Consider the following 288,358-nt stretch of genomic DNA (forward strand, 5'->3'; position numbering starts at 1 on the left):
GGCGTGCTCTGTCTCTTCTGCTGCCAGTCATCTCCGCTAGATGGCATCACAGGTACAGCTGTACAAACACTGCACCGTCGGCGATGGACACGACAACCAGTTAGTCGTAAAACTCACAATGTTTGTTGGCGGATGCAGAATAAGTCTCGGTCCACACGTAGCCACGGCTGGTCCGTGGTCCGACAGCTCTGCACTCTGACCGACCAACCGAGCAGGGGAGAGGTGGCCACGGCTCTACCGTGGCTCTACGCCTCTGCTTTCGGAAGACGGAGAAGGGCTGGTCCGCACCGTCGGCTGTCCTGAGAATGGTTTACCATTCTCCTGCACTAAGGCGAATGCCGGAACAGTTCCTAGTATAGGCCACGGCCGCCAACTCTCTCACCTTCACCGCACATCTTCTCCGAAACAAATCTTCTGGCCTGAGAGACGGCGTCACCGTCTAGGAGGACCGCCTCCCCCTTTCAGGGGAGAATGCAAACATTTAGTAGTATTCACAATTCTTACGACTTCTATCTATTATGTGACATTCCCCGAGCATCGTGCGAGGTTCTCTTAAAATTGTATCTGGTGAAAGACTCACTGTTACACTCATGATTATCATCTAGTTATCAATTTGGGATTGGTCTGTTGTCATAAAAACGATGCCGTTCTTCCACGGTCTTGGGCAGTCTTTTCATTTCTTCATAGGACCTTCCTGTTATGCCATCCTCTGGCTGTTTCAGAAAGATCATCCTTGGTCATCCTCCAGATTGCTTTCCTAGAATACGAACTTTGGCAGCTGTCGTCATGAACAAGGAATGACGTAGAGATTGGCGCACCATTGTGTAGGTGTCGTGTGCGGATTATTTTCATGAGGGTTGTTTTCTGATTTACTATACGTAGGACCTCAGCAACTGTCAGTTTCTCTGTCCTTGAAACTTTGAGGATCGTACGAAAGAACCCCATTTCGAAGGACTCAAGCCCCTTAAACTATATTTCTTTATAGTTCAAGTTTTTGAGGAACACAGAAGAACTGCCCAAGCCTACTCATCCAAGGTTCGTAAAACAGCAGTGATAAGATACGTCTGTTGGTGCAGACTAAATTGGACTTCCGTTGACAGGCAACTTTGGTTTGAACAATGCGAATTTTGAGTTCTGTTACCCTCCTTCCATCCTCAGTTATTTTCTGTCTGAGGCAGGTGAATGTTTGTACTTGATCGACCTTGGTGTCGTGGATCAGTCGTATTTCCTGTGGCCATACATTTCCTTTTCTTAGCATCGAAATTCGTACCATATTTCTTCATCGATGATTCAAACCTAGACCAGTAACTAGGATGGACTACCCGCCTGGTCGTCAGCAAACTGATTGCTCTGAACCGTGTTCCATTTACCTTTACATCTATACGTATCCCTTTCAATGTTTCATTCGTCATCTGTTATACAAAAAAATTGGATAAATCTAGTGAACATCTCAATCCTGATCCCCACGGAAGGTGAGTAAAATTCTTCTGAAGAAGAATTCTTGCCTGTCTTCTAGCACTTTCTCCGTATTTCCGTGTAAAACTTCCGAAGTTTGGACTGGGAAGACTTGGGAGAAAGACGAGCTGCTCGACTAAGCGGTATGTTCCGAGTTATCAGTGGAGAGATGGCATGGAATGACATTAGTAGACGAATAAGTTAGAGTCGTGTTTTTTAAAACTAGGAACGATCACATTATGAAGATAAAGTTGGAATTCCAGAGGACAGATTGGGGCAATGTTAGTTTAAAGGAAGAGGAGTTAGGATTTCGTATATTTTACCAAGGGAGATGTTGAATAAATTTTCAAATACTTATCTGCCACTTGGTCGACTGCCCTAAATGCAGAGCATTGATTGATTCATTGATTCAAGGTGTTTTAGCTGTTCCCTCACTGACCAGATTATAGTATTTAGCAAATAAAGAGACTCATATACAATACGTGTATTGGAAATGTGTTACAGAAATGCCAACATGAGAAGCCCACAGAAAAAGAGTGTTCTGACGACAATAATTAGATGGAAACCAGCCGGTTACCGCACGTGAGGTCTCTAATGACTCCAACCGCAAATGAGGTAAAGCATTCCTGCCGATCCGCGAGACATTCCCGAGAGATCCCTCACACATAAATGTCCTAATTGAGTTCATGTAGCCGATGTAATTTAACTGTGCGAGAACAAGAAAAATAGTTATGACATTGTTTAATCGGCTAGAACAATCCCAAGGGATGAGAGGAATGGAAGTATCCTTTCCAATAAGCAGTTAATTCTCTGTTGTTTTTTCACCTCAGTGTTTAAGGAGATTTCTGGGTGGCTAAATTTCTAGAAAATAGAGAATTACAGTACGTGAAGTGTTATCCTCCTGTAATGATTAAGAAGTTGGGAGTATTGCGCAGGGCAGTATTATTGGCCCTTTGTGTGTTGCTATATACAAATGGTATGAGTAAAGTACCGGAATCACAGATAAGGCTATCTGTGGATGATGTTATGCTGTAGAGCAGGGCCTCTCAGGGTGCATGCACTGTGCACGGTGCAAAAGACGACTTCGCTTGCTTGCCCAGAGTGCAGACCACCACTCCTCGATTTGGAGCAATAGCGCTGTCTCTCTCTCTTTCCCCACGCCTGTCTCGCTCGCTCCCCCTGACTCCCACTTCCTCACTTGCTCCGTAGCGCTCCAAATCCGAGCCGAGTTTAGCCGAGTTGAGCCGAGCCTAGCCGAGTAGCCCAGAGACGAAGCGTTGGTCAGAGCCGAGCCGAGTGGAACCGATGCACAGTGCACGGAGCTCTTGCGCCTCGATTTGCACGTGAGATTTTGGGCGTTTGAGAGGCCCTGCTGAACAGAGTAGTAAATGAGCTGCAGGACTGTGAGAGACTGCAAGGGCACCTAGACAATTTTATGAGATTCACAGCGGAAAATGTTATGATTGTAAACGGGACAAAAAGTCAGGTTGTTTCACCAAGAGGAAAAGTCCTCTACGAGGCCTCCTTGATAAAAGAGCCTTCTATATGTGTCCCAGTCATGGCCAACCATCAATACTTCACATCACAGACTGCACGGTTGCTAGGTAACCTCGCGTCACACATATTGTATTGCTAATTTTGTGACGCAAATTTTCAGATAAGCCCCAGATAATAATAATAATAATAATAATGCGTGTGGCCTCTGGAGAGGCCTGGTGCAGATCTTTCGATCTGTCACCCGTAGGCGACCTGCGCGTTGTTATGAGGTTCAAATGATGATGACGACACATACACCCAGTCCCCCTGCCAGGGGAATTAACCAATTATAGTTAAAATTCCAGACTCTGCCGGCAATCGAACCCGGTACCCCTGTGACCAAAGGCCAGCACGCTAACCATTTAGCCATGAAGCCGGTCAGGAAACTGGTGAAGGTACTAAATGCGTGGTTATGGGAGGTGGATTGTATTTCAATTCATTTTCTACGGGTAAAAGCACGGAACTTACAAACAATCACAGGAGGCTTGAGTCTGTATACAAACAAAATATAATGTTAGTGCAAAGAGTGTGGGTGTGGTGCCGGGAATTTGCGTTGGTTCGAAGAGCAGAGTTACCGTCCTCTAACGTTAGACGCATTCCTTAACTGTTGGAATACTGTATTGTGTAATTCTGAATCTACCGCCACGGAAAGAAGGCGCTCATTTTACGCAATGACGAATGCTTGAAAATAACTTCATTAATTATGTCAAAAAATGAAGGACTGGTGCTTAAATAAAATCAAGTGTTCACCTACAGAACCTTAGGGAAACGTAATTTTTTACTTACCTGCATAATATTTGAGTAGGGCCTTATAGGAGTAAAATAGCAAAATAGCAAGTTCTGCTTAGCTCATCAAAAACACCATCCATTCTTTATGGATACTTCCAAGGTAAGAGTCGTTTTGAGCCACTTTCTTTGTTCTTATTCCCCATCATCTTTACTACCGAATTGCCGACATATAGTAGCAGCATTATTGGCTTCTAGCATCGTTAAAGGTTAAACATCCAATCTTCAGATGGCGCAATAGCAATAATCGATCGTACAGACTCGATAACCAATATATCGATAACGTTATCTTCCTCTATTAGCGATTCTCATGCTTCACTTCACCCACAGTGCATTTCAAAAAGTCTGACGCACACAGAGGATAAAGCTCTCCATTCCCCAATAATTTATATTTCACAGAGAGATAGGAAAGAGACAGAGGTATTCCCACAGTGCAGCCGTGGTTTAAGTGGTCCTGAGTACTGTAGCGAAACGTCCACTCTTTCTCCTATCATGTTCTGAACATTGGCTGTGTCTGAGAGAAAGAGAAGAACGCTTTGATTTGAATTCCAGGGAAAGACGACTGGAAACAAAATTGCCTATTTACGATAATTGGATATACGAAAGACAGTAAAATTTCTTCGTGCAACAACCTCGGGACCGTGAGATTCCTGGTTATAACGATTTTATGGATATTAGAACATTATTTCATCAACACTTTCGTAATATACGGGTGGGATATTAACGAACGATATTAATTTTCTCCAAAAAACCATTAAATATTTCTATGATCATGGATTCAAATACAGGGTTTCTCTGATTTTTCAATATAGTAGAAATCGATCACGCAAAACAACGTAAAGTTACTCTAGCTTTGGTTTTCGTAGAACGCGACCTCTAATGACGGCCTAAGGTTGATTTTATGGTTGAATAGAATTTCAACACTTAGTTCATCTACTACTACCACCACAATCACTACTACAAAAGTTCAGAAGGTCACAGATGTACGAACTGTTGAAGGTGATGTACGGAGAAGGTGATGATGATGCTGATGATGCTTGTTGTTTAAAGGAGCCTAACAGCAAGGTCATCGGTCCCTAATGGTACGAAATTAAACAAAAAATTCAAAATCATCCACTGACCAAAATAAAATAATAATCGTCATGAAGAATGAATGGATGGACATGAACCAAAAAACAAACAAACAAAAAAAACGAGCAAACACAAAAGGAGTGGATCCAACTCAAAAAAAATTATAGATAATTCATTACTGACCAAGGGCTCACTCATGAAGCAGAATTCTGAATCGAGGATGCTTGATGTCTAAAGGTGTCCAAAATCCAGGTCTAAGGCCCCTCAGAATGGTACATGTCGCGAGTAAAGTAGAACCATGGTATTTCTCAAGCTGCGGTACTAATCAAAGGTAGCGTAAACTCGCGGTGTTCCCAACATTAAGGGACAACTCACAAGTATTGCACGTCGTACAGGTAACGCAGACCTATGGTGTTTCTCACAAAATGGCGCCACTCATAGCCAACGCAAACCGATGAGGTTCTTCACCTAGGTGTACTAATCACGGGCGCCGGCATTCCCGTGGTGTTCCTCACATAGTGGGTACTAATCACTGGCAACGCAGACCCACGGTGTCGCTCATATAGTGGTACAACTCACAGGCAACGCCCAGATCCGTGGTGTTGCTCACATGGCTACGACTCACGGGTACTGGAAACCCACAGTGAACCCCGCTTGAGTGCTACGAATCACAAAACTATTCAGTACCTAACAGAGTGGTACTACTCGCAAGTAAAGGCGACCCATGGTGTTCCCCGCGTGATGGTACGAATAAAAAATAGTTTCATGGTTCTAATTCAATCATTCCTTGGTCGCCCCTTTTAGTCGCCTCTCACGACAGGCAGGGGATACCGTGGGTGTATTATTCGTCTGCCTCCCCCACCCACAGGGGGGTGTGTTTGGTCCGCGAGAGGTATTTTATTTCCCTCAAGTCCGCCGGCAAGCCGGTTAGGACCCTCCCTATCCGCCACCTGGGACGCGCCACGTGGGAGTATCACCTCTCTCCCTGCTACACTTGCGTAGCAGGTTCGTGGTACGGAGAAGGTGAGGGGTTCGGTGGCCGTGGTGTATAGCCTACTAGGGACTGTCACGGTACTCGCCTTAGTACAGAAGAATGGAAAACTACGGAAACCCATTCTCAGGAGATCCACGGTGGGGACCAGCCATCTCCCGAATGAAGAGCTGTTGAGTCACGGTAGAGACATGGCCACTGGTAGGGCAGAAGACTACTGCGCATCCACCGACTTACTTCATCTTTCTGCTTATGTAGACTATGTCATAGTAGATGATAGAATGTCATTCTTATTCGTCAATATTATTATGGCATTCTTCACGTTAAAGTCCATGACACCGGGCGAGTTGGCCATGCGGTTAGGGGCGCGTGGCTGTGAGCTTGTATCCGGGAGATAGTGGGTTCGAACCCCACTGTCACCAGCCCTGAAGATGGTTTTCCGTGGTTTCCCATTTTCACACCAGGAAAATGCTGGGGCTGTACCTTAATTAAGGCCACGGACGCTTCCTTCCCATTCCTAGGCCTTTCATATCCCATCGTCGCCGTAAGACCTATCTGTGTCGGTGTGACGTAAAGCAAATAGTAAAAAAAGTCCATGATAATGCATTATGTCACTTTTTCCTTCATTGTTAGCACCACTGCTTTCATCTCCTTAATGTCTCCTTCCACGATACTGTGATGGAGTTTAGAAGACTAAACAATACAGAACACGCTGAACACAAACTTTGTTAAACCGCAGCACCTGGCAGGCACTCGTAGAATTGTGCGGAATTTTCAGAATCTCGCCACTGCAGCACCGAGTTGGGATAAGCCATGAGCGCAAGGCTAGCCCACTTTGCCACTACTCCGTAATCTCCTTTCAGGCCTCCCTGGCGGTACCAGAAACTGCTAGAAAGGTTGAACAAGAGCTTTCCAAATCCAGAGAACTCCAGTGATTTCTCCTCGTTCGAAGTAACTGGAATGGTTGTCTTCCCTATTTAAGGCAGACCGGACGAGCTTTAGAGGTTCATTGATGTTTCCGTTCTGACAGCGATTGAGACAGTTCAGTGTGGCCTCAGTTACACTAGCGATTGAGACAGTTCAGTGTGGGCTTAGTTCTGCCAGCGATTGAGACGGTTCAGTGGAGTGCATCTGTGGAACACAGAATCAGTCAGTGAACAGTGCTGTCTGAGTGCTGTTAGTGTTGCGTGTGAACTGGCGGAACTGTGGAGCTGAGCGACGAGGGACCACCGCGAGTGTTCGGACTGCGAACCACGTACAGACTTTTAAGACTGTGGACCTTGTGGGCGCTATTGTTGTACTGTGAGTTTAATCGTGAACTTCCCATAGGGTCCAAACGACAGTTGTGCAGTGTAATTGTTTTACCTTGTAAGTGCCAGAGCGAAAAACTTGTATGACTGGACAGTGAGAACCCAGAGAGAGCGCTAATTGTGTGCCTGTGTGGTTATATAAACAATTATAGTTAATAAATATTAGAGTAAACAATACCATTTGTGTGTTCATTTACCTCCCCGACATCACATTACAATATTATATAAACAACATTAATTTACTCATTACACTGGAACATTCATCAGTAATTTCCGTAGAGGCAATGGAGGCGCTTGGAGCGGTAAAATGTAAAGGATCCCATTGTACGTTACCTCTACACTAACAGAGATTGAGTAGTTAAGTGGACAATTTTTTCTCGTGGATTTTCTCATTTCTGCTGAAGGCTGAGTGAAGTCTAAGGCCATGCATTTTTTCAGAGGTGAAGTCTCGCTTTTGGAGGCCTACCTTGTTGCATATTCCTTTTTGAATTTGAACCATTCTGTTATTTAAATATAAGACGTTAAATGCTCTATTTTTAGACACCTTAATCACCTCCGGATGCCTTTTCGTTTTAGAGTTACTAATCCCTAAACAAATTATGTAGCTAATAATCGTCCTGTGTACCTACCTAACGCCCAGCGAATATCATATTTTTTCTCATGTCCCATACTTGCAATCAATACCTTAATCATTCTAATTGGATCTTCACTTCCTGAGTTTTTACCCCCGACGTGAGCTCCTGGTTTAGTTACAGTAAGGTTGGAAGTAGGTAGCCTCATTTTATAGACGTCACGTGAATGAGAGTCCAATGGAGAGAACAAATCTCTATTAGCAATCCTCATTCACTCTGTGGGTGGGAGTAATTTTAACACATCCACCGTACCAGCTGGCTGTCGCAAATGACAACTATCTAAGAACTTTCATCTGCGATCACGTGACCTCTGGATGAGTTTGGAAATGATTCCAGTTACCATTGCTAGAACCTTCCCTGCAATATTTCCTGTTCGACACTGCTGGTCATCTTTTGTTCTCTTCCTACACCGAAGCTATAACGTTTCGAACGCCAAGGGGATCTTCCTTTTTTTCACGCCAATATGACCCTGTACTTTCCTTCTCGAATTTCTTCATTTTTCACTTATTATTAGAGATAAAAGGGGTTGGCTATTTAATTTTTATCTTGTTTTTTCCAGCGTAGTTAAGGCTTTAAAACTTTAACATAACCAAGGTGGACAACTAAAAAACCAAAGCAAACCCCACGACGCAAGGGCCCCGAAGGGCCATGACCTACCAAGCGACCACTAGTCAGCACGACAAATCCTCTAGGCCGGTATTCTTGGGTTTATAGACCGGGCCCGCCATCGCACCTCACGTAGGCTGAGTAGACCTCGAACCAGCCCTCAGATCTAGGTAGAAATCCCTGACGTTTTTACATGCTTTGCCAGAATATAACTCCAAGATGTTTTACTGTTTTGTTCAGTGAAACTTTCGTGTTACGTTAGTACGTCCTCACTTCTAATGTAAGTTAAAGATTTTGCTGACTTATTTTGATGATCTGCCAATGGCCGTAGCCGTGTTCAAATACCAGATCCCGTGAGAAGTTAAGCAACATTTGGCGTGGTCAGGATTTGGATGGGTTGCCACGCGCTGTTGGTGATTGGGGGGGGGGGGGGGGGTAATGGAATGGAGGAGCGAAAGGAACTGGTCACCCTAGTGGTCACCGTACCGTACGTAAACTCTGGCTCGGGCACACCTCTGGGGAGGTTCGGACCTGCCTTCGGGCAGAATTCACCCTTTTTGGGCATTTGTAGCCTGGTTTTGAGTCAATTTCGTTACTCACTTGTACCTCCCCTTAAAAACAATGATCACCAGTACATTGCTCACTTCTTGTGACTTCCTGAGAGTGGTTATGGTGATTAGCGTTTTAATCATCGGTACAAAAGAAATGCTTATTTATTGTGACTTCCTGAGAGTGGTGGTGGTGATTATTGTTTTAATCACCAGTAGTATGCTACCCTCCAAAAGCGATCCAAGTTAAGTCCCGACCTATTGAACAATAAAGGTAAAAATGTACTTTCTCCTCCTTGTACTCCTCTAGATAGTCCACACCTTCACTGAAAATGAACTGCGTGTGGATTTCCAACTACATACCAGTCCCCCTTCCAAAAAATCTCTCGTTGGGCCGAGAATCGAACCCGGGCCTCCGTGGACAGCAGTCAATGGCACGAACAGTTTCTGTACACAGTTAAGACATAATGAGGGGATCGGTAAAAGAAATGGAACGATCGTGAATGGAATAGAAATATATTTATTTAAATTCAATTGCATGTAGGACCAGAGGTCCCTTTGCCTGTAACTAACTGCCACTGTAACTTACGGGACACTGTAACTGAAATTTCTAATTTCTGTAAAAATTGTGATATCACCTTAATATTTGGTTGGCTCAAGGTATGTACTATTATGAATATCTGTACTAAATTTGATCGGTGTAGCATTACTAGTTTCATAGATATTATTTTCCAATATTTATATGCAAATTATTCAAATATTCTAAATGTTAAGCGTATCTAAGCGATCCAGATAGCACATTTTTTTAAGTAATGATCTAGTACCTTATTCTTATATAAATGAAACTGTGCATCATTTTTGAGAATGTATTATTTACTATGGAGATAGGACTTTTCCCCCTGTTGAAATTTATTTTTTGTAAAATTATTGAAATTTTATATTTTGAATTTTGTTTTACAGGCAAACCAGAACTTCCATCATACAAGTAATGCACACGTTTATGGATAATGTACTAAGGAACATTCATGTGAATTTTCAAGGTAATAGCATCATATCTGTAATGGGTATGACATTTTATACATCTGAAAATGTGAAACTGAGAAAATAGCATTTTTTTTATTCATGCATATTTTTTAATATTGTCAGTTGACTTATTCATTAGAACTGTCCTGCATCATAAGTCACACTCACCGTCTTCCGTTTTTCAGCCTCTTTCTTCATTTTTGTGACCTTCGCCCTCCGTCGAGTTGTTTTTTTCTTCTCAGAGGACGATCGCTGTATTTCATACTTTCTGCGACCATCAGCCTAAGGACTGATTTTTCTGTCTCATGAGAGACTGAAGTTCTTTCGATATCCAATTTCAAGTCTATTGTTGCACTGCACCCCTTATTGAACTCTGCTACAGCAATGCATACACCAATTTCAAGTCTCTTTCTTGATACAAAATTTCCTTTGGACACTTTCTCCAGATGCTAGAATGTAGACTTTCGTTCTGATTCTACGTGGCACCAGGGACACATCGGGATAGTACTTCATCAGAGGCCAGCCTCTGATACACAGGCATAATCTTACACACTAATGGCTCAGAAAGTTCGACCGACATTTTATCATGACTCTGAGGTACCATACCTTCTGCTATGCTTTTGTTATAGAAGCACCAATCATCTGAGCCTTGGGGGAATTTCTTATGTTGGGGCTTACTGTTGGTGGGTATGTAATAGTAGAGTGTGGCAGAGATAGCATTTTTCATTTTTGCAACATTAAGTGTGATTTGTACAGTATAATTCCTATAATAGCTGGTAAGCTTGGTAATTGTAGCATTAGTAAGACCACCTGAACGGCCACCTAACTGCACACCCTTCACTTTCCTAGTTTGTAGTGTAACGGTTCAAATCTCGTTACAAGGTAATATGTGTATCTTATTATTATTGCATCTGTGATATTATTATTATTATTATTATTATCATGTCCCTATTATTATTTTATCTGTGAGATTACTATTATTTTGTTATAATTATTATTCAGTTCCACTATGCCATGCTTGTCGCATGCGTATTTGTAATTGAGTGTATGCATATATACGTACATGTATATTAACATTAAATACCTGTACAGTGAGAGTTTCGATATATCAGATGTTGAGTGTGACATCCTTACGTTGTGCAATATTACTGGCGATTCTGCCAAGTCATTGCTACGTCATCGTATTTAGTTAGCACTGAGCTCACTTTCTTTGAGAAACCCAGCGAGCCGGCGGCGGTTTCACAACTATATGTAATATTTGCCGCGTTGTGGGAGTATGTCATTGTTATTTCTGGAGATTACGTAGCTGTGTCAACCAACGTCTATAAAAGGTGGATGCATATTGTAGCGTCAGTCATTAGTTAAACGGAAGCTGAACAGTGAAGTAGTCTTCTAGATGAAGAGGCCTCAGTCGGTCAGTCAACGAGTGTGAACGAGAGATGGAGAACACTCAGTGAGCTATTAATCATTTGTCATTGAGAGAGTGAGGCCAAAAGTTAGTTGGTCACTTAGTTGAAGACACGGACGCAAGGCTTACCATGGAGTCAGAGAGGGCAACCCTGGACCTGCCAAGAGGTAATACCACATTGACTTACAAAGAAGTCAGATGATATGGAGAAGAAGCAGTCACAAGGATGTATCACCAAGTTAGGCGTGACACATCTACAGTAAACACCAGGTCAAAGGAATACGTCGTAATTACACTAAAAGTGTTGAAGGTACAGTCAAGTGAATCAGTGAGGGAAATATTTCGTATAAATTGTTAAATGTCCGGTCAAGAAGAATTCAAATTCATGCCTAGTTTCTTTCAGTTGCAATGTCATAATTTCATATTCTCATCTGTTTTATCGCAATAAGACTCACTATTTTTTATATATTATTCTAAGAATATATTTTGTTCTATCAAACGAATTCATAGTTTTATTTAAATGACAGTAAAATATCTTAACCTCAAAATTAATGGGGAAACCGAACGCCAATCTCCTTTTCCCAGAACTTATATGGTATGTTGTCAAAAGTAAGCTTATTACCCCACACCCTAAAGATAGTCAAGAGTCTCATTCTATTATTGCTGCACTGAGTGGCAGCTGGCGCCCTTCAAAGAACGTATGTGTAAGTAAGCAGGTAACAAGTAAGTGTGAGTACAAGGTCCGACGACTGTGTATTTTATTTAATGAATGCTAATTTTCATAATTTCCATATTAAATTCAGATTTATATGTTTCAAAAGTTAGTCAGGCAGTTAGGAAAGTTACAGTAGTATGTCTCAAACCTTTTCCCATTCTCTTAGCAATGTGGTTTACACACTCCTCCTTCAGTACTGTGTTGGTGCCACACACCACATTTCAAAATTATGTGTTAAAAAACGCATAAATGCGTGTGCAGGATAATGTCCGGTGAGAATCGAAGAGGAAGGGGCGTTTAAATAGCTGTGCAGCAGCCATTTAAATGTCCCGCTGTGCCTTTAAAAATGGCGGAACGTGGAAAATTATATCGCTAATTTATCCGCAATGGTTAGGGGTACAGCATTATGTGAAAATCGAAATATTTGATAAAATATGCCTAAAACTCAGTCCCAGTGTCCCTTAAATGTATCAATTAATATACAAAATATAATGACAAGAATATATAAAAGAGCGTAGAATACTGCGGATATAAGATTAAAAATTAAACATCTATGAAATAACAATACTACTTGTAACACATCAGAAATATAGACTATACTAACAACGAAGATAAGACATAAAAGAAACCTTAGATACATTTTAACCTCGAGGATGAATTAAGAATAAAACTAAACATCTAAAATATATCTAGGAGATTACGTTTTTGTTAGGTGAGAAGTCCATATACTGCTTTTATACAGCTCTTATGCCACCCTACCCTGTGCTAAAGTTTTCATTTACCGGGCGAGTTGGCCGTGCGCGTAGAGGCGCGCGGCTGTGAGCTTGCATCCGGGAGATAGTAGGTTCGAATCCCACTATCGGCAGCCCTGAAAATGGTTTTCCGTGGTTTCCCATTTTCACACCAGGCAAGTGCTGGGGCTGTACCTTAATTAAGGCCACGGCCGCTTCCTTCCAACTCCTAAGCCTTTCCTATCCCATCGTCGCCATAAGACCTATCTGTGTCGGTGCGACGTAAAGCCCCTAGCAAAAAAAAAAGTTTTCATTTCTACGTAACTATTACATCCTACATTTGCTTGTCATATCTTCAGCATACTTCTGTAACACCACATTTCAGACGCTTCTATTGTCTTTCTTTCTGAGCTATTTTTGGTGTATGTTTCACGCTCCAGATGAAAGTCTTCAAAAACATATTTTTAATTCCCATATAAATGTTCGAAGTGAGCAAAGAAAGTCCTTCCTTGCTTGTGCTAGTCTGCATTTTATGTTCTCCTTACTTCTGCCATCGTTAGTTATTTTACTTCCCAAGTAACAATATTTATCTACTTCCTATAAAGACTTCAGTTCCTAATCTAATATTACCTGCATCACCTGCCTTCGTTCGGCTGCTTTCCATTACTTTTGTTTTGTACTTAATCATTTTTTCATCTTGTACTTCTTACCCAAGACTCCATTCGTACCATTCAGGAATTTCTCTAGATCTTCTGCAGTCTCACATAAAATAACAATATCATCGACAAATATCAGCGTTTTGATTTCCTCTCCCTGGATTGTGATTCGCTTATTATGGAGATTTGATATTTCCTAATATTTAATTCAATTGGTGAAAAATCACTTACATGACTTAATAACTGGACAGGTAGCGGTATTCAAGACGCTTTTTCTGAGTTTTGACACTACTTTGTTGTATTTCATATAGTTTACGGTCATTGTATAATTCAGAGGCAGTGAAAATAAATTACTTACTTCCCTTTACCGTACGATGCTGTGGAACCTATAAACCGGTAAACGTATTGTCTCCATCACGCACTTTACTCATTTGAACAACGGACGTGGCCACATATGAGGGAGCATTAGGTTTAAAAATTCTCAGCAGTAAGCAAACAGCTGAGTATGATCGTCTATAGCAGGGCCTCTCAAACGCCCAAAATCTCACGCATGCAAACAGCGGCGCAGAGTTCCTGTGCACAGTGCATCGGTCCCAACGCTTCGTCTCTGGGCTACTCGGCTAAGCTCGGCTCAGCTCGGATTTGGAGCGCTACGGAGCAAGTGAGGAAGAGGGAGACAGGCGGAGCGAGCGAGACAGGCGTGGGGAAAGAGAGAGACAGCGCTATTGCTCCAAATCGAGGAGTGGGGGTCTGCACTCTGGTCAACCAAGCGAAGTCGTCTTTTGCACTGTGCACAGTGCATGCATAGGCGCGTGCACCCTGAGAGGCCTTGGTCTATAGGGTCATAAAATAAGAGTTGACTGAGTGAGGTCCAATAGGAAAGATTGAGTAGGCTGGTGAAAGCAGTCCCATGCCCCATGTAATCTCTCAAGTAGAGAATCACTTCTTTAGACTCTCTCGCGATATTTAGAGAATATCGTGGATGTACTCTACTGCCGCCCAAACACTTGCATACAACTCTACTTGTAGGATGTCTTGACCAGACTAGGTCAGCTAGAAGAGCATCTGGTGACTTAGCAATGTCACTGTGCTCCCAGATGAGCTCTATTCCCTAGACATCGTACTTGTGTGATCAAAGGCGGCATCAGACGGCGGAACCCACGTTCCAGTCACGGATGGTAAACACTCAATAAGTCTAAAGCGGACTTGGCAGCATTCAGAATATGTTGTCTCATCCCCAAGACGACCAGTATTCGATTCCAGAAGACGAATACATATCCATTAATCTATTTCTCAATGCTTTTAGCTCATAGTTCTCGTTAAGCTCACAAGAGATACAAACTCAGCAGAATCAACATTCCTAGGTACAGTACAGTCTCAGAAATTTATCCGTATCGGGGCTGGAAGTGTCCCGGATAATTGGGAATTATATCTTGTACCGTCTGGTTCTATAGAAAACGATCGGCGAGAGCTCTTTTGAAGTCACGATTGTGGGCCTTTTAGGCGTAAAATACGTTACGTGGAGTTTGGATGGGTATTGCCCTTTAAACAAGCAACTCAATGTTAAAAACATCCTAGGGATATGAGCTGCGAATTTTAGTTAAATAAAATATAATAAAGTATGAAAATATATTATTTATTTATTCCTAAAAATTACAATCCTTTTCTTTAGTCATCGTTGTCCGGTCGATTAGATTAGCAGTTTGCCTTTTTCTCCCACTGCGAGCGCTAATGAGAGTCAATGCATTGTTTCACTTAAGCATCACTACGAGCGCTAATGTGATTCATTGCAGAGTTTCACTTAAGCACCACTACGAGCGCTAATGTAAGTCATTGCATTGTTTTACTTAAGCACCACTGCGAGAGCTAATGTGAGTCAATGCACTGTTTTACTTAAGCACCACTGCGAGCGCTAATATGAGTCAATGCATTGTTTCACTTAAGCACCACTACGAGCGCTAATGTGAGTCATTGCAAAGTTTCACTTAAGCACCACTACGAGCGCTAATGTGAGTCAATGCACTGTTTCACTTAAGCACCACTACGAGCGCTATTGTGACTCAATGCATTGTTTCACTTAAGCACCACTACGAGCGCTAATGTGGGTCATTGCAAAGTTCCACTTAAGCACTACTACGAGCGCTAATGTGAGTCATGGAAAAGTTCCACTTAAGCACCACTACGAGCGCTATTGTGACTCAATGCATTGTTTCACTTAAGTACCACTATGAGCGCTAATGTGGGTCATTGCAGAGTTTCACTTAAGCATCACTGCGAGCGCTAATGTGAGCCAATGCATTGTTTCACTTAAGCACCACTACGAGCGCTAATGTGAGTCATTGCAGAGTTTCACTGAAGCCTTTATAACTACATTCGGTGTGGACATTTTTCAACAAAATAAAAAAACTCCTGAGGATATTGAACCAAGGAACACATTACAGAAATAATTATGTAGATAAGTTAATTTGGCTAGGATTTGAATAAAAAAGAAAACGAGTAAAGAAACAAGCGATTTTACGCTGTTTTTCCGGAACTGCATTTAGGCCGGAAGTGAGTTTCGACTTTTTCTTTTCTTTGTTATAACTACTTAAGGCTCGCAATTTGAAACCTTTAGCCCTTCAACTTCAAGCATAATTGAGAAAATTGCTTAATTTTACGGTTTTCGTAGTATGGGGACCCCTAATTTGTCTGCTAAGAATAATGTGTACAGCATTAAAATTGTGCACCTGCGCCGTGTTTTGCAGAGTCATTGATTGACTTTGTTCTTTCACTGCAGACTTCTAAGTGGTAGCGTTCACACGCATGTCCTCATAGTTTACACTCACACGTCCCTGTTGGTTCATGGTACGATGTGTTGGTACAAATAATATGATGAAAACCATGTACAGCCAATCTTGTAAAGGCGTGCCTCATCTCACAATTGGATGTTGTCCACGTCCGATCTATCATGGCCACAGTTCCATAGAATTTTGGAGGTATATCCTCTTTGGTTTTTGTTTGGTGGATTTTTTTAGTGATGTTAGTAGTTTTTCTGAGGCTCTAGTGTTGGGTAGAAGCAAAAGTCTTCTGACGCCTTCAGTGTGGAATGATTCTCGTGCGAGGAGGTAGAATGATTTTTGTATGCATTTCTCTGAGTTCGGGATTGTTCAAACCACAGTTGACAATAAACATTCACACATATATGGATCTGCACAAGGAACACAGAACCGCAGCATAGGTCTACAGAGCGTGTCGTAACAATAATCCACGTAAAGGACAACAAAGAAGATAACGGATGTTTTCCAAGGCCGCACTACAATGACTCGCAATTCAAATCCACATGTTTCAACGTAACACCCCGGACGGAAAAAGGAGGCCGTATTACTGGACATTCAGGACTACCGAACGGCTAGATCAGATTAAAATTTCAGCATTCTGGCGTCTTCTATTGCCCAAGAGTATCAAATTTCTTTCAACGAGGTTGCTCGTCACGTGACTTTAGCTGTGTGTGTCAACGCTTTCACTTCGCTGTGTAAAGCCCTTGTCTTTTACTTCTGATTCCCAGCCTCCCATTTCATATTTCTAGTCCTGTTTCTTGTTCTTCATCGAAGAAGATGTTCCCGATAACAACACTTATCACAAAAATATCTATCTATATGTATATATAACTTGAAATTGTAACACAATATTGTGAGAAAACTGCAATACTTACGCCTATGAATTATACATCAAAAGAAAGGTCTCCAACTCAGGATTACTAGAAAAATATTATTTATTTCATTAGGTCCTTTATTTGCGTAAAATAGGCATTTATTTGAATAATACACTGCATAGGTCGTTGCAGTTAAATGTATTCGCCGGTAGATGGCTCTACGAAAGTTGTCTCCACTGAACTTTATATGTTAGTCCGATAGATGTGTCTGTGATATCAACTTATCACCAGAGTGTTATTTGCTGCTCCAAGCTTGGTTCTAATTAGCGAGAAACAGAAATAAATCCATCTCAGGACATTCTATACTTTTAAAAGTGATTTATTATGAAACTTACATAACGGGGCTGAGTGGCTCAGACTGTCCAGGCGCTGGCCTTCTGACCCCAACTTGGCAAGTTCAATTCTAGCTCAGTCCCGTCGTATTTCAAGGTGCTCAAAATAAGTCAGTCTCGTGTCGGCAGAGTTACTGGCACGTGCAAGAACACCTGCGGGACCTAATTCCGGCACCTCGGTGTCTCCGAAAACCTTAAAAGTAGTTAGTGGGGCGTAAAGCTAATAACATTATTATGAAACTTGTGAAAAGTCATTAAAGGAAATATCCACGCACTGCCAAGCACGACATTTTGCTGGTTAAATGGTAAATGGACATTTTAATTCGTGTTGCCACAATGGTTTGGTTTATTTTTCACAACCTCAAGTAATCGACGTACTTAAAGGTATGAATGCTACACGATAATGATTTCATGAACTACTGTATGCAAGGCAGAATAATAGTACATTGTCCTTCACATCGTTCTCTGCTAACCGTAACCACATTCCAGGATTAGGTTCTGTTTTAATATTCAGGTGATCATTCATAGGTACATTTCGGATTTACTACCTATTGAAAAAATTGCGGAGCATTATACGACCAGCTTTATGTGATATATTCAAGTCTTGCCAACAGAAATCGTCGTGAAAATTCTATAAACTGCCAAGGTACAAAACTTCCATATGCATAGTCACAACGGAAGTGTAAATTTAAAGGTAAATAAATGGTCTTCCGGAGTTCAGTATATTTTCTGTTACCGAGTTTTGGTGGTAGTTATGCGTGAAAGAAGGTGCGGGGTGGTGAATAGGTCTCAAGCTACGAAAGTAAAATTAATTTAAAAATTTAACAAGGTTATATTTATCTTTCAAAATAAAGAAATAACAAACATGGCAGGTACAGAGTAGCAAGGCAACAAAGAGCAACAATTGTATTTACAGGTTTTGGGCTTCAGGCCCCGAACTTCCTATTCTCGAGCAGTTAGCCCGAATTTACATGTACATAGGGTTCAGCAAAGGGGCCGAAAACCCCAATTATGCCCAGGAGTACTTGCTCCAAATTACACAGTAATACCTCCTAGAGGCACGCAGAAACAAATTGCAAAAGAGCGATCCGCTCTCAAGGTTTTAAGCCTATCACAAGGCCACACCTAACTCCACCTTCAAGTTGTCCTCTAAGGACATATACACAGGGGTAAAATACCCAACCTACTAAGGTCTATTAAATGAAAAGAGGGATAATTACATGACCTCTAAAACACCAAGTTGAGAGGAGGCGAACTGCACTCCTAATACATTTTGTTTTTAAAACCTAATTTGGCTCTAGGCCGCAAATGCAAGGGCTAATCCCATACTAAAGAGGTGACTTAAGAAAGAAACAAATTTACATTACGTTAAGGAAGAATCGGTTGTGAAGTAAGTTCACCTCAAAACAATATGATTGGGAGCTCGAGAGGGTTAAGCACTCTCTATCCCGATATACAGTTTAAAAGATGGAATGGATACAAGTTCCTTTACATTTTAAGGAAGGTTACATAATGTAAAAACTTCGGACCCGCCCCGAGAGTTAAACTGCTGAGCAAGCAAGAAAAGAAGTAATTAATCGGCCATTACCTGGTTGTTGACCGCTGCCGGAGAAAGAGGCGCTTCCCGCCGCCTGCTATGTACTTTACACACAGAAAGATGGAACAAAAGTGGCCCGGAGACCCAAAAATCAGCAGTTTATATCCTCTCGCGGAAGGTTCGAGGCGTTAGGGGAATGAGAACACCCTCCTACAAACTCTTTATTGGGTAGGATACAGCAACATATTCAAGTTGGGGGAAGATACATCGGATTGGCCGGAAATTAATGAAAGAAATTCGGGATTGGCTAAATTTAAAACAAGGGGAAAGAAAGGGTTAATATTGCCAACTTAAACAATGACAGAAGGAAATTTAACAAAGAACAAACTTTTGAAATTAAATTTTCTCCAAAAGAACAGTTCTTTTTCTTCGCACTAGGGTGCACTATTGTTGATCTTCAGTAGTGTCCTCTAGAAGAGAAAGTTCACACTTCTTACTACAAGCAAGACAAAATACGTCGAAAATGACACAGTTCAAAAACTCTAAAATTTCCAGGTAGTGACATCTTCTGAGAAACTTGAAAATTAATACCGTCAATAAAGTTCAGACTTCCTCCAGCAGAGGAGTTTCAATTGGCGCACATTTTAAATTAGCGGCGTGGAGGTGTACCGCCCGGTACATTTTCTATTACTTTTCTTACACTTCCTGTGTCATCAGCTTCATTTTTAGTCCGTTTTCGACAGCTATTGCTGCGACAGGGCCACTCGTCATGTAATAAATTTCACTTTTCTCAGCTCAAGATCATGGGTTCGATCCCAGCTCAGTCCGGTGGTATTTAAATTAGCTGCTCAAATACGCCAGCCTCATATCTGTACATTTATTGGCACGTAAAGATACTCCTGTGGGACAAAATTTCGGCACTTCGGCGTCTTCGAAAACCATGAAGAGTAGTTAGTGGGACGTAAAACCATTATTATTATTATTATTATTATTATTATTATTATTATTATTATTATTATTATTATTATTATTATTATTATTCAGGATTCAAAAAGTACTTGAAGCCTCTAAACTTCAAGCTAGTATTTGTGATTAAAAGAGGAATTTATCTTCATAAAAGTGCGAGGAATGATTTCTCTCGGTCCATTCTTCGCGTAGTCCGGCTCCATGGCTAAATGCTTAGCGTGCTGGCCTTTGGTCATAAAGGTCCCGGGTTCGATTCCCGGCAGGGTCGGGAATTTAATCATCATTGGTTAATTTCGCTGGCACGGAGGCCGGGTGTATCTGTCGTCTTCATCATCATTTCATCCTCATCACGATGTGCAGGTCACCTACGGGAGTCAAATCAAAAGACCTGCACCTGGCGAGCCAAACATGTCCTTGGACACTCCCGGCACTAAAAGCCATATGCCATTTCATTCTCCGCGTAAACCTAATAAGATTATTGACACCAAATTGTTGTTCGTTAGGTAAGTAGAGGTTTGCACACGGATATCGGTGGAGTCAAGTTAGATTCGTGACAGAAAAATGGACTCAAATGTAGATGGCTCGTCAGCTTTGCAATTCCTTTATATAAATGTAACAACGAAGGGTCACAACTCCTTCATTCTTAACTGGGATAGCTGCCCAGTTGTACTTCTGAGGGTAGGGGCCAGGGGGGGGTAGGAGAATATCTCAATGTTAACCCCTACCTGTAGTATGAGGTAACTAAAAGGGGACCCCAGGGGCTCTCAAATTGAGGAGTGTCTAACCACGAGGACCAAGCTGAGTCAGGCATTGCTTCCAGTTACTTGAGCCGATCTCTCTTTCCTATCTGACCTCTCTTGGTCAACTCTTGTTCCTTCCGGACTCCGACGGTACTAGGTTTGGGATGCCAATTGATCCTTTAAATGTTAAAGATTTTCATGATCTTTCCTTTTCATTTATAGGTAACTTAACATTTTTTATAGTGGCTTTACGTCGCACCGACACAGATAGGTCTTATGGCGACGATGGGATAGGAAAGGGCTAGGAGTGGGAAGGAAGCGGCCGTGGCCTTAATTAGGGTACATCCCCAGCATTTGCCTGGTGTGAAATAGGAAACCACGGAAAACCTCTTCGGGGCTGCCGATAGTGGGATTCGAACCCACTATCACCGGATGCAAGCTCACAGTTGCGCGCTCCTAACCGCACGGCCAACTCGCCCGCTAACTTAACATTTAGAAGTGCAGGAACTGTTGCATTCTTCCTCTAGTAGCCTGCAGACGACGGTTGCAGTGTTGTACCACCACCACCACCACCACCACCACCACTTGCTCTCAAAACAGTAGTCACGACCCCTTGCTCTTAAAACAGTAGTCACCACCCCTTGCTCTTAAAACAGTAGTCGTCACCACCCCTTGCTCTTAAAACAGTAGTCACCACCCCTTGCTCTTAAAACAGTAGTCACCACCCCTTGCTCTTAAAACATTAGTCACCACCCCTTGCTCTTAAAACAGTAGTCACCACCCCTTGCTCTTAAAACAGTAGTCACCACAACTTATTATTAAAACAGTAGTCACCACCATTTGCCCTTAAAACAGTAGTCACCACCCCTTGCTCTTAAAACAGTAGTCACCACCCCTTGCTCTTAAAACAGTAGTCACCACCCCTTGCCCTTAAAACAGTAGTCACCACCCCTTGCTCTTAAAACAGTAGTCACCACCCCTTGCTCTTAAAACAGTAGTCACCACCCCTTGCTCTTAAAACAGTAGTCACCACCATTTGCCCTTAAAACAGTAGTCACCACTCCTTGCTCTTAAAACAGTAGTCACCACCCCTTGCTCTTAAAACAGTAGTCACGACCCCTTGCTCTTAAAACAGTAGTCACCACAACTTATTCTTAAAACAGTAGTCACGACCCCTTGCTCTTAAAACAGTAGTCACCACCCCTTGCTCTTAAAACAGTAGTCACCACCCCTTGCTCTTAAAACAGTAGTCACCACCCCTTGCTCTTACAACAGTAGTCACCACCCCTTGCTCTTAAAACAGTAGTCACCACAACCTGCTCTTAAAACAGTAGTCACCACCACCAACCACGTGATCAGTGTCACAACATTCCCAGCTTAGCTTTCTTGACCGGGATCGCTGCCTCCCATATTAAGTGTTCCTCACGAGGCCGAGTAAATGCTGTTCCAACCCTCATTCCGGAAACAGAATTTCTGGACTGGTCGGGGATGTAACCCGATAAGAGGCAGTCACGCTACCTTTACACCACGGGGCTTGCAATTTAGAAGTTTACCGTGAATTAGAAAAGACTGTGTCCGTGAATATGAATATTCAGTAGCTTACTACTGCTCACTGAGGTTGTCCCTCTCTGTCTCTCTATCAGTGTGGGGCTAATGGGGCTGCAGTTACCTCACCTGTTGATTCATCCAATCCTTGATTGCACCAATATTCCAAAGTGGTAGGAATAAAGTACAGAGTAAGGACGATTGGATACAATGTGTACAAATTTCAGTGCTTAAAGCTAACGAGTCTGCAGAAGACCTGGGAAATGTCTGAATGGTGTGGAGACAGTCTTGGAGGAGTACAAGATGAAAATAAATCAATCGAAAACAAAGGTAATGGAGTGCAGTAGAACGAAGCCGCCATAACGCGGTGAGGATAGGAATTGCTATTTGCTTTACGTCGCACCGACACAGATAGGTCTTATTGCGACGATGGGATAGGAAAGGCCTGGGAAGTGGAAGGAAGCGGCCGTGGCCTTAATTAAGGTACAGACCCGGCATTTGCCTGGTGTGAAAATGGGAAACCACGGAAAACCACCTTCAGGGCTGCCGACAGTGGGGCTCGAACCCACTATCTCCCGATTACTGGATACTGGCCGCACTTAAGCGACTGCAGCTATCGAGCTCGGTGGATAGGAATTGTGCCGGCTGCCGAAGCCTGCCGCACTCCTCTGGGGCGATGATTAATGATTGACAGATGAAATGAAATAACATTGGTGAGTGTTGCTGGAATGAAACATGAAAGGGAAAACCGGAGTGCCCGGAGAAAAACATGTCCCGCCTCCGCCTTGTCCAGCAGAAATCTTAATAAGGGATGATCGGGATTTGTATCTGAACCGCAGAAGCTAGCTGTTCAAGGCAGACGCGCTGCCATATGAGCCACGGAGGCTCCTAGGAACGAATAATTGTCCACATCTTTCCACTTGAATTCCAAATTTGTCTTCATTTTATGATTTTCCTTCACACAAGCCTTTTCGTCTAGTAATGTAATTCAACGCCGTCTCTCCACTGATAACTCGGAACGTACCACGTAGCCGACCAGCTCGTCTCCTTTCTCCCACGTCTTAGAACATTTCCATAACACTACTATTTTGTCGGAAAACAAATCGCATCTTTCCTTTGGATCTTTTCCAGTTCTCGAATGAAGTAATCCTGGTCGTTCATACTGGAAACATACTCTGATCCAGGGCCTCTCAGGGTGCATGCGGCAGTGCACTGCACGGCGCAAGGTGCAGGAGACGACTTCACTAGTTTGACCAGAGTGCAAACCCCCACTTCTCTTTCCCTACATCTGTCTCACCCGTTCCGCCGTCCCCGCCTTCTTCACCTTCCCCGCTGATTCTTCCTTCACTGCGAAATGTTTATGTGCGGTGAGGGGAGAGACACTGTTGTATGCGACAATGTTACAGGTGTTAAAAAAACTCTTCTTTCAATTTGGTTTGAGCAGACAATTTATCTTCTCTAGCTCTTCTTTTCCTTTTTTCTTTGCAATTATACTAGTAATGTTTGGAACGAGGGATCGGCTGACAGTAATTCTGAGAGCGTTCTTTAAATTACAATCAATAATGCTCGCACGCAATCTAGTTTTCGTACCAGTCAAAACAGAAAATAAAGCTTTCACATATGCATGTGGAACCAAACACTCAGATAATCTTAGCTGCTTCACGATCCAGCTTAGGGAAATCTTCCTTCGACAAATTCTCGTAAAATTCGATCAAGGCCTTTGTATTGATCAATGGAATTTTTGATGATCACTGATTAAGCATATGGCTTTATCGTCACGACTGAGGAAAAATACGAAAGTTCCCTGTTCAATTGAAAAGGATTTTCGGAAGTTCTTGTTTTTTTCCAAACAGATTGCTTCATTATTATGTTGTTGTCTTGCGCCTATATATTTCACTGATAAACAATTCGTCTATCACCACAGGCTTCCTCGCTCGCAGCACTCTACACCAACCGAATCAAGCCGAGTAGAGCCGAGTCGGACCGATGCACAGTGGACGGAGCCTCTGCGCTTCGGTTTGCATGCGTGAGATTTTGGGGCGTTTAAGAGGCCGTGCTCTAATCAACTGGGTTGTTATTAAGGGCTTGGGAGCGTGGACTGGTGACCACGGGTTCTCTATCTGAGCCTGGAATTGCTTACACTTACTTGTGCCAGACACCTCACTTTCACCTTTCCTATCAGACCTCCCTTGGTCAACTCTTGTTCTCTTCCGTCCCCTGACCGTATTCGTTTTGCGAGGCCTACGGAGTGTTTCACATTCACTGCATTTATAACACTTCCCTTTCTTTTACTGTTACCATCATTATTCGAAACATCAGACTTCTCTTTTCCGGTTAGCGTTTATACATGATGGTTGTCCAGTCGTACTTCCTCTTGAAACAATAATCACCGGGCAAGTGGCCATGCGGCTTTGATCCCGTAATTAACAGCTTGCGTTCGGGAAATAGTTCTTGGTTCGAACCACAATGTCGGCAGCCCTGAAGATGGTTTTCCATGGTTTCCCATCTTCACACCAGACAAATGTACCTTAATTAAGGCCACCTTCCCACTCCCAGCCCTCTTCTATCACACTGTCGCTGTAAGACTTATCTGTAACTATGTGACATAAAGCAAATTAACCAAAAATTCCATAGTTCCAGCCCTTCAGGCAGGTAACTCAATTTTGAAAACATCCTAGGGAAATAAGGTACGAAATTTAGGTAAACAAAATATAATAATGTATGAGAATATGTTCTTTATTTATCACTAAATATTACGATCTTTTTCTTAATCATCGTTATCTGGTCGATTAGATTATCAATTTGCGTTCTTCTACAACTACGAGCACTAATGTGAGTAAATGCATTGTTTCCCTTAAGCACCACTACGAGCGCTAATGTGAGTCTATGCAGAGTTTCACTTACGCCCTTATAACTACATTCAGGGTAGAAAGTTTTCAAAAAAAAATAAGCCTGAGGGTATTGAACCAAGTAACACATTACAGAAATAATTACGTAAATAAGTTAATTTCGCTAGGATTTGAGTAAAAAATAAAACGGGTACAGAAGCAAGCTATTTTAGGCAGTTTTTCCGGAACTGCATTTAGACCGGAAGTAATTTTCGAAATTTGTTTTTTTTATTTTGTTAGAGCTATCCAATACTCACAATTTGAAACCTTCCGGGTCTTTTAGGCCTTCAGCTTTCGGAAAAATTGAAGGGTTTATAGGAAAAAGAACCCATGTCACTTTTTTTTTTTTTTTTGTCGAAAACGAGTTATCGATATCAACGTCTGGCATCTGTTTATGCGTATGGTTTCGAGAAAAACAGGCCTTGTCAAAGAATATAACATTTGATAATATCAGTGGTTCTGGAAAAACAACCAATGTCAAGCGATAGTTCTGGAAGAACGACCCTTGTCAAATGACATGGGTTGTTCTTCTCAGAAATTTGGCAGCACTTCCATTGAAGAATTAACAACATGGATGGTAACAGCTGCAGTTCCGTAGCTCTTGATTTTAGGCGCAGAAAGCGAAAGATAGCAATTCAAAAAAGGACCTAATCAAGAAAGCAAAACTCAGAGGTGATTCGCATATTAACCATGTAGGCAAACAAGTGCCAACAGAGTTGGAGATGACTGCAGGTAATTCGAATATATTCAGAATAACACAAGAACACGAGTTCCTTGCAGTCAAACATACTTACAATGGGGCTTGGACATGGGCGCCCGCAAGGGGGGGCAAGGGGGGGCATTGCCCCCCTGGAATTCTAAAAATGTTGATGTTTAATTGTTTAATATCATACCAGATTATTTCATAAACTGAACTTACTGACAGTCATCTAGCATCTGTTATAACTGGAAATTTCTGTAAACAATTTAATGTTGCTGACGTTATATTGGTTTTATATTCAAGAAAATTGTTAATGTGCCCCCCCCCCCTGGAAAAGATCCTGCGGGTGCCCATGGGCTTGGAGGTCATGTGTTATAAGAAATAGGACAAAACTGCCAAACGAACTGTACCTGAAGAAACTCTACAAATGCCCCCTTCCTCTGAATTCTAGAAAACTTGGAGATTAAAAAAACTGTTTGGTGTGTTGAAGGCCAGCAGTGTGTTATTTTATAAATCACTTTAAATGCATGTTGCCGGAGATTCTTAAGTCGATAATCATATTGAAGTTGATCTGTCAGATAACAGCAGCAGTGAAGACGAATAGAGATGGATGGCAGGTGAAATAGGAACTAAAAGAAACCTGTCTTCTATTGAAAACTACAATATGACGGTTCATGTAATATGCTATAAGAATTGATTCAGTGTTTGATTTGGATAGTTAGGTGTTATAATATTATTGCTAGGAGGAATACAAAAATCAGTTGCGTTATACTGTCGTTTATTCCCACATTACTGATTAATTTCTAGGAAAAATAACCCTTGACAACGTGAACGTCCCAAAAAATGCACAATAAATTGAAAAGTTTTCTTGAAGAACTAAATCTAAATAATACATTTATAAAGTATGAAGCAATGTAAACCTATAATTTCAGTGGTATATTCCTCTAAGGAATTAAGGTGTAATGTTTTTTCACACTCCTGAAAAAAGCGTTTGCATTGACAAGGGTTGCTTTTCCTATCACCCCTTCAATTGAGAAAATTGCTTAATTTTACGTTTCTCGTAGTATGGGATTCCCTTCTTTGTCTGCCAAGAATATGTTTCAACACTAAATGTAATCACCTCCAGCACCTTTCCTACAAGTAATACGAAATAAGATTTATATGATTTGCCTTTAGAAATAATGTAATTTGAGCAGCAATTACTCTAGTGAAGTTTTGTCTAGAAAGCGTATATCAGTATAACAGAAATGCAAATGTGTATGTCTCATTTATGTGTTTGTTGGTGTGGTTGTTATTCATGATGACGATTGCAGCACATTTATTACAAAATAGTTTGCTCCCATACTGTGTAACACTCTGGTAACAGAGCTTCATTCAATTTGAAACTGGTTTCCGACCATATGAAATCAAATCGTCATTCTATTCCTTCATGCGTTAATTTCAATCATATTCATAATTGTAACAGTTCATTTATTTGCTATCTGTTCATAATTCCATCTCTTTGTTGTTTCATTAATCTAGCGGCGGCTAAAGTGTTCCATTATTTCATACCACGTTGGATTCTTTGCTGATTTTCGAGACTAGTTACAGTCACTGCTTTTCAGTTTTAACCAGGGTTATTTCTAAACTATACAGAGCATAGGTGGGCAGTGAGACAACCCCGCTATTTGAGCGCGGGAAGAGCCGAAATCAGCTGACTTCTAATAGTTTGCCCTGTAAAGAATAGATGGCGATGTGAAGTCCTGGTGCAAACAAAGCCACCGTAATATACCCCTCAGATTATATTATGTTTATGCAATAAAATCGTACAGTTCGTTTGTCACTCATTGTTTATGCTGTATTCCTAAAAAAGAGTTTATGTTGACCTGCAGTATTCCTATGAATACAGGTATCTGCCAAAGTAGTATTTGGTTACAACATGCTCAAATAAATAATTTTGTTTCCTACGCATAACTTAATGAACTGAATGTAATCAAACCTATTCACTTAGTACAAGGCTTTTACTGTGAGTTTCTCCGATCGGTTGGCCGGCAGACACGCCCAGCTTATCCTCCTCCCGTTGACTCACTTCCTGTTACACGGCGCAACTACAGCACGGGAATGCCCGCACTTCGCAGTTCAGGTCCGTGCTTACAACATGCATTAAGTGTTGATCTGTCGCTCTAACTGTTCTCGAGTTGTGAAGTGTTACTCCGGAGTATAATTCTCATAATGCCTCCACATGTGTGAACGGTAGAGGAGAGGGTATTTATGTACAATAATTCTGTGAAAACAGAGTCTTGCAGGGAAAACCTTAGGTGATTTGTAACACAATCTCCAGGTGTACGTCTTCCACACAGAGAGACCGTGTGAAAATTCGTAAATAAATTGAGAGAAACTGGTTCTTTACTCGACAAGAAGGTGTTAAAAATGTTTGCATAACTAGGGAAATGCAAATAAAATCGCAGAAGGATTAGAACATACACCTACGAAAATCCTAAGATGACTTGGAAAAGTAGCCGGGGTTTCGAAGAGTTGAAATTGAATCGGAGTTTCCTAAGACGATGCCAGAAATGTGTGGATGCAGAAGGAGAACATATCCAATACCTCCCGTCATAAGGTACGAGGGTATTTTCTTAATTCTTAATTACTAACTTTCTTAATTCTTATTTCCTTAATTATAATTGTTATCTCGTGTCATGCTCGGATAAAGTGAGCGAAGTGCTGTCCTTGTTGCTAAGTCGTGAAGCGGGGAGTGATGAGTCAATGGGCGGCAGATAAGCTGGGCTCGCCTGCCGGCAAACCGATGAGAGAAACTCGCTGTAGTAGTCAAAGGAGTATTTGGTTGTCACATGCTAAAATAAATAATTTCGTTCCTTACACATAACACAATGAAATGAATATAATTAAACGTATTCAATTAGCACAGGACCTCTCAAACGCCCAAAATATCACGCGTGCAAGCCGAGGCACAGAGATCCTGTGCACACAGTGCATCGGTCCCACTCGGCTCGGCTCGGACCAACGCTTCGTCTCTGGGCTACTCGGCTAAGCTCGGCTCAACTCGGTTCGGATTTGGAGCTCTACGGAGCAAGTGAGGAAGCGGGAAACAGTGGAGCGAGCGAGACAGGCGTGGGGAAAGAGACAGCGCTATTGCTCCAAATCGAGGAGTAGGGGTCTGCACTCTGGTCAACCACGTGAAGTCGTCTTTTGCACCGTGCACCGCGCAATGCACGGGTGCATGCACCGTGAGAGGCCCTGAGTTAGGACAAGGTGTTTGTATAAAATACAGAGGACTTATACTATCTTACTTTAGGAGAAAAGATGTCAGTGTAATCACTCCAGCCTATTGGTGGAAACCTTTGTAACATTATTGGTCTTTTGGGAAATAGCGAATCTCTTCACATTTTGTGAACACGCTGATTCCAGGAAACTTGTATCGGCTTCGCTTGGGATTCCACCTGAGCAAGGGATCTGTTCAGTCTGAAGTTTTCAAAACTAATTAGGTAAAACGAGTTCGAAACTTCAGCTCAACGTAGCATGATTCACATCAACCTCCTCATCCTCATACCATTGTATATCCTTACTGCAGCCTACCACTGAGCAACCAAACCAAACCAAACCCCATGGCGCAACAGCCCCGAAGGGCCATGGCCTACCAAGCGACCGCTGCTCAGCCCGAAGGTCTGCAGATTACGAGGTATGGTGTGGTCAGCACGACGGATCCTCTCGGCCTTTATTCTTGGTTTCCTAGACCGGTACTAAGCAACCACTGCAATATATGTTCTATTAGACTCATGGAGCAGCAGGAAAACACACAGAAGTTCACGTAATTACCTACAGAGGTACCCAAATAATGTTTATTGCGATGTTTCAGATGTGCCACATCATGAATTTAAAGATTAAAGTCAACATAAATTTATTTTCAGTATAAGTCTCATAGTTTATATATTACATCGACCTTCATAATGCAAAAGGAGGTATATTTTACCTCAGAGTGGAGTTAGAAAGCACCACATTGTTAGGGAGAAACGAAGGTCATTACTTGAAGTAGTTGTACCATCTTAACAAGAGGTAGACAAAAAAAAATTGTTTAACAAGCCAGAGAATCGGGGGAAAGAAGGCTTGTCATTCCCGGAATCATAAATTGTATTTTAGAGACAACAGAAGAGACAAAGGACAAGGTATATGCATGAAGACTATGGTGGGGAAAAAATAACCTGAACTTAAGTAGCGTGTGACCGCACTTGTAACGTGAGAATTAACTAAGAAGCAGGTGGTGCACACAATTACTATAGTCTGTCTTTTGACCACTTCAGCTTAATGAATCACGAACTCTCTCGTGTTACACACCTCGAGTTTACACAAAGGTACGCAGGTAGCGTAGCCATGACAACCGTAGAATAGTATATGGCTATCAAAATTCCACAACATTCATCAGAGGCATAATTGCTACCCTTACCGCGTGGGCGAAAGTGATGACGTTAAATATAATGATATACTCCTAATGTGGAGCAGACACTAAAGGAAATCAAAGAGAAATTTGGAAAGGGAATTACAACGCAAGGAGAAGAAATCAAAACCCTGAGATTTGCTGATGATATTGTTATGATATCTGCCACTGCATAAGATCTAGAGAAATTGCTGAATGGTATGGACAGAGTCTTGGATAAGAAGTACAAGATGAAAATAAATTAGTCCAAAGGAAAATAATGGAGTGCAGTCGAATGAAATTAGGTGACGCAGGTAATGTTATATTGGAAAATTAAGTCTTAAAGGAATTAGAGGAATATTCTTACTGGGGTAGTAAAATAGCTAACGATAGAAGAAGGAAGGAGGACATAAAATGCAGACTAGCACAAGCAAGGAAGGCCTTTTTTAAGAAAAGAAATTTCCTCACTTCGAACATTGACATAGGAATTATAAAGTTCTGCAGACTTTCGTCTGGAGCGTGGCGTTACATGGAAGTGAAACATGGACAAGAACTAGTTCAGAAAGAAAGAGAATAGAGTCTTTTGAAATGCGGTGTTACAGAAGAATGGTGGAGGTGAAAAGAATGGTGGATAGATCGAATCACGAATGAAGAGATACTGAATCGAATTGGTCAGAGGAGATCGATTTGGCTAAAATTAACGAGAAGAAGATATTGAACGAGGGGACACATCTTACGACACCCAAGACTTGTTCAGTTGGTTTTTGATGGAAGTGTAGGTGATAAGGACGGTAGAGGTAGACCAAAGTATGAATACGACAAGCAGATGTAAAATGGAACAGTTATGTAGAAATGAAAAGATTTAGCAGAGTACAGGGTGGCATGGAACGCTGCATCAAATCAGCCTATTGACTGATGACTCGATCGACAACACCACTCCTAATGTAGCCCAATTACCAATGTGAATATATAATCAGGCTAATCGTGGTTTATAGTAATTACAAATGTCACGTGTAATATTATAATCGTACACCCTGATTTTCATCTACCCATTGAATATTTACTGAAAGAACAAACACATAAGTTCGGGTGATCTGTTGTAAACAGCTGATCAACGATTTATAAAGAGATATTTTCCGACGAAAGAGTAGCGTTACGAAAATGTTGCAAAGTTTAGGCTGGGAAGACTTGGGAGCAAGGAGACGAGCTGGTCGATTAAGGGGTATATTCCAAGCTATCACTGGAGAGATGGCATGGAGTTACATTTGTAGACGAATAAGTCTGAATGGTCTTTATAAAAAGTAGAAAAGGTCACAATATGAAGAGAAATTTGGAATTCAAGAGGACAAATTGGGGCAATAATTCATTTACAGGAAGAGGAGTTAGGATTGGAATAATTTACAAAGGGAGATGTTCAATAAATTTCCAAATTCATTGCAATTATTTAAGAAAAGACTAGGTAAACAACAGATGGGGAATCGGCCACCTGAGCGACTGCCCTAAATGCAGATCAGTATTGATTGTTTGATTGATTGATATCTCACGTTTATTAATTTATTATGTAAGAACAGTATATACTTCCTTAAAGTATCCCTATTTTCTTCCATTTATGCAGTTATTTACTTCACCGAGCTCGATAGCTGCAGTCGCTTAGCAACTAGCAAAAAAAAAAAAAAAAAAAAAAAAGTTATTTACTTCAGCGTCTATAAATTAAAATAAATTTATTTTATTTATTTATTTATTTATTTATTTATTTATTTATTTATTTATTTATTCAGTCACTAATACTTCACACGTATCATGGGTTTAACACGCTCAAGTTATGTACAGTGCATGCATTAATAAATAACACTGTTACAATTGGACAATCCACCGATTCACGACTCATGTATAACCATGCTTATTAACATGACTGTATTTTACACTGAATATTTCAAAGGTGTTCTTCGCCTCTCTGACTGAATGAGTCGGACGGTCAACTTGACATACAACTGAGCGACTGGCATGAAGCAACATTTCTTGAGGTATCGATCATACTACGCACTGCTGGCAAAGTTACACTCTGAAGTCCTTGACCTGTTCGGTGAATGGAAACATAATTCAGAATGTTATCTCCAGATACAATCGGAGAAATTCACTTTTCATTTACCTATCTGAGGTAGCACGCTACTATACGGTACAGCACACTGTAGGCTATTTCTCATTTAAACGTGATAGCAGGGAACAAATCAGAGGGCGATATAAGTTACGACAAAATATCCGGCGTTTTCTGACGTTATTTGGTCCAGTAACTCGTGGTAACCACGTTAACGGGACTGTAAACAAAGGTTAAAGATTAAAAAAGAAGTCACCGTGCGAGTTTTCCGTGTGGTTAGGAGCGCGCAGCTGTGAGCTTGCATCCGGGAGATAGTGGGTTTGAGCCCCACTGTTGGCAGCCCTCAAGATGGTTTAACGTGGTTTCCCATTTTCACACCAAGCAAATGCTGGGGCTGTACCTTAATTAAGGCCACGGCCCCTTCATTCCCACTCCTAGCCCTTTCCTATCCCATCGTCGCCATAAGAGCTATCTGTGACGGTGCGACGTAAAACAATTAGCAAAAAAAAAAGATGCCGCATAAGCTAACGGTAAGACTCCAATTGAAGTGTGATTATAGTATATGAGAGGATTACTATATCCGAGAAATAGAAAATATCCAAAGAAAAGCGGCATGATTTGTTCTGGATTATTTCTGACAAAAGAATAGTGTTATGAAAATATTTGCAAATTTTGCATTGGGAAGACTTAGGAGTAAGGAGACTAACAGTCCGTCCCCGCGGTGTAGGGGGCAACGCATCCACCTTTCACCCGGCGGCCCCGGTTCGATTCCCGTCTGTGTCAGGGGGTTTTAATTGTAAATTATTAACATCCTGGTCTGGGGACTGGGTGTTTATGTCGTCCTTAACATTCCTTTTCTCACATTCAACACACTACACTTCCTCCATTCCAATTACACGCAGGTTCATATCACATGGTGCAAGTAGGGGCAAAAGATCTCTATAGGTCGACGCCCCGAACAAATAGTATTTTTAATATTTCAAAAAAAGGAGACGAACAATTCGACAAAGAGGAATGTTCCGAGTTGTCAGTGGAGAGATGGCTTGGAATGACATTAGTAGACAAAAAACTATTTTTACTATTTGCTTTACGTCGCTCCTACACAGATAGGTCTTTGGCGACCATGGGTAGGAATGTGCTAGGGGTGGGAAGGAATCATATTTTTAACGTAGACTTATTTATTATTTATTGATGTCTTTATTTGTGGCGAAGTTTGGACTCTTGGCCCTCTCTTACACTTAACCACATTATGCGGCTTAATACTGAATACAAATTTAATATTCAAACTTAACATACTGTATATAATATAGTAATAATATAACTTAATATAGACTAAAACTAAAAGATTACACCCTAAGTCTAAAATTAGAAAAATAAATTCAATAACTACTCTAGGTGGAATTCATATAATATAACAGCAATTTATGTAAACTTTTGGGAGCTATTTGCTCCAGACATTCACTCACACATTCACACATAACTACATGATATAACCTACGTATTCAAGAGGAAATCTTTAGAGTGTCTTTTGAAAGTAATTAATGAGGAATAATTTCTAATTTCAGGGGGTTAAGCATTCCATATTCTAGCGCCCGACACAAGGAAAGAATTACTGAAGGCAGATGTATGATGTGGAGGTGTTGCAATTGTTGACCCCGATCGCGTGTTTTCAATAGCTGCATTTATGTCATTCACTTTTGTGTGGCAGTAAATTTGAAGGTGGTCGGCATAGAGATGGTAGTTGCAGTTTTTCAACTTAGAAGAGATGTCATTCATATATAAAATAAATAGCAGGGGGCCGAGTATAGAACCTTGTGGCACACCATTAACTTTGTACTTCCACTTATGTCCCTCGCAATGGATACATGGAAAGAAAAATTTACAACAAACAGACAAAAGAGGAGGCTACCTGTTGCTACAAAACATTGAAAATCTGAAACATATTTTTCAAGAAATAGCGCTTCAAAGTAACCAAAAGTTTTGCTAAATATGTGACGTCACACGCATACTCTGTTATAAGATGGCGGTGTGTTGACTCGCGCGCTTAGTTGGAGGTTAGCTGAAACAGCAAAAACAATACTAATAACTACGTCTACGAAACACTCATAACCAAGGAAGTGTACGTGACCTTAATTAAGGTACAGCCCCAACATTTGCCTGCTGTGAAAATGGGAAACCTCGTAGAACGATCTTCAGGGCTACGGACAGCGGGGTTCGAACCCATTATCTCCTGAATTCAAGCTGACACCTAAGTGACACAAACCATACAACCACTCGTTCGGTACGAATAAGCTTGACTGGAAATTTTAAAAGTAGGAAAGATCTAAATATGAAGATAAAATTGGAATTCCAGAAGAGAGTTTGGAAAAAATACTCGGTTATAGGAGAGGAGTTAGAATTTTCAAAGCCGGGCTGAGTGGCTCAGACGGTTGAGGCACTGGCCTTCTGACCCCCACTTATCAGGTTCAATCCTACCTCAGTCCGGTGGTATTTGAAGGTACTCAAATACGTCAGCCTCGTGTCGGTAGATTTACTTGCACGAAAAAGAACTACGGGACTAAATTCCGGCACCACGGCGTCTCCAAAAACCACGAAAGTAGTTAGTGGGACGTAAAGCAAATAACATTATCAATAATAATAATAATAATAATAATAATAATAATAATAATAATAATAATAATAATAATAATAATAATAACTACTATGCCCAGCTGAGCCCCATTTGTTTCACACAACTGTACATGCTGAATTGTGGCAAGTTATTTCTGGTCCTCATCGAACTTTTCATTTTATTTGGAATAATTTTGGCAAGCCTGCGGTTAACCGTTCTCCATGGATGTTATATATTACGATGTGAATGAGAAATAGCGAAATCATTACATTCCACACAGCATCTATACACATATAGAGTTTTTTCCCCAGTTTCTTTCAGATGGCTCAACCACTAACATATTTTGTCCTGGTATTGTGGTTGAGGAAAATAACAATGTGGTTTCGAATTGCATCAAAATTATTATCATAAAAAGAGTTAACGGGGTGTAAAATGAGAGCTGTCACGTCCACAGTGAGTGGGCTCGATCCCCGGGGCTACCAGTGGGATGTACAAGGGGCGATCAAAAAATATTCGTTCGATGGCCGTACAGTCCTGAATCGGGATGCCAGTCAGGCAAAAGCGCTGTGAGCATGGAGGCACCCATCCCAACGACGCACCAGGTTGAAGGTCCCCGTGTGGAAAAACACCGTGTCCTGCTGCGTGAGGAAGTCCGTAAGTACTTGCTGTACATCCTCATCTGACAGGAAGCGTCGACCCTTCAAGGCCTGTTTGAGGAGACCGAGGCGTGATAACTGCATGGGAAGAGATCAGGACGGCGCACGAGTGGTGGTGTTGTAAGTAATGGATGATGCTGGATTTGGAATGTTAAACTAGTAGTATTTCTTGTAATAATTTCTTTCCATGGAACGGCTTATTGTATTTTTGTTTTGATTTTGATTTATGCTTTTTTTAAAGAATTTTATTTTACGTCGCACCGACACGGACAGGTCTTATGGCGACGATGGGATAGGAAAGGCCTAGGAGTGGGAAGGAAGCGACCGTGGCGTCAGTTAAGGTACAACCTCATTATTTGCATGGTGTAAAAATGGGAAAGCACGGAAAACCATCTTCAGGGCTGCCGACAGTGCGGTTCGAACCCACTATCTCACGGATGCAGGCTCACAGCTGCGCACCCCTAACCGCACGGCCAATTCGCCGGGTTTATTATTATTATTATTATTATTATTATTATTATTATTATTATTATTATTATTATTTAATCGGTTAAACCTCCAGAGTTGGTTTTCCCCCGGATCTAGCAAGGGATCCCTATTGTACCGCCTCAAGGTCAGTGTCCTGGTGCGTAAAATATTTTGGTCGGGGATGAAACTGGGATGGAGGACCAGTACCTCTCCCAGGCAAGTCACACCTGCTATGCTGAACAGTGGCCTAGTAGGGGATGGGAAAAATGAAATGGCGTATGGCGTTTAGTGCCGGGAGTGTCCGAGGACATGTTCGGCTTGCCAAGTGCAGGTCTTTTGATTTGACTCCCGTAGGCGACCTGCGCGTCGTGATGAGGATGAAATGATGATGAAGACGACACATACACCCAGCCCCCGTGCCAGCGAAATTAACCAATGATGGTTAAAATTCCCGACCCTGCCAGGAATCGAACCCGGGACCCCTGTGACCAAAGGCCAGCACGCTAACCATTTAGCCATGGAGTCGGACAGGGGATGGGAAGATTGGAAGGGAGAAGCAAGGAAGAGGGAATGAAGTGGCCGTGGCCCTAAGTTAGCTACCATCCCGGCGTTTGCTTAGAGAAGTGGGAAACCACGAAAAATCACTACAGGGATGGCTGAGGTGGGAATTGAGCTCCTTTCCACTAAGTTGACCTTCCGATGCTGAGTGGACCCCATTCCAGTCTTCGTACCAATTTTCTAATTTCGTGGCAGAGCTGGAAATCAAACTTGGGCCTCCGCGGGTGGCAGCTAATCACACTAACCACTACACCGCAGAGGCGGACTTCCTTAAAATGAAACTTTAAATTATTTTTAGGGATAAAAATATAAAATGACCCAATTTCTCTCTACATTTAAGGATTCCTCTTAAGACGTTCCAGCACGTAACAAGCCACAGGCTTTAAAAATACAGAATATATCTTCATATCTGTGACAAAGATGTCCCATGCATACTGTATTCTAGTCACATCTCCCATGTAAAAGCAGCCAATTACAAAGTCGGGAAATACACGGCACGACATGCGCAGTAAAACTGTCTCTTACCTTATTACTAAGGCGATGTGAGCGGAATCTTAAGACGAGGAGCAGGTGACTGACGGCAGGTACAGCCCCCTTGCAATACAGTCACTGATACCAGACAATGTGGCGAAGAAACTCGAACTCCAAACTGATAAATCTGTAAGTCGTTTGGTTAAAAAGCAATGGATTTGGCAGTCAAAGAACCCCAGTGCCTGCAGCTCTGAATATGGTTTTCCGTGGTTTCCCATTTTCACACCAGGAAAATTCTGGGGGCTGTACCTTAACTAAGGCCACGGTCGCCACCTTCCCACTCCTAACCCTCTCCTACCCCATCGTCGCCATAAGACCCATCTGCGTCGGTGCGACGTAAAGCAGATTGGGGGAAAATAATAATAATAATAATAATTATTATTATTATTATTATTATTATTATTATTATTATTATTATTATTATTATTATTATTATTATTATTATAACGTCCGACTCGTTGGCTGAACGGTCAGCGTACTGGCCTTCGCTTCAGAGGGTCCCGGGTTCGATTCCCGGCCGGGTCGGGGATTTTAATCGTCTCTGATTAATTCTTCTAGCCCGGGGACTGGGTGTTTGTGTTTGTCCCAACACTTTCCTCTTCATATTCACACAACACACTACACTAATAACCACCACAGAAACCCGCAATAGTGATTACTTCCCTTCATATAGGGTTGGCGTCAGGAAGGGCATCCGGCCGTAAAACAGGGCCAAATCCACATGTGCGGCACAGTTCGCACCCGCGACCCCACAGGTGTGGGAAAAGCGGTAGAAAAAGAAGAAGAAGAATTATTATTATTATAACCTCGTGGATCAAGCAGGTAGAGAAATTCCTGCAGAATTTAATATTAATCTGCTGGTTATTATTATTGTACCGGGGGTACACATTCTCTGGCCAGTTAAACTGCGCGCCTTCTCTAAGGCCATCTAGGTAATCTAACATGAACTGATGTAGTACAAGCTAGTTTGGTTTTCAACTGTTGGATGTCTCTACCATCGGTCTAAGTATCCCCTCTGGCAGAATCAACGATAATTAATTCTTAAGGGAAAATCGATGTTTACTTTTGGCTAACCTTAGTTTTTGAAGATTGTTTTGTTCATGTACCAAAGTTGTCAACACATCTGCTGGTTCCTTCTCCAATATCAATAAACCTATCAGAATTCTGTAAATATTTTCTCTAGCCAATTATAATCGGGGGTGTGTACAGGAATCCAGGCTATCAGTAAAGAATTCTGGAATCCTCCCCTCAAAACTACTGTAAAACTGGGCGCTTTAGGACTGTATGATTGCTCCAGCTACTTGAGTGCGGCGTGTCCTAACGAAGGCGGGGGCCAAGGCACAGCAAAGCAAGGTAATGGCAGTATTTTCATAAACATGTGGTAGCTGCTGCAGATAGCTTGAGAGGAAGGTTTCAAACTCTTATCTCATGTAAATTTCTAAATCTGGTGGTTTAAATGTAGAATTTTTGGCCAGCCTGAGGACTCTGTTCTATTCCCTGCTGGGAAATATGCAGTGTAAGGGAACAACGAATGATTACCCTCTGTTGATTGCCATTCAACTTGGTATGGAATGACTAAAGTTTCAAAACTTCTAAAATTTTTAACACTCTTTTGGTATTTAATGTTTCTCATCTAGTCACCCCGCTGTAGAATACGCTTAGCCTCTGTATCACTGGGCGATAAGCCCACATAGGGTTTTAAGTATTTCTGGAAGGAGTTCAGGTGTTTCGCCTCCTTGCATTTTGTTTATGGACGGTTAAAACCAACCTTTTCTTTTCTTATTAAGGCCATTTAGTAGGGCAAAAATGCCCTTGTAAATCTATTATGGTGTATAGAATCGAGTCTGGTGTGAAGTCCCTTGAGGGACAGAAGTTACATAAACTGTTGAGCCTCGGGCCTACCTTGTGTAAAGTAGCATTCGTAATTCTCTCAAGTTTTGTACCGGATTGTTTGGACTTTAAGTCATTGTTGTTGGAGAGAACGAGCTCAAATTGTTATTGTATTTTCATATTTTCAATTTATCAATTTTAATTTTTTTAAGAAAATAAATAAAATTTCAAGATATGTTTTCTTAAGTTATGCTCTAGTTAATTCCTTGTCCACCCATTCACCTCTAACGCTTCTTACACCTCTGTAAGCCACGGAATTGCCTTAACAATTATTATTATTATTCTCTCTTGTTTCGTTTCGGCCAACTAAGGAGCACGTCATTTCAACTGTTTCCCTTGAGCTTTAATGTTGGTCCACTACTCCTTCATTCGTATACGGTGTTGCTCCTTTCGTTCCTCCGTCCATGCCTTTCCAGTTTTCATCTTCGGCTTTGGTAGGAAACTCTGATGTTCTTGGAGTTTTTTTTCTTAAGTGGGACACGCTCCTGGATATCTTCAAATGAGATCCCAATCTCCTGCAGATCTTTCTGTACATCACTGAACCATGCCCACCTTTGCCTTTTTCTCTTGGAGGAAAGTGAAAATGCGGTTGGTTAACCGTGTTGAATTCATTCGGGCCATGTGTCCATGAAAAGTAATCCTCCTTTTTCGCATCACATCAGTTATTTTCTTCACATGCGAGTACAACTCCTGGTTGTGCCGTCTCCTAAACTCGCCGTTGTCTTTGACTGGACCTAAAATTTTTCTCAAAATCTTTCTTTCCTTGGCCTCCAATTTCTCCATCATGCCTTTTTTGTTCATGGCGAGACATTCCGCTGCATATAGAGCCTCTGGCCGGATAACAGTGCAATGAATGAAATGAAAACCTACAACCTGTTTTCCAGTCATTGACCGGGTCAGGGATGTAATGAATGAAGCAGATATAGGCTATTAGTACGATGGGGTCGCCACTCCCAAAGTGATTATTAATGAATGATATATGCTATGAAATGATAATGGAGAGTGTTGCTGGAATGAAAGATGACAGGGAAAACCGGAGTACCCGGAGAAAAACCTGTCCCACCTCCGCTTTGTCCAGCACAAATCTCACATGGAGTGACCGGGATTTGAAACACGGTATCCAGCGGTGAGAGGCCGACGCGCTGCCGTCTGAGCCACGGAGGCTACAACAGTGAACAGTGCAATAGTGTTTGATTTTTGCATTCAGAGATATAGATCTTTTGTTATAGACATTTTAGTCAGATTCTTCTTCTTCTTAATAATAATAATAATAATAATAATATATTATTATTATATTATTATTATATATTATATTATTATTATTATTATTATTATTATTATTATTATTGAACAAGTGAAGTGATGCCGGTGGTGGTAGAAACCCCCGCACTTGGTCACACTCCACTCTCTCTCAATATCGACCTCCTCTTCCCCTCTCCACCGTATTCAATCGAACGCCACGCACGTTCCGTCTGAAACCACACGGCGCTGCGCCAGCCAGCGTCTCCTGAAAGTAATACAGGTGATTTAGGTAACGCGGTAGTGTTCTCACGTACTGAGGCGATAAATATTGGGTTCTCCCCGCTCTATGAATACAATATAACGGAGGCATTATAGACACATTACGTGAGGCAAGAACCTTTCTAAAAAAACGGATTTACTTCCAGAACAAACTTCTTGCATCTTCCAAAGAAGGAAGGGATTTATGAAACAGAGGAAGAGCAATCACTGAGAAAAATACGAGTAGAGTCATCGAATTATAGACGAAAACGTAAAAGAAACAATATCCATGTCTATTTCACCAGTAGATGAACTTAAGTGTTACAAGAATAAATGGTAAACAAATAAGTGACAACTGACATTGTCTTTTTAATTGTGTTTTGTTTATACAATTTACTTCACGTCGCACTGACACAGATAGGTCTTACGGCGACGATGGGATAGGAAAGGGTTAGGAGTGGGAGGAAAGTGACCGTGGCCTTAATTAAGGCACAGTCCCAGTATTTGTCTGGTGTGAAAATAGGAAACCGTGGAAAACAATCTTCAAGGCTGTCAGGCGTGCGGTTCGAACTCTATCTGACCACACATCGACTCGCTCAGTAATGTGGCTTTTGAGCCTGATGCCGTGCTTTAGTTGAGCCGGTACGGAACGTTATACTGTTCCGCGAAAAATCATTGATTGCTCGTGAAGTAGAGTAGCCTCTAAGTCATACCATGACGAACAGAATACGTATATCGAACTGATCTGCTCAACACCATCACGGGAAAACGGTGGCACATACATTTGTTAAATTCAGTATTTAAGTTCAAGACAAAGAGCGGAAGAAAGTAATCTACACATTATATTTATGAACTAAAGGGGCTTACCGAGGCTATTTTTGGTTTTACAGAATCAGAGGTAAACTATGGTACATAAAAAACCTCAGCAGTGAAGTGCAAAGAAAAATGGGGGAGAAAATAGACAAATCACTTTTATGTTCTCGAGGGGTGAGGGATGAATTTAACTGCATTTAATAAATTTCCCCATGCAGTAAAGGCTAGAAAATCGGCGCAACAAATAAATACTGTAGATGACTCTACAAAAGGTCACAGTATTAATGTTAAAGAAATAAATCACACATGTAGGCTTGTCGCATAACTCTCACTCAACACAAGACAATTACGCACTCATTTAATGCCCAAAAATAGACACGCGACAAACAAATACTGCACATGACTTCACTACAAAAGTGAGCTGTCGGCAGTTCACAGAATGAGGGACTACTCGAGGCTTACACCAGAAGAAGGAAAAGGAAGGAAGGCGACGAAGCGATGGCTGCTCCGCCATGGTGCTTCCTCCCTACAAATGTATTTATTAAAAATAAAATGTTAAGTAGTTATTTTAATAACTCACGGGCAAAAATGCCTCATCCTTTTTATCTGTCGTTCATAATACATTACAAAGTACAGTACAATATCCCTTAATCGCGAGGAATTATGGGTGTCTACAGTACAATATCCCTTAATCACGAGGAATTATGGGTGTCTCACCTGCTATGCTGACAAGGCCGTTGTGGGTAATGGGAAGACTCCAAGGGAATAGACAAGGAAGAGGGAAGGAAGCGACCGTGGCCTTATGTTAGGTACCATCTCGACATTTGCCTGGAGGAGAAGCGGAAAATCACGACAAACCATTTCAAGGATGGCTGATGAGGGAATCGAACCCCCCTCTACTCAGTTGACCTCCCGAGGCTGAGTGGATCCCTTTCCTGCCCTCGTTCCACTTTTCAAACTTCGTGGCAGAGCCGGGAATCGAATCCGGGCATCCGGGGATGACAGCTAATGATTTTCGCGTACTTGCTTCACTTTATTTTCTTAAGGTTATCTCTGTTATTTTTGGGTCACTGAAGCCACCCAGGCTCATTTTGGTTTTGGTCAAGTGTTTTACAGCCGGATGCCCTTCCTGAGCCTCAGTTTTCTGAGTGGGAAGCCAGCAACTAAACCACTGAGCTAATCACGTCATTCTTACTTTAGCGTAGAGGTAAATAAAAGTACACACCTACAGGGAGTATAGTTTAAGACTCCCCACTTCTGCTCACAGACCTCGGGAATCCCCAAGCGAGCGCCATGACTTGCGTCAAACTTGGCGTGATACCAAGTTTTGACATCCGACGCAGCAGTTTGCTAGTAACTACTGCAAGGTACACTACAGCGCAGAGAATGGTAGAGAGCTATTGGCACAAACAAGAAGAAACCAGAGAAAAGTCGCAATCGAATAGTGTGTATTTTTTCAATTCCATTATGTTTCGATTGTTTTTGATCATCTATTACAATCAATGAGGCAATCGAATAGTGAATTATTCCATTCTAATATTTTTTTTCGATCATCCATTCAAAACTGCATTCGAATGACTGAGCCAATTGAATAGTGAAATCTTTCGAAATAATCCAATGAAATGTGATGTTATTAGGACAGTTAATTCACTCATTTGGGTTCAACATTTGGAGATACGTTTGGAAAAAAGCGTATTTCTACTTTTCATAAGAGTTCATCTATTCATCATCATCATCATCATCATCATCATCATCATCATCATCATCATCTGTTTACCCTCCAGGTTCGGTTTTCCCTCGGACTTAGCGAGGGATCCCACCTCTACCGCCTCAAGGGCAGTGTCCTGGAGCTTCAGACTCTTGGTCGGGGGATACAACTGGGGAGTATGACCAGTACCTCGCCCAGGCGGCCTCACCTGCTATGCTGAACAGGGGCCTTGTGGAGGGATGGGAAGATTGGAAGGGATAGGCAAGGAAGAGGGAAGGAAGCGGCCGTGGCCTTAAGTTAGGTACCATCCCGGCATTTGCCTGGAGGAGAAGTGGGAAACCACGGAAAACCACTTCGAGGATGGCTGAGGTGGGAATCGAACCCACCTCTACTCAGTTGACCTCCCGTGGCTGAGTGGACCCCGTTCCAGCCCTCGTACCACTTTTCAAATTTCGTGGCAGAGCCGGGAATCGAACCCGGGCCTCCGGGGGTGGCAGCTAATCACGCTAACCACTACACCACAGAGGCGGACGTTCATCTATTCGCTTATTTAAATCGGTTATCGATCCGGCAGACTTAAACCGAAAAATTGATTCATGACGCATCCGAATGTTCTATGCGATACAAGTGAATGATATTTGAAACTCATTCGATTATTTTATTCGATGTCCGACTCCATGGCTAAATGGTTAGCGTGCTGGCCTTTGGTCACAAGGGTCCCGGGTTCGATTTCCGGCAGGGTCGGAAATTTTAACCATCATTGGTTAATTACGCTGGCACGGGGGCTGGGTATATGTGTCGTCTTCATCATCATTTCATCCTCATCATGACGCACAGGTCGCCTAAGGGAGTCAAATCAAAAGACCTATACCTGGCGAGCCGAACATGTCCTCGGACACTCCCGGCACTAAAAGCCATACGCCATTTCATTTTATTCGATTATTTAAATAATCGGATGAAGGCTATTCGAATATTAAAAAGTATTCGATTACCCCATCCCTACTGCGCTCGCTGTCACCGCTTCACTGCACTCCAGTGCCTCGATACTCCGCTACGAAGTCTTAAATTATTATCCCTGTATTACTCCATACATTTTCTCGAAATATTCTTAAGTACACATTCAAAAATATTTAAAATACTAATTCAGCGAGATCTCATATATCTCTAATGCAACGTCTTCACTTATATCTACAGTATGTTGATGACGTAAGGGTAAGTGTCATAATATGGAAATAATTATGTCCGCGCTATAGATTTCTCTATTTCTTCCTGAAAGTAACGCAACCTCTGTTATTGTTTCATGTCTAGCATGTTTAACTTGGCAGGAGTGAGTTCATTGCCGAGCTGGGTAGCACAGATCATAGAACGCTGGCCTTCTGAACTCATGTTGGTGAGTTCCATAGTATTTGAAGGTACCCAAATGCTTCAGCCGGCGGCAGATTACCTGCCACGATAAAAAAAAACTCCTGCGCGAAACAATTATGGCACCTTGGAGTCTCCAAAAACCATAAAAGTAGTTGGGACATAAAAGTAATAATTCTTATTATTCGAAAATATATTTTCAATTTTGTGTCCATTTTTCATTATTATTATTATTATTATTATTACTATTATTAAACACAAACAGTCGTATCAGCACATTACTTTCATCCAAATCCGGTTTTCAGACTCTTAAGGTCCGTCATCATCAGTGTTAAAATGATTTACAACATTTAAGTCCACAAGAATATGACGTCAAAATGAATACTCGATAAGCAGCCTGAACGCGAGGGAAAGCCACCCCTTCCTATGTTGATCTCAACAGGGCTCCATTTTAACTTTTTTAAACTTATTTTAACTCATTTTGATGACTTTTGTGGACTTAATTGTTGTAAATACATTTAACACTGACGATGGGTCTTAAAGACTGAAAACCGCTTTTTGATTAAATGGATTATATAGTGTGCTGATACGACTGTTTGTGATTAATAATAATAATAATAATAATAATAATAATAATAATAATAATAATAATAATAATAATTACTACCATCAGCACTGCTTACTAAGATGACTAATATTTTATACTGATTATAATTTGTGTCCATTGGCACTATTGATGTACACATTGAGGATTATCATGTAACAGTGTTTCCAGAATTTTGTTAGACAGCCGTTTCCCATAAGGATTCTGCGGGTCGTTTGAAATAATTTAATATTTTCACCCTTCAGTTGCACCGATGACTTAGATGTTAGACCCCTTTTCAACAAGCAAACAAGTATCACCCTCCAGTCTACTGAAAATGGTATTTACATCTAAGAGACGTTTCTTATGGCAAAAATAAACTGATGTGTAATGTCTAGTACAGTACTCATTACCCTACCCAAGAACAGGAGCCTTCATGGGAAACCGTCTAAGCCTATATTCTATAGATAATAATGGTTTCTTATTTCGAAATATGTAAACTGCTGCAGACGTTTAGTGGAACAATTCTGCAATACAAAATGCATTTTTAGAGATACGAAATAAAACTAGTGATCTAAAATTAAGTTTTGAAAATAGTACCTTATAATATACCACTTTCCCTTACCTTCAGCTTGAATGAAACGAAGACACCAGGTACCAATACGGAGCCTCATCATCAGTTTAATGTGGACATCACTCTCTATGCGTCTTCAGAGGAATGATGTAAATTCTGACGATACTGCAACATATTTAAACAAAGAAGTAAGATGAAGCTCGGAGGAACATAACTCAGCAATTACAGCTTATGTTCAACAACGTTCCATACTCAGTACATTTTATTTTTCATCTCTACGGTTCATGGAAGGTATTTTTTTGGTTGGGAGAGATGCACTCGACGTTTTTCGTCATAAGCTACACAGAGCCATTTCCTTTTGTTTGTCTTGGAGGTGGAAGAAAAGAGAAGGATTATTTCCAAGCTTTACGACTTCAGCTATAAAATGAGATTTGAGAGGCTGAAGATTTACTCTTACCGTCCAGACTCAGAGGGGAAATGAATTATAAAAACTCGTGTATACCATTTAGATGACTGGTACTGTACTGTAGATTAGTTCTTGCAGCTGACGGTGATTGTGTCAATAATAATAATAATAATAATAATAATAATAATAATAATAATAATAATAATAATAAACATGAATGAGAAAGCAGCAATACAAGAACGTGCAAGAAAGATGGAAACTGCGTTTAGTTTATGTCAGAACATTACAAATCTAAGTCACTCTCCTACCAGGCCAAATTCAAGCACTACATCACGATAGTCAAACCTGAATGTTTATACGCAGCTGAGACAATGGCCACGAAGGGACTCTCAGATTTGGAAAAGAAAGAAAGGAGGTTCCTTAGAAAGATTCTTGGACCCATAAAATCATCAGACAAGTTTACGTTTCGCATGAGACCAAACCGAGAAGTATACCAACAATTTGAAAACATCACCACCACAATGAAAAAGAGGAGATTGACGTTGTACGGACATATTAAAAGGATGGGATCGGAGAGACTCGCCAACAGGATCCTCACCTTCCAGGAGAACAGAAAGACACAAGTCCCATGGGTAAAAGAAGTCCACTGAGATTTAGAAAAATGTGGGATCACGGCAGAAGAAATAACAAACATAAAAATCTTCAGGCAGAGAGTTGCGAAGGTGAAGGACCTAACTGATGAGAAAACGAGGAAGAATAGAGTATTCTCAGCAGAAGAACGAGCACGAGCAAGCCAGCGGATGAAGGAATACTGGCGAAAGAGGAAGGAGAAAGAACTTGAGAAAGCAATGAAGTTGCGTAATCGTAGCCCATAAATGGTTGAAACGAAAATAATAATAATAATAATAATAATAATAATAATAATTCAACTGGAAAAGGAAGAAAGAAAGACCTTTAGAGATATATGAGGTACCAAAAAGCAGGGTGAAATATAGGTGCATAGATCAAGGCAGGAGATACATTAAAAAAGTAGAACCAAGTTCAATGTATTAACGGAAAAGTAGGTTGAGTTTCGTGGGACATTCGATGAGAATGTATGACAAGTTAGCAAAGAAGATATGGAATGAGGCATGATTAACGGGAAATAACTGGATGAAGGAAGTTAGGTAGGATTGGAAGGCTATTGGCATAATGGATAAATATCCACTAACGACTGTGCGGGATAGATCTCTTTACAGAAAGCTCGTCGAAAGTCACAAATGCACCGATACTAAGATAAAGATCCAAACACAGAAGCGGAGAGAAAAAGGACGAGTGAAAGAATGAAGAGGTATTGGTAAAAACGAAAACGTAGTAACATACGTACCTGAATACTTGCAGAAATGATTAAAACGAACAACAGAAGGAAATTTGTCAACATTTTTAGTAAATCAACTTGCAGATTGATACAGCGACCATTATGAGAATCCACAGCATTTTTCCAGTCATCTTACCAGCTCAGAAATGGAATGAATGAGCCCCCATCTACGGGTAAGGAGAGGAATTGTGCCGGCTGCCGAACCCTGTTGTACTCTTCCGGGCCAATGATTAATGACTGGCAGATGAAGTGAAAAGATATTAAAGAATGTTCATGGAAAGAAAGATGACCGGGAAAACCGGAGTACCCGGAGAAAAACCTGTTCCACCACCTCTATGTCCAGCACAACTTTCACATGGACTGACCGGGACTTGAACCACAGAACCCAGCCGGGAGAGGTTAGCGGACTGCCGCCTGAGTTACGGGGGCTACGATATAATGACCATTATGGTTTATTGAAAATAAGTCTACTTCGTACTTCATACTTCAGAACTACAAGATCATGGGGTGTTTACAAAAGTGCCTCAAAACAGAACACTGATACAAAATTAATGAAAAACAAAAAACTAAAAATTGATCACAACTGTTTCATTTGTTTCAAATGAATATTTGGCATAATTTCCCTGTTTTTTAACACCTCCTTGAACCTTCGATTCGCGGAGTCCAAGAATCTTTGGCGTATTGCCTTTGGAATATTGTTCCAAGCTTTCCGGACTACTTGCCACAATTGATGTTTTATTGCTAACTTTTTTCCATCGGTATAGCTTTTTTTTCATTTCTCGCGTAGATTTTCAATAAGGTTTACATCAGGCGAATGTGCTAGCCAAGGCATAAGAGACACTTGGTACCGAGTTCGATAGCTGCAGTCGCTTAAGTGCAACCAGTATCCAGTATTCGGGAGATAGTGGGTTCGAAACCCCACTGTCGGCAGCCCTGAATATGGTTTTCCGTAGTTTCCCATCTTCACACCAGGCAAACGCTGGGGCTGTACCCTAATTAAGGCCACCGCCGCTTCCTTCCCATTCCTGCCCCATCGTCGCCGTAAGACCTGTATGTGTCGGTGCGACGTAAAGCAATTTGCAAACAACAAAAAAACACATTTGGTTTTCTTCAAACAAATCCTTTACAGATTTCTAGGAGCAATTCGGAACGTTATCCTGCTGATAAACATTATTGTCTGGCATGTTTTTCTTCGGTATGGTAGCATGGTATAATTTACAATCTCATCTTGTAATTTAATCTTTAATCCAAAACATGTGATGCATACCAATAAGGGAATAAGCATCACCAAACCATGACGTTTCCTCCTCCACTTGTTTGTAACTATTTGCTTTACGTCGCACGGACACAGACAGGTCTTATGGAGACCATGGGATATTAAAAGCCTATGAGTGGGAAGGAAGTGGCCGTGGCCGTGGCCTTAATTAAAATACACCCCCAGCATTTGCCTGGTGTGAAAATGGGAAAGCACGGAAAACCATATTCAGTGCTGCCGACGGAGGGGTTCGAACCCACTATCTTCCGGATGCAAGCTCACAGATGCGCGGGTGTAACTGCAAGGCCAACTCTCCCGGTCTTCCAAAGTTAACTACCTTCGTTGTATACTTGCGATTGCATTTGTCAGTTTTAGACCTTCACACATACATTTTCCCGACAGATTCAAGTAGATTGAACTTAAATCAACGCTCCAAATTAAATTTAAAGTGTAATAATTGGTTTTTGTCTTCTGCTTCTCTTACCTTCAATGGCCGAATCCATTAATCCTTTACGTAATCCAACCCCTCCGTTCGCCTCACATTACCCTACTACCGAAGCGAGCTTATGCGTACAGCTTCATCCACCAAATGTATTCCTAACTTAGCACTTACTTCATCATTTCGAATCTCCTGTAATTGTTTCCACCTGTTCGTACTAACAAGTTCTCTCTAGTTTCATGTCTAACACTTCTAAATTACGAATAAGATATCCTGAGTCCACTCAGCTTTCACTCTTGTACGATGAAGTACGTCTGAAAACACACCGATATGAAAATTAATTTAATCCAAAAACTCACTTTTAAAAATTCAGAATGCCATTGATCACTACTGCAAGCTTGCTGCTTAGTTTTGCTAAACCTTGATTCTATTTCGATTTCTGTACTACCATCCTGGGAGAATCCGCATCTTAAGTACCTGAAATAATCCACTTGTTCCAGTTTTATATCCCCTGCTTGACATTCACTCTTCTTAGGTTCAGGTGGTTCTCGTGGAGTGGAGAGATTAGTGGTTGGTGTTTAGTTAGTGCTGCGGAACGGGCACGTACCCGACTTCCACAAGCAATATACGTAAATTCGAGACAACAAACATCACATAATCTCAACCTCAGATTTTAGGCCAAAACCTATTTTGTTCCTGAAGAGATAACTTAACATGAAGTTGTACTTATATGGTTCAGGTATTTATATGATTAGAAACGTTGGTCCTATAGTGTCTAAAAATGCCTAATGTTATAATCTATATTTGCCTATATTCCTATTTCTTTGTCCCTCAATCGATTAAAAATCCTTTTAATTTATTCCAAGAAACTAAAATATTTGCTGACTCGTTCCCGTATCTTGAACAATATACAGTGCTGGCAAAAAGTTTAAGGACACCTGTCAAAAGCAGATAATCATCTACAGGCCTTAAACATTGTGCTAACATACATTTTCTGGCACTGGAGCTGAAAGTACAGCAGAAATTCCACCCGTTAATGAAAACCAGAGGTCTCCAGCTCCACCCATTCCCAATTTAAGGTAGTTTTTGTAAGTTAAGGTATGCTTAAAAAGTCATATATTTATAACAGAATAAATAATAACTTGAAAGCGGGTTGAGCCAGTTTTTTCTGAATTTTGTTATACAAGCAGGTGTACCACGTAGAAATCAGCCAGTTATTACTAAAAGTCATTAAAAAATGTGTATTAAAATTTTAGGGGTATTGAATGTTTGCTGAATTTTATGAGAAAGAGATAAAATGTAGGAAGAAGAAAAATAATTTTGAATTATCTTATTTTCAATATGATGGCCATGTAAGCCATCTTCCTAACATCTCTCCTTGGGTCACTGCAGTGTGCTAGAAAGTCTTTGGCTACATGGCCATCATATGGAGGGAAATTCAAAATTATTATTCTTCCTACATTTTATCTCTTTCTCATAAAATTCAGCAAACATTCAACACCCCTAAAATTTTATACACTTTTTTAGATGACTTTTAGTAATAACTGGTTGATTTCTACCTGGTCCATCTGCTTGAATAACAAAATTCAGAAAACTGGCTCAAACCGTTTTCAAGTTATTATTTATTTTGTTACAAATATGTGGGGTTTTTTAAGCATGCCTTAACTTACAAAAACTACCTTAAATTGGGAATGGGTGGAGCTAGAGACCTCTGGTTTTCATTAATGGGTGACATTATCTGCTGTACTTTCAGCTCCAGTGCCAAAAAATGTATGTTACCACAATGTTTAAGGCCTGCAGATGATTATCTGCTTTTGACAGATGTCCTTAAACTTTTTGCCAGCACTGTATTCCTGAAATATTTTGTAATCAAAATCGTAAAAATTCGAAGCTCTAAACTACACTCCCTGGAAGTCGTTAAGAACCTCCAGCAGTAAACACGTCCGTAGTCTGTGTCACAAGGTAGTAAGGCAGTATCCATTGACCTGGTGGAAACAAAACTCTTCATTTCATTCTCTGAGAACATTTCAGTTGTCCTTTAGTTCAATGTGTGCAAGTGTCAGGTTCCAAGTCGTCTTTTTGCTAGGCTGAGTGGTTCAGACGGTTGAGGCGCTGGCCTTCTGACCTCAACTTGACAGGTTCCATCCTGGTTCAGTCCGGTAATATTTGAAGGTGCTCAAATACGTCAGCCTCGTGTCGGTAGGTTTACACGCACGTCCTGCGGGACAACATTCCGGCACTTCGGCGTCTCCGAAAAACCGTAAAGGTAGTTAGCGGTGCCGTAAAGCAAATAACATTATTACTATCAAGTCGTCTTCGATGTAACAGTGGTTACAGGGGTTTCTCCATTGCACAACAGGTAATAAAATTATATTATGTGAACCTTAAAGCAAGGCGGTGAGAGAAATTTGTTTTATATTTCCCGCTAACGAGTTATTATCAATTTAGCAAAATAAATATTTTAAATGGTGCCTAATATAAACCTAAAATTGAAGATGCCTAAAATATTATTTTCAAACTTACTTTTTAATATTTGAGAGCCTATTTTATCATCAAAAAATCCGAAGTCCACTTATTATATTGAAGTGCAAGAACATAAATTTGCTTGCGCAAGTGAAGAAACAAAATAGGAAATCGTATGCAGACGAATTATATGCTCCACTGCAGGTTTCTAGTGAAGGACATGAAAGCTACGTTTTTACTAGAGCAAACGTAGATGAGGGAAGATATTTGGCAGTGACACTGGTTCCGTGGAAGTCAGGGTGGCCCTACACAGTTGGAGGCTGGGCAAGAATGCACTTCAATGACCTTCCGCTCGCTCTGATGCCAATACAAGAGCGACGGCGATGGCTACCATCACTCCTTCCTGGTAAAACTTCTGCACGTTTCTTAAAACAGGAGCTCCAATTATATCGCTAATATCGTCTAAACTGTGCAATGGTACCAGGTTGCAGATTAAGTCAGTAAAAAACATCTCATAGAAGGGACCATTTTTACAGGCTTTTGACAAAGAGAAAAGGTTTCTGTAACCACATAAGGCAAACCCTTTTCCTGTCAACGTCTGTTTTGCAATTGAAATGAATCGCAGTGGCAGTCTCTGGGGGTGACTGGCGTGGCTTTGAGGATCGACGGTTTCTCCCATGGAGAGCTGTACGTCTGTGGCGAATGAGCACACCTCACAGTTTCATAATTCTACAGTCACAAGGTAGGAGAGAAAATATCGTATCTTCTTACTGTTGTTGTGTTAGTGGACAGTTCATCAAGAGAAAAAAATGAGTTATCAGTCTATAAAAGGCGGACTTTTAACAACATTGCCATATACCTTCCTAAGCTTGTGTTTATTTAGGGACAATTTATCTTGCATTCACCATGTCAAGAAACTACGAGACACAGATTTTGTCGTTCAAAATAGCAAGTGGACAAGGTCATTGTTGTGTCAAAGCATATAATAAAACACCCTTTACAGAGAAATATTATTTTCAAATTGTTTAACGATAGTGGCCTTGCAAGTTGTGTATGCTCCAGGCAGAAATAATAGAGAAAGAGGATCTCGCAATGTTAACGATGATTCTAATCATGTTTCGTACTTCAAAAGGTATAGAGAAATATTATTGTAAAATACACTTTAATTACTTCCTTTGTGCTTCGAAAAATCATTAGAAAAATTATTGTAATTAGATCTGTGGTGGCTATGCAGTTATGTATGATACTGACAGGTGTAAGAGTATGAGTTGTGTTTTTGTGACTGATTGTGTTAAGTCTTTTTGTTTTTATCAATTGCTGACATATGCAGTATGCAAAGTGTGTTAGAGTACAAAGTATTGCGTTCGTATCTAACTGCTGCCTTCAGCGACATAGCAAAATCTGTATTCTGTTTCTCATTATTTCCTCATTTACCTTTGATCTAGTTAATTTATTGAAATGTTTAAATATCGATCCAATAAGCAAGCAGCTACAAGTCCGATATTTAATGCAGTAATAATATTTATTTATTTATTTATTTATTTATTTATTTATTTGCTGAATATCCTAACACAATTTAATCCTATTTTATGAGTATATTAGGGTTATAGTTTTGATCGGTTAATTAATTATTGCAACCAAATTGTTTTCATTCATTCCCTGAAGGGAGAGGCGGGCCACATAAACGGTCACGCTGGCCCTGAGGCCGGGAGATTTGTGGTGGTGACGGAGATGTGCGGAAACTTGATCCTTGTCACAAAATTAGGAAATTAAATTATTTAAGATGAGGTGAATGAACTTAAGGAATTGTTTATAGCGGCAGGATTTTCTAAACAAATGGTTTAATGATTTTGAGAGTTTAATAATAATAATAATAATAATCGTATGGACTCAGCTACTGTGTGCACACATTTTAATTTGACGCCATCTGGCTGCCTGCCCGTCAATTTCGACGTTCCGTTTCTCTTTAGGCCCACTAGAAGACAGAGTAAATCGAGTCTCTCTTGGGCGTCTATGGCTGAGTTTTAATGAATTTTGTCGGATGAACACAAGATGTGTCACTAGACTTTCCAACATCGTACGACATGGAGTGTCGAATGGACTTTGTTTTCCGCCCTTCAAAAATCCGACTACCTTTGCCGGGTTTGAACCCGCTGTCTTGAGATCTGGAGGCCGACCCTCTACCACTACCACAAATGAATGGAACAAAGATCAGGTCAAAAGAATATGTTTAAATGTCATGCTTGTTGACCTTACAAATTGCCTTGAACGGCATAGAGAATCGGATGATGATTTATACAAGATGAATTAATAACGGGGGAATTACAGGGAAATTTTTCACAAACAAAAGAAATAACGCTATTTATTTGACAAAAGTGCGTACCTAGACTTTGATTATATTTGAAATTGATGTTACATACGACTATGCAATGGAGTTACGATTATTACATTCTCAATGTTGTTCGTTCTTGTTCATTGTACTTGTGTCCTTTGAAGAAAGCATTTTCAATGTTTTATTTTACATTTAATTCTATTTGTTTTTCATCAATATTTACATATATCTAATCATACGTATGTTATTCTATATCTAATTTTGTTTGCATGTCAGTGTATGCTTCTCTATCATTTTATGGATATTTCTTATATCGAAATTCTATTCAGAACTAGCTGTAGTACCCTCTCTGCCCGGGAACATTCGATGAATGCTCCTTTTTAGGATTTCTATGAACTGTTTGAAGTGATTTTTTTCGTGGATTTCTTTTTATGACGTTGACTGGTCGTTTGCCTACTCTTTTGTAAATTTAGAGTTATTGTTGTGTGATTAACTTTAAGTTTTGTTTTGAGATTATAATTTCGCGTTAAACTATTTCCTTGCGGCAGCCCTGATTTCAGCGAAGTAGTTGATCCCTTCATATAAGTAAAAGAATAGGAAGTTGTAACTTTATGTACACGGTGAGTCAGAAATACGGCCATATGTTTGATCGATTGTTGATGTTTGATTATAACTCTACCGAGCTCGATAGCTGCAGTCGCTTAAGTGCGGCCAGTATCCAGTAATCGGGAGATCGTGGGTTCGAGCCCCACTGTCGGCAGCCCTGAAGATGGTTTTCCGTGGTTTCCCATTTTCACACCAGGCAAATGCCGGGGATGTACCTTAATTAAGGCCACGGCCGCTTCCTTCCACTTCCTAGGCCTTTCCTATCCCATCGTCGCCATAAGACATATCTGTGTCGGTGCGACGTAAAGCAAGTAGCAAAAAAAAAAAAAAAAGATTATAACTCTTACAGATTGAAGAATGGCACCGTCGAAGAGTCGAGGCCAAAGAGGATAGAATAGAATAGAATAGAATAGAATAGAATAGAATAGAATAGAATAGAATAGAGATGAAACTCAATGATAAATTTCGGTACCAAGCCACTAGGCGCTAGTAGTTTCAGTCTCCTATAAGAGATAGTGCCACATTAATAGAACCATTCAGCTTTCAGCCCCTGAGGTGTACTCAAACAGGAAATACAGGATTTCAGGAGGACTGGCGAAGAAATATTCCTAATGTACAAGCACAAGGAACAAAGTTTTACAGCATAAGCACATGGGCACTTGGAATTAAAACAACACAAATACTGTAGCATCATGGGAACTATCGCTTAAAATCGATATAAGTTCGAACAAGGTTAATCGATTGGGTAAAGTCGGATTCAATGCAATCCAGCAATATTATCTCCATAATACTTGACGTAATACTTCTAATTCTTTGTTAGAAGGGCCCACTGATTGAGGTTAGACTTGAAATACTTCATTTCCAGACAAACTGCCTTTACTTATTAATATCACTCATTTCATGCCTACTTGCGTGCCATCTACAGAACCTGTATACAACTATCTACACGTTATGAATGACCTCCAGCGCCATCTAAAATCGGAGACGGAAACTACCTGAAGCTAGCTACAGATTGGAACCATAAGCCCCATTAAACTTTCACCGGGGTGGTGGAGGCTCCTCACCATCGACACACAACAATACAGCAACAAAATCGGTCACATTATTAACCAAAATGGCGCTGAATATGCAGCAGCAAGTTACCATGGACGATTGCTTTACAGAATGATCGTGAGGCTGTGAGACGCGCGAGACGAGATTTTAACATAACATTGCTACCGTCAACAGTGGGGAAAGTGGATACAACGACTGCTGACAACGGGAAACATTCAGAAGGAGAAACCTCCTGAAATATCTCGCAGCAGCACTGATGGTGCAACAACAGACAGGATCGTGGAGGCATTCGGGAATAGCCCCCCAAAATCAACACGCCAAGTTGCGCGTGAACTTGACATCAGTCAGTCCAGTGTGTCTCGTGTTTTGAGACGTGAGAGGAACAGAACATTCGAGCCCATTCATGTTCATATACCGAGTGAAGATGACCTTGACAGGCGGTTACAAATGTATGAATTCATATTAAGGGAATGTGAAACTGACGAATCTTGGTACAAAAAATGGCATTTTTCAGGCGAAGCTTTGTTCCAGGTGAATGGGAATGTTAATCAACAAAACTATCATGATTATCCGATAGAAAATCCTAAGATTGTTGACGAGAAACGTATGAAATGCTGATCAGAGACAGTCTGGGCAATGATTGGATGGGAAGGATTGCAAGGAATACGAATTTTGGGAGAGGCAGTTAACGGTGGACGGTATTGTGAAATCCTCAATGAAGTTGTGACGCCAGTGATGCAAAGTGTTCAGCACCAATATTGCGTATTCCAGTAGGATGGTGCACCCCCTAACTAGGCTGTTGCGGCGAAGGAAATTTTGAATCGCGAATTACCAAACAGGTGGATGGGAAGGAGATGGCAGTCAGAATGGCCAGCTCACTCTCCCGATCTCACAGCCTGTTATTGCTTGTGGGGGCATTTGAAGGAGAAAGTTTACTCTCGAAAACTACGAGACATGGACATGCTGAAAACAGCAATTGAAGAACAAATTTGTGCTACACCGTATCAGAAGGCAATGAGTGATTTTCCAAAGTGCTATCGACTATGCTCAGATGTTAACGGTGAACAATTTGAGGCAATTATGTGACTCAGTATTGTTGATGTTTTTTGTTGCGTTGTTGTGTCTCGGGTCCGCCTCTGTGGTGTAGTGGTTAGCGTGATTAGCTGCCACCCCCGGAGGTCCGGGTTCGATTCCCGGCTCTGCCACGAAATTTGAAAAGTGGTACGAGGGCTGGAACGGGATCCACTCAGCCTCGGGAGGTCAACTGAGTAGAGGTGGGTTCGATTCCCACCTCAGCCATCCTGGAAGTGGTTTTCCGTGGTTTCCCACTTCTCCTCCAGGCGAATGCCGGGATGGTACCTAACTTAAGGCCACGGCCGCTTCCTTCCCTCTTCCTTGCCTATCCCTTCCAATCTTCCCATCCCTCCACAAGGCCCCTGTTCAGCATAGCAGGTGAGGCCGCCTGGGCGAGGTACTGGTCATACTCCCCAGTTGTATCCCCCGACCAAGAGTCTGAAGCTCCAGGACACTGCCCTTGAGGCGGTAGAGGTGGGATCCCTCGCTAAGTCCGAGGGAAAAACCGAACCTGGAGGGTAAACAGATGATGATGATGATGATGATGATGATGTTGTGTCTCGATAGTGTCAGGCCTTAACTTTCTAACGGGGGTCATTCTTTTATCTGTAAGTTATAATAAAACCTAAGCAATCGATTAAACATACAGCCGTATTTCTGACTCACCATGCATTTACGCCTCGCACTATAGATATGATGAACACGATTCCAGCTGTCTCTGGGATTGTCACCATTCAGACTAAGGACCCCCAAAAACTGTGTACTCAACATAAAAATCAATCATTTTGGACATATTCTTGTATGTATGGATATTCTTCTTCACCCCCTCTCAACCCCATGCCGATGGAGGCTGAACTTGGACTTAAACGGCATCCAGTGTGTCACAATTCATTTCAGCGACCCCAAAAGGCATGGATTTGATATTAACATCGGTCGCTTTCGCTTATTTTTACATTTCACCCCTAGAGGTGTCTTGCTCCCACACTATTCTTTTTCAAAGAGTAAGTCATATTTGTACCAAGTTTAGTTGAGAGCTATGCAGGAACATACGCACATATTTCCATAATCTCGGTCATTTTCCGACATTTTCTTCTCACCCTTATTCCGATGTGGGATGAACATCCACAGAAACATTATCCAGAGTGTCACTGTTCACCTCAGCGACCCAGAAAACTATGAATTCGACACTATTTTCGATTATTTTTATATGCAACCCCTTTCCCACTCCCACCCCTAGGGGTTCTAGGAGTGGCTTACCCCCACAGTGTTTATCTAAAGATACGATGATTGGTTGAAATTGCTCGAGTGGTTTAGTACGAGCGATGTTCCCATCCTCCTATATACAGCCACGGGCATGAACCTCCTAGCAAGAAAAGTACTTCATAAAACATGGCAGCGTGTTCTCATTCTACTATATACAGCATTTATTACCGGACCATCACGATACTGAGCAAGTCGCTGTCACCTAGCGACATTCTGTCCATCAAGATTGATCAAAATCTTGAAGCGGCTTTGCAATTAAATTCTTCATCTTAAATAAAATTATTTCCATAAAATTATCAATCGGATTTCGTTCAAACCACTTCCTAAACTCTCTTAGGAGTATTACGAACAAATTGTGAAATTTTCAGCGAAACCTATCCAGTAGTTTTTGAGTCTATCGGAGACGAACAAACAAATATTCATTTTTATATATTAGAAAATTTATTCACGAGTGATTGACTGTAAGAACAATTTCCTGGAAATAAAAAAAAATCAATTAGGGGATGGAAAATATCGCACTAACCACTACATCACAGAGGCTAACATTATTATTATTATTAAAGTTCAGTAAATAACATGCCTACCAATCTGTCTGTGTCTGTCTGTCTGTCTGTCTGTCTGTCTGTCTGTCCAATATACAAGGTACCTGTAGGATATTTTTTCCTCGAATGCTTAGTTGACATTAAGCTCAGAATTGAGAGGTAAGTATCGTTGTCCCTCTTAAGTTTATTAGCTCAGTCCTTGAACATAATGGAAGTTTTCACTAATGCAAACAGATCACAAGTACGTCTCTTCGATGTTCCCGAACAGTTGGAAATTAATTTTAGTACCACAGTTCGTAATAAAAGTCGTCATAATCGTTGTGAAACTTCTGCAGTAATTTCAATTAAAAAATGAATCTTCGTTTATGTTCCTTATAACTTTTATAATTTAATCTCTTTCTCGTCGTTTTATATCCCTTCGTCCACTTCACTACTTCCGCACACTAATCTCCTTGCCCTCGTCATTTCATATCTTCTTCAGATATACTTCAGTGTTTGATCAGCGCTACTCAGAAATGTATATCTGTCACAATGAAACACACAGCAACCGTGATTGCTCTAGTAAAAATGTAGCCTTCATATCCTTCGCTTCATTATAGAGTATCATAGAGTTTATCGGCACACGATTTTCTCTTTTGTTTCTCCACTTGGGCAAGCAACTACCTATTCTTGCACATCAATTGCGGTCTTATTCTTATTCTGGACAATCCTAAGGTGTAGCGGCAGCTTGTAGGTACGACACGAGTAACGAGTTACAAACATCAGTCGTGACAGACAACGCGAGCTCTCTGAATCAATGCATATGCCTCATTAAACTGTACATAATGCAGTACTTACTAATTCTAGCAAATGCGTAACTAAAGCACAATATTTTACTACCACTTAGAAACTTCACGACAATACCTCAATTCGCAAGTCAGCGTGGAGGGAACCGATGTTTATTGTCAGGCCTTGAGACTTGAGCCAGGCGCATGCGCGATACCTCTTATTCCGCATCCATACGACTTCTCGTCAGGTGACTATAGTAATGGCAATAGGTGCTTTTGTCTTTGGTGTTGTCTATAAATTGCACTCTAGGTCTCCCTTTGATCCTTCTACCTTCCAATTTCCCATCAAACAGGGTGGTATACCAGTCAGAAGGACGAAGCAAGTCGCAAATTACTATCAATCTAAGGTGTTCTTATATTTTTTGCTAGGGGCTTTACGTCGCGCCGACACAGATAGGTCTTATGGCGACGATGGGATAGGAAAGGCCTAGGAGTTGGAAGGAAGTGGCCGTGGCCTTAATTAAGGTACAGCCCCAGCATTTGCCTGGTGTGAAAATGGGAAACCACGGAAAACCATTTTCAGGGCTGCCGATAGTGGGATTCGAACCTACTATCTCCCGGATGCAAGCCTCCAGCCGCGTGCCTCTACGCGCACGGCCAACTCGCCCGGTGAAGGTGTTCTTAGGAGTCGACGGCACCACATCTCAAAGCCCTTGAGTTCGAGCTCATCGGCTTTTCGAATGGTCCATGTTTCTGACCCATAGCTTGCAATAGCTGCCTCTGTGGATCAGCGGTAGAGTGTCGGCCTCCGGATCCCAAGATAGCGGGTTCAAACCCGGCAGAGGTAGTCAGATTTTTGAAGGGCGGAAAAAGTCCATTCGACACTCCTTGTCGTACGATGTCGGCATGTAAAAGATCTCTGGTGACACATTTGGTGTTTACCCGACAAAATTAATTAAATCTCAGCCATAGACGCCCAAGGGAGTTTCGGTTTACTCGGTCTGCCACCTAGTGGGGGCCTAGAGTAAAACGGAAGGTCGAAATTGACGAGCAGACAGCCAGATGGCGTCAAATTGAAATGTCTGCACACGGTAGCTGAGGCCATACGATTATTATTATTATTATTGTTACCGTGTTTTGGTGGTAGGTAGAGGTGTAAGAAGGTGCGGGCGTGAATGGGTCTCAAACTACGGAATCAACGTTAATGTAAAATTTAACAAGGTTATATTTTCTTTTCAAGATTAAGTAATAACAAAGAACAGGTACTTAGTAGCCGAAACACAATTTGAAATGTACAATTACAGGGATTACAGAATTTGGGCTTCGAGCCCTGAGTTCACAATTCTTGAGCAACTAGCCCAACTTTCCGATATACAAATTTTAACAAAGGGGCAGAAGACCCCAATCAAACCCTGGAGCACTTGCTCCAAATTACACAGTAAAGCCTCCTCGAGGCATACAACACTCCGTTTCCAAAAGAGCCACTCGCTCTTTAATTTAAGCCTCTCCCAGGCCACACCAAACTCCACCTTCAAGCTGTCCTCAACGGACATAAACACAGGGGTAAAATACCCAATCTACTGAGGTCTATTAAATGAAATGCAGGTTAATTAAATGACCTCTAAAACAATTTGAGAGGAGGCGAACTTGCACTCCTAATACACTTTGATTAAGACCTACTTGGCCCTAGGCCGTTAATACAAGGGCTAATCCCATACTAAAGAGGTGACTTAAGAAGAGAACAATTTGTTTTACGTTAACGAAGAATAGATTGAGAAAACTAAGTTCACCTCACAACAATATGAGTGGGAGCTCGAGAGGGTTAGCACTCTCTATCCCAGTATGAAGCTTTAAAAGAGAATATATGAAAAGAGTAGTTACATTTTAGGAAAAGGTTACATGGTTGAACGCTTAGAACCCGCCCCGAAAGTTAAACTGCTGAGCTAGCAAAGAAAGAAGTTATTAATCGGCCATTACCTTGTTGTTGACCGCTGCCGAAGAAAGAGGCGCTTCCCGCCTCCTGCTATGTACTTAACACACTGAAAGATGGAACAGAAGTGGCGCTGAGACCCGAAAATCAGCAGTTTATATCCTCTCGCGGAAGGTTCTAGGCGTTAGGGGAATGAAAACACCCGCCCACAATAATTTTATTGGGTAGGACCCCGCAACCGATACAAGTTGGGGGAAGATACACCAGATTGGTCAGAAATTAATAGAAGAATTTCGGGATTGGATACATTCATAACAAGGGGAAGAAAGGGGTAAATATTGCCAACTTAAACAATGACAGAAAGAAATTTAACAAAGAACAAACTCTTGAAATTAAATTTTCTCCAAAAAAAATAGTTCTTTGACTCCTCACTAGGTTGCACTATTGTTGATCTTCAGTAGTGTCCTCTAGAAGAGAAAGTTCACACTTCTTACTTCAAGTGAAACAAAACCACATCAAAAATGACACAGTTCAAAAACCCAAAATTTTCCACGTCGTGACATCTTCTGAGAAAGTAGAGAATTAATAGCGTAGATAAAGTTCAGACTTCCTCCAGCAGAGGAGTTTCAACTGGCGCACATTTTAAATTAGCGGAGTGGAGGTGTACCGCCCGGTACAATTATTATTATTATTATTATTATTATTATTATTATTATTATTATTATTATTATTATTTATAGCTTGGAATACATCATCGTACTTCCATGCAGATGGCCTGAGCTGTTAATAGAGACTACATTTTTTAGAAATCCAGGCGTTTACTTCTCTCGAACATTTTCCGTCAGATGCGATCAGACTTCCTAGATATTTGAATTCCTTTATTTTATCTGTTTTTGTCTATCCATCAGCACATTGGCAATTTGGTTATTGTCTATTGTACCTCTCTTTTAGCTATTCGTCATCATCATCATCATCATCATCATCAGTTTACCCTCCAGGTTCGGTTTTTTCCTCGGACTCAGCGAGGGATCCCACCTCTACCGCCTCAAGGGCAGTGTCCTGGAGCTTCAGACTCTTGGTCGGGGGATACAACTGGGGAGTATGACCAGTACCTCGCCCAGGCGGCCTCACCTGTTATGGTGAACAGGGGCCTTGTAGGGGGATGGGAAGATTGGAAGGGATAGACAAGGAAGAGGGAAGGAAGCGGCCGTGGCCTTAAGTTAGATACCATCCCGGCATTCGCCTGGAGGTGAAGTGGGAAACCACGGAAAACCACTTCGAGGATGGCTGAGGTGGGAATCGAACCCACCTCTACTCAGTTGACCTCCCGAGGCTGAGTGGACCCCGTTCCAGCCCTCGTACCACTTTTCACATTTCGTGGCAGAGCCGGGAGTCGAACCCGGACCTCCGGGGGTGGCAGCTAATCACGCTAACCACTACACCACAGAGGCGGACTTTAGCTATTCGTTCGTGTGATTTAGTTTCCTTTCCATATCTTATTTATTTTCTGTTATCAGACCTATAACATCTGTAAATAGTATGATACTGTACAGTTCGCCATTAACATGCATGCCATGATTGTTGGTCGCTAAAAAGGCTTTATGGCCTCGTCTATACAGGGTGAAGCGAAATTCGCGCACTCGGGCGTCGCAGCGCGACTCCTCACATGCCAGCAATAAAAAAAGTCTCTCACTAAAGTTCGTCCTGCGAGTATATCATCATCATCATCTGTTTACCCTCCAGGTTCGGTTTTTCCCTCGGACTTAGGGAGGGATCCCACCTCTACCGCCTCAAGGGCAGTGTCCTGGAGCTTCAGACTCTTGGTCGGGGGATACAACTGGGGAGGATGACCAGTACCTCGCCCAGGCGGCCTCACCTGCTATGCTGAACAGGGGCCTTGTGGAGGGAGGGGAAGATTGGAAGGGATAGGCAAGGAAGAGGGAAGGAAGCGGCCGTGGCCTTAAGTTAGGTTCCATCCCGGCATTCGCCTGGAGGAGAAGTGGGAAACCACGGAAAACCACTTCCAGGATGGCTGAGGTGGGAATCGAACCCACCTCTACTCAGTTGACCTCCCGAGGCTGAGTGGACCCCGTTCCAGCCCTCGTACCACTTTTCAAAGTTCGTGGCAGAGCCGGGAATCGAACCCGGGCCTCCGGGGGTGGCAGCTAATCACGCTAACCACTACACCACAGAGGCGGACCCTGCGAGTATATCCGGGAGAAAAGGGAAGGGAGAAAAGGGAAGAGTGGCAATCTGGCAACACTGTAACCACATGTAGGGTAACCACCTCTGTCAGCACTTATTAGTCGTGCCGTACAGTTGGTGCAGTGGATACAGTTTTGGGTTAGCATGCAGGAGGTCGAGAGGGTCGATCCTGGTTCTAGGCGTATGTTTTTTTATTTCGTAAATGTAGTCCAGGTGGTATGGTATTTGGCATCTTAATCGTTAACAGCGATTGCAGCGCGTCCTCTAGAATTTTTACTTACATACTACGATCCTAGAAATGCACGAACATTCGTTTTCATTGGTCAGCTTTGAAAGGCGCCCTTTCCAAGTCGTGAGCGCGAATTTATTCGCACCACTTCATCTACTCGATGCGTTTCAACGTGTTCAGTGTTACTAATTTTTGTCAATGTAGGATACACATAATCTTAACCTCAGAATTTAGGCCAAAACCTATTTTGGCCGGGCTGAGTGGCTCAGACGGTTAAGGCGCTGGCCTTCTAACCCCAACTTGGCAGGTTCGATCCTGGCTCAGTCCGGTGGTATTTGAAGGCGCTCAAATACGACAACCCCGTGTCGGTAGATTTACTGGCACGTAAAAGAACTCCTGCGGGACTAAATTCCGGCACCTCGGCGTCTCCGAAGACCTTAAAAAGTAGTTAGTGGGACGTAAAGAAAATAACATTATTATTTGTATTACAGTATGTAATGTCCGTAATGTCCGATGGAAATTAGCAAATAAAAAGTGCGCCTCAACCTAGGATCGAACCCTCGACCTCCTGCATGCTAACTCAAAACTCTATCCACTGCACCAACTGTACAGCATCACTAGCACGTGCTGACACAGGTAGTTACCCTACATATGGTTACAGTGTTGCCAGACTGCCACTCTTCAATGTTCTCTTTCTGCCGGATATACTCATAGGACGAACTTTTGTGAGACTTTTTTTATTGCTGGCATGTGAGGAGTCGCGCTGCGACGCCCGAGTACGCGAATTTCGCTTCACCCTGTATACTAGATGTTAAATAATAGTCCACATTCCTGTCTTCCGCCCTTTTCAATATTTGCTTCCCCTCTTTGTTTGCTTTCAATGCTGTCTGTTTCTCGTAAAGATGGCAGAGTATTCTTCTGTCCCTGTGGTCTGTTTTCATCTTTTGCAGGATATCAAACAGCGCATTGCGTTATGATGTTTCGTTTTGAGATTACGTGATGCCAGTTGTCTAGCACTTACCTTGGTTGTGAAAGTTGAGTCCACTTCATACTGAGCCATATCAACTTACTTACTTGTACGTGACCGCTCCACATAGTGAACTACTTAACACATCATATCACTTGGCAAGACAATAACACAGCACTAAGTAAACACCAACCACTATACGAAGACAACTCTCCACTATACGAGAACCACCGTCTGTCCGGGGACAGCTTGCTTTTTTTTTTCTTTTTTTTTTTTTCATGGTAACGAAACACTAGAACCTTCGGGGAGCATCCAGAGGAAGAAAATTCTAGTTTTGCCTCCCACAAAATATACACGGAGATATCAAACCAAAAGCACAATATAAAGAGAGGTCGTCACACGCCCTCAGGCCGACCGCAAGTCCTCCGCCTGACTCACTCATTCTTTCCTGGAAGTATCGAACAGGTATTAGGCCTACAGAGGACTGGCAGTCTGAAGACGTAACAACAACAACAACAAATAATAATAATAATAATAATAATAATAATAATAATAATAATAATAATAATAATAATAATGTCTAAAGTTGTTTATATTTATTGTATAAAATGTATATGTTGTGATTATTTCTGTTGTAAATATTTGTAGATATATGTACCTGTAGTTTCATAATCAAGAGGGTGACTCCTTGCTTAGGCCGAGTCAGCCCATTATGTTACCGGCACAAGCCGAGCCTTCCTAAATTGATACTAATAATAATAATGTGTTGGCAGGTTACCAATCCATAGAATAGTTTAAGGCAGCTCTGCAATAAACCCTATCCTGTGCTAAGCTTTTCGTTTTTACGGAACGACTACATCCTATACCTACTCTAATCTGTTTGTCATATTCATGACTTGCACTACCCCTACCCTTCTTATCACCTACACTTCCCCCAAAAACTAACTAAACAAGAATTGGGTGTCTTAAAATGTGTCCCATCATTTTCTCTCTCCTCCTGAACAAATTTCGCCAAATCTTTCTCATCTCTCCGATTCGATTCAGTATCTCTTCATTCGCGATATGATCTAATCATCTCAGCTTCTGCATTCTTCTGTAACACCGATTCTCATTCTTTTTTTAGCTAATGATTGTCCACCTTTCACTTTAATACATTGCTACGACCCATGGAAAAGTCTTCAAAAGTATATTTCTAATTCCTTAACCAATTTTCGAATTAAGCAAATACCATTTCTTACGAAAGGCCCTACCTGCATGTACTAGTCTGCATTTTATGTTCTCCTTACTTCTGCCATCGTTTGTTATTTTACAACCCAAGTAACAATATCCATCCACTTTCTTTAAGTTGTCATTTAATAATCTATTTTCTGTATCACCTGACTTCGTTCGAATGCGCTCCGTTACTTTCGTTTTGGATTTGTTTATTTTCATCTTGTACTGTTTCCCCAAGACTCTGTCCATACCATTCATCAATTTCTCCAGATCTTCTACAGACTCCGATAAAATAACAAATCTCAGAGTTTTGATTTCCTCTCCTTGGACTGTGATTCACCTTACAAATTTCTCAAATAGCTTGGCGCAATCAGCATTATCGACTACCTTTTCTAGATTAAGAATGCCATATACGTGGGCTGGTTCTCTTCTCTCAGGAAGTTAAGTTAAAACACTGGCACATGTTTCAAATGATAATAATTCCCTCTTTTCTAACATTTTCTTGCATATCTCCCTTGGATTTTGAGACTAACAACGGGAATTGTCGTGATTTGCTCCTTGAAATATATTTCTGTGTTTCTCTAAGTTCGATGGTGGTCACCTCCAAAGATGACAGTTTATATGAGTCATTGACATTCTCGCCACTCATTGCCGCCGAGAAGCTTATTTCATATTTTTCTCGCCACGTTCGTTCAGAAGCTCCTTCCACTCCCATTCTTTCTTTCTCATCCGTAACACAGTCACGACATCACGAAGATACAATCAGAGTGAATGTGTCTGGAGGTGTCGTCAACAAACTCATTCCCACGGCCCGATATTCTCTCCCAATACACCTAATGTACAGAAAGGAGGGGTTTCTGTGTATTAGTACAATATATTAAATATGAGTCGAGCCGATAGAGTCTCTACGCTCACTCCAGTATTATATAAATATAGAGACATGTTTGACATGGCATCTTCAAGACATTCAAAGAAGTTTGCAGAGCCTAAAAATATAAGAAAAAGGAACATTAAAAATCCACAGTTCTATCCCTTCAGGCAAGCAACTCAATGTTGAAAGCATCCTAGGGATAGGAGCTACGAATTTTAGGTAAATAAATATAATGACGTATGAAAACATATTCTTTATTTATTTCTAAAAATTACAATCCTTTCCTTAATCATAGTTATCCGGTCGATTATATTAGCAGTTTGTCTTTTTTCTATCACTACGAGCGCTAATGTAAGTCAATGTATTGTTTCACTTGAGCTCTTATAACTACATTCGGTGTCGAAAAATGAGTATTGAACCAAGGGACACGTTACAGAAATTATTTAATTAAGTTACTTTGGCTAAAGCTGCCTCTGTGGATCCGTGGTAGAGTGTCGGCCTCCGGATCCGAAGATAGCGGGTTCAAACCCGGCAGAGGTAGTCAGATTTTTGAAGGGCGGAAAGAAGTCCATTCGACACTCCATGTCGTACGATGTCGGCATGTAAAAGATCTCTGGTGATACATTTGGTGTTTACCCGACAAAATTCATAAAATCTCAGCCATAGACGCCCAAGAGAGTTTCGGTTTACTCGGTCTGCCATCTAGTGGGCGTAGAGTAAAACGGAACGTCGAAATTGACGAGCAGACAGCCAGATAGCGTCAAATCGAAATGTCTGCACACGGTAGCTGAGGCCATACGATTATTATTATTATTATTATTATTATTATTATTATTATTATTATTATTATTATTATTATTATTATTATTATTATTACTTTACTTTGGCTACGATTTGAATAAAAAAGAAACAAGCTATTGCAGGCATTCCGGAATTGTATTTAGGCCGGAAGTGAGTTTCGAAATTTGATTTTTTAGTTCTATAGAGCTATCGAAGACTCTCAATTTGAAACCTGTTTGGTCCCTTTAGTCCTTTAGCTTTCGGCACAATTAAGAAGAAATTGCTTAATTTTACGTTTTTCATAGTATGGGAATCTCAACTTTTTCTGCTAAAAAATGTTTTCATCAAAATATCAAAGATATATAAACCATAAACTTCCCAAAAATTCAGTTAACACATATTGTTAGTCCAAAGGATAGCAAAATTGTCCATAATTAAATATCCCCCCAGAAGTATTATGCTAAAATACACCACTTCTGGTTATAATTCATTCGCCAGTAAGACTCAGAGATAACAGAATCATTAGATGTAAAATTATGTCCGTGAATATTCTGGCAGCATTTCTTAAGATCAATAATTACAGCTGAAGGGGAGCATTATCTTGCAGATTATTTAACCTGTACATATCTCACGGTGGCAGCTCGCATTACAACGCCACTATTACGCCATAAATTGCGAGTCTAAGAGCTACCCTCGATCATAGGGTGCTGAAATCAGCGCACTCTCATGTCTCGCTAAAGTTTCCAAGGGGCTGGTGGCTGTTAAAACTTTTTTCTTCTGCTTCTCGTAGTCTTCTATTTTTCAGTAGCACGGCAGCTAACAAAGGAATATAAACAAAGTTGGCCCATTTGTCTCTGCCAGAGCAATATGAAGTCTAAGTCCTGAGTTACTGGTTAATTACACGCCAGATATCGCTACTAAGAAGAGCGCTCCTCCATGATGGCAATCTTAGACCGCGAGACTTCGGTAAGAAACCAAACGACGTACCTTCATGGTCTAAGATGAGTTGCCGTTTTTTTTAAAGCTAACTACCGTTTACTTACACAGTATGATAGCCGAGCTTTACCTGTAATGAACTTACAGATGATTAGACTATCGAACCAAGGGATAACGACAAGACATTGGCAGCTCTTTGCATATCGCTATGGCAGTGAATGATGAGAAAAACTTTATTTTAAAGCTACATGATAACAAAGTAAGGAACATTCTGTGCGTTTTTCTATAGTTTTTAAAGGGTGCTCTAAGTCTTAACTCGGCGAATCACCCCTACCTTATAATGTGCATGGTATAAAGGGCAGTCATCTCTGTACAGGCCATGAAGGCCCTTGGAAGGGTGGAAGGTAGAGGCTGCCACTATCCTTAACCTCGGCACTTCATGGAGTACAGTGGTTAGCTATAGGCCCGGCCGCCTTTGCCCCCAGGAATTAACCTGGTACTCATTTCTGGTGTAGGGTGAATGAACCTCATGACCATGTGCACTTCCGGAATTGGAAATCTCGTTTCTTAAATTTTTCGACTTCCTGACGGGGAATCAAACCCACGTCCTTCCGGGGGAACCGAGCACGGCTTTACCGCCTCGGCCAGGCAACCCCTTACAAAGGGCAGTCAAATAAAAAAATGGTAGTAGGCAGGATTCTGAGGGATTCGTAGATTTATTCGAAATAAAAGGTAAAAAATATGTGGATAATAAATGTTATACTATAGAAGGTGGTACTCTTGGAATGTGGGTAATAACTTGGTATAGTATGGATCCGTGATATGAGAAATAAGTGACATAGTTTAAGAGTTCGGGGGTAATATCACGAGTAAAAATATCTCTAAATGAATTGCCGAATATGCTTGGAGCTCGGCACATCCTTCAAATTAAAGAGATGTTTGAGAAAATCAAATGCTTTTTCACTTCTTTGGGTGTCTATATTTAAAATCAGTCAACCTCCATTATTAAATTTGTTACGGTATTCTATACAAATTGCCACGATGTATTCACAAGGGCAGCTAACCTCCAACTAAGCGCGCGAGTCAACACGGCGCCATCTTGTAACAGAGTATGAGCGTGACGACACATCCTTAGCAGGAATTTTGCTTCAATTTAAGCGCTATATCATGAAAACTACGCTTTAGATTTTCATTCTTCTTTTACAACAAATAGCCTCCTCCTTTATCTGTCAATTGAAACATTAAACATACTCGTAAGTTTAAAACTCTCGGCAACAGACAAGTTCTATCCAAACACTAAAAGAGCCTTAATTTTTTCTTTCCATGTACCCGTTGTCGAGGAATTTTACGTTAAACGTTACGTTTCGTTACGTTACGTTAAACAATAGATAAATGTTAACAAAATAAGGAAAATGCTGTCGTTTTAAGTTTGTAAAGATTTCTTTCAGTCTGAACTCGCTGAATCATCACTACTTTACAATTTACATGCTATAGCGGACAGTCAAATGAGAAAGAGTCTTATGTCAAAAAGTGTACACTGAGTGGCCGAAAGTCATGGGAAGACACTGAGTGTGATGTTAATAACCAGTTTGCTCCTCCACGCTCCCTCAAAACGGCAGCAGTGCGGTGAGGCATCGATTCTAAAAGGTGTTGCAATCATCCTGGAGGGATCTAGAACCACGCATCTTGCACTGCTACCCACAATTGGTGTTGTGTAGATGGTTCTGGCTTCATGGAGCGTACACCAATATTGATAGCGTCACATAAGTGCTCTATTGGATTAAGATCGGTGGATTTGAGGACCAATCTATGGTCGCAATTTCACTGGAGTGCTCCTCTAACCACCTACTTGCCACTAAAGAGTGGCAATATGGCGCATTGTTCTGTTGAACATGGCATCTCCATCAGGATACTCCAGGGCAAGAAAGGGATACAGATGGTTTTTAAAGGAATGTCCACATAACGTGCACCTGCCAGCGCTCCCTGCAGCCGGACAATAGGGCCTAATTGTGACCATAAGAACGCTGTCATGATCAGAACTGAGCCACCTCCCGTCTTGTTGACACGCAGGATCCATAGTTTCATAGGGCATACGCCACACTCTCACGCGTCTATCAGGTCCATACAACTGGAACCGGAATTCAGCGGACCATACCACACGCCACCACTGTTCCATAGTCCATTGCCAATGTTCACGAGCCCATGCACGTCTTCGAACTCTGGGTCGAGGAGTCAACAAACGGACACGAGTTGGTCGTCGGCTGGTGAAGCCTATGCGGTGCAGTTGCCTCCTTACAGTTCTGGTAGAAATGGGTTGCTGACTCTCAACATTCAACGGGCGGTGATCTAACTCACAGTATGCCGTCGAGCACCCAGTATGGTTCTGCGGAAGCGAGGTGACGTCTGGTTGTTAAAACACCTGTGGTCTTCCCGTGCGACGATTTACGCGGGTGATAACATTCTCCCTGCGATATTGAGGATCCACCTTTGACACTGTTGACCTCGCAAACCCGAATTCGCTTGTAACCTCCACAGTGTTATGTCCCATGCGCCGTGCGGCGTCTATCATCATCCCACGTTCAAATACGGTAAACTCGCGACATTCTGCCATCTTCACGACACTGGTGCCTGTGACAGAGTGTTCAGCTACGTCATAGCTAGCCGCAACGACACGGCATATTTTCTAATGGGACATGACTTATGGCCACTCAGTGTAGTAGAACATTTCGTACCTCAGTAGAAATCGCCAGAGCTGTCAAGACACCAGCAGCTACTCGCGGGCTCCGCCGCAATGTTTCGTGTTGTTCATGTTGGAAAGCTGCAAACATTTCCAGGTAATGGAATAATACGCAGGATCTGTTGTGGTAATACAGTAGAGACTGGCTATTGCGACATCGCCTATTACTACAAATCGTGAAAATGGCGTATTTTTATAACACATTCGGTCAAATGTATCGACGATAACGTCCAATGTTGATTTTTGCTTGTTGCGCGTTACAGGATTGCCGATAACAATGTACCGCTTAGTTTCAAACACTTGTTTTGAGTAGATTGTAGAATTCAACTCTGTCTGTTAAATAGTCAAAGCAAGCAACGCCCTGAAGATGACGCAAAAGAAAGGGAAAGTGTTTAATCATCATCATCATCATCATCGTCGTCGTCGTCTTCTAAAGGCAATACCTTGTCGCTGTAGCCACATCTGACGATCTTTTGTAGCCTCTTCATGTTGCTATATGTACCATATGTCAGTTCACCGACGGAGTTCTTGATGTATGACATCCTTGGTCGTCCCCAGGGTCTCTTTCCCTGTACTTCACCTTCAATAATGGTTTCAACAAGAGGGTCACTTCTCACTACGTGTCCAAGGAACTTTGTTTTCCTCCTCTTCATCGTATTTAATAAACATCGATCCTCTTACGTTCTTTAAAACAAAATAATTTGTTTTTTTATCTGTCCAACTTGTTTTTGTAATTCTTCTCCAAAACTACATTTTAGGAGCCTCGAATTTTTTTTTCTTCCTGTTTCCCTAATGTCCAGGTTTCGCACCCATACAGTAGCACACTTAGTAAGTATTTAATATTGAAGAAAGTTCACAAATAATATACCGATTACTAAAGAGGGGTGATGGAGAACGTCAGCATCGCAAAGGAACGATTTCTACAATTTGGAATAATAGAGAGAACATCTCAATATATCCAAGACTGTGTGCGACATTATTGATCAATGTACACTAATGCTACTTCTTTGCTCACTTGTTATTTTATATTTTGCTGAAATATTATTGCTGTATGTACTGCGTAAATATTAGAAGAAAAACTTCTCTTAGTCCCACTTCACAAATACTGTATTTAAAATACAGCACTTGCTACACTTGCGTTTTAAGAAGTTTTAACTTTATTCTGTTAACTAAAGCGACACCGCGGAGATAAAAATCGAAATTCTGGTAATTTTGGTGAATTTTTTTTAATGACTGAAGTTGAAAGGATTGAGTTTCTTTTCCCTTGTCACGAAGATATTCCACTGAATTCAAACAATTTTTCACTCTAATAATGCTTTGTTTGCCAATTGTAATTTTACATTTAAATCCCATTTTTCTCCCATAATATCCTGCCAAATGTACAAAAATTGTGTTGTATATGTACGACACCTATATTAAGAAACCTGCGTATGGAATTTTTTATTTCAAAATTTTTTCTGGTACCAGGAATTTTTAAGTCCAAAATTTTAGAAAGTAAAAATTTCACAAACTTTGGTTAGATATATCTCTTTATATAAATTGTGTACAGAAAAATCGGTATGTTTTGTTTTTAAAAGAACTATTATCTACCTAATTACGAATTTACATTAACACGTTAATTAAATTTCATGTAAAGAATGGAATAAAAGCTTCAAAAAATATTTTGGAAAAACTATTAATTGTATATGGAAGAAATGTTCGTGATATCTCTACTTTTATGTAGGTGACATTCCCACAAAGTTTCGTGAAAATCCATGCATTAGGTAAATATATATTTATCTCCGGAGTGTGGCATTAACCACGTGAGACTGCAGCCCAAAATTTACAGATATGATTTTTTAAGGTAAAAAGTACCGGTTTGTGCGACTATCGCCTATAACCACCGTTATTTGGAGGTCTCTTCGGAGTCGTAATAACCGGTTTAGACTCTATAACGTAATATTCCCCTAATGATTAAGCTAAGGTGAAGGATTTAGAGAAGGCTTTTCAATTGCTGCAATGTACGGCTGTGGTCAAGATATTGACAAGAGGAAATAATTGTAGGATTGCACTGAAACTTACATGCATTCAGAATTCAATTTCGAAGGTAATCTGGTTGTTCATTTGTGAATGACATAAATTACGAAAATTTGATGCACATTGATGCAAGGGTAATGGACTAGAGTAACTCTGAAACAATTCTCTAAACCCATGGGTAAGTAGTGAAAATATTGAACTCGATTAGTACGTATTATTATTATTATTATTATTATTATTATTATTATTATTATTATTATTAACGTAGTTATGTACAGACTTTACTTGGTATAAATCGTGGTTGTATTATTCGTGTGTTGTATGATCTGTCTTGTGTAACAAGCATGTGAAGTTATAGTTATGTCACGATACATCTGCTGTATGTATATTAATAAGAGTTTATTTAATGTAAGAACACGTAAGTAATAGTATATAATTTATTATTACCTGTAAATATGATGTATAAATCCAATGTAATGTTGTGCATCACAGTGTAATAGTCCAGAACAACGCATCTTGGCACTAGAACTGTATAGAATGTTCTATTCATTTGTAAATAGGTTACTGGAGACGCGAGAAAATTCGAGAAAAGATGTTGCGTCATACTTTTCTAGAAGCCTGGCCAGGCAATGTATACAAAGAGATGGTGTAGAGTTGTTAGCGAGGGTTGCTAGTGAAAGTCGTTAGTCAAGTGTGTGAACTCATGTTGTGAATTTTTCGTGTTGGTAGTTGGTTGACATGCTAATGTTGCAGTCTTCTTCTTCTTCTTCTTCTTCTTCTTCTTCTTCTTCTTCTTCTTCTTGTCGGTTCAAGATGGCAGTTTAATAGTGTGTGTGTATAATTAATTTGTATATAATTTGTGAATAAAATGGTGTACACACTTCACAGCATCCCGTGGGTGCGTGTTTGTGAATACCATGACATAACCGTAGTTTTTTTTTTTTTTCGATCCGAGTAGGTACACGTATGAATAAACGCCATACGCCCTGCCCCAACAAACAGTTTAGCACGGTACCTCTGTAATCAATATGAAGTTCGGCCATGGTGCCTGAATGTCAAAGATGTAATACGTAGTTGTGAAAAAAGAACCCCCAGTCTATGACCATTACGATGTCTGTACCTACAGGTTGGAATAAACGAAGTCAAGAAAATAAGTTCGAAAGCAATCATTCAATACTCATCCCAGACAATTAATCGCTACGTTGTAGCATATGCCAAAATCCGCCAGCTGTAAACAATCGTTTGATGCTCATTTGTGGAACCGAGGTTACTTTTCCAGAGAATAAATCGCCTGATTGTATCATAAATATTCATGCTGTTTTAAGTTCCATGCTATTCGTTTGTCCGGGATGTCCGTTCAGAGTTTTGGTAACAAAAATGGCGTCAACACATACAACTTCCACCCGTATTTCACATATTATACCGACCGAGTTGGGCGTGCGGTTAGGATCGCGCAGCGGTGAGCTTGCATCCGGGAGATAGTGGGTTCGAACCACACGGTTGGCAGCCCTGAATATGGTTTTCGTGGTTTCCCATTTCCACGCCAGGTAAATGCTGAGGCTGTGCCTAAATTAAGGCCACGGTAGCTTCCTTCCCACTCCTAGCACTTTCCTGTCCCAACGTCGCTATGCCCGACCTATCTGTGTCGGTGAGACGTAAACCTAAATTGTAATAAGTTTGATGACATTTTTGACATCTACAACCCGTCCGGTTCATTGAGGTTAAATTTGCAGAGAATAAATCGCTAGACTGTAAAATAGAGCAAAATTCAGGGAAGTATCATCGAAGATTCTAGTCCTGTACGTGTATGAGTTATTTTTTTCTCAGCCTTTCGTTGTTTTCGTTTTATTTTCTATTTAAGGACGATACACAAACCCAGTCCCTGAGCCAGTAGAAATAACCAATTAAAGTTAAAATCCCCGACCTGGCGGGGAATGGAACCCGGCGTCCCTTGAACCAAAGGTCAGCACGCTAACCATTTAGCCATAGGGCCGGACATAATGTCTCATTCTTTACTTGAATGAATTTATACTAAAGTTAGCAATTGTATGTTGCACCATCAGAGTTCTATGATAAGAAATTATACGTAAATTAGCAATATGTATTAGCACCATCAGGGTTCTATGATAAGAATTTATACGTAAATTAGCAATATATATTAGCACCATCGGAGTTCTATGATAAGAATTGATACATGAGTTAGCAATATGTATAATGCACCATCAGAATTCTACAATAAGGATGTACGAAAGTTAGCAATATATATGTTGCACCATCAGAGTTCTATGATAAGAATTTATACATAAGTTAGCAATATGTATAATGCACCATCAGAGTTCTACAATAAGGATGTACGAAAGTTAGCAATATATATGTTGCACCATCAGAGTTCTATGATAAGAATTTATACATAAATTAGCAATATGTATAATGCACCATCAGAGTTCTACAATAAGGATTTACGAAAGTTAGCAATATATATGTTGCACCATCAGAGTTCTATGATAAGAATTTATACATAAGTTAGCAATATGTATGTTGCACCATCGGAGTTCTATGATAAGAATTGATACATGAGTTAGCAATATGTATAATGCACCATCAGAGTTCTACAATCAGGATTTACGAAAGTTAGCGATATATATGTTGCACCATCGGAGTTCTATGATAAGAATTTATACATAAATTAGCAATATGTATAATGCACCATCAGAGTTCTACAATAAGGATTTACGAAAGTTAGCAATATATATGTTGCACCATCAGAGTTCTATGATAAGAATTTATACATAAGTTAGCAATATGTATGTTGCACCATCGGAGTTCTATGATAAGAATTGATACATGAGTTAGCAATATGTATAATGCACCATCAGAGTTCTACAATAAGGATTTACGAAAGTTAGCAATATGTATGTTGCACCATCAGAGTACAATGACAAGAATTTATATGAAAGTTAGCAATATGTATGACGCACCATCAGGGTTCTATAATAATAATAATAATAATAATAATAATAATAATAATAATAATAATAATAATAATAATAATAATAATAATAATAATTGTTACCGTGTTTTTGTGGTAGGTAGAGGTGAAAGAAGGTGCGGGGGTGAACAGGTCTCAAGCTACGAAATTAAAGTTAATTTAAAATTTAACAAGGTTATATTTTCTTTCCAAAATTCAGAAAAAACACGAATGGCAGGTACAGAGTAGCAAGGTAACAAATTACAAGTACAGTATTCACAAGATTTGGGCTTCGAGCCCCTAACTCACAATTCTTGGGCAATTAGCCCAACTTTACCCCAAAACAAGTTTCAACAGAGGGGCAGAAAACCCCATTCATGCCCAGGAGCACTTGCTCCAAATTACACAGTAAGGCCTCCTTGAGGCGCGCAGAAAACAAAATTTTCAAGAAAGAGCAACTTGTTCTCAAAATTTAAGCCTGTCAAAGGCCACACCAAATTCCACCTTCAAGCTGTCCTCTAAGGACATATACACAGGGGTAAAATACCCAACCAACTGAGGTCTATTAAGTGAGAAAAAGGTTAATTACATGACATCTAAAATAACAATTTGAGAGGAGGCGATCTGCACTCCTAATACATTTGTTTAAAACCTAATCTGGCTCTAGGCCGCTAATGCAAGGTCTAATCCCATACTACGGAGGTGACTTTAGAAAAGAACAATTTACATTACATTAAGGAAGAATCGGTTGTGAGAAATAAGTTCACCTCAAAACAATATGAGTGGGAGCTCGAGAGGGTTAAGCACTCTCTATCCCAATACGTAGCTTAAAAGAGAATAGATACTAAGAGTCTTTACATTTTAGGGAAAGGTTACATGGTGAAAAAGCTTCGGACCCGCCACGAGAGTTAAACTGCTGAGCTAGCAAGAAAAGAAGTTATTATACGGCCATTACCTGGTTGTTGAACTGCTGTCCGAAGAAAGAGGCGCTTCCCGCCCCCTGCTATGTACTTTACACACTGAAAGATGGTAGAGAAGTGGCGCAGAGACCCTAAAATCAGCAGTTTATATACTCTCGCGGAAAGTTCGAGGCGTTTCAGGAAAGAAAACACCCGCCCACAATCATTTATTGGTTAGGGTTAAGCAGCATATCCAATTTGAAGAAGAAACCCCTTATTGGTCGTAAATTAATTAAGGAAATTCGGGATTGGCTAAATTCAAAACAAGGGGAAAGAAAGGGGAATACAGCCAACTTAAACAATACCAGAAAGAAATTTAACAAGAAACAAACTTTTGACATGAAAATTTCTCCAAAAAACAGTTCTTTCACCTTGCACTAGGGTGCACTATTGTAGTTCTTCAGTAGTGTCCTCTAGAAGAGAAAGTTCACACTTCTTACTACAAGCAAAACAAAAATACGTCGAAAACGACCCGGTTCAGAAACTTCAAAATTTCCAAGTAGTGACATCTTCTAAGAAACTTGAAAATTAACACCTTAAATAAAGTTCAGACTTCCTCCAGAAGGGGAGTTTCAACTGGCGCAAAGTTTGAATTAGCGGCGTGGAGGTGTACCGCCCGGTACAATAATAATAATAATAATAATGTTATTGGCTGTACGTCACAGTAACTACTCGTACATTTACGGTTTTCGGAGACGCCGAGGTGCCGGAATTTAGTCCCGCAGGAGTTCTTTTACGTGCCAGTAAATCTACCGACACGAGGCTGACGTATTTGAGCACCTTTAAATACCACCGGAATGAGCCAGGATCGAACCTCCCAAGTTTGGGTCAGAAAGCCAACGCCTCAACCGTCTGAGCCCAGAGTTCTATGATAATGATTTTTATGTAAGTTAGCAATATGTATGATACACAATCAGAGGGTCCGACTCGTTGGCTGAATGGTCAGCGTACTGGCCTTCGGTTCAGAGGGTCCCGGGTTCGATTCCCGGCCGCGTCCGGGATTTTAACCGTCATTGATTAATTCCAATGGCCCGGGGGCTGGTTGTTTGTGCTGTCCCCAACATCCCTGCAACTCACACACCACACATAACACTATCCTCCACCACAATAACACGCAGTTACCTAAACATGGCAGATGCCACCCACCCTCGTCGGAGGATCTGCCTGACAAGGGCTGCACTCGGCTAGAAATAGCCAAACGAAATTATTATACCATCAGAGTTCTATGATAAGGATTTATATGTAAGTTAGCAATATGTATGATACACCATCAGAGTTCTATGATAAGGATTTGTACATAAGCTAGCAACATGTATGATGCACCATCAGAGTTCTATGATAAGGATTTATACGTAAGTTAGCAATATGTATGATGCAGAATATGTATGATGCACCATCAGAGTTCTATGATATGAATTTATACATAAATTAGCAACATGTATGATGCACCATCAGAGTTCTATGATAGTTAGCAATATGTATGATGCACCGGCTAAAATAGGACGACTTCAAATTCCGGACAGCAGTTATAAAGGTGTAATTGTGCCTCAGCAAGTGAGAAAAGGTGATTTGTGTTTAATCTCTATTGTATTTATTGGATGCCTGCGTCCTCTGACTGCGCTTAGAACACGTTCGTTAGTTTTTCTTTCATTCAAAGAAGTTCTGTTCATTTCTCTACATTCACACCTTAATTGCCTCCAGATGTTTGTGGTCTTTAACAACGTCCAGCTTTCGTAGCCGTATTGAAGCACTGTTCAGATGAACTATATATGTACAAAAACTAACCCGTGAGCGACAGATACTATAGCTATTCGAGGAAAAGAATAAGGAAATATGATATGAAGAGTCTATATTGCAGAGTGTAATAGCTGCACACATTGCATTGTGCTAGCAATGTCGCCTTGGGGATTCCAATGCACAAACTGCCACGCTGTAGCTTTACTGGATAATACAATAAAATTGAAAACAATAAATGTCCGGTTCAATTTCCGTTATGTTCCCATAATAGTTTTAATGGAAACGGAAACAAGAAAACAAACCCTCCAAAAATTGCAATTGATTGTTGTAATGACTAATTCCTACCCCCATCTCCTCCTCTCCTCTATTTTTTCCATCCAGGCTTTAATTTGAGGGGGAGAAAAAAGTGAGCGTCATAACAGTATGGAATAAACAGTACTGATGCGTATCCGGGCGGCCGCCAATCAAAGCTGACGGCGATATTCAAAGCACTCTTTGTTCATATATAAGTTAAACTCTTTATCCCTGGTGGATTTATATAAATTATAATGTGTATGAGGATAGATATGATACAGACTCCAATGATGGATGTGATTCTGTAATGAGACACAAATATAAAACACCAGAGACGGCCAGGGACAAACTGACAGCGGCTATATTATTATTTGTAGTATTATTAATACATACGCCTTCATTACGGACTGTTGTGCCTTTCAGCGTTTAGTCCGCAAGCCCCTGTGAATTTACTAAATACCATCACAATCCCTCTGTTGCCTCGTTTAGTTTTATACGTCTCATCTTTAAATCGTTAGAAACTGAATCTAACAGTCCTGGTCTTAGTCTCCCTTTACTTCTCTTACATCCATGACCGAGTATATCATTCTCCTAGGTTACCTATACTCCTCCATTCGCCTCACATAACCTCACCACCGAAGCCGGTTAGTGCATACAACTTCATCGATCGAGTTCATTCCTAACTCAGCCTTTACCTCCTCATTCCGAGTACTGTACCATCCTGCCATTGTTCCCACCTGTTTGTACCAGCAATCATGCTCGCTACTTCCGTGTCTGTTACTTATAACTGTCCGGCTCCATGGCTAAATTGTTAGCGTGCTGGCCTCTGGTCACCGGTGTCCCGGGTTTGATTCCTGGCAGGGTCGGAAATTTTAACCATAATTGGTTAATTTCACAGGCACAGGGGCTGGATGTATGTGTCTTCATCATCATTTCATGCTCATCACGTCGATCAGGTCGCCTACGGGAGTCAAATGAAAAGACCTGGCGGGCTGAACATATCCTCAGACACTCCAGGTACTAAAAGCCATACGGCATTTCATTTACTTCTAACTTATGAAAAAAATCTTCAGCCCACCCAGCTTTCACTCCCGTAAATCAAAAGTGGTCTGAAATCAGACCGGTGTAAAGATAATTTATTCTTTCTCACAGAACACTGTTGATCGCAAGTGCGAGCTCACTGTATTAGGTTTACTGCACCTTGATTCATTCTCACTTAAGTTACTACACTACCACACTGGGAGAACACACATCCTAAATACTGAAATGATCTACCTGTACCAGCTTTGTATTCTCAACCTGACATTCAGTTCTCTTATATTTTTTACATACTGACATCACTTTTGTTTTGGAAAGGCTACTTGTTCATATCATGTTAGTTTTGCCTATTTTCAAGTTGAAAGATATTAGACTCTACGCTTTCAGCACAATCTTCCAGTAAGACCCAAGTCGTAAGCATAAGCCAAAATGCTTATTACACTACTTTCGCAATTTACAAGAGATTCTGTTTAATTATTTTAAACTCACAAACAGCGTCAATATATACACATTAGCTGATGATCATGAGTTTTATTCTGCTTTGTCACAGTTCAATGGCTCAAGTATTTTGATCTTTTCTCTGTTAGATCATTCCTACTCTAATCCCCATGCTGCCGAATGAAATTTGGAGTTTTACTACGAAAATGTTCAATTAAGCAGCAGATAATGTACTTTTTTTACCTCTAATATGTATAGATGTATCAAGAACTACTGAAAAATAATATTGACACAGCAGGATTACACTGTAAAAAACAAAAAAGTGGGGAAAAATTAATTTTGTCGTAATTGATGGAAACTTATGTTCCTATTCACAAAAACACCCTACAAAGTTAAGAATTAATATTGCAAGATATGAGGCACAACGAGAAAGCCACTGTATATACTCACCAACACAAATTTCAAAAAAATTATACAATTTAAAAAATATCAATAGGCCTATAGTTTGAAACCTTAGAGTTCTACTTTCTGTCATCTCCTGAATTAGCCAGTCTGACCTCCGAATGGTCTTTCTATTGATCTAGATAAATATTTAAACAACAGAAACACACTGAAAAAACAAAACCAGAAATATTGTAAGCTTTTTTTTTGTGATAAATGGCCGGCCCCGTGGTGTAGGGGTAGCGTGCCTGCCTCTCGCCCGGAGGCCCCGGCTTCGATTCCCGGCCAGGTCAGGGATATTTCTCTCGACCTGAGGGCTGGTTGGAGGTCCACTCAGCCTACGTGATTAGAATTGAGGAGCTACCTGACGGTGAGATGGCGGCACCGGTCTCGAAAGGCCAGAATAATGGCCGAGAGGATGCGTCGTGCTGACCACACGACCTCTCGTAATCTGCAGGCCCTCGGGCTGAGCAGCGGTCGCTTGGCAGGCCAAGGCCATTCCAAGGGCGTTAAGTGCCGTAGGGCTTGGTTTTGGGATGGTTTTTTCGCGATAAATCGATGGTAGTTATTTATTTCATCAAAGACATATCCGTCAGCACTGAAAATGAGTAAATTGGTGGCACATGCAGTACTCTTTGTAACACTTCAAAGTATGACTTTTCAAAGCATGGCACGATTCACAAGGGCGGATTTTCTGGGCACTTTAAACAAAAGTAGTAGTGGGCTATATTATTTTCTTTTCGAATAACGACGAACGTGCCATCACTTGATAATAACATTCTGAAGCCATGGACTAAAGTCGAACATGACAGCATGGGGGTCAATTATTCCCATATGACACTGTGGCATATCATTTTGAAGTCTGTATAATGTAATTTGACAATATATGCGCTGTGTTATAAGGCGAGGGACTCCAGAAAATTTGGAAGCTTTATAATCGTTAGACAGAGCGATAGATAGTAGCTAAGAAATTTAGAGTAAACAGTACCAGTCGTGTAATTTTCTTACTACCCGCCTACACGTTAACATCTATTTAGATTTTTTATTTATATAGCTATTTACCATGTTATTTGAGATTAAGAAGGTGATTGAGGTCAGGTACCGATCACTCTCAGCAATTCAGAAAAGAGTGAGGCAAGGTTACAAGTTTGCCCCACTCCTTTTCAATGTTTATATAAAGCATGAGGTAAAAAAAAATGTCAAAGAGGAATTTGGGAAGGGAATCACAATCCAAGAAGAGGAAATCAGAACCCTGAGATTTTCCGATGACATTGTTATTTTATCTGAATCTGCAGAAGATCTGGACAAATTGCTGAATGGAATTGACAAAGTATTTGGGAACGTGTAAGAGATGAAAATAAATAAGTCCACAACAGAGCTAATGGAGTGCAGTCGAACGAAGTCAGATGAGACAGGAAATATTTGATTAGGAAATGAAGTCTTAAAGGAAGTAGATAAATATTGTTACTTGGGCAGTAAAACAGCTAACGATGAGAGAAGTAAGGAAGATATAAAATTCAGACTAGGACAAGCATGGAAGAGCTTTCTTAGGAAAATAAATTTTCTCATTTTATACATTGATAGAGGAATTGAAAAGATGTTTTTGAAGACTTTCGTCTGGAGCGTGGCATTGTATGAAAGTGAAACATGGACGAGAACTACCTCAGAAAGAAAGAGAATAGACGCTTTTCAAATGTGGTGGTACGGAGGAATGCTGAAGGTGAGATAGATAGATAGAATCAAGAATGAAGAGGTACTGGATCGAATTGGTGAGGGGATACTCATTTTGGCTAAATTTGACGAGAAGAAGAGTTAGAATGATAGGACACATCTTAAGGCATCCAGGACTTGTCCAGTTGGTGTTTAGGGAAGTGTAGGTTTTAGGAACGGTAGGGATAGACCAAGGTATGAACATGACAAACAGATTAGAGCAAATGCAGAATATAGTAGTTACGTAGAAATGAAGATATTAGCAGCGGATAAGGTGGCATTGCGAAAAGTCCGTGGACTGATGATTCAAACAACCGCACCTATAAGGCTATATAATTACGCAGTACTATAGTTGAAGGATCCATGTGTTCAGTTGCTTCAAAACCATGACGTCACAAATTACTGCAAGAAAACACTCATTGACCTTAGAAAATCACACACGAAGAAAGAGTTTTCAGAATTCGATGAAAAATGATCTGAGTGGTTGTAACGTTCTTGTAAATAAGTGATTACAATGCGAGAGTAAAAACATAAACCACTTTTCCCTTTGAGAAAATCGAATGATCATAAATGTGTCTCCCGGTCATGGCCATCCAGAATCTGTTGTTATTTTCAGATGGCAACCAGCCACAAGAGAGCCTGCACGGTTGCTAGGTAACATTGTCTGACATTTCATCCATTCCTTTCCTCACTACCTGCTCGGTTGCTATGGTTACACTTCCATCACACATTTTGTCGCGTCACGTTACACCAATTTTCGGATGACACCCAGTCATAAGATAATATTTGTGTCAAAATAAATAGTTTATTGCAGATACAGAACACTTAAAACGAGACTCTAATACCCTGTGGGTCCACCTCTAAGTTAGATACAGCATGTGATACGAGTGGAAATAGAGGCGTACAGGTTTTGTATGGTGTCTTGCGGCAAGTCTGTCCATATTTGTTGCAAATGGTCCTCTAGGTCGTGTAAACTCCAAGGGTGCTAAAGTTGGTCCTGTTGTAAGAGGTGACCAAATTGGGCCCCAGGGTCTCTTAACTTGGGAGCGTGGGTTGGCAACCAGATTGCCTTTAACTGAGTCCTAGTATTATTTCCACTTACTTATGCCAAGTTCCTCACTTGCATATATCCGACCTGCCTTGTTTAACGCCTGTTCCTTTCCGAACGCGGAGGTAATAGGTGACGATGCCTAGAGAGTCTTTCATTTTCACGCCCTTCGTAACCTTGTCTTTCATTGGCCGATGCCTTCATTTTTCGAAGTGTCAAACCCCTTGCATTCTTTTCCTCTGATTAGTGTTACTAGAGGGAGCTTGCACATATTTTTTCCCCTTAAAACCACTATCAGCCCACCGAGATGGTTACAGATATCTTCAGTGAGTAATACATGATGAATGTTTAGGAATGTAGCGAAGGTATTCATGTGATTCTTTTGCTGCGTGCCGCATGGCATTATTCTGCTAGAAAAGCCTCTTGGAAGTTCTGCCATGAACGGTAACTCACCTGGCCGCAGGGTGCCCTGCAGATATCGCTGTGCTCTCAATGTCCCTGGTAACATCTTTTATATCCAACCTCCCTTGCTTACCTCTTTTTCTTTTCCGACCCCGGCGTTTGATGCCTAGGGAGCCGTTTAATTTCACGCCCTTCGTGACCTTGTCTTTCTTTGGCCGATGCCTTCATTTTCTCCGAGTGTCCAACACTACTAGGGGTGGCCAAGTGTAGTATATGGTGAACTCCCAACCGGCACACCAACAGCGGGGGAAGGTGCATCGTTCCACAGCAAAGAAAGGCTTGGGGCACTCACCATGGGAACATCCATCATCAATGCATAAAGAGAACCTTAATTTGTCGCGAAATATAAGGAGTGATCAAAAAGTTTCCATTTGAAAGCGTTGCTGCAGCGGACATGCAACGTAGCGCGACTCAGATGCGGGTATATAAGCACGAACATGTAGGCAAAGGGATTAGTGTGGCAATCGTGTCGTTCCGAGGTGCGCGTGTTAAATGCGGCCACGTAAACTATGGCGAAGTTGCGTCCAAACAGGACCAACGTGCTGTTATCCTGTTCTTGGCTGCCGAAGAACAAATACAGGCGGACATCCATCGGATAATGAAGATTGTGTATGGGGCAGCATGTCTGTCGAAAACCACCGTTGTAGAATGGTGCACCACGTTCAGTGTGGGTCGCATTTCGACATTAGACGCCGGTCGCAAAGGTCTTCACGCCAACTCAAGTGGAAGACGTGCGATTATCACGCCTTCGGTTCTCTAAAAAAGGCTTTAAGTGTCAACGCTTCCTGTCTGGTGAGGATGTGCAGCAGGACGCGGTGTTTTACCACACGAGGTGGAAGGATTGCCTCAATGCTCACGGCGATTTTGCCTGACTGGCATCTGGATCCAGGACTGTACGACCGTCGAATGGAAACTTTTTGATCACACCTTATAATAACTGCCAGAGGGTCTCTACGCTTCAGGGAGCCTGACAATGAATAAAAAGAGTGAGCTTCAAGATCTCGAAAAAAAAGGAGAGGAGAATCTTAAGGAAAATTTTAGGACCACAGAAAAATGCTGATGGGGAGTTGAGGAATAGAAAAAATGATGACCTCTATAAATACACCGAAAAAATCACTGTCACCGTGCGAAAGCGAAGGCTAAAATTCTATGGGCATCTAGAAAGAATGGATGAGAAACTGCTAACTAAGAAAATATTCAAGTACATCACTGGACTAAAAGCTTCGACGAAGTGGGTGGAAGAGGTAAAAAGAGATGCAATAGAAAGTGGGCTTACAGTGGATATGGTTCACAACAGAAAAGAATTTAGAAGTCGAGTGGACAGCATCAAAACATTCCAGGAGAAACCACCAAAATGTAGACCCAAACTGGTCATATCTTAGAAAGAAAGGAAGATCAGAAGTGAAAGAATGAAGAGGTTTTGGGTGGAGAAGAAGAAGACGAAGAAGAAGAAGAGAAAGCCTTAAGTTCAATGCGGTCCATAGGCGGCCAAATTCGGAAACAAGAAGAAGAACTGCCCCCACCGTTCCCTAATGCACAGAAAGATGTTTAGCCTATCTCTATTGGACACTTCGGTATATCCACCAAGATTTAAAAAAAAGGCATTTTGCCTAACTTCGAAGATCTATTGATCAGAAACATGAGAACTATATCCTGGAGAGTATCACATCAGAGCTGCAACATGTTCTGTGACATCCACTACGGCTCAAATATTTCGTTTGTGTGTGTAACGAGTTGTTTTTGTTGTATTGTATATTTTTCAGCATGCTGTCGTATTGATGATGACTTGTTTGTTGAGAAGTGACTGTACCCATGTCAAATATTTATATGAACATAAACTATAATGGAAATGAATAATCGAATTTTGGCGTACACCGAACGTCCTCCTGCTCGCCATTAGCGGATATAAACAAACAAAAAGGAAGCATACAAATGACAATATGTTTGCCAATAATGTGGCCAGGTTGATGTGCTTTTGATTCGTTCTAACAAAATACATTACACGGATGAGGTTACACGCAACTCCACAAACAAGTAAACAAGCAAATAAGGAAATACAAATATGTCAGGCTGCGTTCATCATTGAGGGAAACTGGATCACTTGCTGCTTTACTTATGTATCCCAGGGAGCTGACACATTCGCGGCTACCTGAATGCCTTTTCTCCATTCGCTGCAGGACATTGGAGCTACCATAGTTCATTTGAGTTCTAGCTGGGTTTAAAGCCGGTTGTATTGAAGACGTCCCGGAATAGCGATGTAACTAACAATTCTTTCGAAAGTGAAATTTTAGTAGAAATAGGGTGTGTCATCACGTCTCTCCGTTGTGGTGTCATCTTATGTCATACATTTGAACTTCAAGCTGGTTTACAGTCAGCAGAACTTCGTCCTCCGTGGTGTGAGGATGGAGCATCAGTCATGATGCTGGACACAGCCTGTGTTGGTTCATCACCAGCTGTAATAGATCATTTTACAAAGGCTACATATGTAATCACATCTATATATTGAAATATTATCTTGACATTCTTCTTCTTTCCTTGTTCGTATCGGCCTACAAAGGACCATGTAATTTCAGTTGTCTTCTCTGGACTTTGATATTTTCCCAGTGCTCCTTCATTCGTTGCCGGTGTTGCTCTTTCCTTTCATCCATCAACGTCTTACCCGTCTTCAACTTTGTCCTTCCTTGAAAACTCTGGCGGTGTCTTAGTTTCCTCCTGAGTGGGTTGCATTCTTGTGATAAGTGATCCCCATCAATTGTAGGTCCCTTTCTACCTTCTTGAACCAAGTTGGCTGGGTCTTCCTATCTTTAAAACAAGTAAAGATCTGGTTCCATAATCGTGTTGGTTTCATTGCTAACAAGTGGCCATAAAATGCAATTCTCCTACTCCGCACGAAATCAGAGATCTCCTGGACATGAGTACACATCTCCTGGTTATGCCGACGTCTATATTCACCGTTGTCTTTCATTGGGCCAAGAATTCACCTTGAGATCTTTCTTTCTTTCATTAATTTCCCATTTTCTATCAGGCCTTCCTTGTTCATAGTTGGGCATCCCGCTGCATTTTTGACACTTGTATTGTTATTCTTGTTATTTTCATTCATCATACACTAAATACCAAACCTTTTCGCTGCAACCATTCTCCTTTGAATCCCGCCATTCTCTTCACTTTCTTGTAGTATTTACATCCCAACAAGTAGGCCATGTCTTCCTTGGTCTTCCTTTCTTTGCTAGGATTTTTCCTTCAAAGATGTTTACTAGGAAGTCATTATATCTCAGCATCTGACCTTCCTTCTTTCCATATCCATTTCCAAGTCCCCATTGCTCATGGACTTCCTTTAGAACATCTCGATTCGTCTTTTTTTTTTTTTTTTTGTCCAACATATCCTCATCATTTTTCTCCAGATCCACATTTCAGTTGGTTTTACATTTTACACTTCAGTTACATTTTTATTATTACACATATTATTTGCGATAAATCAGGGCCTCTCAGGGTGCATGCACTGTGCACGGTGCAAAAGACGACTTTGCTTGGTTGACCAGAGTGCAGGCCCTCACTCCTCGATTTGGAGCAATAGCGCTGTCTGTCTCTTTCCCCACGCCTGTCTCGCTCGCTCCCAGTGTCTCCCTCTTCCTCACTTGCTCCTTAGCGCTCCAAATCCGAGCCGAGTTGAGCTGAGCTTAGCCGAGTAGCCCAGAGACGAAGCGTTGGTCCGAGCCGAGCCGAGCCGAGCGGGACCGATGCACTATGCACAGGAACTCTGCGCCGCTGTGTGTACGCGTGAGATGTTGGGCGTTTGAGAGGCCCTGCTATAATTTGTAGTCTAATAGCATGTACAGGATCTCTCTTCTCTTATATACAAACGTAATACATACTTGTAAATTATTTTCCATTGTATCACTTTGAATTCGTACATTATTCGTATTTTTTTAAACCTTAAGCTATAAAATTAAATATCGTAACTCATTTTTACACTTGAATATACAATTGTTTCAGGAAGTGTATACCATGAAATAAACCCAGAAAATAATTTTCCTCTCACTTGAAAAATTACTGATTTGTTAGTTACATCCTTATTCCTGGGAGGTCTTGAATCATTTAAGTGAAAATTTCAGTTCCAGAAGAACTAAATTTCGACCCTGGCGAATGAAAAGCCAGAGCCAAGTCACGCCCATCATAAGCAAAACATATTCTTCTCCTTAATCTTCTTGGCATTTTTACTAATTAACAAAGGTCAAGGCTTCATAAGGATTGTCCAGTTGTACGACCGGATGCCTTTCCTGACGCCAACTCTACAGTATGTAGAGGGATGTATTCACTGGAGCACGCAAAGTGAAATTGAAGCAATGCACAATAGTCATCCGCCCGGAGGCCCTGTATATCTTGAAGTGACTGCCACTAAACAGAATAGGCTTGATTGAAAAACTAGAAATCAGAGAGAGGAGAATTTTCAAAAAAGTTCCTACACCTGGTACTGGAAGAAGGGGAATACTGGAGACGTCACTATTCGGAATTCTACTCCAAGATAGTGAGTTCCTTTAGCCGGCGGAAGCTGAGGGGAGCATGAAAACTGGGGCAGACATGATACAGAGACTGTGAAACAGATGGTGAAGAAATTTCGTGATATTTAGGAAAACCTTTGAAGAAAAAAGATATCCCGTCATCAGGGTAAAGAAGGGAGCTACACAGGGAGAGAATGTGACTATACCGGGCAAAGATAAAAACCTAGTGGCTGAACAAATGTGGTCTCAAGTAGGTTTATTCATGTTGATAATTATGATGATGATGATGATGATGATGATGATGATGATGATAAAAATAATAATAAAATGGAAATGGCTTATCAAGTGGCCAAAGACATTTACAACAACAAGTCCATATTCTTGAAAGCAAAACTCGGACACTATTGCACTGTCATAACACCAGAGACATGGTATGCAGCGGAATACCTTGCCATGAACAAGAATGGCCTCATAAAAAAATGGAAATTAAAGAAAGAAAGATCTTAAGGGAAATTCTTGACCCAGTTAAAGACAAAGATGAATATAGATGTCGACATAACCATGAGCTCTATACTCATGTCCAGATCTCTGATGTCATGCGGAGAAGAAGAATTGCATTTTATGGCCACTTGCTATGAATAAAACCAACACGATTGTCGAACCAGATCTTTAACAATTTTAAAGATAAGAAGACGCAGCCAACTTGGTTCAAGGAGGTGGAAAGAGACCTACAGGAGATGGGGATCACTTATCACAAGAACGCAACCCACTCAGGAGAAAACTAAGAGACAAGTAGGATTTTCAACGTCGGTGGATGCAGAGTGGGTTTTGGCCCTTGAGTTTCGTCCCTGTGGCCCAACAGCTCTGTACTCTGACCGGCCAACCGAGCAGAGGAAAGTTGGCCACGGCTCTACCGTGGCTCTACGCCTCTGCATTCGGGAGACGGGCCCGGGGCACCGTGCCGGATTTCACGCCTGGTCCCACCCGTCGCCTGTCCTGAGAATGGTTTTCCGTGGTTTTCCATTCTCCTGCACTAAGGTGAATGCCGGGACAGTTCGTAGTATAGGCCACGGCCACCCACCCCCTCACCTTCTCCGCACATCTCCTTCACCGTAACAAATCTCCCGGCCTGAGAGACGGCGTCACCGTCTAAGAGGCCCGCCTCCCCCTTCAGGGGAGGAATGAAAACGTTTAGTATTCGTAGTAGGGTTTTCAAGAAAGGCTAAAGTTGAAGACGGGAAAGGTATGGACGGAGGAACGGAAACAGTAACACCGGCAACGAATGAAGGAACACTCGGCAAAGATCAAAGCCCAGAGAAGACAGCTGAAATAACGTGGTCCTTAGTAAACCGATGAGAACAAATAATAATAATAATAATAATAATAATAATAATAATAATAATAATAATAATAATAATAATAATAATAATAATAATAATATGTTGTGTTGTGTTGTTTGAGTCATCAGTCCATAGACTGGTTTGATGCAGCTCTCCATGCCACCCTATCCTGTGCTAACCTTTTCATTTCTACGTAACTATTGCATCCTACATCTGCTCTAATCTGTTTGTCATATTCATACCTTGGTCTACCCCTACCGTTCTTGCCACCTACACTTCCTTCAAAAACCAACTGAACAAGTCCTGGGTGTCTTAAGATGTGTCCTATCATTCTATCTCTTCTTCTCGTCAAATTTAGCCAAATCGATCTCCTCTCACCAATTCGATTCAGTATCTCTTCATTCGTGATTCGATCTATCCATCTCACCTTCAGCATTCTTCTATAACACCACATTTCAAAAGCTTCTATTCTCTTTCTTTCTGAGCTAGTTATCGTCCATGTTTCACTTCCATACAATGCCACGCTCCACACAAAAGTCTTCAAAAACATCTTTCTAATTCCGATATCAATGTTTGAAGTGAGCAAATTTCTTTTCTTAAGAAAGCTCTTCCTTGCTTGTGCTAATCTGCATTTTATGTCCTCCTTACTTCTGCCATCGTTGGTTATTTTACTACCCAAGTAACAATATTCATCTACTTCCTTTAAAACTTCGTTTCCTAATCTAATATTTCCTATATCACCTGCCTTCGTTCGACTGCACTCCATTACTTTTGTTTTGGACTTATTTATTTTCATCTTGTACTCCTTACCTAAGACTTCATCCATACCATTCAGCAACTTCTCGAGATCTTCTGCAGTCTCAGATAAAATAACAATATCATCGGCAAATCTCAAGGTTTTGATTTCCTCTCCTTGGACTGTGATTCCCTTTCCAAATTTCTCTTTGATTTCCTTTACTGCCTGTTCTATGTAAACATTGAAAAGGAGAGGGGACAAACTGCAGCCTTGCCTCACTCCTTTCTGGATTGCTGCTTCTTTTTCAAAGCCCTCGATTCTTATCACTGCAGACTGATTTTTATACAGGTTGTAGATAATTCTTCGTTCTCGGTATCTGATCCCTATCATCTTCAGAATCATAAATAGCCTGGTCCAATCAACATTATCGAATGCCTTTTCTAGATCTACGAATGCCATGTACGTGGGCTTGTCCTTCTTGATTCGATCCTCTAAGATCAGACGTAAAGTCAGGATTGCTTCACGTGTTCCTACATTTCTTCTGAAGCCAAATTGATCTTCCCCCAACTCAGCTTCAACTTGTTTTTCCATTCTTCTGTAAATAATACGTGTTAAAATTTTGCAGGCATGAGATACTAAACTAATAGTGCGGTAGTTTTCACACCTGTCAGCACCGGCTTTCTTGGGAATAGGTATAACAACATTCTGCCGAAAATCGGATGGGACTTCTCCTGTCTCATACATCTTGCACACTAAATGAAATAACCTTACCATGCTGGTTTCTCCTAAGGCAGTCAGTAATTCAGAGGGAATATCATCAATTCCAGGTGCCTTGTTCCTATTTAGGTCACTCACAGCTCTGTCAAACTCTGACCTCAAAATTGGGTCTCCCATTTCATCAGCATCAACAGCCTCTTCATGTTCCAGAACGAAATTATCTACATCGTTACCTTGATACAACTGTTGGATATGCTCCTGCCATCTTTCTGCTTTGTCTTCTTTCCCTAGAAGTGGCTTTCCATCTGAGCTCTTAATATTCATGCACCTAGATTTCCTTTCTCCAAAGGTTTCCTTGATTTTCCTGTATGCAGCATCTACCTTTCCCAGGACCATACAGCCTTCGACATCCTTGCACTTCTCCTTCAGCCATTCTTCCTTAGCTACCTTGCACTTTCTATCCACTTGATTCTTTAATCGCCTGTATTCTTTTCTGCCCTCTTCATTTCTAGCATTCATGTATTTTCGTCGTTCATCAATCAGGTCTAGTATCTCCTGAGTTATCCACTGATTCTTAGTTGATCTTTTCTTCCTTCCTAACATTTCTTCAGCAGCCCTACTGACTTCATTTTTCCTGACTCTCCACTCTTCCTCTACTGTGTTTCTTTCGGCCTTTTCATTTAGTCCTTGTGCAACATGTTCCTTGAAACGATCCATCACACTCTTTTCTTTCAACTTGTCTAGATCCCATCTTTTTACATTCTTTCCTTTCTTCAATTTCTTCAACTTCAGATGGCATTTCATGACCAACAAGTTGTGGTCAGAGTCCACGTCTGCTCCTGGGAAAGTTTTGCAATCCAACACCTGGTTTCTGAATCTCTGCCTAATCATAATGAAGTCTATTTGATACCTTCCAGTGTCTCCAGGTCTCGTCCACGTATACAGCCGTCGTTTGTGGTGTTTGAACCAAATATTGGCGAGGACTAAATTATGGTCAGTGCAGAATTCAACCAGCCGACTTCCTCTTTCGTTCCTTTGTCCCAATCCAAATTCTCCTACTGTGCTACCTTCTCTTCCTTGGCCTACCACTGCGTTCCAGTCTCCCATCACAATTATATTCTCGTCACCTTTGACATATTGTATTAAATCTTCTATCTCCTCATCTATTCTTTCAATTTCTTCATCATCCGCTGAACTAGTAGGCATATAGACCTGCACTATTGTGGTGGGCATTGGTTTGGTGTCTATCTTGACGACAATAATTCTTTCACTATGCTGGTCGTAGTAGCTTATCCGCTGCCCTATTTTCTTATTCATTATTAAACCAACTCCTGCATTACCCCTGTTCGATTTCGTGTTGATAATTTGGTAGTCGCCTGACCAAAAATCCTGTTCTTCCTGCCAACGTACTTATACCAACTACATCTAACTTTAGCCTATCCATCTCCCTTTTCAGATTCTCTAACCTACCACAACGATTCAAACTCCTAACATTCCACGCTCCGACTCGCAGAATGTCAGTATCCATCTTCCTGATGATCGCCCCCTCTCGTGTAGTCCCCACCCGGAGATCCGAATAGGGGACTAGTTTACCTCCGGAATATTTTACCCGGGAGGAAGCCATCATCAGTACATCTTTCATACAGAGAGAGCTGCATGTCCTCGGGAGGTGGTTACGGCTGTAGTTTCTCGTTGCTTTCAGTCGTGTAGCAGTATCAACACAGCTAAGCCATGTTGAGTATTATTACAAGGCCGTATCAGTCAATCATCTAGACTGCCGCCCTTGCAACAACCGAAAGGCTGCTACCCCCCTTTCGATGAACCATTCGTTAGTCTGGTCTCTCAACAGATACCCATCCGATATGGTTGCACCTGCGGCTCGGCTATCTGCATCATTGGGACACGCAAGCCTCCCCACCGCGGCAAGGTCACATGGTTCGCAGAGGAGGATATATAATAATAATAATAATAATAAAGTAATTATCATCATCATCATCATCATCATCATCATCATCATCATCATCGGAAACGAACGAGATTAATATCAGGAAGCTAGTTTAAAGATAGAATGCATATCAAATGTTTGGCCTTCACAGATGATCTGGTAATTCTAACTAACTATAGGCAGAAAGCAATTAAGTCCTTGGAAATTATTCGTGGAGTTGAACATGGAACAGGTACTAAAAACAAAAAATTTCTCGGAATGCAAATTAAAACGCTGTAACACGGTAATTAAACCTGAAGCATTACACGCATGAGAAACAGTGTTCGCTAGAAGAGGATCACTAGCTAAAACTTTAGAAAAACAAGAAAGGAAAATCATTAGGAAACTTGTTGGCCCAGCATGCAGGGAAGGAGTGTGGATGAAAGGGAGAAAATTCTGAGAACGTATCAGACATTATTAGAAAAGGACAACTGAAACTTTATGGCCATATTCAAAGAATGGACAATGAAAAAATTAAAAGGATATTTAATTATGCCTCCTCAATAAAGTCATGAATAACTGGATAAGAAGCAGGCCTTCAAGAGATCGGCATAACAGACGGGATTGTATGGTACAGGCCTAGCTTTAGAACGTTTGTGAACAACATTTTGCTGAAAAATCTAAAATGAGAACCATACTGCATGGACGGAAGAAAAATCATAGCGAGGGGACGAACAGATTCTGGGAAGAGAAGAAAGTAAATTCATCTATACATAAGTTCAATCGCGCTCCTTAGTTGAGCACAACGTTGTGGAAAATCCATCCCATCCCATCCCATCCCATCCCATCTATCAAAGACTAAGCCTTGTCGCTGCAGCCACATCCCACGGTCTTCAGCAGTCCTTTTCATCGTGACATAGGAAGCAAAACGCAGCTGAGTGATTATGTTCCTAAGGTATGAGAGACGTAGTCTTCCTCTCGACTTCTTCCCTACGACCTTGCCTTCGAAGGTATTCTGGAGAAAGGTGTCATGTCGTAGGACGTGTCCAAGGAAGTTAGCTTTCCTCTGCTCTGTTGAATAAATTAAGGTTCGTTTCTCATTAACGTCATTCAAGATTGGGATATTATCCCTTCTGTCCAACTCGTCCCTGTCAGTCTTCTCCAGAAACACATTTCCCCAGCTTCTGCTATTGATTGTGCTTGTTTTCCCAAAGTCTAGGTCTCACGATCGTAAGTTAGCACACTCCAAACAAAGGTTTTAACAAATTTCTTCCTGGTTTGATTTCCTATGTGCTTATTTAATAATTTTGAAACACTTGCTTTGCCATAATGCTATAATAATAATAATAATAATAATAATAATAATAATAATAATAATAATAATAATGTGGATATTCCAAAAGGATATTACAGCTCTTTTCGTTAGGAAGTTCTGTAAATTATTTATCCCAAAGTATACCTCCGAGGAAGTGCGTAAGTATAACAGCAACTGCGATATTAAATAACTTTGCTGTTTGAACTTGCTTTCGCCTAGCACATTAAACAACCATCAGACGAAGAAATGTAAGTTCAGGGGAAGACGAGAAGCTTCTTCATTAACCTTTGATCTTAAGAACACACGTGTGAGGGACTACGAAAATAGACACTGTTTGACAACACGTCTCCATGGAAACACGTGCGTAAGGAATTGCTTATGCTGCTGTGTGTTCTTTGAGGGATAATCTCTTTCACCGTCAGAACAGGGTCGCCCAACTGGAAATAGGAGCAATCTTAAAGTCGTAAATTATTTCATGTCCCGCGCCTTAACAATATGAGGCTTCAAAGTGGATCGTAAAGCTTCTACCCTTCACACAGTAAGAAATAGCTAGCGGTGATATTTCAACAGTTCCGATATCAAGAATGCCTCCTTCGATAGCGAAATTCCCTTCTTGAGAGAATCACAACACTTTGAACACGCCTAGCTAAAACAAAACTCATTGATTGATTGATTGATTGATTGATTGATTGATTGATTGATTGATTGATTGATTGATTGATTGATTGATTGGATTTACGGGATATAACTGTAAGGCAAAATAAAAAAAATCGTCAAGCGTATGTAATTTCAACTCCTTAAGGATATAAAAACACAGTCTTTCAATCACTTGCCGTATTTACGTGAATAATCCCCGCATATTTGAGGCACGAAATTGAGGATCGGGTTTTATTTGTGCCAATGTTGGCAACACGCTCCTGGCTCACCTAGTTTTCGATACTGGGTGTACAGTTATGCTTCGTGTAACCGCAGGTGGAGGAAAACTGTCCCCGTATGTCATATTTAAACGGAAAACAATTCAGAGTTTTAATTCAAAACTGCCTTTACATTTAAAAAATAGTATTGTACACAGTAATTTAAATTCAATGTCTTCGTGACACGATAGACTCAGCTAAGTCACTAACACGCTCTCAACTTGAGAGCCCCTGGGGCCCCTTTTAGTTCCCTCTTACGACAGGCAGGGGATACCGTGGGTGTATTCTTTATCTGCGTTCCCCACCGACAGGGGTTATCAGGATTTTGATTTCCCCTCCTTGGATTGTGATTCCTTTTCCAAATTCATTTTTTAATTTCGGGTGTTTTTATTTTTTATTATTTAAATCAAATTAATGGCGTATTCCGAAATAATGCCCTGTATTTGATAATGTTTTTATGGCAACCCCACATCAGTCAGGCAGAGGATTCCTCGGGGATCTATTATTTTAATACACGAGTGACGGTTCTATTCCTTCCATGATACTTGATTTACATCATTATAACTGCACGTGTCCTGTCATGTTATTTCTGATATACAGTAGTATATAGGCCTGAAACCGTATGTAGATAATAGTCATGTGTATTCAAGTGTAGACAGTCCATTTGCAAGCCCTCGACGAATACACCCTGGCTCATGAGAGGTTATGAACACGGGTGGTTTCATACATCTGCCATGAATTCCCCGCCCCGCAGCAAACGAAACATATTGTGCGTACATGCGTGCATTCGTGCGAGTGTTCAGTTTGGACGGCTATTATCGATATAATACATTAGAGCAAGCTAATGTATCTATGTTGTTGTTATTATTATTATTATTATTATTATTATTATTATTATTATTATTATTATTATTGTGTTAGGGCCTACTAGGGACTACGTTCCAATTTCAATTCTTCATCCTTTGTTGTTGTTCCTTCCTTGTCTTCCAATATTCCTTCATTGTATCACTATGTTTCTTTTTTTCTTTCTTCAGACTACTTTGTGCCGTTTTCTTTGCCTCCCTCCCTTGGAATCCTTCCATCTTCAGAACTTTCTTCCTGAAAATTTCTCTTTCCATTACTTCTTCTTCTCTGATGATGTTTCTTTCCAAGTCCTTTTTGATCTCTTGAATCCAGGTGTTTGTTAACTTTTTCTTCCAAAAATACGTGAAGAACTTTTTGGTTAGTCTGGTCGTCCATTCTATGAATATGTTCAAAAAATTGTAGTCTCTTCTTCCCTACTGTTAAAGGTATGTTTTTTATGTTCTGATAAATTTCGTTATTACTTCTTAATTTCCAGAATTCTTTAGTTTTACAGGGCCTGATATTTTTCTTTTAATTCTTCTTCCTAGTACTTCCAATCTTTAAAGTTTATAACTGAGTACTAAGCATTCACTGGCATATAAGAATTCTGGATTCAGAAGTGTGTTGTAGTGCTTTACTTTAAGATTTTTAGATAAACATTTTTGTATGTATTATTTGTTTTACCCTATGCTCTTTCCACTGTGTGTATTCTTGCATCTATAGCAGATCCTTCCAAATTATTTTCATGGATTGTTTCCCCCAAATATTTGAATTGCTTTACCCCTTCGATTGAACCAACATCATCTGTTCCTAGCAATATTGGAGCATTTTCTATATTATTATTATTATTATTATTATTATTATTATTATTATTATTATTATTATTATTATTATTATTATATTATTATTATTATTATATTTTATTTCATGTCACCCTCTTTGGGTTACGTTGAATGAATCATTTCTCTGTGTGGTGTTCTTTTCTTAGTGCCCAGTATTTCTTAATTCTTTCTGATCTTCGTGTCCTCTCGTCTTCCGAGATTATAGGTTTGGCTTTTAATGTAGATTTGTCTTGGAACCGTATATTTTCGTATTTAGTCATTACTTTAGCTGTACGATCCTCAATTCTCTGTCGTTCTTAATTCTACTAGGTCTATTTGAAGTTCTTTAAACCAGTTTTTTGCGGTTACGGACGAAGTCAAAAATTTGTTTGGTTAATCTTCTAGAGTTCATGTGAGATAACCGTAAAATAGTATCTGAGAGTTTTTCAATTTTCTTGTAGAATGTTTACTTCTTGATGTATATTATCTTATTATCCTGAAATTTTAGTGCGATATTCTTTTTTTTAATTTGCCTTTATTTTAGCTCGAGTTTCTGTACCGGACCTTTGAAATCCATGTTTAGTGTTCCTGCTGAGTATATTGCTTCTGCTTTAATCACTGGTTTATAATGCTTAATTCTGGACCTCCATGAAAGGGATTTCTTATTATATGTATCTTTCGTTATCATTATTATAATTATTACTTTATTCTGTTGTCCACCGACGGGTGGGGAAAGATGTTGCAGGCCCATAGACTTGGACAAATAAGTATCCAGACAAAAGGAAAACATTCATGCATTTTCTATTTCTCGCTTTCCTTTTTTTTTTTTTTTTGTTTCTTTCCCCCTTAACAAATCAACATAACAAGTAGTTCACGATAGTGATCGACTACAATTAACATCAACTGATCATTTATTTCAGAAACAATATAAATCATCTTTTTGGCCATTTTGAGTGAATAGCGAAGTTGTCTTTTGTTATTGTTTGAGTCGTCAGTCCATAGACTGGTTTTATGCAGCTTTCCATGTCACCCTGTACTTGCTAACTTTTCATTTCTACGTACCTATTACATCTGCTAGGAGGTACTATGGTCTACCCCTACCGTTCTTAACGCCTACACTTGCCACAAGTACCAACTGAGAAAGTCCTGGGTGTCTTAAGATGTGCCCCATCATTCTACCTCTTCTTCTCGTCAAATTTTTCGAAATCGATCTTCTCTCACCGATTCGATTATCTTCATTCGTGATTCGATTCACCCATGTTACCTTCAGCATTCTTCACACCAGGCAAATGCTGGGGCCTTTTCTATCCCATCGTCGCCATAAGACCTATCTGAATAGGTGCGAAGTAGGTGATGCCTTATGATACATATGCTCGATGTGGGGCTCCAAGTATATATTTTCATATTATTAGTATTACACTTCAAACAATAATCACCATGCCCACCACTGGGAACTACAATTTTTGTACTGGAACCAAACCAAAAGGATGTAACTTTCACATTGAAATCTCACAGACTTCGGCTGGAATTTGAACCCCAGCCGCATTTCATGTCCAATAACGTGCGCTCTAAATATGATTGGATCTAAATTTCTCAGCTTGCCGATATCGAATCGATTAGAGCACAAACTTATCGTCAAGACCAGGAGGACACTCCTAACTGTTTTATCAAGGCTAAACTTTGAGTGGTACTACTACTACTACTACTACTACTAAATGTTTTCACTCCTCCCCTGAAGGGGGAGGCGGGCCTCTTTGACAGTGACACCGTCTCTCAGGCCGGGAGATTTGTTACGGTGAAGGAGATGCTCGGAGAAAGTGAGGGGATTGGCGGTCGTGACCTATACTAGGAACTGTCCCAGCATTCGCCTTAGTGCAGGAGAATGGAAAATCACGGAAAACCATTCTCAGGACAGCCGACGGTTGGGGCTAGCCGTGAGGTCCAGCCCTGTCCCGTCTCCCGAATGCAGAGCCTTAGAGCCACGGTAGAGCCGTGACCACCCCTGCTCTGCTCGGTTGGCCGATCAGAGTGCAGAGCTGTTGGACCACGAACCACCCGTGGCCACTTGTGGGCCGAGACCCACTCTGCATCTACCACCGAGTGCCACTAAATAACGTGGATTTTTAGCGCTACATTCCGGTCCGAGTGATGTTGAGTAAACCAGTTAGTGACGACACAGTTTAACAAGAATATCCGATGGTAAAATTGGAGCCACAAGGAAAGAGTTGGAGGGGTGCAGTGTGTTGAGTTTCATCCAGCGCGTTTATGGAAATGATAGAGAGAATGGAGCGTTCGCTTTGAAATTCCAACTGGTTAAATAGGCTAGCAGTCCCACATACTTCGGAATACATCCTCCCTCAGCGCTCCATTTTCTGTCCTTAATCACATACAATATCTGCTGAATGCATATTGTTGTTTCAGAACCCACAGTATTCACAGAGGAAAGCATTCCTATAATAGCATTTAAAAAATGCTAGAAATTATCGTGAAATGCCTGTTACTCAACAGTCAGCGTGTGCAAGTCGTTTCTAAAATCCTCCTCTGTGATTGAATAATGACACATTGATACTGACATGGTAACCAAAATATTAAAGATTAAAATTTCCGTTTTCACTGTGCGTATTGAGAAACAAACATGGGTGTTTTATTCATGGCGTGCAAAAATTAAACAAGGTATACGAGATGATCTACTGAACATTTTGAGATAGGGAACCTGGGATGTGTGACGTCAGCTTAGGGAGATGCAAACTTAAATTACTGTTTTCGGGTTAAGCAACGTACAGAATTTCGGCCTGGGATACAACTGAGAATGAGGACCAGTACATCGCCCAGGTGACCTCACCTGCTATGCTGAACAGGGGCATTATGGGTAGATGGGAAAATTGGATGGGATAGACATGATATAGGCTTTTGGGCTTATGCCGTGTCAAGAAAATAAGGTGAATTTTTTTACGTTTCGCAGAGAACTGTGCTCTGCGTCATCGGAAGAAAATCTCGACTGTCCACGAGAAAGGCTTCTTAAACAATGAGATTTTGAAATTTAGACTTTATAATAGAAGTGGAAATGGTACGTTCATTCGTCACCAGATGGCTCCCCGGACGTGGCACAACACTAGCGTTCGAAGCGGAAGCTGACGGAACCGTCAGAATCAGTCTAAGAGGGTCACATAACATGTGTACGTAACATATGACATTGACAGGTGTATGACATTGACACAAGCTTGGAAAGAAACATCTGTCGATGAGGAACGTACGAATTTGGAAAACACCGAGAAGAAACAACAATAGTGAAGGGCCAGAGAAGGGAACTACCTACGTAAATCCTTAATGGCTGGCAACCAGGTATTAATTGATAGCCAGTGTTCAACAGGGACACTGGCTATCAATTAAGTAATACGTACGTTAGATGTTTCTTTTCAGGCTTGTGTCTATGCCATACACCTGTCAATGTCATATGTTACGTACACATGTTATATGACCCTCTTAGACTGATTCTGATGGTTCCGTCCGCTTCCGCTTCGATCGCTAGCGCTGTGCCGCGTCCGGGGAGCCATCTGGTGACGAACGAACGTACCATTTCCACTTCTATTATAACATCTACATTTCAAAATCTCATTGTTTAAGAAGCCTTTCTCGTGGACAGTCGAGATTTTCTTCTGATGACGCAGAGCACAGTTCTCTGCAAAACGTAAAGAATTTCACCTTATTTTCTTGACACGGCATAAGCCCAAAAGCCTATATCAAGTCTGTAAGTACGGGCCGTGAAAGCATCAATGGCAACATTGAAAGGGTTAGGCAAGGAAGGGGGAAGGAAGCGGCCGTGGCCTTAAGGTAGGTACCCTCACGGCATTTTCCTGGAGAAGTGGGAAACCACGGAAACCACTTCCAGGATGGATGAGGTAGGAATCTAACCCACATCTACTCAGTTGACCTCCCGCGGCTCTGTGGACTCCGTTCCAGCCATCATACCACTTTTCAAATTTCGTGGCAGAGCCAGGAATTGAACCCGGGCCTCCGTGGGTGGCAGCTAATCACCCTGATCACTACACCACAGAAGCGGACTAATATGAAGACAGTGGATTAAATTTGGATGGATTCTTTACAGGGTAGAACAGTCAGATTAAGCTATTTTGTTCCTCAGATGTGGAGGAGCAGTAACCAGTAAACTGAAGTGTATTTAATGGTCCCAGATATATTCTAGTTTAAATGGATGTCAATCTTCTTTACATGGCAGCTGTTGAACCAAGCTGACGCACAGTATTCAGCCACTGACTGACTAAACAAGGCCAAGTGGAGGCGTCCAAAGTACATTTGTTCGAGCACCCCATCAAGTGGCCGTCAGTTTAGCTCCTAGTTCAGCTGAGGTCGGAAAAAGGTGTTGACGGTAGATCCAGTTACAACTTATAAATCTCATTTTTATCCCGTATTACATCAACTCAGCTAAGGTTTAGGTTGAAGGAAGAATCCCACCTTCCAGTACTTACTGGCTTTTTAACTAGTCTATGTAATCACAAACATATTCCAGCTTGAGGTCTAGTTAAATTACTAAAAATGTACGTGTGTCGTTCCTCTGATTCGGAAAATCTTCAGCTAAAAACCTTTGTGTATAAAGGTACAAAAATTGGCACATGCCGCCTCTGTGGTGTAGTCGTTCGTGTGATTAGCTGCCACCCCCGGAGGGCCGGGTTCGATTTTCGGCTCTTCCACGAAATTTGAAAAGTGGTACGAAAGCTGGAACAGGGTCCACTCAGTCTCGGGAGGTCAAATGAGTAGAGGTGGCTTCGATTCCCACCTCAGCCATCCTCGAAGGGGTTTCCGTGGTTTCCCACTTCTCCAGGTAAATGCCGGGATGGTATCTAACTTAAGGCCACGGCCGCTTCGTTCCCTCTTCCTTATCTATCCCTTCCAATCTTTCCATCCCCCTACAAGGCCTCTGTTCAGCATAGCAGATGAGCCCGCCTGGGAGAGGTACTGGTCACCCTCCCCAGATGTATCCCCAGACCCAATGTCTCACGCTCCAGGACACTGCCCTTGAGGCGGTAGATGTGGAATCCTTCGCTGAGTCCGAAGGAGAAACCAACCCTGGAGGGTAAACAGATTAAGAAAGAAAGAAAGAAAGAAAGAAAGAAAGAAAGAAAGAAAGAAAGAAAGAAATTGGCACATATGAAATAAAAAACACTAATGAGGATGATGGGATAAAATATTCCTTCATATTGAGCTAATACTCTCAACAAGTCATTGTTCAAATTTGTAATAAAGTCTGTGTATAAGGGATCCTAGGAATTGATCTTTCCTCAAAATGCTGAAGAAGTTCGTATTTCTTTCTTTTCTTTTTTTTTTTTTTTTTTTTTTTGTATCTACTCTAAATAACTTGCGGATGACAGACTTAAATTTAAAAAACAATGACCGGAGAAAGTTCCTTAAGAAAAAACGGTTTTGAGGTTAAATCTTGATAGAACGCTTTGAGTTGTTGAAGGAAGTCTCCCGGTCGGTCCCGCTGGTATTTCCGTTACGTCGTCAACGGACTAAGCACGTTTTTAATAATAATGTTATTTGCTTTACGTCCCACTAACTACTTTTAAGGTCTTCGGAGACGCCGAGGTGCCGGAATTTAGTCCCGCAGGAGTTCTTTTACGTGCCAGTAAATCTACCGATACGAGGCTGTCGTATTTGAGCACCTTCAAATAAGCACGTTTTTAGCTGAATATTTGTTTAATCAGAGGAACGAAACATGTATTTTTGTAGTCATTTAATTAGACTAAGCTGGAACATGTTTGTGCTTATATAGACTAGCCACAAAAAAAAGTGTTGGAAGGTGGCATTCTTCCTTATTATACATATTCTCTGCATGCTCCACTACATGCGTAGTACTACACGCAATTATCTAATCTTACATTATTTGGTGATGGTTATCGTTCTCTCTCTTTTTTTCCTTTACGTCGCACCGACACAGATAGGTCTTATGGCGACGATGGGAGAGGAAAGGCCTAGGATTGGGAAGAAAGCGTCCGTGGCCTTAATTAAGTTACATCCCCTGTATTTGCCTGGTGTGAAAATGGGAAACCACGGAAAACCATTAACCATGGATTTTACTAACACAAAAAAGATTCACAAAATGACCAATAGATGGCGCTGGACAGCAACACGTCAGGTAAAAACGGCCACGCATGCTTGATAAGACATGAGGTTTTAATGACACAAACAACGAGTGCACAAACAGGCCAACAGATGTCACTGCGCAGCAACATGGCAGTGATGCCGTATGAGACCTGAGTACGGTATGAAAGGAACTGTCGTGAGAGAGCGTGTCAGATGTGCCTGCAATCGCGGCATGTTGACGTTACCAGAAAAGGCTCTGTGTAGTGCAGCTTCATTTACTTTGCTTTGGCGTCAATAAAACCTCATGTCATGCCAATCATGTGTGTCAGTTATTACCTCTCTACCTCCAATATTTCGTGAGGTATTGCCTCGTCAGATGTTAACGGACTTTTGGGTCAACCTGTAGTCTAGTACTAGTGGAATTTGCTTATTTTTCTAAGTGTAGTTGAGAAAGCCCGTCAGGGGGGGAATTGAGTATATCACGAAGTAGCAGTATCTCGCAAGTAATTAAAGCCTATAGCTTCGCTCTCTTCTTCTTATTTTCCCTCTCCCAGTTTCTCTACTGTTGCGTGTTTTTGTGGTGTTTGGTAGATGTGTGTAGATGAAGAATGTGTATTAAGATGAAAACAAACACCAAGTCTCCAGAACAAATGAATTAATCATAGGCAGTTAAAAATCTCCGAACCGATCGGGAATCGAACCGGGAGCTTTACGAAACAAGGGCAACAACGCTCACCATTCAACCAAGGAGCCAGGGAAACTTTGTCTATCTGTAACTCCGGAATTATAGGGGGAAACTGAGCACGCTCAGGAAATTGAAAGTCATTACTGAGATAAGGATGAACACCCCCGTTAAATTCCTTCAATAGAATCTTTTATAATTGGCATGTATTCAGACACTGACTCATTAGCGGAAAACGACTTCTATGACAAGGAAATTCGTAAATAGAAATTGCTGAAATATTACCTTATATGCTATAAATAATAATGACGACGAAATATGATACATTAATGTGTGCTTGACAAAGACAGTTAACAGCCTATTATGATATCCAGTCCTGAAGCAGCTCACCCCTTTTACCCTGCTGTTCCCTTCACTTTTACTTAACGAGTATATGCTCTAGTAACAAAACCAAACCCCATGGCGCAACACCCCCGAAGGGCCATGGCCTACCAACCGACCGCTGCTCAACCTGAAGGCCTGCAGATTGCACGGTGTCATGTGGTCAGCACCACGAATCCTCTCGGCTTTTATTCATGGCTTTCTAGACCGGGGCTGCTATCTCACCGTCAGATAGCTCCTGAATTGTAATCATGTAGGCTGAGTGGACCTCGAATCAGCCCTTAGATAGAGGTAAAAAATCCCTGACCTGGCCAGGAATCGAACCCTGGGCCTCCGGGTAAGAGGCACGCACGATACCTGCTAGGCCCTACTGTTCGGGAAAATATGACCCGACTTATCAAAATGCTCTAGAAAATTCTACGAACGTACATTTTTCGTACAGTTGTTAGTTGTTGACATGATTGTTTTATTCCAAGACTTTTGATGTTAATAATAATAATAATAATAATATTCAATTTAGTTTTGGAAAAAGTGATTCGTGAATGGAGAAAAGAAACTAAAGGTATAAACATTGGCAGACTTCTTAAAGACAAAATTCACCTTGACTGCTTAGCTTTCGCAGATGACCTTGCGATCCTTTCGAACAACAGACAAGAAGCAATCCAATCCATAGAAAAATTGAAAGAAATAGCCGCAAAAACCGGACTTCAAATTTCATTTGAAAAGACGCAGTTTATGGAAGGAACTAAATCAAGATTCGACAATCAACCATTAATCACCAATTGTGGAATATTTTACCAAGTAGACAAATTCAAGTATCTAGGTGAAATTATTCAGCCAGCAGGGTTAAATCAGGAAGCTAACAAAGAAAGAACTGCTAAACTGCAAAGGGCTTACAAAATCACATGGAACAGATACAACAAAAGATGTATATCAAAAAATGCTAAATTACGACACTACAACACAGTCATCAAACCAGAGGCACTTTATGCATCTGAAACACTGATCATTGGCGGCAGGTCACAAATGAAAAGCATTGAGAAACAAGAGAGGAAAATTCTCAGAAAAATCCTAGGACCAAAGTTCGAAAATGGAATTTGGATGAAAAAGAAACCACACGAAATTTTTCAATTCACAGAAAAAATCGACTAAAATTCTACGGACACCTACACAGAATGGATAACAACAGGCTGACGAAGAAAATTCTAAATCTAGCTCTAACCCTGAAAATCCGCAACAATTGGTTAGCAGAAATTCATGAAGATCTACAAGAAATGGGTATTGAGGATGAAACCATTCAAGATAGAATGAAATTTAGAAGCTTAGTAAACAAACATAAATTTTCAGAGAAACCAACAAGAAAAAATACAGGCTGGACAGAAACACGCAGAAAGGAACACAGTGAAAAAATGAAGAGATATTGGGAAGAAAAGAAGAAGAAACATTGTGCAAAATAAGTTCAAACGCGCTCCACAGCTGGGCACAACGAATCAAAATAATAAGAAGAAGAAGAAGAAGAAGAAGAAGAAGAAACTATAATTTAGATAAACTAGAAATACTAGAAAGGCGAATCATGAGGAAAATATTAGGCCCACAAAACACAGCAGAAGGTTGGAAATTACGAAGTAATGCTGAAATATATCAAAAAATAGAAAATACATCAGATGTAATGAGGAAAAGGAGACTTATGTTTTTTGGACATTTATATCGAATGCAAGATAGTAGATTAACCAGTAAGATTTTCAGATATTTGTGGGGTAAGAAATCAACGACAAGCTGGGTCAATGAAGTAAGAAAGGATTTAGAAAAAAACAATATAACAACAGAAGAAATAAATAATAGAGAAGGCTTTCGGGAAAAAGTATTGAAAATAGAAGGATTCCAAGGTAGGAAAGTAAAAAAGACTGGTTCAAAGTGGTCTGAAGACAGAAAGAAGAGACATAGTGAACAGATGAAAGCGTACTGGAAGAAAAGTAAAGAACAAAGAAGAAGGAATTGAAATTGGCACGTGGTCCTCTGGTGGCCCATTCGAAAGAATAATAATAATAGTAATAATAATGGCGCACGGCTCCTAGAGAGGTCTAGTGGAGGTCTTCTCCTAGTGGACGGCTCATAGGCGACCTGCATGACTGAGTATGGGGCCGTACATAAGGCGATGTCTAATGATGAAGGTGGCATAAACGCTCAGTCTCCGAGCGAGGTGAATTAACCAAATCAGGTTTATACCCCTGGCCCTGCCGGAAATCTAACCTGGGACCCCTTTGGCCCAGAGCTAGACTGCTAACCATTTAACTATGGAGCCGGACATAGGCAACATAATTCCTATCAACAAAAATAAGTTTCCAAGGCCTCACTGCTCGAACTAAACAAGACAGTGTATTTTGGTGTGGCAGTTTCTATTCTCAGCAATGCAGTTGCATTAGCAAACAGTGGGAGACATTAAAAGAGTAAAGATAATCAGACCTCATTGAAACGAGGTAAAGCCCACATTATCCCCAAAATCAGACGCAATAGCACGGCTTACCAACAATATAGTCATAATTTATTTCTGAGAACATCTACGGGAGATAATCAATCACAAAGTATGGTAACTATGGACACAGGTACGGACAGCAATTAGCAGAGGGAGTATTAAATCAGTAGCTGTCAGATTCTGCTGCCTTCCTCCGCCACACCCCCTCCCTCACAATGGCCCAGAGAACTTCATTATGCGCCCAGGGGAGACAGCGATGCTGCACGTTATCTGGGGATGAAACGACCGTACTGTCCACAAAAACAAAACTGAAGTCCCAATGACGCATTGTAAAAGATTCAAGGCTACACTCCTCCGACAAATACGAACAATCGGAGGGTTCCGTTATCCCAAAGCAGTAGGATATTCTGATGTAGAACTTCGTCTATGACTTTTCCAATTCTTCTTCTTCTTCTTGTTGTTATTATTGTTATTGTTTACTATGAGGCCTGCTAGATACCACATGTCGATTTCAATTCATCCCTCCGTTTCCTCTTCTGTTCTTTTCAGTATTCCATCATCATTGCACTATGCTTTATTCTTTATTCTTCTCTTCCTCCTCCTCTTCTTCTTCCTCCTCTTCTTCGACTTCTTGTTGTTATTATTTACTATGAGGCCTGCTAGATACCACATGTCGATTTCAATTCATCCCTCCTTGTTTCCTCTTCTGTTCTTTTCAGTATTCCATCACCATTGCACTATACTTTATTCTTTATTCTTCTCCCTTCAGAACACTTTGGACCGAGTTTCCTTTCCAATCTTCCTTGGAATTTTCCATTCATAACATCTTTATTACCGAGCGAGTTGGCCGTGCGGTTAGGGGAGCGAAGCTGTAAGCTTGCATCCGGGAGGCAGTGGGTTCGAGCACCACTGTCGGCAACCCTGAAGATGGTTTTCTATGGTTTCCCATTTTCACACCATGCAAATGCTGGGGTTCTATCTTAATTAAGACCACGGCAGATTCTTTCCCACTCCTAGGCCTTTCCTACCCCATCGTCGCCATAAGACCTGCCTGTGACGGTGCACGTAAAGCAAGTTGCAAAAAAATCTTTATTTTCAAAATCTCTCTTTCTCTCGTCTCTTTTTCTCTCTTTTTATTCCTTTCTAAATCTTTCTTGACCTCTTTTATCCAGCTCGTTGTTGAACTTTTCACTCGAAGGTACGTGAATATCTGTTTTTTCAATCCGTTGTCATCCATTTTATAAATATGTGCAAAAAATAGCAATCTCATTTTTCTTATTGTTCCTCTTATATTTTCTATGTTATAGTGTATTTCCTTATTATTTTAAAATGTTCTATTGTTTTGTGTTTCCATTGGTCCTAGGATCTTTCTCATGATTCTACTTTCTACTATCAGTTTATCTATAGTTCAAAACTAAACATTCACTTGCGTAAAGACATTAAGGTTTCACCACCGTATTGTAGTACCTTACTTTAAGATTATTTTAGATAAGTTTTCCTTATTGTAAAAATTCTTAGTGATGTCATACGCCCTTTCAACCTTGTGCAACTGCATTATTATTATTATTATTATTATTATTATTATTATTATTATTATTATTATTATTATTATTATTATATTAGCAGAAGCATTGCAGTTGCGATGCCTTCCTTCAGTAGCAAAACAACAAAATTGAATGTCTCTTGATTTGGTTAAGAGACCTTATATTATTACATTTGATGCTAAAATCAGAGACTTTTAAAAGTATAGCTGAGGAGCAGTGTTGCCAACTCGGCGGATTTTCCGCTAAATTTGGAGGATTTTAATTGGAACAGCGGATACATTTTCCATTTACCGGACAGCAGATTTTTTGACGGGTTTTCAAACCTCTATTAACGATTTTCAGGGGTAACAATATCAACCTTTCATCATCAGGAGAAATAAAATGTTATAGAACTTACTACGGCATAATAGTCTACTTAATCTCATTGTATTGAACTTATGCTGCATACTACGACTTGTTTTCTAGACCAGCTCTGGCCCACAGCCTCAGTCGGAATTTGTTGCAATCGTTACTGTACTCTTGATGAGCCAGGTAGTGTCGTGTTTGATATCGTGTTTCTTTTGACACTCGGTTCTTTTTGGTACGTCAATATGTCGAAAGAAAAGGTTAAAAGGTACAGTCAGATGTTTCTTCAAAAGTGGTTAAATAATTAAACTTTAAAAGACTGGTTGGTTGAGCTCCCCAGTGATCCCAAACACGGACGGTGCATCTATTGCCAGTGCGATATAAATGCGAAATTGTAAGATATTATCAAAAACAATGAAAACACAACTTCATATGAAACCACAGGACCTCAACCCAGCACATCTGCTTCAGAGCATATAGTGCGGGGAGAAGATGATGACCTGTTCTGAAACTGGTCAATGTTGAGTTAATCTACTCTATTAAAACGCTTGTATATGCTCTTTTGCTTCAGTTCGAAATTTAGAGGAATTTAGCGGATTTTCAACTACAATTTAGCGGAGAAAATACTTATGGGTTGGCAACATTGCTGAGGAGATTTGAAATAAAGGGACAAAAATACTGTATGTGAGTGATAGATCGCGAATATTTAGGCAGTAATACGTCAGAATGCAAACTAAATTGCCGAGTAGCCCGCCCTTTCGTAATATGACGGGGAGTAACATAACTTCCAGGGGTTCTAAGAGGCCGAGCCCCTAATGACCATGCAAATCTCATAGCAGACCTGTTGTCCGAGCTAGTATGTACGTGTTACTTGTTGCAGTAAGTTTGCATTCTCACCTATATATGCCTAAAATTCCGGGCTGTAGTGACAGGGTATTCCAACTGCTCCTCCGTTCCTGACAATGATGATGATCGAACTTAGGGCTTGCTTTATCAATTACTAGATCGGGGCTGTGATCTACACACGTGAAATATCGCCGTACAGGATTACAGCAATGTCAATTTTGTACAGACCTTGAGGACCCCAGGAGGTGGTGGAGGTGAAAGTTTCCGCTATCGACAACATGACCACTAAGTGGGGAAGTAGGTTTATATCTACGCCTGGCTGCATTTTCCACCAGGAAGCGAGGTATTAATTTATATTGCAGAATGAGTGATTCAGGGCTATAGGCATCATCAATGGTGGACGTCATCTTCCTAAATAAATAAATAAATAAATAAATAAATAAATAAATAAATACATACATAAATAAACCACATATGCTGCAATCCTGATGACCCTTGACCTACCAATTGTCTACTGCTCAGCCCGAAGGCCTGCAGGTTACGCATCATCTCCGACAATAATCTTGGCTTTCTAGACCGGGTTCGCTATCTCACAGTCAGATAGCTCCACAGGTCGAACCGTTGCCTACGAGATATACAAGGCCGGGACATGGCCACTAATTTGTCGCTGAAAAAGCGACCCGACCGTGTTCACGGTTTGGCCGCTAGATGTCAGGTTTCCGTTCTGTTCTTGACAGACTTTAACATTGTGATATGCTGAGTAATTGTGATGCTGTGTTGATTTTGTGCAATTTATTGTGAATATTGTTTCTGTCGGTGAGTGTCTGTGAGGCTGAGAAGAAGGTGTACTGTTGTGTACCTCTCTGTATTTCGGATGACACTAAAAATGCATGAAAATTGATGTTTCATAGTTTCCCTTCCGAGTGCGGTTTAAGGGAGAAATGGAAGCAAACTATTTCTAGGCAAGGTGATATAGTAAGATTTCTTTAGGTACCTAGCAATTCTTCTCATAAAACAGATTTCAGTGTAAGCACATCAATCAAATTTCCTTCTGTTTTCATTGTGTATCCTGTTCACAAACAGGAAAATGTCAAACTCAGGAAGCGTCCAGCTCCCAAAAATGATGTATTGCCATCAATTTCTTTTTGCTAGTGGCTTTACGTGGCACCGACACAGATAGGTCTTATGGCGACGATGGGATAGAAAAGCCTAGGAGTGGGAAGGAAACGGCCGTGGCCTTAAGTTAGGTACTATCCCGGCATTTGCCTGGAGGAGAAGTGGGAAACCACGGAAAACCACTTCCAGGATGTCTGAGCTGGGAATCGAACCCACCTCTACTCAGTTGACCTCCCGAGGCTGAGTGGACCCCGTTCCAGCCCTCGTACCACTTTTCAAATTTCGTGGCAGGGCCGGGAATCGGACCCGGACCTCCGGGAGTGACAGCTAATCACACTAACCACTACACCACAGAGGCGAACACAAATTTAATTTTACGGGAAGAAAAAAGAGAACTACGGCGAAACGACGCTAAATATTTGCGTAACGGGCATAACATCGCTCATCAAACAGCGACTTCAATACGAATGTCAAAATATCAGATGTGCGGAGAAAAAGATTGGATCGCTGATAATTGGATAAAGGGCGATTAAACCCAAAGTTATTTATGACCGCAATCTCGATCTGCTTATCGGATACTCTGAGGCACAATTAAAGGAATCGGTAAGAAGTGACAAACTCGCTATCAGATTTCTCTGCTTCTTTCGTGAATTACTTATTTCGTTTAAGCATATTGTAAGAAACACGTTGTACAAACTAAGACAAACAATTGCTCTTGGTCTATCTTTGATCTCATATCTGTTTCCTGCCTTCTGAAATTACTAGTTTTAGTGAATTTTTATACTTTTTCATATTCGAACGTGTTGCAATGAGCGGGCGAGACAGAACAGTAAAGAGAACTCTGGCGGCACTTGCCGGAAGTATCTCGAGTACGAGTCTAGTGTGCTGTATTTCCCGGCCTTGTGTATTTCGTAGGGAACGGCTGAACAGATCTTGAACCAACCCTCAGAGCCAGGTATAAATAACTGACTTGGGCAGGAAACGAACCTAGGTCCTTCGGGTAAAAATCAGTTCCGCATCCATTACACTGTCGATCTAGTACTTTGTAAATATCTAATAATAATAATAATAATAATAATAATAATAATAATAATAATAATAATACACTTTGGGAGTGGCGACCCCATCGTACTAATAGCCTATATCTGCTGGTGTTTTGTTGCATTAACTACATTTACTAATTTTTTCGAAAACGCAGAGGTGGCGAAATTTTGTCACGTCAATAGTTCTTTTACGAGCAAGTAAATTTACCGGCTCGAGGCTGGACTGCACCGGGTTTGAATCCGCCAACTTGCGCTCATAAGGCTAGCTCTTCTATCGTCTGAGCTACACCGCCCCCCCCCCCCCGGCCTTCTTTTTAAATATCTAATGGGAAATCGAATGCAAGTCCTTCTGCGAACACCAACTTTGCCCTTACTGCCTCGGCAAGCAGTCCTCTGAAATGTGATTTCAATTTTCAAAAATATTCTGATGAAACCTCATGAGCCCCCTTTTACCAGGACGTATCGTCGTTGCCGGGACAGAACCTCTTATGTGATAATATTTTTGGAGATATACAGACCCGCAGCACATACATAATGAAGAGCGAGAATGCCTTAACAATATTCACAAAATATTGCATCTTAGATGACAGAACCTTACCGGCCAAAGTTCTAAGCTAAAATATTTCACATAGGAGGTTTTGTCCCGGCAACGACGGTGTATTTAGTGATAGGATGCTATCCATCATGACAGATAAGGGAGGGATTCATTTTTATAAGGGCGTGTAAACCCTTTTAGTGCCAACGGATTTTGCAGATTCCACTACATAAATTGTCAAGCTACTTCACCTAAACATGCTGGGTATTTTCCTGAATTCTTGGTATTTTTCTTCTTGTTCTGCCTTACCTTTCCCCCCAATTTATTGGGGCAAACATTTCATCTTGATTTAACCCATTCTTGCGGCCGCTTAACCTTTCTGACGCCTACTCTATGCGAAGCGATTTAAACATTTTTGCGTGTTTCTGTGATGTTCAGTAGCGTGGTGTATAAATGTACTGTTTGATGCTCATGCGACTGTCGGCCCTGTTGTAGACCCTTCGATATTTTCTGGAAGGAATGTGTGAGTCAGGCTGGGGACCTCCCGACAAATCTGAGGACATGTGACGGTCTCTCCTTCTTCTGTGTTTATCGTCTCGTGTGTCCGTAGATTTTCTGAAAGACGAAACTATAACGTTCCTATTATGGAAGCAGCACGAAGATACTAGAATTGCATCAAAAGGTATATGAAAGTAGGCTTGCCGTGAACGTGGATTAGTGCGAGTTGAGAGAGTATCGTCGTGATGATGTGTTGATAGTGTAAAGCGATAATTTCGTGTGGCTATTTCTAGCCGAGTGCATCCCTTGTAAGGCAGACCCTCCGATGAGGGTGGGCGGCATCTGCCATGTGTAAGTAACTGCGTGCTATTGGGGTGGAGGATAGTGTTATGTGTGGTGTGTGAATTGCAGGGATGTTGGGGACAGCACAAAGACCCAGCGTCCGGGCCATTGGAATTAACCAATGAAGGTTAAAATCCCCGATCCGGCCGCAAATCGAACCCGGGAACCCCTAAACCGAAGGCCAGTACGCTGATCATTCAACCAACGAGTCAGACAGTGTAAAGCGATTGGTGTCGAGATGTGGTGTGTTGTCGTGCCGAGTTAAATGTCTTGTACAGTTCAGTAAGTGGAGCAGTCACGTGAGTTGATTGCGCAAATTATCAGCCTTGCCTGGAGTCGAGCGAAGTGAACAGCGCTCCTATGGTGTGATAGTCAACAGAGATGTATTCGTCCCCAACAACAGGAAATGCTGGGTGAAATGACTGGTACGTGCGAAGCGAAGTAAAAGTTGAGCCCTGCCAATCAAGATTAGGGAATGGTCGCCTCTTCTAGGTCAATACCAGCCAGGACAAGAAACTTTTTTAGATATCTAGTAATTAGCGTTGTCATTCGTTGTCACCTATAATTCAGTATGTGGGTGGGGACCGGTAGTGATAGCTTCATCGTAAATTCAATTCAGATTATTCGTAACAGTATAGAGATGTAGAGAAATAAATGAGCACAAACACCCATTCCTCGAGCCAGAAGAATTATTCATTAACATCTTCAGCCCGGCCGATAATCGAACACGGACTCTCTAAACCGGAGACCTTGCGGTCAAGGAACCGGATGAATAAAAAGTAAATAAACAGGTAAATAAATAAATAGATCAAATGCTGTTATATATTTAGAGAACAGTAAGGAATGGTGTATGAACTGTTGGTTTTGCTGAACTCGTGATTGGTATGATAGTGAGTTGCTACATCGGGGTCACATGTGAAGACTATGTACGGAGGACAAAGTAATAAAGGCGGCGAACGGAAAGTGATATGCTAGCCAACACTAATTAGTGACGTTATCCGCCTGGCGCCTTTCACAATCAGCTGATTCCGCGAACCGCAATTACGGCAAATTATAAACATGCGCGGGGGAGTACTCAAATGTTGAGTTCATTCTCACCAACATACTGTTTGTATGTATTTCGAGGTGCCTCGATGAGAAAGATATCAGAATCCAAGTGGGCAAGGGACCACTGATGATGCATATTGAGCCCAAACTGACTCGCTATAGAGTTGCCAGCTCCTTTCCTTTCCCCTTATAGCCAACAGGACGTGGGCTACCCACCCAACTGGTGACGACGCCGAATGTTGCTTAACTAGAGATCACACGGATTGCTCTTATTTCAAATAACTTAACCGTAGGCAGAAAATACATACTAGAAGTAATTGCTGATACCACATTCTATTCCATGCAGAGGTGTAAAAAGAAAAGCAAAGTTATCTCCACACAGGCTACGAAGGCCCTTGGAGGGGTGGACGGTAAATGCTTCCACTATCCGTAACCTCGGCACTTCGAGTAGAGTGGTTAGCTCTACGCCCGGCCGCCTTTGCCCCCAGAAATTAAGTTGGCATTCATTTTTGGTACAGACTGAGTGAATCTCGGAAACATATGCAGCTCCGGAAATTGAAATCTCGTTTCTAAATTGTTCGACTTTCTGACGGGGAATCGAACCCACGTCCTTCCGGGTGAACAGAACACGCCTTTACTGCCTCGAAAAGACAAGGGTGTAAAACGTCACTCAAATTATTAAGTACTAACTCTTAGGCATGGAATGGTTTTTGTTTCTTTCTTTCTTTCCTTCTTTCTTTCTTAATCCGTTTACCCTCCTAGGTTGGTATTTCCCTCGAATTCATGGAAGGATCCCACGTCTACCGCCTGAAGGACAGTGTCCTGGAGCGTGATACTTTGGGTCGGGGAGATACAACTCGGGAGAAGGACCAGTACCTCGCCCAGGCTGCCTCACCCGCTATGTTGAACAAGGGCCTTGGTGGGGGATGGGAAGATTGGAAGGGATAAACAACGAAGAGGGAAGGAAGCGGCTGTGGTCTTAAGTTAGGTACCATCCGGGCATTTGCCTCGAAGAGAATTGGGAAACTACGGAAAACCACTTCGAGGATGACTGAGGTGGGAATCGAACCTCCTCTATTCAGTTGACCTCCCGAAGCTGAATGGACCCTGTACCTTCGTAGCACTTTCCAAAATTGGTGGCAGACCCGGGAATCGAACCCGGACCTCCGAGGATGGCAGTTAATCACACTAAACACTACAACACAGAGGCGGAAGGGCTTTTGTTACAATCATAGAATTGATGACCACTATAAAATGTATCAAACTTAACAGCAGTGGGTTTAAAATAATAATAATAATAATAATAATAATAATAATAATAATAATATTCCAAATAGATATTTTACTACTTCTGGAAAAAAAAGACCACAACAGCATGGATTAAGGAAACGCGGAAAGGTGTGGAAAGGTCAAAGATCTCATAGGTTCCAATGAGGGGCAGAAATAAATTAGGAACACAACGAAAGAAATTAGGAAGATTTTCAAGCCGAAGGAAGAAATCAAGAGACCGGAAGAACCTGAACAGAAGAACAACAGACGCTGGTGAACGAACGCATGGAGGAGTACTGGACACAAATAATAATAATAATAAGACGAAGAAGATTAAGAAGAAGGAGGAGGAGGTCGATTCGATTCTATCTCAATCCAATGCTTCTTTAAGATGTTCCGATACGCCAATCATGCGACGGCACATTTATCCGGCACATAAAATATAAATATGGGACGAAATTCCGGCACCTTAGATACCTTTTAAAAGATATTATTTATCAATGATACTGTGACAATGAAGATCGACTCAGGGTGGCCGGCAAGAATACCAGCGAGAGATGATAATCGCGATGCAGCATTGACAATGTAGACGGCGCCAGCAGCGTGTAATTGTGGGGGCTCGTGATAAGGAAGATCCTAGAAGAAGCTGAAAGCTGGTTAACAATGGACCAGGCACCCAGAATGATCTGGAAATGGAAACCACGCTGCTATACAACGAGTGCAACGGCAGGAAATAGACTTGAAAGAGAGAATTGGGAAGTCTTTACCTACCAGTCGAAAGACTGAGAACTAGAGAGAGAGAGAGAGAGAGAGAGAGAGAGAGAGAGAGAGAGAGAGAGAAATATGCACTATAAACCACGAATTTAAAATCATTGGTTGTGCAGGAGGGAGCTGTTAGCTGAAAGTGGAAAGGTGTGTTTAGTTCACCCACAAGAACGTCAGGAAGTCGATACTTCACTTCCAGCACTCAAAGAGCTTTGAGGATAAGATAACCGTGTAAAGAGCTAATCACTCGATGCCCTCGTAATGCCTAGGATACGGTCTCAAGGCCCCCTTAGCATGTAATGGAAATGGCTTGGCTTAGCTAGTAGTTGCATCACAATGAAGGATTGACTCGGCTAGATCCTACTAGCGGAACCATTCATCTTCATCCCCTGTGGGTGAGGGTGGTAGTATATCCTTAGAGGAAACTCGCTTCAAGCTGAGTGGTCAGACGGTAAATGCACTGGTCTTCTGAGTCCGAATGTCAGAATCGATTCATTCTGGCGGTACTTGAATGTGCTTGAAATATAGCAGCCTGATGCCGTTAGATTTACGTAGGGTTAACATATTATCCGTTTTCACCGGGGACCGACCGTTTTTGAGACCCTTTGCTCAAACCCCTTTCAAATTTGCTTGATCCCTCGTTTTCTTATTCTATGATCAAATTATTTAATATATTTCTCATTTTAATTTATTTTGATCCCAAGCAGTCAATCCATGGAAATACAACTACCTAGATACATCTAGCCTTCTAGCTATTCCTTCACACTTTCTATTTTAGTCTATTTTTATTTTTATAGATTTGAGTATATTTGCTATCATGTCGCCTCCATTTTTTTACAACACTGAAGACGTCACTCACTTCTTTGTACTGAAGTTGAAGTTTATTTACTACCGGTGGTGTACCATTATGCAGACAAAGGATTTTTAAGCTGTAATAGGTTAGAATGCAAATTAATTTGGTTATTAGAAATGAGAGCCACTCAGCCTACATGATTACAATTGAGGAGCTATCTGTGAGATAGCGGTCCCGGTATAGGAAGCCGAGAAGATTCGTCGTGCCGAACCAACGAGACTTCGCATTCTGCAGGCCTTCGGGCTAAGCAGTGGTCACATTGTAAGCCATGGCTCTGCGGGGCTGTTGCGCCATGGAGTTTGGTTCGTTAGAATTACTGGCATACGAAAGAAGTCTTGTAGGACAAAATTCCGGCACCTTGGCGTCTCCAAAAAGGATAATGGTTCTTAGTTGGGCGTAAATCTAATATCAATATTTTTAAAGAAGCCCCAAGTGCTCTCTGATTGAGAGCGTTGGTTGCTGACCACGGGGCAACTAGCTGAGTCTGTCATTGCTTTCACTTGTGCCAGGCTCCTCACTTCTTTCCTATCCATCCTTTCTTGGTCAACTCTTATTTTCTTATGACTCTGAGGGTATTAGTTTCGAGAGGTATGATACATTCGTTCGAAGAATCGGACCTCTTCCATGTTTTATCGTCTGATTAACGTTGAGAAAAGAGGATTATTCAGTTGTACTTCTCCTTAAAACAATAATCACCATCCCCACCATCTCTGCACGGGAATTTCTTATTATTTGTTTCTTCTTTCACATATAAGAAAAAGAAATGAAAATATATTCCTTGGCTCTCGTGACATGAGTTTATTCTCTTTTATTTCACATTCACCTTTGATGACTGTTGTGATTTGAAGAGGTATGATTAGAAAGATTACTTCACTTCTTAGAAAAATCCTCTTGCCAACTGCCATTACTTTGAATTGATACTTTCCACAAAGAGAAGAAGGAAATAACAGACGTCTCCCCTGAAAGCTACCTCATAATGAAGGTACACTACCCGTCAATAAGTACACAATCCATAGGCAGTTCTGTCATAAAATCCATGGCCATAATGACAATTTCAACAGCCACATAAACTTATCATAAAATTGATTTGAGAAGAAATGAAATAATATTTCTCTCACACATTCACACCGATAGAACAAGTCACAGAATTCTCTTATTTGGGTAATGTAATTACCTTTGATTACAAATCCCTTTCAGAAATCAAGAATAGTGGTAGCAAAACAAGCTTTCCAAAATAAGAAAAACTTATTGCTAAACAACCATCTCAGGTTTCTTTTTTTTTTGCTAGTTGCTTTACGTCGCACTGACACAGATATGTCTCATGGCGACGATGGGACAGGAAAGGGCTAGGAGTGGGAAGGAAGCGGCCGTGGCCTTAATTAAGGTACAGCCCCAGCATTTGCCTGGTGTGAAAATGGGAAACCACGGAAAACCATTTTCAGGGCTGCCGACAGTGGGGTTCGAGCCTACTATCTCCCGAATACTGGATACTGGCCGCACTTAAGCGACTGCAGCTGTCGAGCTCGGTCCATCTCAGTTTGGAGACCAGAAAATTATTTCTCAAGAGCTTTGTTTGGAGTGTGATACTGTATGGATGTGAAACTTGGACATTAGGGAAACAGCGAGAAACAAAACTCGAGTCTGCTAAAATGTGCTTTCGGAGAAGAATTACAAAAACAAGTTGGATGGATGACAAAACAATGACTTTGTTTTAAAGAGGATCGATGTTGTTAAATACGATAAATAAGAGGGAACAACGTTCCTTGGACACGTACTGACGCACGACTCTCTTCTACAAACTGTCATTGAAGATGAAGTACTGGGATCAGGCCCAGGGGACGACCAAGGATGTCATACATCAGGAACTCTGTCGGTGAACTGGCATGTGAGGCTAGCAGAAGATGTGGCTACAGCGACAAGCCATGTCTTTAGTAGATGATGACCTTTGCGTGGCTACGATGGACTTCGTGATCAAGTCATATTTCACTAAAATCACGTGCTGAGACAATGTGTACTGCATCTTGAGGATACAATTGAATGCCTCCCCGAAATAAGGATGTAACCAACAAATCAGTATTTTTTTCAGGCGAGAGGAAAATTATTTTTGGAGTTTATTCGTGGTATACACCACTTGAACCAATTGTATATGCTAGTGTACAAATTAGTTCATTTACTAAACGCAATTGTTATAAATTAAGGTTTAAAATAATGTATGAATTGGAAGCGATACGTTTGTAAATAACAGAAGAGAAATCCTGTACATTGGAACAAAAAATATTAGTGTAATAATAAATATAACAATAAAAATGTCGAGACAATATTTCAAAACATAGAGAAGGCTGTAATCTTTCACCTTTGCTGTTCGTAGTTTACATGGACCATCTGCTGAAAGGTATAAAATAGCAAGGAGGGATTCAGTTCGTTGGAAATGTAGTAAGCAGTATGGACTATGCTAACGACTTGGTCTTAATGGCAGATTGTCTCGAAAGCCTGCAGTCTAATATCTTGGAACTTGAAAACAGGTGCAATGAGTATGGTATGAAACTTAGCCTTTCAAAGACTAAATTGATGTCAGTAGGTAAGAAATTAAACAGAATTGAACGCCATATTGGTGATACAAAGCTAGAACAGGTCGATAATTTCAAGTATTTAGGTTTCGTGTTCTCCCGGGATGGTAATATAGTAAGTAAGATTGAATCAAGGTGCAGTAAAGCTAATGCAGTGAGCTCGCAGTTGCGATCAACAGTATTCTGTAAAAAGGAAGTCAGATCCCAGACGAAACTATCTTTACATCAATCTGTTTTCCGACCAACTTTGCTTTATGGGAGCGAAAGCTGGATGGACTCAGGATATCTTATTCATAAGTTAGAAGTAACAGACATGAAAGTAGCAAGAATGATTGCTGGTACAAACAGGTGGGAACAATGGCAAGAGGGTATTCGGAATGAGGAGATAAAGTCTAATTTAGGAATGAACTCGATGGATGAAGCTGTACGCATAAACCGGCTTCGGTGGTGGGGTCATGTAAGGCGAATGGAGGAGGATAGGTTACCTAGGAGAATAATGGACTCTGTTATGGAGGGTAAGAGAAGTAGAGGTAGACCAAGACGGCGATGGTTAGACTCGGTTTCTAACGATTTAAAGATAAGAGGTATAGAACTAATTGAGGCCACAACACTAGTTGCAAATAGAAGATTGTGGCGACGTTTAGTAAATCCACAGAGGCTTGCAGACTGAACGCTGAAAGGCATAACAGTCTATAATGATTATGTATGTATGTATGTATGTATGTATGTATGTATTGTACCGGTAAAAGAGCCCGACTCTCAGATTATATTTTAAAGTAGGCAAGAATATAGTTCTCAGGGCTAAAACTGGATGACTAGTAGCTAGGGCTCGGTACAGGAGGTAGGGTCCTATCTACAAGAAAACTTTGACTGACTGAACATGAGTTTATTCATATAAGACATGAAATTGCACATCACTTCCAGGTAGATATAAGCTGTCTTCCACATAGTCCTATAATATGGCTCGGATCCTCCAGTTCACCAAGCCGAGCAGGTTGGAACACGTTCCAGAAGATTCCAGGGACTCCGTACAGAAGCGGCTGGACTGTCTGGGTTGGTAGAAGGTAGAGATGCCTCGAACTTTCGAGGCCCAGGTTGAACCCCGATGGTCCTGGTGATGTTGCAGATAATCATTTACTACCTCAGTCCAATATGACTGAGAGGGTTGATGTCTCCAAGGTCACTCGCAGTACTGATAGATCTGGGTTCATAAAAACCTTGGTGATTAACCTATTAGCAAAGTCACTGGTTATTATTCATCAAGACTTTCAAAATTTAACACTCGTAAAATGATATGTTTCTGTATACGAGGATTATAAATAATTTCAGAGTTCACCACTAGCAAAGTTCTCATCTCTGAATAAATACTGGCGAAAAAAAAACACAAGTCCCTTCTCATGAAACTATGACCAAATTTAAAGTTCATCACTGGCGAAATTTATAAAGTTTTGAATCAACACTGGCGAATGTACAAGTCTTCGAGTGAACATGTACGAAAAACACAAGTCCATCCTAATGAATAAATTTACAGTATCACTGGCGAAATTTATAAGTCTTTGAATAAACACAGGTGAAATTCTAAATTTATGTTTTAAAGACGTTGAATGAAGTTAGAGTTCATCACCGGCAAAGTTTATAAGTCTTTGAACCAGTACAGGAAAAATCACAAATTTATGCTTACGGGAACTTTGAGCACATTCAGAGATCATCACTAGCAAAGTTTATAAATCACTGTTTATTAGAGTAATGAGTCTGTTAACACTCGCAAGTATTGCAGGTTCAATTTACGAAGAATTCGTTCTTTAACACACGTAAATAATACAGGTCCAATTATGAATTTAGCACACGTAAAAAATACAAGTCCATTTCATGAATAATTGGAAAAATTCCAGTCTCGAACACCCGTAAATATTGTAAGTTCAATTATGAAGACTTAGAAAATGTTCTTTAACACTCGAAATATTGCAAGTCCACTTGAGAATACTTGGAAAAATTCGTTCTCCCACACTCGAAGAAAATACAAGTTTACTTTATGAATACTTAGAAAATTACGGAGTACCTCGTCGGGACTGTCACTACACGACGATAGTAGCAGCGAGAGTGTCCACGCTGACTACTCAGCTGTAACTGAGTGAACAAGCTACAGTGGGCCCTCCTTTTATTCGATCCGGGGCGTCTACGTCACAATACGGCTTGACTGAATATCTCCTGAACCCTTCGATGGATTTACTTGAAACTCGAGCATTGCGACGTTCAGGTGATTCCAAACAAGATGACATATCGCTCAAGCCGCTAGCACAATTATTACTGGAGTTACAAAATTTTCCCCGTCGAACAATCCAGAAGATGTGACGTGGAGTCTAGAATATACGAGTCCAGGCTGGGAACACGTGGTGTGACGGGCGGGTGGTCTAACTAGCCCCTGTGGCTACGTCACAGCTCACAGCTGTCCTTCACTCGCTTGCTTGCCCCGCTGACGGTTAACAAACCAGGCGTGCTCAGAACATTACGCGTGGTAATTAAATGTAATTTATACTCAAAAAATACTCATGTACGGGTCGTAACCGGTACAGTATGTATGTATGTATGTATGTATGTATGTATGTATGTATGTATGTATGTATGTATGTATGTATGTATGTATGTGGTTTCGTCTATGACCTTTATTTGAGTGATCTATTACACCTGGTGATGAACCAACTCAAGCACTGTCCATCGTCTTGACTGATGTTCCATCCTGACACTACGGAGGACAAAGTTCTGCTGCCTTTAAACCAGCTTGAACTTCAAATAGAAGACAAAAGATGACACCGCTTCATAGAAGCGAGATGATACACTATATTTACTGAAATCTCACTTTTCAAGAATTTGTTGGTTACTGTATATCCTTATTCCAGGAAGACTTTCAATTATTGACGCCTAACAAAGAATAACATTCGTACTGATGGTGAATGTTGGGAAGTGAATCCCGCACTTTCTTCACAATTAGTAAGCAATCTCAAGCGGCCGTCAAAACAAGTGCTTAGACAAATTTGAGAACTATGAGTAAGAAGAAGAGCATACTAAAGTTAATACGTGTATGTAGGTGTTAATTCTGTCCGGATCCACGGCGGAGTGGTCACCATTGTGGCCTTCGGGTCAGAGGCCCACGGGTTTGATTTCCGGCCGGTCCAAGGATTTTAGCTGCATTTGGTTCATTCTTCTCGCTCGGGTGTGTTGGTGACCGTGTTGGCATAGAACACGTAACACTGGGAACCACGACAGAAACACGACATGATGAAACGTGTTAGGAAGGGCATCCGACCGTCAAACTACACCAGATAATTGAGATAGCAGTAAGGGAATGGAAAAAAGGAGTTGGAGTTACGTCTACTGACGAAATGCTTGGTCCTTTTACCTTATTTATTGAATCACCCTCGTAGCTCATCTCTACCATTACCATATTCCGCTATGTCGCTCTTCTTCTGGAAGTGTGATGGTTGGTTCTATACAGGTACTGTACCGTACTGCATATCCTTGGGGAGCCACATGAAGTGTGCATGGTCTCATTTGGCAAAGTGGCTGGGGCATGCACCAGTGTACTCTCTACATTCTTCTTCGCGTCTAGAACTCCTCTGCACATCTCCAAAGTTTGAATTATTCCTTGAACCTTGAATTTATTGATTACAATTCGCCACTGGGGATACAGAGCTCCTTTATGTTATTATTTTAGTAAGCTGTATGTTCCCAGCTGTCGCTGAAAAAATGGCAGTACTAGACGAATAAGGTTTAATGGAATTTTAAAGGTATGGAAGATCATCATTATGAAGAAAAAATTGGAACTTAAAAGACGAAGTTGGGGCAAATATTCATTTATAGGAAGAGGAAATAAGGAATTATATATTATCAAGGAAAATGTTCGATAAATTTCTAAGTTTTTAAAAATAATTTAGGAAAAGATTGGGTAAACAATTTAGAGGGAATCTGCCACCCGAACGACATCCCAAAATGTAGATCATTGATTGATTGATTAATTGATTGATTGATTGGAAGAGAGAGTCGATATAGAATTCTAAATATATACCAACGTAATATAACAACATTTTATATTAATTGTCTGAATTTCAAGAACTTCACAGCTCACTACTAAAGTTGACAGCTTCTTCTGAACTTTTGTGTCTGAACATCGAGAACTTTTATAATAATAATAATAATAATAATAATAATAATAATAATAATAATAATAATAATCGGGATGAGTAGATAAGATGGTTGAGACGCTGACCTCTTGAGCCCAACGTGGCAGATTCTATCCTGACACAGTCCGGTAGTATTTGAATATGCTCAAAACGTCAGCTTGGTCTGCGGGACAAACCCATAAAAGTGTAGGTAGTACGACGTAAAACAAATAACATTATTTAATAATAATCGCATGGCCTCAGCTACCGTATCTAGGTGTTTTCCGTTTAGGCTGACTAATTGTTATTTTTACCATTCCTTTTTACTCCACCAGATGACAATTAATCTGGAAATCTACTGGGCGAACTATAGCTTAGTTTTAATGAATTTTGTCAGGTTATACATACTGACATTGTATGACATGAAGTGAGAAATGTAATTTCTTTTACCCTTCAGAAATCCGACACACTATGCTACTCTTTAACCCATGACCTTGGTACCCAGAGGCCGTCCTTTCACCATTGATCCACAGATGCAGCTACTTGTAAATTCGACTGATTTATATCTGAATATGAAAAAATTCACTGTTGACAGCAGGTTTATTTGTAGCATCACCATTATTTATTCCGAATTATGTGTATAGAACTACACGGTGAGAATACAAATGAGTACTCTTTTAATAGAAATATTCAAAGCACAATTTTTTCTATCTTTGAAAAAAATAATTGTTCAACCTAACAACTTGGGTTTCCTTTCAAATCCACCTCGAATCTCCACAAATACGGACGGTTCAATTCAAAATGTAAACGGAACTGTCATTTCTTCGCTCGTTTACACGATACTAAAATAATATTTCTTGACTTACGTGCACAGCATGAATAAATTGATGAAACAGAACATTATTATTAATCACAATGCAATTACGTGTTTGTTTATATGCAAATAAATACCAACAAAAATATAATTACTAATGGTGCCTCGTCAAATATGTAAATATTGCATAACAAACATCCATTAAAGAATACAAATTAACAGTACAAACAGTGGTATGGTTACCTGGAACGACACTGCCTCTCTGATCTGTGTCACTCACTGAATGGACATTACTGAGTGAGTAAAATAATTTTGATTGGTTGCTTCCGTTATCTACAGCAGAATTTAATCTTTTATACTATTGTGAGCTATGTAAGTTAATTCCTGGGTTCGATTCCCGACAGGGTCGGGAATTTTAACCATAATTGGTTAATTCCCCTGCCACGGGGCTGAGTGTATGTGCCGTCTTCATCATCATTTCATCCTCATCACGATGCACAGGTCGCCTACGGCCGTCAAATTAAAAGACCCGCACCAGGCCTTTCCGGAGGCCACACGCCATTAAATTTAGAGGAACGTAATCATTTTAATTCTGTTAAAATTAACAATGTTTTTGCATGTACACACGCGAACATCAGTATCAATTAATAACACAGTATTACAAAATTAATAATTATGTTTATACTCTGATAAGGCAGTAGTCATGTAGACTTTTTTTTTTTGCTATTTGCTTTGTGTCGCACCGAAAGGAAGCGGCCGTGGCCTTAAAGCACAAACCCAGCATTTTCCTGGTGTGAAAATGGGAAACGACGGAAAACCGTGCTCAGAGTAATATTATAGAATGCAAACTAATTGAATTATTAGGAAGTGTTATGTAGCCCGCTCTTGCGCAGTGTAGCAAGAGTAACAGAAATCTAGGTGTCGGGCTGAGTGGCTTTTCAGACGGTTGAGGTGCTGGCCTTCTGACCCCAACTTGTCAGGTTCGATCCTGGTTCAGATTATTTGAAGGTGCTCAAATACGTCAGCTTCGTGTCGATAGATTTACTGGCACGTAAAAGAACTCCTGCGCGACAACATTCCGGCACCTCCGCGTCTCCGAAAAACTGTCAAAAAGTAGATAGTGGGACGTAAAAACAATAACATTGTTACAAATATAGGGGTTCTGATGGGTCGCACCCCTAATGTTTATGCAAAACTCATAACACAACCGTTGTGCAGCATAGAATATACTTGTTACTCACTTTAGTAAGTTTGCATTCTAACATATTACTTCCTATAACTCCGGACTCGTCATGGAATAGGGGTGTATTGACGTGTAGGCCCTCCTCTAGGTTGGCCAAGCGTAGGAACTCGTCTGGACATCGATTTCACGAGTTGAAAAAGCACCTCTGAAGAGATTTTGACCTATGCCGTTTAGGTAGCTGTCCTCATCGTCCTGATATTTGTAGGTGCATGGTCTTGGATGTGACTGGACCTCGCCACCACGTTCCACAAATAATCGACAGGGTTCATATCAGGCGAAAGAGGAGGCCACAGCAGTCGTTGAAGCTCTCCAGAACGTTCCTCGAACCAATTCTGGGCAACTTGATCTCGATGACACGCTGCATCATTCTGATTGAATATCTCATTGTTGCAGGTCTACGTGAAGTCCATAAAAGTCTGCAAGTGGTCACCAAGCAATTCAACGTAGCAGTCACTGGTCAACGACCTGTTTGCTTGGACCAGCGTATCCAACCCATGCCAGACGAACTACCAACCTGTATGGTGCCTTGTTGACAACTAGCGTCCAATGCTTCATGAGGTCTGCACCACATCCGAACCCTGCCATCAGCTCGAAGCAACTGGAAGAGTTACTCATCGGACCATGCTACATGTCTCCAGTCCTCCAGCATCCAATTAGCAACGTCACGCATCCAGGTGAGAATCTGTGCACTGTGTCGTGGTGTTAACGAGGGCACTCTGGTAGGTCTTCTGCTCCCATATCCCATTGACGTTAAACAGCACTAGACTGGCCCTGCAAGACATGCGTCTGACACCTGCTGCACTGAAGATGGATGTGATTTGAGGCGGTGGGGCTTGTCTGTTACCGCGGACAATCCTAGCCAGGAGCTGCTAATCGCGATCATAAACCATCCGTGCTCGGCCACTGTGCTATTCACTGTGAGTGATAATGCCTTCCATGACGCATTTCTGATGCACACGTGACGCCGTCGATCGAGGAATGTTGTACATCCGCACAACTTCGAGACAATACTACGAAGAACGTAAAATGAAGCAATGACCTCCATTGTGCCGAAAGTTGAAGGGCTAAAGGGCCGGGAAATGTCTCAAATTATGAGTCTTGGTTAGCTCTAAACTAAAAAACAAATTTCGAAAATCACTTACGGCCTAAACGCAGTTCCGAGAAAACAGCCTAAAATCGCTTCCTTCTTTACTCATTATTTTATTCATATCCTAGACAAGTTAACTGAATTACATAATACGTTCTGTAATGTGTTCCTTGGTTCAATACCCTGAGGCATTTTTTGAGTTTTTGAAAATGTCCACGCCGAATGTAATTATAAGGGTTTAAGTGTAACTTTGCATTAACTTACATTAGCGCTCGTAGTGGTAGAGAAATGCGAACTGGTAATCTAATGGACCGGATAAGGATTAACAAAAAGATTATAATTTTTTGGAATAAATTAATAATATACTCTCGTACTTTATTATATTTTATTTACGTAAAATTCGTAGGTCATACCCCTAGGATGTTTTCAACATTGAGTTGCTTGCCTGAAGAACTTGAACTGGGGATTTTGATCTGTATGATCTTCTTAAAGAGATACGGTTATTCCAAAAACAATGCAAAAACTTCTGTTTGGATGATAATGTGCTCAACTATGACTGGATATCAGAAGTGCACAGAGTGAATTAGAAATTACTTGGAAGACAAGCATGTATGGTTAATTGTACTGGAGGAGCCGCGCTGCTCCCCAGAGAGCGTGTCTTCCGGGCGCGTCCCGCGTACTTTGTGAATGTCTACATTTAGGATTTGCGTTATCTCTTAATTATGTGTCAAGTTACTTTTTTTAGAATTCTTTATTGTGATGTTGATTGATATTGTACGACATAATTTCTTGTCTTAAAGATATTTTTGTGTGTTTAATTAACAAATTTAGTTTGAATTCTTTTTTCTTGTTGCGGCCCATATTGTCTGGGAAGTAGTGATGGGACATTCGATTCATTTTACTGAATCGATTCATTTGATTCCGTTCACGTTACTGAATCGATATAGTGATCCGATTGATGGCACATTACTCACCGCTCCTACTGCATCTGTGTAGTATGCAATGGTAAGACAGCAGCAACAGCATGCAGTGCTCGCTGCTGCCATCTGGTCTTCATACTTTGAACTCCTTTCTTAGAAATAAATGCTAGTCACTCTAGTACAGGGATGGCGAACCTATGCCACGCGTGTCACAAGGTGACACGCGAACACGATTTCGGTGGCACGGCACATGAACATATTAACGTTTTTATATACGTCTTGTGCTACAGTTATAGTGTTTTTACGTGTAAGAAATAAACATCGAAAACCAGGCCGTCACTCAGTCAGTGAGTGAAGTTTGACTTGTGTGTGGTAGCCAGTAGCGCGTAATTATTCGTTACGTGTTACTGTTTATTGAATGTCGTCTATATACGGACCTCACAAACATGTTTTCGGTGCCGAAAAAAACCCCCCAGAAACTTAACAAAGGTAATGACCGGATTCTTCAAGAACAGTGGACAAGAGAATTCGAAGTGATAGAAAGAACCAATAAAGCTGTGTGTTGCCTGTGCTTTAAAACCGTCGTGTCCCGCACATTTAATGTAGGCCTAAAGCGCCATTTCGAGACGAATCATTTAAATGTCCGTTCCATGCCAAATGAAGAAAGAAGAGGGCTCGTTTCACAGAAAATCGAACAATGTACGAAACAATCTAGTTGTTTTGTATCATCTTTCAGGTCAAGGAATAATATCAGTGCGGTTGTTTTCATCTGTCTCACTGCATATTAGAGCATGGGAAACCGATTTTTTTCTGACGGTGAGTTCTTGAAAGAGACTTTCTTATTGACGTCCGATACATTAATTTGAAGACTTTCCTAACAAACAACAAATAATTAACAGAATTAAAGAAATGCTAGCCAGGCGAAATACTGTCAATAGTAGAATAATAAGAATGAGTGAAGATGTTTCGGAACAATTGAAATCTGATTCGGATAACTCCCAGATATATTCAGTATATCTTGATGAAAGCACGTATGTGACCTCAGAAGAAAGGACTGCTGGTTTTTTTCTGATTTTCTTGTGGAAATGTGATGAAAGAAGAATTAGTTAAATTGTTGAGTTTACGAAATACGACAATAGGTAAAGTTATAATGAAGGATGTGAAGCAAGAACTTGTATTTAAAATGGGGTTTGTGCAATTTCTTAAAGAAAAAGTTAAACATCGTGTTTTACAGTTCCATCGTATGTTCAACCAGGAAGCCCCATGTGCGAAAGAAGGTATGCAGTTATTTGAAAGAGTACTCTCGGTGATAACTAAAATTGTGAACTTCATACCTGCACGTGCTCTAAATAGTCGCCCGTTCTTGAAAATGTTACACGAAGTGGAATCTCACTGTGGCGTAGTTGTAATGTACAATAATGTTCGCTGGCTGGGTCGTGGGCAAATACTCCAGAGGCTTGTCGAGCTCTTGCACGAAATTCGCTTCTTCATGATAGAAAAGCACGAAGAATTCCCAGAACTCACGGACCCTATTTGGCTGTGCAAATGAATATTTATCCGTGATTTTACAGCAGTATACAATGATATGAATAAGGAACTACAAGGCAGATTATTTGAGATCATAAAATCATTCCAGAGAAAACGTGTATTCGTCAGGGATGTTGAAACAAAGATTTTTAAGTACTTTCCTTCACTTAAACTGATGTCCAAGTTTGCAAATCAATTAACTTTTGAAGGCACAAAACGTATCTTTTTTTTCTCTATGGGCTGTACGTCGCACCGACACAGATAGGTCTTATGGCGACGATAGGATAGGAAAGGCCTAGGAGTTGGAAGGAAGCGGCCGTGGCCTTCATTAAGGTACAGCCCCAGCATTTGCCTGGTGTGAAAATGGGAAACTACGGAAAACCATTTTCAGGGCTGCCGATAGTGGGATTCGAACCTACTATCTCCCGGATGCAAGCTCACAGCCGAAACGTATTTTTAAGAAGTATGTGGACGTCTCACAAAATTCAAAACAAATTATTTCCCATTTTCGAGATTTGGAGAAAACATTTCACTTTATTGTAAAACCTCATATTGCACAAATGAATGACATTAAGGTCATTTTTTACTGACCATTTAGAAGTGAAGTTTATTGAATGTGAAGAAAGCAGTACATGGGTGAACAAATTCGTACAACTTCGTAAAGCATGGGTGAAATTAAACTGTGCTGTTGATGGTGAATACTCTCTCCAGAGGCCATACAACTTAATATGTAAACAATCGGAGAGCCTCCCACAAAAGTTTTCGATGATGAAGAAACTTGCTACAGCATCACTTACTTTTTTGGGTCGTTATATGCCTACGAACAGCTATTTTCTACAATGAACGTTGTGAAGTCAACAGTTAGAAGCCGTCTTGGTTCAGACCTTGTGTGTTATTGAAGACGAGAAGTTATGAACCTAATATAAATGACATGGGTACTAAATGTGAGAAAGCCGGGCTGAGTGGCTCAGACGGTTAAGGCGCTGGCCTTCTAACCCCAACTTGGCAGGTTCGATCCTGACTCAGTCCGGTGGTATTTGAAGGTGCTCAAATACGACAGCCCCGTGTCGGTAGATTTACTGGCACGTAACAGAACTCCTGCGGGACTAAATTCCGGCACCTCGGCGTCTCCGAAGACCTTAAAAAGTAGTTAGTGGGACGTAAAACAAATAACATTATTATTGTTAAATGTGAGAAAGATATTTCATTTAAAGTCCACTAGCAATATTAGTATTTTTAATTATTATATCTTATAATATTTAATGACGAAGTGTGTTACAATGAGAGCTTATTATATATGTCTTTACAAGTAATGTTAAGTATTCTCCAAACTTACATACTTAAAATGTATTTTTGATGTATTTGCAAAATACAACCACGAAATATGCGATCAAATTTATTTACAAGATATATGTTAAACAAATAAGTAAATAAATCAATCACTAAATGAATAAATAACGTATTATGAAACTTAATTGGAAATTAAGAAAAGTAGTCGGTTGGGGGTTTGTAGCCATAAATAAATTAACAAGTGGCACAGTAAATAGTTGAGAATAATAAACCAGACTTAAAATGGCACACTAGCTAGAAAAGGTTCGCCATCCCTGCTCTAGTACATCGAAGGTTTCCGGCTACGCAGGATGGGAAAGGTCTGGGATTAGGAATGTAGCAGCCATAGCCTTAATTAAGGTACAGTCCCAGCATTTCCTTTTTATCCTTTTATCCTTTTTTGAAAATATGTGTTTTTCTATCAGCAGAGGATTTTTTTAAATCGTCATATTTTGTATAGGCTGCCCGAGATGTACAGTAGCCCACTGGTTTTCTGATTCAACATGCTGTTGGTTAAGTTATTGCGTCAGTCAGCTCATTTACTGTCCACATATGATTGAAGTCTTGTGCAACGATGTGACATACGAACTGAGAGAATACTGAGTCGTTCTTTCCAATATAAAACAGGTACTTTAGAGTGGTCATGAGCATGACTCATAGTCATAGGGCAGGCTAGAGTCGAATTTAATTAATTGTCAAATGTCAACTAAGTTATAATACTAAGATTCATTAAACTAATAAATAGTATAACCTAATAGCCTACCTACTTACTAGCTACTTTAGAATTTTGTTTTTAATTCTGAAAATAAATCCATCTATTATTTAAACCTCCCTGTAGGAAGAGGACAGTGAATGCAATGAATCGCGTGTGTGTTGTGTCTCACTGATCCGTGACTGCATACGATTCTTCCGGTGTGCCATGATTCACTGTCTCGCTTCAGCGGAAGCTCGGCTCCCCGCCAGCACTCTCCGCTGGGAGTAAGCTGAATCGTGTGCCGTGAGCTCGCCGTTCCTGTGAGTCGATTCACTCGGACACTTGAATGAATCGATACACTGCTTCGAATCATGCATTCAGTAGCCAACACTACTGGGAAGTACGTAGTTAATCCCTTCAGAAAAATAATAAACTTGTGATAACTATATGTATTTACGAGTCGCCCTATAGATATAATGTAGATGATTGCAAATGTCATTGAGACTGTCACCAATCAGTGTAGCGAACCCAAAAAATGTGGACTCAACACTATTATCGATCATTTTGGACATTTTCAGACCTTTTCAACATACCCCCGTGCTGAAGTAGGCTGAACGTGGACCCTGGAAAGCATGGATTCGACATTAATATTCGACGTTTTCTTCATCGTACGGGTTCTAGCTGTGCCTTACCCCTGCAGTGTTTCTCTCCTGATAGTATTAAGCCAGAAGTGTACGAAGTTTGGTTGAAATAGCAGGTTCGCCGTTATTTTTAATCGTTTAGATCATGTTATTGCTCCTTAAATGTATGTAACCCGCTAAGTGCAGTATGAATTGCGAGCTAAGGTAAGACTTTGCTTTCTGTCATTGGAGTGGTCGCCCGAATCCGTGGCTAAATAATTAGCGTGCTGGCCTTTGGTCACAGGGCTCCCGGATTCGATTCTAGCCAGGGTCGGGAATTTTAATGATAATTCGTTAATTCCACTGGCACGGGGGTTGGGTGTATGTGTCACCTTTATAATCATTTCATCCTCATTACGACGCGCAGATCTCCTATCGGGCGTCAATTCAGGAGACCTGCATCTGACAAGCCGAACTTGTCCTCGGACAGTCCCAGCACTAAAAGCCACATGCTATTTCACTGGAGTGGTCATTTAGTGATTTTATTTTAGAATTAATCAAACGTGATTAAACTAAGACCCATCTCCAAGCCTTATGATTCACTTGATTCACCTGATTCACCGTCAGGTAATTATGGAGAGAATAAAATGAAGTAAAACGACGGACGGTCTAGACAAAGATATTTTAGCACACTTTTTAATATATATATCGTAACAGAAAGAAGTCACACTGAAATAAAACAGCAATAGCAAAGCAAGCTTTCAGAGAAAAACAGTCCCTTCTATGTCGAAAACAATGTCCCTCATGTTATGTGAAAGAATAATGTAATCGTATGTTTGATCTGTTGCGCTGTATTGTGCTGAGACCTGAACGTTAACCAAGAGTGACATTAAGAAGCCTTTGAGATGTGGTGTTGGAGTCGGTTTCAGCGGATAAGTTGGGTGGAGGAAAAGAGCAACACTGTCCAAAGAAAGAGACGGCTGTTGAGTCAGATTAGGAGTAGACAACTTTTTTGGATGGGATATAGGCTTCGACATAGAATTGTGCTGATGAAAATTTCAGAAGGTAAAATACCAGGAAGACGCCCTCGTTGAAGACCAAGACATTCATGAGGACATTTCTTGTGAACTCAGGGTGCAGGAGCTATGCAGACACAAAACGTGTTGCACAGGATCGACGCAGTAGGAGAAGAATCAACGCCGGGGTAAACCAGTCACTAGACTGAATTACTCTAAGAAGAGGATGAGTACATGTTTAATAAGGTGCATGAAAACCTGTACATATTGCAGAATAATTTCAGTTTTTGCACGTATTTTCTTAGAAATATAAGGCCATATATAAATACAGTTCGGAACTTAAGTCTCGAAGATTTTTTTTTTTTTTTTTTTGCTAGTTGCTTTACGTCGCACCGACACAGATAGGTCTTATGGCGACGATGGGACAAGGAAGGGCTAGGAGTGGGAAGGAAGCGGCCGTGGCCTTAATTAAGGTACAGCCCCAGCATTTGCCTGGTGTGAAAATGGGAAACCACGGAAAACCATTTTCAGGGCTGCCGACAGTGGGGTTCGAGCTTACTATCTCCCGAATACTGGATACTGGCCGCACTTAAGCGACTGCAGCTATCGAGCTCGGTCGAAGATTATTAGTACTATAGTTATTCATGTAAGGTTCACTCGATATTTTGGAGACAGCACATTCTCATAACCTAAGTCTTCTTAAATTGACAATATGCAACACATGAGTAATAAATAGTGATTAGAGATATTCTTGAAAATCAACCGCTTTAAAATTAATTCTATCAATTTACTTCTCAAAAATGTTGAATTGCTTATTTTTAATAGTAATATACCAGAAAATAGTAAATATTGAAGATAAACCATTTATTAAAAAACTGGAGTGCATCTGTTGATATACACGACCTGAATTTCATTTAGGATTACAGTGGATGCCAATCTGTATTTACTCTTTAAATTCAAACATTTCTAGTCAACATTTTTGTGACCAACATATGTCGTGGAAACTCTAGCGTGTACATGTTTTGAATACTTCATTTGGTGAATTGTACCATATTTCATCGATACATGGCATTCATAAATATTGGAGTTTCTAGTGGAAAGGATTATATCAAGGCCAGGTTTTAAAATTTGCGGTGTCAACCTTCCATGCAGGTTATGAGTTGGTCAGGTGTGTTGGCTAGGCTCGACCGAAGAGACAACAATGATTGTGACAATATCTCATCTCAAGCAATGAATCATGTTTGAAGTAGTGATTGACACTCGACCGAGAAGCTAGAAGTTATGGAGTAGATACGGTGGAATTGGATTATTATACAGGATATTGCGGAGTTTCTTCGTTGTTAATTTACCGTAGTTCAGGTGGGATTACTAACCAAGCCAAGTGAAACTATACTGATCACCCGGCTTTCTTTGATTACGAGTCCTCTAAATCCGTACTTATTACTTTTCTCATACGTAATATTTCAGGCTGCTAAAACTAGTAACTTCTCCAGTTCAATATAAATATTCTTCCTCGGGTTCAATTGATGAAGTGTATCAGCAATGGTAGTGGAAAAAATTCTTCCTTTGAAAGTAGCCAGAAAAAATGTTTGCGTTGAGAGCTAAACAAAACAAATATTCGTTTGTAACCGCTTGGGTAGTTTAGTACACTTTATATCTTGAATGGAAACATTAAAAATGATATACAAAAAGTACTAACAATTATATATTGCAGACGATTTATTCCAATTCCGTATGCCGTAATCTGTGAGTTGTATTACCTCCACCGCTTCCCTTCCTTTGGTAGGTCTCTGGGATTTCGTTAGACGAGTCGAAATATGACTAGGTTTACAAATTATTCCTATTCTTCTGCATGTTTCCATGTACAAAAGATATATGATGTATTCGTTGTTGATAATGCTTAAAGTGTTGAACGTGAAGGTCATCAATACAATAAGGAGAACTAGTATACCGAATTCATGATTGAGGATAGTTAGCAAGTTAAGATAATTTGGATTATCATGAAGGATGGAGAGATGGTAAGTATCTTAGTCCTCGATTATTGTAATACAAAACGGAAAAATTCTGACGCCAAAACCATGTGTCAAAGTGGATACGAGTAATTATAATTATTGTATTATTATCATCATCGTCATCATCATCATCATCATCATCATCATAAAGATATGCCTTTACGGCATATACCTAGTGTTTACAGTGCAGAATGTCTTTTGGTATGGGCTAGAACAAATTTGTCACTTTCATTGATCTGCCTCAGTCTTACACTCGGTTTTGACAACCTGAAAGTGGCTGAGGAATGAGAGATACTAGGGATGCCTTTTCTTATGCAGCCAGTCCCTTCTATGAATGGAGTGAAAATGTCACTCATAGGGTCGGTTGGTACGTGCATTGCAGTGGTCGTGTCAGACTGATATGTAATAGCAACTTATGGCACAGAGAGGAAGTAACTGGGAAACTGGGATTTTTACGAATCGTATGTTGAAACTCATTAAATTACTTATATTTACCGTTTGAGACTGATGCGTTTATATCGGGACTGACAGAGAATAAACAGGACACAAATAAACCTTTTATTTAGAGTTACTAGATGGTTGTGGGTGTAAAGGCAGTTAAATGAGTTTTAAGAAGTAGGACAAAAGATGGCCGAAATAAAACCGTTGAATTTTACACTTTCCGATTTCAAAGAAAGGATTTTGCTATAACACTTAAACTTCTTCGACAGTGCTACCCTTTTTGAAGCAATTGTAGCTCATCTCATACTTAACAGTTAACTTACACCTTTTTATACAATAGGGGCAATATTAATATTAAATTAATGCTTACATAATGCTCAAACTGTTCAAATATTCATACTGAGACGTTAAATAAGCAGCTGCTCAAAATATAATTAGCCTACTTTCATCTGTCGGTATGTATGTCTACCTCTCAGTCTCGTTTCTTGATACCGGGTCGGGATGAATGAGATTAATTTATACAGCATGTTTCTACGGCCGGATGCCCTTCCTGGCACCAAGCTCTCTTGAGGAGCTAATGAAGACGAAATGTGTTATGGTGAATGAAATTGGGTAAGGGGTGTGAGGACTCAGATCTGGCCTATGGATAGGGGCTGTATCGGCATTTGCCTGGATGTGAAAATATTAAACCACAGAAGACGATTCTGAGAACAGCCGACGGTGGGATTCGAACCCACGTGTTTCCCGAATGCACAGTTTAGCTCCATAGCCGTAGAGCGTTAAAACGGGCGGCTACTCAGCCTACTTTCATCTATATAAATAAAATTATAATTTTTGTCTCTACGCTCGGATTAGATGTACAATATTCCAGAACTTAACGTTAAGACAATGTTTAGATTAAAATAAGTTGAAAAATGATACTTCTATCATGATAGCGCGAAAAGAGTATATTGCTTCGGAAAGTAGTGGGTTCGAACCCCATTGCCGGTAGCCCTGAAGATGGTTTCCGTGGTTTCCTATTTTCACAACAAGCAAATGCTGAGGCTGTACCTTAATTAGGGCCACGGCCGTTTCCTTAGAACTCCGAGACCTTTCCTATCCCATTGTTGCCATAAGACGTAAATCCAGCGGTAAAACAAACCCATGTCACCAAACATCCCTGACTTTTCCGTAAATGTCTGAAAGAGTATCCATTATATAAAACATCAGGCTTGCCTTTCTTCGTCTCATTGACCTGCATGTCGTAAGTAAGCACGCAGATAGCATAACAACAAAAGCTACGTCAACGATGGATGTCTAAAGCTGAATAATTACAGTATGTTGAAAAATATAAACTAATATTACCTCAAAAAACGTTCAAGAGAGAGGGTACTGGACGAGAGAATCCTTATCACACTGTTGTGTGGAGTACGCTCTAATTAGCAGTCCCCTTGCTGTATTGACGTTGGAAAACGCTGACAGACTGCTGATAATTTTACAGTGATCGTAAATGGGACATGAACTGGTCTTTCTTCACATTCTTGTTTTCCACTGTAGTGAGAGTGATCGCAAATGGGACAAATTTTGCTGTGATCGCAAATGGGACACAACCGGCCAGACTGTGGCTGACTTGGTCTCATGTTCCGTTATTTTTAACAGGGACCGGCCTGATAGGCTCAGACAGTAGAGCGCTGGCCTTCTGATCCCAACTTAGCAGGTTCGATCCTGGCTCAGTCCGGTGGTACAGTTTGATACTTACTAACGGCCACAAAACAGAAACAGAAATCGAATGCCACTCACACGCAACTGCTTGCGACAAGATATAACTCAGAAGTGAAGTGAGAGGTTTGGCAGCTCCCAACAAGACGATCTGGCCAGAATATTTATCTCCATGGCAACAGCAGTCGCCCCACCCTCGTTCCCATGGCATCCATACCCCCACTCCCTTTATCCCGCCACGGCAGGCAGTAAACGTACCTCCCTCTAAGAAATGTCAGACAGCAACTTTAGTTATTTTAGGTATAGGCAATCTATGGCAGCTAATAGTGGAATTGCTGAGGATTAAATCAGACAAGAAGTAGTTACGATGGTATTTGTCAAACTTATGTCCTTTTCTTTTCTATGAAAATGTATTTATCTACAATTGAGCACGCATACCATATAAGTAAATATGAACGTAAGAATGTCTTTGCTTTTGCATTGTCCATTACAAACACCATGCACTGCCATAGCCCACTGCACTGCAGATTCAAAGACTAATAAGTGGATTAGATGAACCATTTCCACAGTCAACGGTATCTAATTGTTCCCTGCAAAAGACAGATCCCGATTTGTCAAAAATATTCTCATTTTCTGAGAAAAAGTTATGGTATGCTCAGTTCTGCATCGGTCATCCTTTATGTGGCATAATTTAAATGCCTGGAGTGCCATTTTCTCAAGCCTAACATTGCCGATATTGGGACTTCTTCGAGTACCATCCCTTTTCATGCTGACAACCATCAACTAGGTTCAGTCTAAAGCCCATGATGCTGATGGCTTCAATAACCGCAATGAGTCGCTGTTGCAGATTCTGCAGACTAGTAGCAAGTGTCATGGGCATGCCTGATTATTATTAAAGGTGACTCCATTGACCACCACTCTTTGATCAGCCAAAACATTATGACCACTTAACTAATAGGCGGTATGTCCACCTTTGGCACGGATAACAGCGGCGACGCGTCTTGGCATGGAAGCAATGAGGCCTTGGTAGGTCGCTGGAGGAATTTGGCACCACATCTGCACACACAAGCCAACTAATTCCCGTAAATTCCGGGGAGGGGGATGAGCTCTGACACCACGTTCAATCACATCCCAATCACATCGATCGGGTTAAGGTCTGGTGAGTTGGGGGGCCAGCACATCAATTGAAACTCGCCACTGTGTTCCTCGAACCACTCTATCACACTCCTGGCCTTCTGAAATGACGCTGTTGGGAAACATGATCGTCGTGAAGGGGTGTACATGGTCTGCAACCAGTGTACGATACTTCTCGGTCATCAGTTCCTTGCACGAGCTATACTGGACCCATGGATGCCCACGTAAATGTTCCCCAGAGCATATTCGACCCACCACCAGCTTGTCTCCGTCCCTGAGTACAGTAGTCAAGGAGCTGTTCCCCTGGAAGGCGACGGATTCGTACCCTCCCATCGGCATGATGAAGAAGGTATAGATATTCAGACCATGCAACACTCTCCCACTGCGCCAACGTCCAGTGACTATGATCACGTGCCCATTTAAGTCGTAGTTTCCGATGTCGTGGTGTGAACATTGGCACATGCATGGGTCGTCGGGTGCGGAGGTTCATCCTTAGGAGTGTTCGGTGCACTGTGTGTTCAGATACACTTGTACTTTGCCCAGCATTAATTTCTGATGTTAGTTCCGCCACAGTTCAGCGGCTGTCCTGTTTTGCCAGTCTGCCCAGCCTACGACGCTCGGCATCTGTAAGGAGGGGTGGCCGCTCAACCCACTCCTCCAACACCCGACAAGTCGCGCAGGTTCCGAAATGGTCGTGCTGAGTCTCCGGGCCATCACCGTCTGCCCTCCGTCAAACTCCGATAGATCGCAAGCCTATTCTACACACGAACAGCACGCTCACTGATACTGCATGCACCATGCGTGTGTCTGACTAGCAGTCATTCCTCGTCGGGTGATGCTGCTATCGCCTGGACGGGTTTATATCGATGGTAGCTACGTGGTCATAATGTTCTGATTAATCAGTGTATATCCATAAACGGCATTTCTAAAATCCTTTCTGATAAGATAATAAATAGTATAGCGGAAAGAATATAACGTAGCAGAACATTTTGTCATAATGAAGACTGTTTCTGAAAGCTGAAATTCAAATTTTACCTAGAATTCTGGTTCCAAGAGATAATTTCAATAAGTCGTATGTCACGTCCATCAAGCCCCAGCTCCTGAAAGGTGCCTATGTCATTTCGATTTGTATCAAAATATTTTTCATAACCGATAAAACAAGCATTAACATCCACATTAACATCCCGGTGTCACTGAACTACTGCCTTAGTAATGCCTCTCTATTTCCAAACCCATTTCTGAAGAAGAACTGAGAGGTACAGATATTCTCCTCATATTTTCAGCAAGTTATCACGGACTAGATTTTCAGGAATACTTTCAAAACATGACTCATCAAACTAAATGTTCTGTACTGGTTGCAACATTTTGTATTGATCTCCATAGGCATTGAGGGAAGGTTCCACTTCGGTAAATATTCTAAATAAGGGATTCATTGCTCTAGAAATTTCAGTATCTCAATATGCATCTCGTCAGTGAAATTTAGTTTGTGTTTAAAAACTGTCTTAATACTGGGAGTACAAGGACTCTATCCAAGTGTAAGTGCATAAATGTCTTGAACAACAACAAATTATCTTTGCTTGCTTCATTGATTATGAAATGGTTTTCGACAACGTTAGAAATGATACCTTTGTACATCTACTACTGAAGTTTACAACCCTAATGTCGGTTGGCAGCTGTTCTCCAAAGGTTCCGGTTTTGTGCCAATCTCTTCAGTTCTACGTAAGATTGGCATCCCAACTCCTCCACCAGTTGTCCAATATTTTCCAGTCCAGGTCTTCCCCTACAATTTCTTCCTTCCACACAGTCCTCCAGGGTGAAGGCTAGTAAACTCATCTCTGATCCAATCCGTGTATTCCTTCATATTCATTGACAAGCTCGAGGTTTCTCCAACTCGTTCCATTACTTCCTCATTATTAACTCTGTCCAAGGAATTTTCAGTATTCGTCTACAACACCATTGTTCAAAGCCTTCTGCCTTCTTGCTCTCTGCCACCCCTAGAGACCAGGTCTCACTTCCGTACAGAAATACGCTCCATGCATATGTATTAACTAAATGCTTCCTCGGTTTTAAGGTGATATTTTTAGATGTGAAGAGCTTTCTCTTTTATTGAAGGCTACCTTTGCCTGGTTAATTCTACTGACCAAATCTCTCTTACTTTGGTTATCAGCTGCTGCTTTGCTTCCAAAGTGAGAAAAATCTTCAGCGTTACTGAGCTGGTTCCCACACAGAGCTATCTTTATTTTTCTTTGTTGCTTACTTATCATCATTACTTTTGTTTTGTCTGAATTTATTTTAATGTTTTATCCATATGTAAAAGTACTGTCCATTGCTTCCAGCATTGTCGTTAATTTTTCTTCACTCTCCGCTAGTATTGCTATGTCGTACATCAACTGAAACATTTTGGGCTTTACAGTAAAAATGGCTTTATATTTGTTTTTGTTTCTAGTTTTGCTATTTTTCTTATGTAACCATGGACACCTAGCTTTGACAGGCTGGCGTGCTGCCGCCTGAATCACGCAGGCTCTGGGAACCGTGATTGGGAAAATAAAAATATAGGATTAAATAATCCATGATTGTCACCAAACTTATGCGAGGAGAGGGTGCCAGAAGAACAACAAGACGAGTTATTCTGAAATCTATTGTAGAAGAGTATCACTTCTAAATCTTAACGGGAATTACTGTGTGTTATATTCGCCACTCTGCTGTGGTGTACTTTGACTAATGGAACAACACATCTTGTCAATATACTTGATCCCTTCACAATCCCATCAACGAACTTACGAGGGGGCGGGGGGGGGGGGATATGCAGTCCATATATCAGCAGGGAAAGTTCACATATTGATGTTAGACGTAAACTTGCCAAGCTGCGAACAATCCTCATCGTTCATGCGCATCAGCTCCTCTTTGTTTATCAAAATTCTGTAAACAGCTTCACGTCGCTAGGCCCTGCTGCGATTTGAACCAGGGTCACTCGTGAATACAAACTAGAGACACCCTCTGATAGGTCATCAACCTCAAATATCACATTGTACCGTGGTAACGTATCTGGTTTTTATGAAGTCATTTGTTCTGTAGAAAATGGTGACCCACTGTAAGCCTAATTGTTTCTAGGGATTGCGGAAAATAATTATTTTCTCCCAAGATGATTTTAAAAATATTCTTGTTTAAAAAATAAAAAGAAGAAGAAGAATCAATGTAATATAATTAATTTAATGGGATACAATTATTATTATTATTATTATTATTATTATTATTATTATTATTATTATTATTATTATTATTATGGTGCCAGGATAGTTTAAACGTGCTACTGAATATCGGTTTACCAGTAATACAAGGACAATCTGTGGAACGCGTGTTAAAGCTGAGATTTTTTTACGTGCTATATTCGTATTATTTCACTAATGCAATCAGGAATGGTAACAATATTAAATAAAGTAATTTAATATGAAATCCACACTAATATAGCAGATAATGTTTTTCTACAGCTTTTCTCACACCCGTGGGGTCGCGGGTGCGAACTGTATCGCACATGTGGATTTGGCCTTGTTTTACGGTCGGATGCCCTTCCTGACGCCATCCCTGTATGGAGAGATGTAATCGCTATTGCGTATTTCTGTGGTGGTTGGTAATGTGGTGTGTTGTCTGAATATGAAGAGAAAAGTGTTGGGACAATACACTAACACCAGTCGCCGGGCCAGAAGAATTAATTGCAGGCGATTATATTTCCCCAACCCGGCCGGGAATCGAAGCCGATACCCTCTAAACCGAAGGCCTCAATGCTGACCATTCAACCAATGAGTCAGACTAATATAGTAAATAATAAACAACATTAATATCCTTTTTTTTTTTTTTTGCTATGGGCTTTACGTCGCACCGACACAGATAGGTCTTATGGCGACGATGGGACAGGAAAGGCCTAGGAGTTGGAAGGAAGCGGCCGTGGCCTTAATTAAGGTACAGCCCCAGCATTTGCCTGGTGTGAAAATGGGAAACCACGGAAAACCATTTTCAGGGCTGCCGATAGTGGGATTCGAACCTACTATCTCCCGGATGCAAGCTCACAGCCGCGCGCCTCTACGCGCACGGCCAACTCGCCCGGTCATTAATATCCTTGAAAGATTTCAAATAGGCTCAGTTTATTCTTATTTGGTAAATATTAAAACTCACGAGGACAGTAAAGGTTTTTCTTGGGTTTTTTGGTACTTATTTAACGTCGCACTAAAACATCGGCATTAGGATGCAGAAGGCAACGGGAAACCACTGCATTAAAGATCCTGAGAGATATTCCAATAAATCCACATGGCATGGCTGCAACGTCAAGATCGGAGCTGGCCGTGTGGATCGTCTACCTCCGTTTGGAGACAACGGCTTAAGAAGAAGAAAACATCGAACGTTTTCAGCGATGGAAGGATGGGGAAGGGCTAGGATTGGGGAGAGCGCCCATGGCATTAATCAAGGTACAGTCCAAGCATTTGTCTTGTGAGAAACTGGGAAACCACGGAGAACCAGTTTCAGGGCTACCGACGGTGGGATTCGAACCTATGACTAAGTCAATTTTATATTTTCAGTTGACACCAGAGATCTTTAACATGTTAACATTAATGGCAAGGAGTGCCAATATTTCCTCCTGCCCTTCAACTGCACTTTTACTGCCCATATCGCTGAGTACCGAGAGAAAATATGCTACGCGTATTGAGGGATTATGGGATTAAGGGCAGTCAAAGAAATGTATGTTAACAATTGGTCTGTAGTGAAAATTGATGGTAAAATGAGTTCTAGATTCAAGGTACTTACAAGGGTTACACAAGGATGTGTAATCTTACATCTTTGATTTTCACAGTTTGCATTGATAATCTGCTCTAACGTATACAGTGGTAAGGAACCTCCTCCTTAACAAAAGATTTTTTGTTGAATTTCAGAGTAAAAGTAGGTGGAGATCCCGAAGCCGGTTTATGCCCGGTTTATCCATAGACTTCAGTCCCATCAACACGATCCTTTTTTTTTTGCCATTCCTCGTCGCCAGATGTTTCATTCCAGGCTTGTGTCTATATCATACACCTGTCTATGTCATATGTTACGCAAACACGTTATGTGAATCGCTAATCTGATTGTGATGGTTCGGTCAGCTTCCGCTTCGAACGCTAACATTGTGCCACGTCCTAGGGGCCATCTGGGGGCGAATGAACGTACCATTTCCTTTTCTATTATAACGTCCAAATTCAAAGTGTTATTGTTTAAGAAGCCTTTCTCGTGGTCATTCGAGATTTCTTCTGAGGACGCAGAGCACAATTTTCTGCGAAACTTTCACCTTATTTTCTTGACACGGCATAAGCCCAAAAGCCAATAGAGTATCACTATCCTTTTTGTTTAACCCCATTCATCACAGCAGGACGTATAATAATTCATTTGTACCGGGGACCAAGTACGTTCCTGGTATTATATCCCGGCTGAAATTAGAGACATAAGTAACTTAAAGCTATTCACAAGGAAGTGTTGGAATTTTTCCTACATTTAGATTAATGACACTAAGACACATCCTCAGAAGTTAGATTATTATATAAATATTATGTAAATGTGAGGTTATTAATATTATGGTTTAAATTTTTTAAGAAGTAAATAGGGCCGCAGAGCTAGTAAATAGAGGATTGTGGAGGCGTTTAATAAATGCACAGAGGCTTGCAGACTCAACGCTGAAAGTCTTAGGAGTATATAATGAAAATATATGTAAATAGGCTCAAAATTCTACTACCTCGTCCGTGATCGAACCTAGGAAATTGTGATGATTCGCATAAACTCTCAGTGATCGACTGAGGCTTCTAAAAGATTTGAATAACAATAATTGTTGTAATTCCAAAGGGTAAGCTGGTAATGGCAGATACGGTAGTCAGTTTTAATCTGGCAATCAATGCGGATATACTCGTCTCGGGAGAATATATATGTCCATTTTACCTGCTATATATTCCTTCCTCAATGTACACAGCGCTGATAAATCGCAATCTGGTTTCCATACAATAGAAAAATACAGAACACACAACACCAGAGGACAACTACAAAAAAAAAAGACACGTGAACATCGGAAATTAATTTTCACCCTCCACCGTTGATAAAAAAAAGTAGATTACATGCACGCTTCAGTTCTTCCAAGCTGCCCTTAGATTTTAATTAAAGTTTTTTAAATCTCTGTATTGTGAGTTTCATTGCAGTCCGAACCTGATGTCCCTATATACATTGTGGTACAAGTTAATTCTTACACTGGACACAAACAAGCCTCGCTGATGAATGAGGTAGTCCATATCAATACCAGCGAAGCATAAGTTACGTTACTCGTCTGGTGTGTTCGGATCACGACACAATCAGTAAAATACTATTTGATTTCTAATTCAATAATGAGTTTATTCAGTTATTTTTGGTACAGACTGACCCAAAAGGGAGTTCAAACTAAAAATCGCATTCTCATTCAAAACCAATTGTCCAACGAGTTAGACATTTTCGAACTTACTTAATTTTAATATGGATATGTTTATGGGCTGGGGGTTTATCTGAAATAAATGTCATCAATTGAAGGGCTTATTTCCAAAGTGCCGCAACTCCACACGACCAATAGTCCGGCGCGAGCATGTCACGTGATCGCTTACTGATTGTGGCGGGTCTCTCAGCACTTTCGCTCGTTGTTTCGCAATTTCTCTGCGGTTTTCTGTAATATTGGCGAATATAGCACAAATGGCGACGTTTGATCAAGAAATTGAGAGGAAGACAAATCATAACGCGCGGAAAAGGAAACGAATACGAGCAGAATGGCAGAAAAATAAGGACAAAATTGTAGGGCTTATTTACAAACTGACGCATTACATTTGAAAGTCTTAACACCTAGCGTACGCCGTCCGCGTAATTTGCATTTCCAGACCCTCTTTAGTTGCAAAGTGACGTAAATTCAAGACCCTACCCCGATTTTGATAGTATTCTTTGCACTAGGATTTTAGTCACCAGGGCAAGCATATCTTGTTTAAAGTCTTGTAGCTGCATAGAAAAAATTAAGTCTCTTATTTCATTAGGAATCCATTTATTAAAAATTGCGTTTCCTGAAAAATTTCATTTCTTGGAGATGAGTCACTTTGGAAATAAGCCCTTCCATTTGGCGTGGACAGAAAACCGAACCCATGCTAATCAGACAACCAGAGTTCGCCATCTATCTACGAAGGCAAGTCAAAAAGTATCTGCAATTTTGGTCTACAGTAATTGTCTTTAGGGTGGCTCTACGCATTGTGCCGTCACCAGTCGCTAGATGGCACAGTTGGCTACGTCTGTGGTAGCAGTGGTAGGTTTTAGCGTTATCAGATCCGTACAGCTTGCGCTGTTGCGACGTAAAGATGGCCGCGTCATACTCTGTTTGCACCAAGCAAGAACGGCATTCCGTAACCCAATTTTTGTGGTCTGAGTGTGTGCCAGGGGCGGAAATTCATAGAAGACTTTCAGCACGGGAAAATGTCTTGCCACAGCGAAGTGTTTACAAGTGGATTGAACAGTTCACGAGCGTGAAGGATGAGGAAAGATCCGGGAGTCCATCTGCAGCCGTAACTGATGCCAATCATGAATAACAGACAAGCGACTGTTAATGACGTGCCAAACCATATGCACATTAGCCATGGTTCTGCATATGAAATCATGCAAAACAGGCTTAAATTTCACAAAGTATGTTCGAAATAGGTTCCGAAACGATTCAGTGAAGAGCAGAAGCGCAATCGTATGAGCATCTGTAATCAACTACTGGACCGTCATGCTAACGAAAGTTCAACGTTTCTGAAACGGATCATCACTGGAGATGAAACATGGGTTCACCACTTCGAACCTGAGATGAAACGTCAGAGCATGCAATGGAAGCATCCGCTGTGGCAAAACATTGTCCCCGTATTGTGCTGAAAGTCTTCTATGAATTCCCGCTCCTGGTACACCCTCAGACCCCAAAAAAGAGATTACAGAACGCTGTTCCTCCTTGGTGCAAACGGAGTATGGCGCGGCCATCTTTACGTCGCAACAGCGCAAGCCGTACTGATCTGATAACGCTGAAGCTTACCACTGCTACCACAGACGTAGACAACTGTGCCATCTAGCGACTGGTGAGCACACAACGCAGAAGAATGGAAAAAATTAGAAGCGTATAACAGTTTCATTCTGTTTATTTTAAAGGTAAATCCGAATTTTAAATCCTGTCGTGTGTGGATGGAATCTGTATAACATGGGCCGCATATGGCCTACGATTTCTACTGTATCCATCCCTGGTCTGAACGCTGTTGCTATCACGCACATGAGGAAGTTAAAGCTTTCTTTTGATGTGGCTTATTTTAAAGAAGCTTTTAATAGGAAAAAAACTTTTGCTTGCTTAAAGAAGAAGTAAACCATTAAAAGTTTCGTTACACGGTTGTGAGGCTTTTCCGTCAAAACGTGAGCTAATAATGGTTAGAGATAAATACAAATATCCCGAGCTCCCTTCGATGAGCACGTTGCTACCGATAATACACCCAGGAAATTCTTTAAGGGTTTAGGAGCAGATATAATGATAATTTGATCTCAGAGAAATTGGTAGATACCAAATTCTGTAACTTATAGATTTAAAGTGGTCTTAACTGTGTTCAGAACTTCCCCATTAGTTGAGCCGGTACGGAAAGGTACGCTGTACCAGAAAAATTAAAATATTTTTGCTTTAGTGTATCAGAAAATTCTGGGAGCTTGATATGTTGGTGGACAACGGATATTAATACCTAACAAAGAGATTGAAGGAATTATAGTGTCGATGAACAAGAAACGTATGAATCAAGAAAGGTTGACCGAAAGCTCCTTACACATTTCGAAGGGGAAAATATTGTTCCCAATTGTTTATGGAGATAGGGAGAATGGACAATAGATAGGAAGACATTCAAAACAGGAACCACTACTACCGAGCTCGATAGCTGTAGTCGCTTAAGTGCGGCCAGTATCCAGTAATCGGGAGATCGTGGGCTCGAGCCCCACTGTCGGCAGCCCTGAAGATGGTTTTTCCGTGGTTTCCCATTTTCACACCAGGCAAATGCTGGGGCTGTACCTTAATTAAGGCCACGGCCGCTTCCTTCCCATTCCTAGGCCTTTCCTATCCCATCGTCGCCATAAGACATATCTGTGTCGGTGCGACGTAAACCAAATAGCAAGAAGAAGGAACCACTACTGAAAATTAGTTTCAGACTTCAGAAACTTCCAAGGAGAAGTAGAAAGAAAACTTCAAAACTGTTTTTTTAGAGGAAAGTAAGGAGATATGCTAACGAATGAAGCTGTATTAGCAGAAGATCAAAGCTAGGCGACGGGGAAGACGATCCACTATACCATAGTTGTTACTACGTGCTCCATAGTGGCCGATATTAAACAGAAGAAGATGGAGAGGTAGAAGAAGTATCAGATTTCGTACAAAAGAATAGCATTACGAAAATGTTGCAAAGTTGGGGCTGGGAAAGACTTGGGAGAAAGAATACGAGCTGATCGACTAAGTGGTATGTTCCGAGCTGCCAGTGGAGATATGGCGTGGAATGACATTAGAAGACGAAAACAGTCAGTTTGAGTCGTGCATTTAGAAATAGGAACGATCACGATATGAAGATAAAGTTGGAATTCAAGAGGACAAGTAATTGGGGTAAATACTCGTTTATAGCAAGGAGAGTTAGGGATTGGAATAACTTAACAACTTCAATAAATTTCCTAATTGTAGACTAGGAAAACAACAGATAGGGAATCTGCCACTTGATTGATTGATTGATTGATTGATTGATTGATTGATTGATTGATTGATTGATTGATTGATTGATTGATTGATTGATTGATTGATTGATTGATTGATTGAAATGCACATCACTACGCGATACTGTCTCCCAAAATGTTTGGAGAATACTTCTTCATGAGACAGATATTAATATACGATTTTTAATACACAATATATTCAAGGTGAAGTGATTGCATTCTTGACTTTTATCCAATTATCCTGGGTGGCACTAATATGGATTAATCCCACTTTGAAGGCCGGATGCTCCTTCTGATTTCAATCCAATTTGGAGGGATGTACTCACTATATTGCGCGTTTCTTTGCTGGTTTGCAGTATGATTTATTCTACGTGAATAAATATGTTTGGTGAGATGATCGAAAACGCCCGGTACCCGAGCTACAAGAATTAAATGGAAGTTAAAGACATGATACTGTATAGGCTTTTGGGCTTATGTCGTGTCAAGAAAATAAGGTGAAATTCTTAACGTTTCGCAGGGAACTGTGCTATCCGTTCCTCAGAAGAAATGTCGAAAATGGCACTTCAAATTTGGCACGTTATAATAGAAGTGTAAAAATAGTACGTTCATTTGCCACCAGATGGCCCCCAGGACGTGTCAACGCTAGCGTTCGAAGCGGAAGCTGACCGAACCATCACAATCAGTCTAAGCGGTTCACATAACGTGTTTGCGCACGGCCGACTTGATTGCGTCGCTCTAGCTAGCTCAAGCGCAGCGAGGGATCCAGTCGGCCGTGGTTTGCGTAACACATCACATTGGCAGGTGTATGGTATAGACACAAGCCTGGAATGAAACATCTGGCGACGAGGAACGTACGAATTTGGAAAACACCGAGACGAAATAACAATAGTGAAGGGACAGGGAAGGGAACTACCTACGTAAATTCTTAATGGCTGGCAACCAGGTATTAATTAATTGATAGCCGGTGTCCCTGTTGAAACTGTTAGGATTTCTTCGTATTTTCACAGCTTCCCGTATAATCCTCGACCTGTAGTGTCTAGAAACGTGGTTTTATCGTGAGTGGAATTACGAGATTAATGATTAATATCCGCCTCTGTGGTTTAGCGTTTAGTGTGATTAGCTGCCACCTCCGGAGGCCCGGGTTCGATTCGCGGCTCTGACACGAAATTTGAAACGTGGTAGGAGGACTGAAACGGGGGGTTCACTCAGCCGCGGGAGGTCAATTGAGTAGATGGGGGTTCGATTCTCACTTCAGCCATTCTCGAAGTGGTTTTCCGTGGTTTCCCACTTCTCCTCCAGGCAAATACCGGGATGGTACCTAATTTAAGGCCACGATCGCTTCTTTCTCCCCTTCCTTGTTTATCCCTACCGATCTTCCCATACCCCCATAAGGCCCCTCTTCAGCATAGCAGATGAGGCCGTCTGGGCGAGGTAATGGTCCTCTTTCCCAGTCTTATCTCCGATTCAAAGTCTCACGCTCCAGAACGTTGACCTTGAGGTGGCAGAGCTGGGATCTCAATCCTGGACGATAATCGGGTTAAGAAATAAAAAGAAAGAAAGAAAGACAATTATTAATGGAAGAATTACTAGTGTAATTATATAAACTGTTCTTCTTTTTCTCTATCTGTTTACCCTCCCAGGTCGGTTTTTCCCTCGGACTCAGCGAGGGATCCCACCTCTACCGCCGCAAGGGCAGTGTACTAGAACTTGAGACTTTGGATCGGGGCATACAACTGGGGAGGTTGGCAAGTACCTCGCCCAGGCGGCCTCACCTGCTATGCTGAACAGTGGCCTTGCGGGAGGATGGGAAGATTGGAAGGGGTAGACAAGGAAGAGGGAAGGAAGTGGCCGTAGCCTTAAGTTAGGTACCATCCAGGCATTTGCCTGGAGGAGAAGTGGGAAACCACGGAAAACCACTTCCAGGATGACTGAGGTGGGAATCGAACCCACCTCTACTCAGTTGACCTCACGAGGCTGAGTGTACCCCGTTCCAGCCCTCGTACTACTTTTCAAATTTCGTGACAGAGCCGCGAAGCCAACCCGGGCCTCCGGGGGTGGCAGCTAATCACACTAACCACTACACCACAGAGGCGGACTATTAAAGTGTTACTGAAAAAATGTGAGTGAGTGAATTTCGAAACAAAACAAAAATAAAAAAGACCAATGCAGCATAATTAATCATTTTTTTCATACATAGGCAATTGAGACATATTTTAGAATGAATGAATAGTTCGGAAGAGGGACCCTGTAGTGGTAAACACATTTTATTGAGAATGACCAGACTCAACTCGTTTCTGAAGTGTTCACTGAAAACAGTTAGAAGCTACAATAAAATGGTGTACCCCTTGAGATGGGCACGCGTACCCCTAACGGCATAAAAGTAAAGCAAAGTCATCTCCGTACAGGCCATGAAGGCCCATGGAGGGGTGGAAGGTAAAGGCTTCCGTCATTCGTAACCGCGGCACGTGATGGGGTGGAGTGGTTATCTCTACGCCCGGCCGCCTTTGCCCCCAGGAATTAACCTGGTACTCATTTTTGGTGTAGGCTGAGTGAACCTCAGGGCCATATGCACCTCCGGAAGTGGAAATCTCATTTCTTAAATTTTACGACTTCCTGACGGGGATTCGAACCCACGTCCTTCCGGGCGACCCGAGCACGCCTTACCGCCTCGGCCAGGCAGCCCCTACCCCTAACGGCATGCGTACCATATTTTGAAAACCACTGTAATGAGGGACGTTCCTCTACAACAATTTTGTCGCAAAGTGAAGGCTTTAGAGAGCTTTATAAACCCGTGTAATTTGTAAGTGACCGGGCGAGTTGGCCGTGCGTGTAGAGGCGCGCGGCTGTGAGCTTGCATCCGGGAGATAGTAGGTTCGAATCCCACTATCGGCAGCCCTGAAAATGGTTTTCCGTGGTTTCCCATTTTCACACCAGGCAAATGCAGGGCTGTACCTTAATTAAGGTCACGGCCGCTTCCTTCCAACTCCTAGGCCTTTCCAATCCTATCGTCGCCATAAGACCTATCTGTGTCGGTGCGACGTAAAGCCCCTAGCAAAAAAAAATTTGTAAGTGTATATAGAAAGCAATTTTCTCTCTCTCTCTCTCTCTCACACACACACACACACACACACACACATATATATATATATATATATATATATATATATATATATATATAAAACACATGCTTGACATAACATGGGGTTTTAATGACGCCAACCATGAGTGCACAAATAGGTCAACAGATGGCGCTGGACAGCAACATGATGCTGCATGAGACGTGTGTACGGTATAAAAGGAGCTGTCTTGAGAGAGGTCGTCAGAAGCCCCTGCAATCGCAACATGTTGACGTTACCAGAAAAGGCTCTGTTAGTGAAACTTTGTTTACTTCAATTTGTAGTCAACAAAACCACATGTCATGCCAATCATGTGTGTCAATTGTTACCTCATTACCTCGAAATATTCCGTGAAGTATTGCCTCGACAAGTGTTAACAGACTTTTGGGTCAACCTGTATATGTGTAATATACACAGATGTTATGTACAGTACGATATGTAGTCAACGGAGATGGGAACACTTCTGTGTATGTAAAGTTTGCTGTTTCTCCATCTGCCGTCCACAAATTGTAGCAACAATTTTCTGGAATAAATAAATAAATAAATAAATAAATAAATAAATGATACATGATCAAATTCATTCGCCTTTTCCTTTCTTTCTTTTTTTTCTTAATCCGTTTACTGTCCAGGGTTGGCTTTTCCCTCGGACTGAGCGAGGGATCCGACCTCCACCACCCGAAGGGTTGGGAATACAACTGGGGAGGAGGATCAGCACCTCACCCAGGTGGCCTCACCTGCTATGCTGAACAGGGGCCTTGTAGGGGAAGGGAAGATTGGAAAGGATAGACAAGGAAGAGGCCGTGGCCATAAGTTAGGTACCATCCCGGCGTTTGCCTGGAGGAGAATTGAGAAACCACGGAAAACCACTTCGAGGATGGCTGAGGAGGGAACCGAACCCCCCCCCCCCCTTCTACTCAATTGAACTCCGAAGGCTGAGTGGACTCCATTCCAGCCCTCGTACCACTTTTCAAATTTTGTGGTGGAGCCGGGAATCAAACCCGGGTCTCCGGGGACGGCAGCTAATCGCACTAACCACTATACCACAGAGACGGACCCATTCTGCATTCTACAGTATTTATTCATTTGTTCCAATTAAGAAATCTGTCGGATCTTGTACCAGAGGCGAGATTCTCGTCTTAAATGTGTAAAAGTTTCTTTAAATATTTGATAGAGAAAGTAAATAAATGCTCGTTGTAAATATGATGTGGTACAGAAAAGCTTTATTTGAAGGAAAGCTTCCGACGTTGTAATACAAGCGCCATTACCGGAGCTATTGTTGAAGACGTTGTGCCATTGAACTGTAAATGTTGTCTCTGATGTAATCCCCTCGCGTGCAGCTTACTAGCGCATCTAACGAGGCCTTCAGGAACATCGCAATATTCTCAATGATGCACTCATTAACGTACAATGCTGCGGTAAACGGCGACAATTTCATTTGTAATGGCGCTGCGGTAATAAGGACTTTGTTCTTCGTGCGTCACAGGGTCGTCTGGAAATATCTAGGCGCTTTCCAAATGAATGTGTTTGAACTAAACACATCGTGCATTCAAACACCTGAGCGTGTGTCTTACAGGAAATCGGCAATGGTTGGTAGAATATATCTCTTATTTTTGATATACCAATACGAACCGATGGAATTTTCAGTCCATCTACATATAGTATTTATTTATTTATTTATTTATTTATTTAATATCTAAAAACAATACAGGAACCCTATTTTATGAAAGGTATATTAGGGTTATCGTTTAAAATCATAAAACAATAGAATTCTTATGAATTTAGTTTACACAAATGTTAATGAGGGAGAGAGACTGCACATAACAATGTCTCGTGAGTGCATGATGCAGTATTTTAGAGAGATCCAGGTTACAACCATCTAGGTGGTATTGTAAAATATATTTTCTCATTTCAAACACTAACTAACCAACCGCATGGCATTACAGCCCTGAAGGGCTTTTGCCTACCAATCGATCGCTGCTAAGCCTGAAGGCCTAGTCTTGGCTTTCTAAATCGGGGCAATTATTTCACCGTCAGATAGCTCCTCAATTTTAATCACGTAGGCTGAGTGGATCTCGAAACAGCCCTCATATCCAGTGAAATTACCTGACCTGGCCAGGAATCGAACCTGGGGCCTCCGGGTAAGATGCAGGCATGCTACCCCTAACACCACGCGACCAGCACTCATTTCAAACACTGGACACTCGAATATCAAATGATTCACTGTCTGAATTGGTCCAGGAAACATAAGTAACGTTAAGTTTAAAGCGTTCCAAATGAGATTCACATTTTCCATAACAGTATATAGGATGATCCAAAGTACGTTAACATTTGACGAGGCGATACTTCACGTAATAGTCTACCCTACACAACGCTTATGTTATGAGTCTTGCATGAACTTTAGGGGTACGGCCCATTAGAAACCCTAGAATTTATGTTACTCTTGCTACGCAACAGAAGAACGGGCTAGTCGACACTTCCTAATAACCAAATTAGTTTGCATTCTAACCTATTACCGCATAAAATTCCGGAGTCTACTAATAATCCGAAGCCTCCGAGAAAATCATAACCAGGCAGTTTCTCCACAATGTACTTTGGAAGTTTTAAAATTATCAGACACGTTGTCCTCCTGTTCTTCCTTCAGTTTCTTTTATAGATCAAAGCCAGTCTCATAGCTATTTGGCTGATACCAGTGGAGGTTGTCGCGACCGTAGCTATATGTCTATGAAATCTGTCTTGTTTCTGAAATAATTAAGAATTGAGAATATGGAACATTCCCTGTGTATATCTTAAGACATTTCCAAGATTCGTACAAGGTTTCCCTTTTATATTCCATATCTTGTAATTCTCGCCGAATAATTACGTAGAAAAGCCACACCAGAGGTGAACAACCTACGTATTGAGCACGTACAGTGACCACTACAGCCTTCCCGTTTCGATTGTAATCATTACAGCTCCTTGATGAAAATTAAGGGGTTTCTTTAACTTAATCGTCGGGTATCTAATCTGCACGGGCATCAAATTATTACTTGCGCACATAATTACGCTTGAACTCAATTAGGTCTCACAGGCGGTCCTTTCATTTTCGACCTGTAATTGCATGCCGTAAATTACATTATGATATATTTCTAACAGTATGCGATCAGCTCTTGTCAATAAACCAAGCACTGCCAAGATGGCTTATTGCTCTTACCCAGTGGTAGTTATTGATGGATCCGGTGTTAAAATTATTTTTGGATAAGGCTTTCTCATGATATAATTTTCCTGGTTGTGGTGTCTTTAGCAATACAGAAAGAGTCAGTCGCATTAACAAAAGAAACAAAAAAAAACCTTCACACCGAGCGTCTTGGCCAATCAGTTAGGGTCGTGCAGCTGCGAGCATGCATTTGGGATATAGTGGATTACAATTCCACCATCGATAGCCTTGAAGAATATATGGCATCGCTCTCAGTCCTGCGCTTGACTCACTGTTCGGCTTCCTCCCCTGAGACAATGACCGTTGGAATAAGCACGGGAAATTCCTTAGGACTATCCCTTTCGCTCCAAAATTTGTACGTGCCTACTGGCCCCACTTCCTCTCATTTTCGTTCCGAATGTCGTAGTGTTTTGGTCATAATTATTTAGTGTATTCTAATTGTGCTTGATATGGAAGTTTCAATGAACAGTCACGGGAAGCGGTAACACATCTGATGACAAACTCACAGACTGTGAGTGCAACACTTTCCCCATGCGCAGCTGGCCTGCTAAATACTTACCGTCTTACTAATAAACGGTGTATAGCTTTTATACAGGGTTTATACACCGTTTATGTGAAATTCGTTACTAATAAACCGTGTATAAGCCTCATGTGTATACATCTGTTACAGTTATTCATTGAATTGCATATACAGACCAGGACCCTTGTATAAGCGCTGTATAGCAACGAGTAGCGGAAAAAGAAAAGCGTGAGCAGTTTATTTTCGTGGTATTTATTGTCTACAGTAATATAATCGTGGTGAAATATTCGACTTAGGGCTGGTTCTACCACCTACTGGTAAAGTAGCGCGTAATTTGCACTCCGCGTAAAAGGATGTTTCCGTCCGACCACTCCCAGGTAGCGCTATCGGCAGCATAAATCGTCGTTACCCGGCGCGTAATTTCTCGGCCACTTCGAGGGCCCGATAAGACTTTACCTGCCGGGCAAGTTCTGAGAGCTGAACATTATTAGCTGTATTTCTGGTGATATGCAACTCAAATTAGCTTAGTATACTGAAAAAAGTAGTATACTGTAACAGTGATCGATATTGAATTGCAGGATTTTGAACATTAATGCTTCCCTTTAGTTGCAACGGTCACACCAGCCTCTCGCATCGGTAGCGGAGGGAACACATTTTATACGTCAAGCTTTCGTAAAGAAACTCTAAAAGGATATAAAATCAAAATCTATTTGGAAATCATTTCAAATGGGCTTTAATTTTCTACTTTTTCAGTTTTCGGACACGAGATATGCATCCCACTTAACTCAAGTGTTTTCCTAGCGTAATGGTTAACACGCTCGCTTCGTAATACGAAGTGTGCAGGTTCGAGTCTTTATTATTACGAATCTTTTTTATTTCCATTATTAGCGTTGTGTTAATCTGTATGCCTCTTTTCGTACGTTCTGATCACAATATTTTGTCTATTAGGAAAATTGCTTTATATGTATGCTACTTATAGCAAGTGATGTTATGATTAATAGCACATAGGACTGTCGCCCAGGTAGCAGATTCCCTATTAGTTGTTTACATAGTCTTGTAAATTATTTCGAAGAAATTGGAAACTATTCCATTCCCGAATTCCTCTTCCTATGAACGGATATTTATCCCGATTAGTTCTTTACATTTACAGTACCTTCCTATTTTATCTTCATAAAGTTAAAAATTAAAATGAAATGCTTTATCAATAAATGGAAGCATCTGGAAATAAACGAGGTCAAGAACTAGTTGCAAACAGAGCATCGCGGAGATACTTAATCAATTGACAGAAGCCTGCAGATAGAATGCTCAAAGGCAATAAGTCCATAAAGAAGATGTGTGTGTGTATATATACGTATATGGAAGCGCGTAAAAGAGAGTTAAGAACAACGGCAGGGAACGAAAATGCATTTTAAAATGTAAATTAGAAATACGATGAAAACCTGCGTACCTTCTGTTACGGAGCGAGCGACTTGACCAATCTACTACGAGAATACTTTTCAAAAACGCTGCCTTACATGACAGGTTATAACTGGCGTTAGAAAATGTAATCTCGAGATTTTAATCCCAATTAGGTGTTGATATTGAAGATCATAGATTATAATCACGAAAGCTTGCCATGAATCGTTGTCCATAACTCTTAAGACTTCCTTTATTAGGCTTTGTGGTGATAATCAGCAGACGCAAGCACAGGGAAATAAGACAATCGAAATGGGTTTCATGCATCTGACGATAGACAGCACCACACTCGAAAACGAGAAATCGCTTAAAATCAGTCTAGCCAACTTCGTATATTGGTGTCTAGCTCCGGGTAGCTACCTAGCGCTTGCGCGGAGGTGGTTGGACGCAAACCAAAGTACCAGCCGATTTACACCTGCAGGTAGTTTACCTCCCGGGCAGCTGCCAGCCACTTTACCAGCAGATGGTAGAACCGGCCCTTAGCCATTTAACATTGAACACACATTGATAGAATGCAAGATAACGTTGATGATCTTCACGGTATAGACATACACCATTCAGAGGTTATGGGGCTAGACATCTTCGTAAAGTGAAACACTTTAGAGAGACGGAATGACAATGAATGACTATAAAAGAAGTGATGCTTGGGCGTATTTTTGTGTAATAATGTGTTACTGCTTAATAGACTCTTGAAATTGCGAGTTCATTATACATTATCTGCCTCGACAAAGATCTTTATCAAAATTGAGCACCCTAAAAAGGGACATATTCCTCGACATAAAAAATGGTATAACTTGAAAACCGTACGTAATATGATTTCCACACTTTGTAGTTGAATACGCAGAAATATGATGTATAAATGCCTAATAGAAACTTTTTTGATCAAACCTTTCTTTTAAGCTACAAAACAGGTTTTCCTTTCTCCTGAAAAGTAAGGATTTTGGAAAGTGTACACTTTTCAACTCGCCGATTCAATTACAATTGCTTACGTTTTCCGTACTATCTCAGTTAGGAGCTATTGATCTTTTCTTAAACTTTTCCATTTATTTTTTGGCGTTCATCACACAAGCAAGCTGAAGAAGTGTTGAAGTCAGTATAAGCCGATTTCCAGCTGTCTCACTTTGTGTTGCCACTGCCCTTTCGATATACCGTGCTACTCCGCGACTTTTCGGAAAGTTTTGCTCATAGATAACCAGAAGAAGCGATCATAAAGGCAGTGAACGTGCGAAAAACGCCAGTGAACTGCAGGAAGAGATTCCTACGCCTTGGAACGAGTGTATACATGCTGTATAGTAATACAATGCGTATACCGCGTTTATTAGTAAGAAAAATATAAAACGCTTATACAGGGTTTATTCACTGCATAACTATACAAGTGTTAAACAACTGTATAAGGACTTTTTATTAGTAAGACGGTGATGGATTTAAATGGTGAAGAGAGGTGGTGGGGAAAGCCCTCAGTAATACTATTTAATGAGAACGGCCCCTTCTTTGGGCAATTGTCCATGGTGGGTTTTCCGTGGTTTTCCATTTTCACACCAGGCAAATGCTGGGGCTGTACCTTAATTAAGGCCACGGCCACTTCCTTACCACTCCTAGCCTTCCTGTCCCATCGTCGCGACGTAAAGCAACTTGTAAAAAAAAAAAAAATCATTTTAGCTGTCCAAGGTATCTTCAGCATCCTTCGGTACGTCCACATTTCAAAACGTTGCAATCTCTTGCCCATGGTCTCATGGGATGCTGAAAACCTAGCACCAGAAGTGATAGTCATTATGCCAGTGTTTAATGAATAAGGTGCCTTCTTTCACAACAAAAATAATAGAGTACCAATATTTAAAGTATACAGGTGGTCGGAAATCTCATCCCCACTTGCTGAAAGAAGAGCACAAAGACATGCGGGTAAACGATATAATACCAGAGGACATACTGGAGAGGACCATCTTGAGGAAGAAAGTTACGGGGTTGAGGGATGATCCAGGGAAAGAACCTGTTAAACCGCGAAACATCTCGGTGGAAGAACGGCTGAAAAGAAGCATGAGGTTGAAAGACATTTGCTTACAATGTAAACAAAAATGTGTAAGCCTAAGGAAGAGAGGACGGTAGTCTGTGTAACCGTAGTCCACAGTTGGCTGGATCGATATAAATAATAATAAATAGTCCTCGCTATAAATAACCATCAATGAGTCATATTGGTAATGACCCGACTCATTGGCTGAATGGTCAGCGTTGAGGCCTCCGGTTCAGAGGGTCCCGGGTTCGATTCCCGGCCTGGTTGGGGATTTTAATCGCCTCTGATTAATTCGTCTGGCTCGGGGATTTGGTGTTTGTGTTTGTCAAAACACTTCCCTCTTTATATTCGGACAAAACACTACACCACCAACCACCAAAGAAACACGCAGTAGTGATTACATCCCTCCATATAGGGTTGCCATCAGGAAGGGCATCCGGCCGTAAAACAAAGCCAAATCCACATGTGCTACACAGTTCGCACCCGCGACTCCACAGGTGTGGGGAAAAGTGGTAGAAAAAAGAAGAAAGTCATGCTGCTAATGCTTTGTAATAATTAGTTAAACTTTTTTAAAAAATTTTATGTCACACCAACACAGGTAGGTCTTATGGTGACGATGGCATATGAAAGGCCTAGGAGTGGTAAGGATGCGGCCTTGGTCTTAATTAAGGTACAGCCTAGTGTGAAAATGGGAAGCCACGGAACACCATCTTCAGGGCTACCGACAGTGCGGTTCGAACCCACTATGCCCCGGGTGCAAGCTCACAGCTGTACGCCCCTAACCACACGGTCAGCTCGCCCGGTAGATTTAAACCTATCTCAGCTGATGTTTCTGGTCATGATTAGACTTGAATCTTTAAAAACATTCGTAGGAAGTCATCTTTTTTCTTTCTTAATCTGCTTACCCTCCAGGGTTGGTTTCTCCCCAGGACTCAACGAGCGATCACACCTCTACCGCCTCAAGGGCAGTGTCCTGGAACGTGAGACTGAGTCGGGGATACAACTGGGGAGGATGACCAGTACCTGGTCCAGGCGGCCTCACCTGCTATGCTGAACAAGGGCCTTGCGGGGGGATGGGAAAATTGGAAGAGATAGACAAGGAAGAGGGAAGGAAGCGGCCATGGCCTTAAGTTAGGTACCATCCCGGCATTTTCCTGGAGAAGAAGTGAGAAACCACGGAAAACCACTTCCAGATGGCTGAAGTGGGAATCGAACCCACCTGTACTCAGTTGATCAGAGGCTGAGTGAACCCCATTCCAGCCCTTGTACGACTTTTCAAATTTCGTGGCAGAGCCGGGAATCGAACCCGGGCCTCCGGGAGTGGCAGCTAATCACACTAACCACTACACCACAGAGGCGGACAGGAAGTCATCTTAATGAAAAAAATTCTTACACATAAAAGGAACATTTCGCTATTCCCCCTCTAACGTATGGGCGACTGTCTTGTCTGCCACACCCTCTCTCTACCAACAACGAATGAAACACTGGTTCGAATACTTCTCGATAAGTAGACTTCTTGTTTCTAATTTTCGTGACTTAGTAGCAGGGAATCTGAGTGTAACTTTACATTTCTTTTTTTGACGTCGCACCGACATAGACAGTCTTATAGCAACATTGGGATAAGTCAGAGGTAGGATTAAGAAAGGAGCGTCCGTGGCCTTAATTAAGGAACAGACTGATGTGAAAAACATGGAAAACCATATTAAGGGCTGCTGACAGAGGGGTCGAGCCCACCATATCCCAAATACAAGCTATTTATTTATTTATTTATTTATTTATTTATTTATTTATTTATTTATTTATTTATTTATTTATTTATTTATTTATCGTATGATATATAAGCAAAAGCATGCAAGACAAATATATACACACCTTACAGTACCGCACTATAGGAATATATGTATGTATATCTTATTTAATCACTCCTACAGTCTAATGTATGTAAAGTTCATTTTCTTTTACACATTGGCTAGGAAGGAAGATCATTGTGGCATAAAAGGTATTGTTCCTTCAGCGGCGATATCTTTAAGTCTATATTTGCTATCGATTCTATGGCTACAGATGTTGTCAATAGGAAATCGGACCGATTTCCCCTCATTATATTATGCTCTTCTGCCGCATTCAAATACCTGATGCGAGGGAGCACAACAGTCACGTAGGGGAGTAGGAATATGATCTCATTTTTTAAAAATGATTCATCCTACTGAGGGCAATCCACGTTCTTTTCTGCCAGGTCAAAGCCGTGTACAGGGCTGTTTCCAATTAAATCACTCCAAACTTGACGTTTGATGTTGGTACTCTATTCATTTCTCCATTGGACATTTGGTTCAAAATTGTTTTCTAAGAGAGTCCTAGCATATTTGATTTTTGAATGTCTAGATTTTAGCCTGTACGTACTCAGAACAGGAAACTCACATTGAATAAGAAGAGCTAACAGTTACGTGAATTAAAGCACGTAGACACCCGCTTGATTGAAACTTTACCTCCTCGACTAGATCGTCCCCTTTAGCCACAGTAATACCCATTAATAGCTTTTAAGTCTACATAGAAATTGGAGGAACATAGTTTCACGTTCGATACCTGTAATAGCCTTTTTACCGTAACTAACAAAGGATTTATTAGCCTCCATTGGTCATCTACGGATTATACGAGCAGCCTGAAACTAATGATAATAGAACCAATGTTATATTAAGTGTATTAACACACAAGATAAGAGTTTACAAAGCCCTGGTAATCCCCCAGTAGCACTTGAAAAGCCTGTGTGAATGTTCCACATCGTTGGTCGGACTTATCTAACATGCACTACCTCACAGTGACCTTTGTATATTGACCGACATTATTGTGCTGCGGCGTAGTTTGAAACCAGAATTGTTGTCTGTCGGCTTTAATCACATCCAGAGCTGCAGTGGTACAGATTAAACGTTTTGGTTCTCGTATAAAATAGCATCAAAGAATAACTGAAATCTTAATTAATTTCATTAAAATTTACATTCCTTTATCCCTTGGCAAATCATAAGCTTCCTGAACGTTTGTGAAGGGTCAAAGAACAGCAAATATAGAAGTAATTTCATTCAGAGATGAAAAGAAAATAATTACATCAGACTCATGAAGGAATAATATCGTCCCTGTTCCGCCAAAACGGCGAATGTTACAATGCTCTTCCTAACCATTATTTCCCTTAAGACTGGTCACGCCTTCCAGTCACATATTGATATTCGGTCCATCAGAACAATTTCCATTGAGTTCATTTTCCTATGTGGATGTGTAAAGGAAAATGAACCTTACTGTACCATACTGAAGGCATGTATGTTTGCATGACATTTACACACACCTAGAGTGTGATGCATTTAAGCTTCATTTTCGTTTAAACACGTGCATAGGAAAATGAACTCAACAAAAATTGTTCTGATGGACCGCATATCAATATATGGCTGGAAGGCGTGACCAGTCTTAAGGGAATTAATGGATAGGAAGAGCATTGTAACATTCGCCGTTTTGGCAGAACAGGGACGATATTAATAATACAGAGTGTGATAATAATTTATGGCCATATTTTGAGAACACAATCCTCACACATAGAATAAGAAAATATTTTATATGGGCATGGGTTCGTAAATGCTGTATTTCCATGTTAGAACACATTTTCTACAACTCTACATAGTACCGTACAGTAATTATGGGAAAAAACACAGATACAGGACTTACTAGCGTAACACGCAACAACCCACCAGATGAGCTTACGTATCCCTGCAGGATTGGGCATGGTCTCTTCGTTACGTCTTGTTCAGTTGTACAGTAATTCTTACGTCCACCGCCAGTCCTTTACGTTCCGTCTGACCGAAAGTAATGAACACTTGCGACTCACTTCATAGCTTTACTACACGTAGCATGAACTGTTCAGTGTTCATTAGTAGGGCCCGGATCTTTATAACCTGAAAATGTTAGAAATATGCAACCATTTATGACCTAAAATGTATTAAAAATGACAATAAATATGACCTAAAAGTATTTTGGTCACATTTTCGAAATCTTGCCACTGTTTGAATTAACATTATAATGAAAATATACTGTTAAAATGTAGCAGATTCAATAATAATAATAATAATAATAATAATAATAATAATAATAATAATAATAATAATAATAAATAGGCCTCAGTAATATTCATCATCATCATCATCATCATCACCATCATCATCATCATCATCATCATCACTGGTGGTCTGTCTATCGGCAGGTCTTCGCATGAATTCTCCACGCTGTTCTGTCTTCAGCCATTCTCTTTGTCTTTCAGTAGCTTATATTCACCTTTACACTGTCCACTAACTGATACCTCTTCTTTCCTCTCTTCAGTTTCTCTTGTATCTTCCCTTCCAATGCTTCGGTTATATAACAATTTTGTCGCAAGCAGTGGCCTAACCAATATTTCTTCCGTCTTTAAATGCATTCCAATATCGTTCTACTTCCTTCATCCACTCTCTTTAATACTTCCAAATTCCTTACATTTTCCTGCCAGCTTATTTTCTCCATCTTCCGCCAGATCCACATTTCAAATGCTTCTAGTCTTCTTTCTTCCTCTTTTCTTAACGTCCAAGTCCCAGCCCCATAAAGCGCCACACTCGACACAAAGCACTTCTTCTTAAGGTTCCTATTTAGGAGGCCTACTCAACAGTGTCCTTTGTTTCATAATACTTCTCTGTCCATTGCAATTCTAGTCCTCACTTCAACCAAGCAATAAAGATCACTTCTGATTATGGTTCCCAAATATTTGAATTTAGACACTTGTTCGATCTCCTCCCCCGAAAGTTGTTGAGTCCTTCTTTGACCCCGAGATCATTGCCTTGCTCGTTTTCCTATTCAGTTCCATGCCTAACTTCTTACAGGATATGTTCAATTTTTTCATCATAGCACGGTACGGTATTTTGTATTTATTTAATTACTCAATCCAGAGGTAACTCTCGACTTTGCACAGAATGAAATAAATGTCACATTTTGACGGGTGATCAGAAAGAATTACAATAGCAAATTACATTATGTATTAAACTTTTCAAATAGGTGCGATCTTCTATTTTCACGCAACATTGACTTGTAACAGGAAAAGACCGTTCAATATCGCAGGATGTTATTGGGGCATGTTTGAAATACGTCAAATCACTAGAGATCAATTGAGGCTCATTCTTTTGTCGCTTTTTACGCATCTGTCTCTTTCCATACAGCTTACCCTCCTAATTCATGTAAATGTGTATACCTAAGAGAGATCATTGTAAGAAATTACAGACAACAATAAATTAGGATACTGTATGTCAAAAATCAGTCTTTCGGCCGACTGCAAGCAGGTATGTGTAAATGGAATAGAAAGATATAAATAGGACAAAAATACGAAAACTCGCGGGGGGAAAAATACGGGAATATAACAAAAAACGTTGAAAGGGACAAAATATGACTCTGTGACCCGTGAAAATTGCATAATTTTAGTCACTCTAAATGAAATCACGCTTAATTTTTACGTTCCATGGAAATAATATTTTTTAAAAAAAATATGTTATCTCATAAACATCCGGGCCCTATTCATTACGGACTAGCCAAGCACGTAACTGTTTGCTAGTGTTCATCACGGACTTGGTTTCCCGTACAGTGCAATGGAAGTGTACCCAAATGCGCAGTTAGAATTTGCCCATTTGATGTATGTATTAGCCGCTCAACGTTTGTATCGGGGAAGTTTTCCAGATCGAATGTACCCCGACAGGAAGACATTTCAAGCAATTGATTATCGTCTTAGGGAGCACGGGATGTTTAAGCCTGCTACTCGCAACTGGGGAAGACCTATAAGGACAGCTTGATGCTAACGTAGGGCATTTTGAACATTTCATGTAAAGAGTTTCATGTGGTATGCTGATGCCTTCTGTTCATGTGTACTTCCCCTAACAAAAATATTTCTAAATATATGAGTACCGGGCGAGTTGGCCGTGCGCGTAGAGGCGCGCGGCTGTGAGCTTGCATCCGGGAGATAGTAGGTTCGAATCCCACTATCGGCAGCCCTGAAAATGGTTTTCCGTGGTTTCCCATTTTCACACCAGGCAAATGCTGGGGCTGTACCTTAATTAAGGCCACGGTCGCTTCCTTCCAACTCCTAGGCCTTTCCTGTCCCATCGTCGCCATAAGACCTATCTGTGTCGGTGCGACGTAAAGCCCCTAGCAATATATATATATATATATGAGTGTACTTTGATTGAATCTCATGATGTTCTTTCAAGAACAAAACATGTCATTCTATTTTAATTATGTAATTTTTCTCAGCTGTAATACTATTATTATATCAAATCCATCGACAGAGTTTCACTGCAAACCACCTTAAAGTAAAAACCTCATTATTTACAGGGAGTATATTCAATAACCTGGTCACAGTGGTTACAAAAGTTTATGGGTACGTTAAGAGAGGGACCATATTTTGTGTAGGTATATGATTTATACAAATTATGAACAACAGTGGTCCCAGGACAAACCCCTGAGGGGCACCAGAGATATCATTTCACCATCCTGAACTTTCATTTCCAACTGTTGCACACTGTCGACGATCTTCAAGGTAAAGCTAAAAGTAGAAGTGGCTCTATATTAAAATGTAAGTTCCCGACATTTCGGCACTAGTAGCTCAGGAATGACAGTGACACAGGCATCACTAGGTATGAATCTGACCCAAACTGCACCGAGGTAAGCGTAAGCTGTATGAGACGAAGTTTGTATCAGTATCGCAAGTTGCCGAAAAACGAAAAGTATCTTAAAGTAGCCTGTTAAACCTGACGTGCCCTAGTTCGCCACACGGTCGATCGTGGCCTTCCAGTTTCCTCGAAGCTCTCGCGTTACCGCACCAGTAATTCATAAAGTTAACTCACGTGAGGAGTTCGACTGAAAACTCAGCGAGTTCCTACGAACAATTATTTTTTGTATTAACACAAAACTGTTCGGAGAAGAGAGCACGAAAATCGAACCATCATATAGCAATTTTCTGGGGCTATAAAAATTATATAGTAATATCAGGGTTATTACTGACTGAGGAGAGTATATATATTTCACAGAATTTTATGTCTAAAGAGAATACTAGAAATGAGTACAAAGCATATTGTACCATGAAATATTAAATCATCATTCGAACATTCGAAATACATTCTTTTTTCATTTTTAACATTCAGACATAAAATTCAAGTGTTTGAAAGTTACAATTTTCATACGGCTATATTTGTAATAAAATGCACAGTGAACTACGAGAGAAATCGCAGAAGGAATAAGACAACTCAGACATACAAATGAGGCACTTACTTGTTTCTACAAAATAATTAATTTGGTGATTTGAGGATGAACCGTTCATAAGAAAAGAAATTATGCATGTTGGTACACCGAAGATAATATTTTTTTAAAGCTAAAATATTACCACAGAATTCGATCTAAATGTTCAGACCATCGTCGTAAGAAATACAGACACATCAGAAGAAATTTAAATCTGTGATCAAATATGCATTGCCGAATCTAAGATATTAAAAATAACCCTGGAGTTTTTAGAACTTGATTAAATGCTGTGTGAAGAGCAATATACTTTCAAATTCAATGACGTTTAATTGAACATCATTAAATAATAGTAAGGATATTGGAGATAACCTTGCTGAGATTTTTAAAAGTGTTTACTCAGATCAAGCGTCTTCTTACCTCATAACCGACTCAAATAATTCGGAATTATCTCACATCTGGACAATATATAGTATTAGCGAATGTGGTATCGGGAGGCAATTAAAAACCGTAAAAAGATTAAGTCAAGTGGGCCTGCGTACGTCTCAAGAGGATGTTCTAAAATATTGATGAAACTTTTATGTAAAATATATAATTTCTTTAAAAGTATTATAATATTTCCGATTTATGTAAGATTCATAGAGCAAGTCCTATATCGAAGTGTGGGGCTGGAAAATTATAGACCTGTATCAACATTGTGTGCTTCAGCGAAGGTTTTGAACAAATACTTTTTTGCCGAATTTTTGCTCATATATGATGTTACATTACTCCCTTTCGACATGATTTTTCTCTGGCAGATCCACTTATGTGATTTATGTTGGATTTTCAAAAGATCTTGATGAACTGTATAACAATATATTTTTGCAAAACTTTCTAATTATGGCTGGTCTGGCGAGTTTATGAAATTAATTTAATCTTATCGCTCTTGAGAGAAACCCGTTTTTAATGTATCTCCAAACAAAATCATTTGTAATCACTATACCTCGGATTTGTAGGTGGTAATAGGTTACAATGCAAAGTGTCATGCAACCCGTTGTACCATAGTGTAGGAAGAGTAGCATAAATTCAAGGAGTTCTATAGGCTGTACCCCTAATATCTATGCAAATCTCATAGCGTAACCGTTGTACAGTGAAGGATATACTTGTTACTGGCTTAAGTAAGTTTGCATTCTAACCTATCAGCACCTAATAATCCTGACTCTAGTAATCACCTACACAAGCGCAATGCCCCAAGGAACCAATTTAGGTTCTCTTTTTACACAATGCTTATTAATCACTTATCAAAGGTCATCAGGTACTCAAAATGTCTAATATATGCCGATGATTTTAAACTGTGCAGAACTGTCACCTATCACGAGGGTGTTTTAAGCTTAGAGACTCATATCCACAATATGTACCTGTGGAGTAGTAACAACAAAACGCATTTTACAATCAATAAGCATGTCTCAGCAATATTTTCATGGAGTAAATCTACCGTATTATTTGAATATAAAATGGATAACATTTTTTTTTTTTTTTTTTGCCAGTTGCTTTACGTTGCACCGACACAGATAGGTCTTATGGCGACGATGGGACAGGGAAGGACTAGGAATTGGAAGGAAGTGGCCGTGGCCTTAAGGTACAGCCCCAGCATTTGCCTCGTGTGAAAATGGGAAACCACGGAAAACCATTTTCAGGGCTGCCGACAGTGGGGTTCGAACCTACTATCTCCCGAATACTGGATACTGGCCGCACTTAAGCGACTGCAGCTATCAAGCTCGGTAACATTATTTTAGCAAGGTCTCAGTTAGTAAAAGAATTGGTAAACTTTATTTACAGTAAGTTGTCCTTTAAAAGTATATTGAAAAAATTGCAAATAAAGGCTACATATTTAGAGGTTTGTGGTTCGAAATTCGAGGTAGGTAACTCAAAAGTATCCGTACAATAATTACTGTCGATGATACATGTGTGCGTAATAAGCTTCAATATGCATGTGTTGTGCGGGTACCTCGTTATCAGTCCTGTATAAATCAGATCGAAAACGTTCAGAAACGTTTCTTCGCATTTCGTATTGCAAAATACATCATTCGGTACTACAGCACGAAAAGCAAAGGTTTCGTACACGAATTCACTAGGTGAATTTAAAGTTTCATCATTAAGTAATAGTAGGGAGATACTTATTCAAATATTCTTTCCAACCCTTGTCCCATTTTTCTATGGGGTCGGGTATGAGTTGAGTTGAATCTGTCGTGGCGGGTTTTTATGACCGGATGCCCTTCCTGACGTCGACCTCATCAGAGGAGTTAATGAGATGAAATGAATGACGTGATATATATATATGACAGTAGGGAGAGGATGAAATCCGGTGTCGACACGTAGCCTACTCCTGTCGAATAGCACAAAGGGGTCTGCTCAAGACTTAACGTCCCCATCCAACGGACGAATCACCATCACCAGCATCACTCCACATGAGCACTGCGGAGAGGTTTGGAATTTAATTCAGGCTTTTGTACACCACAACCTCTCCTACCCTGCCGGCCAACATTCTGATGGTGACAATTTTTTCGACCAACGGGACTCGAACCGGCTAACCTCAGTGTCAGACCGTTTAGACTTCAGCGCCTTAACGATCACGGCCACCAGGCGGGCAATCAAATATTCTTGTATAAAGTTATAAATAATGTGGTTGATGACTGAGCTATTTGCCAGAATAAACTAATGTCGAAACTGCGAATATACGGATACGATAAACATTTAATTGTAAACACTCCAAACCAGCAGGTCACAAAAATTCTCCAGTAGTTAGAATGAGGTGTTTTTTTTTTTAAGTTGCATGTAATCTGAGAATTGGCTTTTGTATGACTCTTTGAAACTTCGTTCATCATGCGAAAAATGCACTTTCACACATCATCTGGTCTAAAGGCAAATAACAAACGAACATAACAGATGTTATTGTTATAGTATTTTAAAAACTATATTACTGTGTAGTAAAATTAATATTTGTACTAACTATGCTGGTGCAAACAATAAAATTGCTGAATTCGCTGTATTATTTACCATATTGTCCAGCTCCATGGCTAAATGGTTAGCGTTTTGTTCTTTAGTCACAAGGGTCCCGGGTTCGATTCCCGGCAGGGTCGGGAATTTTAATCATAATTGGTTAATTCCGCTGGCTCGGGGGCTGGATCTATGTGTCGTCTTCATCATCATTTCATCCTCATCACGACGCGCAGGTCGCCTACGGACGCCAAATTGAAAGACCTGCATCTGGCGAGCCGATCATGTTCTCAGACACTCCCGGCACTAAAAGCCATAAGCAATTTCATTTTTTTACCGTATTTGTGTATCCTTTGGCCTATTTTCAAACATTTTCATTAATCCCACTTTCTCGTTAATTCCAACAAATTATAGTCCTTATTTTATTTGTTTAGAGCTCCAGTGGCTCAGGCGGCAGCGCGCCGGCCTCTCACCTCTGGTTTCCGTGGTTCAAATCCCGGTCACTCCATGTGAGATTTGTGCTGGACAAAGCGGAGGCAGGACAAGTTTTTCACCGGGTACTCCGGTTTTCCCTGTTATAATTCATTCCAGCAACATTCTCCAATACCATTTCATTTCATTTGTCATTCATCAATCATTACCCCAGAGGAGTGCGACAGGCTTCGACAGGCGGCACAATTTCTATCCTCGCCGCTAGACGGGGCCTTCGTTGATTCCATTCCTGACCCGGTCAAATGACTGGAAACAGGCTGTGGAGTTTCATTTTCATTTTCTTTGTTTCTCTAATGAATGTTATATTATTCTCGAGCTCTTGGTACACCAGCCTGGTGGGAAACTATTGTGTATTCGACGATAATTCTGCTTGTTTCTGTGGATGTACTGTATATTCCTATTTATTCCTGTGAAGTATTCCCTTTCCACTTTCTGGTGTCCTTATGTGGTTAATAAAACAATACATACACGCATCTTCATTATAGACTGTCACGCCTGTCAGCGTACAGTCAGCAAGCCTCTGCGAATGTATTAAACACCACCACAATCCATTATTTATAACTAGTTCTGTGACCTCGTTTAGTTCTCCTAACATCGTCGTCTTGGTCTTCCTCTACTTCTCTTACCCTCTATGACAGAGTCCACTATTTTCTCAGGTAGCCTATCCTCTTCCATTCGCCTCAAGTGACCCCATCATCGAAGCCGATTTATGCATACAGCTACATCAATCGACTTAATTTCTAACCTATCCTTTATCTCCTCATTCCGAATACCCTTCTGCCATTGTTCCTACCTGTTTGTATCGGCTATCGTTCTCGCTACTTTCACGCCTGTTACTTCTAACGTAAGAGTAATATATCCTGATCCACCCAGTTTTCACTCCCGTAAAGCAAAGTTGGTCTGAAACCAGACCGATGTAAAGGTAGTTTCGTCCGGACGCTGACTTCCTTCTTATAGACAACTGTTCAACATAACTGCGAGCTCACTGCACCTTGATTCAATAAAGTAATTATTGTGTTAATTTAAGTAATATTCTGTATATCCCTTCAGGTTTGTGAAGTATTCCCTTGCGGTCGCTTGAGTACGGCTAGTATCTACTATGCCCCACCGTCGGCAGCCCTGAAGATGGTTTTCCGTGGTTTCCCATTTTCACACGAGACAAATGCTGGGACTGTACCTTAATTAAGGCTACCGCCGCTTCCTTCCCACTCCTAGTCCTTTCCTATTTTATCGTCGCCATAAGACATACCTGTGTCGGTGCGACGTAAAGCAACTTGTCCTCGGGCACTCCCAGCACTAAAAACCACACACACCGAGCTCGATAGCTGCAGTCGCTTAAGAGCGGCCAGTATCCAGTATTCGGGAGATAGTAGGTTCGAACCTCACTGTCGGCAGCCCTGAAAATAGTTTTCCGTGGTTTCCCATTTTCATACCAGGCAAATGCTGGGGCTGTGCCTTAATTAAGGCCATGGCCGCTTCCTTCCCACTCCTAGGCCTTTCCTGTCCCATCGTCGCCGTAAGACCTATCTGTGTCGGTGCGACGTAAAGCAACTAGCAAAAAAAAACACACGCCGTATTATTTTGCCCCAGGAGTGCGATAGGCTTCGGCAGCCGGCACAATTCCTTATCCTTGCCGCTAGATGGAGGCTTCATTCCATTCCTGACCCGGTCAAATGACCGGAAACAGGCTTTGGATTTTTCATTGTTAGTTGCTCTTGTTTTTCAAATTGATATCCCGATTTCATAAGACTTATTCACATCATAATACGAATGCGTCTATCTTAAAAGTCCAACTAATGGAATTCAAACTTCATCTTTGTAGTCTGGCTGGAATAATTCACACACCAACAGGACACCAGTCGACAAGCTGGTGTTATTAGTAAATTATTCAATTTCCAGACCGCAATATTGATTCTGCTAATTGCTCTTTACTGCATATTTGTAGACATAAATTCATTATAGCTGTCCTCTTCAATAATATAGAGATTGATGCGAATGAATCAAGTCAACAATGGCGTCGCCATTTTTACTCCAAACTGAAGCAGACTGCATGGAATGAGAAACAATATACGCCATATTTCACATGCTCAATCATACCACATAGTATTATGTTTCGAATGATGAGCTTATGTGATTTGAATAGGATATTGTGTCAACTGTTGAATAACCATAAATTTATTGCTTTCCATTGCCTCTCGATTTAGAAGTTGATATCAGATAGCCCTTTCAGGTATATTAATAAAAACTCGCTTCCTGAAATTCAATCAGGTAACCACAGAGGCCTTTAGACGACGGCTGTAAATAAAATAGAGGCAATATTTATAGAACGCAATGCTTAATGAACTAACAAGTACAACTATATTACATTCCTTCAATGTTGTCTCACGCAAAGTCTATTAACTTTTGCCAAATGTCGCGAAGCCGTTGGGGACCGTTGGCAAGGGGTTCTCTGTTCATGGCAGCGACATGGAGCTATGTGGAGTACAGATGCCACGTTGGGAAATGGGCGGCCTCGGGAGGGGATCTTTCAACTTCGGAAACAGGTCGAAGTCACAAGGACTCATGTCTGGTGAGTACGGAGGGTGTTCCAAGACCTCCCATTGCCACCGCTGCAAAAAGAGCTTGGCATTGTTTGCGACATGCAACAAGATAGGGCGATCGCCTCGCAATAAACGCGCACATTTGCGCCGCGTACCCAAACGCAGATGTCGCTCCAGAAATGGGCAATAGTAGTCACTGTTGACGGTTTGTCCCTAAGAATAACACCCCCGTAGTCATATGCCACAATCAGCATAACTTCCCCCGCCTGGGTTCCCTATCGAAATTTCTGTGGACGTGGCGAACCTTGGTGACGCCATTCATTCGATTAACGCTTTAATTCAGGCTCGTAGGCGATAATGCGCTGCAGAAATATGTCTCCTCCTTTAAGCTGTCTGCCCAGGTAGATGCCAGCTAGTGCAAACCGGTGCCATTTCTGTACGTCGGTGAGTTGATGTGGAATCCAACGCGACACAGTTTTCCTCATATTAAGACATTTCGTCAGTATGTGCCACACCGTTTGATTACTGAGACCAACTTTACGGATAATTCCCGGACAGTTGATCAATGGTTACCGAAAATGAGACCACTCACGATGTCAATTTGTTCTTGAGCAATGGACGACCGAGCTGTGCGGAGCAAATCTCATTCCGATCCGGACGTAACGCCTTGACCCATCGTGCAACCGTCCTATACGGCAATGCATTCTCTCCATGGGCTTCACGTAATCCTCAATAACATTCTGATGCATTTCTGACACGAACGCTGATCACCTTTTGAAAACATGCTTTAGGCAGGTGAAATCGACACTCTTCACTTCAACGCCACTCAGCAACAACACTCCCAACTGGATGTCCATCAAATGCACACAACATATCAACAACAGCGCCACCTGAACGCACATATCCTATTTGCGCATGCCCGACCTCCTGCGAGTATCCGGACTACGTTGCCATTACTTTATTTACAGCCCTCGTATTTATGTTTTTGTATGTATTTCGATTTTACCCAACTGTATTTTGTACCTCATCACAAAGTATACAAAAACAAGATAGACCTTAAAAGTAATTGTGAATTGATTACGAAATGGTTCGTAAGCACATTTAACATACAGTATGTTGTTGCATAAAAATGTTTGGAAGATATGGTTCTTCAGGATTTGGATGGAATATTTGAAGGAAGTCACTGCAACTTCTCTTATTAATGCCTGATCGAGGTTAAAGATTTGCTGACCCGCCGCAAGCAGATCTTCCTCCGACTTCACCACGGTCCCATACATCCGACCCTTATTGTAAGTTCTGAACAGAGAAGCACTGTAACAGCAATATACGTACTCCGCTTCGACTCGGACAGTTGTTACGATGACGACGATGGATAAGGCAAGGAAGAAAGCGACCGTGGCTTTATTTTAAGGTACAGCCCCAGCATTTGCCTGGGTTCGAACCCACTATCTCAAATGCAAACTGATACCCCTGTCTGATACGAAAGCCGTGATATTGGTCATTCAGCCAAGGAGCCGAATTATTATTATTAATATTATTATTGTTATTATTAGTGTTGTCCGACTCGTTGGCTGAATGGTCAGCGTACTCGCCTTCGGTTCAGAGGGTCCCGGGTTCGATTCCCGGCCGGGTCGGGGATTTTAATCGCTTCTGATTAATTCTTCTGGCTCGGGGACTGGGTGTATATGTCCGTCCCAACACTCTCCTCATCATATTCAGACAACATACTACACTACCAACCACCACAGAAACACGCAATAGTGCTTACATCCCTCCATAGAGGGTTGGCGTCAGGAAGGGCATTCGGCCGTAAAATAAGGCCAAATCCACATGTTCGACGCAGTTCGCACCCGCGACCCCACAGGTGTGGGCAAAAGCGGCAGGAAAAGAAAGATTATTATTATTATTATTATTATTATTATTATTATTATTATTATTATTATTATTATTATTATTGTTTTACAAGCAAATTGACAACTTAAGATCACGCTATATCTTCATTTCCTTCTCTTTATGTGGATTTTTCATTGTGTCCAACACTCCTTCATGCGTTCGCTCGCTGCTCTCGTTCTTCTGGCCAGGCTTTCCTGTCTTGGTAGTTCTTCCTTCGGCTTGAAACCCTTACATAATTTTCACTGTGCTCCTAAATTTTATTTTTGTCTAACGGTTTGTCTTAGGAGATTTTTAAACTTTCCATTTCTTTCTGCATTTCTTTAATCGATGTCGTAGTGGTCTTCTTTCTCTAGAGGTAATCAAATACGGTTTGGCAACTCCATTTCCGTTCTTTCTGTACTAATATGGCGAATAGAAGAACAAGTGTGAGGAACACGGCCAACTTGATGCGTCGCTCTAGCTAGCTCCTTACGGAGCGCAGCGAGGGATCCAGTCGGCCGTGGTGTGGACTCATCGAGTTCAAGCGCGCCCCGCCAGTCAGCGCTAGAGCGGGTTATGTACACAGTACCGGTCAGCTGCTGTTAGGAATGAGGCCAGAGGAAACGTATTACACCGTAACTGATAAGTATATACACTGTTTTTTAAAAACAATGAGAGGTTACAATTGCAATACCACGGCAGAGTACAATGGAAAAATATCATACACGGGAATAAGAGCTACGTCGTTCATCACATGTTGCGAAAAGCACAGGTTACTCGAGTGTACACATACAGATAAATAACACATAATTCCCTGCACATTAAAACAAACACCCATGAACTATTTAAAGATAATACTCTACCTACCAACTCAGTTTGTCGGTTACTGGACTTTCGAAAGCTTGCGTGAAGATTCGGCGGATGTTCGAGATTGTAAATCTCACCGGATTTCTTTCAGTCTGAAGAAAAATCAGCACTTCAGATAATGATAAACAAGTTTGTGGATTATATCCATAACATGTTGTAGACAACAGCCAGCTCCTGAAGGATCAACTAATAATAATAATAATAATAATAATAATAATAATAATAATAATAATAATAATAATAATAATAATAATCGTATGGCCTCAGCTACCGTGTGCAGACATTTCAATTTGACGCCATCTGGCTGTCTGCTCGTCAATTTCGACGTTCCGATTTACTCTAGGCCCCCACTAGGTGGCAGACCGAGTAAACCGAAACTCTCTTGGGCGTCTATGGCTGAGATTTAATTAATTTTGTCGGATAAACATCAAATGTGTCACCAGAGATCTTTTAAATGCCGACATCGTACGACATGGAGTGTCGAATGGACTTTTTTCCGCCCTTCAAAAATCCGACCACCTCTGCCGGGTTTGAACCCGCTATCTTGGGATCCGGAGGCCGACACTCTACCACTGATCAACTGAAATTTTGTCTATGGAATCTAGCCTATATAATCAAAAATATTTGGGCTTACATCGATTTTGAGTTCATTTTTCCACTAATTACTTTCTCGGCCTGGAAAATAATGTCAATATACATTTCTAAGGGCGTGTTAAAAAACACTTCATTATTGTTTTAACCGTAGTCTTTTATTTCGGTGAGAACTGAAAATGTACTTTGATTATTGTCACGTAGAGAATGGGTGCAGGGCGAACACTTAATTACATTTAGGATGATTAACTAAGTACCCAGCCAAATCGAAGAGTTTCGAACTCCGTTGTCAAATTCATGTATACAGCTTTCCCAGTCTCCGATATTTAATGCATCTTGAACTACAAATTTTTGCTTATTGGAAGTTTCCACTGATTGTTTCACTGTCTTGTTATGCATTTCTTTTCTTTTTTTCTTTTTTTTTTTTTTCTTTTTTTTTGCTAGGGGCTTTACGTCGCACCGACACAGATAGGTCTTATGGCGACGATGGGATAGGAAAGACCTAGGAGTTGGAAGGAAGCGGCCGTGGCCTTAATTAAGGTACAGCCCTAGCATTTGCCTGGTGTGAAAATGGGAAACCACGGAAAACCATCTTCAGGGCTGGCGATAGTGGGATTCGAACCAACTATCTCCCGGATGCAAGCTCACAGCCGCGCGCCTCTACGCGCACGGCCAACTCGCCCGGTGTTATGCATTTCCACATTCCGGGCTAACATACTCATCTGATAACATACGAGGTCAGGATCATCTCCCGTTTAGGTTCACAATTTCCTCCTACATTTAAAGCCTGCTTTATAGGGATCTAGTTCGAATTAAATTTCGATTAGCATTTTTAGGCGCCTTATGAGCGATAATATTGTCTTTTCGGCATCAGAAAGTACACTAGAATAACCCAAATTTTGATCAACATTAATTTTAATTCTGCATTCGCTGCTGCACTCCCGTCTTCAATCTTATTTCTTCTTTTCCTGGTGGTGTCTAGGTTATCTTTCCTGCTGGGAGTTTCACGCGACTTAATCTCACTTGAAGTGTATTTCGGAAAAAATTAGGGAAGATGTGAGGCAATGCTCCTAGACGTAATTTCCATCTGACACGAGAGATATCCACTTTTTCACCATTCACTATCAAATCATCAGAGAAATGAACATGACAAATTCTACTATTACGCGTTAACTCAGTATCCTTTCGTGGAATAGCTCTAGCCCCGTTTTTCAAATGTATTTCTATCCTTCGGTGGTGAAAAGAATCGCATATCATCAAGTACTCTACCATAGCCAACTTACAGCCAGGCTACAAAACGGTACGGCATGTTGAACTAATACATTTATCAAGCCACGTAAGATACATGCTTGAAGTACACAACACACAATGAACTGAGTTTAGGAATTGAAAGCAGAGAAAATTCAACTTACTCACTGAAATATCCCCCAGAGTAACGTCTCCCGCACTTGTCTATACCCGGATTGCCGGAACTACTGGCGCACGTGTTGGATATAATCGCTTGCAGTGCTTGCAGTGGCGTGACCACAAACTACCATGCTATAACGGCTGAGTCCTCACACTTCTATTCGTCATGCTAATATCCTACAAATGCCAGGCGCCTCCTCCTCTTGATGGTCTCAAACATTTCTCCACATTCTGTTTTGTTTTTTGTTTTGTTTTGTTTTTTACAATTTGTTTTACGTCGCACCGACACAGACAGGTCTTATGGCGAAGACGGGACAGGAAATGCCTAGTAGTGGGAAGGAAGTGATCGTGGCCTTAATTAAGGTACAGCACCAGAATTTGCCTGGTGTGAAAATGGGAAAACACGGAAATCCATCTTCAGGGCTGCCGACAGTGGGGCTCGAACCCGCTATCTCCCGGATGCAAGCTCACAGCCGCGCGCCCCTAACCGCACGGCCAACCCGCCCGGTGGTAAATGTCTTAGTAGTTCCGATGTTTCCGTTCACTTTCATTCTGTAAAGCGTGCATTTTTTTTCTGAGAATTCTTCCTTCTAAGACCTCTAGCTTTTCCAGCTCCTCTAGCTTGTAGTTCATGGACAGGCATTCATTATTATTATTTTTTATAATGATATATTTGCTTTACGTCCCACTAACTACTTTTACGGTCTTCGGAGACGCCGAGGTGCCGGAATTTAGTCCCGCAGGAGTTCTTTTACGTGCCAGTAAATTTACCGACACGAGGCTGTCGTATTTGAGCACCTTCAAATACCACCGGACTGAGCCAGGATCGAACCTGCCAAGTTGGGGTTAGAAGGCCAGCGCCTTAACCGTCTGAGCCACTCAGCCCGGCTCATTATTATTATTATTATTATTATTATTATTATTATTATTATTATTATTATTATTATTATTTAGACTGACATCACATCATCTATTTTCGTCCAGCAAATAAATCTTCAGATACGCTGTATGTGATATTGTTTCGTCTCTAATAAATATTGTAACTTTCTGTCTCTCTATGATTTCATCCAGAACAATGCACTTCATATATCAAACGCGTTTTGTATAACCTTTCAATAAAAACAAAGCAATATCAAACATGAAGAAGAATACACTTCATCTGTTATGTTACGGGTAGCAGCGTTTCGCATCGTTAATTAAATTCTGTAGAACATCCTGATTTAATGATGACCGCTCTGCTTGCTTCTCATTGCTGTAGAGTAGTTTTCATTTTTACAGGTATTTATAGTGTTCCGAGTGTTATATTCATGCTCAACAGACTGAAAATATGTATATTAGCTGATGTCCCCATGCTTCGTTACGGAATTCCATATCGTATACAGAATTATCGGTGATGTACTCCACTGTAGGCTACTCGTTGAGTAAGATTTTTTACAGTGCATGGCTCTGTTTTTCTTTTGTGTGTGTGTGTGTGTGTGTGTGTGTGTGTGTGTGTGTGTGTGTGTGATTTCCGAAAAAAGATTAGTGTTATTAAAATGTTGAAAACTTCGGGCTGCAAAGACTTTTAGTAAGGAGACGAGCTGCTCGACTAAGCGGTAATGAAACGGCGTATGGCTTTTAGTGCCGGGAGTGTCCGAGGACAAGTTCGGCTCGCCAGATGCAGGTCTTTCGATTTGACTCCAGAAGGGCGACCTGCGCGTCGTGATGAGGATGAAATGATGATGAAGACGACACATACACCCAGCCCCCGTGTCAGCGAAATTAACCAATTATGGTTAAAATTCCCGACCCTGCCAGGAATCGAACCCAGGGCTCCTGTGACCAAAGGCCAGCACGCTAACGATTTAGCCATGGAACCGGACGACTAAGCGGTATGTTCCGAGTTGTCAGTGGAGGGATGGTGTGGAATGGCTTTAGTAGACGAAAAAGCTTGAGTGGAGTTTTGAAAGTAGGAAAGATCAAAATATGAAGATGAAGTTAAAATTCAAATAGGGCAAATGGTGCAAATATTCAATCATAAGACGAGGAGTAGGGACTGGAATAACTTATCAAGGGAAATATTGGATAAATTTCACAGTTTTTTGAATAGGACTTACATTTAACAGAACGTTAGGCAAACAATTGATAGGGAATCTGCCACCTGGGCGACAGTCGTAAATTCAAATGATTGACTGGTTGACACTTACTTGATATTCTTGTTTGTTTCATAATTGTTGGTTTCTTTGTTCATGTATTTATTTATTTATCCATCCATTATTTGTCCAATGAAACATATAGCAATATCTTCAGAATTGTAACAAGACTTCTAGTTTTTAATTTCATGGCACAACGTTTTGATACGTTATGCCCAAATAAGGAGCACGTGTGAACTTATTTAGCACAACGTTTCTTTTCGTCTTCCCAAAATCTCTTCATCCTTTCGCTGTGCTTTTTGCGTTTTTCCGTCCATCCTGTAGCGTGTCTCTTAGGTTGATCAGCAAATTTGTGTTTGTTTATGGGATTTCTGAATTTGTTTCTGTCCTGCAAGATTTCTTCATTTATACGAATTTCTTGAAGATCTTTATTTCTGTAAGCCAGTTATTGTGATTTTTTAGTGATACTGAGAGATTTAGTATTTTCTTTGTTAGCCTATTGTTAACCACCCTGATCAGGTGACCATAGAATTTTAATCTTCTTTTTCTAATGGTATCTGTGATTTTTTTCTGTTACTTGATAGATTTGCTGTGATTTCCTTCTCATCCAAATGCCATTCACGCATTTAGGTCCTAGAATTTTCCTGGGAATTTTCCTCTCTTGTTTTTCGATGTTTTTATTTGTGACCTGCCACCAGTAATCAGAGTTTCTGATGCATAAAGGTCTTCTGGTTTGACAACTGTGTTGTAGTGTCGTAATTTTGCGTTTTGGGATATAGATTTTAGTTGTATCTACTCCAGACAATTTGTAAGCTTTTTGTAATTTTGTAATTCTTCCTTTGTTTGCTTGTTGATGTATCCCGTTTGGTTGTATAAATCGCCTAGGTATTCGAATTTATCCACTTGAGAGATTTTCCCATATCTAGTGATTAGAGCAGGGGTTTCCAAATTGTAAGGGCTCGAGGGCCGTTTTGGAAACCTTAGTCATGTTCGCGGGCCGCAGTTGAACAGGCCAATTTAAGTAAAATTCTGCAAATAGTACAAAAACACCATTATGAAATAGTAGGCATAGTTCAATTGAAATGAGGGTTCGATCATTTTAATTGCTCAAAACATTATTTTAAAATTGCATAAGAGTGAAATTTGGAGCCGGGCTAAGTGGCTGAGACGGTTGAGGCGCTGGCCTTCTGAACCCAGCTTGGCAGGTTCGATTCTGGCTCAGTCCGGTGGTATTTGAAGGTACTCAAATACGTCAGCCTCGTATCGGTAGATTTACTGGCACGTAAAAGAACTCCTGCGGGACAAAGTTTCGACACCTCAGCGTCTCCGAAAACCATCAAAAGTAGTCAGTGGGACGCAAAAATAATATTATTACTTGAAATTTAGATTTTAAACGTTTTAAATAATCTTGATCCTAGAAATTTTCTGAGAATTTCCCATTCTTCGTTTTTGATATTTATTATTATTGTTGTTGTTTTTAATTATTATTAATTATTATTTATTAATATTATTACCAACTAAAACATCACTTTCCAGGAAAGAAATTGTAAGGAGTTAATGAGACGGGCTGTTACCTCCATCCGCCAGTGTATTCTAATTCTTTTCAGCAGATAACGGGAGCGCTATAAACTCCACCCGTGCCTAAGACCTCCAGTCCCGACTTATCTCAGTCATTTACATTCAGATGGCAGCACACCGCTGCTCTTTTTTTTAAAGTCCAGGCTTTAGATAGAGTAGAAGATACGTAGACAAAGTACATGTGACAATAGATTACGTACAGCCTATTATCTAGGTCTCTGGTCTGTTTGAGATAAGACACAAGACCTCACATAACCTTAGCTCCGTCATAAGCTTTAAAACTTCGGAGGTGAACTTGCAGGCAGCCATTTTAATAACGTACTAAACCAACAACGTGTTCAGTGTGAGACGTTCTCCCTCTCACAGACATCCTATGAACTAGTATAGGCTATAATTTTACGTTTACGTCCGTCTTTTATCGTACCTACAAAGTAGACTGCAAAGTGTTCTTTTCATTTAGACAACCTGGATGATGTTTGTTTTGTTTTTTCTTTATCTTGCTAGTGGTTTTAAGTCGCACCGACACAGATAGGTCTTATGGCGACGATGAGATAGGAAATGCCTAGGAGTTGGAAAGGAGCCCCGGCATTTGCCTCGTATGAAAATGGTAAACCACGGAAAACCATCTTCAGAGCTGCCGACAATGGGATTCAAACCCACTATCTCCTAGTTGCAAGCTCACAGCTGCACACCCCTAAACCGTAAGGCCAACTCGCCCGGTGATGATAATGTAATCTTTCAAGTTTAACTTTACAGAAATTGTATGAAATAAACACACATAGACTTGAGTTAAGAGACTGATTTGTCCATCTCATTAATATTATAAATATTTCAAGTATTAATAAAAATAATAATAGAATCTAACGACACATAGGCATAATTATCGCATTTAAAACATTCAAAATGCCATTAATGTCAGTCGGAATCGATTTCCTCGCCTTGAAAGTACTGTAGATCGATGTCGGTGTGAGTATTGAAAATCGAAGTAATAGGTTATGATTTTGTCTAATGCCTTCTTCTGTATCAGCCAACACTGCATCAAAGCTGAAACAAAATAGCAACTTCTACAAGAAAACGTAATATTTTGAATTCGTAGAGAACTGTGTAGTCAAGCTGTGACGGCAAGTTCTTTCAGAAAAAATTAATGGTGGCGAATATTGTATTTTTATTTTATTTTTAACATTTTTACTATTTTTTACTATTTCCTTTTACGTCGCACCGACAAAGATACGTCTTATGGCGATGATGGGACAGGAAAAGGCTAGGAGTGGTCTTATTTAAGGTGCAGCTGAGAAAATTTGAAATCGCGGAAAACTACCTTCTGGGCTGCCCACAATGGGTTTCGAACCCACTATCTTCCGAATGCAGGCTGTCAGCTACGTGATACAAACCACGCAGCCACTTGCTTGGTATAGTCTATCGTACCGGTATTATTTGTAGTAAAGCTACCTCTCAAACATTTATATCTCTACAATAATGAGTGAATGTAACGAAGTAATGTCTAGTATGTGGTAATAGTTTCTAATATTTGGAAATTGAAGTCGCCATTCCCAGTGTAATAGCATTTAAGAAATTGAAATAAATGTTGCACACCAGAACAACAAACTTCCAAGCAAATTAAATGAAAATGAGTATTATAAATACACTGGCATCGCAGTTAAAATTAAATTTTAAGTTATAAATCACTTGTGCGCAACATTCATCGATAATGAACAATGAAAGCTTCATATAAAACACATGTGCCAGTGTCCTGAGAGTTATTCCCCACAGAACTAATTCATAGCACTCATAGCATTCCTTGTACCTTGACTTACAAGTGGTTGTCATACCATTTCTTTTTGAACTTCCAGTAAGCCCCGGGTGATGATATTTTTACCACACGTAATCGAGGAGTGTTTGTTCAAAAAGTGCTGTTTCTATGTCAATTTTTTTTCTTTTTAGTATGTCGTCCACACGCATTGAATTAGTTGAATACTACCGAAAGCCATGAACAATCCAGACTAGGAATAAATTATTTAAAAGTAGTACCATACGCGTTAATAGGTACGCTCCATGTGTCTTATGTAATCCGTTTCTTTGAGTTTTTTGACAACTTTCTTAGAACGGAAATAGCGCCTTTTGAACAGTAATCCTCAATTGCAAATCCTGTATAAGTTGTAGACGATTGATGATGATGTGCGGGCTCTGGAGAGTCCTGGTGCAAGTCATTCTAATTGTATCCCATGGGCAACCTGCGCGCTTGGTTATTTTGACTATAATGATGATGAGGTAGGGAGGGAAGCTTTCATTAGTACGCATAATGTAGTTCACTCAGTATTCCAAGGCAGTACACATACAGTACTCCAAGGCAGTACACATGCAGTACTCCAAGGCAGTACACATACAGTACTCCAAGGCAGTACACATGCAGTACTCCAAGGCAGTACACATACAGCACTCCTCAGTTTTTCCTGCGGTTCTTCTATTGATACTTTTGAATCGCTGTCCTCTTTAAGGTGCCAATATCCATATCTTTCTGCGCGTGATGATGTACTTTGAAGTGTTTTTAAGAAGGAAGCCTTACATTTCAGTGTTTACTCAGTTATATAACTTTAAAACTCTTCAAACTTGCTAAAATAGTAATTATAACACATATAACACTAAACTGTGGAAAATATAATTAATAAACTGTCTGGTTAATAACTGTCACTAATGTGACGGTGGAAGACGACTACAATCAATTTGTCTCACATGTTTATAACACCATCAATTCACAATCATTCCCAAGTTTTGCGAAACGTAAACGATATTGTACATACTCGTACTTTTTTACAAGTTGCTTTATGTCACACCGATACGAATAGGTCTTATGGCGACGATGGGATAGGAGAGGGTCAGGAGTGGGAAGGAAGTGGCCGTAGACTTAATTAAGGTACAGCTGGTGCGAAAATGGGAAACTACGGAAAACCACGTTCAGAGCTGCCAACAGTGGGCTTCGAACCCACTATCTCCCGAATTCAAGCTCATAACTGTGTATTGCCTTGGAATACTGAGTGAAATACTGTGTGTGTAAGCATTCGAGTAATGTATGTGTACTGCCTTGTAGTACTGAGTTGAGTACTGCGTGTGTTCTGCTTTGGAGTACTGAGTGGAGTACTGTATGTGTACTGCCGTGGAGTGCTGAGTGGAGTACTGTATGTGTAATGCCTATGAGTACTTTATGTGCACTGCCTTGTAGTACTGAGTGGAGTACTTTGTGCTTACTGCCTTGGAGTACTGAGTGAACTACATTATGCGTACCGCATTGGGTGCGGGTAGAATAGGAACGTTCTAGTTTCGTGTTCCTGAAAATCCACTGAGACAGAAGAGCAATCAACCCATCTTCTTATGCCTTTAGGCCGGTTGGGTGTTATCCAGGCTGACTCACTCATCCCTTCCACGAAATACAGGGTGGGGGCTTCCAGATGCACAGTTACATGCGCACGTATCAATATTATCCATTCGGGAACGAACAATGAATTGTATTAAATGCCATTTAATTCATTTTCCGTGAACTTTATTCTCGGGACGAAATTATGATTTAGGTTTCCAAATTGTTTTGCATGCATGGAACAAAATCAAGATGCAGGCACCGAGGCATGACATGATTAGTTAGGCCTAAGATTGTTCTGGATCGTAAACCAGGTACAGATTCAACTTACACCCCAAAATGTAACTGATTTTGACATGGATATGTTCTTGTATTGGAATTAGCGTCGTCAATTTCCTGACACCATTGTAACCATGGCAACCAGTATTGGTCTATGTGCACTACGTCCGTAGCGTCATCTTCTCACTGTGCGCTTCCTTCCTGTAACTAAGAGCTTGAGAAAATCTCGTATCAAGTGAATCCCGTTCTACTTCTCAGTCAAAATTTAAAATTCTTGAACTGACCGGAAGACGAACGCAGGGTCTTGGAATTTGAGATAGGCAAGCTACCTCTACAGTACAGTGCTGATAAATAATAATAATAATAATAATAATAATAATAATAATAATAATAATAATAATAATAATAATAATACCGGAGGTACACCTCCATCCAGTTGAACTGCGCACCATCTAGAAGGCCATCTGTGCTGTGCTGTGAATCCTAAACTATGTATATGAATATACTTGTACCTGTAATCTTTAGATGTCTCTACTATCGACATATGTGCCCCCTCTGGCAGGAGGATGGACAATTAATTTTTAAGGGAATTTTAATGTTTCAATATTGGTAAACCTTAAGTGTTTGTAGATTATTTATTTTATGTGCTAAGGTTACTAGAACTTCTACGGCTTCCTTCTTCCTTAAGTTACTAACCAATCAGGAATTCGTGTGTATATTTTTCTAGCCAATGAAAATTGGGATGTGTACAGGCATTCTGCCGATCTCAAGAGAGTTCTGGAACTTTCCCCTCTGAGTTGCTATAAAAGCTGGTCGCTTTAGGGCCGTATTGTCACCTTCATCGCTCCAGTCTAGTGTGTGTGTACGGTGTAATAGGAGGCAGGGGCAGCCTTGCCGTCGTCGGAAGGCCCAACAACTGAAGGTAATGCCAGATATCCCTTAATATGTGATAGCTCCAGGCAGATAACTTGAGGGGAAGGTTTCAAACTGATTTTCTTAATGTAAAAGTCTAAAGTTTCTGTTTAAATGTAAATTTTCGGCAGGTCTCGGGAATCGGTTCAAATATAGTAAAATTTCAAAATTTAGTGTTTTAACTTATGCTGTGATCTTTTCTCTGTTCACCCATTCACACTAGTATCTCCTTACACCTCTGGGAAATATATAAAATTAGGGAATAAAGAGTCCTCACCGTCTATTAATTCCCACTCAACTTGCTATGGGGTGAATAAGGTTGTCTAAACCCTTAATTTTAACTCTATTTTGGAACTTAATATTCGCGTCTAGTCACCTCTCTCTAGTATAGGCTTAGCCTCTGCAACTTCGGGTGATAATCCCATGTCTTTCAAAAAGAGTACAAGTGTTTCGCCCCCTAGCATTTTCTTCGTGCTGATCGTCTTAAACCTTTTATTTTGTACTTTACGTCCATTTAGAATGGCCACTCATTGCGCTGCTTAAATTGTCTTTATTTATACATGAGTGTGTAACAGACTCTCGAGCAGAAATGAGAGCAAATACAGTGTTTTAAGTGTAAATTTTGCAATAAGCGTGTCCCTCTGAGAGGCTGGACTTAAGTAAAATTTTAGAGACCAGTCTCGTAGAATGCAAATGTGTGGAGCGAATGTGCTCTGTAAAATTGTGTACCTTTCGAGCTACAAAGCTCATTTCTTGTAAACTATTGTGTCGATGATCTTCTCCACTGTACCGGATTTTGAATTTAAGTCATTGTTAATGTGGGAGCTGACGATTTCATATTTAACTGTTATTTGTTGTTGTTGGTTCAGTTTTTCTAACTTTAAAAAATTGAAAAAAGGGAAAGAATTAAAATTTCAAAATTTAGTTATTTAACTTATGCTGTGATCTTTTCTCTGTTTACCCATTCACACTACTGTAGTGAGCCGTATCTTACCGGCCCATAATAATAATTGGAATATTATTTGACCAAACATGTGAAATTTATACAGAAAAGTTACAGTCTAATATGTGAAAGCATCGTATCCTAAGATAATTGATACCGGATGTTGAGCAAGACAGTGGTTCGCTGGATGTTGCTTCATATTTCCGTATGACCATGAGAAAGGATAGCGTACCCAAGCGCTGGCAAGGATCGACACGTGTATTAGATGCTGACCAAGTAAGATATTTCAGCCAATGGGAACTTAAGGATTTGGCAAACCTGGAGGCTACACCGCGCCAAATATTAATTCCAGGATGACCAACGTGCTCTGTGGATAAAGTTAGTTTCTGTAAGAGATCGGTTTTCCACAGTTTCTGAAGTCAGATATATTTGGAAATGTATTATAAAAATTGGTGGAAGAGATTTGCTAGTGTTTGAGCTGTGTTTTGTAAATATATTACAATAAGTATTATGTCATCATACCAGACGAACTCTCTGATTGGTGGTTGGTTCAGACACCCGGGAACCCCAACATTATTGGCGTCACCGAAGCCTCCTCAGTAACCCTTAGCTCTGGAGAGCGTCAGTCCGTAGCAAAGATTAGAGCAGTACGGTCGTACTAACTCTGTATTCCGTAGTAAAGGTTTGAGCAGTGCGGATGCACCAACTTTGTATCTCCGTGGTAAAGATTTGCACAGTGCGGATGTACTAACTCTGTGGCTGGTGATCGTGATTAACGTGGTATCATTCCTGTAACAGTAACTGAGTTTCATTGATACTTAAAATTGTGCAGTCGCAATATTTACTGTGCTTGAGCAAATGAAATAGTATAATTTTGGCAGAGTTTACTTTCAATTGATAAAGACGGTGTGTAGTGACCGCTGAGTAACAAGTGTAGTGGAAACGTGCTATTGTTTCACTATTTCGCGACGGGCGCGTATTCGCGTGGAACTTCCGTACCGAACCGTGGGCTGCTTTAAAAACTGTGTTTTTAACCTTTAAGTGAAGTGTGTTATATATATGTGAATCAGTGTGTTAGCTGATCTGGTAAAAGAAAGGGTATCTCGGCTCGCAGCATTAAGCAGTGAAGAGGTTATCAATAATAGTCTTCTGTGTTCCAGTGAATTGTTTTCCAGCAAGATGATGGATACACCTGCAGAGGAAGGAAGTGTATTCACACATGTTAAGGATGTGATTAACATGGAATAGATCCCAAAAGCAGTGGGGATGTAAGCTGCTATCCTGGTTTCCCGAGAGTCACGTAGAATGTAAAGTAAGACGCATGTATTATTTACGGCATGATATGTAAGTTATGTTAAGGTTCTAGGGCAGTGTAGATAGAATTTTAATTTTCATATAAAGTAAGCCTGACGGCATGTGTTTGTTTAATTTTGTTACTATGATAGATTCGGATACGAGATTAATGCATGTTTATTTTATTTTCATTTTGCTTTATGAGTAGATGTTTGGGAAAATGAGGGATTGATAGGATCAGTTATTGTTGTAAATATAGTACTTAGCGTAGGATATTCCGAGTTTTCCTTAAATATATGCTAGAAGGGCTAGATCGACAAGTTCATTTTTATATTACGTCAAACACGTATCAATTCATTTTATTTCGTTTATTCAGAGAGACAGGTATAGCTATTTTGCATGATGCATGGTTTTACAGAAGCTGCCAGAAGGAGCTGCAGAACGTCGTTGTTAAATTAAGATCTTTGAAGTTAAGTTGGATTCGGTTTGCCTGATGGTCTGCCAAGGACTCGAACTGCGTCTCGTTATGTGGAAAGGCCAGTAGGACTCATGAGGAATGATGAGATAATAATTGCATGCTGAATTATAATATGTTGGTGCAGGCTGATGGTAAGCCTGACAAGATAGAGTATTGTGCAGATGTGTGTGTGCCTGCCTAGTGTCTTCTGAGTGTATATTGTGATCAGAATGGACAGTGTTAATTCCAGACCATTGAGTCTGATGTTGTTAAATGGCCCAAGCATGCCAAGAAGGAATAAATATACGGGAGTTTCCTTGTAGTTGATGATGGGCGTTATCTCATGGCAAGCTGATTCCTGGCCTGTGTTATCGGCATGTGTGAAAGAGACAGTATTTCCTTGTGGCGGCCTCGGGAGACAAAATCCAATCTTTAGCGTAGTGGAGTTCAATATTTCTTTACAGCTCGTAATCTACCCGGAAGTACATGACGGATGACCGCGCTGTTGAGCGCTCAAACGCAGCAGAAGGAGGCAATGTTGCCCATTGCTTTCTTCATGATATTAAGGGTTATTTATGTTTTTCTCTTACAGGATGATTTTACATTATTATTTTGTGATTGTATACCTTGTCTCGGTTTTTTAAAGGGAACAGCCCGAGTGCTGAAGTATTGTTGGTTTATCTAGTTCTGTCTAGATCTTTTGTAGTGAACCGGGATTCACATTAGAAGCAGTGTAGCATTTAAGACTTTATTCGATATCCGATGTATATATATGTTTAGTTTGATTATTTGAATTGCTGTAAATATAGTGTAGGATTTGCCCCTGGTACTTTGCATACCTTACATAGCGTCCGGTGCGTCTTAATTATTTTTCTTTCCGTCGTAATTTTTCCTATTATGTAACTTTTATTTTACGGAAATAGTTTGACGACTCTCGGGATTAATTTAATTTGAAACCGTATCGTTGGGATGCGATAGTGTGAAGCTCCATACGGAAATACCACATGGCAGTGTTTGCGTACACTTGTTGCCATACAACATAAACATTGGACTATAAGAAGAAACTCAGTCTTGATTTATATTAATGTTCTTTGTTGAACTTGTTTTTCTTTTAAATGTCAAATTTGTACAATTATTCAATTAACGTTTTCTGATTTCAAATTATTTCTATACGTTGAGTTCACTTTTTTTACAAATTATTATTATTATTTTTTTCTGATTTTATTATTTTCGTGTGATTTGATCGGGGATATTTGTTAATAAATCCATCTTACCCCCTATTATTGTTTCACATTCGTGTTTTACCTCCATTTCCTGTCATTGATTGCTATTTTAGTGTAGAACTTCGACTTTTTATCCTGACCCAATCGACAACCAACCCACACTCTGCCCAACCCTGAGTTAGTCGGATGTTCATACAGGAATGGAGGCATCGTCCTAGAGGGTATTTACCCCTGGGTACGGTACAGTAGTACCTTCTTACACCTCTGTGAATCACGGAAACCCCACAGTAATAATAATATATTCATGAAGTCTGTAATGTCTCATTCTCTCACAATTCATGAGACTTCCCATTCGTTTGTTCAAACAGTCGTTTTTTCTTTCGATTTATCGGATCACTATATCTCCCCTCTTTGGATGCATGCAACCAAGGAATCTGTAATTGCTCTCTCGTCTTCTAAGCCGTAAAGCATATCCATGATTCCACGCTTCTTCGTATAACGGAGAATATAAACAAGTTGGTATATTTACAGAACACTTTTTATTTGTTGGTGCTTTGATTATGATAATGAACAGAGCTGTTGTTAGAGATTTATTTTGCCGGGCGAGTTCGCGTGCGGTTAGGAGCACGCAGCTGTGAACTTGCATCCGGGAGATAGTGGGTTCGAACCCCACTGTCGGCAGCCCTGAAGATGGTTTTCCGTGGTTTCCTATTTTCACACCAGGCAAATGCTGGGGTTGTACTTTAATTAAGGCCACGGCCACTTCCTTCCCATTCCTAACACTTTCCTATCCCATCGTCGCCTTAAGACCTATCTGTGTCGGTGCGACGTAAATCAACTAGCAAAAAAATATTTATTTTTATATCTTTTATACTTTTGTTCCTGGCTTAACGTCGCACTGATACATGGAAGATATTTCGTGGACGGAAAAGTGGTAGGACTGGTAATGCAACCACCATCTCACAGCTACGCGGCCCGAACCGCGAAGCGAACTTGCTCGGGTTTTTTTTAGTGTACATGGTTGGTTGAACTTAAAATGAATTTCAAAGATGTCATCTTAAAATACACCAAAAAGTGAATTAAGAAGCAATGAAGACAACCACTGTGAATTCTGTTATGTGAAAGAAAATTGCATATGTTTTGTTCTACCAATTAACACGTCCATCCCCATGGCTAAATTATTAGCGTGTTGCACTTTTGTCCAAGGGGTTTCGATTCCGGGTCTGGTCGGGGATTTTAAACTTCATTAGTTAATTCTTCAGGTTTAGGTCTGGGTGCTTGCGCCCCATCACCATTAGAATTCTTCATTGGTGGGACAACACACTCAGGTTCGCAGGTCACCTACAGGGCATCACCTCGATAGACCTTCACCAGGCCTCTTCGAAGGTTGCATGCCATTATATATATATCAAGCAACGCGAGCGATCATGGGTTAGAGAGAATAATAAAATATCGTGTTGTTATAATATCGACACAAATAGCATGGCTTACATTGTATGAATAATAAATTTTAACATTGTCAATGATAAGACCCCATTGGAATGTAAACTAATTTGGTTATTAGGAAGTGTCGTCTACCCATTCTTCCGTAGTGTAACGAGAGTAACATACATTCTAGGGGTACTGATAGGTTATTCTCCAAGATCTATGCAATACTAAAAGCTTAGCCGATGTCCGGGCTAGAATATGCTTGTTAATCACTTCAGTAAGTTTGCTTTCTAACCTATTATTACATAAAAATCCGTGCTTTAGTAATGATAGTGCTAATGCATGTCTTCAGAACGTGATCAATATATGAGACACACTCACGCACAGAGACTTGGCTGTCTTCACGACAGAGTTGTTATTAGTAACGTTAGTGTGTGCCAGCAGTGTCGAGTAATTTGATAAGAAAGAGGGAGTAGTGAAATTGGCAACTTCCCGATCCTCTCTGTCGAGATATCAAGTAATATCCCTAATGGACGGAAGAATAAACACCTTTCTCAGAGAACTTCTTCTTTACGGGCGAGCCTGCTCTCATTTCAAAAGTTTCCTTCTTCCTCTTTCAATCTGACGTTATTAGAAATCTGATTAAACTTTGTAATTAATTCATTTTTATTGCAAAAGATCTCTTCTGTCGTCGCCTCATACCCGCTGTGAACAAGAAACATAATTACATAATATGAAATGGAATATTTGAATGTAGATGACCCAGATGTATAGGGAGCACTCTTCTTATTCTTCATGTTCGCGGAGGCGGAAAATAAATAAGAGAAACCTATGACACGAAATTAAAGCATATTTCATACAAAAAGGTGTTGGAGGTGGTAAGAGTTGATTACAGAAAGAAAATGACAAGAAAAAATCCACAGAAATATTTTGTTACTTACTGGTGGGGTGGATAATTAAACACAGAAAACTGGTAGCGCGTAACTTCTAAAATTTGTTGACCAACTACTAAACCTTACACACTTACACACAGGCGCACTAGGACCACACCAATTACACAGTTCTCTCTCAGCGTCCTCAGCTATCAGTGACACTAATTCACACTAATTCTCACCCCGTCCCACAGTTATTCTCGCTGCCGGTATCACTGTCCTTAGTTCACAGCCCGCACACAACAGTCTCACAGCTCCGACTTTGTTCACTGTCCCGTGCCAGTACCCAATCGTTCTCTCCCACGCTGCACTAGAACACGACGTTCACTTACAGCAACTGGACCGAGAGAATTTCCACGAACAGAACTGCCTTCTCACCTCATACTGTAACCGTCCACAGCAACACTTCTTTTTCTTCTTATTCTTATTCTTCTTATTCTTCTTCTTAATGTGCTATCTAGCGAAGGTTGGCGGTCAACATGGCTATCTTGAGTTTGGATGCAGCGACACGGAACAGAGCCATCGTGTCCAACCCATATCAGTCTACGAGGTTCTTCATCCATAGAGTTCGTCGTCTACCAGGACTCCTACGTCCTTCTGTTCTTCCTTGCATAACAAGCTGCAGGATTCTGTACTTATCATTCCGCATTATATGGCCGAAGTATTCCAGCTTCCGCCTTTTAATGGTCAGCATGACTTCAGTCTTCTTTCCAAGTCGATCCAACACCTCGGAATTCCGGATTCTCTCTGTCCACGAAATGCGAAGCATCCGTCTCTACACCCACATTTCGAATGCTTCCAGTCTTTTACAAAGGGCTTGAGTAAGTGTCCAGCCTTCCATTCCATAAAGTAACGTGGGAAAGACGTAGGCACGGACCAGACGAAGCCTTAGGTTTAGTTGAAGGTTGCGGTTGTTGAGCAGTTTCTTCATCTGCATGAAGATACTTCTCGCATGTTCAATGCAACACTAAGGGTACGTTTATACTGCAGCTTCACTGCTGGCACATCGCCAAGCATCGCTGCTCTATGTTAGGCGATGATGAAACAAACCAATGGATCTCAATCGATGCTTTTACCCTGGAGCTCGGCTCATAGCTGCGCTGCTCGCTGCTATCCTCACCACATCCATGGTCTCAAACACGATTTATTTTCGACACTGGCACATCGCCGGCAATCCTGTAACTTGGACTGTTTGCTTCTTTCAAGGTCACCCGCTCTCCCACTCTTCCTCTCTTTGCACTCTATACAGATGTTCTGCGATCACTTGCTCTCTGAACCTGTCTTCGAACGAAATGCGATTTGCGGTATGCAGATCATCATAAGAGGTTCAAAGGGGATAAATGGAGTAACGAGATGACGAGCGGCCAATAGACCTCGTTCTTCATCTTATGAGCGACAATGGCCTGTTTTATCGAGTTTAAGAGTGAAGGTTCTATTTGTTTTTATTTTTTTATTTTATTGTTATCTACTCTTTTATTCTATTGACTATGTGTTCATCTATCTTTGTTTATTTTTGATTTGAATTAAATATATGACTTTATTTCTTCGTCAGTGCCTTATTCAATTGTATTAAATTTTACATTTCTTAATTTTAGAGGAAAATAAAGCATTGCATATTAAATCCACGGACTATTTTAAATTCATAATAACATTCCTCATTATCATTTTTCTAATCCTAGTCAGTGGGTTAGTTATAACTTAATCAATTTCGTCTCATCTCGTACCATGAGGGGCCGATGACCAAGATGTTATATCACTTTAAAAAAACAAGCATTAACATCATCACCATCATGAAACTATGGAATGAACTGGCAAAAGAATGCGGAACGATTATGTCAGCTTTGTTCTTATTTTTATTCTTCCTCTTTAGGGACCTCTATCATTACAAGCAGGTGATTTACATGAAGTACCTCGATTTTCATGGAAAGTCGGACATTTATTTTTTTAAACTGTAAATGCATTGTTTTGCTACTTATTTTACGTCGCACCGACACAGATAGGTATTATGGCGACGATGGCACAGGAAAGGGCTAGGAGTGGGAAGGAAGCGACCGTGGGCTTAAGTTACAGCCCAAGCATTTGCCTGGTGTGAAAATGGGAAACCACGGAAAACTATTTTCAGGGCTGCCGACAGTAGGGTTCGAACCTACTATCTCCCGAATACTGGATACTGGCCGCACTTAAACGACTGCAGCTATCGAGCTCGGTAATGCATTTTGTTTAGGAGACCTAACTAAAGTCAAAATGAGGTACACTATAACCCCTTATTTTATATTATTCAAAAGTACACTATTAAATTACGAAACGAAGCATTGGTAACTTCATTTTTCAATCAACTCCCGCAGAAGAAAAGCACTGAAAAATCCAGGCGAGGCACTTTACACTACACACTCAATACACCAAATTATTGAAAGATGTAGTCGCCAACAAAACTGTGACTCACCCGCTAAAAATGTCTGAATTTATTCCACACTTCAAAAGTTTCAGCTGGAGCTGCGTTATTCCTCCTTGAGGGGTAGCTCTTGGCAGTACATCTTGTGACTTCCCCACTCGGAGAACAATCATCAAACGAGAAATGCAACCAAGCAAGCAAAGGGCGCCAATCTTTAAGTTGAGGACTTAAAGATAAAATTTATAATCAAGCTTGGACAGACTCTTATCACAGGGGTGAGGTGATAGTACACTAATCATTAAGCAGGAGAATTAGAAATCAAAAGGCTAATTAAGGCAAATTGATTAAAGTAAACTAGAAAAATACTATTTATTATATTTAAGATGAATGACGACGGTTTAACGAGAACTGAATTTAACATAGAAAATGAATTTAACAAAAAATTGAATGACTCTACTTCGCGAAAACTTGCAATATCTTTAACTCGCTTGCTCACCATGTCGTCTTGTTCTGCTGGTCCTTGGAAAGCTTCCCTCCTTGTAGCTGGAACATCACCGGTCGTCATTGATATCTCTTCATCTGCAGCTCAGTACCATTCCTGCCTTACAAATTGCACCCACCACTAATTGGAAGATGACTTCAAAACTAACACTCCCTATTATGCTTTATCCCATAGATTGGAGATAAGCCCTATGTCACAGTTAGAAGAACCACCTTGGGTTATATGGAGAGGATACTCAATTAAGAATCCTTCCAACTTTACTGAAAATGTTCTAGGAAGTTTCATTTCTATCTAGATTACAACTATCTATTGACTTAGACTGGTTCAAACCGGTCTTGCAGCCGTGCTGTACGTACTTCCTCATGAGAGTGGCTATACACACCTCATTCAGAATTTCTAAGTATCGAGACGCAGAATCAAGTAGAACATAATGTAGAAGCCTCGTAGAAGATCGTAGAATAATGTAGAGAGACTCGCAGAAGCGAATAAGACGTTGTAGAGAGACCCTCCAGGAGCTCCAACACGCCCTCTTATAACCTTCTCTCGCGCTAATTACAGGCCGCTACACGTGGTCCAATCAGATGACACTTCTCTCCCCACTCTAGATATTAGAGTAGATGGGTCCCACACAAGATATCAACTGTTCTTCTATTCGTCCTTTCAATCAGTATCCATGGCAACATGACGCTCCTTTGAAAATATAGGCGTTGATCAGTTCGAATAATTCTGGTCGAAATACGGTAGCTTACGTTAGGACGCGTGAACACGTGCTCGCATTTCTCAGAACTTGATGTCTAAATTTGTCCTCCCTTCCTCCTCGGTGATGTGGCAAGATAAAGGAAATCTACTGCAAGTTAATTTTAACCGACTGTCGCAAGAATCTAAGTGAATATTAGAATATTCAGCCCTCGTTTATAAGTCGTAGTTACAAAGTAATGAAATGATAGTGAGCAAATGATTAAACATGAATTATAATACAATTACATACCAAAATAAATATCATGACGTTAAATTCCTGAATTAATTACACATAATAAAATTAACATAATTACACTGTAACGTCTGGAACGTTACAATCTTCGTAATCAAAGTGTTCAGTCCCTTTATATCTATAATCACATTACGCAAAATACAAACAGGCTTAACTATCAGTTCCGCTGTTTTGAATTTTTGACCACAACCGTGAGCTGCCAGCGGCGTGGGCATCGGCACTGCTGCGGGGTAAAAGCTCCATGGCGAGGCTGAGCATAAACGTACCCTAAATGCAGTCACGCACTGAACTCAACTAGACCACACTAGCAAGTCTCGCGTGTTTTTTATAACCAGGCGACCCTTCGAGATACATAGGGCACTAAAGTAGTGTGGGAGGTCTGCTTAGCGTTCTCCCTCTCTTCCTGGTTCGTTATCTCAAACTCGCTTCTTGACACGTACAGTGCTTAGCACGATGTGTAGACGAACACTGGGCAGCGAGAGGAGTGGGAGATGAGGCACCCCTCTTCGATTGCCCCTCCCCATATGCGTGGCCGATTCCCGCACAGGATGTTTACAAAGTATTTGGACTATAGAAGCCCATGGAAGCCTCTGTTGATGTAAGGCTCTAAGTTCACGGTTCTCGTTGTTTCTACACCTCCAGAGAACTCCAGAGACGTAAAGGCACCAGGCTCAGACCAATACGCCCCAGCTCTCCCCCTATTGGTTCACTGTGTGAAGTATGGTGAAGTCCCAACGCAGTGATATTGCTTATGGCGGGGCCAGACTGGATTGCTCTCCCTCCGGTGTCGCAGCACAAAATGGTGAACATGCCAAATTACGATTGTCAATCAGCATCACAAGAGCACGGTAGCTCTAAACAGAGACTGGGCATACTCAATTGAAACCAATTGCTGCACAGTACGGGCGTGAGAAGTAGAATAGAACAGTCCCTTCCCCAAATTCCAGATCAACAGAAACTGAGGAGAGAGTTTATTACTTTTTACACACAGCATGCTGCAAAACAAACGACACTTAAATTATTACTTAACTACTGTTCATATTTTCCTAGCAACGAAGTATTTATTTATTTTGTGTATATAATAGTTTGACATTTTGTGAATTCAGTGTTGCGTCCATATGCATCAAGAACTGGTAATTGTCAGGAGACTCCCAGGATCAAACTAAGTACAAGCACACCAAAATAGAAGTGGAAAAATACAGACTACTCCTTGCTCTTGGAAAAACTACAAAAGAAACGGTGTGACCTTTAGGCTTGCTATTGCACGGGAAAGATCTAAAAGGGACATTACGCACACAATGTGTATTAAAGATGAAAAGAACATTAATTTGTTAAGGAGGATGAAATGAAGGTGTGTTGGAAGCCATATTTCCAGGAACTGCCAAATGAGGAGACCCCTAAAGAACCCTGTGAAGATCTCCCAAGTAATCAAGGCAGCCTAAAACGTCCTGTTATTTTTCTATAAGATAAAAGGGCCATCAATATCATGAAGGCTGGTAAAGTTTCAGTACCTGACGACTAACACATTGAGGAACGGAAATGTCTTAAGGACGAGGGGATTCAATTGCTCACTACTCTCTTCGGTTAAGATCATGAATAGTGGAAATATTCCTGACGAATAGTGGACAAGTACTGTGACCGTATCGGCACAATTAATAGTTATTTCAAGGTGATATGCTTGGTAAGGAAGCAGGCAGCAAGCTCTCTTTGTGTAGATGTTGGGAGTATCGTCAAGTTGTGCAATACGAAGCCCGCCAGAGAGGCGCCTTCACCCGCCCACTGGGTGGCTTAAAGAATCCCCGAACTAGGCACACGTCATAGAAGAAGCAGGAGAAGAACACTATTTAGCGACTCCATATTGGAAAACATATGCCAGTGTACAGCGATGCCAAAGCGATCGGGCAAGATTTAATGCATTTTCGGCATAAATAAGGCTTAATTAACAATACTGCACCCGTTAGAGTAGTGTGCTGAATTTTGGTGGAATTATAAAGTCAGGAGTTCTGGTAGAAAATACTCTCCAAGCGAAAGGCGTTGGTAAACAACTTATATAACACTCATAGCGTACGGACGCCTAGTGAAAAACCAGATGCCTTCGGGGATTCCCTACTTCCCCTCCAAGATGATAAATTAATTACGGCAGATCCGCCGAACATATCCAATTCCGCATGGCATAGCGTACTTGTGCATAACCAAGTCACACAGTCTAGCGTATTGCTAATTTCGACAGGCTGGTTTATCCAGGAGCAGTCGAAATAAGAGTGGGGATGAAGTCACTAAACCGCCCCTACTGCCGGGGCCAGTATAAGTTTTTGCACTTCCAGGGAGCTTCAGCAGTCGTTGAGGAGCTTTCGACGGGAAACGACGGTCGGTTCGCTATCGGATTACCGCTCCTTTGTATACTATGTGAACAAAGCGGGGGGTGAAATCTTTCACTCTTTTTTCGTTTATAATTTGTGATAGGCAACAGAAGACTACGGTAATGAGATGTACTTTAGATCTCGGTTGCGAAGTAGACTAAGACTTCGTGAAATATGAAGTAGGGTTTTGTATAGCAACAATTACTGGATAGTACGCAGAATTTCTGTGGGAGAACGTAGATCTGTATAAATCCGCGCTGTTTCTGAACAAAGCGCAGGTCAGATTATTAACTGAGTAACAGGCAGTGAGAAGTGTTCCTGAACTATCAAAACATACAAAAGATAGGGATAGAAAATTCTGCATCATGCGGATGCTGGGAGCGCCCGGCTTAACAGTGTAATAGACCAGCTGAAAGTAGCCGATATATTCATCTCCATGTAACTGGCAGTGGGTAGAAAAAGAAGTAATAGGAGTGAACGGTAACACGTGTGCAAGAAATTGATAAATTGTGTAAATTACAATCTAATTTCAGTGATCCGTGTGCTACAAAGATGGATTACGCGAGACAAGATATGGAACTTCTGAACTCCAGGACTCCAGGATCCAACGCCATGGAGTAATCCAACATGGGTAGGCCTCCGGATCCTCCGGACCAAGCCGATGACAGCAACCGTTGAGTACAAAGTTATGTTTTCTTCTCCAATGCTAGTATTTCCCTTTGTAAATAATAGTCATGAAGTATAGGGTTAAAATAACGTATATGAATAGGTTTAATCCGCCCAAGAATGGTCGGGAATCCTTTTATTCATTTTTGTTTCAATTAATTAATTAGATATGGGAAGGGAGTGATCCTGTGTTAGTGTATAGAATATGGGACCCCTTTTAGTGGATATATTTGCATGTTATCATATTTTGTTTATTTAGTGCTGAGAAGGTATTGAGGGGAAAAGGAGTAGAGTGCTATGTAGATTAATAATGTAGATCTCATCTGAGCTATTGCCTAAGTTAGACAGGGACTAGCGAGGTGACAGAGTCATCAACGAGTGCCCGTATGAGAGAAAAGGCTTGGGCTAGAATCAGCACTATGTTCGTAATGGTAGAGTTTGTTGCATGATAATATAAGTTTTGGCTGCAACTGAAGATGGTCAAGAAATGAAGTGCCGAGGTTTGAACCCCTGTCCTCCACTACACTATTGAGGTTAGATGTAAAAGGTCTGTTAGTGGTTTGGAAGGATTTAATAATTTAAATTAATTTGAATTTCATTATTATTATTATTATTATTATTATTATTATTACTATTATTATTATTATTATTATTATTATTTTCTTAATGTAACTTGAGCAGTGTTTTGATACCAATACATTTCAAGCAACCGGTTAGAGGATTATTATTATTATTATTATTATTATTATTATTATTATTATTATTATTATTATTATTATGATTACTATTATTATTTTCTTTCATGTTTTGATCGATGATTTCATGCCGATCTATTAAAATGGCAAGTTAATGTTATGCCAGGTACACAATCTATACACACACGGGTGGAATTAGGAGACGTTGTCGTTCGAGGAAAGGCGATTGGAAGTGTGAATGAGGATACGATTGGAAATGTATGGGTAAATCCCAATTGCTAGTATAACGAGGGAGTTTTTGATATAATCTGGCTGATTAATAGAAATAAATAAATAATTATTGGTCATAAGGATCGTAATGAGCTAATTTGAGCAGGTGACCCTGCATTAGCTAAATTGAATGATGTTATGGACTCCTTGAAGGCCGCCTGTGAATGTGGTGAATTAGTCTCGCTGTGGTGCGGGAGGGGAGTGGACTTGGGTCAGAATTTATGACCAGAGAAAGAAAGAACTCGCCTTGTTAAGAAAACGTGTCTGGTAGAATATTGCGTTCTACTGTGTGAAAGAAGACACACATTTTATGTAAATAATACACACTGTCCATTAGCCTTGATCCGGAAAACAATGTAGAGAGTAACTACTGTTCGATACATGATTAGATTAATTAGGGCTTGATTACAGTACCCTGGATGGAGACGACCAGAGTCTCAGGTTCGAACCTCGTGTGGGCACAGCAGGGATCAACAGCTCGCTAAGACAGCGGGTTACAACGGGTTATTTACAGCTATTGTCTTTATTGATTCATGTGTTTGATATATTTCTTTTCCAGGAAGTGTTTTGTTTACTTATAATCGATGTCGATTTGAATCTAGACTTCGTGAAAGTCCACTGGTAGTGATCGCAAGTGATAGTTCGTTGTTCAAGTCTGTGTTTAATTTTATATGGAAGACTTGAGTCCATTTCTTTTTCTTTCTCCGTGTTTTAATGACGGATTTCTGATATGGTCAGAATGTTCGGATTAATTATGTTTTTTATATATATTTACTTTCGTGATTTCTCAAGTTAGCCGACCATTCAAAAGCGGACATTTTTCTTTTGTGTAAATAGAGTCTAATGTGTAATACGGGATTCAGTCCCATGGAATACTCGCATTGGGGGGAACATGGCTTGTTTTGTTTTTGTGAATATGATAGGGTCATTTTATTGTGTATGTCGTACTCAAGTGGTTTATGGTAACCGGGGGATGGAACGCACAAAACAATCGCGATAATACACAAAACAATTTGTGTAGCATACATCCAAACTAATGTAATAGTTATGTAAGCAATATAGGACACAGGCAATTCAAAGTGATAGTATGTGAAAAGGTGAGATCATATTAATAACCTCTCGGTAATTCTCTGTTTTTGGTAGAGAGGGATATGGATATTTACGTCTGTGTCAAAAGGGAAGTTTAAATTGGATTAGAGAGAGTACCAGTTAACGTTGCCGTCCACATAGATTTTGGTCTGTGGAATGTGGAGGTAACATCTGATGTCAATGGCAGCCCGGATTTTTCCGCTGCTAAAATAAGTGATTGCTGATATCAACTGTGTAAAAAGGATCAAGAGTGTATGTAAATTTTTTTTGTATATTTCAACGAGTGAATAGTAAATTGTTCTAAACGATTTTCATGCCTATCTATACCGAAAAACATGCATCCAGAATCCTCTTCCGTTCATTGTAGGCCTTTAAGGTAGTTTATGCTTGATAGCCTCTATATGCCGCGAACGTTCTTCGGCCCTGAGGAGTCCGTGTTCAGACCTCAGGAACGGGAGAGTAGCTTTGATCTAGCTGAGTCGAATGGTCGATAACTTTTCATGTGAGTGGATTAAGTATACAATCCCAATGAGGAGAAATCGGCACAGACCAAAAAGATCCCTTGACTATCGACTTCCGTGGAGCATGGTCCCATGTGTTCGTGACCCGAAAGGGTTGGTTTGGTGTCACATGGTCCCATGAGTCATGGGGGACGGTGGGAAAGGTCCCAGTACCAAAGAGGAAACTCAGGATTGTGGAAATTACAGCGGGTCAAGCCCCTGAGCCATGCCTTGAAACTCTGGAAGAGGTTCATTGAGAAAAGACTAAAGGTAGATACTAAAATAACGGAAAATGAGTTTGGGTTAATGCCTTGTAGAACCACAACCGACACCATCTTCCCTCTCTGGATGTTGATGTAAAAATACCTATTGTACAGGAAAGATCTGCGTAAGGTCTTCATAGATCTTTTAAAGGCCAATGATGGAGTGCCACGTGATATCCTGCGGTGGAAAAAGAAAAGGTCATACGGAGTGGGGAGTCAGAATGGGCCGACTTTGCTTCACGTTACAGAACAGTACGAGGAGCGACATAATAAGGAGGCGCCAAATAACAGAACAATGTTAACTGTTCCGTCATACGGGATAATCGCAAGGGCCGTCGCCACGAACAAAAATCATGGACGACTTCTCCAACAGGTGTTACGTGTCCGGCCATGGCATATTGGGCCCGTGTTTCGTCGAGAATGCTGCATGGAATCCAAAAACAATGGGCAAGGTGGTCGACAGAGCCCTCATTATTACCCCGTTCGTGCGGGATTTGCGCCGCGTTTGTCGACAGTGCATGCAAAGAGATTAAGCTACAGCCCCACTGCGGGGTACTCACTTAGCCTTCTGCACCGACACTTTGGACTTCGCCTAATTTATCGTGAAACTCCATTCGCGTACCCTTCCTCCTCCTCGGTTCTCACGACCCAAGATACTTATATGCTGAATCAGTTACCAAGACAGATGACCCACCTACAAATATTCCCGAATTATACGAGAAGATGACATTTTCTTGTGTCCTCACATACAGAGATTGAAGCATCAGGAACTTCATTTCCTGGAAAAGTTTCTTCAGTTTTAGAATAGTTCATTGTTGAGAGGTTTCTAAATCTAGTATTTATTATTTACACAAAAATGTTAACTGGTTAGATTTCAACTTTCAAAATAATGAACATATCGAAATATGGTTCCAGTTATTTTTACATTACTGACTAAACTTGTGTGTGTTAAAGTTCTACTCATACATGGGAAAGAAGAGTGGAATTTGCCCAAGATCAGTAAGGAAACTACAAGTCTTTGAAATGCGATTCTATACATAATAAAAACTTGGTAATAACTGCCAAGAAGTGAAAGCTCGATTATTTGGACATGTAGTGCTCTGTCTAATGTGTATGCCACATCAAATCAATGGACAATCTCATCCAATAATTCAGGAAAAAATTGCTGCTAGACGTGAACCTGGAAGATGTAGGCTTTCCTGGCTGAAAAATCTTAAGGACCTGAGAACCCTTTCGAGCTAGAGTGAAAAAAGACGCCGCTGCTATGCGGACCACTAATACCGGACTACTGTCGTAACTGGAACATGAACAAAGAATGAATGAAAGAGGTGTCCAATTTATTTATTTATTTATTTATTTATCTATTTATTTATTTATCTTTGACAGGTGTTTAATTACACAGACGGATTTTCTGCGCCGCCAGGTTGCGAAACAGCTAGACTTGAAAGATAGTGGCCTTGTTCTTACTTAACGTAGTATATTGGTTAGCCTATTAGTTAGTAAATGTAGGGGTTGCCTGGCCGACATAGCAAAAATGTGCTCGGTTAGCCCGGAAGGACGTGGGTTCGATTCCCCATCAGGAAGTCGTAAATGTTAAGGGATGACATTTCGAATTCCGGAGGTACACATGGCCCTGTGGTTCACTCAGCCTACACCAAAAATTAGGACTAGGTTAATTCCTGGGGGCAAAGGCGGCCGGGTGTAGAGCTGACCACTCTACCTTATCAACTGCCGAGGTTACGGATAGTGAATCCTTTACCCTCCACCCCTCCAAGGGCCTTCATGGGCTGTACAGAAATGACTTTGCTTCAGTCGGTCAGTCAGTCAGTCAGTCAGTTCGTTCGTTCGTTCGTTCGTAGCTGGGTTTTAAGGCGTCCTATCCATTTAAGAACATAATAGTATTCGACGTGTCTGTATGGAAGCAATCAATGGCTCACTGCGCTCTGTCTATAATTGATGATATATGTAACGCCCCGTCTTCATACCAACACGAAACTTAATCCATTAACCATATTCCTCCCTGGAGCATTGTGTCCTGGCCCGTGCGTGATAAACAGCTCGAACACACAACCCTCCCTCCCACTCTGCTCCTCCTGGCTGGCTGAATTGAACAGATCACGAAATTCATGCGCTTTGTCCACTCGTTTGAGTTATGAGGTACAATTTCTATGCTTAAGCATAATGCTCAATTCATGAGGGGTAAAAACAATGCACAGCGTAGTAACTGGAAGAGGATGTAAGTCTCAAATACCGTCACTCCTTCGTCCAGCTACATACAGCACGTGAAGAAAATATTTCAGACCGATGAAGATAGATTAGTGAACTACACATCTGATAAGATACCTGTTTTGGTTACTGATGATGATGATGATTATTATTATTATTATTATTATTATTATTATTATTATTATTATTATTATTATTATTATTCATTCTACTGATGGACACTGTAACAGCAGACCTGCATCATCCTTTGTCATGGACGCTTTTCTAGAAACCTCTCAACAATGAATTATTCGAGAAAATGAAGAAAATGAAGAAATGTTTCCAGAAAACGAAGTTCTTGATGCTCCAAACTCTGTATGTAAAATTTTAAATTGGTATCTCCACGGGTTTTTGAAGAAATGCTCCGGTACCTGAGTGGTGTAATAAAAATATTAGGGCAAGTTGGTCGAAAATTTGTAAATCATTATAAACCATGCTTATCTCTCTATGAATGTGTGTCCAAATTTATAGTAACCTATCTGAAATAGCCAACGGCCGTAGCCGTGTTGGAACACCGGATCCCGTGAGATCTCCGAAGTTAAGCAACATTGGGCGTGGTCAGGAGTTGGATGGGTTGCCGCGCGCTGTTGTTGGTGGTGGGTAAGGGAATGGAGGAGCGGAAAGGAACTGGCCACCCTACCGCACGAAAACTCCGGCTCAGGAACACCTATGCGGAGGTTCGGACCTGCCTTCGGGCAGAATAACCCTTACCTTACCTATCTGAAATATTACGGAAGTTATGCCAATTTAAAAAAATCAGTGTTCAGCCATCGTCTCCGATAAACCGTCCAGTCTACACAGCAGTTCAAGTAAGTGCCTATACAAACTGTTTGTTTCAAAAATGAAGAGAGATTTGGTGATAATAACTGGAGTTTTCTTTTCGAAAACATTCTTTCAGTCGTAGCAATTCGCTTTTAAAACTGTGCAACATGGATTGTCATTCATAATGATGATGCCAAGGTAACATAACTTGTTTCCTTGGTACATTTTAATATTTCACTTTCTGTTCTCTTTCGATTTACTTTCAACCATATTGTTTGCTTAACTTGTAATAATATTTAAATGAAACTCTTTTAGAATGTTTAACAGAATATTTCACTTGTTTTGCTGCCTTTTTCACTGTCAATGAAAGTAGCAATGTCATCCGGGAACCTTATATAGTGCGTAGCAATTCCATCAATCTTGACTCCAGTCTTGATGCCAGAAATATTTCGTGTGGAATCCCCGCATGAGTAAAGTGACCCGCATACTAAGTATGAAACATTAAATTCTCTACTCTTTGTCCAGTTTGTGTCTTGTAAGACCACGATCACAGTATCGTTCCAGTGTATGGGACCATCACCAGGATTACTTGTTTCGAGAACTGTAACAATTCAAAGAAAAGCAGCTCGATTTGTTCTGGGTGGTTTTCGACAAATGAGTAGCGTTAGAAAAGTGGTGCAAAGTTTGGACTGGAAAGACTTGGGAGTAAGGAAACAAGCTGCTCAACTAAGCGGTATGTTCCGAGCTGTCAATGGTGAAATGGTGTGGAATGACGATAGTAGACGGATAAGTTTGAGTGATATTTTGATAAGTAGGGAAGATCACAATATGAAAAGAATGTTTGAATTCAAGAGAAAAAATTGGGGCAAATACGGTAGAAACTGGTCATAACTCGAAAGTGATCGCCAATTAACGATCATTATTAGCGATAGTCGTACAAACCTGTCTTTGTTTTTGCTAAAAATGTCATTTCTGTAAGTTTTACGTTGCACGCTTATATTGTTAATTAACAGAATAAAGTTAAAACTTAAAAAAACATACTAAGTATGAAACAATACATGGTTTACTCTTTGTCCAGTTTGTCTCTGGTAAGACCACAATTACAGTATCATTTCAATGTATGGGACCCTCACCACGACTCGAGAACTGGAGAAACTCCACGCTCTCTCTCCACTGATAGCTCGGAACATGCCGCTTAGTTGAGCAGCTCGTCTCCTCACTCCAAAGTCTTCTCAGCCCAAACTTTGCACCACTTTCGTAGGGCTGCTCTTTTGTATGGGTTCTAATGTTAACAGCAAAAATATGTCATCAAAATATAAAATAATAAATGAGAAAACTAGCATCAACAATGTAAACTGATCAAGAATGTTGCACACTGTCTTGGCTAACAAATGAGTTATTGGCTCTGTCCTTCCAAATTGTGGAAATCCTTAGTGCGATAGGTACACCTAATTCATTGACGACGCTAATGTATGTTTCCCCATTTTGTAATCGCCATATTATTTGTGACTTTTTTTTTTTTTTTTGCGTCGCACCGACACAGATAGACTTTTCTTCAACACTACACAATTTCCCTTTCTTTTGCGACATCTGTCTGTCTGCTAGGTCATCAGCCCAGAGGCTGGTTGGATCCTCAAATAGCACCACCAAAGGTTATGCGGTTATGAGGAAACCCCAAAAACCAATGGCAGCACAAAAATGAGGCGTACTAGGCAAGATGAGGAGTGAGGTAGTTTGCCATTGCTTTCCTCACTGGGTCAGAAAGTACTATTGCAGCACAACTGACCCTATGAGCAGCACCATTCATAACACTCAGATGCACTAGTCATGCTCTGAATGTCATTACTCAGCACTACCCAAACACTAGCAACTTCCATATTGTGACAGCCATGGATGTTGACTGGGACTTCGGTGGAAGCTACACTTTACTCTGGCCTGTGCCAAGAGATGGATGCAAAAGTACTGTATCCATTAAGAAATGACAGCAGGCAGCTTTTGCGACATATTCACAGCGATACTTGCCTTGACTATTTAACAGACAAGACTGATCTCAAATGTACTGAAATCAAGGGTTTGAAAACAGGCCTTACATTGTTGTCAACAATACCAAAAACGCACAACAAACAAAAATTAACGTTGGACGTTATACTCGATACATTTCTACTAAAAAGTAAAAATACGCCATTTGATGTCGCAATAAAAATTTCGACTGTCTTCATTTATAGGAAGAGGAGTTAGGGACTGGAATAACTTAGCGAGGGAGATGCTCGATAAGTATACAAATTCTTTGAAATTATTTAAGATAAAATTATGACGAGGTTGGTTGGTTGGTTGGTTGGTTGGTTGGTTTTTGAAGGAGCCTAACAGCTAGGTCATCGGCCCCTAATGGAACGACGTGCAACGAAATGAATCTATAATTAAACCGTCAAAATGTATCCACAGGCTAAAATCTAAAACGAATGATGATGAAAAAAAAGACCATGAATCCAAAAACAATCAGTTGATCCAATTCACAATAGCTCGTATTCGAAAATGATGCTTTATTTCCAAAGGGGTCCAAAATCCAGGTCATCGGCCCCTCATAATGGTACCAATCACTGGTAAAGTAGAACCATAGTGTTCCTCTTATGTATGTTGGATATTCAGCCCGAAGGCTGGTTTGATCCTCTGTCGTAAATAGCCTAGGCGTCACTGAAGAGGCGTACTAGGGAAATTAGGAGTGAGGTAGTTTCCCGTTGCTTTCCTCACCGAGCCAGCCGTTGCTATTACATATCAGTCTGCCAAGCCCACTGAAATGCATGCACCAGCCAACCCTATGAGCGATATTTTCACACCATTCATAACAGGGACTGGCTGCATAAGGAATGGTATTACTAGCATCACTCATACCTCAGTCTTTTTCATATTGTCAAAGGCAAGGATGAGACTGAGACAGGTCAATGAAAGTAACAAATTTGATGTAGCCCATACCAGGAGACACTGTGCACTCTAAACACTACAACTCGCCAGCCAGGGCGTGTTCCTCTTATAGTGGTACTTATTTATTTCATCTCAGAGTGTTGAAAAACTTAAAATATAAATAAGGTATTATATACAAACAAAATAAAGTACATGTTATGTCACAAACATGTTTCAGACAAAGTCTGCCCAGAAATGGGCAGCAACAATTCCCTCTTCAGAGGCTTGACTCAAGTTTTGAAGTGTACAACGAACAGGGCAGGACTGACAGTCATAAAGGTGTTGGATAGTTTCTTGCTCCCCCACAATCGCAGAAGTCGAACCGATCTTTCAAATAACCCCAATTTTTTACATTATCCTTGGATTTAGCTACTCCACTCCTCAAACGATTCAGTGCCTTCCAGGTTGTCCATTCCAAATGAAGACCGGGGGGGGGGAGATCCAGGAGTTAACGGTACTAATCACAGATAACGTACTCTCGTGGCGTTTCTCGCATGGTGGTACTAATCAAAGTTAATGTAAACCCATGGTATGTCACACTTAATGGCACCACTCACAGGTAACAAGGACACTGGTGTTCCTCATGTAAGGGCACGACTCACAAACAACGCAGACCCATTCTGAACACCGGGCGTGGAGCAGGGCAGCCCCTCCCGCACGTTGATGCCGCGCGCCCGCACACCTACCTCGGTGGAAGGCACACGATGGTACTCAACACAGGCAACGCCCAGACCCATGGTGTTACTGACATAATGGTAGGTATCGCAAGTACGGTCGACCCATAGTGTTCCTCACTTAATGTTACCTGTCACAAGTACTGTAATATCATGGTTTTATTTCCATCAACCCTTGGTCGCCCCTTTTAGTGGCCAGGGAGGAAATGCCGTGGGTGTATTCTTCGTCTGCGTCCCCCACTCACAGGGGGGTGGGGTGTTTAAGAAAAGACTACGGAATCCACCACCTGGGTGTCTGTCCTACATGCATATCAGTGGTGATTACCTAATTAGGCTTGGGGTCCAGACGCGACCAAAACCTCTCCTAGAAGTTGCAAATATCTACAAAACTATGAATATTGAATTTTCACGACCACATTGTAATCGAAAGCGACTTTCAACCTATTAGGTCGTGTTACGCACATTTAGTACAATGTGGTCGTGAAAATTCAATATTCATTGACTTGGCCCTCAACGGGCAACTTGAACGCACTCTGCAGTGTGATGGTAGTAGTACCAGACCTGTAGCTTAGATCCTTTCCAACAGAACAAAGATGGCCTAGGCCACCATAGCTCAATTGGTAGAGCAACCGACGCGAAATCGGGAGGTTGTGGGTTCGGATCCCACTGGTGTCTGGTTGGCCATTTTTGTTCTGTACTTAACATCTCTTCATCACGTACTACATGTGCGTAACACGACCTAATAGGTTGAAAGTCGCTTTCGATCTACAAAACTGTGCCATCACTTACGTATCGCTATATTTCATACGATGAAACAATGGTAACACGAGTCGAATATAGTTTAGAAGTTGGTACCTGGGATGTGTGAACACTGAAACTTCTCTTTACAGACAAGTTAATGTAGCATACATCTCGAAGTACAGACCTCACCTTGCTAAGCAAAGTATGATCAATTATTATTATAAAACGCACAAAGTGTTATTTAGTAGTTTCCATTTCTAAAATTAGAATAAATATTTGTCATTAACGGGAAGTTCTGTACAACGGACAATGACCCATTTTACTTCAACGGCGAACACGACGTTCCAACGCGAGCCACTGAGATACGAGCAATGAACCTGCCCAGAATTAGTTGTCACGGAGAACATACATTTATCTGTGGTTAGGAGCTGGATCGACCATGAGAATCCATCTTTTAGTGAGGCTGCTCTAGGACCGGTTGAACAGCTACCCAGGTCGCTACATCGTAAACTCTGCCTGTAATCAGCTACACAACACTCTAAACATTATTCGTAACATTAACTAAACCCACCCCATAGATGTTCGATGGATATTTAAAACAATTGTAGAAATATGAAATGATTTAAGAAAAAACTAGGTAAACTATTTATTTATTTATTTATTTATTTATTTATTTATTTATTTATTTATTTGATCTGGTTTGCAACAGGGAGAAAGCAATCCAGTTATAGCGAACGTACATTAAATACTTTTAACATGTTAATAATTATTGTAATGTTACCATTGATGTTTTAACGACCCGTACTTGAAGTCATGATATGGGCTTTTGGGGCTTATGCCGTGTCAACAAAACAAGGTGAAACTTTCTACGTTTCGCGGAGAACTTAGCTCCGGGTCTTCAGAAGAAAATCTCGTCTGTTCACGAGAATGACTTCTCCAAGAATGAAAGTTTGAATTTGCATGGTCGCCCCTCTTGGATGCAGGTCTCTACTGTATGAATCTGCACATCACTGTAACCATTACGCTTGAACGTCACTGAGTGTGTCCAGCTCTTCCTGAATAGTTGATGACCCACAAATTCATATCACCCTCTTGGTGAGAATGCCTTGTTTTTGTGCTGGATGGTGATGAGAATCAAGATAGGTATTTGTGTGAGTAGGCCTAAGGAACTGTCCGGTTTCTTTCTTACTAGAACATCCAAGAAAGAAGGCATCCGCCCGACTCCATCTCCATAGTGAATGTATTTGAAGGATGTTGCTGATTTAGTTGGTTTAGAAATAGATTAATGTATTTGTCCGATTCGTTGCTGAATGGTCAGCGTACTAGCCTTCGGTTCAGAGGGTCCCGCGTTCGATTCCCGGCCGGGTCTCGGATTTTAATCGCTTCTGATTAATTCTTCTGGCTCGGGGATTGGGGTTATGTGTCCGTCCCAACATTCTCCTCATCATTTTCAGACAACATGCCACACTACCAAGCACCACAGAAACACACAATAGTGATTACATCCCTCCATGTAGGTTGACGTCAGGAAGGGCATCCGGCTGAAAAACAGAGCCAAATCCATATGTGCTACTCAGTTCGCACCCACGACCCCACAGGTGTGGAAAAAAAAGCGGTAGCAAAAGAAGAAGAAATAGATTAATGTATTTGTGATCTGGACAGCAGGTCCTGAGAAACTTCATCTATTGCTAAATCGTCAAGATCGTTCACTTCATTAATGTCCGGCTCCACTGTCGGCAGCCCTGAACATGGTTGTCCATGCTTTTCCAGTTCCACACCAGGCAAATGCTGGGGCTGTACCTTCCCTCCTGAGGCCTGGTGTCCTTTTAAAATGATACTGTTGAAAAATGGAATATCCCGCAAAAATACTTAAAAATAAAACAAATAAAAATTTAGCATATGTTTGTGTTCCAATCTTTTTGGAAATTCATAGACTTTAGTGTGATCTACTTCTCACTTCACTGTCTCCCACCAAGACACTTTTTTGATATAATAATATTACTTGCTTTACGTCCCACTAACTAGTTTTACGGTTTTCGGAGACGCCAAGGTGCTGGAATTTCATCCCACAGGAGTTCTTTTACGTGCCAGTAAAGCTACTAACACGAGGCTGACGTATTTGAGCACCTCCAAATACCACCGGACTGAGCCTGGATCGAACCTGCCAAGTTGGGGTCAGAAGGACAGCGCCTCAAACATCTGAGCCACTCAGCCCGGCACACATTTATGAGATTTGACCAAAAGAGAAATGGTCTGGCTTCGGGAGTTATTCAAGTCCACGGGTGCGTCTTTCCCACCGAGCGAGTTGGCCGTGCGGTTAGTGTCGCGCAACTGTGAGCTTGCATTCGAGAGATAGTGGGTTCGTACCACACTGTCGGCAGCCCTGAAGATGGTTTCCCGTGATTTCCCAGTTTCAAACCAGGCAAATGCTGGGCTGTACCTTTATTAAGACGGCGGCCCCTTTAATCCTATCCCTAACACTTTTGTCTCCCATCTTCGCTATGAAACCTATTTTTATCGGTGTGACGTAATTAAATTGTAAAAAAAAAAAATTAAACCTCTTTTCCACCCCTATTCCTTTCCTGTCCCATCGTCACCATAATACCATAAGACTCTTAGTTAATTCACATAGGTTTGCAGACTGAACGCTGGATGACTTACGAGTCTATAATGAAATTTTACTGTTCTGTACGTACGTTGTGAATGGACCAGGTTATTCTACCAGTTACAGCATCGCTCTTTGCCCATCCCTTGGCGCTTAATCGAGCAGCCAGTGACCGCTGAGTTCTCAGAACTATCGTCGTAGAGCCTGACATGCTGATATACATCGCTCGAATAATAATTATTTTTATAAGGCGCTTCATTATTTTGTCTTCATGTAGACAACACACATCTCTCATTAAATGTTGAGTTCTGCCAGACAGCTGACACGGCGGTCCAATTTACATGGCGACTGCTTTAGATTATTTATACAGCACCGCATACTTCGACCGGGACGTACACAGACAGTATCGATATTAAGTATTCTTAAAGCCATGCGTGTGAACTTCAACCGAAGAGAATATTCTTCGGCTCTTTGATGGATCAATTGATAATTTGCTTTAAGTCGCCCCTACAGAGATATGTCTTAAGGCAACGATGGGATAGGAAAGGGCTAGGAGTGAATGAAAACGGCCATGGCCTTAATTAAGGTACAGCCCCAGCAAATACCTGATGTGAAAATTGGAAAGTAAGGAAAACCATCCTCAGGGCTTCCGACAGTGGGGTTCGAACCCATTATCTCCCGAATGCAAGCTCCCAGCTGCACGCCCTTAATCACACGGCCAGCTCGTTCAGTCGTTTCTAGATCAGGGCTATTATCAGTAGCCTGTCTCAGGTTAATAAAAATCCAGTGGATGTCCGTACAAACCACTTGTTCTGAAGGGGTACGGTGGGCCTCGTATTGGGTGACGCCCTCTTCTCAGGCCAGAATAAGTTTGAGCGATGATTTGAGGCAAGATGAAGGTGAGTGAGGAGCGACCATGGCGTAAAAATCCACTGTTCCACCCTTCAGGCATGCAACTCAATGTTGAAAACATCTTACGGATATATGATAATATATTCTTTATTTATTCCTAAAAATTACAATCCTTTTCTTACTCATCGTCATCCGGTCGATTGTATTAGCAGTTTGCCTTTTCCTAACCACTACGAGCGCTAATGTGAGTCAATGCAAAGTTTCACTTAAGCCCTTATAACTACATTCGGTGCGGACATTTTTCAGAGAATGAAAACACACCTGAAGGTACTGAACCAAGGAACACATTACAGAAAGAATGATATAAATAAGTTAATATGGATAGGATTTAAATTAAAAAGAAAACGAGTAAAGAGACAGGCGATTTTAGGCTGTTCTTCTGGAATTGCATTTAGGCCGGATGTAATTTTTGAATTCTTTTTTTTTTTTTTTTTTTTTTTTTTAGTTTGATATAGCTATCCAAGACTCACAATTTGAAACCTTTCCACCGAGCTCGATAGCTGCAGTCGCTTAAGTGCGGCCAGTATCCACTAATCGGGAGATAGTGCTTTCGAGCCCCACTGTCGGCAGCCCTGAAGATGGTTTCCGTGGTTTCCCATTTTCACACCAGGCAAATGCTGGGGCTGTACCTTAATTAAGTCCACGGCCGCTTCCTTCCAATTCCTAGGCCTTTCCTATCCCATCGTCGCCAAAAGACATATCTGTGTCGGTGCGACGTAAAGCACATAGCAAAGAAATGTTTTCAACATGAAAAATGAACCGTCCCAGCATTTCCTTTAGTGAGGAGAATGGGCAAACCATGGAAAACTATTCTGAGGACAGCCGACAGTAGGACCAAACACCGCCTCCCAAATACAGAGCGATCCATCCTTTGATATAAATGGCTCTTATGACAGGGCCATCTGAAAATTTACGTCGTGGAATTAGCGATATATCTTGTGTGACGCGATGTTACCTAGCAACCGTGCAAGCCGTGATGTGAAATATTGAATGATGGCCATGAAAAAATGAAATGTCGTATGGATGGGTTCGGCTCGCCAGGTGCAGGTCTTTCTATTTGACTCCCGTCGGCGACCTGCGCGTCGTGATGAGGATGAAATGATGATGAAGACAACATATACACCCAGCCCCCGTGCCGGTGGAATTAACCAATTAAGGTTAAAATCCCCGACCCGGCCGGAATCGAACCCGGAACCCTCTGAACCGAAGGCCAGTACGCTGACCGTTCAGCCAACGAGTCGGACTGGATGGCCATGATAGACATATTCTCAAAGAGGGGCGTTAGAGTAAAGATGGTCGATGTGATCTTGCAGACTGTGATGTGAAGTATTGGATGACGATGACTGAGAGACTGATTTAGTTAATTATTTACACAATTACTCAGTTTAAAAATCAGTCTGCAGTGGTAAGAATCGGGGACTTTGAGAAAGATGCAGCAATCCAGAAAGGAGTGAGGCAAGGCTGCAGATTGTCCCCTACCCTTTTCAATGTTTACATAGAACAGGCAATAAAGGAAATCACAGAGGAATTTGGAAAGGAGTTCAAGGAGAGGAAATCAAAACCTTGAGATTTGCCGATGATATTGTTACTTCCCCTGACTCTGCAAAAGATCAGGAGAAACTGCTGAATAGTATGGACAGAGTCTTGGGGAAGGAATACAAGACGAAAATAAGTAAGTCCAAAACAAGAGGAATGGAATGCAGTCAAACAAAGTCAGGTGATGCAGGAAATATTAGATTATGAAATCAAGTTTTAAAGGAAGTAAAATAACTAATGATGGCAGAAGTAAGGAGGACAAAAATTGCAGACTAACACAAGCAAGGAAGGCCTTTTTTAAGAAAAGAAATTTGTTAACCTCGAACATTGATATAAGAATTAGAAAGATGTTCCTGAAGACTTTCGTCTGGAGCGTGGCATTGTATGGAAGAGAAACATGGACGATAACTATTTAGTTTATTTTCCGGATTGTACCATGTTGTTTTTTTCTGTACATCCCGAACAGTTTGCCGACGTTTCGAATACATTGCAGTATTCTTTGTCAAGGCGACTGAAATACCCCTACTCGATCCGAGGTAATCAGTCTCCTAAGCAGCAATGTATTCGAAACGTCGGCAAACTGTACTTAATGTACAGAAAATAACAAAACGGTACAATCCGGAAAATAAACTAAATAATTATGCTCACCATGGAAACTTCACCTCTAAGATGGACGATAACTATCTCAGAAAGATAATAGAATCTTTTGAAATGTGGTGTTACAGAAGAATGCTGAAGGTGAGTTGGGTAGATAGAATCACGAGGAGATCGATTTGGCTAAATTTGAGCAGAAGAAGAGATAGAATGATAGGACACATGTTAAAGACACCCAGGTCTTGTACAGTTGGTTTTTGAGGGAAGTGTGGGTGGTAAGAACGGTAGGGGTAGGCCAAGGTACGAATATGACAAGCAGATTAGAGAAGATATAGGATGTAGTAGTTATGTAGAAATGAAAAAGTTAGCACAGGATAGGGTGGCACGGAGTGCTGTATCAAACGCGTCTATGGACTAATGATTCAAACAACATCATTTCTTCAAGAATGTAGACAATATACAGGGTGTAACAATAACGTACGGCCAAAGTTCTAGGGCACATTCCTCACACGCAGAAGGAGGAAATATGTTATATGGACGTGGGGCCGGAAACTCTTTATTTCCATGTTAAACATTTTCAACAGCTCTAAATAATACATTACCGAGCTCGATAGCTACAGTCGCTTTAGTGCGGCCAGTATCCAGTATTCGGGAGATAGTAGGTTCGAACCCCACTGTCGGCAGCCCTGAAAATGGTTTTCCGTGGTTTCCCATTTTCACACCAGCCAAATGCTGGGGCTGTACCTTAATTAAGGCCACGGCCGCTTCTTTCCCACTCCTAGCCCTTCCCTGTCCCATCGTCGAAATAAGACTTATCTGTGTCGGTGTGACGTAAAGCAACTAGAAAAAAATAATAATAATAATACATTAATCATGTGAAACGCACAGTAACAGAACGTACCAGTGTAACACATGGAACTCTTCCTTACAGAATATGTTCAAAACGCCCTCCGTCACTATAGATACATGCATCAACCCGCTGTCGCATTGAGCCATGTCCATGTAACATATTGTTACTTGCCAACCTCGTGGTAGCCCCTTTCGGTGCTGCCAGGAAGGGGCTAGTGACTCAGACGACCTGGATCTCTCAGCCGGCTTGTGGGGTGGGGTCAGCCGGCTTACCTGTGAGTTTCTTGGAGATTCAATGGGAATGTTCTGCCTCCAGCCACCTCGCGAAAATTCTGGCTCAAATCACCCGAGCTATAAAAAGGGAGGCTAGCCGCGGACAGTGACTCAGAGTTGGGCTCCGTGTTGGGGTCAGTGTTGGGCTCCTTGGTGGAATCAGTGTGAGACTCAAGTGTGTTGGGATTCGATTGCTGGGTTCAGGGTGACAGATGTTGGCCGTCGCTAGTGACCCACCGAGGTCTGAACGAGGAGCTGTTGTTATGGTGTCGGAGATTCCAGTGAGTACGTGGGCTGGAGCCGAAGGAACGGAAGACTGTGTACTACCTGAGAGTACTGTGTGTTTCTGTGGACTGAGAATCGCAGTGAGTCAGTGAGTAAACCCACTATCGTAAGTGTGAGGGTAAATGTTCCTGTGTTAATGTTCGCTGTTGTGAGTATCGTCCTGCTGTTGAATACTGCTGAGCTGATTAGTTGTTCACTGCATCTGACTGTGTGAATTACTGGTCTGTCTGTGGAATCCAACCAACGAACACTCATCGTGTGACGAGTGGCCCGTAGCCCACTGTTCAGGTCCAGCGGTCTACACACAGCTGTTGCATGAGATGACTGGACTTGGGAAAGTGAAAGTAAGGATTAAGCATCCGCATGTATAACAACGGGCCGGATCGCCTACTGTGCCGTAAAGAGAGAGAGACTTATAATAGTAAGTGTGGCCATTCTAGCTGATTAGAATTGTGTGTGTGTGTGTGTGTGTGTGTGTGTGTGTGTGTGTGTGTGTGTGTGTGTGCATTTATTGGGTCATCCTGAAGTAAATTAGAGTAATGAAACAGATGGAGTTTTATTTGTAACAATATTTTATTCTTCGACATGCGAGGAAAGTGTTATGAAAGTTTGGGCTACTTTATTCTTACACGCTGTATACTTGCTAGTGGTTTAACTCCTCAATCAATCACCGCTTATTTGCATTTACGGCAGGTTCCCTATCTGTTGTTTACTTAGTCTTCTCTTAAATAATTGCAAAGAAATTGGAAATTTATTGGACATATCCCTTGGTAAAGTATTCCAATCCCACACTCCTCGTCCTATAAACGAATATTTGTCCCAACTGTCCTCTTGAATACCAACTTCATCTTCATATTGTGATCTTTAGTACTTTTCAAAACACCACTCAACTTTGTTCGTCTACTAATGTCTTTCCACGCCATCTCTCCACTGACAGCTCGGAACATACCACTTAGTCGAGCAGCTCGTCTCATTTCTCCCAAGTCTTTCCACCCCAAACTTTGCAACATTTTTGTAATGCTACTCTCTTCTCTGAAATCATCCAGAACAAATCGAGCTGCTTTTCTTTGGATTTTTTCAGTTCTCGAATCAAGTAATCCTGGTGAGGGTCTCATATATTGGAACTATACTCCCTCTCCTTTAGATCCTAACTACAACCCCTAAATACCCACATAACCATGTAGAGAGATCTGTAACCTTTATTTACAATCCTATTTATTTGACTTCTCCAATGAAGACCTTTCCTTATATTAACACCTAGGTACCTACAGCGATCCCCATTAGGAACTTTCACCCCCATCATCGCAGTAATTAAAATTGAGAGGACCTTTCCTATTAGTGAAACTCTCAACATGACTTTTAACCCCGTTTATCATCATACCATTGCCTGCTGTGTATTTTACAACATTGTCGAGATATGCAAGGTTTTCGGTGACGCAATGATGAAAAAGTGCTAGGATTAGTAATTTACCGGTCGCGTTCTTAACTTGGGTAATGTGAAAATGAGAAATTAGGGAAAATCAACTTCAGGACTGCCAACGATGGGGCTCAACCCCCCGAAGTCTGTAATTGAAGCTGCAATTTCGCGATCCGAACAGCACAGCCTAATGGCTCAGTAAAAATGTAGTTATCAAGGAAACGAATTTGAAATACTGTAATAGTATAAGCACAAAAATGCAACGATCCACATTCTTCTTCTAAATTTCCTTTACATAGCTTCAGAAACATCAAAAGCTTGTTCCATTCATGAATTCCCGAACGAGCTTCAGATATTTCACTCACACTTAATTAGTTTAGCTATCACTCAAGCAATCAATTAATCAATCATCAACGAGTTGATCATTGTTGTCCAGCCGGCCGTGAAATTTTTGCACAATAAATCATGTGATAGCATCACGGAGTAGAACAAACGGAGAAAGGAGACATGCACCTGTTGGGTTGTTCTCTAATGATATCAGAGTTCTATAATTAAAGTTTGCTGTGCTTTGTCTTCGTTGTACGCTCTTCGCTGCTCTATTGTCCTCCACTCAAGCGCAGCCTACCCCCTCCGCTCAGACAAGACCTGCCAGCTTCTTTTTTAAAGCTGATAACGGCGGGTGTCTGACGTCTCCAACAATGTTTATACTCTGATGCGCGTTACGTAAATGATTCAAATACCAATAGTTATTGTAGATAATGTCATTGTTTCAAGTTATATTTTGTCTTTGACATCAGGGGTTCTCAAACTCGAAACTCACTCTGAAAGCTAGTAGCGCCCCATACAATGAAATACTAAAAGAATCTTGACCAGACAGAGGGCGTAACCCTTTAGGTGGCCCGCCCCACCCCTTTCAGGGTGGGGAATGAAAACATTGGACACATATATAGATATACTAGGGGATATCTCCTATTTTTCTTTCTCAAGAACCGTAATAGGTGGACCTCGGATGGTTATGCAGTAATAGTTTAGAATCGATTCATTTCAAACGATTCACCAACATGATTCGTTCATTCGATTACCACGTGACGGAGAGCCGAAAGCGAAACCATGTACTCAGATGAACCATTCCGTTATGTTCTTTATAACTGCTACTGCTTTTCAAGTTTATAAGTTACAAGAAGTGAAATGTTCCAGGTAATTGCTAGCATTTTAACAAGAGTAATATCCTTTTTAGAGGTTACAGTCGAAAAATGCTACACAGCTGTCCGGCTAATCCTTTCCAAACTTAAGCAGCTGCCTTTCGAATTTGAAATTTATAGTAGATATGAACATTTTGTGGCCATGTTCCACACGTTAGTTCACAATAGTTCACGAGAACGGGAGCGGGAGCGGGAGCGGGAACGGAAACCTTGAAGTAGGTCTAAACTTAACCTAACATTTCGCAACGAGCTGGAAGTTAAGTGTACACTTACTTAGCAAATGTCATGGGATAGTCACCTAATAGCATGTGGGTCCTCCTCTGGCCCTGCGAACTGTAGTGAGACGCCGTGGAAGTGAGTCAACTAGTCCCTGGTAGTCCTCTGGACGCAGCCGACACCAAATCGTTTGCAGAGCGGCCGCCAATGCTGGTCTGTTCGTGGGTGTAGCATCCATGGCACGGAGCCTGCGTTACAAGACATCCCAGATATGCTCGATAGGATTCATATCGGGGCTCGTGGGTGGCCATGGCAGTCGTTGTACCTCCGCTGCATGTTCCTGAAACCATTTCCGGGCGACGTGGGAGTGATGTAGCGGCGCGTTATCCTCTTGAAACACCGCAGAGCCGTCTGGGCGCTGGAAGGATAGAAATGGGTGGAGATGGTCTCCAGAACAACTAGGGGGCTCAATCCATACCAGAAAAATGCACCCCAGACCATAACAGAGACACCAGTGGCCTGGACCACACCTTCGAGGCATGCGAGATCCATCGCTTCATGTGGTCTGCGCCATACATGGTGCCTCCCATCGCCATGGTGCAGTTGAAATCGTGATTCGTCCGATCATATCACGTTACGCCATTGTTCCAGTGTCCATCCCTGGTGACTGGCGACAAATGCGCGTCGTTGTGCCCGATGACGTTGGATTAACAGTGGCACCCGTGTGCGGCACCGGCTCCCATACCCCATAGAACACATGTTCCTACAGATTGTCCACTGAGAGACTTGTCTAGCACGGCCTGTATTGAATTGAGCCGTGATTTGTGCACGGTTGCCCGTCTGTCACTATTGACAATCCGGCTCAGATGTCTCCGGTCACGGTCATCGAGGGTGGCTGGATGGCCGGTTGTTCGTCTGTTGTGGACGGTGACAACCGCATTCAACCATTCACGATACACCCTGGACACGGTTGATCGTGTGAAGCCGAATTCCCGCACCACTTCCGAAATCGCACATCCCATCCGTCGGGCACCGACCACCATACCCCATTCGAACGGTGTCAGCTCACGACGACGTTCCATGTTACACCTGTCACATGCATAGCCACTGCTCCAAGGTCTCCTATAGGCCTACAACTGCATCTGGCACAGGGGGCGTGTGGTGCGCAGACCACACACCTGCGCATCAGTGCTCCACTATCCCAGGACATTTGCTCAGTTAGTGTATATTACAGTTCCATGAAGTGTGCGACTTGAAACGGCGTGATAATTCCTTATTTTAAAATATTCCTGTAACGTTAGGTTAGGTTAGGTTAGGTTAGGTTAGGAGTATTTGACTTGTGAGCCAAACTTTTAGTTCAGTTTAAATAAAAATAACAGAGTCGTTCTTCAAAATTTCTCATTGATTCAAAGATGGTGGACACCCGATTTGGAGATATGAATCAGAACGAACGAGGAACCTTGAAGTCGGTCTTGGAGGAATCAAGGCATGAGTTGCGGCTTCCATCTCTCGATTCAGCAGGGCCGGATAAAGGGGGGGTCTAAAGAGGCTTCAGCCCCGGGCCCCGCGTGCCAAGGGGCCCCGGCCCGTGGCCGAACCTAAAATTGTATAAAAAGGCCTGCTGCTCCACCTCCGTGCATGTATATGAATATTTACGCTCGCAAAATATCGAACATGCACTCTTCCTTCCTTCTTATCAGCTGTCCGCGTTTGTATTCCATCACTGCTAGAATCTATTACCGTCCGGAGACACGAATCCTCGCTACTTACGCACAGTAATTATTGTAAAGGTTATTGTCGACAAAAATTTAAATCTGGCAGCTTGCGAGTACGGGCAGAGGGGGAAGGGGGGGAAGAGTTCTAGGAATTGAGCGGGAGGGGACAGGGGAAGCACGGTGGAATGCGCATGCTACACTATATCTTCGCATCAGGAAGAGAACTTCCAGTTCACCTCTGGTTATTGAACCATTTGTAAGTTACAACTGTAATGTTCTTGTAAAATGGATAGAAAATATGTTAGTGGTGCCAAAAAACGTAAGTTCTGTTTTGTATGTCGATTTGATAGTGATGATGAGACAAATGTAAAATATGTTTTGGTATTATGAAATGTTGTTGTTTGAGTCATCAGTCCATAGACTGGTTTCATGCAGCTCTCCATGCCACCCTATCCTGTGCTAACCTTTTCATTTCTACGTAACTATTGCATCCTACATCCGCTCTGATCTGTTTGTCATATTCATACCTTGGTCTACCCCTACCGTTCTTACCACCTACACTTCCTTCTAAAACCAACTGAACAAGTCCTGGGTGTCTTAAGATGTGTCCTATCATTCTAACTCTTCTTCTCGTCAAATTTAGCCAAATCGATCTCCTCTCACCAATTCGATTCAGTATCTTCATTCGTGATTCGATCTATCCATCTCACCTTCAGCATTCTTCTGTAACACCACATTTCAAAAGCTTCTATTCTCTTTCTTTCTGAGCTAGTTATCGTCCATGTTTCACTTCCATACAATGCCTCGCTCCACACGAAAGTCTTCAGAAACATCTTTCTAATTCCGATATCAATGTTTGAAGTGAGCAAATTTCTTTTCTTAAGAAAGCTCTTCCTTGCTTGTGCTAGTCTGCATTTTATGTCCTCCTTACTTCTGCCATCGTTATTTATTTTACTACCCAAGTAACAATATCCATCTACTTCCTTTAAGACTTCGTTTCCTAATCTAATATTTCCTACATCACCTGCCTTCATTCGACTGCACTCCATTACTTTTGTTTTGGACCCATTTATTTTCATCTTGTACTCCTTACCCAAGACTTCATCCATACCATTCAGCAACTTCTAGAGATCTTCTGCAGTCTCAGATAAAATAACATCATCGGCAAATCTCAAGGTTTTGATTTCCTCCCCTTGGACTGTGATTCCCTTTCCAAATTTCTCTTTGATCTCCTTTACTGCCTGTTCTATGTAAACATTGAAAAGGAGAGGGGACAAACTGCAGCCTTGCCTCACTCCTTTCTGGATTGCTGCTTCTTTTTCAAAGCCCTCGATTCTTATCACTGCAGACTGATTTTTATACAGGTTGTAGATAATTCTTCGTTCTCGGTATCTGATCCCTATCATCTTCAGAATCATAAATAGCTTGTTCCAATCAACATTATCGAATGCCTTTTCTAGATCTACGAATGCAATGTACGTGGGCTTGTCCTTCTTGATTCGATCTTCTAGGATCAGACGTAAAGTCAGGATTGCTTCACGTGTTCCTACATTTCTTCTGAAGCCAAATTGATCTTCTCCCAACTCAGCTTCAACTTGTTTTTCCATTCTTCTGTAAATAATACGTGTTAAAATTTTGCAGGCATGAGATACTAAACTAATGGTGCGGTAGTTTTCACACCTGTCAGCACCGGCTTTCTTGGGAATAGGTATAACAACATTCTGCCGAAAATCGGATGGTCTTCTGTCTCATACATCCTGCACACTAAATGAAACATGAAAAATAGAGAAAAATTGTAGTTTATTTAAACACTTCCGTATTCATCAATTTAAGTGGAAGTAGTTCTATAATTACTTCAGAATGCTAGTCTTACGTGATGTTACGAAGAAGGGGCCCCACATTTTTGAATACCCCAGAGCCCCCAAACACCTTAATCCGGCACTGCGATTCAGTTTTCGATTCACAAACGAGTCGATTCAATTCGTTCAATGAATCATGATTCAATAGTTCAGAGCAATGATTCGTTCATTATGAATCAATCGTTCAGAATCTCCCCATCTCTAGTTAGTAGGATATGATGACTAACTCGCTCTTCAATAAAGCGGCGAGTGTTCACCTGTATAATCCTGTTCATGAGTGGAGGGATCTTTGAAAGGGTCATCAGGTCATAACCTGAAATTCCAAGCAGTACGGCACTAGCGCCATTCCACTGTATTATCTCATGTATGTCTAAGTTTTCCCAGACACGTAAAAGAAAAATGAAATGGCGTATGACTTTTAGTGCTGGCGGTGTCCGAGGACAAGTTCGGCTGGCCAGATGCAGCTCTTCTGATTTGACTCCCCATTGGCGACATGCGCGTCGTAATGAGGTGATGAAAATGACACATACACCCAGCCCCGTGCTAGCGGAATTAACCAATGGTGGGTAAAATTCTCGATCCTGCCAGGAAACGAACCCGGGACCCCTGCGAACAAAGGCTAGCATGCTAACCATTTAGTCATGGAGCCAGACTCCAGGCACGTGAATCGTGTACGGACCCTGACCAAGGAGCATCAACACTTACAAACTCTTTCCTGGCACTGAATGTCGTTTGTAGATATATTCTATGGTAATCCATGTGAGCAAGTTTCACTATCTATATTATGCTACAGTCTATAGAAATTCGTGCAGTATGTAACTGATATTTCTCCTGCTATCCGTCTTTCTTAGTTTCCAGCTCTTCATCAGAAAAGATATCTAATCCAATACCTGGCGTTTCTTGCGGTAGTAGTTATTACTTTGGAAACAGTTACCCGATAAACACAAATGACTTCCCCAGCACCTCTTTAAAAATTTGGATCTCCGATGAAACGAAGAAAAATTCTTTTTACATAACACTCGCGTAGAAAAATGTACATTTATCCGGCCCCACAGTTTAGGGGTAGCGTACTTGCCACTTACCCGGAGAACCCGAGTTCGATTCCCGGCCAGGTCAAGGATTTTTACCTGGACCTGAGGGCTGGTTCGTGGTCCACTTAGCCTACGTGATTACAGTCGAGTAGCTATCTGACGGTGAGATAGCGGCCCCGGTCTAGAAATCCAAGAATAACGGCCGAGAGGATTCGCCATGCTGACCACACGACACCTCGCAACCTAAAGGCCTTCGGGCTGAGCAGCGGTCTCTTGTCTACGCCAAGGCCCTTCGGGGCTGTTGCGCCATGGGGTGAAAAAGGTTATCCATTAGACATTACCTGTCTCAAACGTAAAGGGGGTTCTGTAATCAGCTTGATGTGATATTCCGGGAGCTTTATACAACTGTTTTGGACGATTCACCGACATAAATTCTGACATTGCGAGACAATCTTTCTTCTGGACGTTAAGTTTTCTACTGAGGTGCCTTCAAAATTCTGTAGTACACACTCTTGTTTTTTTTTTGCTTTACGTCGCACCGACACAGATAGGTCTTATGGCGACGATGGGACAAGGAATGGCTAGGAGTGGGAAGGAAGTGGCCGTGGCCTTAATTAAGGTACAGCCCCAGCATTTGCCTGGTGTGAAAATGGGAAACCACGGAAAACCATTTTCAGGGCTGCCGACAGTGGGATTCGAACCTACTATCTCCCGAATACTGGATACTGGCCGCACTTAAGCGACTGCAGCTATCGAGCTCGGTACACTCTTGTTTTGAAGCACCTACTATGTTTATTCATCCCGAGAGCAACGCAGATACCCTCCAGAAAAATAAGTGCTTTACATGTTGTAGGTACTTCATGTCTAAGCACTTACTGCCATTTCTAATTCTTATGAAATGAAGTACTCATACCCTTGAAATTAGAAAAAAAAAGAGGTGTTCACTTTTATTCATAACACCCATCTATGTTTCTGAGGACAGTGTACCTGCGATGAATTTATACACCGTAATTCCACTCAAGTCCGCCTCTGTGGTGCAGTGGTTAGTGTTATTAGCTGCCACTCCAAGAGGTCCGGGTTCGAATCCCGGCTCAGCCACGAAATTCGAAAAGTGTTACGATGACTGGAACCGGGTCCACTCACCTAGGGAGGTCAAATGAGTATATGGAGTTCGATTCCCGACTCACCCACCCTCGAAGTGGCTTTCCGTGGTTTCCAACTTTTCTCCAGACAAATACCGGAATCGTACCTACAGTAAATTAAGGCCACGGCCACTTCCTTTCCTCTTTTCTTCCTATCCCTTCCAATCTACCAATCCCCCACGAGACCCGTGTTCAGTACAGCAGGCGAGGCCGCTTGGTCGCGGTACTGGTCCTGCTCCCCAGTTGTATCCCTGACCAATTGTCTCACGCTCCAAGACACTGCCCTTGAGGCGGTAGAGGTGTGATTCCTCGCTAAGTTCAGGGGAGAAACCAAACCTGGACGGCAAACGGATTAAATAAATAAATAAATAAATAAATAAATAAATAAATATATAAATAAATAAATAAATTCCCCATTCTGTTTTTGAACGACTATACAAATCAAAATATTAAATTTCTAATTTCATATGATTACAACTTCACGGCGAGGAGTTACAAGAACGTGGTAATAGTGATAGTTTGGAATGACTGCAGAACTTTGTAATATGACGTAACAGTCTGAAGTTTGATAATAATCAATACTTTAAAGATCTTGAGTTCGCTCCTGGGAAGGCAACCTGATGTAAATGGAAGTCACGAGGGTGAACTCTCACAAGAAAGGGACCTCTTAATATATAAAGGAGAAGATTTCTAACGTCACGACACGTTTCTTGTGGAGATTCAAATGATTCAGTCCTCTGTGCCGCTAAGCTGTACTTATAAAAGTGGTTCCACTGCCTTTCTCCGTTAAACCCCTAGTAGATAATTCACAGGCTCCAAGAAGTGTTTTAAATATAGACGGTGTGTCCGGACGATGAATTTAGAAAGAATGTTAATGGAATACATTAACTGACACTATCTCTTCAGCTGGGACAGTATTACCGCAGCTGCCTGCTCGGGTACTGTGGCGATAATGTAAATAGAATCTCTGAACTGAACGGAAACACACCTCCTTCGTAAACAACCACATGCGTAGAGGAGTAAACCTAACAGTGAATGTTTAAGACCACATTTTTATTCATAGGTGACTATCCAAACCAATCCTATAAAATCTCATGGCGCTATAGCCCTAACAGGCCTTGGCCTACCAAGCGACCACTGCTCAGCCCAAAAGGCCTGCAGATTACGAGGTGACGCATGATCACCACGATGAATCCTCTTGGTCATTATGCTTGGCTCTCTAGACCGGGGCCGCTATCTCACCGTCAGATAGATCTTGAATTGTTCTCCCGTGAGCTGACTTGGCCTCGAACCAGCCCTCAGATCCTGATTTTTATAAAGCTGACTTGGCAGGGAACCGAACCCGAGGCCTCCCCTAGAAAACAAAGCCGGCTGGCGACTATCGCAATCCTCAATTTCCAACAATTTATGTGGTCTTCTCTAGTTCTCTAGTTCTGCTCCTCTTGTAATGATATAATTAAAATGTGGGTATAACCATCGTCGCATGTGCTTCCTCCTGCTTTTCTTAATCCTCCGTGGGTGAAACTGTTGCTCTCCTAGGTAACCTATCAAGGTACGGGGTGTGGTTTCCTGATGATGTGTTATGTGAACAAATTAAAGATAAATTAAGGAGTGTATATTCATAAGATATTATTTCCACGTCGGGGCGTCAATTCGAACGTTATCATTCTTTACCCGATACCTCCATTTCGAACTCGTAGTTGGGCTGCCTAATCAGATGAAATGGGTCGCTCAGCGGATACCTCAGGGTGTTCAGATGCCAAGTAAGACATGTAATCTTACTTCAAGATACGCTTTACGTGAGTATGAAGAGATTAACAACTCACGGGTGACGCCTATAGAAACTCATGACATAACAGTAAAAACCGTCAACCAACTTTTTAAATCAAAGTAATCCACGACGTGAAAACTGGTCATGACTAAATGGAGTACTTAATTAATTAACAATTCACTTTGCTAAGCAACTAACTTACCAACTAGGCTATAATGAAAGAATTCATGTCACAAAAAATTGTAGAAAAATAAACAAGAGATTTATTGACTAAATATTGGACTATTAAATTGGAATTTTATCCAAGGCATTACTTGCCATTGCGTATTAACAAGTGTGGATTGTGAGTCAGCGCTGGCTCGTAGAAAGATAAATAATATCTAGTATTAAACTATGTAGATCAGTTCCATCATGAAATCAAAATTGAATATGTACATAATTACAATCGATCATTGGACATCTAAGGTCCATACTGAAGTTAAGTCATAGATACGACACCAACATAATCAAGTTGTTACGAAAGCTCATTTGCTTTAAGACTAATTAAACAAGTCTGAATAAAACACACGGTTAAGCTGAAGTGTATATAAAGTCCACTAATAAGCTCAAACTTGAAATTAAACCAAATCATAACTTTAAATTGCAGGACTGAACTGTATATCACAGTTATATTTAATCGCCAATCATATTAGAATTGAGCGTTGAGAATATTAAATAGTAAATTGTAGCTGATACTCAGTAAATGACGAGTCACTAATAAGTAAATCCATATAAGTAAACTCGAATAAGTAAATCTGGATGCGTAAATTTGAATGCATAAATCCATATGAATAAATCGGAACTCATGCTCTATTACCACTTTCACATTGTGCATGGATAACCACTTACGGACTAAGGCATTTGTTCCTAGTGCCTGTTAAATTTGGCTCCTACTCTAACATTTCCCTAAATGTTGTTCGTTGAGAAAATGCAAGTTCAAACAGAGTATATGTTAATCTATTCAGCTATCTAACTAACTTCAACATAACCTTTGGCTGTCATACACATGTCTTTTTTTTTTTTTTTTTTTTTTTGCTAGGGGCTTTACGTCGCACCGACACAGATAGGTCTTATGGCGACGATGGGACAGGAAAGGCCTGGAGTTGGAAGGAAGCGGCCGTGGCCTTAATTAAGGTACAGCCCCAGCATTTGCCTGGTGTGAAAATGGGAAACCACGGAAAACCATTTTCAGGGCTGCCGATAGTGGGATTCGAATCTACTATCTCCCGGATGCAACACATGTCTTTTAGGCTCAATGTCCCTTTCCTTCGTTATATTCCATAACATTCTACTTCAATGCAAGCTATTTTATTCATACGCGCAGTTACATTGCAAATGCTATGTCGTTGTATTCAGAAACATAATATCATATTTATCGGTGTCGTGAATGCATTTGGTCAAAACGCACCTATAAAACGTATTGTAGTATTGCGATATTCATTACAGCACATGTAAAGTTGACATACGATCCCGTCACAAGCATAATTCTACAATAGTAAATTCTATTCATACCTTGGCTTAGGTCAATCCTGCGGTGTGGGCAATCTGACGTATACGAACCTAAAGAATGTAGCGTGGCACATTTTAAACTGCAGGCACTCAATGGCCCCTACGTAGTGCGTATAAAACTCCTCATTTCACTATATACCTCATACTTTTCCACAAGTTAGCACAATTGTAACCTTGTTTCAACTTTCATATAATATCTTAACATCGTAGCCTCAATATTAGCTCGTCGCGTTCCCAAATACATGACCATGTCAAAGCTACCACACTATGTTTCTTAAAACAACATTTTAAAGTTGCTATATCTCATAACCTTTGATTGAGTTCAATGCCCTTATTGTGAAGCAAAATAATGCGCGATTCCATATGTTTATTTTACACCGCGCGCTACCAAACGTGACGTCGACTTGTAGCATTACCAATACGAAATCTCTGTAATCTGCCAGTATGTCATTACTATCAGCTGTTTCCAAAATTCTTTTTCAAACCTCTCGCTACATGCGTGTATTTTGACCGATATACGATGACGTATATATCCAACACATTAGAATCTTATGCTATATTGCTAGATCATGTAACTACGGACTTAAGTATCTCACACTTCATTGGTAACATTCACTTGCATCTCTTATATATCGGTTTATCTTTAACCCATCGGCACATGCCTAAGGCACATGTGTAGGCAAACCAAAAATTATGCGATTAAGTATTGTAAATGACTTAGCTCGCTCATGGTTGGTCCTGGTCCAGCTGTTCTGCTCCCAAATGAATGTAGTTGGGTCTGCGGTCAGGTCATGGGTTGGTCATCTGGTACATAACCTGCTTCCTCGTCACGGGATTGCTGCCTGGTTTCCCGTTGCCTTCCTCATCATGGGTTGGTCGAATGGTTTCCCGTCGCCTTCCTCATCATGGGTTGGTCGAATGGTTTCCCGTCGCCTTCCTCATCATGGCTCGGTCGTATAGCAACATGTACTGGTCTCCAGCTTGGTCCATCATGTATATTTAGCACATCATCCTCATGGTATTCTTGTCAGCAACTAAAATAAGGATTATAGTGCAATGAACAGCCATCATATAAATTTTTTTAAGTTTATAATCCTTAAATTTATTATTTCCTTTGTGGCTCTCCGACGTATATCTTCTATCTCGTTGGTGTTGATTTCAGTGAATCTATTTCTGTCGGCCGCTTCTTGTAGATCTTGGGAAAACTTATTTTTATTCTGATTCAATAAATCGAGATGTATCTCTTCTTGTATGAGATCCCTTTTTTTTTTAGATGCTGGCTTGGTCTCCCTTTGCAGAGTATAGATCAACTGCGCTCTGTATCCACCCACGCGTATCTCGTGGTACTTAGCTGATTCCTTTTTTTTTTAATATCTCTAATCAACTCTGCTTATTTTTCGGTGAATTGACTTGTTTTCTTCTCGTTTCCGACGCTTTTTCCTTTAGTATAGCTTCTGATCCTTTCTTCTTCCTTAAAAATTATACCGAGGTCGGTAGTTCCGTCTTCACTCTCCGTTGAGAAAAATTAAGATGGAGTTTTTCTAACAATCCTAAGTTTTCTACTTTTTCGTAAAACAATACAGTAGACAGTCCACTGTCCGTTTCACTTTCAATACTCGACCGTTCCATGACGTGTATGCCTTCTATGTCACCGCAACTGGTGTCTATTCTTTGCTTCCTATAGATTAAATGGGCCATACCTTCACTCGGCGCCATTTTGAAAACTGTCGCGGAGGTGTCAACGGGCACAACCTTAAGAGTCCGGCTCCATGGCTAAATGGTTAGCGTCCTGGCCTTTCATCACAGGCGTCCCGGGTTCGATTTCTGGCAGGGTCGGGAATTTTAACCATCATTGGTTAATTTCGCTGGCACGGGGGCTGGGTGTATATGTCTTCATCATAATTTCATCCTCATCAGGACGCGCAGGTCGCCTACGGGAGTCAAATAGAAAGACCTGCACCTGGCGAGCCGAACATGTCCTCGGACACTCCCGGCACTAAAAGCCATACGCCATTTCATTTCATTTTTTCACCTTAAGAAAGTTGCGGGAAGGAGTACAAGTCAGCTTCTGTAGTGCGTCCGGGTATCAGTGATATACGGCGAGGAAATATGGCCCATTACAAAAGCCCATGAAAAGAATTTTGACGTGACAGAAATACGATCTTTACGCTGGGTGTGCGGAGTCACCATAGAGGATACAATAAGAAATGAACACATTAGAGGAACAGTAAAATTGGGATGCCTGGGGAAGAATATCTGGTGGGGACAAAAATCCGGTCGTATCAGCTTTTAGAACGCCTGGAAGGTATGCATAGTCACCGAACGGCGTGGACGGACAAGTTGCCGGCTTAACTCCTGGCCATCCCAGTGCATGGACACTTGTGTTATCACTGCTGTAGAGAGGGTTATGGCTTATTCAGGATGAATATTCCTGCTGTATGGATTACAAAGCGAACGAACTGATGTCCTCACCAGATATGATACATAAGAAGTCTGATACAACGAGGTTTCTGATATAAGTCGTTCAAAGGTATTAGATCCTATAGAAATTTATCAAATAGCATTAGTATGTAATACAATGACTGTATCAAGAATAATAACCTTACAGAACTGAGGAGTAATGAGATTTAACACCTGAGAGTTTATAGATACACAAGAAATGACGAGTACAGTATGGTACGAGAATATTGCAACACGTGATTCTTCGTACGGGAGGAATGTTTTACTGAGAAAGTATGTGATAGTGTATAAACAGAGAAGGAAGTGGGATCAAAGACGAAACGTTCCGTACTTCACTCTACTTAGGAGACCTATTTTCTATAGGTGAATGAGAGATTGATAGATTCAGAATATATATTATTCGAAAATCAAAAACAACACTCGTTTAAGTAGCGAGAATGAATGCTGGTACAAACAGGTGGCAAAAGTATTATACATAAGTTAGAACGCCAAAGCGAGTTTTACCCCCACCTCACCGCCACCTTGAACACCTGAACTACTCGCTCTTAATGAAACGTGAAACAATGTGCAATAAATATTACTAATTGAACCTCCTTGTAGAATTTTCACATTCAAAAAAACATCTGTGACCAGAAATACAAATACAAATATTATTATTATTATTATTATTATTATTATTATTATTATCATCGCAGAAGCACATTTAGACAGAAAGTCAACACACCAGGGAGTTATAGAAAACCGAAAATTGCTGCAGAATCTGACAGACTGACAGAGGGAGGCCGAAGTCAAAAACACGAGGAGTTTTGGGAGATGAAGAGACAGGAAGCAGGAAGGCCTACGCTTAAACGTGGTCCGGAGATGATCCAAACGGGTTTAATAATCATAATCATAATAATCATAATAATCATCATCTTCATCAACCTCATCATCATATTCATCGTCGTCATAAACAGATTTCAGCATACCAAAACACACGCGTCTTTGAGTGCTACAAATATAAACACGAATTCTTCGAAATATTCAGTGAACTTGTATATTCTATACAGATAGCAGACAATAAATATGTAATTCTTGCTGAGACTAGCTGCTAAGTAATTGCTGTCAAAGGATGCACCGGCACTTGGTACTGACCGCCAAAAATACAATAAAATACAATACAATGCAGTCCACGGGTGGTGTTAGTAGTAAACCTAATCAAAATAACCTTAATTTACATTTGAATAGTCGGACTTGAAAATGACCCATCCCACTCCACTCGCCACCCCTGACAATATTCTGCGTACGACACCGTTTGGAAATAATGGCACGAGGGTACTTGCAATAGGAAGACGAAGACTACGCTAGGAATGAACACGACGGATGAAGTTGTGCTTGTGAAGTTGCTTCGATGGTGCAATCATGAGAGGCGAATTGGAGAATGGACCTCTGTGGAGAGTAAAAGGAGGAGAGGGATACTAAAGCTCAGATGGTTAGACAAAGAAGTAGCTGAAAACACATGTTGTAGAGGCACATGGTGAACTGAAGTAGGCTTGCAGACTTGGTAATAAAAACATTACAGAACTTCATTAATAAAATTCACACTCCGACATTTTCTCCGTAACTCAGAAAAGCATAGATATCTTTTTCGGGTAGTAGTCCCTTACGACATAATCCTTTGACTCTAGGGGGAGATAAAGAGTGTCTACAAATCGAAATAAAAAAAGAATATATTCACGAATGAATGGTAAGGCTCATAAATTGAGGAGACGAAAGATATTTTAGATATCGTAAATAGAGTACCATTATTTTTATTATTATTATTATTATTATTATTATTATTATTATTAGCCAGCCGTGTGGTGTGTAGAGGTAGCGTGCGCGACTGTTGTCCGTGGCCTTGGGTTCGTTTTCCGGCCAATTCAAGGATTTTAATTCTGGACTGAAGAGTAGAACGGGGTTCACTTGATACGAGATTATCTCAAGCTCTTAGTTACAGGAAGAAAACGCACAGTGAGAAGATGGCGCTGCTAACCGAGTGTACATTGAGGAACACTGCTTGCCATGGTTACAATTACGTCGGGAAACTGATGTCGCTAAGTCTAGATTGGACCCCCAGCCCAAAAATATATCTATGTTAATATGTGTGAACAACTCTTGACATAGAAGTTCCAAGACCAAACCAAACCCAACGGCACTACAGTCCTTGAAGGGCCTTGGCCTACCAAGCGACCGCTGCTCCTCCCGTAGGTCTGCACATTGCGAAGTGTCGTGTGGTCAGCACGACGAATCCTCTAGGCCGTTATTCTTGGTTTTCTAGACCGGGGTGACCTATCTCATCGTCAGATAGCACCTCAATTCTAATCACGTAGGCTTATTGGACCTCAAACTAGCCCTCAGGTCCAGGTAAAAATCCCTGACCTGGCCGAGAATCGAACCCGAGGTATATACCACGGGGCCAGCAAGGCTGACACTGTTCGAAATGAAATATTTCGTTTACCGAATAACACGTCTTGTTCACTATGAGTAGTCCATACACTGGTGATAACGTTTCGGAACGTTTTGAAAATCGACTTAGAAAGTTGTTACTGGTATCTTCTGCTTAGCCTTGTCGATAGCTGCTATGTCTTTACTAGAGTCAGGATTTCGAGGCGGGAATAGATTAGAATACGAACTAATTGAAGCGGGAAACAAATCTAGTCTAGCCTACACAGCGGTTATGTTACTAGTCTTGCATAAACTTTAGGGGTACGGACCGTCAGAACCCGTGGAATGTATGTTACTCTTGTTACATAACGGAAGTATGAGCTAGATGACACTACCTAATAACTAAATTCGCTTGCATTATAACCAATTTCTGCCTAAAAACCCGTGCTCTTGTCTTTACTGTCTCAAAATGTTTATTATTCTCGAGTGAATATCATTCATCACACATTCCGTAGGCTATGTTTCAGATAGCGAACTCATTCATTTATATCTGTGTCCGGTCATCATTTCCAAAAAACGGCAGTCGCGATGGCCTTGTTGTTTCCTCTAAAAACATCTTCTGATGGTGCATGGGATGTCCAGGAGGGGACAGATAAGTAAATGTTATGGGTCTTGTTCAGCAGCACATTCACACGAGGTGTCTGCGTTTGCTAGAAGGGACCCCAATTTCTTCAGGTTGGTCTTACATCGAGGGACGTCCACTCTTAAAGGGTAAGGTAGGTCGGTGCCAGGAGCTAGTTCTTCATTTGTTGACATGTCTGTGGGCAGAGAGCTGCTCCATCTGTGATGCTTGCTTTTTGTTTAAAAGGGGCCTACCATCCAAAGCCATCGACCCAGCTCCATCTGTTAAGACGAATTGACTCTGGTGTTCCCTCCAGCAGAAGAGTCCTCGCAAGGAAGCTCTTGCGGGATATGAGGCGAGACCTTGCAGCTTGGTGACTATGGAGCGAACTTTTAGTTTATTACATGACTTAATTCAGACATAAATTCACTGCACAGCTCTCCACGTGGCGGAACATTTTTAACGAATCAAGGAGTAGTACTACAGCTTTGTTCACATCAGCCTCTGGACACAACAAGAAGTGGCTAATAAAAGATGTTCTCATTTACTCAATCTCCACTCCTGTAAATTAATATTTTCACCATGCACAGGACGAAATGTTAGCAACACAGCATTCCTTTAATCTTACCTGAGATTAGTCTCTTAGTCTTTTCCGCCTGTTCGTTCCACTTGTGTCCCGTGCATCTGTCGCCAGCTATGAGAACAAAGAATACAATAGAACGTTTGCCCTTTATTCTGACACAACGAATACAATTTATGCGGGCTAGCTTTTAAATTAAAAAGACTCGTTGTGAACTCCTGGATATCATTAAGCAAATGTACGAGGAGAGAGTTGAGCGTTAAGCACCACTGGAGCAACAACGCTAGAAGCTAAATCATAGAGTTACGTACGTGTCTTCAGTGCTCAGCCCGAAGGCTGGATGGATCCTCAACAGCTCCACCATTAGCTGCCATAGATAACCTAGGAATCACTGAAGAGGTTGACTAGGGAAATGAGGAGTGAGGTACCTTCCTGTTGCTTCCCTCGCTGAGCCAAAAATTGCTATTAAAAATAAGTCTGCCAGGCCCACTGAAATGCATGCACCAAACGGACCTATGAGCACCATTTTAACACTATTCATAACAGGGAATGGCTGCATGAGGAAATGCATTACTACCATTGCTTATATCTCAGTCACTTTCGTATTATCAAAGCCAAGGATAACATTGAGACAGATCAATGAAAGTAACAAATTTGTTCTAGCTCATAGACACAGTGCACTGTAAACACTAGGTCTCGCCAGCAAAGGCATCATAAATAGAGCCCTGTACGAATGCGGATATCCGCGGAGTTAGTGACTTGGCGGATGCCAACTGTATGTCAGTACGGATAATTCTGATAAATAATTTCTAAATAATGAACTTCATTAATTTTTACTCAGGTATAGTCTTGGTTTTGCTTGTGATTAGGCGTCCGTTGACAGTGGTAATGAGAGAATGTTGATATATAAAGAGCCTTGAGAAAACCAAACCCCATGGCACTACAGCCCTTGAAGGGCCTTGGCCTACCAAGCGACCGCTGCTCAGCCCAAAGGCCTGCAGATGAGGTGTGTCGTGTGGTCAGCACGACGGATCCTCTTGGCCATTATTCTTGGCTTTCTAGACCGGGGTTGCTATCTCATCGTCAGATAGCTCCTCAATTCTAATCACGTAAGCTGAGTGGACCTCAAACCAGCAATCAGGTCCAGGTAAAAATCCCTGGCCTGGCCGGGAATCCAACCCGAGGCCTCCGGGTAAGAGCCAGGCACCCTACACCACGGGGCCGGCCTTTTTTTTATTTTTTGCTAGTAGCTTTACGTCGCACCGACACAGATAGGTCTTGTGGCGACGATGGGACAGGATGGGCCTAGGAATGGACCGTGGCCTTAATTAAGGTACAGCCCCAGCATTTGCCTGGTGTGAAAATGGGAAACCACGGAAAACCATCTTCAGGGCTGCCGACAGTGGGGTTCGAATCCACTATCTCCCGGATGCGAGCTCACAGCTGCGCGCTCCTAAACGCCCGGCCAACTCGCCCGGTACGGGACCGGCTTAAAGAGCCTTGAGACCATAGCGTAAATCTGACCTAAGCCTAACAGGCTCCTGTCAGCAATTACTGGAAGGAAGGAACAAAGATCAGTACGTTGGTAGTTGTCGCAAGAGAAAAATCTCTCGTAGATGGTGAGAGGTCTAGTGCCAAGTATCAGCCTGCTGTATTATGTTAACAGATCTATCCGTTTCGATATCTTGGGTGTAATATATTGTAGTTGACGGGCTGAGTGGCTCAGACGATTGAGGCGCTGGCCTTCTGACACCAACTTGGCAGGTTCACTCCTGGCTCAGTCCGGTGGTATGTGATGGTGCTCAAATACATCAGCCGCGTGTCGTTGATGATTGATGATTGTTGTTTGAAGGGGCCTAATATCGAGGTCATCGGCCCCTAATGGTACGAAATGAGACGAAATGGAATGACATATTAAAAGTCTAAAATTCTCCACTGACCAGAATGTAAAAACGTGAGAACGAAGACGGAATGGATGGACATGAATTTAAAACAATCAGTGGTTGCGACCCGCAATGTCTCACATGCACATAAACAGACGTGACAATATAGTATTACTGACCAAGGGACTGCTGCTATAGCATAACACTGAATGGATTATGCGTGCAGTCAAAAGGGGGTCCTAAATCGAAGTTATCGGCCCCTCATAACGGTACTGATCGCTAGGAAAGTAGAACCATGGTACTTGTTCTGTTGCGGTACTAATCAAAAGTAGCAGAGACTTGCGGCATTCCACACATTATTGTACTACTCAGAGCTTATGAAATTCGACATATAATACAGACCTATGTTTTTCTCACTTTGCGGCGCCATGTACAGGCAACGCAAACCTATGGTGTTCATCACATAAGAGTACTAACCACAGGGACCTCTCCCTATCCCGTGGTGTTCCTCATATAGTGGGTACTAATCATAGGCAAGGCAGAACCATGGTAGCTATCATCCCATGGTCCTGCTCATATGGTGGTACTAATCACAGGTACTGCAAAAGCCGACCGCGCGGTGCTCCTGTGTGCTACTAATCACAAACCAATTTCGTACCTAATGTAGTAGTACTACGCACAAGTAAAAGCAACCCTTGGTGTTCTCCGCGTGGTGGTACTAATCACAAGTAGTTTCATGGTTCTAATACAATCAACCCTTGGTCGCCCCTTTTAGTCGGCTCTCACGACAGGCAGGGGATACCGTGGGTGTATTATTCGTCTGCCTCCCCCACCCACAGGGGGTGTGTGTTTGGTCCGCGAGAGGTATTTTATTTCCCTCAAGTCCGCCGGCAAGCCGGTGAGGACCCCCCTATCCGCCACCTGGGACGCGCCACGTGGGAGTATCACCTCTCCCCCTGCTACGCCTGCGTAGCAGGTTCGTGGCAGCCGCGTGTCGGTAGATTTACTGGCACGTAAAAGAACTCCAGCGGGACTAAATTCCGGCACCTCGGCTTCTCCAAAAACCTTAAAAGTAGTTAGTGGGAAGTAAAGCGAATAACATTCATTGTAGTTAAATACTTAAAATATTCGCGGATACGAATGCGGGTGCAGATGAAGGAAGTGCGGAGTTACAAGTCGCGGTATTTCAAAGTGAAATTATGACTAGATAAAAAGGCATTTACCGAGCGATCTGACTTCGTGGTAGGCAGTATGTCGCTATAACTTCGCTCTCGGAAGATGGTGGGTTCGAACTTCACCACTGGCAGCTCTGAAGATATTTCCCTTGGCTTCACATTCTCACTCCTGGAAATTGTGGGGCTTTACTTTGACTAAGGGTATGGTCTTCTCTTCGTCATTTATAAGCGCTTCTCTATCCCATGGTCGGTGAAATCTTATAAGAGTTTGCTTGACGTTCAACCACGAGCAGTAATAATAATAACATACATACATAATCATTATAGACTTATGCCTTTCAGCGTTCAGTCTGCAAGCATCTGTGAATTTACTAAACGTCGCCACAATCCTCGATTTGCAACTAGTATTGTGGCCTCATTTAGTTCTATACCTCTTATCTTTAAATCGTTAGAAACAGAGTCTAACCATCGTCGTCTTGGTCTCCCTCTACTTCTCTTACCCTCCATAACAGAGTCCATTATTCTCCTAGGTAACCTATCCTCCTCCATTCGCCTCACATGACCCCACCACCGAAGCCGGTTTATGCGTACAGCTTCATCCATCGAGTTCATTCCTAAATTAGCCTTTATCTCCTCATTCCGAGTTCCCTCCTGCCATTGTTCCCACCTGTTTGTACCAGCAATCATTCTTGCTACTTTCATGTCTGTTACTTCTAACTTATGAATAAAATATCCTGAGTCCACCCAGCTTTCGCTCCCGTAAAGCAAAGTTGGTCTGAAAACAGACCGATGTAAGGATAGTTTCGTCTGGGAGCTGACTTCCTTCTTACAGAATACTGCTGATCGCAACTGCGAGCTCACTGCATTAGCTTTACTACACCTTGATTCAATTTCACTTACTATATTACCATCCTGGGAAAACACACAACCTAAATACTTGAAATTATCGACCTGTTCTAGCTTTGTATCACCAATCTGACATTCAATTCTGTTGGATTTCTTACCTACTGACATCAATTTAGTCTTCGAGAGGCTAATTTTCATACCATACTCATTGCACCTATTTTCAAGTTCCAAGATGTTAGACTGCAGGCTTTCGGCACAGTCTGCCATTAAGACCAAGTCGTCAGCATAGGCCAGGCTGCTTACTACATTTCCACCTAACTGAATCCCTCCCTGCCATTTTATACCTTTCAGCATATGACCCATGTAAACTACAAACAGCAAAGGTGAAAGATTACAGCCTTGTCTAACTCCTGTAAGTACCTTGAACCAAGAACTCATTCTACCATCAATTCTCACTGAATCCCAGTTGTCAACATAAATGCCTTTGATTGATTTTAATAATCTACCTTTAATTCCATAGTCCCCCAGTATGGCGAACATCTCTTCCCTCGGTACCCTGTCATATGCTTTCTCTAGATCTACGAAACAAACACAACTGCCTATTCCTCTCGTAGCATTTTTCAATTACCTGGCGCATACTGAAAGTCTGATCCTGACAGCCTCTCTGTGGTCTGAAACCACACTGGTTTTCATCCAACTTCCTCTCAACGATTGATCGCACCCTCCCTTCCAAGATGCTTGTGAATACTTTGCCTGGTATACTAATCAATGAGATACCTCGATAGTTGTTGCAATCCTTCCTGTTCCCTTGCTTATAGATAGGTGCAATTACTGCTTTTGTCCAATCTGAAGGTACCTTACCAACACTCCACGCTAATTTTACTACTCTATGAAGCCATTTCATCCCTGCCTTCCCACTATACTTCGCCATTTCAGGTCTAATTTCATCTATTCCTGCTGCTTTATTGCAATGGAGTTTATTTACTATCCTTTCCACTTCCTCAAGCATAATTTCACCAACATCATTTTCCTCCTCCCCATGAGCTTGACTGTTTGCAACACCACCATGATGATTTCCTTTTACATTGAGAAGATGTTCAAAATATTCCCCCCACCTCTCCAGTGATTCCCTGGGATCTGTTATGAGTTCACCTGAATTACTCAAAACACTGTTCATTTCTTTTTTCCCTCCCTTCCTAAGATTCTTTATTACTGTCCAGAAAGGTTTCCCTGCTGCTTGACCTAGCCTTTCCAGGTTATTACCAAAATCTTCCCATGACTTCTTTTTGGATTCAACAACTATTTGTTTCGCTCTGTTTCTTTCATCTACGTACGAATCGCTGTCTGCCTCGGCCCTTGTTTGGAGCCATTTCTGATAAGCCTTTTTACGTTTGCAGGCTGCTCTCACTTCATCATTCCACCAAGATGTTCGCCTTTTCCCATCTTTACACACAGTTGTTCCTAGGCATTCCCTTGCTGTTTCTATTACAGCATCCCTGTATGCCACCCATTCACTTTCTATATCCTGAATCTGCTTACTGTCTACTGTTCGAAACTTCTCACTAATTATATCCATGTACTTCTGTCTAATTTCCTCGTCCTGGAGATTTTCTACCCTTATTCGTTTGCAGACAGATTTCACTTTCTCTACCCTAAGCCTAGAGATACTTAGTTCACTACAGATCAGATAATGGTCTGTATCATCGAAAAATCCCCGAAAAACTCGTACATTCCTAAAAGATTTCCTGAATTCAAAGTCTGTTAAGATATAGTCTATTATGGATCTGGTACCCCTAGCCTCCCATGTGTAGCGGTGAATAGCCTTATGCTAGTGAGAATAAATGTATTCGTAACAGCTAAACCCATACTAGCACAGAAGTCCAGCAAACGCTTCCCATTCCCATTAGCTTCCATATCTTCCCCAAATTTACCAATCACCCTTTCGTATCCTTCAGTTCTATTCCCAACACTCGCATTGAAATCGCCCATTAGCACTATTCTATCCTTGCTGTTGACCCTGACCACGATGTCACTCAATGCTTCATAAAACTTGTCAACTTCATCCTCATCTGCACCCTCACATGGTGAATACACGGACACAATTCTTGTCCTAATTCCACCCACCGACAAATCTACCCACATCATTCGCTCACTTACGTGCCTAACAGAAACTATGTTGCGTGCAATGGTATTCCTGATAAAGAGCCCTACCCCAGACTCTGCCCTTCCCTTTCTAACACCCGTCAAGTACACTTCATAATCTCCTATCTCTTCCTCCTTATCTCCCCTTACCCGAATATCACTTACTCCTAGCACATCCAGATGCATCCTCTTTGCTGACTCAGCAAGTTCTACCTTCTTTCCTCCATAAGCCCCATTAATATTGTTAGCTCCCCATCGAATTCCATTTCGTTCGCCAAGTTGTTTCCAAGGAGTCCCTCGCCTGTCAAATGGGAGTGGGACTCCATTACTCCCATAGGTCCGAGGCTTGCTTAAAGTGTTCTGAGCTCGGTAAATTCATGAAGCAGGATGCTGCCCTACTTGCACATAGTCCAAGTGAGGATCTCTCCTCTAACGGGTTATGGACCACCGGTGAATTGTGTAGTCCTAGCCGCCTGAGCACAAGGAGGGCCACGACTCAGAATATGTCCGAAATGCCCACTCCCATTCCATAGCAACTGGTATCCCGACTCTCAGGACCACTTACTAGGCCACTCAGCCGTTGCCCATGGTTCACGAACTAGGACGTGACTACAGTAACCCACAAACATGAACCATTAATAATAATAATCATTATCATAATCATTATTATCATAATCATAATCATAATCATCATCATGCGAGTACTTGTTCTCAGCTACAAGGAAAAGCACAGGATCCTGGATATGCTTTTAGAAGACGAGAGAGCAAGTATCCCTCTTAGTAGCCTCTTACAACATGCAGGGGGTACAGATAATGCATCCGTTGATTTCACCCAGAGGGAAGATGAGTTCTGTTAAATCGAAAGAAAAATGAGTGTAGTCATTGCAGAATGACAAGGCTCATTAACTGCGAAAAAATAAACGACATTCTAGACCTCGTAAATATTATTATTATTATTATTATTATTATTATTATTATTATTATTATTATTATTATTATTATTATTATTATTTAAAATTTCCTTTATGTCGCAACGAAAGAAGTAGGTCTAATGATGACGAAGTGATGGGGAAAAGCTAGCAGTGGGAAGGAATTCACCGTGGCCTTAATTATAGTACAGCCCCAACATTTGCCTGGCGTTAAATGGGGAAACAAGGGAAAACCATCTTCAGGGCTATCGATAGTTCGGTTAGAACTCACTATCTCCCTATTGCAAGCCGACAGATACGTGTCTCAAACCGCGCCACAACTGGCTCGGTGGTATTATTATTATTATTATTATTATTATTATTATTATTATTATTATTATTATTATTGTTGTTGTTGTTGTTGTACCGGGTGGTACACCTCTACGCCGCACATTCGAATTTTCCGCCTTAAAGTTCTCCTCTACAGTAGAAACAGTAAACTTAAAACTGAATCTACTTAAACATTTCCTCTGAAGATGTCACTGTGTGAATTTCGACGTGTTTTTGTTTACTATTTATCAAGAAGTTTGGACATTCTCTCATAGATGTCACTGCCTAAAAACTGTGATCATGCACCCTGGTGCAATGTGGAGGAAATTTCTTGAGGAAATTTTGTACTCATAAGTTTTGTCCTTACCAAATTTCGTTCTTTCATTTGTGGTTTGGCAATATTAATCTTTTCTTTCCGCTAGTTTTGAAGTTAGCCAATCAATAATTTCTGTAATAATAAATAATTTGAGATTAATTTGTATTCGCTGAGTGCCTGTGAATTTGTTAAATAGTTGGAAATGAATAAGCACCTGTCCCAAACGGAATGTTTAAAATAGAAAGTTGTAACTTTTATTAGATAGCAGGAAATTCTACTACGAGGGCGAATCAAAAAGTAAGCTACACCTCCAAGTTTTGGTCATTTATGAAACCACCTACACATAGGCAACACTGCTGTGACAACATAGAATGTAAGTTCACTATTCCACATGGTCCACAAGAGACTGTTAACATTTCTCGGAACGGTCAACCAACGTTTCGGTTCCGGATGCGTAGAAATCACCTCCAGCGCTATGAAACCACTTGGAGACTGCTGCTTTCACCTCCTCATCGTTCGGGAATCGTCGTCCACCGAGATCCATTTTCAGCTTACTGAACACGTGATAATCGCATGGTGGTTAGTCTGAACTGTATGGAGGATGTTGCCATACCTCCCACTAGAATCGCTGCAGCGGTTTGGACATCTGGCGGGCAGTGTGCGGTGTTGTTGCATTATCGTGCAACATCATCATAGTCGTGTTGCCTATGTGTAGGTGTTTTCATAAACGGCCATAACTTGGAAGTGTAACTTACTTTTTGCTCCGCCCTCGTATAATGTACTGATTATTTTATAATCCCCAGTTTTAATTACTGGTCGTCCCGGCAACAGTACTGACACCCTGAAGGTGATTTACTTTCAGGGTGAAGCAAACGTGCCTTCACGGGGACGTCTATGGGACCAACTATTATAGCAATTTATGTTTTCTTCGAGTAAAATCTGCGATACTGAATGGGAGTCCGCGTGAAGTAGCTTAACAGCAGCCCGGCAGGGGAGATGCAAGGGGTGAAGTGGTGTATAAGGGGAAATTATTGTTTAGCCGTGCAAGTACAGTAATTGTACAACTATTGCGCTTCTCCAGATACACAGAGCCGGGGAATTTATCGCCCACTGGTTCCACAAACAGGAGTCAATTAACATCGTCAGCAGTTCGAAATACGAACAGTGCCCGGTACACGAAGTCAAGCGGGGTCTGGGTGCTGTGAGCACAGTACCTCGATTGATCTTATCACAGTTTCGGTTCACAAAGAATAAATAACTTTGCGTCTATCCACAGAATATCGAACAAAGAAGACCATACTACAGCTCCCTCTGCGGATCAGTGGCAGAGAGTCGGTCTTCGCATCATAATTTTTTTAATTCGTGAAGGGCGGGGAAGAAACCGTATAATGTCAGCATGTGAGAGATTTTTTGCAATAATTTGGCGTTCATTCGACAAATTAATTAAAACTCAGTCACTGGTTGCCCAACAGAGTTTTGATTTCTCTGTCATCTGGTAGACTAAACCAAAACGTTGAAACTGACGCGAGGGCAGTCTAAATAGCGTCAAATCGAAATATTTGCAAACAGTAGCTGAGGTCATATTATTATTATTATTATTATTATTATTATTATTATTATTATTATTATTATTATTATTATAGGGATAGATGCCTGACATTTTCAACGTCTACAATTTTTCAGATATCAGCATGAAATTTTCTGAGCACATGCATTGAAGGAAATATTACCTATTGTACGAAATTTTAAAGCAGTGGGTTGATTCAATCGCTTCCATTTGTAATTTTTTTAATATTTAGTTATGAATTAGTGAAAAAATTCCCTGAGACACAATTTTGGTTTCGATAACTTCAAAATTTGATAATGGTGTTTACATACATATATAAACATAACTTACTTAAAAATGAACTTCTCCTCAAATGTGTATAAGACTAGTATTTTTGAATTTGTGGTTAGGTGATTTCTATACAAAAATAATACATTGTCATAATCAAATGCATGTAACGTTGCTACCAATCAACAAATAACAGTATTTATAAGTAAGTTTTGTGAGTTAAAGATATATTAATATAACTCCAGAGTTTCATATCAATCAGAGGAGAACTGCAGCACATGGAGCTTTTTACAGGAAGTAAAGCACTGATAAAATGAAAGATGAAAAAAAGGCATCTGAATATTTCCAAGCACCTGTTATTTTTTTAGGATTAATTGGTAAACAGTTGAACGTCGTAAATCGCTGACACCATACCACTGTCATTTGTCAAACCTTGGGCAAAATTCAAACGGAAACGACGAAATACTGCCAAAATGTACGATAAAATATCATTAGTATGAGGTGGGCGTGGCAGACACATCCGCACGGCCTTTAAAAATGCCGGAACTTAAATATTCTGCCATTTTCTGATAAAAGAAAATTTGGTGTTATTTTTTAACAATAATTCCGAAAATCAGAGCCTCCGAGGCTCAGGAGGCAGCGCGCCGGCCTCTCACCGCTGGGTTCCGTGGTTCAAATCCCGGTCGCTCCATGTGAGATTTGTGCTGGACAAAGCGGAGGCGGGACAGGTTTCTCTCCGGGTACTCCGGGTTTCCCTGTCATATTTCATTCCAGCAACACTCTCCAATACCATTTCCTTTCATCTGTCAGTCATTAATCATTGCACCACAGAAGTGCGACAGGCTTCGGCAGCCGGCACAATTCCTATCCTCGCCGCTAGGTTCATTCCATTCCTAACCCGGTCGAATGACTGGATACAGGCTGTGGATTTCCATTTTCAATTCCGAAAATCGATTTTTTTTTTTTTGTAAGGAAATCACGAAATTTCAGTTATCGGTCCCCTTAAAAAGGGATTAAGAAAAGCCATTCTGACTTGTCTTGTCCGATCCCGTTCACCAGAGAATCTTACTCTTAACACTGCCTTCAGACAGAACCCCGGGGTGGACCTGGCTACGACCGGAGGGAGCGTCCAGAGAGTCCTGCCAGTTAGATCACACAAGGGCCTGTGAATCATTATTATTATTATCATCATCACTCGTAATCAGTTACAGGCATAATAATAATAATAATAATAATAATAATAATAATAATAATAATAATAATAATAATAAAACAATACAGCTTTGGTTTGGGCAATTCTTCACTTAACTTCCGTCTTATTGATACCCTGACTAAGATAACTGAATATATGTAGAGTTTGGAACCAAAAGGTGGATAAGGAATTTGGAAACTGGCAGTCGTAGCCCCTTGCTAGGTACCATTCTGGCATTTCTCTTGAATTGCAATGGGAAAACCAGAGAATACCACTCCGAAATCCAGAGTTCTAGCTCTTCAGCCAAGCAACTCAGTGTTAAAAACATCCTAAGAATATGAGCTACGAATTTTAGGCAAGCAAAATATAATAAATTATGGCATATTGTTTATTCCTAAAATTTAAAATCCATTTTTAATCATCGTTTCCGGTCGATTAAATTATCAGGTTTCTTTTTCTACCACTACAAGCGTTTATGTGAGTCAACACAGAGTTTCACTTAAGCCCTTATAACTACATTCGGTGCAGACATTTATCAAAAAAATCAAAAAACGCCTGAGGGTATTGAACCAAGAATTACGGAAAGAATTATGTAAATAAGTAAATTTGGCTATGATTTGAATAAAAAAGAGAACGAGTAAACAAACAAGCGATTTTATTCTATTTTCCGTAACTGCATTTAGGCCGGATGTGATATTCGAAGTTTGTTTTTTAGTTTGATAGAACTATGCAAGACTCACAACTAGAAACCGTTCCAGGCCCCTTAGCCCTTCAACTTTCGGCACAATTGAGGAAATTGCTTAATTTTCATTTTTTTTGGGAACCCCTACTTTGTCTCCTGAGAAATGTTTTTAACATTAACAAATAGCCAAGGATAGGAATTCAGTGCATTTCAATTGATTTTCTCGCACGAGACTGAGTGAAACCTGTACCACCCCTTACTGTAAATCCGATTACATATCTCGGGTAGACCAGCGCATAGAATCCTTCGAGACCAAATCTCAGTACTTACCCAAATACTAGAAAGGTGACTAATTACATTTCCTTATTAGCAAAGTGCAAGCAATGCGAGACCTTCAGTCATATTCCATTGCTAATGCTGTTCTTGAGATCACCTTATTCGGGCTCCGTAAAGCACTCTCAAATGATAGAGAAAACAAGGTTTAGCCTTGGCATACTTGTGAACCAGCCATCAGTGAGTGGAGCGAATCGCAGTTTCTAGAAAATAAAAAGACTTTTTCCTTTTGAAGGCGCCGGGAGCACCGTTTCTGATCAACGCCTTTCGCTTTGCCTTTGTTAATAATCTTTACGCTTGGAAATAATCTTTGGTAGAACAGACCGCCTCAGATGGACGACAAGCTTACTTCTGCTGCTCTGGGAGTGAAACAACAAGTCTTCGAACTCAAAATATCGTTGATGTGTGTGTTTGAGAGAGAAAAATGTCTAATGACCTGGCGTTTTCCTTTTCTCTTCTCAACTGATACGCGAACACATAGCCAGCCAGAATTTGTATATTTTTTGACCGGTAGCGGCGATTGGGATTTAGAAGTGGCTGAGGTTGGGGGCCAAAATATTTATGTAAACGAAAAGTACCCCTGTATGAGGGGGGGGGGGGGGGCACCAAAATTGAAAAAATAGAATAGCTACAAAACGTTATGTTTTGTTATGTTCTCTAAGCAAATTTCGACAGAGGTAAAGGTTCATAAGGCTCACAGTCCAGCAACGTAATTGCGGTAACAACAGGTTTTCTTATTGTGATCCAATACCACACAATAAAACTTTCACCAAAGCTACAATATTTACGCATGTTCTACAATGAAATAGAAGTACGGCGTAATTTTACAATTAAAATTAATTTAGTATTTTACTAAAGTCCACCTCTGTGGTATAGTGGTTAGTGTGATTAGCAGCCACCCCCAGAGGCCTGGGTTCGATTCCCGGCTGTGCCACGAAATTTGAAAAGTGGTACGAGGCTGTAACGGGGTCCACTCAGCCTCGGAAGGTCAACTGAGTGGAAGTGGGTTCGATTCCCACCTCAGCCATCCTGGAAGTGGTTTTCCGTGGTTTCCCACTTCTCCCCCAGGCAAATGCCGGGATGGTACCTAACTTAAGGCTACGGCCGCTTCCTTCCCTCTTCCTTGTCTATCCCTTCCAATTTTCCATCTTCTGCCAAGGCCCCTGTTCTGCATAGCTGGTGAGGCCGTCTGGGCGAGGTACTGGTCATTCTCCCCAGTTGTATCCCCGACCCAGAGTCTGAAGCTCCAGGACACTGCCCTTGAGGCGGTAAAGGTGGGATCCCTCGCTGAGTCCGAGTACAAAACCAACCCTAAAGGCTAAGAAGATTAAGAAAGAAAGAAAGAAAGAAAGAAAGAAAGAAAGAAAGAAAGAAAGAAAGAACAAATAAGGGGAAATATTCGTTTATAGGACGAGGAGTGTGGGATTGGAATATTTTATCAAATTTCCAAATTCTTTGCAAATATTTAAGAAAAGACTTGGTAAAAAAGTAGATAGAGAATCTGCCACCTCGGCGACTGCCTTGAATGCAGATCAGTGGTGATTGATGATGAAGTAACAGACACTAGATAGAACTACACAGACGCACTGAGTGAGTGAGACTGGCAAACTGACGAACACTCGCGGCAAGCAGGTGAATCATACCTCAATGTCCATGACAGTGGCTAAAATATACCCTGCTCTGCTGCGAGAGTCCTCACTACTTGCTGTGGCACTGTAGGAAACAGTTAATAGCAACGAACGACGTTTTGTACGCATTTCCGCTTTTCTTAATAATTAAATAAATTAAAGGAAATAATTATAATTTCTTAAAATAATTATAGTTCCTAGTTTTAGGCGACAAAAATGGAATAAAAATGTTTTCTACACAAAGTGAGGGCAACTGCACCCCCCCCCCCTCTTTCGCCCCTGTAATTGCCGCCACTGTTCTTGACAATGTTGCAGTGGTCCCTGGTTCGATTCCCGGCCAGGTCAGGGATTTTTACCTGGAACTGAGGGCTGGTTCGAGGTCCACTCACTCTAAGGACTTCGGTGTTAATACGAGGAAAGATCTTCATTTGAGAGGTTAGCGAGGTTGTAAATAATGTTTACAGATCTCTTCATATAGTTATGAGAGTATTTAGAGACTGTACTAAGGATGTAAAAGAGTGGGCGTACAAGTCATTGGCAACGCCACAAGTATAGTTCCAGAATATGGCACCCTCGCCAGGCTTCTTTGATTCGTGAACTAGAGAAGATGCAAAGGAAAACAGATAGATAGATAGATAGATAGATAGATAGATAGATAATGCCAGGATTTGTTCTCGGTGATTTCTGACTAAAGAGAGAGGTGTTACGAAAATGTTGTATATATTGGGATTGGAAGACTTGCGAGTAAGGAGACAGTTCCAAAGAATAGTCAGCAAGCAGGTCAAGTACGTAGAAAGAGGAATGGTGTCATGACATGATGCTGTAGTAGAAATGCCAAGGGAAGGCCCACGAACAAATGTGTGTGTAAAGACTATGGCAAAGTGAACGTCTTGGTGGAATAATTAAGTCAGGGCAGCTTGTAAATGTAAAATAAAAAGGCGTATCAAAACCGCTCCAAACAAGAGCTGATGTAGATGGGGAATTGTGCGTAGATCAAATGAACAGAGATAAACGTATACTGTCGCGGTAGAGTCCTATGGCAATATTGGTGTTACGAATAAAACTTCGTCTATTTTATTACTCGTAATTTATTTCAGGATGACCCATACACATACAATTCTAATCAGCTATGAATGGCCACACTTACTAATTACAGTCTATTTACTCGTACAAATCCCTCTTCCTTATGGCACTGCAGGCGGTGCGGCCCGTTGCTATACCTGGGAACGCTTAATCCTTACTTTCACCCCCCCCCCCCCCAAGTCCAGTACAGCAGCTGTGTGTAGACGGCTGGATCTGAACACAGGGCTACGGGCCACTCGACACACGATGACTGTTCGTTGGTTTGACTCCACAGGCAGTCCAGTAATTCACACAGTCACATGCAGTGAACAACTAAATAACTCAACAGTATTCAACAGCAGGACGATACTCACAACAGCGAACATTAACACAGGTCCATTTACCCTCACACTCACTATAGCGGCTTATCTCGCTTACTCACCCAGAAATACACGAACACTCAGTACAGTCTTCCGTTTCGTCGTCTCCAGCCCACCCACTCACTGGTACCTCCGACACCACAACAACAGCTCACTGGCAGCGGCCTTGTAGTTATACCTCGATGTTGGGCCACTAGATCATTCAGGGTTTGGCTGGAGATGGAACTTTCCTGTCGTATCTTCCAGAAATCGCATGGAGAAACTAGATGAAGGGAACAATCGAGGAACGGCCGTGGTATGTCTTCGGGCGGGCTGGGAGGTTCTCCGAGCTGGCTTAGTCATCTCCTTTCAAATAATACCAAAGGGGCTGCGACAAGGCTAACGGTCGCTTGAGCACGTAACAATGTACTGTCTCTTTTAAACATCCTGCGAAAGCTAGGTCAAACGGTAAAGAAAACTTTCTGGACTCCAAAAAAAAAAAAAATTTGAGAAAGGGATGGAAATGGTAATCGAAGAATGTTTTGGGTAAACAGCCGGATGCCACTTCTGAGGCCAACCCTTCGTGAAGAAATGCATTGGTTTTTACTGACTACTGTGTGTATCTGGAGGTTGGTAGTGTAAAGCGTTGTGTGTATATATGAAGACATAATAATTAAGATAACCAGAAACACTTTCGGGCCACAAGACAGCTGAATAAACCAGCGCCGCTGAAATCACACACCCAAACGGGAATCGAGGACGAGGCCCTCTGCTCTGAAGGCTGTTACTCTGCATATTCAGTTAAGAAACCATACTGTTTGTGACTCTACAAATATCAAAATACTTTATAAGTTTTACGATCGTTCTGAATTTTATCAACACTTGGCATTCCAGGTTGACTTTTATATAATGTGTCTGAACTAACATTAATGTTATTTGCTTTACGTCCCCTAACTACTTTTACGGTTTTCAGAGACGCCGCGGTGCCGGAATTTAGTCCCGCAGGAGTTCTTTTACATACCAATAAATCTACCGACACGAGGGTGACGTATTTGAGCACCTTCAAATATCACTGGACTCAGCCAGGATCGAACCAACCAAGTTTGGATCAGAAGACCAGCGCCTCAACCGTCTGAGTCACTCAGCCCGGCTGTGTCTGAACTAGAGAGAAATCAATCAATACTGATCTGCATTTAGGGCAGTCGCCCAGGTGGCAGATTCCCTATCTGTTGCTTTCCTAGCCTTTTCCGAAATGATTTCAAAGAAATTGGAAATTTATTGAACGTCTCCCTTGGTAAGTTATTCCAATCCCTAACTCCACTTCCTATAAATGAATATTTGACCCAGTTTGTCCTCTTGAATTGCAACTTTATCTTCATATTGTGATCTTTCCTACTTTTATAGACGCCATTCAAACTTATTCGTCTACTAATGTCAATCCACGCCATCTCTCCGCTGACAGCTCGGAACATACCACTTAGTCGAGCAGCTCTTCTTCTTTCTCTCAATTCTTCCCAACCCAAACATTGCAACATTTTTGTAACGCTACTCTTTTGTCGGAAATCACCCAGAACAAATCGAGCTGCTTTTCTTTGGATTTTTTCCAGTTCTTGAATCAGGTAATCCTGGTGAGGGTCCCATACACTGGAACCATACTCTAGTTGGGGTCTTACCATAGACTTATATGCCCTCTCCTTTACATCCTCACTACAACCCCTAAACACCCTCATAACCATGTGCAGAGATCGGTACCCTTTATTTACAATCCCATTTATGTGATTACCCCAGTGAAGATCTTTCCTTATATTAACACCTAGATACTTACAATGATCCCCAAAAGGAACTTTCACCCCATCAACGCAGTAATTAAAACTGAGAGGACTTTTCCTATTTGTGAAACTCACAACCTGACTTTTAGCCCCGTTTATCAACATACCATTGCCTGCTGTCCATCTCACAATATTTTCGAGGTCACGTTGCAGTTGCTCACAATCTTGTAACTTATTTATCACTCTATAGAGAATAACATCATCCGCAAAAAGCCTTACCTCCGATGCTACTCCTTTACTCATATCATTTATATATATAAGAAAACATAAAGGTCCGATAACACTGCCGTGAGGAACTCCCCTCTCAACTATTACAGGGTCAGACAAAGCTTCACCTACTCTAACTCTCTGAGATCTATTTTCTAGAAATATAGCATAATATAGTATAATATGTTCATACATTTCCCTTCGGAAAAATCAAATTATCATAATTATGTTGTCTTTCCGTAACATATGTGACGCGATGTTACATGGCAACAGTATAGGCTGTGGTGTGAAGAAAAGATGGATGGCCGTGACATGCAGATCCACGACATGTGCAGTTCTCACGGTACTCTTGCTAGGTAACATCGCGTCGCACATTGTATTAGATGTGTGATAGTACATATATCACACCCTCTCACTTTATTTAGAAATGAGAGATTTCATTGCCAATATTCGATTTTTTATTATTATTATTATTATTATTATTATTATTATTATTATTATTATTATTATCATTTTTTCCATTTGTATATTTTATTCTTAATATCTTATGCTGGAAGGTCTCCATATGTGAGATGAATAATTTGTTTTGTACAAACTGATGGGAAAATCATTGCTATCAGAACTCTGGAAATTCGTATGATTCATGTGTATATCCCAGAGTCGGATGAGGTGGACTTGTTATTGTAGTCTAAAGTTCCAATGACATGTGAAACACCCTAGAGTCCGTTGTTGTCTTGGGGCCAGGAAGAAATTCAGGGCGTGGTCTTGACATGAAAATCAAATCATGATTGGCTGGCCAGGATGAATCCAGGCGGATCATGTGAGAGGAAGGGGAAAGCTGATGCCTATTTAGGCATGCGAGGACACGGCGAGGGACGACGACACTGTACGGGAATGAAGGATTGTTGACGCTGGTACACTGACAACTTCTGACACGATACTGGACTGACACTGCTGCACTATACTGGATTGGACTTCAAACGTTTGTGGAACGTGACTGACCTACAATTGTGGAGTGCTTAGGCACTGAGGATTGTAGCACTTGTGGCGACTTGGTATTACATGTCGATGAAAGCTGTGGGGTGCTATATCTCTGACTTTCCAGAGTTTACGTTTTAGAACGACCTCATGTGAATGTATCTTTAGAGTGTCAGAGTCAATGAACACAGTATTATGAGGTAGAGTATCCGTGTGATATAATAAGTGCAAATTATGAGAATCTACAAAGTCGTGTTGATACACAGAGACAGTGAAGGGTACTTATCTACATATATGTGTATTGTTCAAAGGACCAACTGAAAATGGTGGCTTGGTTCTCACTTTCGTTTTCCCACTTTTTTCATTGTTGTTGTAAATATGGAGTCTTCCAGTAATATATTGTGTGTGTATTATATGTTTATTTTGGTGTGTTGATGAGGTGCTCATGCACGGATTTTATTGAGAATATAGTTATTTTAGAATCAGTGGAGTTATTGATGAACCTAGGTGCAGTTCCTGCCTATTTATTTGTTTTCAGAAGGTTAGGTAAGGCCTGAAGCAGATGTACAGTACGCAGCATTCGCCCTGGGAGATAAAGAATTATCATGATCTATCTAAATTCGAGCGATCAATTCCGGTGAAACTGGCACCCATACTACGGACATTTCGATTAATCATATTTCTTAATTTAATTTATTTCAATTATTTTATTATGCTTTTGAGTTATTTTATTTCATTCAGATATTTTTATTATTGGTATTCAGAAAGTAATGACGATAATAATGTTATTTGCTTTACGTCCCACTAACTACTTTTACGGTCTTTGAAGACGCCGAGGTGCCGGAATTTAGTCCCGCAGGAGTTCTTTTACGTGCCAGTAAATCTACCGATACGAGGCTGTCGTATTTGAGCACCTTCAAATACCATCGGACTGAGCCAGGATCGAAACTGCCAAGTTGGGGTTAGAAGGCCAGCGCCTTAACCGTCTAAGCCACTCAGGCCGGCGTATTCAGAAAGAAACATACACATGAGAGTATTCATTTACACAAATTTTCCAATAAACACCAACTCTGAGATATAATCACTAATTAATGCATAGGCCTATGTGATTATCTTGTTTTGACAGCCAATATATGTGGACCATTGACAAAGTAGTTAAGACAAGGTAATTGGCAATCAGTTGTGGCACAGGCAATGTATTCTCAACGTAATCCCGTACAAGATGGGTATTATAGTTCGTAATCCGCCGTAGACAGAGTAGAGACAGTTCCCCATACACACACGTCTGACACGCAAGCTCACACACCTTGAACACGGATGTCTGCCTTAAGTGGTCTCAAGGTTCCTTTATAAACGTCGTGAATTATTTACAGGATTTTACAGTTTCCAAAATGAGTTTAAAATGCTCTGAACACAGAATACAGTGGCTGCAATAAGACAGCAGAATTTAGCTAAAATTTGGTGCTAAACATTATTATTATTATTATTATTATTATTATTATTATTATTATTATTATTATTATTATTATTATTATTGTACCGGGAGGTACACCTTAACTCCGCACATTCAAAAGAAGCACCTTAAAGAACTCTATCTGGCAAACAAAACGTGAAACAGCTTCGGCATGAAGTTGAGACATTGCCCAGAAGATGTCACCAGTGAATTATCGAGTAATGTGTTATTTTGAAGTTGCCTAAACTGACTGGACTTATTAGTTTTGATTTGGTTTTCGTCAAGAAGTTTAAACTCTTCTCTATAAATGTCTCTACAAAAACTGAGGCCACGCACTCTGGTGCAAAGTGAAATAATTTGTTATTGAAAGAAATTGTGTGTTTATAGGTTTTCTCAATTAAATTAACTTTCATTTTATATATATATTTCTAGGTTTGCAACACTTCCCTCTCATTCCGCCAGTTTTGAATCTGAACAATCACTATTTTTCTATAATTATTTTTCAGCCTATCACAGGCTTCTTGTTGATTTTTGGGTGTAACTTTTGATTCTGCCAATAAAATTGAGAGGGTGTGTCCGGATTAGTCCAGCACACTCTAGAACCGTCCCCTCGCGTATATAAGCTGCAGCCTGTCTGGCTAGCTGGTCTTTTGATCGCCGTATTTCTGAGAGTGTGTGTGTGTGTTAAGACAGGAGGCGGAGCGCCTCATTATTCGCCAGGCAGTCCACCAGCCAACGTAATGTCCACCAGTCTTAATTTTCTGTAGCTACCTCCGCATACTTACACGTGGGGAAGGTTCAACTTTCTAATTATGAAACCTCCTGTTTTCTATAATGTAAAACTTTTTTCCTGCGACCCGTAGCCATACCCTTTATGCACGACACCCCACACGCCATATTTAAACAAGACAATACGCGACCACATGTTGCTGCACGAACACGTGCCATTTTGTTGTCACAGGATGTCAGACTGTAGCCCTGGCCCACACGATTACCGGACTTGTCGCCAATCGAAAATGTGTGGGATATAGTGAAACGACGGGTGCGGCGCTGTGACTCAATGCCAACCACCAAAGATGAACTGTGGAGCCATGTGAATGCTGCATGGATGGCTATACCCCAGGACGCCATTCGCAACTTATACGCGTCGATGCATTCAAACATGGAACAAGTTAGTAGTGCCCATGGAAGACCCAGTGCCTACTAGGCAACAAGACACATGCTGAACCTAGGTGACTGAAATGCTAATCGTTCCTATCTCTAGTCTTTCAAGGTGTTCTGTTTTGTTATGAACATGAGTATTGGAACAAGGCGCAAGGCCCTATACCCGCTCCACTGTTATGTAGGTGAGTGCATAAATTTTACGAGTTCTGATGGTTCAGATCGTTGATAGTTATGCAAATTTCAACGCAGAAATATTGTGCGAGTACAGGGCACTTGCGCCTTAGTTAAATACGTTTGCATTAGTACCCGTTAGTGCCTAATGAGTCCTAACATTCAAGTCATTGAGAGCCTAGTCAGCCAAGTGAATGGCGCATCTGAGTAAATTTTCACACTAGGCAAATGCTGGGGCTGTACCTTATTGCAGGATACGGCCGCTTCCTTCCCATTCCCAGCTCTTTCCTGTCCCATCTTCGCCGTAAGACCAATACTTAAAAAAAAATAGTATAGAAATAAGAAGTACCAAAAGGGAGAATGGCGTATCATCCCAAATGCAGCAGTATATCAGGAAATAGAACCTATAACGGATTTCATAAGAAAGACGAGAATAGCATTCTTTGGTCATCTGTTGAGGACACCTCAAGACAGGTTAATACACAGAATTTTGGAGAAGCATTGGAAACAAAAACAACAACCTGTCTGGATAAAAGAAATAAAAGAAAACATGAAAGAATTAGACATAACACTGGAGGATTTAAAGAATAAATCAAACAAAGTAAAATTGAAGAATAGTAAAATTAAATTCCTACCGAAAATTGATAACAGAGAAACAACTTAAAGGGTATTTTCAGAAGAACGACAAAAGGAAATCATATAGAATGAACAAATACTGGAACACAGAAAGGAAAAATCCATAAAACATCATAGAAGACCCGACAGAAATTGAATACAGTGGCCCAATGCGGCCGTAAAAGCACAATAATAATAATAATAATAATAATAATAATAATAATAATAATAATAATAATAAAATATTTTGCATCATTGACTTCCTACAGCCAGCCCTGTGGTATAGGGGTAGTGAGCCTCCTCCCTCTTACTGCGAAGCACCAGATTCGATTCCAGGTCAGGTCAGGGATATTTACTTAGTTTTGAGGGCTATTGCCAGGTCCACTCAGCCCACGAGAAAACAACCTACAGTGAGATAGCGGCCCCGGTCTGTTAAGCTGAGAATAACGGCCGAGATAATTCGACGCGCTGACTAGGCGTCACTTCGTAATCTGCAGGTCTTCGGGTAGATTAGAGTTGTACCGCCGTAAGATTCATCTTGTTAATTCTTACTAATATTTTACTTTTTATATTAAAGTCGTTTCTAACACCTGAGCCCACACTGGAAAAAGATACATTTATGAAATTCTTTGCGACATATTCAACCGCCTCTATGGTTTAGTGGTTGGTGTGATTAGCTGCCAATGCCGCAGGCCTGAATTCGATTCCCGGCTCTGCGACGAAATTTGAAAAGCATTACGAGGACTACAACGAGGCCCACTCAGCCTCGGGATGTCAACTGAGTATACGGTGGTTCGATTCCCTCCTCAGCCATCCTCGAAGTGGTTTTCCATGGTTTCCCCACTTCTCCTGCAGGCAAATGCCTGGATGGTACATAAACTTAAGGTCACGGCCGTTACCCCCCCCCCCTCTTCCGTGTCTACCCCTTCCAATCTTCCCATCTCCCCCACAAGGCCCCTGTTGAGCATAGCAGATGAGGCCGCGTACGCTATGTACTGGCCCCTCATTCCCAGTTGTATACCCGATCAAATGTATCACGCTCCAGGACACTGCCCTTGAGGAGGTAGAGGTGGGATCCTTCACTGAGTCCGAGGGAAAAACCAACCCTGGATGGTAAACGGATTAAATAATAATAATAATAATAATAATAATAATAATAATAATAATAATAATAATAATAATAATAATAATAATAACTAATAATAATAATAACTAATAATAATAATAATAATAATGAAATGAAATGTCGTATAGCTTTTAGTGCCGGGATATCGCAGGACGGGTTCGGCTCGCCAGGTGCAGGTCTTTCTATCTGACTCCCGTAGGCAACCTGCGCGTCGTGATGAGGATGAAATGATGATGAAGACAACACATACACCCAGACCCCGTGCCACTGGAATAAACCAATTAAGGTTAAAATCCCCGACCAGGCCGGGAATCGAACCCGGTACCCTCTGAACCGAAGGCCAGCATGCTGACCGTTCAGCCAAAGAGTCGGACATAATAATAATAATAATAATAATAATAATAATAATAATAATAATAATAATAATATATTCTAGCCTGAATTTCAAGTACAGTACTTTCTCTAGAAAGATATTTATGGCGTTTAGATCGGTATGACTATACACTGCCCAACAATGCATTTTACTGTCCTACTGTATATCGATCTGAATTCTTGTTTCAAAGATGTCCAGAAGCATTTTACGATTACTCATTTACGAACAATAACTTTGTGAAGACGTCAAAGCTTGACATGAGAACAGCACATAGCCTTCTACTTTCTGGATATTTGGTTTTGACTGATACAGGCTGAATACAAGTTCACCGAGATGGTAACGTCATCTTGATAATGAAGTTCGATTTTCCGTCTGCGCAAATCAATCAGCGGAATAGCTGACAGCAGATACGATACGGTTCTTCTTAGTTAGTCAACATTGACAGCTAAAGATTAATCATGTTGATGTTGGCTTCAGGCTTGGCTGTAATTTCACTGTTTATATCAGATGGGTTATGTCCGATTTGTTCATTTGTATTGCATCACTCTGATTCTTTTAAATTAATATGATTTTTATGTTGTTGTCGTCGTCGTCGTCGTCGTCGTCGTCGTCGTCGTCGTCTGGGTCGTCAGTTCATAGACTGGTTTCATGCAGCTCTCCATGACCAATGTTGCCAACTTATATTTTCAAGATCCGCTAAATACTATTAAAATTTCCGCCAAAAATCCGATCTCAAGTAATGAGCGATAATAATAATAATAATAATAATAATAATAATAATAATAATAATAATAATAATAATAATAATAAATGCCTGCACTCATCTGATCTGAGAGTTTCACTGAGATTAATCCCTGCCTGCGAGCCGGCGAGCTAAAACTTGTAGGCGTTTTAGTGCCGGTAGCAAACTAGGTGAATCCCCTACCTCAAGGACTACACACAAAACAGGCCAGTTCATCAAACTATGAAAATCTCAATATCCGGGCTCTATTTCAGACAAGAGGATTTTGAAAGCAAGTCATATTCTGCAGTGACCAATTTTTGTGTCGTTAGTGTACATCAGAGGTGCACATCAGCTGGGCGCCCGTTGAGGCTAGCCCAGTGCGGCCGAGCTGGCGTGACGTAAATGAGAGCAGGTTACGTAGGAAGCATACGTCACCGTAAAGTGAGAGAGCGGACACACTTTGCAGCGAAGCGACGGAGCATTGACGTTTGACTGTGATTACGAAGCTCTCCTTCACAACTCAGCAAAGTGTTGACTGGGGTACATTATTTAAAATAAAACTTGATAAACGCAACAAAAACAACAACACTGACATTTTAGAGATATTCCTGGTTGGTTTATATTGCGCTCGATATAAACAGTCTGTTTTATTTTCTTATATTTATTAATTCAAAGAAAACTGATACGTTATAATTTTTTCTTATAGTCTACAAAGGTCCAGGGTTCAAGCGTACAAGCTACGATTTATAATTCCTTGGATGGACATGACAGTTTGTCTATATTTTAAAAGTAAAATTCCCGTGATTCATGAATCAAAATACCAAGTTCAAGAAATTTATTTACGCTGATGATATTTGCCTTGACAGCCCAGGATCAAAGCTTCCCCGAAGCTGAAGCAACATTAACATCAGATCTGAAGATATTGGACGAATACTTCGAACATAATTCTCTTCGACCGAATCCTCAAAAGACTGTTGTATCAATATTCCATCTGCGGAACAAACATGCAAGTTACAATCCTACGGTCAGTTTCAGAAATGAGATTCTCCAATACTGCAGTAACCCGAAATACCTAGGAGTGATCATGGACAGATCACCGACATACAAAATGCATCCCAAGAATGTAGCAGCTAAAATTAAAACCCGGAACAACATATTACAGAAGTTAACAGGGACCACCTGGGGTGCCAATGCATCAGTCCTTAGATCCACAGCTCTGGCTCTTTCATACTTAGTTGCAGAATACTGCTGTTCCACATGGTTTAACCGTGCTCACACTAAAATAACTGACACGCAACTCAATCAAGCAATGCGCCTCATCACTGGATGTATTCAATCTACTAACACGCACTGGCTATCGGCTCTAAGTAACATTTCACCCCCACCCCTAAGAAGATCTCAGTCATTGCTGAACACATGGAAGAAAATTGAAAACAACCCACTATTACCAATACATTCAGATTGTCCAGTATTATTACCGCAGCGAGTAAAGTCGAGACAACCATCGTGGCGAACAGCAATCAATCTGCAAGACAATCATTTCAAAGTACTAGATGCATGGAACAATCAGTGGCAGAGCCAAAACTCCCTGACACATCATTAATTGCTTAAAAGCCCTTGGGAGCAGCCCGCAGGCTTTCGTTCACCTCGACGACAGTGGTGTGTACTGTACTGGCCAGGGAAGATGCGGAGCAATACTGAACAAGTGGGGATGGAAGTCATCTCCTCATTACGACTGCAGTGAAGAACAGCAAACCATGGATCATTATAGTGCTCGAATGTCCCCTCAGAGGCTCAATGAAGGATCTCCACAACCTAACACAAGAAGCCGTTGAGTGGATTAACCAACTGGACATAGTATTGTGAATATTCTTAGGAACTTGAGAGTGTGCGTATATGTGTGTATTTTGTACATATTTTGTAAATAGCTTACATTCCTCCTTTCAGCATACGATAAGTAAATAAATCAAACAGTAATATAATCACATAATTGAACGAGTTTACTGCTTGATTTTGCACAGTGTTGTAGTGTTGTGTGACGTTCTCCGTTCACTGAATTTCTGAAAATAGTATTTAAAATTTAACCGGTGTCCGATGGTAATAGCTAGCGTCTAAATGGTGAGAGGAAGTTTCATCACGAGTACATAGATATTTACTATCCAAGATTAAAGTACAACAACAGTGTAAATATATCTACCAGACAGATATACAGTATGTCTTCAAATAAATAACCTAACTGATATTATTGGATTGTTGGTGAGTTGACAACCACGAGTCATAGCTTATCCACCTTACAGTAATTCCTTATTATAGAACGCTTTCTAAAGCACCTCTTAAAATCTAATAGCAGAAATTGTAATTTATTATTCTCTGCCTCCATTTCAAAATCGGATATTTGTGGGTAGGCAACACTGTTCAGTAATAATCTTCTTCGTACCCTTTTCCCAATTGTCTGGGCTCGGCACTTTGTATGGAGAGAGTCAAAGTGGTTTCGGAAAGTGAGAATTGACTTGGCCACGATTGGGATGAAGGATGAAGACATGGCGGGCATAGATAGAAATATATCAGAACAAGGAGTTCAGAGGCGTACAGGGAAGGAGCCACTATTGATCCTACAGAGAAGTACAGAAGAAAGAAGTGGAAGGAAGAATGAAAGGATACTGGTAGAACGTGAAGGCAGAGACGGCGAAACAAAAAGTAAGAACTGTCAAGCTTTGTCGATAAGTGGCCTAATTAAAAATATTAAGAATAATGAAAGAACGACATTACACCTTGGTATTTATCACCAAACGACATCAAATATTATGTTTAATATTATTTAGCCAACTATAAGGAAACAAATGAAAATAAATCCTACTTCCCAAAGCTAGTCTAGTTCGTTAAGATACATTCAGTAAAATAAAAGATTTCCATCTTACATTGGAAATAAGTAACTTCGTTTCTTAGTCGGGTTCTACATAAAACGTTGAATATAAATTTCCCACAAAAAGAATTTCAACTTTTGATTACCTATTGAGAAGATCTAATCGCGTATCAAACGAGATGGAGAAGAAATTTTTACAGCATGTGAAAGTTTTTTTAATAAGAAAATAAAATTCTTAAGCTACGTGACGGAAAACTTCTACTTCTTCCTCTTCCAGACATTCATTTCCACTTCTTACGCAATTTAATAAAGAATATCCTACGCTTAATTATCGTTCATCTGCGGGCTATAGAATCATTTTAGAAGTTTGAACTTACCCTAATGAAGCGGAGAAAGGCAGCTAATAAAGTTATAAACCAGTATCAGTTGGGGAGAAAATTAAATACGAACAGCTTTCACTTGTCAATTTAATTACACCTGCTCTTTAAGAGTGCAGTCACTTCAGCAACTTCTCGCCTGCAGGATAAGATTTGGTATCGGAATATGGGAACGGAATATCTAAGGTCTAATCACATCGGGAGCTGGGCGTCCGACAGGAAGCATCATCTCTGTGTTCGTACAGTATAAAGCAGTAACGGACACTGTTTGTGCGTGGCAGTACTCTGAGATCCGGTTTCTTCAACTCTGTGTTAAATTTTACTTAACAAATGTTACGTAACATTTTTTTTTAATTTAACACTTCGTTTAAAAGTACCCTGTTTCACGAACACATTTCCAATATTTGTTATGAAACAAATGTTAAAGACAAATTAACACGTTTTCGTGAGATTTCTGAACGCGTTTGGCTGTGAACATCATTTGTTTCTTTACATACAGCGCTCCTAGCGGTGTGTTCAAATAGTATCTTGTTACATATGGTTGACATTATGATACGCAGGTTATGGTTAGCGGAGACCGTTAAGACGTAAACATGTCAAGTAAGAGGCAACAAATGCGTTATTGTGATGAATGCGAGATAAATGTTGTTAGATATTTAATCTGCAAGTGTGCAAGTGTGCTTGAAAACTGAAAAAACGAATTTTCGTATCACAGCATTCAACATATCCTTTTATGAGTGCAATCTAAGGCTCCTACATCACCAGGAAATGTGATAATTGATGTGTCTTGAATGATTTTCTGGCATTCTTTAATTGTGGGGGAAATAATGTAATGCCTTGCCCGTAGTACCTTGTTCATTATAGCTTTGGTAATCAGATATCTTTATAGAAAACTTTCTTTTGACAACTATGAAACGTCGCTTTTTCTTAGTATGGGTCGTCCTTTGCCTTCTTCAGTTTATAAATACTCTTCATACAGCAGTAAAGCTTCAAACTTACGTCTTCTACATGTCTCCATTTTGAAATTTTAACCGCTGTTACGAGATTTAACACAGGGCTCCTGCCATGTTAATTTAACACAAATATTAAGTAAGCAGTGGCGGAGACATCCAAACGCAGGGAATATTCTCTAAGGGGCAGAAGAACCAATCATGAGTCATACTTAGGAGTGTCCATTGTGGGCACACATACGGCCAGGAAATAAAAATAAGAAGATGAATTTTAACAGGACGTATTTTTGCGCTGGGGTCTATCTGGAATTAGCGACACCACTGTAGCAATGACAACCATTATTCGTCTATGTATAGTAGGTGAGTAGCGTCATCTCTACACTGTGCGCTCTCTTCCTGTAAAAAAAAAAGAGCTTGAGAAAATCTCGTATGAAGTGAATCCCGTTCTACTCCTCAATCCAGAATTAAAATCCTTGAATTGGCCGGAAAACGAACCCAGGGCTTGGAATAAGAAACAGGCACTCTACGTCTACACTACAGAGCTGGCTAATAACCTATATATTAAGAGAGTTTACTAAATCGGCTCTGGCAAATCCGTCCGTCCGTTCTACTGGACCTATCTGCTTCATTTTTCTTTTACTCTCTCCGGCATTACCTGGCGGTGAATTATAAACACTGATAGGTTTCTAAGTTGAGCCAACCTTGAGTAATCATAAAATCAAATCATTAAATGATTACTCCAATAATTGCAGGCGAAGGCTTACCCAACCCGCAATACATTCTGTACATAGCAGGTTGCTAAGCGACTAACACTTTCATTAATATTCTGATTTATGTGATTTTCATCTTAGTAATGTCATTGCATGCAGCCATGTTTAATTACCGCCTGTCAAGCCAGAGAGTATGCACGTCCTCTGATCATGGAAGAACATTATTCTGCGGTAGATACTCTTTGATTCTCTGACCTTCCCCAGCTTCTTAATATACTCAACAGATGGCAGAACTTTCTTAATAACGTAAATGCTGTTAGATAATAGAAAACATCGACGTACCCACGGAAGGGAAGGTATCAATATGACTAGCTTTCTGTATGACCATTAACAGTGACTAAGCGCAGGGACAACCTCTTGAAAACCTGGCCAACTGTATGTTGCACTATCTCGAGAAAGATCGTTTGAAAATGTTAAGACCCAGATACGCCCGAATGGTCAAAGCACAGTGAATATTGTATGGAAAGAAGTGTTATAAACTATATTAGGAATGAACCAGTTATTATGTACTGGTATTAAATGTTCAGCCGGGCTGAGTGGCTCAGACGGTTGAGGCGCTGGCCTTCTAACCCTAACTTGGCAGGTTCGATCCTGGCTCAGTCCGGTGGTATGTGAAGGTGCTCAAATACGTCAGCCTCGTGTCGGTAGATTTACTGGCACGTAAAAGAACTCCTGCGGGACAAAATTCCGACACCTCGGCGTCTCCGAAAACCGTAAAAGAGTAGTTAGTGGGACGAAAAGCAAACAACATTATTATTATTATTATTAAATGTTCATAAAACTATTCAAAGGGCAGACAAAACAATATGACTATGACAGGCATATGAAGACGAGTTATCTGTCCTATTTATAACTAATGCTGCGGAGCAGCGTGAGTCCTCTAGTAATAATTAGTATTTTATTTACATGTTGTAGAATGTCTTTCCTATTCTCACAAATCACGATTCTGTGCTAACATTTCTACGTAACGACTGCATCCTACATCTGCTCAAATCTCCTTGTCATATTCATACCTTGGTCTACACCTCTACGGTTCTTACCACCTACACTTCCTTCAGAAACCAACTGAACAAGTCCTGGGTGTCTCAAGATGTGTCCTATCATTCTCTCTCTTCTTCTCGTCAAATTTCGCCAAATCGTTATTCTCTCACCAGTTCGATTCAGTATCTCTTCATTCGTGATTCGATCTATCCATCCCACTTTCATCATTCTTCTGTAACACCACTTTTCAAAAGCTTGTATTCTCTTTCCGCGCTATTTATCGTCCACGTTTCACTTCCAAACAATGCCACGTTCCCGACAAAATAATTTTAAAACTAATTCCTATATCAATGTTCGTAATCAGCAAATTTATTTTCTCAAGAATGGCCTTCCTTTCTTGTACTAGTCAGCATTTTATGACCTCCCCCACCCTTTACTTCTTCCATCCTTGCTTACAAGTAAGGAGGACATAAAATGCAGACTAGCACTGGCAAGGAAGGCCATTGTTAAGGAAAGGCATAAACCACACATAAAAATAATATACTGTGTACATTGGTTAACTTGGTTACAAGAAGCAGCAATGTGCCCGGTTGTTTAGGCAGTAAAAGATTGGAATGCAAACTAATTTGGCTCGTAGGAAGTGTCTTCTAGCACGCTTTTCCGTAATACCGCGAGAGTAACAATTTCTAGGCGTTCTGATGGGGCCGTTTCCTTATGCTTATGCAAAACACATAGCATGACCGTTGTGCATATAAGCGTATACTTTTTACTCCCCTCAGTAAGTTTGTATTCTAACCTAAATCCGGGCACTGCTGATGATTAAAAAAGTGTTAGCCCAATTATATGAATTGCTGCCGAAAGAAAGGAATCGATTTAGAAGGGAATGGTATTATTAAGATGGAAACTATACAAAATATTAATAATAACATAACACTGGCTTATCCAAAATGATATTATTTAGGGAAACTGCTATGCAAATTAATTCCTCATTAAGGCCTTTTGCTATATTTATCCAGCGAGCACGTTAAGTATATTTTGAGAGACGTGATGTTGGCTAAATTCATAAATTGGTGAATATTAAAAGTATTACAAAGGCGTGGTGTGCAGAGGAAAAGATCTATTGTATTTTACAGTACGATGTATGAAAATATGAAGTACAAATTTTGTATATCGGTTATTTCCATCATAGACGGTGTTCATTAATTGGAATAGATTCTAGAAATAACACGGCATATGGTAAAAACTATTCTTAAAACATATGCATATATCATTGAGGTAGAACTAAAACAGTGTTTTGATGTACCCTTCAAACTCTGTGCGATTATGCCAAGGAAAAAAACCTGTGACAGGAATGAATCTCCCCTGTAACAGAAACCTCAGTGTATCTAAGTTATCCAAGCTATCATAATCTAAGAAGAAGAAGAAGAAGAAGAAGAAGAAGAAGAATTGTTACGGGGTTACCCGTGGACCAGCAGAGGTGAAAGAAGGTGCCGGGGTGAATGGGTCTAACTACTATGTCAAGAAAGAATTTTTTTTACCGAGCTCGATAGCTGCAGTCGCTTAAGTGCGGACAGTATCCAGTATTCGGGAGATAGTAGGTTCGAACCCCACTGTCGTCAGCCCTGAAAATGGTTTTCCGTGGTTTCCCATTTTCACACCAGGCAAATGCTGGGGCTGTACCTTAATTAAGGCCACGGCCGCTTCCTTCCCACTCCTAGCCCTTTCCTGTCCCATCGTCGCCGTAAGACCTATCTGTGTCGGTGCGACGTAAAACAACTAGCAAAAAAAATAATCTAAACTGAAATGGACGGTTATATATTCAAAAAACCAACAAGTTAACAAATTCTCACTTAGTAAGATAACAATGACAAAGCAATTTAAAAACAAGACCTAGAAATGTCCAAGATTTCAGAATTTTCACGCTCTTGGGCTACAAGCCCCCAGTTTTACAATTTTTGAGCTCCCAGCTCAAAATTACAAAAGAGTACAAATTTATATCAGGGCAGAAATCCCTCAATACATCGAGTGCTGGCTCCAAACTCACAATATCAAGCCTTCAAAAGGCATTCAGCAATCTTACTTTGAAAAAGAGCTAACAGGCTCTCAGTTTTCACGCCTATTCAAGGCAACACCAAAAATATCTTACACCATTCGGCCTTCCATGGCCCAGCTTACAAGCTGATACAGGGGTATCTCGTACCCAACCTATAGGGCCTTCACGTAAAAGAAATAACAGTTAAATAAATGGCCCGAACACAAAATGAATGGAGGCGTGTACTTGTACTCCTAAATATGCATTCTTAAAACCTAAAGGGCACTAGGCCGATGAAACAGGGGCTATTCCCAAACGATGGGAGTGACTCGTATAAGAATAAATTAAGACATGACGGAAAGGAAAAAGACCAGTTACAAACGTAGTCACCTCAAACCAATATGAAGGGGAGCTCGAGAGGGTACATCACTCTCTATTCCCGATTTATAGTTAAAGATTTTATGAAGTTTTCACATAAGCCGGCAGAAATTACATTTTCAGAAAAGTAGGTTACATAGTTAAAATTTCGGACCTCCCCCTCGGGTTAAACCGCAGCGCTAGCAAGAAATAAAGATGTTAATAGGCCATTACCTTGCTGAAGAACTGCTGCCTGATGAAAGAGGCGCCTCTCGCCTCCTCCTTGACACACACACACACACACACACACACACACTTAGTTAGATGTTCATCAAATGGCCAAGAGACGTGAAAATCCACAGTTTATAAACCCTCGGGGAAAGTTCGAGACCTTTCATGAATAAACTAGCCCCACGCTCTCAATTTTATTGGAGAATTTAAAAGTCACACTCAAAATCGAAAACGAAGATGGTGATTGGTAGAAAATTAATAACAGAAATTCTTGATTGGTTTGATTCAAAACTGGCGGAAAGAAAATATCAATATTGCCAACCCAAAAATAAATGAACATCAATTAGTAAAAAAAACTTATGAATACAAAACTTCTTCAAAAAAGTTCTTTCTCTTCGCACCAGGGTGCATAATCATAATTTTTTAGCAGTGACCTCTGTTGAAGAAGGTCCAAACTTCTAGATGAATGGTAAACAAAACACGTAGAATTTCATGCAGTACATGAAACTTCACAATAAGAAAATTACGTCGAATTACTGTAGTGACATCATCTGAGTAAAGGTTGAAGTAGGTGTAGTTTCAGGTTCACGATTTCTCCAGTAGAGGAGTTCTTTTAGGCGCAAGATTTAAATGTGCGGCTTAGAGGTGTACCTCCAAGTATAATAATAATAATAATAATAATAATAATAATAATAATAATAATAATAATAATAATAATAATAATAATAATAATAAGCCGAAACCCATCAAAACATAATGGTCAATGAGGTAAATATTTAGTTCAAGCTAGCAAATATAGAGAAAGCTACAAAGGGATTTTAACATTGCGTTGAATCGCTTTTCTTCGAGTAAACAACTCTCTGCAACACAATACAGACTGTTACACCTGACCACAAAGACGTCCGACCGCGCATGCGAGCTTGTTCCTTCCACCCCCCACCCCCACCCCCTATCGTATGCCAAAGCGCTCAGCGCTTCCACAGTCCATGTGGCCTTGGAGTACTGACGAGCTCTTTGGCCAATCATAATTTTACATTCTTGTTTAATAATTTAAAAATATAGGACAAGAAATGGTTATGCGCTTAAAGAAATTCCGCAAATCTACAGGTCAATAGCTTTCGTCAGAAAGATTTACGATGTAAATCGGCTAATAATAATAATAATAATAATAATAATAATAATAATAATAATAATAATAATAATAATATTTGAATCATCAGTCCATAGACTGGTGTGATGCAGCCCTCCATACCGCCCTATCCTGTGCTAACCTTTTCATTTCTACGTAACTACCGCAGCCTAAATCTGCTTTAATCTGCTTGTCATAGTTATACCTTGCTCTGCCCCTACCGTTCTTACCGCCCACACTTCCCTCAAGAACTAACTGAACAAGTCCTGGGTGTCGTAAGATGCGTCCTACCATTCTATCTCCTCTTCTCGTCATATTTAGCCAAATCGATCTCCTCTCACCAATTCGGTTCAGTATCTCTTCATTCGTGATTCGATCTATCCATCTCACCTTCAGCATTCTTCTGTAACACCACATTTCAAAAGCTTCTATTCTTTTTCTTCCTCAGCTAGTTATTGCCCATGTTTCACTTCCCATACAATGCCACGTTCCAGACGAAGGAATTCAAAAACATCTTTCTAATTCCTATATCAATGTTCGACGTGACCGAATTTCTTTTCTTAAGGAAGCTCTTCCTTGATTGTGCTAGTCTGCATGTTATCCCCTCCTTATTTTTGCCATCGTTAGTTATTTTACTACCGAAGTAAAAATATTCATATACTTCCTTTAAGACTTTGCTTCCTAACCTGCATCACCTGAATTCGTTCGACTGCACTTCATTACTTTTGTTTTGGACTTCTTTATTTTCATCTCGTACTCCTTACCCAGAACTCCGTCCATAGCATTCAGCAACCTCTCGAGATCTTCTGCAGTCTCAGATAAAACAACAAAATCATCGGCAAATCTCAGGGTTTTGATTTCCCCTCCTTGGATTGTGATTCCCTTTCCAAATTCCTCTTTGATTTCCTTTACCGCCCGTTCGATGTAAAGATTGATTGATTGATTGATTGATTGATTGATTGATTGATTGATTGATTGATTGATTGATTGATTGATTGATTGATTGATTGATTGATTGATTGATTGATTGATTGATTGATTGATTGATTGATTGATTGATTGATTGATTGATTGATTGATTGATTGATTGATTGATTGATTGATTGATTGATTGATCGATCGATCGATCGATCGATCGATTGATTAAAAGGTCCTAACATCGAGGTCACCGTCCCTTAATGGTACGAAATGAGACGAAATGAAATGACAACTTAAAAAAATCCAAAATCCTCCACTGACCAGAATTCAAAGCGTGAGGACGAAGAATGAATGGATGGACGGATATGAATTTAAAACGATCAGTGGATCCGACCCACAGTGCCTCACATGCACAGAAGCTGGCACAAAACAATAGTATTACTGACCAAGGGACTGCTTCTATAGTACGATGCTGAATCGATTCTGCTCATAGTCGAAACGGGTTCAAAATCCAGGTCATCAGCCTCTTATAATGTATTTATCGCTAGGAAAGTAGAACCATGCTATGTGTAATGTTACGGTACTAATCAAAAGTAGCATAGACTCGCGGTATTCCGCACATTATGGTACTACTCACAGGTAGTGTATTGCGCACATGTAACACAGACCTATTGTGTTTCGCACATTGCGGCGCAATTTTCAGGCAACGCAAACCTATAGCGTTCTTCGCGTAAGTGGACTAACCACAGGGACTCGTACTATCCCGCGGAATTCATCACATAGTGGGAATTGAGCATAGGTAAGGCAGAACCATGGTGTCGCTCATATAGGGGTACAAACCGCAGGTACTGTAGGACCCACCTGCTGATTCACACACTGTCGCTACTAATCACAAACCTATTGCGTACGTAACATAGTGGTACTAGGCGCAAGTAAATGCAACCCATGGTGTTCCCTGCGTGATGGTACTAATTAGAAGTAGTCTCATGGTTCTAATTGGATCATCCCTTGGTCGCCCCTTTTAGTCGCCTCTTACGACAGGCAGGGGATACCGTGGGTGTATTATTTCTCTGCGTGCCCCACCCACAGGGGGTTTTTGAGTTTGGTCCGCAAGAGGTATGTTATTTTCCTCAAGTCCGCCGGTAAGCCGGTTAGGAATCCCCCCCCCCACCACCTTGGACGCGCCACGTGGGAGTATCACCTCTCCCCCTGCAACGCCAGCGTAGTAGGTTCGTGGTATTGAAAAGGAGAGGGGACAAACTGCAGCCTTGCCTCACTCCTTCCTGGATTGTTGCTTCTTTTTCAAAGCCCTCGATTCTTATCACTGCAGACTGATTTTTATACAGATTGTACATAATTCTTCTTCCTCAGTATCTGATCCCAGTCACCTTCAGAATCTCAAATAGATTGGTCCAATCAATATTATCGAGTGCCTTTTCTAGATATACGAAGGCCATGTACGTGAGTTGTCCTTAATTCGATCCTCTCAGATCAGACGTAAAGTCAGGATTGCTTCACATGATCCTACATTTCTTCTGAAGGCAAATTGATCTTCTCCCAGCTGAGATTCTACTTGTCTTTCCATTCTTAATAATAATAATAATAATAATAATAATAATAATAATAATAATAATAATAATAATAATAATAATAATAATAATAATAATAATAATTGTTTAACGTCCCTCTAACTAGTCTGAAGACGCTGAGCTGCTAGAGTTTTGTCCTTCAGGATTTATTTTAAGTGCCTGTGAATCTACCGACACTAGGCTGATGTATTTGAGCACCCTCCAATATCACTGGACTGAGCCAGGGTTGAATCTGCCAACTAAGGCTCAGAAGGCTAGTGCTTCTTTTTTATTATGTTGTAGTTGATCGACAATAGGAGAGCTGAAGTTTCAGTTTGCTGTGTCTCTAGACATTTTAACTTGGAGGAATGGTAACTCAAAACATGCACCATTTAACTTCAAACAACACACATTATATGAGCATTTAGCTCGTGAATCACTTTTATTTCGAGCGCGTGTTTGAGTTTAACTTTTAAATAGCTGCAATGATTTTAATCAAAGCTGGACAAAAAGTTAATACTACTGTGACTATATTGATAGCGTAAATTTAGAGATGCATTCTGCAGTAATTCAATGGAAGCTGAACAATTGCACGCAAATTAAGTCAATTGTAATGCCTTTACCCTGGTAGGTTATCGGTAACGTGTGTCACTGCTACTCGCTATATGAAAAAACAACAAGCTTTCACTAAAAGAGGAACCGATAAATAATAGTACATCAGGAACGGTTCTGAAAGGGTGTAGTAAGCTAGCTCTGTCCCCAAAATGCTTATGAACAATATTGCAAGCAATAACTATTAATAAACAACCAACTTTTGTTTATTACATCCTCCAAAACATTTTAAACAGTCCCTGGTCTGCAGAGGACGCTAAAATAAAAGTCTAATTTACGTCATTTATTTTACTGCCAACAGTCAAACACCATGTTTTATGAGAAATCGCCGCTGATTCGAACGTGCGAAACTTATAATAATCAATGTCTGACCAGGAAGTTAGTTGACTTTACGTTATTTACTAACAATGAATGTGTGCGAGTAAACTAATGTTTTCCTTTTTTTGTTTGTTTTTTTGTTTTTGCTATTTGCTTTACATCGCACCGGCACAGATAGGCCTTATGGCGACATGGTATAGGAAAGGCCTGGGAGTGGGAAGGAACTGGCCGTGGCCTTCATTAACGTACAGCCCGAGCATTTGCCTGGTGTGAAATGGGGAAACACGGAAAACCATCTTCCTCGATTAGTTGTGAAGGTTTGGAAGCATTTTAATTTAGACTTTCCAGAACTTCAAAATATTTCTTTATTATCTTTAGGAGGTTCTTTTCTTTTTCTTTTTTTAGAAATCATTACTACATGCTATAATTTCTGTAATTTAAGGACGCCATAAGAATAATGTATTCAACAAAATTATTGTTAACCGAAATTAACATTTCATGGTTTCTTTATGCTTTGTCCATTGTAGCAGCCTTCAACTGAGGAACTTTTGTAAACAAATAGTAAAACCCTGTAGCGTGCAATAAATAAATTTTCACACTAGACAGATGCCACAGGCGCTTCCATCCTAATACTAGCCCCACCCTATCCCATTGTCGTCATAAGCCTAGCCTAAGGCGACGATAATAATGATGATTATTATTATTATTATTATTATTATTATTATTATTATTGTTGTTTAAAGGGGCCTAACAACTAGGTAATCGGCCCCTAATGTTACGAGGAGCAATGAAATGAAAAGTAAAACTTCAAAATGTATCCACGGACTAGAATCTAAAACGAATGGTGATGATGATGAATACATGATAGTGAAACAAACAATCGGTGGATCCAATTCACAAATTTACTAGGATGGTGGTACTCTTCTTCTTATTTTCTTTATGGGGCCCCAAAATATTAGTTACCAAGCTCGATAGCTGTAGTCGCTTAAGTGCGGCCAGTATCCAGTAATTGGGAGATAGTGGGTTCGAGCCCCACTGTTGGCAGCCCTGAAGATGGTTTTCCGTTGTTTCCCATTTTCACACCAGGCAAATGCCGGGGCTGTACCTTAAGGCCACAGCTGCTCCCTTCCAATTCCTAGACATTTCCTATCCCATCGTCGCCGTAAGACATCTGTGTCGATGCGACGTAAAGCAAATAGAAAAAGAAAGGATGAGTTCCTAATTAGCGTCGACCTCTAAGATATTTTGCTACCATGTTTTGGTGTCGTCCTGATTGCGAACAAGTAGGAAATACCAAGTTGCCCAAACCGCTTGACTAGAAATGTTCACTTGGATATGAACAAAATTCTAATTTGGGGGACTGCAGAAAAATTAACCCTCAGTTGGTACACCAAGTTCTGGTACACACAATTAGAATACTGGGGTAATACACAAAAAAAAAAGTTAAAAGCATATAAGAAAAAAACCACTTGTTTCCACATAAACTGACTATTTCACTTATGCATTATTTTGAATAATAATAATAATAATAATAATAATAATAATAATAATAATAATAATAATAATAATAATAATAATAATAATAATTCATATTCTAAGCGCTAATGCCTTGTCGATGCAACCACTCACTTCTTTCATTGGCATAATAATACCGGGCGAGTTGCCCGTGCGGTTAGGGGCGCGCGACTGTGAGCTTGCATCTGGTAGAAAATGGGTTCGAATCCCACTGTCGGCAGCCCTGAATGTGGTTTTTCGTGGTTTCCCCTTTTCAGATCAGGCAAATGCTGGGGCTGCACCTTAATTAAGGCCACGGCCACTTCCAACTCGTAGCCTTTTCCTATTCCATCGTCGCCATAAGAACTATCTGTGTCGGTGTGACGTAAAGCCAATAGCAAGAAAAAGAAATAATAATAATAATAATAATAATAACAACAACAACGTATTAATAATTCAACTGTCACTTATCCACCATAAACAACTACCCCTCTAGTTATGTTATACAATAAAAAAGGTAATCTTCTAAATGTTAAGATTACCTCAAACTAAATTATTAAACATTTTCAATAAGAAAAATAATTTGTAAAATATGGTTAGGTTATCCAAAACATCCCAATGTACCAGTTAATGTTAATACTACTAGAACAAAACTTACATATAAGATTGTTTTGAATATTGTAACTGTTTTATGTATCTCACGTCAACACTAATCTCTTGTTCGCAATCAAGGCGCAACCCCATGTTTTTCCTTCATTCTCAACCTGCTCCCTTCACAGAGCTAGAGGTTGTTCTTAGTGGGTCTTCTTGGAATTTTCCTCTCTCTTCACCTGGTAGTCCTAGAGTGGAGAGTCTGATTCTACCCAGCGCCTCACATTTGAAATGTATGTGTTCAGCTGATTCTTCTGCTTCATTGCATTTCCTACATTTACTCCAATTCTATGTAGATGGGGTTTTTTTTTCAGATGGCAGTGTACTGTCAACAGTCCTACTACCCATCTTATAATTTCTCTGATGATTTTCAACAGTTCTTTCTTGTTTGGCCTTTTATCAGTTCCTTTGCAAGCCTGCATCTTGGGGCATTTTTCCAGTTTTCCATTTATTTCGTTTGTATCCATAAGATGATGGTATTAATCACAGATAATGTAGATCCATGGTGTTCCTCACTTAGTGGAACTAATCACAGGCTATGTAGACCCATGGTGTTCCTCACTTAGTGGAACTAATCACAGGCTATGTAGACCCATGGTGTTCCTCACTTAGTGGAACTAATCACAGGCTATGTAGACCCATGGTGTTCCTCACATAGTGGTTCTAATCACGGGCGACAGCCATACCCGTGGTGTTTCTCACATAGTGTTACTAAACACAGGTAATTTAGAGCCATACTACTCATAGGTAGCGCAGACCCATTCTAAACACAGGGGAACCGACAGATTCCAGCGCAGCGTACGGCACATGAACATTACTCTGTGGAGCCGAATGCCACCCCTTCCCCCCCCCCCCCAGTTGAATGCACACGATGGTACTAACCACAGATCCATGGTGTTCCTCTCATTGTGGTACTAATCATAAGTAGTCTCATGGTTCTAAAACAATCATCCCTTGGTCGCCCCTTACGACATGCAGGAAATACCGTGGGTGTATTCTTCGTCTGCGTTCCCCACCCACAGGGGGTAGTCTAAGACGATACTGTGTAAAACAGATAGCGAAAAAAACAGACAACTGCATGCCGAATATTTTCTCCGTTATTGACCAAATTATATTTTCAAAACTTCGAAGATCTTCGCGGGATCCAATGCTTTAAATATGACTACACAGTCCTCAAATGGATTCTAGTATCTCCAAGACATTTATTTTGTCTTTAAAATAATTATTATAACTTCCAATTACGTGAAGATATTTCATTTTCTCCTAAAACTTTTCGAGTCATTAGAAAGCCTTCATTTTCTTCTTCAACAAACACTTGTCACTCTACCCCTTATTTTCTTTTTTCATCAAATGTCTATTGCAGATCTCTTTTGTATTTTTGTCAGCGCAAAATAATTGACATTTCTTGTAGCACATTGCCATCACAAGTAAATAGCCTTTTAGAACCTCTTCCTTTGTTCGTACTCCCTTCAGCAAGGAGGGGAGCCCTCTTCGACGGTTTCCAACTCATTGACTACCGTCTGGTTTACCTTCCCCCTTCTACGGCTCCTCTCATCAAAGACGCTGGAATGTGTCTGGAGCTGAAGTCACTGTCTGTCATTTACCTCGCTTGGCTAAACAATCACGCATCTTAAGCGTAGCCTTCATTCTCAAGTTTCAGACGTGTTTACCAGATTTTCTCTTCATGTTATTCTGGTAAATAGCCAGAAGGAAAAAGGGGGAGAATATTATGATCACTAAATAAATAATACATAGAATTTGTATGTGAAAGAACATAATTTCTAGATTAACTTCAATTGATCACAGCTCCTCCTGCAGATGAGGATATGGTGTCACTCGACTGTATCATTACTGGGTAAACAGGGTAAAGCAAGACGCTAGACAGAAGAGGAATGGAAATATGTTGGGATAAAGTGATTCAGAATGAAATAAATATGTCGCAAGAGTAAGGGGAGCTGAAAAAGGAAAAGAACACTTAACTTTGCGACAATCAAATGATCACTTAAATATGTCTCCCGGTCATAGCCATCCATCAACGGCTGCTAATTTCAGACGACAAGCAGCCATAAAGCATAGCCTGCACGTTTACTGTGACCTACTGGAGCGTTTCAGGATAGCAATTCGCAGAAAACGACTTTGACTTCTCTCAACAGGTGTCGTGTTGCTGCACGACAACGCCAGGCCACACAGCGCATGTGATAACGGTGCTGAGACTTGGACACTCACATGCCCGTACTAATTAAACGGTTAAATGCCTTTGAGCTCTGGTGTTATCGTCGTATGCTGAGAATATCTTCGTTGCATCACGTAACAAACGACGTGGTTATGCAGCGCATGAGAAAACTATTAGAGGTATCAAAGACATCGTTTAAAATCTTGGAGTAAAAAATAATCTAAAATCATCTTAGATTGAATTATAATGTTTAATGTAGGTATAGGCAAACTAACTGTAATAAAGTTTATCTAATATTAATCTAATTATGTACGCGGGTTTTTTATGGGGCAGATTCCATTTTCACTCTCTCCTTAGTTTCTGGTGATCCATAAATAGGGAAAGAGGGTATTTTACACACATTATAGTAATAAGAAGCGGCTAAGAGGTATATCACCGGGGGCGATTAAATAGGGAGCATGGATTGATGAGCAAGGGATCTTAAACTAAATCTAGCATGTATACCTTCCACTCACTTCTCCTCATGTTTATTTTTCCACTTGGCTATTCTAAGCCAACCCTTGTTCTCTTCCAACTACCCACCGTGGTAGGAGTCTGTAGAATACATCCACCGTATCCCCTATCGGCAGCCCTGAGGATGGTTTTCCGTGCTTTCCCATTTTCACACCAGACAAATGCTGGGGCTGTACCTTAATTAAGGCCACGGCCGCTTCCTTCCCACTCCCAGCCCTTTCCTATTCCATCGTCGCCATAAGACCTCTCTGTGTTGTGTCGTGAACGGGGTTCACGGCGCGCTTCTCGCGTATAACAGAGTGAGCGAAAGGACTCCAACGGGATTAGAATCCACGACCTCCAGGGCATAAAGCCTATGATACGAGGAGTAACAGGTGTATAGAACACGTGTAAATATAAATGGAAATTACAGGAGAGTCTGTATAATTCATCAATAATAATAATAATAATAATAATAATAATAATAATAATAATAATAATAATAATAATAATAATAGTGGAAATGATAGAAATAATATTAAAGAAAAGACTTGAATATTCTATGTGAGTCAGAACTTGCAAGCAGGCTTGATTGTGAAGCAATATTACAACAGAAAATTATGTATAGCGAGTGCGCATTTCTTGTGGAAATGTACTGTGTCACGTGTAGGAGACACAGGGAGAGCTTCCAAACGTATCTAGAATGTCATGTGGATTTTCATCGTGACAGGGAGGTCCCATACTAAGAAATCAAAGAACAGTGATATTGTGACGTATACGAGTGACTAGTGGTGGCGATGCGTTGCTCAGTGGATTGTTCTGGAAAGAATAGGAGAAGATTTATAAACTGGCATCTCGTAAACAACAAGGCTTTTTGACACTGAACATCTTCCTTGTGTCGGCCGAAGGCCATGTCCGGGCGCGAACTCATAAACGGTCAGAGAGTCCTGTTATGGGTGCTGGTAGAGTTTGGGTAGAGCCGCAAGTGTGTTAGCTGAAGTATTAGCAAGTCAGAGTAATATTAGGCTCTCAGACTAAGTGTGACTCGTCAATGGACAGTCACAGGATTTTCTACACCAGTAGTCAATTAAGGTGTTGGAATCTAATCATTATAAACCAGTAATTATTCTTAATTGGGGAGTACCGCCTCGCCGCACAAGTAACGGGTTCCAGGGACGTCAGCGCAGAAGAAGAAGGAAGACATCCGCTGTACGGAGATCTGCTACATCCCGTAGTTAAGTATTCATCAAGTGAAAACACTTGTGTATATATATATTGACTTGAGAGACTTTAAAAACTTAGAGAGAGATTAAGAGTTATATGGTGTCAGAGTGTATTATAGTATATGTATATATGTGTAAATTCAAGGGTCTTAGAATATAAGTGAATTTAATCTTTGGCACTCTGATTATACGCTCCAAGTCCCCAACCTGCCTGATCTCCAGATCACGACAGTTGTTGCGACGTTCTTGGATGTTCTTACTCGTATAAAACAATATCGCCCCAGAACCATTGGGGAGGTAATTGCAGTACGTAAACACCCAGATAATTTCAACCGCAATACAGGCTACAACCTCAGGGAATCATGCCTACCTATTATCACAACCATCGGAGAGTGATGTTTTACTGTTGCCATTCGTTGTCCCTAGTTTCATAGCATGTGAATAAAATGGCGTCCCTGTTACATCTTAGGGCACCATTTTAAGTTATGTATTGCTTTCTCTTAGCAACCATTGATGCGACGTGTTTCCGTTTTCTGTTTTCTCCTGATGAAGAAAGGCAAGATAACATTCCAAACGCGCGTTGAGTGTGTTTATATACTGAAGCTTATTACACGGCATAATCCCAAAAATATTACATCATGAGTTATTAATTATTGTTATCGTTATGTCCGACTCGTTGGCTGAACGGTCAGCGTACTGGCCTTCGGTTCAGAGGGTCCCGGGTTCGATTCCCGGCCGGGTCGGGGATTTTAACCTTAATTGGTTAATTCCTACAGCACGGGGGCTGGGTGTATGTGTTGTCTTCATCATCATTTCATCCTCATCACGACACGCAGGTCGCCTACGGGAGTCATTATCGTTGTTGTTGTTGTTGTTGTTGTTGTTGTTGTTGTTGTTATTAATCACACATATTTAAATCATTTATGAGACAAGCATATGTTTTGGTCTTCTCCAGTCATTTATCAACACCACCTGCTATATTTCGAATTCTTTTTTTTGGAAACTCTTTTAATCAAACGTGTGTTCTTTTTTCCATGTCTATTTCTTGCGCTATTCAATCCCTCACTGATGGTTTCTTAAGCCACTGTTAAGTCAGACGAGGCGCCTTAGTTTAATCGGATTATATCAGCGATGACCCCAATCCTGTAGTTACAAACAATCATATCTCCCAAGTTGTGCATGATACAGCTACATGTAAATGTAATGTATACGGCCGCATTAAGGTTTAAGTGCCTCTTTCCCGTCATGGAGTTGTTATGGTAATTTTATAACTTTACGGGTAAGTTCTGACTCTCATTTCATGGAATATGAGTCAAACACTCCATGTTTAATGTCTGTGAAAATGAAGCATCAAATATTGGCGAAGTAATCCTCAGGTCACAGATGATGTAAATGTTAAATGTAGCAAATGAAATGCGTTTGTTTCCAGAGAGACCTGTTTGATGATATCCCACTAACTCACGAATTCCCCCGGTACGCGGCAACATTGAATAAATCCATCTACGGTATATTCCGCTTGTCATAAGGGCTGTCTCAAGGTGCTTCGTTACTCACTGTACCCATATGTGAGTGTGCTATTGCTCCCAATTCGCAAGGTTTCTCTTTGGTATTTTTCCTCTCTGGCTTCCCTTGTTTAACTCTTAAATGCTCGCATACACTGATACGATTTTTTTTACAAGTTGCTTAACGTAGCACTGACACAGATATGTCTTACGGCGACAATGGGATGAGAAAGGGCTTGGAGTGGGAAGGAACTGGCCGTGGCCTTAATTAAGATACAGCCCCAGCATCTGCCTGGTGTGAAAATGGGAAACCACGGAAAACCATCTTCAGGGCTGGCGACAGTGGGGTTCGAACCCACTATCTCCCGATTACATGATACTGGCCTCACGACAGGATTTTTTTTAAGGGAGAAGTTCTGCTGTAGCACTGCCGCAGGGCTTAGGCGTAGAAACGTCAATGGTCCACCACAGTCAAACGACTGCTAAAAATACAGCGCTTATATGAAACAGCCAGTTGTCCACAGCGTTTCGCGTAAGAACGTCAGCTGTCCAGATTTAATTTATTCATCCAGTCCAACCTTTGGTATCAAGGTTCCCGGGTTCGATTCCCGACAGATTTGGGAATTTTAATCATAATTGGTTAATTCCGCTGGTACGGGGCTGGGTTGTGTCGTCTTTATAATCATTTCATGCTCATCACGACATGCAGGTCTCCTACGGGCGTCAGTTCAAAAGTGTTGTGGGACACTCCTGGCACTAAAAGCCATACGCCATTTCATTTTTATTCATGCACTGGTGGCAATAGAGACATATCAGCTGTATAAGCTACTGTGTTTAGTTTGCATTATGATTCTGAGTCAGCAAATATGGATGTAAATGACAGTGTTTGGTCCAAAAGAAAGAAGAGTGTACCACATCAATTTTTGAAAACTGGTTTACGTCTCACCAACGCAGATAGGTGCCCGGCTCCATGGCTAAATGGTTAGCATGCTGGCCTTTGGTCCAGAAGTTCCCGGATTCGATTCCCGACCGGATCAGGGATTTTAACCCTCGTTTGTTAATTCCAATGGCTCGGAGGCTGGGTGTGTGTGTGTGGCATATTCAGCATTAGAAATCACCCTAGGTAGGGCCATCATCTTCACGGACATGCAGGTCACCTAATAGGCCGTCTACGAGAAAAAGACCGACACCAGGGCTCTCCGGATGCGATGATCGAAATAAATCGATCATTGTTGACAGGGTTTACTTATAGGTTACCGTACGCTGTCAACTTCTTTGAGATACTTCTCTTGCAATCTCCTCGTTCGCTGCAAATTTATTAATTTTATTTAGATACTGTACGGAGAGAACTGAACCTAGGCAGGGATGTGCCTCATATTTGGCAACTGATACACATAAAACATCCCTCGGTAATGAGGACGAAGCCATTTTTGTTTTGTTTTGATTCCCGTCCCGGCAATCCCAACATGCCTACCGTCATAGCGCGCACCGTATATACTCGAATTCCAACGGTGAATTCTATCAAAGATTTGGCAATTTTTTTTATTTTTTCTCAAGACTTGTCGAGTATTGCAAGCGATTTAACAAGCAAAATTATGAGGTATTGAAAATTCTTGTGGAGTCTTGAATTTGACAACAATTTGATCGTCTACAACAGGTTTAGGTAATAATGCTTTCATACGGTAGTTTTCATGGTTTTCCGAAAAATAAAATATACTTTATATATATTTTAAATATTTAACCTACCATAAATTTGACAACCCTTATCTTCCATCATCTTATGTAAACTCTACATTTAATTAGATAATCAGAAACCAGTTACGTTACATCGACAAATACAATTCAAGTTATGTAGTCAGTACGTCGTTCTTACAGTTCAGATGCAGTACTCTAGATTAAAATGTTTTGAAAAAAATACTGATTCCAGTAAACGGGCCTTCTTTCTCCGTTCAATAAAAAATCTCATCTAACTGGTCTCATCAAAGCCCGTTCAATAACAAGACACAGTTCGCGCAAATCACACAATGAATAAACAATGGATCACTAGGATTAGTTTTCGTCTAAGGTTCGCTCCGAGGGGTAAGATGTTTCTGTATGTTCAAAAGTATTCAGCAGTTTGCATAGTATTTTTTACAGAAGAGTTCAGCGCATTCGGGGCAGTCTGCCTCATTGTGGGAGGATACCAAATGATACGTGAGGATAGCGGTTAGGGGTGCGCAGCTGTGAGCTTGCATCCAGGAGATAATGCGTTCGAACCCCACTGTCAGCAGCCATGAAGATGATTTTCCGTGGTTTTCCATATTTCACACCAGGCAAATGCTAGGGCTTATTTAAGGCCATGGCCACTTCCTTCCCACTCCTAGCCCTTTCCTGTCCCGTCGTTGCCATAAGACCTATCCTTGTCGGTGCGACGTAAAGCCAATTGTAAAAATGCACGAACTCGTCCTCATGAACTATCACACATACTCCATACAAAACATACTGCCAAATTTTCAATAACAAATTTAATGTAAAATCCTCGATAAGACACCTGCTCCATATGTGATTCTTTAAAGCAAAATATTTGATCAGCCAACACTCCTGAGAACAGAAATGATTATATGCACAGGAAGTTGTGCACCTTAGAAAAGTTTAAGTGTTTACATGAAGAAAGAGGTTGTACGCAACAAGCAACAAAGATGGTGAAGTTCTATTCATAAGCTTTGATTTCAGAGGAACCTACCCCTGCCTTACATAAAAACCGACGCGGTATTTCATAGCAGGCAGCTATGTACTAAATCTTCGGTTTCCATAACTTGGGTACCAATAATGTGACCGTATATACATATCATAAAGAAGAAGGAAAGGAAGGTACTAATGAAGTAACATATACATTGTTCGACTGTCTAAAATAATCTAGAATAAACCGAGCTCGATAGCTGCAGTCGCTTAAGTGCGGCCAGTATCCAGTATTCGGGAGATAGTGGGTTCGAACCCCACTGTCGGCAGCCCTGAAGATAGTTTTCCGTGGTTTCCCATTTTCACACCAGGCAAATGCTGGGGCTGTACCTTAATTAAGGCCACGGCCGCTTCCTTCCCACTCCAAGCCCTTCCCTGTCCCATCGTCGCTATACAACCTATCTATGTCGGTGCGACGTAAAGCAACTAGCAAAAAAAAATCTAGAATAATATTCTGAAGATCAGATTTCAATAGATGACGGATATAGTGGCCAAAGTAAGAACTAGATCGGGATGCATTTTTTGTACATATATGTGCATTGTCTAAAAATTCTGAACACTATAAGTTACCTTTTCCCAATGAGAGACCGTATTTCATGCCAAATGAGCAGGTTTTCAGATAAATTGAGCTGAAGAAGAAAAACCCTGCGAATTTAGAGGTTCCAGGGGACTGGAACGAAGTCATTCTTGAAGCTAGAGAATCCCCTTCTCTTTGAACGGTACGGAAAATTATATCCCACAATTTCATGAACCTGCGGGGTGTGGCCAGGAAAGAAGGTCTCTGTTAGCCTGCGATAAGGCCCGCCGAGAAACCAGACAAAGAGCACCTCCATGGAGGTTACCGGCATGACTCACTCATGCCCTCCGGAAAATAGCGAGCAATTATTATTATTATTATTATTATTATTATTATTATTATTATTATTATTATTATTATTAATAATAATAATTAATGTTATTTGCTTTACGTCCCACTAACTACTTTTTAAGGTCTTTGGAGACGCCGAGGTGCCGGAATTTAGTCCCGCAGGAGTTCTTTTACGTGCCAGTAAATCTACCGACACGGGGCTGTCGTATTTGAGCACCTTCAAATACCACCGGACTGAGCCAGGATTGAACCTGCCAAGTTGGGGTCAGAAGCCCAGCGCCTTAACCGTCTGAGCCACTCAGCCCGGCATTATTATTATTATTATTATTATTATTATTATTATTATTATTATTATTATTATTATTATTATTATTATTATTATTAGAAAGGTATTAGGCCTGTTACCGTCTCGATGCATCTCTTAGCTGCGCGTCCAATAAAGCGACTTCCTCTGGGCTGACATCGTAAGATCCGCTTGGGAATTATTTCCCTTCCCATTCTGTTGACACAGTACTTCCAGTTCATCTATTATCTCCATACCAAATTTAACATGGGCTCTACAATTCTTTCATTACTTCCTCGTTCTTCTTGTTGTCCCATCTCGTGTATCTGCTGAACGTCTCATGAATCTCCCCACAGCAACGGTGATTCGGGTTTCATCTCTTTTCCTGATGGCCCATGCCTGACCTCTGTACATGAGAACTGGTCTGGCTAGTATTCTGTAAATGTAGAGTCCTGTATTTTACTTAACTGTACATGGTTTCATGACTGAATTGATAGAACTCGTCGTTTTATTACATTGTGAATGTTGTTATTAATGTCGGTATTCCTGTCCAAACCGGCGTGGTTTGATGAAGTTAGTTCGTTCTACTGGCTAAATATTCAGTATAATTTTACGGAGAACTGGTTGCTTGCCCTTGAAAGAGAGTGTTTTTTGTTTCAGCAACTATTCTACTGAGATAGAGCACAGAACGTTTGGCAAATGGTACGTGACCAAGATACGAGAGCGAATTCAGTTGCAAGTGGTTATGTATGGTGAAACCGCTGTAGGGAGGAAGTCTCCAGTCTTTTACAAGAGCGTTCACTAAGCATGGAGGTACGCCGCAAACCTGTCGAGTGCCTCTATTGAATGGTTTCCATTCTGATAAAAGAATGTTTTTATTATTATTATTATTATTATTATTATTATTATTATTATTGTTGTATCTGATACACACCCGCCCCATGCATTTTATTAAAGCGCCTTGGAGAATGCCGTCTGAAATATAAACCTTGCAGCAAGTAGTAAAAGAAATTTGAACATTTAACAACAGATGTCGCTGCTATTAACTTATGTTGTGCCCTCTGGTGTAAAGTCCCCCATAAGTCCAACCCGTCGTCCACGTCGTGGGGGACGGCCAACGGTACGAAGTAGGAGATAGCCTGTAAGGGTGAAGTACAGCTGGGACCTTGTATGTCCCAGGACCGCTACGGTAGCGAAGGCCATACAGGAACCCTGAAAACTAACGGCTAACGGGGATCTGGTGAAGTCCTTCACCGCAACTGAGGCGGAGAAGGAGACCTTTGGTACGGCAAAGTTGGCGGAGGAGGCAACCCTTCCTCTTGGGGTAAAATAAAGAGGAAAACCACTGCCTTGTGGTGAAGAGGGATCTTCAAAGGCTAAGGGAGAAAACCCCAACAGAAAACAGCAGGCTTGGAAGCGTAGATGGCGGCCCCACCACCAAGCTCAGGTGGTGTGGGACAATAACTCGCACAACCTTAAATTGCCTTATTACAGAAACATCAACAATGAGAAACCGGACTGATCCAAAGGCAACAGGATCAGATGGAAATGCTTTGTTAATGCCCTATGTTCCACAGGAACAACAGGAATTAAGTCAAGTCAAGTAAGTCTGGTGTAAAGATGAACTATTAAAATTCTAAATAAATTTTGTATGTAAAGGTTTCCTAAACTGGAATGTTTAGTGTTTACTTTTATGTTCAAAAGTTATCAACATCTCTTTCTCTTCCCACGAACTTAAGGAGTTGGCCAATCAGAAATTTTGTACATTTATTTATTCACCAATGACAAAATTTTTGTATTGATTTGATTATCCAATGAGAATTGGAGGCGTGTCGAGCCCTTGGCCCAGAGTTTTCTAGAACCTTCCCCTCTGCTATAAAAGCTGGCACTTTTCGGACCGGGTTGTCTTGGTGATCACTCCAGTCTACAATGTGTTCGTAACGGAGGCGGGAACCGCCTCATCCATCTTCGGGCGGTTCACCAGCTCAAGGTAATGGCAGATCCAGTTTAAAATGTGGTTGTCTTTCAAAGCTAGCTCGAGGGGAAGGTTTCAAATCGTTTCTAAGGCAACTTTATTTCCTAAAATGTAAATTTCAAACTCTAAATGTGAATTTCAAACTAGTCGAAATCAGGGAATAGAGAGTGAGGTACCCACTCGTATTCCCACTCAACTTGATTTTGAGGTTACTACGATTTTGTAACATTTTCCACCTTGTAATTTCTGTAATTGAAATATTTTTCTCCATCTAGTCACCTCCGTAGTATAGGCTTAGCTCCTTACAATTTACCTTAATATCATAAAACCCTATTTGGGCTTATACAATCAACAGTCTGGTATCTTTAACATGAAAAGAATGAATTAGAGTTTAACAGGGGTAAAAAGTACCCATTCTACATGTCCATTGGTAAAAACAAAAGCTTACATTCACTGGCCCAGCAACCAAAATGGTGAGGAGGCGAACACTTGCGCTCCTTACAATTTACCTTAATATCATAAAATCTGTGTCGGTGCGACGTAAAGCCCAAGTAGATCCAGTTTAAAATGTGGTTGTCTTTCAAAGCTAGCTCGAGGGGAAGGTTTCAAATCGTTTCTAAGGCAACTTTATTTCCTAAAATGTAAATTTCAAACTCTAAATGTGAATTTCAAACTAGTCGAAATCAGGGAATAGAGAGTGAAGACTGTGCAAAGTTATTGAGCAAAGACGCTCTTCCTATTGATGTAAGGTTGAATGGTGCCTTTGGATGGCTGGAATGGTATAATGTTTGGAGAGTAGTCTCCTAGATAAATTTGTAGAGCAAAAATGCTCTTACTAATGCTGTAGAAGAAATTGAGAGATCCGTCTCCTTGACTATTGATTGAAAGTAGCAGTAATGCTCAGGTAAAAATTCTAATTGGGAGCTTCAACCTCAGTCTTTAAAATTGTTATCTGATTATTTTTGACCTCTCTGCAAGGGTTTTTCAAGCTTACGAGCTTACTTTTGTAACTAATTGTTAATTGCTTGCTAAAGTATTAAGATTTGAAAAGAAAAAAGGGGGAAAGGTTAAGAAAAGAAATAAAACTGCCAATTTTGAAGTTTTAATTCAATCTTGCGATTTTCATATATCCACCTCTTCATGTCCGCACCTTCTTTCACCTCTGTGATCCACAATGTTACCGTACCTATTATTATTATTATTATTATTATTATTATTATTATTATTATTATTATTATTATTATTATTATTATAATATGCGTATGGACCCAATGGATCACGCAAGGCTCTAACGATTCTGTTTTCTGAGTCGCCAAACAGCTTTCATCCTTTCTCCGTGGATCCTTTTTCGTTCTTCTGTCCACTTTGCTACAGTCTTCTTTTTCACTTCGTTCTCTGGTTGCATTTTCCATCCATCAATTTTTTCTTGTAGAGGTTTCTGTCCGCGGTGTCAGTTGAGCCCATATGGGCTTTTTCCAGATCCTTCTTCACTTCCAGTACCCATGGAATATTTTTTAGATGTTCTATGTAGGTGAGAATCTTGTGTGTCAGTCTACTTGCCGGCAGTCTGCGAACGTGCCCATAAAATTTGAGACGTCTTTTTCGGATGTCTGCTGCAATGTTGGAACGCTCTTCTGTCACTTTGCGTGACCTCAGTCTATATCCATCTTCTGTTTTTTGCTCTTCGTTGAAGCCCTTAAAGTTGTTGATCACTGATCTGTATTTTGATCTGTTAGAGATGTCCTCCTCATTCAGTCCCATGCTCTTGAGGTCCTTACTTCCTTACTTCCTTGAACCATTTATCCGAGACGTTAAGTCTGTTGTCCAATCTGCTTCGTTAGTAGGGTTGCATCCTTTCCCAACAGATGTCCGTAGAACGTCAGTCGTTTCCTTTATTATTTTATTATTATTATTTTCTAAACCGCTACTTAATTTATTATGTTCTTGCTTTAAAAAATATGCAGCAATTTGTTTCCTTCAGAAGCGAAATTCCTAAAAGTTTCAGCAGTTATTCTGGTGTTCCACAAGGGTCCAATCTTGGTCCTCTTCTGTTTCTGATCCCGATTTATGATTTGTTTGACATTCTTTGCCACGCTAGCTTCTTGTTGTCTTCTGGCGATGCACAGGTATATAAAACAATAAATAACTGAAATGATGAATATGACTTGCAACAGCGCATAAATCATATTGTGTCATAGTGAGAGACTAGTTATTTATCCTTAAATATCAATAAATCTAAAATTATAATATTTACTAGGTAGAAGAAAACTACGAATCCAAAATATTATGTAGGTGAAAGAAATCTTGAGATTGTGTGTGATAGTGAATTAATATTTAACGACTATATAACTGAAATAACTAATGAAGTAAACAAGATGCTTGGTTTTGTAATAAGGAATTCAAAGTTATTTATTCAAGCACATGTAATATTTACGTTGCACATTAGTTAGAAAAACTTAAAATATTCATCAATAATTTTTCGAAATCTCTTTTATATACATGAAATTCATGTCATTGAAATTTTACAAAATAAATGTGTAAGGTATCTCATAAGACATTTAACACATTCTGTCCTTATTACACTTCGATTCAATTAATGTTGTTGATGATGATTATGGTGATTGTTCTTTAAAACAGTCTAACAGCTAGGTCATCGGCCCATTACGGTACAAGTTGCAATTAAAACTTCAAAATGTATCCACTGACTATCTAAAACGAATGCTGATGAAAAAGTGATCGTGAATTCTAAACAATCAGTACATCCAACTCCCAATTCCTTATTTTTGGAGATATTGCTTGTTGTCCAAAGGGGTCCAAAATCCAGTTCACTGGTTCCTCATAACAGAGCAAATCACTGGTAAAGCAAAACCATTGTGTTCCTACTATAGCAGTACTAATCACATAAACGTAGGCTCATGGTGTTCCTCGCATGGTGGTAATCACAGGTAATGTAGATTCCTCCCCGTGGTGCCCCTGGATAGGTACAGGTAACTGTGTTGCCAGTACTGAACTGAACGTCAGCTTTTGGTTGCCAGACTATCACTTGTGATCTCCTGGCTAATAGTACACAAAACAAATGATGCTAACTCTTTTCAGAGCCAATCTGCAAAGCCCTTGGGAACTCTTCTGAGAGTCCTTCAAATCAACATCGAAGGAATCAGTAGATCTAAAAGTGACTACCTTTCCAAACTGGCATTGGAAAATAATGTTGATGTAATATGCATTCAGGAAACTCATGCCTCTGATCCATCTTAGCTTCGTTCAAGAGGAAACATTCCTGGATATAAGTTACTGGGAACTACTTATCAGTCTTTATGGAACTGCAACCTTTGTTGGAAATTCCATCGCCTGCTCTTATTTAGTCTCAGCTAATTCTGATGCAGGCATTTTCAACATCACTACAAAGGTTAATGATGTATCAATCATAAATATTTATAAACCTCCAGGAATTCAGTGGCCTAACAGTGTTCTTCAAACAATCTCTCACCCATCCATCTATGTGGGTGATTTCAATAGTCATCATACTCTGTGGGGTTATAGATATAGTGACCAGTGTGGAGAAAAACTTATAGAGTGGGCAGAGCTTTGTAACATGCATCTGATTTTCAATCCAAAAGACAAACGTACATTCAAGTCAGGAAGATGGGACTCAGAAACCAATCCTGACTTGTGCTTTGCTTCATGTGATTGTCAGGGATCCAGCTTACCTGTGTTTCGTAAAGTTCTTATGAACTTTCCACATAGTCAACATCGACCTGTCCTTCTGGAAACTGGAATGCAAATTCCTATTATAAGATCTTCTCCACTCCCTCGTTGGAACTTTAGTAAAGCTAGTTGGGAGAGCTATTCAGCTGATCTTGACAGTACCATACGATGGATTCCTCCTGAAGTTAGTAACTACTCTAGGTTTGTGAAAGCTACTCTAACATGCGCTAAAAGACATATTCCCCGCGAAGTGAGAAAGGACTTTATTCCAGGGTGGGATGAGGCTTGTGAAGTACTTTATGAGGATTTCCAGGAGAGTGGTGAAAAAGATGTAGCTGACGAGCTCCTTCATAAACTAGATGAAGCTAGACGAAGCAGATGGAAGGAGACCATAGATACACTGGACTTCAGACACTCAAGTATAAAAGCTTGGAGCCTTCTAAAGAAGCTGGGAAGAATACCTCACAGTCCCCAGCTGAAACCAGAGGTTTCACCTAATCATATTGCCAGTCGCATTGCCAGTTTGTCCAAATCCAAGCCAGACAAATTACACAAAAGGTTTATAAAAAACGAACTGTTTCGTTTGAAAAAGGAGTACACTACTTCTTCCAACATTTCTGCTCCTTTTACTGAGCAAGAGCTTTTGCTTGCCTTAAATGAATTGAAAAATGGAAAATCCCCGGGTTTTGATGGTATACACCCAGAATTTTTGAAGCACTGTGGAAAAAATGTAAGGAACTGGCTAGTGCAGTTTTTCTCAAACATACTCCGAACAAGTCAACTCCCTTCAGAGTTTAAACGAACTAAGATACTAGCTATCTTAAAACCTGGTAAACCTACGGATTCTGTCGAAAGCTATAGACCAATTGCCTTAATGAGTGTCTGCTTTAAGCTCTTGGAACGGCTTATCTACAATAGAATAAGTCCTCTAATTTTTAAAATCATTCCAATCGAACAGGCTGGTTTTAGACCTCAACGTAGTTGTGAAGATCAAGTGCTTGCACTGAAAACACATATTGAGACAGGTTTTGAAAAGCAATTAAAGAGTGGTGCAGTGTTTATTGATCTAACAGCTGCATATGATACAGTGTGGAGAGAAGGTATTGTGTATAAGTTCTTTAAACTGACAAAGTGCAGTCAAATGTCGCGTCTGATTAACAATATGCTCTCAAACAGAATTATCCAGGTAGTCATGCATACAAATCACAGCAAAATAAAGGTACTTAACAATGGTTTACCTCAAGGATCTGTTCTCTCTCCATTACTGTTTAACTTGTATATTGCAGACATACCTGTCACGAGCTCTCGTCAGTTTGCTTATGCCGACGATCTGGCAATAATTAGTCAGCATGTGGATTCTAATGTGATAGAGAGAACTTTAAATGCAGATCTGGATGTTTTGTGCACATACTTCAAAACGTGGTGCTTGAAACCAAGCCCTAGTAAAACGGAAACCTGCTTCTTCCATTTAAATAACCGGCAAGCGAATATCACCTTGAAAGTGTCACTTAATGGAAGTCCTCTCCCTCACAATGCCAACCCCAAATATCTTGGAGTTACTCTCGACCGAACCCTATCATACAGGAAACATCTAACCAACCTAGCAGCCAAATTAAGGTCACGCAACAACATCATTCACAAACTTGCTGGCTCCACATGGGGAGCCTCTGCATCTACTTTGCGTACTTCAGCTATGGCGCTGGTGCTTTCCACAGT

The sequence above is a fragment of the Anabrus simplex genome, chromosome 9 (genome assembly GCF_040414725.1).
Source record: "Anabrus simplex isolate iqAnaSimp1 chromosome 9, ASM4041472v1, whole genome shotgun sequence".
Taxonomy (NCBI): Eukaryota; Metazoa; Arthropoda; class Insecta; order Orthoptera; family Tettigoniidae; genus Anabrus; species Anabrus simplex.